This window comes from Falco cherrug, chromosome 14 (assembly GCF_023634085.1).
Source record: "Falco cherrug isolate bFalChe1 chromosome 14, bFalChe1.pri, whole genome shotgun sequence".
NCBI classification, from domain to species: domain Eukaryota; kingdom Metazoa; phylum Chordata; class Aves; order Falconiformes; family Falconidae; genus Falco; species Falco cherrug.
The window spans coordinates 5,507,707-5,796,064 of NC_073710.1; the positions used below are offsets into that span (position 1 = coordinate 5,507,707).

Here is a 288,358-nt window from a genome sequence, read left to right on the forward strand (position 1 = left end):
TTTAAGGCAGAGACGTGCGTGCATCCAGAGGTGCATTTCTTGGGGCTACTCTTTCCTCTTTTTACCTCCCCTCATCTTACACAGTGTCTGTTACAGGACCTGGGTCCTTGACTAATGCTAAAATGTGCTTTCTAAACCTTAGTGTATCTGTTTGTACGTGGTGTAATAAGAGAAATGTAATTTAGAGTGGCTCCTTCCTAAACAAATTTGAGGTTAAAAGTAAGGGCTTAAATTGCCAAGTGGGTGCTTGTGAACAAGGTATTTGCAACTGAGCTATTGCCTTCGGCTCTCTGAAAGCTTTTGCTGCCTCTGTGTGCGTGAGGTGTGGGCCTAGCCAAACTGAAGGCTCTGGCACGCTCTGGTCATGTGAATTAGTACAGCAGACGTAAACATATTTAATGGCTTTAAGTGCACTGTGGTGTTTTACTGCAAACTGCGCTGTGTTAAGCGGTGGTTGAGTGCAGATCTTTCCCAAGGACGTTTTGGCCTAGGTTGAGTCAGTCGGTGAGTGACATGTATGTGACTCGGTATGATTTTGTAGGGCAGTTAACTCCAAGTAGGCTCGGTTTGTGCTGTCTCCGATACAAATCTATCTCCGCTAGCTCAGAGTTCAATCCGACTTTGTTGGGAGGCTGAGAAGATGATGTGTTAAGGCAGTGGTGTTTAAAAATGGATGGGGAGATCTAGAGTAAGTCTGCAGCCTTTAGTGCCGCTGACGGTAGCTGCTGATACCTTTTCAGACAATTGCAAAATTGTTATGAGAATAATTCTGTGTGTTTCCACTTGCATCCGTATAGCCACGGCATCCCCGGGGGAGCTCCTCACACCCTGGTGCTTTGATGCATCAGTAACTAGGGTAAAGCCGACAGACTCGGTGTAGGACATTTTGCTGTCTGAGCCTTGAAACGGTGGCTGCTGTTGGGGGAAGCAGTATAGCAGTGCTACAAACCAGCGCCAGCAAGGTAACATCAAACTAAATGTTGCTTTCTTGCTGATGCTGATGGCTTGTTGGAGCAAAATGTTCCACTGCAAACCTCAAAATAAACCTGTGCAAATAAGGGATTTGACATTTTTAAATGGCGGTTTCTCTTTTCTCCCATTCCTGCCTCTTTGGAAGGAAGGAGTGGGAAAAGGCTTTGGACTTCCAAGAGCTTTGCTCTTACTCCTAAGTATTTTTTAGAAAAAGATACGTAATATAAACTGTTAAGTCCTGCCTTCAGATCAAAAACTTTGAGGAGAGCACAAAATTGTGAATTGGCACTTTGGTTTGTGTATCCTTTCCTACAGTAGGAACATTTTACCTCTGAATTAAAGATTTATTTTTTTTTTTCTCACATGGTTTTTGCATTCTTTGTCTTGCATGCTAAAGTTAGGTATTTTGTGAGAACAGGATTTGGATGGCAGGTAGCTGTAACCCTTCGGTAATTTTGTACATGTATCAGTATAGAAAAGGAAAAACCTGTGGATCACGGGAGAAGGCAAGCGATTCTCTCTGTTACGTTCTCAGTTCGGTGACAACGTGCGCAGACAGACTTTGTCCTTCCCTCTCTTCCTTGCCCACCATGGGAAAGCCAAAGGAAGCACCAGCCTTCTGGAGCAGCTGCTTAGTGCCACAGCTGTTCCTGGAGAGCCAGTAACGGTGCCAGAGAGCGTGAGCGTGCGCAAGTACATGCGTGTGTGTGTGGCCGCTCTCCTGTGTGAGCGAAGGCACCAGTAACTGGGCACGGAGCGCTTCTCCACTCCGGTCCTCCTCATTCAGCGGCCTTGGGGAGCTGCTGCCATTGTAAAACAGGGGTTTGAAGCTCAACTTTTCAGTCTTCCGGAGCACGGCGTGCCATTTTTACGCCATGTTGCCAGCCACGGAAGCTGTCTGGCCCACCTCCGTTGGCGGGAGGGGAATCCTGCGGGGCAGGAGGCTGCGAGTGCCCGCTCCGGGGTGCAGCGGTGAGTGTGTGCTGGCAGCACGTGCGGCGTCTCCTGGGCTGGCGTGGCCACGTGAAGCTCTGCAGACAGCTCCTGGCTTCGTCTCCCAGCACGGGTGCGATGGCTTCCCCCCGGGATCTTTGCTGAAGGGATCGAAGACTGTGTCCAGCCCTTGTGGAAAAGGGTGAGTGGTCTCGCTGCTGATCCCCTCCTTCGAGAGGGCGGGAGGGAGGGAGAGGGGAGGCGGTAGCGGGAGCCGGTTTCTTGCTCGGCCTCCCTCTTGCAGCAGGAGGAAAGGCTGGTAGGTGGGGCAGGGCTGTGGCAGCAGCTGTGGTGTGGGGCTTCAGCCGGCGTCTGCCTCCAGCACTTCTGAGGTGCTTGGTAGAAGCAGAGGCCTTGGGCGCGCACGCAGCGTGGGGCTGAAGGAACTGCCCCAGGACCCCCTCGCTCTGGAGCGCGCTTGGCCGCGTTCCGCTCCTCCCTGCTTGCGGCTGGGCCGAGCTGGCGGTGCCACGCGTGGGGAGCGGCCTCTCGCCGGGCCTCGGGCAGGCCAGCCGTGCCCTCGCGCGGCCGAGATCCCTCCGCTGCTTTTGGGTATCTCGGCAGCTCTTACCGGAGCTGCGCCCTGCCCCTCGTGGCGCTGGGAAGGGTCTGGGCCCCAGGCGGCTCCACCCAGCCTGGCCTTCCCCAGCGCTTGGTGCCGGCGGGCGGGTGTGTGGCACAGCACAGGGCAGCGCTGGCGGCAGCCGCGGCTGCTGCTGTCTTGGGCTTCAATCAAACAGCTTCTGGGAGCTGCTTGGCAGCTAGCTTAATAGTTAGAAAATGTTTCTTTGGTTGCTCTCTTACCTTTTTCTTGATTCTTGTGCAGCTGATTCACTGCTTAAAAAATAACGACGATGATAATCCTTCATAGTGTTCCTGGGTTTTGTTATTTGCATTTCAGGGAACAGATTTCCGCTAATCCTAAATATGCGCTTGTTCAGTTCCAGTCCATCCTCCGTGTCACGTGCGGCTGGTTGTTAACCTTTCTAACAGACATATGGCCTTAGTCGAGCACGGCCCTGCTGTGGAGCAGCTTGCTTTCAGTGGTCCCTTGCTGCCGGGGAAGTCTCTAGAACGGGGTACAGCACCGAGTGGCTTTAACGCAGTGTTCGACGTGTAAACAGCCATGAGAGAAGCAGCCAGCTGCTCTGTAACCCGGTACAAGGGCGAGGGGGTGGCTCCGTGCCGCATACCTCAGCTGGTGGTCCCTTCGGTGTGGCGTTCAAGCCCCCGCCAGCCGGTGCCCTTGGGACACCTGGCAGGTTATGCGGAATTGCGAGTGCCTTGGCATGGCCCGGTGCCTCTTCCGAGTCGGGGATAGAAAACGGCGATGGAGGAGGCGCTGGGAAGGCTGAGCGGGTGTTGCCGGGGCAGTGGTGCTGAGGTGTGGGCGTTGGTTTGTTCCAAGGAACGTGTCTGGGAGACGTTTCTGCGCTAACGCTTCCCGGGAAGGCTGAGGGCGAAAGGTAAACGCTTCGGAGCGGGCATGAGGAAAGCTTCGGTGCAGGGCTCTGGGTGTGAGGCGGGACATGGGGTTCGCGCTGTGCCCGAGCACCGGGTCCCGGCTGGGTGGGGAGGCACAGCTGGGCTGCACTGCAATGAGAGAGCTTTTTTTTTTTTAGTAATTATTCAGAAACCTCTGTATTAAATCACTGACTTGGGAATTTCCTAAGCCACTTAGGTGAGGGGCTTGCACAGAATTTTAATCCCTTCCAGTCTTGGGGTGCTCTCCCACGCGAGCTGCAGCAGGGCAGAGGCAGGGCTCGGTTGGGTGTTCCTGCCCGCCCCCGCGGTGCTGGGGGGCCTCAATACAAGGCAACGCCTGGGGAGCATCGCCCGTGGCGGGCTCAGAGATGTGGCAGCTGCTGTTTCCCTTTGGTTGCTGCTGGGGTTTAGGAAACACGGCAGTCTGCAAAAACAGGGAGAAGGGAGAGCGCTCGGGTGGCGCAATAAAAATGAGGGTTGGTCAAGTAAGTTTTATCTTTGAGCTGCCACGGGCCTCTCGGTCTGGTGAGCGGGTTGGATTGCTCTAAGCTAGAGCCATGCTAATAGCAGTTTGACTTTTTTTTTTTCTGTAGAGAATGTGGAATTTTGTTTAGAAAGAATAATCCAAATAATATATTTTTTTTTAGTAGACTGAGAAAGGGGAGAGAAGGCAATGTCTTCCTGCAGTTGGATTTGTGTGTTAAAAGAAGCTGTTCCAGCAGCAAGGTAGGCAAATGAGTACTGAAGCAATAGCACTGCGATCGGAGCTTTTTCTCCTGGCGTGACCGTACGGGTGTATCATTGAATGAACAGCTGCGATGAGGTCCCTGCCAGGGGTTTAAGGGCGGTTCTGATGGTATCTCTGCAATTCTGAACTCCAGAAAGAATATTTCAGAAACTGTAACTTGTGCTAGCAGGCTTCAGCAGCTGCGTGTGCCCTTGGCCTGGGTGGTTGCTGTAGGTCCCTTCCAACCAAATGACTCTACTAAATCTTGAAAGAAATATTGTGAAGCTACTTCAGATTTTTTTTTTTTAAATAATAATGTTTCCGTACTAGAGTTATTTTCCTTTGGAGTGCTTCTGTTGAAGTAGCTTTTTTGTTTCACAGCGTAACACCCTGTGCTGCTGTTACAGCTGAGGGTTACTGAACTATTTGGTTTCAGAAAGGGACAGAAGCAACAGAAGCTGCTGATGCTCAGTGCCACCAGGTGATGACACAGATGACATCCAGCAGGTACTGAGGGGTAATGGTGCAGCACGTGGCCACCGGCAGCCGCAGCCCTCAACAACTTGATGAAGAATTTTTAGAAATTCCCCTCCCGTAGTTCGAAGGTGAGGGTGTGGGCTGGTGCACAGGACAGTAATTCTCCTTCCGCTGGAGCGCAGCGCAGTGCAGCCAGGCGGCCTCGCTGCTGCGCCCCGAGAGCGGCCGGCCAGCCCCCTGCGGTCCCCCGTGCCGTGGGAGGAAACGCCATGACTGAACTGGGACAAGAGAAAATCCTTACCTTGTGTGACTAATAAGCATAATTATTTTATTATTATTTTATTATTATTATTTTTAAACCATTAATTGCAATGTTTGACTGAAGTTTTTCTGCTTGTATACTCCACCTATATATATGATAGTTCTGTTAATTTGTATTTTTTTGCACGTTTAGCATTTGAGAACTACAGGCTCTCTTCAGCTTTGCACACATGCTGCTTTTTTTCACGTAAGAGTGTGAGTTTATAAGTTCTTTATTGAAAAATACACTCGCAATATTTTCATACAAAGTAACGTAAATGGTACAGAGTAACAAGAATTGTCTGACAATTTCATAAATATTTTTACAGAGACATCTACACAATTTCTTGACTTCAGCCTTTTTGTTACGCAGGTAAGAACAAAAGATGCTTTTATGTTGCATGAATTGAATTGACAGTGGAATTAAATCCTAAGTTTTCCAATAATTCAGAGGAGCAGGAATGATTAAAAACACAGAGCTTTTAACTTTTGTTTCCTTATATAAGCTTCTGGGAATCCACGTGTGCTACGTTCTCCGTTAACGCCACCGGTGTTCCCCATTGTGTCACTGAAGCCGTCAGCTGCCCTGCTGTACCAGGTGTTAGTATGTTTAATGCTTTCCTATTAAGTCTGGTATTTTGGAACTATTTTATAAGACAACTATAGTAATATACTTGCCGCTTCCTTATCCTGGTAGCGGGGAGAGATTTCTCCGAGGCTGCCTCATTTAGTCCACTAAAAAAAACAAACCCAACCCCCTGCAAGCCCTGTCCTTTACAAACAAAGTAAAAAAGCTACATAAATGTTTTAAGAGCTGGACCCCACCGTCCTGCTGCTGAGTGAGGTGGCCAGTTCCTGACTCTCAAGAAAAGCGCGCTGCAGGAACGTTACAAGTATATAAAATTCCTCGGAAAAAGCCGACGTCCCTAGCATCCTGCATTCCTTACTGCAAAGGCACCGCGCTACAATGAAACCTTAATGCCATTTGCTGAAGAGGGGAGCTATGGGCTGTCAATTTGAAAATAAATACAAAAATCAAATTGCTTCAATACAGAAAAGACAGCTGAAGTCAGCCTTTGGAAAAAAAAAAATAATTCACATTTAGAAAGTGCCATTGCAAATATACAGCAAAACTACTCTGCCTTACACGTGGTGCTTCACAGCCCTACCAAAGTGCCACCTTTGAACGTGAGTTCACTTGAAAACATTGCACAGCTAAAACCAAGGCGTCACAAAGCTACCTACTTCTGTACAGGGCGCCCCAGCAGCGGAGCAGAATGACATGATGGGTGGCAGGGGCACACGGCACATCCTGGACAGGGAAAGGATCCACTCGGCCAGCTTCCTTCGGGGCTTGGAAAGGTTATTCCCATCTTCCCTTCCCAAGCAGAACTGGACTTTGCTGGAATATTACCTGTAAGTCATTGTTTTTGTGGAGGTGGTTACTGTTAAAAAAACCAAGACGCCGCTGAAGCTTGGTGCAGCGCTGCCACATGTGGCGCGTGAGTAACTTCCCAGTCCAAAGGTGAGGGCGACGGGGGAGCCCCGACACAAGCAGCGCGAGTTGACGGGTTAGAGCAAGCGGCTGTCGATACCTGTCGCAGGGGGGAAAGCTGGGTTAGGGGTGCGACCGCTCAGCTCCTTGGCCCCTTGCGGCAGCCAGAGCCTGGAGGTGGGCAAGGCAGCCGGGGCCCGGCCGGGCTCCTCGGCACGCTCTGCCCGGGCTGAGCAGCAGCGAGGGAATACCTGTGTGGGGGCACCGCGCTCAGTGGGACCCGCGGTCATTTGCTACGTCTTGTAGTCGTCTTAACAGAGCCGTGTGATTCTCCTGACAGATCCGCTTAGCTGGTGCTTCGGTACCATCTTCTAAGAGAATGCCTCTCTTCTTGGTCGGAGTTTCTCCGGTTCTAACCATGCTGTTAATTTCCTTTAGCCTCTGGAGGGAGAAAGGGGGGGGGGGAGCAGAATTACCTCTCGTTGTTGTGATGAGCAAAACATAAAGTGAACGGCGGTTAGTTGTGTTACAGCGGGATCATGTAGGCTTTGTTCCTGGCGATCTGCTGCCTGTGACAGACCAACCTGTTTAATCCCCGTACTGCTCGTTGCAGAGCTAGAGTACGCCAGCCCGGCTGGAGCTCAAGCGAGCCGCTTGTTCCAGCACACAGAGCTGAAGGGCCCCCTCCTGCCGCGGGAACGACCGCTGCCCGCCCCCGCAGGCGCCGCCACTGCCATCTAGAGTGAAGATGCTTCTGAGGGAAGATTCCTGCTTCATTCCTGGTGACCAGAGGTGACAGGACCCAGCCTGTTACGTATCCACCTGGTAAGTCCTTTTGTGTTAAGAGCCACTTGGAGGACTCTTTCCCCCGCTAGGTAGATAAGGCATGTGACTGTATTTAATGTTCTCTCTGAGCGGTTGCCATGCCACGTAACTCACCTGTTACCTGAAAGCAAAGGGTGCCCTGGCTGCGCCTCCCCAGTCGTTCGTGTGGATCAGCGACAAGAGTAACTTTTAAAAGTACACAAGTACCTTGGACGCCTAATTGCTTTACAACTTCTCAGAGGCCTGAACTGACAGTTTGAAGAGTGTCAGGTGAAAAAGTACAGGTTAAACGGTGTCAACAGAAAGGTGTGTTGCACCACCTTCTCTAATTTCACTACCAAAAAGAAAATAGCGAAGTAAGGATTTATAAAAGCAAACTAAACCCCTGCAGTCTCACCTTAGATGGGCTGCTGCTGAAATAATAGAATATTTTCTCTCGAGGAGAGAGAGTAGACTCGTTTTTGTGTGGCGAGATGTAGACTGGGTGATTCTGGGACAGCTGGATTCTGCGAGGGGAGCCAATCCTCACAAAGGGGTAGGGCGAGAGCGGAGGAGAGTCGGTCTGCACAAGAGAAAATGAAAATCACGTGATGGTTGGTACCTGGTCTCGGGTGTTACTGCAGTAAGGCTTTAGTGAGTTGGTTGCCTTAAACACAGTTTAGTGTTTTTCTGCTGGTGCCATACCATCCGTTTTTAGAACAGATGCAAGTTTTGTCATGTTCTTAGGCCAGATTAGTATTTTCTTAATTTACTTTTCTGACCCTGTCTGAGGCTGGCAGTTGATACCGCTCGGTGCTGCCTATTTCATCCAGGAGGAAACGGCAAATTGGCATTGAAAGTACTTGGTGTTTTAGCAGCACAGTCTGCCCTTGAGGTGAAATTACTGTCGTAAAAATATAACCCTTTGAATTTGCTTACGGTGAGGTTAGCTCAGAGTATTTTACTGCACGTACATTACAAAAAACCCCAAACGAATTACTAATGAAAAGCACGGAATTTAACTTACTGCATTTGAAGTATACTTCAGGGCAAATTCTTTAATCTGCTCGATATAGATGTTGTTGTAGAATTGTATAAGATCCCCGCGCTCTTCCTCCTCTGTGTCACTGTTGGCACCTGTCAGCCGGGTCGGGGTGGGGGGCGCGCTGTTGGGGTGCGGTACGGGCAGGGTGCTGCTGGAGCGCATCACTGGGCTGGAGTCTCTGCTGGCTGCCGAGAGGAGCGCAATCCCTCTGTTACGCAGCCACAGCTGCCCAACGCGCCCCGGCCCCTCCCCCCCAGGCACGCAGCCGCGCTGGGGTCCTGCACCGCAGTAGTGACCGCGAGCCCGGTGTCAGTGTCAGCGACGCTAATTCTGTTCCCTTAGCATCTTCCCTTACAAAAAAGCAGTCTGGTGTTCGAGACCAACCACCTGCTCTGCAGGTGTACAGAAACGTGTTTGATTTCTAACCTCTGCCTGGATAAACTGCAAGTGGCTTTTCTGCATAAGCGTGAGTTTCGTCACGATATAAGCAGAGCTGAAACGCCATTTTCCAGGCATTTGTGCTATACTTCCAGGAGCTGGTCTCGCTCGGTGCCAGCTGGCACAGCCTCGGGTAGGGAACGGTAGTCTTTTTCAGCTAGTAGTAGAAATACTTGGCTTAGTAATACTTCCTGCTGGTTTAATGTGGGAAGTTGCAAAATAGATATCATTATTTCCTCCCCTCCCTGCCGCCTCTCTGTGACAGAAAACATCAATAGCTACAGTTTATACTGCCGTCTATTTAAGTAAAGTGGGGGTAGGAGTATACAGCATCACTTACGTGCTTTCCTGTATAAATGTTATTTCAAGGAAAATGTGTCTGTTCAAATACCAGGGAAAGAGTCTTCAGGGATGTCAGAGATGCCCCAACAGCTGCTGCGGGTGGCTGGGCTGTTGCGGCTCTGCCGTCAGCCAGCTACTCTAAAGGAAACTGCTGCAGCCGCAGGAAATAAAAGCGGCCGAACGCGGGCTAGCACTCATTTTCTTGCATGCTACAAAGACACCTGCTTTGGCGAACAAACTGAACTCGGGGAGTCGAGGCCAGCTGTCACGGTAAACTCTTGATGTAAGCACATGTCGTGGATTCAAAACTGTCAATGTGGGTGTAATGCTAAGCTTGAATTGCAGCAACTTTTAAATGTTAATGATATATTCCTAATTGGGTCCAAGTTTACCAAAGAAGGAACTGTTTGGGGTGGGGTGACATAAAATCCCGCTCTTATGCACACTGCTTTGGAAATGGAATTAAAACCAAACATCTGGGATGTGGAATCACTCACTTCTTTCTTTGTTTCTTTCTTTACTTCTGTCTGTAGGCGAGTTCTGCTGGCTATTGCTGTCACTGCTGCCAGAGCGGCACCGGCGTCTCCTGCCTTTTATCAGGACACTCCGATACACCTGCGGGGAAAGAGAGGAGCGTGGCAAAGGCAGGATGACTAGATACGCAGTTACATACTCTGGAAAGAACAGTCTGCATCACATTATCTCCCTTTTAGAAACTTATTCCTTCTTGCAGAAAATACAGCCTCCTAACGGGCGTATTATCCGATAGGCACTGCCTCCTTAGGTTCTAAGTAAAGACCTTTCCTGTTGTAGCTATGGTTTAGCATACAAAGCTTTCACTGGTGCAGGATTTTGGAGGAGAATGGCTCGCAGGCTGCATTTATTTAATGTCAAACGTTACTTCAAAAAGTGATCCGTTCCTGAAATAGAACCAAGGCATTTAATAAAGCCGCTACCACATGGCGTAACGCCAGCTGTACTTACATGGCTCTTGGCTTGCGGTTGTGTCCGATAGCAGCGCATAATGTTCTGAAATGATCTGTCCTCCTTAGTAACCTAAGGGGAGATGAACAGGACAGGTTCGTAGTGTCTTTGTGGTTTGCTGTCTGGGGCATTTTTGAGGAATTGTAGTCTTTGGAATACTAAGTCTTAAAGTTTTGGGGTTTTTTTGCTTGTTTTCTTTATTCACGCCTTACCTTAGCCATGACATAGATGGCACACATCAGCAGCTGATCCAAATGTCTGTCCATCATGATTTCAGGGCAGTGCACCAAGGAATACTCGAAACACGTCCAGATCTTTTTCCGCAGGTCGTCAGATACATCGAGCTTGACACAGAGATCCCTCAGACGAACGCTAGCTAAATGATACACCTGTTGAAATGGAAGCTGTGCTTAGGGCCACAGCCGTCCTGCTTTTCTTACCCGGCTAGAGAGTGGCTCAGCCTCGCACACCCTGTGGAACTCGTGCAAGTGAGAAGCCAAAAGAAGAGTCACTAAATATAACTTTTTGGCTTACAAGACGCAGACATTCTCGGTACCGGTATCAATGCTAAGAACAACATTTGTTTGAAACTTCGGAATGCTGAGCTGTCCTGCCCACAGGAAGGGCACTGCACAGCCTAGAGAAACCACGGTATCTCAGAGGTGAATTTCTTCCTTTTAAAGAGCCTTAAAGAAAACGGACACCTTCGAGTACCTGCTGGCCAAGAACATAATCTACGTCACAGGTAGTGATGCAGTAGCTGAGGTGACGGGACTCCTTTGCTAGCGAGAAGGTGCCTGCGTAAGAAAACTGCTCCTCAGGTAGGGGTGTGAATAGACAAAGGGCATAGATTAGCTCCGAAATGGAACACGCTCTCAGTACTACTAATATAAGCATACCATTTAAAATCACTGCAGGCTTACTGAAATACAAACTAAGCAAAGCACAAATTAGACCAAAAAGTACCTTTCTAAAGAAGAGTGACAGTGAGCCCATCTTCCGAGGCCTGACGGATGTGGCAGTGGTAAATGGCTGGGTTTGTCTTTGCTCTCCGGGTGAGATCTGCTGCACCGTTAGCTGGCCGGGTAACTGCAGCGTCGCCCCGCTCATCGGGGGGTTCAGGGTCCCAGCAAGCGCCTGGGCGCTGAGAGGCTGGATGGGACCAGAGACAGCTTGAGGCTGCGTACCTACGTTCACTTGCACTGGGAAGAAAGTTATTCCTCCATTTTCATTGGCAATACCTGTAGTTTAAGAAAAAAAGAGTCCAAAGTAAGAGCAGGTTGGGGTGGTTTAATTTTGTTTTTTCGACTAATTCAGTAATTCTTTTATTAGTTGCTTATAACTATATTTAGCGTATTATATATGAAATTGTTTTGTTAAAATACTCTGAATTTTCCACATAAGGAGATAAGATAATGAAATTGGACCAAGTTTTTCATGCTAATACAACTTTTATCCTATGCCAGTTGAGAAAGGAAGGCTTACTGAAATAACTGGTTTTTATAAAATAGACATTGGCAGCCAGAAGTTCCTGGGTTGTCTCTAAATTCTGCTCACCTAGTCAATTTTTCCCCACTATGAATCCTTAAGCATACTTCTTTTTTTTCCCCCCTCTCCCCCTTGCTGTGTCCTAATGCTGTGATGGGAACAAGTCGAATAATTTGGCTGTGCTTTTTCTCTCACCTTGTACTGGTATTGTCACAGTTTGCCCATTATTGGCTGTGACGGTGGCAGTGGCCACTGTAACCAGCGTCTGGCCGGGCACTGGAGTCACGGACATTGCTTCGGGATTCATGTTCTGCACTGGCACGGTGTTTACCACGGGCTGTTGGGAAACTCTTACTGGAGTTCCACTGTCAGAGTTGTTGTCGTTGTCAACAAACAGTCTTCTCCTTGTAGGATTGGCGGCAGGAGAACTGTATCTGTCATACAGGGTAGTCGGAGAGGACGACAGGCCTGTGGATGAAAACACCCCCCCCCCTCGGTGTAGTTGGCTCTTGTTGTATAATCCCTTATTAGACAAATATGTGACAGAAATCTAATGAGAAACAAACTCCGTCCTGCAAAGCTCTTCAGGAAATATTTTTTTTTAAATTCCTTATGTCTACATTTGTGGCTTACAGAGTGCTTTTAGAGGCAACTTAATCTCAAGTAATGCTTTGTTTAATACTTTTCTAACCTAAACATATTATGTTTCATTTTTCCAGAAGAAAATAGTTTGAGACTTCACATAACTAAATATACAGTGGAACTTTGGTATAACAGCAAAGCAACCTGTTCAAGTGCTACCTATTAGAGCACAAGTAGTGTATAAATAAATAGCATATGTATGTATACATATGTATATATTATATAATGTTGATGTAGCTAACTGTTCTGATGTGGTGTTTTCAGGTGGTTAAGACAAATGCACTCAGTATTTTGTTCACACTGAAACCATGTGACTTGCAATGGAAAAACCATTTATGAATGTGTTTGCAATGAACTGTACGTTGACATTAAAGCAGCCTCCTTGCTGTGCACGACTTAGACCACGGCTTTAATTTTTAAATCTATGAAGCTTAGTCTCACCTTTTCCTAGGCCTCCAGTTTCAGCACGAACCTCATTTATTCGTCTTGGTGTCAATGGTGAACCGACAACACTGTTCCCAGCAGATCTCTCAAAGTACTGAGGTGGCATTACCTAAAATATTTATACTCCTATTAGAGTGTCTGTATCACACATGGACTACATAACAAATTTCTAAAAGCTTCTGTACTACAGATTTTGAACAGTGAAACAGTATGGGGGGGGAAAAATAAAAACAGGAATGCTGAAAAACTTACAATAAAGCCTAACTAAAACTTTGTTGTGACTGTACTACTCCAGAAGATACAGTACTGTAATAATCTTTCTGTGCCTACAATTAAAAGTCTGGACTTTTTACCACATTTCTGCCTGTCTAGTAATTTTTTCACATGTGAGTGACTGGTTCAGCCGTCCCAGTTTGGCCACGGTAAATGGATGTAAATGCAGGGTGAAAATCATCTCAGCTGGATCCCTCCGTAGAGATGTCCCCAAACAGACCGGAGCACACTCCGTCTGCTGTTTTCTCTGCACTGGTTAGGTTGCAGGGTGAAACTGAAATCTGGACAGCTGAAGCCTCTCTTTCAGGGGGTAACGTCTGCTCTCTACCCTCCTCTCCAAATAGAAAAACTAGGTAAAACACTGCAAAAAGTCCTCACCTCTTCACAAGTAGGAACTTTGTTTTCATTCTCTCTGATTCTGTCCCACAGTATGGATTCCTGTTTCCATGCCATACTTTCTAAGATCTGCTCTTCGATATGATTAAGGTGTTTTACCACTTCCCGACAAAGGCCGTCCTCTGCTCTAATGAAAACCTCAATTACCTGTAAGGCAGATAATCGTGATCCACATGACGTACTTGTTTCATATATTTCTTACAAAAAGATCTCATTTTAATTCCCGATATTCAAGGAAAAGAGATGATGAGAAATATTAAGGCTGCATTACGGTGACTCAGTCAGATGGTATCTCGAAGATGGGTATTTGTATCTTTCTGAACAAGCAAACATGTCAGGCAGTGTTGCGGAACAGTTGCAACAGTAGCTCATGATGAAATGATAAAGCACTAGTTTCTATATAGATACTTGGACACTGCTCCTGCATTAAACCGCTATTTTGATTTTTAAAATGCCCAAGGCACGCCCTGGAATGACAGACACCTGGGTAGTATTTTTTCAGTACAAAGAGGGGCAAAGCTGAGCATGAAGGGGTAACGTGCCAGTTAACGTCTAGGCAAGGAGATGACCTAACACAAGTCAACAGAGCACCCATGGCTTAATAAGCATTTCTAGCTGTCAAACACTTTTTACCTTATAAAAATGATAAACTGGAATGTCAAATATTTCAGTGATGAATGGGAAGTTTCCAGGTGGTTTATATGTAAAGGTAATTATCTCGAGGCAGCATGCCAGCAGAGATCTGTGAAACACGTCTTGCTCCAGGATTGCCTGCAAGAGAGGTGCAAATTGTAATGCTTAATTTACAGTAACTATAGAACAATGAAATGCTTTCTGTTCTGCAGCAACAGCAAGATTGTCAAGCTTATAAAAAGAGACGTTATCTTGCAAGACACAGAAGAGAATCCAAAAGGAGCCATCTTTAGTCATTAAAAATCTCACATGTCTTTGTGTCTGGAAACACAACTTATTTCTTGTACACTTTCCTGTTCCATTCAGGTGTACTTACAAGCTATTTTTCAGAGGTTTACCCTCCTGTTAAATAGCTGCCTAGTCTGCTTTACAACTGGTTTCCTTTTTTGTAGGTCCACCTTTAAAAATCAGGTACAATTTGATTAGTTGTCCTTACAGATAAGTCAGCATCTCCCAGTCTCCTCCTCTCCTGCTCAATGACTGACTCCAAGACCTTGTAGTACAGCACCTCAGCACGACGAAAATGCTTACTGGCAACATCTGCAGGAATTATAAATAGAAGCAATATTGTGATGTAGGATAAAATAATTATATTCTTATCTTAAGCTATAGAAATACAGCAATTCAGTAGCTTGTGTGGATTTCCATGCTGCTGCGGCTACAATACTGTCAGGACTAAACCAATTAGTCCTAGGTTAAGTTGGGAATCCTTCTCCCATGCTGCACTGACTTGTGAATGCAGAGCAGAATAACTTACTACTGAACCCAGATTTTGAGGAAAACACCACCTGTAAGAACAATCCTTAACATTGCCGTAATATAATGTACGTATTTCAAGTTCAGAAAACACAATGAGAAGTTATGCCTCTGTGGAACCAACTTGCACTGTGCAACAGAAAACACAGAAGCAACCTGCTGACAAGAACAGAGTAAAGCCTTATTAAGAAACAAGAAGCTCAAGAGCATCTTCCTTATTTTCAATCCCTCTTCACACACTTTCAACAACTTTGCAAATAATACTTTGTGTTTACACTGGCAGGATTTTAATATCCATACTAATCCACCCTTGTATGTAAGCCAAAATTGCTGCAGGATTTTTAAAGACTACAGTTAGTCAGGTTTTTCATGCCAGAAATCCACGCCACCACTATTGTATTGGAGAGACAAAGCAGTGCCCTTAACAGTGCTTTTCATTTCAGCTCTGTAGAACTGAAAGTATCATCAGATTCCAGTGATTAAAGCTAAGGCTGATTATAAAATGGTATGCAGTGTTGAAACCTGCTATGTCTTAAGAATACAGGAAAAGACAAAATAGAAGAAACACTTGTGCCAGAGCATAACCTGTAAGTGAAACTGTAAGTTAATTACAAGTTAATGGCAGAAGAGCAATGCGTTTACAGGCATTTTAATTCTTTTCTGTACAAGTAAAATGTTTCCCACCTTTGGAAAAATTACTGAATTCTCCTTCAGACTGCACGCTCTGGCAGTACACTTCATGCATTTCTTTTACTCTATTTGCAATAGATTGAGAAGGATCCCTGGAACATGCCCTGTAAATAAAAACTAAACATTGACAACATACTCTTCCTACCAAGACAAAAACCAAAATCCCACAGCTATTTTCGTAATATGATGAAAGCATGAAACTGTAAAAATATTGCATAGCAACCCCCCCCCCGTATGTGCCCACCTGTACATGCACTGTAAAATGTCCATAGCACATTGTTATTATATCCATTGCAGTAAATATGCATATCTTTTTGTGACAAGGGGTAAATACTTCAACACCATTTTCCACACGATACAAAAAGTGTTTTAAAATATATTGTACCTGAAGCAACGTTTATCTGCATGGAGAATAAATTTTATTTTGCATCTCCTGCAGTATGGAGTGATTTGCTAGGTAGGAAGAAGAAAAGTCTTGAAAGTTTTGTATTAGCAGTTTGCTGTCAGAGCAGCTCAGAACCGCTTGTTCTTACAGTCATCAACGTCTTAAGGACAAATGTATCTGAATAAAGAGAACAAAATCTTTCCAAATTTAAATGTCTCGCTGGGTCCTATTTTATTCCAGAACTTCAAGACTGACTCACATTTTAAATTACACTGGTTAGCATTAATGGTTGTTATTAAAACTATTTAAAAAATAGAATTATTTGATTAGCTGGACATCAAACTTACCTGAGTATTTGCTCCAGGTTTTCACTGGGGGCATTTTTCAGTCCTGCCAGCATCGTATGAAGGCGGCTCAAACTGTACGTTGCTATGGAAACAGGTGTCACATATGGGTTGCTCTCTTTAATATACTTGCGGCCAGTCAGTGGGGTTGTAATCCTAAGTGATTTGGACTAAAAAAAACCCAAAAAATAAGCATACAAGTGTACGCTGTTATAAAACCGAGATACAGGTCACAACCTAGAAGTGTCAAGCTGTAGATTTCTTACCCTGTGTTATGATATAGGCCTGGAAAAACTGGCTAGGAATCAATCAGCGCAAACAAACAAACGGAAAAAGTTAATAGCCAGCAATGAAAGATTTCTCCGCGTCACTTGGCTGTTTCTATAAACTGAGATGATGTGACCTCACACAAACACAGATACTGGGAGTGAGGTGGGAAACAACTAGGCCAACCTGAAAAAACGCCAAAGCCCCTAGCAGCCCCCTCCCGTCCCCTGAGCACCAAAGACAGCTGTAGCTCACAGGAAAAGCATACTGAGCCAGGGTTCCCTTTCAGCAGGTGTAACTCCCGATGTGAGAAGGCCTCCTGATTAGCATTTTAATTCATTTGCATCAGATCAAGCCATCACATCAAAATAGTTTAACATCAAGGATGCTCCCTCAATTAGTGTACAAGGAAAACCACTGCATCTTCTAATTATCTAACCACACAATTACTTAACCAAGAAACACTTCCCTTATTTTAACAACTACATTACATTTCGCAGTCTTTTCACCATGAAGTCTAGCTCCCAATGCTCCTCCCACTCCCCCCCCCCCCCCCCCCTCCTAAGTGTGTTTTACTTCTGTGCCCATACCCTGCCAGGGAAGAGGGCTCCCCAGCCCTGCCGGGACGCCCCGGAGCACAGACAGCACAAGCACTGCAGCTGCGAGCTGCTGTGTTAGGGGCCACACCGTTTCATTGCTACAGAAACCTACAGGAGTTACACACCCAGAACTACACCAGCTAAACTTCGTGGTTGATTATTTCTTTAAATAGATCAGACGCAAAGAATTAACTCTTTGCACTGATGTTGCAAATAAGGTTATTGTGATCTTTTCTCTCCAGAATGTTGAAAGCCATCAACCAATTCTCACACTGGGAAGAGCTCACGTTAACTATCTCAGTGACCTAGACTTTTTACCCCTTTGCTCCCTGTCATCTGATAGTGCTAATAGAGCACTTTTATTTATTATCCCTCTTTTATTTGCCTGCCTTGTGTCCTTCCTCCCTTAAGACATCTTTTACATCTTCAGGAACGTTTTGACATTCTGTACTCATAGGCATACATGTAATTTCTAGTAGCTGCTTCTCCTCGTCGGACACAGACCAGCTCAACTTATTCTCCATATAGAAACAGCAACACAGACCGTGTCATACTCACCCTGTCAAAGTGCTGCTGCAAATTATGCTTCACCTGTACTCTTTCAGCTGTTTCCATTCCTGAAGTTGTGTTTAAGCACCTCGTGAGCGTTCCAATTTCTTCATCTGCATCCTCCCCGAGAAATATTCGCTCATCCAGATTTCCTACCGACAACACATACTCCTCGTAGGCCTTGTTGATGGCTTTGCTACAGCAGAAAGGAAAAGGCAGATACAAACCCCTCTGTATTTAGACAGTGCTTTGTTCACTTGGTTATTACCGAACACAGTTCTGGCCTGCTGGATGTCTACTTCAGAACTTCCTTTAACCCTGAATTAAGCATTGGAGTGCCTTTAAAATCTACAGCATCTCAAACGTGACAGTGGCAAGAAGGTTATTCTCCCATTATGCCTGATGGCTTGCCACTTAGTATAGCTGCACGAGGAACACAATAAAACATCGAGAATTTGTATTTGGCTGGAAACTCCTCCAAACTTACACAGCATCACATCACCATAAACTCTGCTTACCATTTTCATACTATTTCAAAGAAAGTCCTACTCATAAGCATCTCTGGGTTTATACAGAAAAAAATACCACAAAACCCCATTTTTTCCCCTCCCACTTCAAACTCATTCAGTGTGCTCCCACATCTTTTAAATACAAACACTTTGAGTTATATAATAAAAAAATATCTGAGGCAACATAGAAACATAGGAATAAAAGCAGACATCAAGTAACACCCTCCCGAGGAATCACTCCTCATTCAAATACGCCTCAGACCATACCACCTCAAAGAGAAGGAACTGAAACACAACATAACATGTAAACTTCAACAAATACGCAAGTCAGCTAGCTACTATTACTGTTAAGATACAAATAATAATGCAAGTGCAATTGTATTAGAGAGGGATGCTAATGCAAACCAAAGCACAAATACAGTGACTCACAAACTATCTCCAAAGTTCCCAGGGTCTAGAAATCCAGTCAGATTTTCATCTTTTCCTTTTAAAAGCTGCAAGGCAGATAAGAACAAAGGATGGACTTGTCAGTTCTTAAAAAGATAATGAGTAAGAAGAACTTTTTCTACATTACAAATTTAGGAACCAACCTTTTTGTCAAAAAGTTTCCGAATATATGGCTTCCAAAAATGTTCCTTTATGCCTTTTGCTTCTAAAACTAATCCATAATGTAATGAACACAGTTTTTCAATGATGCAGGGAGGATCAGAGGATACTTTATAATCCTTACTATGAAAGTCTTCGGGTAAACCTATAATTAAAAATACTGTATTATTCTATTTTGCATATCCATATCCTGTTTTCTTACTAAACTTAAATTCTATGCTGTGTAGTCTAGTTAGTGTGAAGTTAAAATAGGAAACTAATTAGTTTCCTTGAATTAATTATTAATTATATAATGCCCACTCAATTTGATAATGTTCTCGAAAGTCAATTTTTAGTCAGAGATTAAAAAAAGTTAGATACCGAGTAGTAAAAATTTAAAATATAAATTCTAACTAAAAAAACAGATCAAACTTGTGAACCAAAAGATTTATTCAAATAGATCTGAGCTAATGGTCCCGGTTCACATCCAAACCACTACAAAGTAAACGCGAATACTGTACAGCACTGAGAATGAAGTATAAGCCTGGAAAGAATTACATCAGAAATTCAACGGAAACTTCTTACCATTCATTTGCCTTTGTGGTTATGAAGCCAACCTACACTTCCATTCTTTTCAGAAAAAGAAAAGCAGCGATCCAGAAATGAGAGGAACAACCAGCTTGCCACTCTCGTATCCAAGCACTGGATCTTCCCAAGCTGCTGCCTCACGGGAACTCTCCAGTCTGACTGTCTGCAGTAACGACTGCATCATGAGGCACTCTGTCACTGCGATGTCATCAACTGAAATTCTTACTCTGGAACTTTCTTCCATGGTATTTCCATTGTAAATTAAATTCTTGACTTACTATATTATTGACAAAATTCGGTAGTCTGTTATGACATACTACATTAGTATAAATCTGTGTGGCCAGATATGCAAAATATTAATTCCCACATATTTCAAAGCAATTATTATTCGACTTGCTCTCTGCCACACAGATTCATACTAGCTTCAATAGCCTTAGAAGTTCTTGCAGGCTTTGCATAGAGAGTTTTTTCCAGCATACCTTTAAAATTAGGGTTCAGAAGTTCTTTACGGTTAGGACACTGGAGAGCATTTCCATACACTAGATCCAAAGCACATAACAAGAGGTGGTAGGAATTGACCAAGTCATCACTGATCATAGGAAAATTACCTTCAATATTAAAAAGACATACAACATTTAATTAAAATTCACATAGACTTAATATTCTTTTAACCAAGAAATTGTTGATATTTGTATTACGATCAACCATGGAGTCTTGGAAATACAGACTCTGGTGACTATAAATATCTGGATAGAAACGCAGGTAGTAAACCAGACACACACCTAATAAAATATAGCCAATATAATAGGAAAATATGTTTTCAGAAACGGCGGCAATTGTGCAGGAACTCAAATATATTGTGCTGTTTTGAAAACAAACCTTACCAAAATGTTGATAAACATGATACTGCAGACTCCCTCATGCACAGTAATCTGATTAATCAGCGAATAAATAACTTGAAGCAGTATAAACTGTATAACGCAAACTGCCTCAAGGAAGAAAAATTTGTTACCATAACTCTGGCAACACAAGCCCCACTGCCTGGCAGCGCTACGTCCTTCACAGATTCTTACTCCATCTGCCTGAAGCAGAACGTTATGCTAAAGGCGTGTTAAGGGGGAAGAATGGGTTCTGACTGAGACTTTCCCTTTCCCCAATTTTGCATCACTGTGAAGTGTTGCAAACAACTGTAACGTTAGCTAGGCTAGACCCAAGCGTTCAGATGTCGCAGAACAAGAAAGCACCACCCCCTCCGTCAGTCCCTGCCCTATTCTCCAGAATAAATCTATATTCAATGCCAAGTCAGGAGGTCATTTTTCTTTACCAATCTTTTGTTTACAAAAAATGTTGTTGGGGGCATGCTCATTATAAACAGTAATAAATTTAACTTTATATCTCTTGTGCTTTACAAAAAGAGTTAAAACGGCTGCCTCTGATCTGGTTTACAATGTAGCAAGTATTTTTTTATTTATCATCTTCCTGCAGAAAAGAATCCCTGTAACCTCTTCACTCTTATTATTACCTTTCACAAAGATCATATTCAGCTTCATTCGTCTTTTTACTGAACTCATTTAGGTTTATGATACTCCTTTAGAGGAACAGCCATAACTAAAAAGAGTCTGGTAAAATAAACTGTACCATTAATTAAAACCATAAATCACAATTCCATTAATTTCTATGCACAGCATGATTTTCTATTACTCTTTCAATACTAATAACTCTTCTACTCTCTCTTTTTTTTTTTTTCCTCCTCTCTTTTCAGGTAAGCTCCAAACCACTTAGCTGAACCCACTATGAAGAACAGTTTTAAATCCTTGAAGAAATCTAACACACAGTAATAAAATCACTTAGAACACATCAAAATGTATACACGATTAAAAGATTTTTTCTGAATTACGCTGTTACTTTTCTACTAGTAACATACTATTTCGTTCAAATTTATATTCAATTTTCTGATTCCATGTCTGTTAAAAGAGAAATAATTCCAATACACATATCTGGATCTATTTAAAACAATGAAGCCTACCTGAAATTTGAATTACCTGTACACATTTATCAGTTATCTGCAAATCATTAAACATTCACAGCAAAGCAATGAAAGCTAAATACAATAGCAAAATGTTAATAAATCAGAATCTTCAAGGAGTAACTCTTGTAATACAGCTTCATTTTCATAACCCTGAACTCCAGCATGGCAATTGTTACTGTCAGCCGTCAAAAATAAATCCAATTTTACAATACCAGTAGTTTCATACAAATAATTTGTCAATGACATTTCAAACAATAGCTTACTACTCCCTTTCACAGCCTTTTACTAAACAATTAAAAAAACAGTTATCACAGTGCAGCGTAATTTTTTTTCCATTTCCATTTTAAAGAAAGACAAAAGTCAAGGTAAAGAATTTAAATAGAAATTCTTAAAAACAGTACCTAAGAAATGCAGTATTGCTAAACAAAGTCACTGCCTTACTTTGCAGCGCGTACCAAAGGCACGAACAAGACCTGTACTTTCCGCCTTTGTGAAACTGAACGCAATGATCTTCAGGCTTGCAGAAATATCAGAGACAAGCCTGAACTTGCACTGATGTGCGGTTGCCATGATAAGGATTACTGCCAACCCTCTAAACACAGTGAACAACATGAATACTTAAGTGCCTTAAATGATCACCATTTAGTTTCCATTTCTGTGCTGCCACACTTGAATAAATGTACCACTAGTCATTTACTAGCTTTACAATTACTGTATGTTTTCCTTTTTTCTTGTCACATTTATTTGGGTACGTCATCAACATGGTATTCTGTACAAAGTTAATTTCTATCTGAAACTGCTCGCTAATAAACATGTAGTTAATGATGATGTAGTTCCTCAAAGATATTAACCAATAATTTGGCAATAGGAAGACTCAAAAAGTCCCTCTGCATCTTGTCGACTGTCCAGTGTACCCATAAAAGCAGGGATTTTATAGAATGGAAAAGAAAACCCTGTGATTTTTCAGAATGACCTACTTACTCTCTCAGTTGCCTAACTATGCTAAAGAGGTAAAGTCCTGACTGACTAGAAATAAAGTACAGGACCAACTCTCCCCCGGACTCAGTGGAATACGAATAGATATTTCATACTACTTGCGAGCGCTATACTGGACTGAAGAACAAAAAGAAAGAAAAAAAAAGAAAAAACCCAACAATCATACTGTTTGAGGGTTGCAAGCAACCAACTTGTTTAGGAAAGGTTCCTCTTCCCCAGTGAAGTGGAATTTGCAGCCTACTGGAAAACGGCATCTTCTACATAAGATGCAATGTTCAGTACCGCACTCGTGCAGTACCACACCCCTCTTGATCCTTGCCCAAAGACGTGGTGGTGAGGGTCCAAGTAATGTGGCCAGTACCTTTTCCTAAAGGGAGTTGCTGGCAACCCCCTGCAATGTGGTACAGTGTAGAAAGAAAGGCTAATCTGTGTTGTACAAAACAAGTACCAGATAATTCAATATTGTAACAGTCTACTCTGTCCTATCCTCAAAAGCAGCCAATTAAGGAAATTACAGCACACTGCAGGAATCTTAACACTGATTCACTTCTAAATCGGAAAACAAACACCCCACCACACACCTCAAAACCAAACCAAAACTCCTTTTATCCCTTTCTTTTAGAAACGGAACTGTTAGTTTTCTTCTACTAGAAGTTATGGTACGGACAAATGTAAAATGTCTCTGGAAATTATCGATGGACCTGAACCTACAAAGGCATTCTTTCAGTGAATGTAAATCTTGTCTTTATTTTCCTCAAAACACTCTCCTATACAGAATTCCCAGCGAACACCCATCTAAGCAGTACTTGAATAAAGCCCTAGGTATGCAGAAACTCTTTAAGACACAGGTTTAGTGAGGGAAGACTTCGGACTACATGTGGTATGACCGGACAACTTAGGCCTAAAATAAAGACTTAATCTCGTTCCCTCCTGTGGCTTTTTCTCCATCAGTCATTATCAAGAAAAACTGTGAAATCCTCTACTATTCTTATTAGGTTTAAGGCTGCTATTATGATAAAAGTTGTATATACGTTGCAATATATTGTCTGTTCATTGCATTATTTCTACAGAAGCATACTAACAGAGGACCCCCTCACATCTTCCAAAGGAATCTCAGTCTTCAAGTCAGCCATTTCTGTATATAGTGCTATGTCCCAAAACCAAAAGAAAATCACCCTTGCAAGACAGGCGTGTGCGGACCTATTTAGTAATGCATATAGTTATTTGGTACAGTTGCCGTGTGCTCATTTTTTAAAAAGGTAGGGGAGCAAACAGGCTATCAAAAGAATTAGAACGCTGTCTGTGATACTAGCAGGAAAGTATACAGATCTAGCATTTTAGGATAAATTTTTAGTAGGTTGTAGAAAAAAATTCATTAAATATTTTCAGTGTTGCTGGAAAGGTAGGAGGAATTCAAATATTCTTTGTTCCCAGTAAACATACATATACACCTTATGTTAATTACAACAACATCTAAATATTAATTCACTAAAATGCTAAGCTAATTTTTCTCCGTTGAATTACAGCATAAAACTTCTCAATACTGGTAACTTTGTATAAAATGTTCCATATAAAAGCCACCTATTAATTTATTGCATATAAAAGCAAACTGTTTGGTCATATGGCTCACCCTACAAGTGTGGTAAAACAGAGACCTGGGGAAATTAAGACGAAATTCATTACTTCGGGCTGTTCTGAGAAGGCTCCTTCTCCAAAGGCATTTCTTAATTCAGCAATGCTTGCACCTATTCAGTATTCAAGGACTGATGTAATGACTAACAAAACCAGGTTTTCTGGATTTAATCCCTTTCAAATCTCTTACCTTTTGCATGAACAAACAGCACCCAGCAAAACTGGAAAACTTCAGTCACAGTACACGGTTGTCGCCTTTTGGGGAAAAACACAGCAAGACGACACCCAATAAGCTCCATGAATTAAGACCAATAGAACATCACACAACGTTCAATCGTTCCAAAAGAAAATTAAGTGTTACAATAGCGTGGCCAAAATCTTACACCCTTCCAACAAAAACCTCACTAAAACAAGCTGCACACTGGTTTAGTGCAGGCACAAAGTGGAAGCCCAGTCTCAGCGTGCACGTAATGATTCAAATACCACTACAGCAGATTCCATTAAAAGTAGGCCAAGACTTGAGCAGAAAATCACTTTAAATTTAAATATGGCTCGCCTAAACGTTTCCTTTTAAGACAAAAGTGTGATCTGAGTTCCAAAGAACAGGCAAATATCTGTATTAAAATCTACAGAAAATGTTATTTCTGCTTTTGCTTACAACAAACGGTACATAATATAGTCAACTGAAATAGTTTGAGAACCACAGTTGAAATTCCTTCTTCATAAGCAACCTCAGCAATATAAACATGTGTACAGGTTCCTGGAGGAACACATCACACAGTGTGTGTTTATATTAATATATTCACACAGGCGAAACTTTCAGAACTGTGTGTCATCTATATACTGATGTAAAGCATTTTGTATAGAACTTTATATAGTATAAAGAATTTCAAAATATATTAAATTTTATCAGAACCAAGTTCCTCTGCTTGTCTTAGTTTTAAATACTTTCAAACAAAATAAAACTCATTCATGAGGACTGCTCTTAAATCAAAAGTTTTGCAGCTATTGAGGATTTGTTATTTCTTAATACTATCATGTATAACATACTGGACAGTTTTCCTAAATCTCCTGCCTACTTTCGTATTACTGGCTAGTAAGTTTGGTTTGTGTTCTTCGTAACATATTAATAAACATAAATAATAAATAAATAAATAAAGACAGAACAAAAAAACCCACCAAAAGACTCCCCCAGCACTGATTCTTATAGCTTCACAGCATCATTCCTTGTTTCCATATACCATGTTATACCATATCCCTGGAAGTGCTATTTCATATATCGCAGCTCATCCCCAGGGCGGCAGAACATTAGAGCAGCAAAGAAAGAAGGTGGCACAGAGATGTTTTGCCCAATATTATCTCATCCCTTCTAGTTTTTTTTTTTTTTTAAAGTGCATTTTTTAATTTAGATTGTAAAATAGGCATGTGAGCCTCAAAACCAAGCAGCATTTGCACAATGTAAACAGTTTTTATCAGGTTTCCTGTTTCTAGAAGCATTGCTTGCTCCATAAGACTGTATTCAGTATTATTTATTTCATCCAGTATTATGTATTTAAGTTGGAAATTATTTCATTAAGGCCTAATTAATTCATGGTGAGGCCATAGTCTTTTCCATTTCTCCAGTAGTTTAATCAGCCTTAATCTTTTATTTTCTTATTGCATCAGGTTATGCTAAGTATGGTATTAAACGTCAAAATTAACCTGCATTTCACCCCAAAATAAGTAAGTATCATCTTCCAACTTAAAAATTACTTCACACCTTACTATCCAAGCTAACCAGCTAGAAGGGTTTACTCTAGTTCTAATCATAGAATTACATACACACCATATTTTAATTTCACCATTATATGCAAATATTGATCTCAATACATAACTCTATTCCATCTATAGTCCAATGGGATTTTACTCACCTTTTGCATTCTCCAACAAAATTACTTAGGAACAATCCTGTCTTTTATTATAGATTCAAACACCTTAATGCCACTAAGTGATGCTAAGTGAATCTAAGAAGAAAATCACTAAGAATCACTAAGAAGAAAAAAAAGCCAAAACCCCCACCTAGAAATAGCCTGTAAATGCTAGAAAAAGAAAATAATAAAACCAAAACAAACAAACAAACAAACAAAAAAAAAAACCCAAACCAAAAACCCCTCAATATAAAAGCAACCAAAAAAACACAGTTCACAGCAGCAAAGACTAAAGAAATAATGAAAGGGAATAAATCAGTCTCTACTAACTACCAGGAGAAATGACAAGCCAGGCTAAGTGCTGGCACAAACAGATGAAATCTTGTTAAGATCAAAATAACCAGAAAAAAATGCTAGCACTAATTTCCACAGCACCTCTAATATGAACAGGAACAAAGAAACAAAGCTTCTACAATAAAGTAAAATATCCAGAAGATCTGCATTGATGAAGACGACTATGGGAATGAGTAGGCAGTGAAACAGACCGAGTTGTTCTATGAGCTATTGAGGCTATACAGATCATACAGTGATCAAATTCTTCCAGCCTTTCTCAGCTTAGAAACACTAATGTTACGCTCGTCTACAAACTGATTTTAATTCCCTGCCCCCTCCCCCCCAAATCATAGAAACTTAGCAGCTGTGGGATTTCCTGCACCTTGTCATATCTGAGAAACTGAAAAAAAACGATTCAAAAATTACTGTGAGCCAGGACACAGACCAATTCCGATATTATAAATAATGGCTATGAAAATACAGTCAAAAATACAACTAAAACAACCAGTGGCTTTGTTATATTTTTGTAACAGAAATGCTCTAAAATCAGGCTGGAAGTAACAGGAACGTACCTCTGTTTCCTTCCTCTCTGTTGACGAGGTTGATCTTCTTGAGGATATCTGAAAATGTCCTGAAATATGGGCTCGTACTTCTTAAAAATTACTGCGGAAACTGTAAAGTTTCTCTCTAATCTCTCAGTTCGTTCTCTGAATTGGGACGGTAGATTTGCCATGTCTTCCCACTTTTTCATCTTGTTAAAAAACTCGATCAAACTGAAAATACCAAATGGGTTAGATGTGAAAAGCTTGTTTTCCTGCAGAAATACACATTCTCCACAAAATTTCTACTTCCCAAGGTACTGATAAAAAGGTGGTATTGCAAACATGACAGTGTACCCTCAGCTAGTCCTTCACCCATAACCCATGAACTCAGACAGCTCACAGAATATTTATAAAAATATCTATAAAAATATAAAAATATAAATCCTCGGCTGATGACCACGTTAACTATAATTCACAGTTCCGGCTTTTTCTCAAAGACATAATCAACTCCAACAGATTAAAAACAGATTTCCCTCATTTTTTTGAATAATTCATTAACTTAAATAAAACAAACTCTGAATTCTACAATGCTAAAAGGATTCTACAAAGTATGAATAAACCCTAAGTTTCAGTAAATTTCACTCCATTAATCTGGCTTTCATTTATTTTTCACTCTTCTTTTTTCTACACCTACTTTTTCAGTCTTACTAGTCTTTGATGGCCCAGATCACAGAAACATTTTATCCACATTCAGTTTGCTGAATTTCTGATTCAGGGGGAAAAAAACATTAAGTTTTTAAAGAAACACTTTTGCATTGTTTAAACCGATAGCAGTGCTCCAACACTAAAGGAGATAGGGAGAAAAAGTACATAAGAACATTCCCGCTCCAAATCTACTAAATTGTTACAAAACAATCAGATTGCTAATAAATAAAGTCAACTGTTTTAGGAAACTGCTCTTCTTGTTTTGTAGATATAAATATTTGATACAAACTTGTTTGTCAGATTCTGACACCACTGCAATTTCATAAAGCAAGTAAAACTTCAGTCTTCTTAAAAAAAAAAAAAAAGAGAGAGAAGAGATAAATTGTGTGCCTATTTTCACAATCAATTAAAAAAGGTTTCTCATGCGAGAAGTTCACACTTTGCACACTCTTCAAAAATAGGCTATTACTCAGGGACCAGTTTCTTTCTCCTTTGAGACAGGGAATCAATCTCCGATTTTGAAAACCAGTGTTTCTGCAACACGGTAATGACCAAATGAAAGTGTCTTACTTGTGTGGCAACGAGCTCTAACACAAAGATTCCAGTGATATATATATTCTGCCTGTAAAAGCAGGAAACTAGAAAGACATTTAGCCTGCGTTCTCAGTTTCTAAATTTCATAAGCTGATAAGCAATCTTCAAAATTTTGTAAGTGTGTAAAAATTAGCAAAAAGAAAAGTTACCTTTGTTCTGAACAGCGCAAAATTCTGGTTAAAGATACGTAATTTCCCTCAGCTGTCCCTCTGCTCACAGTTGGAACTGCTTTTCTGCAAGCCACGTACAAGGCACACGCTAGCCAGTGCAGATCATTTCCCTGTGAATTAAAACATCAGGCATCTAAAAGACTTCATGGAAAACACCCCTTCCAGATATGCACCTACCATGGGGGGGGGGGGGGGGGAAGGACCAGAGGGGAAGGACCAGAACTGCGTCCTAAAGAAATCAATTTCAACCAGTAACAAAGTTGATACCTTGTTTCAAAGTTCTCTTTAACTACTTTGTGTTTTCAACTACAGGGAAAAACAAGGGCTTAAACAGATACTTAATACTGAACAGTGTCACTGCTACAATTACATAGTTACTAGTTACCTTCGTCAATTTCACACTTGACCCAAAGTTTAACAATATATTTTCGGTGTTGCTCTTCTCCAGTAATAAGGTTTGAACTGCTGCTCTTCTATAACGTTTTGTACTGCCTTGGCCTTCAAAAAAATATTATTAAAAGCTCCAGTTCCTTGCTGTCAGAACATTTTTCTGCCGTGAACAGGCAGCGGGAACGGAAAAACGTAGTTTCCGTTTTTCTCTGTATTGCACACCACCACCATTCCTCGGTCTGGTACTTAAAGAGAGAAATTAATTCCAACGAAAACCTTTCGAATCATACTCTCCGTCTTCCGTTTAAAAACCCATATGTTTTAATGGGAAAAAGACAGTTAAAAAACCGGGGCACAGAAGGCTGAATTCGACGCCGTGGGTTTCTCGGGCTATGCGGTGTCACAGGGCCAGACGAGCAGAGGCTTTTAGCAAAAGGAAAGTTTTATTTCTGAGCTTCCCAGCCCCTTCCCGACGGTGAGGCAGCGTGACAGAGGTGCCCGCAGGCAGAACAGCTCCCTCGGGCCGAGCACACGGCCCGGGCACGGCAGGGCTAACCGCTCCCGGTGTGCCAACGGCCCGGCTGCGGCAAGGGGAGCCCCGCAACGCCCCGAACAGCCCCCGGGGGCCGAAGGCGGGCCGCCACCCTCAGCGCCACCTTTACGTTTAAAACGCCACCCGGTAAAAGGCATCGCCCAAACAAAACTGCGTCACGTCATGTCACCGCTTTAAAGAACGATGTTACCAACCCCGCCCGCCTTCGCCCGCCTGCGAAGTTCTGCGCCGCGATCGCGCAAAACCCCGTTGGTTCTAATTGAGCCGAGAGCACCTAAGCGGGCAGGGGGCGGCCCCGGTAACCCCCCACCGGGAGCCCCGCACCGCGCCCGGCAGCTGCGCCGCTGGAAGCAGAAGCACCACAGCCATACGATCGCGTTTGGTTTTAACGCCTTTTTACTGCTACGGCCCGGAATGGTGGTTGTTTTGGCTTTTCCCCCGGCCCAGAGCCGGGCAGCACGGCCAGCCGGCAGCGCCCGGGCCCGCGGCAGCCCCGCTCCCCGGCGGGCATGGGGGCCGCTCACGGCGGCGGCGCCGGGGGAACGTCCCTCCTCCCGCGGCTGAGGCGCGGCCCCGACCGGGGGCTGGCGGGCCGGGGCCGGGGGCTGGCGGGCCGGGGCCAGCTCTGCGTGGGCGGAGCGGACGGGAACGTGCCCCCTCTCGGTTGCGAGCGAAGGCCCGAGCGGTGTGAGGGAGCGGCCGTTGCGCCTCAAGAACCGTCCCCTTCCCTCCCCCCCGCTTAACTCTCTCCCTCCCGCTGCGCTGACCGACCAGGGCCGCTCACCTTGGCGCGGCCGATCCCCCCGCCCCGCCGCCGCAGCGCGACCGCCAGCCCCGTCGCCCCTCACCTCCAGGGTGTAGTTGCGCTTCATGCTCTGGTAACTGAGCCAGGCCTCGGAGCGAGCGCGCTCGTCCATGTTGAGGCTGCTGCAGAGCTCCTCGTAGCGCTGCCGGGTGTCCCCCTCCTCGGCCGGCGGGGAGGGGGCGGTGGCGGGGGGCGCGCCCCCGGCCCCCGGCTCGGCCTCGTCCTCCTCCTCGCCCGGCATGCCGCACCCCGGCGCTAGGGGGCAGCGCCGCCCCGCCGCACACCGCGCTTGCGCCGCTGCCCCTCGGCCTCGCGACGCGCATTCGAATCCAAACACCCCGGCGCCGGGCCCCGCCCCCGCCCCCCGCCGCGCCCTCTCATTGGGCGGCGGGAGAACGCCCGCCCCGCCCGCGCCCTCGCTGCGCGCAGGCCCAGCGCGCCCCCCACCGACGCCACGGCCCGCCCCGCCGGGCACGCACTGCGCCCTGCTCCCGGCATGCAGCGCGGCCGCCCCTCAGCGCGCGCGTCACGGCGGCCCGCGCCCCGCCCCGGTGACCCACCGCCCTGAGGGGAGGCGGGCGCGGCCCCGCGGCGCGGCTCGGCCGGGGCCTGACACGGAGCGGGCGGTTACACCCAGCACGGCCCGGAGACCTTCGTGAGCCTAAGAAAAGCGCGGGTGCGTGGTTGTCCTCAGAGAGCAAATGCGGCGGAAAGAGGAGGGGGATTGAGTTCTGGTGGAGGCAGCTGTGCAGAGCGCAACCGCGTAGAAACAAGGGCAGTCAGTTCTTCAAATAAACTTGAGGAGTTTTAGACTGTTACTAAGAGAAAAAAATAAACTGCTGCACAAGACAAAAAAATACACAAAAGTAACTTGGGTCAAAACGATGCTTTGTTGAGCCAAAACTTTTACAAGGCTGTCCCAATAACGGGGTGGGAATCAGGCGATTTCCGTTTCCAAAGGACAAACAGCATCTCATCAGAAAGAGACAGCAAGGGCGGCTGCTGGAAGGCCCCACGGGGCAGCGAGGAGGGGCCCCAGAACAGCTTTAAGGAGAGGTCGGGCTTACAGGAGCTACAGTGAAGGAAGGGAGCAGCAGAACAGCACTTTTTTAATAGAGATTTATTGTCTATGCCTCTTTGCTTTTGTACTGCTAGCATTTCAAAGCTAACAACAGTGACACCTTTGTGGGAAAAAAAAAATGTCAAGAAAAGGTGATCTGGCGAACCTGAAATATTTTGCAGGACACAAGCACGCACTTTCACCCCACAGCGATGGCACCAGACTGCGGCAGAAAGCCCAAGATGAGAATGGCAGCGGGGTCTCCCGCTGCCTGCAGCCCCCCGGCCTGCCAGGGACAACTTGGGCACCTTGCCCATTTCAGTGTACCATTAAAAACTAAGGGTTAGGCTGTTATCTGATGTCTTGGATTTTTATTTTAACATGGAGGAGCTGTGAACTTTGCGGTAAGGTAGCAGCTCCTCTGAGGTACCCAGGACATTTATAGGATGCTGTCTGCTACCCCCAAGTCTGTATATAATACCATAGGGCTTTTCTGTTAAGCCACATTTACAGTATTTGTTAAAGCAGAAAGCAGCAATAACTTACTACAGTATTTTACCTTCTACGGAGAAAACACGGATCTACTCTTTTGAAATCATTTGGACACCTAAAAAAAGAAATAAATGTAACAACCCCCCACTGTATAAAAGATAAAGCCTAAGGTTAAAGGTGAAGTGGTTATGCTGTGGTTGTACCTACATACTTTCCTGTGGGTTTAGGCATCCAGACTTTATAAATAAATAGTTCCACTTGACTGCTTCTGTGTAGAAGACTTTAAAAAAGGTATTTTTTTCATTTAATGGTCTACTGAAAAGTTAAGAAACACTTTAGACATAATAGACGCTTAAATCTTTTTCATCCCTGAGGACTTAACTTCACTTGTTCGTCCACTTAACCTCTCCCCCCCTTTTTTCCCCCCTTACAAAGAAGCAAGAATTTTATTCAAGACAATAGCAATGTTCAACATGAACACTGAAATGAAGAGATATCCTCATTTGGCATGTTAATTTGAATTATTTCCACTACTGGATTCCATATTATATCTACCAATATTCTAAGTCACTGCCACCAATGCAAAACTCCAATGGAGACAGCACATGCACCCTCTCAGCCTGGGTCCTTGGCAGCTGCTCGGCTGTCCTACAGTAAAATACATCTCCTACTGTTTTGCAGTTTCAGAAATTTAGCTTGTGGACATGCTATGAGATGGACTTCTCTGTGAACTACAAATGGCACTTGGAGCATCAAAGGGCTGCAAGCATAAATATTTCTTTGTATTGCCCCCCTGGCAATGTCACACTGGGGAACGCAGCCATGGCAACCTGAGCTCGTCAGGTGGCACTCCAGAGACACAGCTACTGTGTGCGGCTCAGAGAACTGGTGAACCCTTTCAATATAGGGTTGCAGAGAAACAGGGCTCTGAACTACCTGAAATTTTTTCTATGCTGGTGGCTTTCACAATAAAATATAGTCTCCTCACAAAATGTAAGAAACAGGTAGCAAATCTTGAGGCCAAACAAATGCTGCAGTGTCATAGCACAGACTGTACTGGCATCAAGTAGTGAAGACTGACTGTGACAAGAAATTTTTGAAATGGTGGTTAAAGTTGTTTACCTGCAGGGAAATAAAGGGGCCTCCCAGGTAAGGCCAGATACACACCAGGCAAAGTCTGTTCTCCTAACAAGGCGAGTCCAAGATGACCAACTCTTGGAAGTGTGTACACCACTAGAAAGCAAAATACCAGTTTATTTAGGCTAGAATTGCTGCTGCATTAAAAAGAATGAAGCAGTATACGCTTATTTTGGGATTGGGAGTTAGAAACTCTGCCTTACAGGAGCGAAAAGCTGAGCTACCACCGGCATTGAGAAGTTGAGCAGACATCAAACAACATGAAACAGAGAAGCTGACATAGTAGTTCCCAAATCAAAAGCTGTTCTCAGATAAGATTAAGAGCTTAAGGACATGCTTTGGTGAGCACTGGTGAAAAAGAGAGACGATGATGCCATCTCTGACATTAGGATCCCAAGAATTTTCCAAACCAGTTTCCCTCGTATGCACAAGAAACCTTACCTGGAACACTAAGGAGAATTTCGCACTCTTAGGTTTCGTTCATGGCTGGAACAGACAAAAAGCTGGGGAAAAAAAAAAAGTCCTCATTTTGCAGAGTAACTCTATGGCAGGATCTTATGAGTGGCATCTTCCTTCCTTCCTTCCTTCCACGAGAGCCTGAAAAGAGGCAGCGTAAAAATAAAAATAAAATCATAGCCTTAATCTGTTTATTCTGAAAACATCCCTGGCTACTTTCAAGTAGAGAAATGCTAAGAGTCTGATTAATGCCAAGCAGTTTAGCGTTTTTTTAGAAAGAAATCTGAACATCAGCTAGCTAGAGTACAAAATAGTACAAAATTCTAAACTGAAACTAGAATTTAAATTATGTAATGAAACATGTTTTGGCATTGTAACTATTCTGAATGGAGACACTTACCTGTATTTACCTCTCTTCAGCCCACCCTATTTTGTGGAAAGTTTTCCTTAATTCTTTGTGTTTATTCTCAGTGAACTGTGTTCCTAAATGCTGGGTTGAACAATGCTGTATTCGAATTTTTATAATTTCTGGCCAGCTGGAACTTTTGACAGTAATGTATGATGTAATTAGTGACACCACTAGAGTTATAATGCATTTCAACATCCTTACTCTGCGTCTATTGTCGTTATTTTCAAAAACTTATCTCACGTGTACTTCATTACTAAAAGATAGAAAAGCTTTTCTCCAAAAAGAACAGTTTTCCTTGGGAAAATTTTAACTGAAACTTGTCCTTGTCATCAGAGACACTTAACCATGAGAAGTCCTTGCTGTTATCTTTTAACAGAAAAATTTCATTTTACAAATCATTAGTTAAAAAATGAAGTGACCAAGATTTTCTTACTGTTTAGTTATGGAAAACTATTATCTGTATTTCCTTTTCCTCTAAATGTGACAAAGATATATGCAGAATGTTTGCATAACATTAGGGACATTCAGATAAGCCAGGAGAGTTATTTTGTAAACTCCCGTAGCTACACTAGTGTAATTAGCCTGCTCTGCAGATACCAGCATAACCGTGATGTTCCAGCAATGCACAGCTGGAAGTGTTGGTCAACTACAAAATTTGAAGTGTTGGTCAACTACAGCAGCGTAGACCCCACATTATGCTGGCACAGCTCCCTCATATTGAAGATAATTATGGGGTGTAACAGAACTCGATCAGAAACTGTTCATACAACTGAGTGTTAGTAACCTTCCCATTGCGAGTGATTTCATGCAATGCTGCACTGCAGATCCCTTTATACTAGCCACATACACCAGGCACACTTCCTCTCGCTGCAGCTTAAATGCAGGCTTTAACAAGTAAACATTCATTCTGAAGGTGCGAGTACTGTCGTAAAGAGCAACAAATAAAAAATATATTACTAAATAACATGGCAGAAGGAATTTTTTCAGAGACGAGAGGTAACACAGGACAGCAATTTGCGTGGGACATCTTGTTAATAGTCTCACCTAATCACAGCCTGTTGCAAAACACCAGATACTGTTCCAAAACAGTTCAAAGGAGTGCAAGAAATTAAACACCAATACTGCGCCTAGATTCTCTGTTCCTTGGAAACAGTTACATCGAAAAATAGATCTAGTTATATTTCCATTTACAGACTAACAGGACTGGATTGTAAAATTACAAGACATGATTCCTCCTCTCCCCTCTCCTTTTTTTTTTCCTCCTTTTTTAATTCTGTGATGTTTCTAATAGACCTGCTAGAAATATACGTTAAAAATACTCGTAGGGATTCTGCAAGACTTCGAAGGAAAAAAGACGCAGGGGAGAACATGAGAACAGAGCTCCTATGCATACGTGCATTTTTATCACCTGTGTACAGACTTGAGAAAGCAGCTCAGAAAGGACGATCGTGATCTGAAGACAAAATCCAGACTGGAATAACTACGGATACCACTCAAACACTCAGCTGCAATGACAAGTTAAAACAAGTGGGCAGCTGACAAGCAGCAGGCTACTGACGTTCAGCAGACATGTCCGTGACCTGCATAAATACACAAAAAATAGCAATAGTAAGTGCATTGTACGTAATTAAAAGATTTAGCAAATGCATAGAAAGTAATGCAGCGTTTTAAAAAGAAAGATTCCAAAGGTACTTTGCTGCTTACCCTGGAACATGAGATGCATCATTATTTCAAACTTTCAGACCAGAACCTAGACTGTATATTCCTTTCTAACCGTAACTACTGAATGGCTGGAACAACAGCTTGTTTGTAAGACAACAGAGTAACAGGAAATTCATTCCCAGAAAAATTATACATCAGTAAGGCATGGTCTTGGGGGAGGAGGGGCGTGGTGGTGGTGTTTACATGCTTGGCTTGAGTTTGTTTTTTTTTTCTTACTCTTTTTAAGGCCTGAAGAATAATTTCAGCATTAAAGCTTAACACTGGAAATTAACTTTTGCTGCTGAAAGATACATGTTTAATCCTAACACAGACAGCATTATTTTCACATACTGAGGCCAACATCATGGGTAGTCAAAGAATATGTTTAATAAAAAATAATTAAACTTCCATTTGCTCTATAGAACATCATAGAAAGTAATTCAATAAATTACAAATGACTTTTTAAGACGCTTGTTCAACTACAGAAAGCAAATTCAGACTACACAGAACACAACTGGCAAATATTGCAAATGTCCAAAAAAAACCTGGACTAAGACTTGGATCATGAAGCCTGAAACAAGGGATAGAAATACAAGGCAATAACAGCTAAAGTTCTTTTAGTAACTACCAACACACACTTTTATCATCACCTTGGATATCCTTTTAATTTTAACTTCAGTATTAGTGTAATTCTACTGAGGTTTCCTTATAACCCTTAACTTTATACAACCGTATTTGCATATAGTTTAGCTGACAGTGGGACATTTTCTCCCCTTCTGGTTCAAACCGATTAAAAATAAACCCAATATATTATGTTCAAGTCTACACCAGCCTTCATTACTTGAAACTGTAATTGCCTTATTACATAGAAAGAATTACTAGAATGGTAACCAAACTCACTTGACCATAATTAGGAAAATACTTTATTTCATAAATCTGATATAAATTAGGTTTTAGCCACAAGATTTAGGATTTGTTTTGTGGGGTAAGGGTGGGAACGATGGTATTGTTGACATACTCCATCAGCAAACTAATTTAATTACTGTTTGTAAAACTTTGGCTATTTCATAGATGCATCCTAGTTAAATAAAAGTGCTATATTACAAAGGGCAAAATATTAAATAATACCTTTTTTTTTTTTTATGGTGAAGAATTGCTACCCCCTTCTCTTGGCAGTTTTTCATTTTTACTATTGCTAAGACACTGCGTGAAGGGCCAAAAATCAGAATACTATTTGGGAAAATACATAACCAGCACAATCCAAATGGTAGTTGTACAGTTGTGTAATTACATGTAATACTGCTTCTAATCATGGGGCTAGTTATTTTGCACATAGAAACTTATATTTCATTGGTAAAGTTCTTGATAAAAAAACAACACAGTTGTTTTACTGTACAAGCAAGCAACAGAACTATATCAAAATATACAGTTTTTGTTTTTTATTTTTAAATTTATCCCTTTGTAAAGCTTTTTCAATGACTTCTACTAGTACCTGTGTCTATTTTCTCTTAACACTTGCCTATTCTTGGACCGCAAACGATGTAACAGAGGTCAACTGAAGTCAGTCAGTTCAGAACTTCTGTAAATGTGGATCTGGGCCTTTGACTGTGTCAGAGTAATAGCAGCTTAAGAAGAAGGAGGAATCATATCGCACATCAAATCTTCGACAGATTTCATATAGTAAAGGGTTCTAAGGATTTGGACTCGAACAGATGCCTTATGCCCTGTTACTGTGGTTTCTAGGAATAATTTGTCTTCCTTACTATTCAAAGTGCTTTTTCTTCAGTGGGTAACTCAGCATAATATATGAAGTGACATCCCAATAATGATTTTGAGTAATATTTAATATTTAGTCAGATTTAAATCTGCGGAGAAGTTTAAACTCAAAAGGAGTTCGAAACTATCGGTACTTTATTTACCATTATTAACTGGTAACTCCAGGAGGTTTTATGACATAAAACACAAATAGAAATCTACACAAACAAAGCAAACAAACAATTTTTACATGAAGTATGCAGTGTTGAAAGGTCTTTTCAGTGGCACTTTATGACAGTTTGCCTCTTCTGAGTCTTGGGGAAACTACTCCTCATTTTGGGACTTTTAATTCTGCAGAGGGAGCCCAAAACTTTGCAAGGTGTAAACTAAATAGATCTACATGGTGCCAAGTAGCATGAGATAAGACAGTTTTTGCTTTAATTTCCCCCTTACTGCCGTCAAAGAGAACAGCTGTAATAAGGGGGGGAAAAAAAACAACCCAACAGTCATATCTCAAATAACTCAGATTTTAACATGATATACAGGATGTCTTTAGAAAACAAAACAAAACCTGAAAACAAGTAATAGAAACCAATGTAAACGTCCTAAACTAACTCAGCTGAGGTAACAGGTAGCCAGTTCAATTGGCTGATTGGGAAAAAATTTATCTTCTTTTAAACACACTTGTACCTGAATTGGAAACAGCAGTGCATCACAACACTAGAGCATTTTCATGTAATTAAAGCAATGGATGGTGATGTAGATTCTACAGCTTTCATGACATTCATTAGCTGCCCAAATTATTGCTGAGTTTTGATCTGTAAATTATAAGTGTCAAGGAGGCTGTAAAACTATATTCAAATTAAATCAATAATATGCATAAAGTATTCTGTGTTCACTGCAAATATATTAAATATACAGCTCTTACTTGAGCATTATTTTCATAAAATTAACCCCCCAACAAAATTATAATGCCTTTTGTTGTAATTTTACACCATTGTGTATTTGATAGTACATACAAGTTCAGAAACTTATGAACTTCAAGAAATATTACATGCAAAACGTCTCTGAAAGCAGTTTGCACTTCTAAACAAATACTGAAATGTTCGGTCAGTAAATCATTGATGCACTCAACACTGGGTTATTTACAATGAAATAATTAAAGAATAAATTCAAAATCAGTTTATAATTTAAGTGCAGAGTCTGGGGTCAGTCTTCATCACTAGAATCTGAATCCTCAGATGAAGACGATGTACTATCAGATCCAGATGAAGCATCTGCTTTCTCTGAACCCTCATCTGTGCTGTTTTCGTTGTGAGAGCTTGGCTCTGTTCCCCCTTTGTCTTCCTGATCTCTAACCCGAGAATTTTCCTCCTTTTCTTCTGTGGGCTTGGCTGAGCCCGTGTCATTGCTTTCACTGTTCTGTACATCAAAAATATTAGACTGAGACAAAGCTGGGATATGAAGATTAAGGCCTGGAGTGAGAAGCATCCCTGGGTAAAGTATGTTGGACAAAAGTAATGGATTAAGAGAGAGAGGATTGGCAGCTGCAGCAGCCGAGGATGTTGAAGGAGAACTTGAAACAGAGTTTTCACCACCAGTATCCGTATTTTGGTCTTCTGTCCTTTCTTTCTTTGTATCTGCCTCTTTCGAATCGCTTCCCTTTTTCTCCTCTGAAATTGATTCTGCAGACTTTGTTAGAAGTCCTCCCATGCCCAGCAAGTTTGGTAATCCAGCCATCCCTGACAGCAGCATGGGGAACATGGCAGCCATGTTCTTAGCTTCTCCTCCAGTAGTTAAGCCAGCTGGCATTCCCATTAACCCTGCTGTTACTTGCAGCGACTGCAGGTTTTGCAGGTTTTGTTGTAAGGCCTGAAGACCAGGCAGATCCACTCCTGGAAGCAATCCGTTAGCTAGCAGAGGGTTAACTGACACGCTTGCAGCGGTGGCAGCTGCTGCAGCTGCTGTTGCCTTAGCAATCTCGCTTTTGGGGCGCCTTCCTCTCCGGCTTACTTCTTCCCGCACAACAGGTCCAGTGAGAATACGGTCAAACATACCTTCTGGAAGAAATCCCTGCAAGAGACACATCGGGTATTTTTAGTATTTTGAGAGCTCAAAGATGGAGAAGTAAAAGCCAACGTAACACCCAAGTGTACAGTAATGGTGTCAAAGATTATTCTGGTATGTTAGCACAGCAGCTTCATCTCCAGACAGCTCACTGCAATTTGTGGTGACTCCATGCCATCACATCTGACATGTCTAAAGACCCATTTCCACAGCGAGGTCTACTCAGGTGTTCTCTCGCACCCTTTGCTAACTTGTCCTTAGAGGTTTGTTTGCAGATCAAGCCAAACACAGCTAATTATAGGAGCAATCTCAATTTAAAACATAAACCAGCATTGCTTTGCAATACTACCACATTCCAATCATTGGACAGCTTAATTAAAAAAATTAGTTATTTAATTTAAATAGAAATGTGTGATTGCACCTAGACCAACGAGCTCTAAGCCCTTTTTATTGTTGCTAGTGTCTGTTAAACATCCTCGTACCTCACCTCACCCATAAACTTGACAATAAATAGTAAAGACTCAAGCTGTATTAAAACGAAACTGAGAGCACTTCTTTTTAGGGCTTGCACAGTATTACTTCACCTCTGTAAGCCCTCCTACCTAACAATGAAGAAAGAGTTACAATGGACCTAATATTCCCTTTGAAACACATTGTCTTGAAAATTCCTCTTAAAAATGGCAATCTTAAGATTGCAACTATTACTTATCTCCATACTACACCAGCCTTTTTTTCTCCAGCAGCTCTCTCTAATTTAAACTAGTCTAACACAACTAGAGGAATTCAGAACTCTTGCTCTGTTCTTCTGTCCTGCGGGTAACGACTAAATTCTAAAAGTAATTCTGCTATTATTTACACCTTTAATCACTGCAGCCTAATCCTATTCCTAGTCACCTATTTTTCTAACAGAGTGTCCCACAAGGGTATTGGAGAGCCTGGCATTTGGAACTTCACAGAAAGATTACAAATTCTGCTGACAGTGAACTAGGGAAAAAAAAATTAACTTGGTCATTTCTTTGCTAGAGGCTGAAGTGTAGCGTAAATATAATATACTTCTGAGAAGTTAATAGCAGGTGAGGAAACAGACTTCACATGAACCTTGACAAAACCACCCTCATTTCTGTTAGACACAGGGAACGGAAGAGTAACTGGGTTATCCAGAAACCATTCTTCATTATACAACACAACTTTTTAAGGTTCAAAATATTGTCCTTATCTTCGAGGCAAACAGGGAAAGAACTCAGAACCATACACCATGCTTGAACCAGCCACACTTAAAAGGAAAGAGATAACGGCTATACAATAATTCCCATAATGAAAATGCATACCTGCTGTTTTGTTGGAACTGTGGACAAAGCCTATCAAAAAACTTCCTTCTTTTAAATTTAATGAAGTACAAAGCTCAGACAGAACAAACCCTCAAACTCCCTGAGTGCATTTGCAACTAGTAAGAAGCTGACTCGGGACTACCAGGGTCTGTAATACTCTGTTGGTATTCCATACAGAAGGAGCACATGGGCAACGCTGAAGTTGTAGTGGAGACTATTATCCTTGTTCCCTCCACTGGAATCTCAACACTACTTTTTAGTGAGAATCTTTAACAAATAGAAAACAGACGTTTTAAGTAGTAGAAAATAGCTATATTAATTTTTTATTTACGTTTTGATTGAGGATACCTATTTCTTCAAGGTGCACATTGAAAGTGAATTAATTCAGAAGTAAAATGAATATTTAAAATTGTATTTATCTTCCTAACTTAACTTTAAGAATAAGGAAGTATTCTGGGGGCTAATACCTTTCTTAAAAATCTTCAAGGCTACATTTATGAGATGAAAACGTCACAGTATTACAGCACCTTCAAACAAATCTCTAATTTGGGGTTGCCAGCCACTGTTCCTCCCTTGCTCCGACTCACAGCTGTGCCAGCAAACCAGCTTAGGGAACTGAGCTGGCAGAAAGAAAAGCTAACATTGACTCACATTCCACACTTAATGCAGTACCCGAAATGAAAAGTGTGCCTGTTGGCACGCCTTTTTTTTCCCCTGTTTGCCTTCTTTGTTTTTCAAATACATTTCATGTCATGGTTATCTCGTTCTGCAAATACTCACAGACTGTTTTACAACTTCTCCCCATTCAGGAGCCACTCCATACTCTGGATTTTCTTTCAAGAACCTGCACAAATCCTTGAGAGGGGGAGCAAATGCACCCCCCACCTGAGAAGAAAAAGATAGAAGTCAGGAAATACTTCTCATTCAGTAAGAAAAAAAGGCAACATTCATACCTCACACTTTCACTTTTGCCTTTTATGTAAAACAATACAAATAAAAGCCTCACTTTAAACTATCAATGAGTATGACACGGGTTTTGACCGATTCCCGGTGAAGTTATGTGAAATATTCTTTGGTTTGTTTTAAGTCTACTAAACTCACACTCATCTATTAAACTCACGCTTTGCAACTTTCGTATTAGACATTCCTTCTAATGTTTAATATCAGAGTTTATGAAGACATGCAATGAATGGAAGAGCAACCACATGAATAGCTAACGGTGGTCCAGGTATTACCGAGAAGGTTGTAACCACAAACCTGTTAAAACTTTTCCTTTATCTACTACATCAGTCCTATCATCTCAATCAACTTCTAAAAACACTTCTATTAAAAGGCTCTGCTTCTTCTGTGAAATTATTTCTTGTATTTTCTTTCACACAAAAAAGGCCAAGTTAAGATGGCTAAACAGCATGTCCTAATAAAATCATATAAGCAGGAGAGTAAGCTCTCCGGTTAGTCAGAAGTATTACTCAGATCCAGAAGGAAAGAAGAAATGGTAGAAAGAAGGAAGGAGAAAGAATTCCAGTTTCTGTTCAACCTTCTCTATAAACAGCAACTTAAACTCACATTTTCCAGGCTACTTTTGGTCCCCTCACCCCCTGCTACTAAATGTGTAACTGAACTAAAAAAGACAATGAGACAAAATGAGTTTTGTCTGGAAACTGGTTATAAATGGGAAAAATGAGATTAATAAAGTAACAGAGTCTCAACTATGGTGTAGAAATCTGTTAAGAGGAAAAAAGCCATCATGAAAACATAGGCTTTAACAGCAAGCACAGATCAAATCTCTCACTCCTTGATCATCAACTTTGAAAAGATTCCTCAGGGCATGGATTACTGTAGAGCAGCCGAGGGTCTGTGTTTCAAGAGACTGGCAGCCACACAGGTTGCTCTTCAGAGCTGCTGTATCAACGCACCGAGGAGATTAAAGACTCTCAAATTCTGCCTCACTCTCCTCTATGGATGCACAAAGCTTCTGACCTTAATACAGTAGCACACAAAAAAAATAATCCCGCTTTCCTTGCAACTGCTCTGTAACAGAAGGACAAGCTAGCAGTATCACAAGACAAAATGCTCCACAGGTTGACACAATACCTCAGAGACTCCCACCGGACTGCTGTTCTGGTACTACACTGACATTCAAAGAGACCATCCCACACACCTGTCCAAATTTATTCAATAAACAACAGTAACGTTCTGCATGCTTTCCTTGAGCACTGCCTTTTAGCTTTTCCCAAGGCCTATTCAAACGCATTATTCCATTCCCAAACTTTAGGCAATTTGAATTCGGCACCTTATCTCCCATCTTCCACTGTCGGGACATTAGAAAAGAATTCCCCTGTTACACTACTGTTTCGCCTAGCAATGTGATTTACAACAGACACATGCTGCTGAACCACGACAGTCAAATGTCAGAGAACTCAAAAAAGAAAAAAGCAAAACAATGCAGTAGACAGGATTTAAGCAATTCCAATGGACAAGGTTCTACGCAAAATATAATTTTCATCATGTCAGAAGTAGTAGTTGGAAGACGTACACATTATTTAGAACTTCTGAGAATGTTGCTACTTTGATCACAATGACATATATTTCAGTGCCCATGCCTCCATATTAGTGGCATAAATATTGCCAAATATTGAGTGTTCCATTTTATCTGAACATAAACCACAGGGTAAGTTTCTAGCTGTATCTTACATATTTTCTTAGTTGCAAAACACTGACTAGAAGATTATTGTTTACTTTCTTGCTGGGTGCCAAAACCTTACAAACGTTTCATTTGTGCGCAGTGTTTTAGCATGGGCAGTAGACAGACAGCAAGGGTAGTTCTTCATTTTGGGGAACATCAGAATGGCAACAGCATTATGAATACCTTTCGGGCGTTTCTTCTGTTTATGAGCTGAACACGTTCTTCACCAGTCAAACTATTGACATCCAGTTTGTTAGGGTTTCGACAACGGTGTCTTTTTTGTTTGGGCCTCCCATCATGCAGCTGCATCCTCTGTTATGAAGGAATTAAAAAGCCAATTATCCTTCTGACATATCTTGCCATTTTTAAAACAGTTATCTGTGCAATCTCTTGAGTCAGGCATTCATCTGAAGTAATCTTTGATTTCAGAAATATTTCAGTAACAATACTAATCACAACCACAGAAGCAGCCCAGCAAAAAGCACGAAATCCTCCGATTCCTCTAGCCATTGCTTTGTTTTAATAATTTTACAGTTTTCAACAGCGCTATACTTTTTCCAGGTATTATTATTTATATCTTTTTGAATACAAATCCAAATACATTCTATGAGAAATGTTTTGCTATTTAGCTAAAGCAGAGCTGAAAGGAATACTCACAGGAATACAAGCTCCTGAATCTTCCACATAGCCGGGATGTTCTTTAAGCCACCTTTCTAAATCTTTTCTTTTGGGGGCATCATCACCTGCAAGCCTTGTTCCATCTTTTAGGTTAATAACAGGAACTGGACTCTCTGCATCAAGCATGCCTTGGGACTGCGTGTAAGTGAGTGCTGGGTTTATTCCTGCAGCAACTTGACAGGAGTTAATACCTGGGTTAACCTGGAGAAATTCAAAACATTTGACTAAGTTCTCCACAGAAAAATTATTTTGTGTACCATACAACGAGGGACACAGTCCTGCAGATCATTACGCACGCTCAGGGACTCAGTGAGACTACTCATGCCTTGGACAGCTCTCCAAGGCACTGTACAATCAGGTCCCGTAAGAAACGTATGGGGAAGGATGTCCTGAAGTGTTGCTAGGTCAAATATCAAGGTTTTAATAATACATTGTTAATTACAGTTAATAAAAGCCACAATTAAACTTACTTTTTAAAAACAGTTACCAGTATTGTATCTATCTGGTGTTTAGTAGAACTCCACCAGTTCTCATTTGTGTAGTCAAACTCTCAGTTAACAGTCTCGGAAAAAACCCAAACCCAACAGCATTTTTTGTTGTATGTTGACAGCTAGTTATGCTCAGTTAGGGGATTAATAGTAATCTGGACCTTATTTTTGCATACAAAAATGTAACTTTACTTACATGATTAGGCTGTTTATTTCTATTTATGAAGAGGACATCAACTCCCTCCACATTCTTCCTCCTTCCTCTTCTCTTTTTGACTGCAGGCTGACTGTCAACTATGATTCCATTGGCACTGGCTGTTAAGTGACTGGAAGTACCTAATTAATGATGTAATAAAATCAGCGTCAGATGCTTGAGCTGTTTATAACAAGAAACACGTCTGGAAATAAAATTAACTAGAATACTGCAAGTGCATTTAATTTCTACATGTAAATACTAACAGAAATTGCCTATTGTTTTATGACTGGTTTAAACACTATTAATACCAAGACTCTGAAAGCGACTCTACTACGAAAGTTTCCTATTGCTGCCCCCTACCCACTCCAAAGAAATCTGTACAGGGAGGTAGAGCTGCTAAAAACCACTGACACCACACACACACGTGAAGGCAGACATCCCTAAATAAATGTTTATAACAAGACCTTAATGCTGTGCTGCAACAAGAAAGTATAAAATGCAAGTGACAGGTAGTACTTTTTTTTTTTAAAAGGAGATTGTCTCCTCCACTTACATATGCAGTCTCAGTGAACTGCAGCCATTTAATCAGTAGCTGGCCTGAATCAAGCACCCAATTCTAATTATTTCAAATGTTTTAATAGAAATTTTAACAAAAAAATTTGCTTTAGGCTCCTTTTTATTTGACAGTGTACACTTACTCTTACCTTTTGTGAAAATAAGCTACGCATTTTTGGCTGCCAGCCAAAAATTGGTTCTAGATCCTCTACTGTTTCCTTGCATGAAATGCAGGAAAGAATACGAAGAGTGCGAATTGACACAGGCATAATCCAGAACTCTTCATCTTTACTTATTAACTAGCCACACTAAGTTCTGAGTTAAACTGATTACTGTCAGGGTACAGTGATGCACTTTACAATTAGGAACACCTTCTTGTAAAGATATTCATAATGTCTAACAGCATCATTCTAATAACATTACAATAACTGACACTGTCAGAGAGTATTCATGTGGTCCAAGCTCATGCCTCAACCCGTGCCCAGTTTGCTAACACACTGGGAGAGAATTCCCCCAGACTGCAGTTTAGAGCAAACAACACTGCAGACATCTCTTTCCACTGCCTATCCACATATCTACAGAGGTCAACAGAAGAACCCAGAAGATAAGATTTCATACCAACCCTTAGGCCCCCAGATATTTTACGTACCTGATTTGGGAAGTGATTTTGGGAAGTTGACAAGGCTGGTTTCTGAAGCATTCTGGAGTTCACGTAGCCGAGCCAGGTATTGCTGTTGTCCGAGTGCACCTTCGTCACTTTCAAATGGCCTTTTCTGAGACAGTCCCTGCTTCTGAAAAGTCAATTTCAAACCACCTTCCTGTTAAATAAATGCCAGGGTTAGAAGAGTCTCTTCTGAAGCAGAAATATGTACTTCATCATCAGGATTCTCACATACAGTTACTCCAGAAGAGTTGAGGAAGGATGAAAACCTTGTATTAGACCTTAAAAACAAGTCTTGCTTCTCCTCCCTGTAAAAAACAAAATCTGAACAGAAGTTCCATAGAATTGCTTCTATGAATGTAAACTTTGATTATCTACTATCCTAACTGAAAAATCCAGACACTGAACAGGTGCTTACCTCCCTAATCCAGTCCTAAAGAAATGCCAAACCCAAATACAAGTGGAAATTTTGATGTATTTTTACATGCTACAGGTTTCAAACTACAGATAAGAAAAATGTTGGAAGCTTCCAGCCTGCACTTACTACTGTAACTCTTTAAAAGGCCAAGAAATAAGAAAGTGCTTGCTGGATACAACAGGCCGAAACATTTAGAAAAGTGCCAACCACCAGAAATACCCTTTTTTACTAACCAGATTTCTTAGAAACAGCATGAAACAGGCTGTCTGAGGAAGCTCCACAAGGGCAAAATTTCAATTCAGAGAGAGAAATAACAATGATTCCTTCCAGTGGCTTATGTAAATCGGAAAACAAACAAAAAACCACCCCCCCAAAAACAAACCCAAACCCCAAACACTCAATGCCCAGAAGCAGCAGACCCAAATACCCACAAACAAGTGTGTGAAGGAAGTGAGAGTGAGAGCAGGCAGCCACTTGCAGGTAAAGCATGCCGCACACCGCAATCGCAATCAGGTCCTAGGGCAATAAAAATAAACATACGTCATTGATTTTCACTGTAAACTCCTTTTCTCGTACATGCTTCTTCACCTTTGACATCTGCGGTGACTGATCATATTCTTCTTTAACACCTGCAAGAGGGGGTGTCGGTGCAGCGGGCTCGCTGTAATCTGCAGCTGCACCAGGGCTATCCAGAAGTTTGGTTGTGTAGAAAGATGCCACCGTATTGCTGTCATAGCTCCTTCTTGCTGAAGGCCATTTACCTTTCAACACTGTTTGACAAATACTGTCAAGCCGATTAATCATAACTCGATCCTAAAAAACAGAAAGTATCTCTGTAAGAATAATGCTTACCAACACCGTACACATTACATTTAAACATTATGTTCTAATTCTAAAAAGAAAAAACAGCATTTTTCATCACTGGACTTGGACTGAAAAGATTTCTAAGTTCCTAGATTTGTACCAATTCCTTGTAAGAGCTTGTGAAAGGCACCTCTGTAACTAATTTCACCACCTGTAAGCAAATATGCAATCTCTCTCATCTATACAGGGTCTGGGGCCCACAACCACTTGAAACACACTATCTCACTGATTTTTAAAGGAAAGATATATGTTAACTACCAAAGTAGTATCTGAGGGTCTGGCTTTGACTCACTGGTAGCAGGTTCTGAACCTGTGAGAAGCACCATAACATATCTGACAAATTGTAATTGAGAAAACTAAATCTACAGACTGTTACTCATATCTTGTTTTAGCTTTCGAAGCCATATTTTTCCTCATTCGCATTCTTCAGACACCAAACACAGATTTGACTTCACACACCTGCATGACACACAGATCTCAAGCCCCAATAAATTCAACTAAGTGCAAGCAGACCCCAGAAACATTTTCTGGTAATTTCAGAGTGCTAAAATTACCTGTTCTCTAAGCAAATTTTTTTTTTTTTGGTCAAGTTCAAGACTCTTCCCTGTATTTAAAAAAGTCCAATTTTGCACACTCTGAATGTAATCTGTCACAATCTGCCAAGCACCTGTGACATCAAAGTTAGGCTCCCCTTCTCAAAATGAACATTCAAATACTATGAAAAGTGGTATTTAGATTTAAACGCACCTTCCAGGAGCAAAGGTAAAAATAACCAAAAGCTCCTGAGGATCAGATCCTACATCTGTTTTCCCTGCTTCATCACCTGTTTTGTCTCCTGCACTGCCTTCTTTTTCAGACTTTCCTCAACTGCTTGACCTTGAAAATTTTCTTCGTTACAAGCTTGTGATGTGACTCAAATTTGCAAGCTGACTTGCAACTCATGCCTGTTCCCCAGAAGATTATGAAATTATTCTTTTATTAAAATACCAGTGTTCATTGCTTTATATAGCATATGCCTAGCAACACACTAAATACGCTAGAAAGATGCTAAAATTGCTTTAGAACTATTGCAAAAACCCAAGCATTTAAGAAATCTGTCACAAAAATTAACAGCATGTGGGTTTTCCTGCTCTTAAAAAAAGAAAAGTCATACACTACAATAAGCGTAACACTGACTATAAAAGCAAGTACATTTGTCAGACCCAGAAAATGCTGCAGTCAGTCTCATTCTCCTTATATGTCAGGAAAGAAAACTATCCAAAAATATATCACAGTTACAGTTTACGTAGTGAACAGACATCCCAGCAATTTACAATTTTTGCTTCATCTTGTTAGTTAAGCTAGTTAGCTGGAAGTGTGAGAGACTGCTCCACGGTCTTCCATGCCATGTCAGCCACAGACATTCAGATATGACTAAAGATCTTCAAAATGGTATTTCAAGCAAAATGAATTTCCAGTCACTCAGTGTTACTATCTTTTCAAAGTATGCTTTAGAATTTCACTAGTTCACATACGGAGCCATATAGTTAAGTTTTAACGTAAAAGTTGTATTACACCAGTGCTTCGGCCAGCCTACACATTCACATGACTCAGGATTCTGCAACGTACCTGAAGGAGTCCTACTACTACTGCAAAAAGTTTTGTAGTATTTAGCTAACTAATTTCTTGCTCTATTTAATTTTTTACATTCTTTTGTAGTACTGTAAACAATTCTTCTCATGGACTTAAGAACATCCAAATACCTGATAAATTGTCCCATCTTCATCTTAAATACGCTTCCTTTCATCTCCTATGTGACCATCCTCCCTTTTACATACCACTGATGTATAAAATGCTGTCGTCATTCTACTATAATTTACCATAAACGAAACTTCTTTTCCCAAGATTTCCCCACAACTCAGTGGTATAGGTTTAACATTTTTAATCGAGTACTAAAGTCACAGCCCACCTTCCCCTACAACTTTTGTTTTCATAGTAGTGATATAAACTTGCCTTTGGCCAGTAGGATGCAGCCAACATGTATCCACCTTGCAGGAGATAACTGGAATTTGGAGTCCCATTGTTCATCTGGAAACTGTCCTGCGTCTCATCTTGTGTTGTACTCAGAGAGGCTACACTCTCTTCATCATATGCTTTTATATGTGGGGTTCCTTCTGCTAAATAAAACCACCAAAATCATTTGATGTCACAAACAAAAAGTTAAAACACTCAATGTAAGAGGTTCAGGTGAACGAAACACACAGAACAATGTTCAGAGGAAGCCCAAACACAAAGTTACACTGAAGAATTCATCTGATGGGCTTTTCAGGATGACCGCTGATCCTTCTCTAGACATGTAAATTCCACATGTATTCCCTTCACTATTTCGAGAGCTTAACATGTCATTTAGCTATTTCCAAACAGACATGCTTCAGAGTAATCTGATAAGACAGTCCTTACTTAGGCTCACAAAGGAAATAAGTGAAACAACATGCACTAAAATCTAGAAGTAAACTGAAATTAAAGTGCCCATCTCCAGAACATGGCAAATCTATTGGGATACTACTACAAAAAAACCACCCCATTTCATTTACTGGATGGAATGCTGGATATTCCACATCTTGAACACATGTCTGCATGAGATAATTTTTCGAAATTTTAATCACAGAGGACTTTCTCCTACTTTCCAATGTCTCCTTTGACTGTCTTACACTCATTATTATTTTACTTTTGCTTCCATCCAGACAACAATGTAAACTTCATTATGACACGGGGAAATAGTCTGAAACTAAAGAAAAACCAACAGAAAACCACCAAACCCCAGAACAAACAAACAAAACCACCCCACTCCCCACCCCCCAAAAAAAAACCCAAACAAAAAAGCCAACCCGAAAACCATAAAACCAAAAAGGTGCTGCCTGAAAAGGTAAACACTACATCAGCACAGCGCGTATGAGGGACAACCGTCCAGAACTCCAATTTGTCCTTAACAATCGGTGTTTATCAAGTCATCTGATATAATTTAACTCTCCCCTTAAAAGACTATTCAAATGGGAAAAATATGCCAAAGGTTCACATTAACTGTACAACATATGAAATAAAACCTGGGCTTAAAATTAATATACAGAAAAGGCTAAGAGTTTTGCGGCATTTACCCATCTCTTCAACACCAACTCAGCAAAACAGCCACAAAAAGAAAGGCTGAGTGATTTATAAGATTTTTGCAATCTGAGCATGGCACTAATACTTGCCTGATCAGACTCAGCTGGCAGAAATAAAGCCTAATGTTTGGACTTGTAGCACATGTTATAATAGCCACTGTTTAGATCTAAATATTTACGCCATATCAGCATTCCTTTTCTCTCACTGTTTTAATGTTTGCATACAGCTGTTTCCCTCTGAAAGTGTCCTTCCACTGCTACAGGCAGCAGCATCTTAATCGTTTTGTTTAAGTGGTGTTTTTACTTGCCCAGTAACCATTTCCCAGCATATTAAACCCTATGGTTTCTGTTTGCCATTTCCACAGACAAGAGAATTTATCTGATCAACACAGTGCCTTTTCCCCTGAGGTACTGGGAAAAAAAACAGGTTTTTCACTTGTGCTGTAACCCCACTGCCTAACTTCATCCTCCTCCTTTTCTTACTACCATTTGTTTTCACACAGTAAAGGTATCTTTTCGCATTTTGAGTTTCAATGGGGCAAGAGTAGGGGACGCTTCATAGTATCAATAAAGAACGTATTAAATAAAGAGTGACTGGCTTTGTAAAAATTTTACATCACTTCACTAATCAGAGATTTCTGCTTCTACTTCAAAGCTTTCAAAAGTGTCTCTTTTGTTTAGTCCTATGCTCTACAATTGCCTCAGTCTTTTCTAAGGAGGTACATATTATAAAGTGTTTGAAAATTTCCCGTGCAAGTACACTGCTCGGCCACCTCCAATTTATAAGAAAAAGCCGTCTGCATTACCCTATAGCTTGGACAGAAGGAAGCTTGCAGATTTTGTGAAAGCACAGTGAGGAAGCTACAATGACAGGTGAGCAAGAGTGGAAAAAACAGAGAAACCAGGAGAATCTCTGTATTTTGGAAGAAAAAGAAACAGTAGTAGGGAAAGCACACAGAGCACACATATCCAGGGAACATTAGCTATTCAACTCTCCTCCCACGCATGAACCACACGCACAGTAGGCTTGCTCACGGAACTGGTCTACAAATTTTAAGTACCTCATCCAGGGCACTGATATGAAGGAAACAAAATGCTGTATCCCTGAAATTCCTCCAACTCACTTGAAGAATCAAGCAAATGTGTTTAATTACTTATGCTGGACTTAATACCCTTTTTTAAGACATTTTTCCATTAAGAATGAACTTTTTCAGTTTAAAAGTTACACTACAGAAACAAGACTACACACATACCACGTTTTTGTGCCTCCTCTTCATCACTATCACTCTCTTCAGACGATGATGACGACGACGATGACGACGATGATGATGATGATGAGGAGGAGGAAGATGCTGAAGAACAAGATGAAGATGATGAAGAGCTAGAGCCTGACCGAGAGTGTGAACAAGATGAGGAAGATGAAGAGGATGAAGAAGATGACCTGGAAGAACAGGATGATCTATCTGAGTCAGAGTCTGAGTCCGAGCTAGAGTCAGATCCCCTTTTGCTGACTCTCTGTTTTTTGGAAGCTGGGTTTGGAGTCAGAGGCTCTGTCCTTGCTGCCACCATGCGCCTGTCCGTGTCAGTCTTCACGTTGGGTTTGTGGTCTGCATTTTGTATTGGTGTGCCATTTTTTGGACTCAGAGGTTCAGATTTCATTATTGTCTGTGTCTCCTCTGTAGACATAGATTCCTCTTCAGAAGACTGAGGGTCCTCTTTCAGATTTTCATTTTTAGTTTTCGTGTCCTCAAAAACATTCACTTTAGCATCTGACAATCTTGACTGAGGTGTAAGAGGAGAAGCAGATAATGCCATCTGGTACTGATGCAAGAGTGGAGTAGAAGTCCTTGAGAGTGCCACTTTGTTTTGATTATAGTTCCTCTGCGCAGACATAAATGAGAGTTCAGGATCACGAAGAATATGATAATCTGTCCTGCTAACTCCATGCTTAGCAGCTCCAATAAGTAAATCCCTGTCATGCGTCCCACACTCCCACCAAACAGGTAAGTCTGGGTTCGGCTGGCACAGTTTTAGACGTTCAAACAACTGTGGGTGTCTAAGAGCCTGTTCTCTCACTTTCCTTAGGAGCTCAATGCGGTACAAAGTCCGAGAAGCACGCTCCTCTGTAATTGGCTGGATAAAAATGTTTGGGTCTACAAGTTCTGTATTAAAAACAAAACAGAGATAAGAATCTGGCAAAAAAAAAAACAACAAAAAACCCTCACTGCAAATCAATACTAGAAATAGATGGCTTTAATCAGTTAATGCATGTCTCCCCATTACAAACTTTCAATTTTACACTTAGGATGTTTCCTTATTTCCTTGTGTCATGTCTGTCCGCCCCCCGCACCCCCCTTATTGTTTTTTGGAACACATGAAAAAAAACGCTTTCTCAAGACAAGCACTGGCAACAGAAATTACAGATAAAACTAGAAGTAAAACCATTTACACCCACCTTCTTTTGAGGGGAGACGACAGACTCTCCGGCACATTGACATAAACGCATACAAGTACTTCTCTAAGCTCTCATCAGTTTTCTTATGTAGCCGAGCCATTGCCCTGAATTTGGTCCAATCAAACCGTCCCCTTTCAGGATCAAACACCACTCCAAATGTGGACACAACTCTGTAAAAGTCAGCTTCTTCTCTTCTCGTCCATCTTGATCAACAAGTAAGAAAAAATGGAAATGCTGTCACTTTCCTCACTATTTCATGCAGCTAGCCATTATTATTTCTTCAGTATTTTTTATATAAGGACATTGATCAAAAATGTCTATTTGCATGCTGCACGTACCTTTGCTGTCTTTCAATCTTAGCAGCCATCTTTGGATTCAGAGCAGCTTCTTCATACGGAGGCTGCATCATACTAGTTTGTATTGGGAACGCTGGCTGGATCTGCTGGGCCTGCCTATTTTTACTTGTTCGTTGATACGCTGTTATTAGGCGGCGAAGACGTGTTGTTAAGGCAGACTGAGTGGGCCAATAGATTTTGTCACCTTCCATCATTTGTCCATCTGTATTAAAACAAAGTTACAGGGCAAAGAAAGAAATTAACCATTGCTGGTGCCCTACGGTTCTACACTACGCAATCTATATACATTTTAGCTGAGTCAGGAGAATTGGAACAACTCAAAATAGAATGAATTAGCTTGGATTTAAAGTTTTCTGTATTTACCTCCATCTGCTATTACTAGATCACCTGGTGATGAAACATCATCCTGTAGAGAAATGAAAGTGAAGCAAAATTTAAAAAGTAGCCCGCTCCACAAGATTTAGATTAAGCCTGCATCTTGCAGGCAATTTATAAGTATGACAAAGGAACAAAGTAACATATATCTTGCAGGCAATTTATAAGTATGACAAAGGAACAAAGTAACATATATTTTAGACCAGTGGCTAACAAGGCACACAACAGAATTAGACGAAAATTCCTTCCCATTCCCCCTTACTCACACAACTGCAGAAACACATGGAATAAGTTCTATCAGTTTAGAGAAACATAGAAAAATGAAGTAATTTGCGTAACAAAAAGGTGGAAGTATTACATCCTAGGTGTGTTAAAAAGAGCTATTAACAGTTGCCTACTATACCTCTATGTCATCTTTAAACATTGCTGGTGCCGGTTTATATTCTGGATCTTCTACATCCCTGTTAAAATTTCAACACAAAAGAACCCATCTTAGTAATATTTTAAAGTCCTTACATTCATTTCAATCAACCAAAACTCATTTAAATTTAGATAGATATATTGTATTTCATTTTCTATTTGAAATGAGGGAAATATTTCATGGCAGCTTTGGTTTGAATACTGCCCCCCCCCCCCCCCCCCCCCAATTCATTCTCTCATTAAAAGATGCTCTTTATGACACAGCTGCTAACCTCACTGATGAAGCAATGAATAAAAGCTGTTCTCCCTTTCAGCAGTTATCAGTGATATTCAAATCGATCTGCTGGGGTCACCACTGCTTAGGTACGCGAGACTAATACACTAAGCTGACCGACCTGAAATAAAGTTAAATAGGTCTGTAGTACTCCGCCTCTGAAGGCTTTTGCACTTCAGTGCCTAAGTAATATTTCTGATACAGCAATACAAGGTGAAAGTTCTTGTTAACAAGCTGCTGCCTTTTTCCTTTAACTGTGAAATCCAAAACTTCAAGGGTTCTGGTACACTGTTCCTAACTCTCTTCCACTCTGTGGGAGTAAAATCAAAGTAGTATTCTTCACAATGACATCAAACTAGTAGAAAAACTAGTTGAGAAGACAATAAAGGACAACATACAAATTCAGTCTCGTTTACTTTAAGGCTAAGAAACATTCGTGCCCACTTTTAAGTGCTCATACCCATCCATGTAATCATTTGCTCTCTGTTCAGCAGCAACTGCTTTTTCATCTGGCTTGCCAACCCTCTCCAAGAAGCACAGCGCTGGGTCTGCTCTGATAGTGTTGTATTTTTCATAACCTATAAAGGAAAAAAAAAAGAAGTGGCATAAACTCAACTTTCAGAGTAAGCTATAAAAAAAAAAAAAAAAAATTTGAGTGTAGGGTTTTTATATTGAGGGGTGGGGAACATACATATGCAGTCATCCATATTACTCACCATGTTTAAAAACTCCAATTAGAAGGGATTTATCTGCATCTGCATCCCACCACTCAGCAGGAACTTCAGAATGATCTGGCTCAGGGACCCAAACATCAATTTCACTAAGGAAAATCACCAACAGCACACCAACATCAATAATATTCAGAGGAAGAAATAAATTTTTGTTTTCTTTTTGTACAGTTGTACTTTATGTGGGTTTTGTAAACTTCTCTCTTCCGAGTACACATATACAAAAGCAGCAATACAAAACACCCAGACAGCTTGGTATTTTGCATTTGACAGAGACCAGCAACAGGGAAAGAATACGAAAGCAGTACTAGCATAGAACATCCTTCCCCTCTCAGTAAACTGCCAACTGCTAGCGGTTTGTGATTGCAAAACTTAGCAAACCAAAGATTATCTGCTTTTGTGTTTAACAGCACTAGATGCACTGCTCTTCCACAAATGTTTATAACACTTTCTGAATCAAATTAAAACTTTCTATCCATCAGAAGCTCCTGCAGCAGTGAATTTCCAAATGGCAATACCACCATTATAAAAAAAAAGTAATTTAAAAAATGGAATATGCAGCACATTAACCAAAACTGTGCACAAAGAGGCAGGAAAAACCTGCCAACTGGAACGCAAAGTATATAATTCTATCTTTCACTTGCTTTTTCAGACTACTTGATTTAAATAGTTGTTACTTTATATAGCTAGACTCATAAACAGGAATCAGGACTTCCTCGTGTCAAGTCAATACAAAGTGCCTAGCAGAAAGTACACAAAAACATTTTTCTCACAGCATAATTATAAAAATAATTGGTTTTAATATCTCTTTTTTAGGTCTAGGAAGATTTCTGAACTTTCATTTAACAGTTTACATTTAAAACAAACAAGGTAAAAAAACCTCTATAGTTCACCTGGCATCAATTCCATCAAACACCTTTTGGAATTCATTACCAATGACTTCTTGTTTTAAGTAATACAGCATTCTTACTCGAAGCAAGACTCTAAACAAAAAGAAAAAAAAGAAATACAAGTATTAGCACTCAAAGTTTTCAATAGTTGCGTGTGGGTTTGTCTTTTGTAGTATCACAAAGCTTTCACATCATTTTCCCAAAACATATTTCCTTCAGTTATAAGAGGAGAACCTCCAGTTCAGGTCACCTTTTTATTGCAATCACTTTTACAAATTGTTTCATTGCAAAAATTCTTTCAAATCCAAGACACAGACCAAGGCCAGCAGAACACTCCTCCCTAGCTTCATAAAACACTGCTAAGAACAAACTGCTACTCCCCATTTCCTACTTGGAAGATTCCCTTAGAATGAATCGAGCGGGCTGACAATGAACACTTTCCCCTTTCCATTCCTTCTCACTTAGCATTTGGTGCACGACCCCAATGGCTTCTCCACGCTTTATCTCAATTCTTGACTATAGCCGTAGCAAGTTTTCAAAGAGAATATAACAAGTTTTGCTATTGAAAAATATTTCATGGAAACCAAGCTCATTCATGGCTGCGAGTGAGCTTTCAACAAACTAGTAGCTCAGATTCTCAGAAGCCTAGAAAGTGCGCCAGGTAAACAGCATGTTAAGACAGAGGGGCAACTACTTTAGTGCTTTCAGTTCCTTTCCAAAGTTATTAAAGAGCTGGCTGCTACAAGGCTCCCCAAACATGCTAGTAATATCTCTCACTCTTTCTCTGTACAGACACAAACACTGTTGCTTTCAAAATAACAACAGAATTATTTTAAATGTGAAATACTCTGTCCACCTCATCCACCTCCTGATACCCTGCAATCTATTTATTCTAAACAAGCTAACACCATTAAAACTTGTTCCTTCATGGGGCGACAGTATTTGTAAGTCTAAGACAACGAGGAATCAGAAGAAAGAAGTATCTTTACACAAACATTGAAAGACATTCACACTTCAGCTACCGCTTACTTGTTGCAATGGTGTTTTATGTGCTTTTTGTATCCTTCATCTTGTAACAGATGTTCCGGGTTGTACTTTCGAAGCCATTCCGCTTTGTGTATATCAAAAGTGCTAGCCTGGGTCTTCACTTTTTTTCCTTTTCTTCCTCTGGGCACAGGGGCTGATAAGCCTATATAATTTAAAATATATTACAGTAACAGCAATAGGGAGGTACAGATCTCCATGATACTTATAGTTCCTATAGCCTATATCAGTATTGTGACCTGCAGTGCAGAAAAAAAATGCTAGCACCACAGCTGCTGGATCTGAGGTTTTTTTCTCTTTTGTCTCTTAGAGCACCTCTAGAGTACATTTTACCAGCTAAGGACAAAGCAGGAGATGGGGGGCAAATAAAGTAGTGTGTGTTGTCACCTACTACGGAACACAATAGGTTCTTACAAACTGAAATGAAAAGAAAGCTTACACAGAGTATACCAATGCATTTGGGTAAGCCATCCAATACAAAGAAAAGCAGAAAAAAAATGTTTCTTTTCCCATCAACTGAATTGCTATCTGAAATAAGTTCCATTTATTTTAGAGTAAGACTCATTCAGAGAGAATTTTTAGCTGTTTTCACCCCAGTACCACATGTGTATGTTTATTAATCTATTTAACTGCAGAAACATGTAACGCCTTACCAAGGTGATTCTGTAACTCTCGTGTCTGCCCATCCTCTGTTGGGGTAATAAGATCCCATATAAAACTTTTTATTTTCTCATCCCCTCTGTAGTGAACAAGACAATAAGCTAATAGAGCTCGGCAAATTATCTCCACATCCTGTTCGTTCAATTGTCTCTTGAAGCGACCGTGTGATAAAATTTCTCTCCATCGGCCCCACCTAGTCCAAAGCGAAACACAAATCAGCACTTAGAAGTGAAACACTTGGGTAGCCTGTCGGTTTCTGTTATACAAGGGAACTTCTCTGTAAAATATTTAGAATTCCGATTTTTTCCTTCAGCTTATGTTAAGGAGTAGGAACATGAAAGTAACATTTGCAACAGAATTCCACCTATTTAAAATGAGAGTTTTAAACAAAACCTGCCTGTTGTAAGAAAAAAAAACAACAAACCACACACACACACAAAAAACAAACCCCGCATGATTGTTCAAGCTTCTAAGACACAAAACTGACAGGAACTCGTACTGATAAGCACACAGTCATTTATCTTATAAGGTGGGCAGAGAAATCCTAAGATTTTACTTCCAAACCAACATACCTGATTTAAGTATGCTTAAAATAACTGCTTAGATTTTTCAGTTCCTGTTTGCACCTCATCGAAGCGCAAGACGTTTTGCTATTATGAACATCAAGTCACCTACCAAGCCTTTATATCACATGTTTATTTAAAGTTTTGAGACTGCCTGCAGCACTTAGGGTAACAATTTTGAGAGACTACTGTAATGCCCTTGTTAAATGCCAGTCTCCCTTAAAGAAAGGTTTTCACCTCTCCCCTCTCAAGTGTTTCTTCAATTTGCAAGTTGTTAGAAAAATTTATACAGGGTGCACGATAAATTCATGTACATTCATCTTCTAATAAAATTCTATATACACACACCATGTTATTGCCAATATAGCTAAAAGTTATGCCATAAATATAATTTAATACATAAAAAAGTAAGTGTTTTGTAACAAACTTCCTAGAATCAAGAAGGATGTATACAATACCCATAGACCAGTAAGTTTTTTTCCACCCGAAAGCACTCGGTTCTTCCATATCCATTGGAGCGGTCACAAGGTCTGCGGAGTTTTGGTTTATCGTCACCCTCGCTCTCCACTTCAGACAACTCGGCCAGCTCATCTTTTGTAGCACTAAAGGGCCGTGTTTGTTTCCTAATTCTTGGAGTATCAATAACCAGGCTGTTCTGCAAAGTTTCAAACAAATCAGAGAAACAGTTGATAAATTTTTCTTAAAGTAGACTGCTTCAGTACAGAAACCACAATTTCTGTCTAATGTCATAGGTTTTTGTAAAGACATCACCGTAAACATCCATAAAGGAAGTAAAACATGGTATTTAAGGCAACAAAAAATGGGTTTCATACCATGACGCTAGTACAGTAGTTACAAATGGTATCGAATACCTCATCTGAGCTGAGTATTTACACAGACCACACTGCAGTCTCTCTGAGTAAAAAAGGAGCACTAAAACCTTTTTAGAAATGAACGCCATGAATGTCTTCAAGCACAGGGGACAACTTCCAGCATTATAAAATTGATACCATTCGTAGTCAGCTATATTGCAGCTTCCAGCCCAGGATTTACAGACAGAGAAACAGGGCAATCAGAACAATTACACACTTTCAACCATTTCCAGGTCTTCGACAAATATCAAAGACCCCCAAACTCTTTTGGGACAGCAGGGAGCTAAGGAGTACTAAAGCTAACCGCAGGCTGATTACTCATGCACAAACCAACCAGCACAAAAAGCCTGATTTGTTGAAATATTCATCCAAAAAAGCACCAGAAATCCTAGACCTGCCATTTCAGAATTAAACAGCAAGCACATACTTGAAAAAACATGCACTAAAAAAAGAGAAGTACTTACTCTACCACTGAGAGCATCTATATCTATTTCTGCTTTTTTGGCCCATTTCTGCCAGAAGTTGGGATCATCTAGTGAAATATCAGTCCTGTTTCCAGATGCAACAAAACTAGCCTGTAATAAATAAAACAAAATATTACCATCATCATATATCAAAAGTTTCTAGAGTTTGAATGTCTCAGTGCTGTGAAGCCTGCATAACCTTATTTAATCAAAAATCTCCCCAGCAGCTGTTAAGACTTTAGAAGTTACAGTGCAAAGCAACTCAAAAGTTCTCCTCCCACTTCATTTTTTAAGATCAGATCCATAATATATCAAAAAAATCTAATGAACTTTAATGCCCTATCAGGAGAGAAGAACACTAAGCAGCAAGATTCTTTGGCTTCTAAGTCTGAATCTAAATTACTTGAATAGGAGAAAATAGAATCTTTTGAAGCAGCTTATCAGCATTTGGGGATTTCATCTCATGCAAAAGCACTCGCTTGAGGGAAATTTCAAAGGAGTGTGTAAACTACCAACAATCAAAGCTTGAGAGCATGGAATAAGCTTAATTTCAGATGGCATTTAAAAAACCCTGATACACTGCTTTTGGGAATAGTGTAAGTGCGTACAAAAACTTCTTACTCCTCCGATAAAAAAACAGTGATGATGACCTTTAAAAGTCTATTTCTTATTTAAACCACAATCAGCAAGATGAGGGCCTAAATTAATGTATAATTAAGTAATATTTATGAATATTATTTAAAATATAGTAATATACATTTATATTAAGATTTTCCTTTTTCTTTACCTTTTTTTTAATTGTCACAACTGCATTCATAAAGTACCCATGTTCCAAGCTCAGTTATACTGTTTGATGTTTAAAAAAAAATTACGAATCAATTTTTTAATTTACCTGAATTGCTATTTGTTCAGATTCATATTTGCACATACTTTGGAAATTAAGGAGTCCAAATGTTTTTGTTCTGTTCTGTTCACCCAATTTTCCAGCACAGCTTTTTGGCTGTTATGATATTACTGTTTATCTCTTACCCTCCAAAACTTAAGAGCACGTCGGTCTAATATTATTCTACACTATTACTCCTAAGACCTTACACTAATCTCAGCATCTCTCTACATATGTATATATACACACACACATACACTCCACCCCATGCTATTTTAGGAACTTTCTTATTTTGCTTTTCAAACTCTTACCAAAAAGCTCAAAGTTCAAACTATAACCTATGTGTAGGCATTTTCAGAGTAAGCCTGACAATTTTTAATCTTACTGTTTTACATAAATCTTCCCCTACCTCCAATATATCTGAATATAAAGGATCTACAAACAAAGCTGTTTTAATGTTCTTGGTTAATGCAGTCCATTGTATGGCCTTTTCTAAAGCAGCACACACCTATCACTCATCTTTCCTCAAGCATGCTCTTTGCATCTGGCTTTTACACAATCTGTACATGCAAATCTGATTTTGCTATGTGCATGTTAATATAAACAGATGTAAGAACCTCAAAATGTACTTAACATACATACACATTAAACAAAAGTAAACATAACTTTAAAAAAAAAAAACAAAAACCAAAAATGCATAAGCTTTACAACATTCAATTACATTCACAGCTCTATACTGTCAAAGAACAACTTGCTGCTTCTGCACCTTGGCAAATGTGGAGCCCCTTCCTTCGGATTCAATTGTGATAGTTTTAGTACGACGCTGCAAAATTTGGTCAATGTCTTCCTCACAGAATTTAGAGCCTTCATCTTCTTCATCCATAATGGCACCATATGCACCTCTTCGAAGCAAGTCTTCTATTTCTTTTTTGGAGAGTTGCTGGATCTGAGACAATAAAATAGGTTTCAGACATATAAGAAAATAAATCCGCCAAAGTCTTTTCTGTTTCTCTTTCCCTTTCCAATGTTTCTGCAACCTGTGCTTTATAATTAATAAGCTTAAAATCTAGATTATTAAAAGCTAAGAGAAAAGTCTAGTTGACTGTCAAAGTAATTTGTTACATGGTTACAGTAAACATTTTTACAAGTATGGGTCTTTTTTTTTTTTTTTTTTTTTTTTGGCTGTTCTCAACACTACGATGAACATAGCTTAAAAAATTTACCTGTTAATAACAGACATAAATCTCACCTTATATTAAAGTAACACATGATATTAATATGAGAAGATACAAGGAAACAAAGGTAAACTTTACTCATTGTTTTAACTTTGACATTAACTATCTTGGACCTTAAACAGGCAAGAAACAGTGAAAGATTTATCAGAGCAACTGACTACATTTAAAATTATGTCAACTATATTGTTAGTCCACACGTAAAACGTAAGAGATGCAAACAACAGAAAAATGGCAGCTTCTGTAATTTAAAATAGTTCCCACACAATTACAAGAAGAAAAGGAAAGATATTTCAAGAAATAAGTTTACATACGCCACCGACACTGTTTTCTCTTCCACTCATACTCTGTAAGACAGCCTTATCCAGTCCCAGTTTCAGACTTGCTCTGTCAAACATCTCTCTCTCGTAGGAGTTTCGCGTTATCAGCCTGTAAACCTTCACTGCCTTGTTCTGACCAATCCTGTGACAACGGGCTTGAGCCTTTTGGAGAAAGGGAGAATGGCAATAAGAACTTCGACTTATCTAGGAGAGAGATACTATTCTTTCAAGAAAGTATTTCTGCGGTAGCGCAATCTGAAAAACCACCATATGAATTCAAAAGGAAGTCAAGTCATATTTAAGTCAACAGAAGCTACCAGGCATTCCACATTGCGAACAGTTTTCTAAAAACAGTATAGTAAGTCACATACAGATGAATGACCTGTGCTACTAAATGGTATTTCTCTTGCAGCAACACTCAATACAAACACATGCTAGCTTGTTAAGTTATCTGCTCTCCAGACACAAATGGTGAAGTAGTTGTGACTAGGACAAATTCCTACATTTGATTAAATCACCGTTTCTTAATACATATTAATCCTTTTCTATAATCTTACGTTTTAGCTAAACAGCTCTATTTCGATAAACTGTTAGTCACTATATGCAAAATCTAACCCCTACTTTCATAGCGCCTTCAAAATCTTCAGGGTTTTATCAACTCACTGACTTAGTTTTCCTGTGTTGTGCTTTTATAATGTAACAAATGTGAAAGAGAAAGTTAGAACCCAACCAAACCCAGATGACCTCTCCTATCCAAGCAGAAGGTATTAATCAAAAACCATTACATAGCCGCCTTAAGAAAACCTGAACCTTTTAAAACCATGCATGTTCAGAACACAGACAATATTCACAGTGACCAAATTTATATCAACCAGGTTTTCCTTCTTAGGCCCCACTATTAAGCTCAAAGGAACTTACCTGCAGATCATTTTGAGGATTCCAGTCAGAATCAAAAATTATGCATGTATCTGCTGCAGTCAAATTAATGCCCAAACCACCAGCTCTGGTGCACAGAAGGAAGACAAAGCGATCGGAATCTGGTTTGCTGAACCGGTCTATTGCAGCTTGTCTGAGATTCCCTCGTACTCGCCCATCAATTCGTTCATATAAGTATCTGGAAATTGTCACAGATAAACACACATAAATAATTCTTTGTTTCTTTTTTTTTGTAATTTAAAGGGGGATTAGAACAGCTCTGCTTGCATGTTTATTCTTTACAGTGAATAAAAGCGATACAAGCTAGCTTTGATTATCAGTGGATAACATAACGAGGAATCATGACAGAACTTGCACATCTGTAGCATTAATACGCATCAAGAAGTCCCAACACCAGCATTTTAAGACAAGTGCTTCTGAACTTGGTCCACTAAAGCAAGCACCTGATTAAACGTATCAGGAAACATGTATGACCCTGACACTTAGTTGCATTAAGACATGCCATAACCTTAAAGTCACATGCCATCGCGCTTGGATCGCTGCCTAAAGGTCACAGAAGCAGGACAGTGTACTTCTGTGTTATATACCAAATTGTCTGAATGTGTTCAGGGGTAATCAAGTAACCAGCAGAAAGCAGTACTTGGTGAGCTGTCACTGGACAAACTGCATATTGATTCTGTCAAGATTAAGAGAAATGGAACAAAAATTACATGACAGCACCTCTAACAGTCTATCAAGGCATCAATGAATACAGGGCTTCCTTAACTGAAACCAGCAAATTTAAAAGCCTGAAGTAAAACTGTCATTTCAGTTACCTTTGACAACTACAAAGACGCCTATGAAACTTCTGACTTCAGGTGAAATGCTTAAAAAGGGAACAGATACTTTTGTACATTGTAAATGGAGTAAGATGCTGAACGTGTACCTACTAGCCAAAAAGCCTCACAACAGTTTTTCTTCTAATCAGCAATAAAATGTCACAGCAGACAATCCACAGGACCACAGGCATTTTGGCAGGCAGCCATCTCCTACAGCCATGAATTCTCCTAAGTATTAAGTCTAATCACGTGTGCACTCTAACATTTCTAATCAAACAGTAGCATAGACCAAATTTCAGCTTCTATAGATTTCAGAAAATTCCACCTGTAGATATGATGCAGTGGTCTACGTGTCGTACAACATTATAGAATAAGGAGTACATGCCATACTGGATTATCAAGTCCTACTACCAAGTTAAAATTAGTCTATTAAAACAAAACATATAAACTGTTGAGCTCTTGGTTCAAATTGATAGCTTTACGAAACAAAGCACATCGAAACACGGAAGTCATATAAAATTATCACAGAAAGAGGTATTATGCTCTACTAACAATTTTCAATATATATTTCATTATCTATTGCAGGAAGGCTTGACATTTTTACTATTGTTTTTACATGTTAACTCCGTATTGCTATGTAGTTCACTGCTAGATATACAGTACGTACATTCCAATAAATCAACTACTAAAACCACCGGAACCATGCTTTTTTATAGTTTTTCAGGTTGAAAAACTACTGATTGTAACCAAGTTTAAGGTTAGATTTTTATGGGCTACGGCTTTACACACAGTATTTATTCACGTGCTTAAATAAGCTCTCCGTTTCCGTGGAGTCAACAGTATAATCAAAGGGTAATATTACGTGTGACAGCAAGAGCCAATCTAAGGAGCTGCTTTATGGCTGGCAGTTCAGTTCTGCTGCAAAATTCAAAGCAGTAATAATTCAGGAAAGATAGGAAGCACCTTTTTATTTTTACATTACCAAAAAACAAACCTCCAGTCGTTTACCACTTTGTATTTATATTCTGCTCGGATTAAGGAGCTGCATTTCCCCTGTCTGCTCTGAGTTGAACAGATGTAAATAAAGAACATGTTCTATGCTTCCCAGAGTTTTGATCAGCAATGCCAAGATTGAAGTTACTTGGTTTCTGACAGGCAAGTATAAAAAGTACGTACATACAAGAATGCAATAGAAGAAGCATCAAACTCAAGGCATGTGGTTTACTCAACCACCTCTCTTTAGTTGCTCTCTGAAGTTTTTCATTTGTTGGTGAATAAATGATAAGCTATCACACAACACAGCAAGTCACACAGTGATTAGCGGAAAAAAAAAGTAAATCCTCTCTTTGGTATGTTGTAATCATTAATCCTGCAATAACATTCAAAGATATGCCTACTGAGAACCATGTACTATCGGAGGCAGAATATGCAGTATCTTACCTTTTATGTATAAGGTAATCCTCCAAAATATCAAGGCAGCGCACCATTTGAGAGAAGATAAGGACCTTGTGGCCTCCTGCTTTCATTTTTGGAAGAAGTTTATCAATAAGAACCAATTTACCAGCAGACTGGATCATTGCTTGCAGATGGAAGTCAGGCGCACTTGGGCTGTAAGTTTCTTTAAACTCTCCAAGGATCTTCTCTTCAGCACCTGGCAAAGAATGTATTTCTGTACCTATAGGTCTATCTACGAAACACCTCCATACACATACAAGACTAAGTTACTAAAACCAGTGCCTAGACACTAAATATCCCCCATTAACCACTGCTGGAGACAGAACTGAATGCTGGATGGATTTAAAGTCTAGCAAGAACACTTCTTTCTATGATCTCTGAAAACAAGTTTTTTAGCAGAACACCACAGAAAAAAACACCTAGAATGAGCAGAACCCCCGCCCCCACCCCCAGAATTGAAACCCCAAAAATACTATTTCTCAAGTGTTGTTCAACAAAAACAACTAAGAAACTCTTGAGTCCTTTTGTGTCTGTTACTTTAAATGGGTTGTACAGTCTTAAAAACAGTGTTTTGAAAGCCTTTTCTGAAAGTCCCACTACAACTGAAATCATTGCAAAAACTTTACGAGCTTAAAGGGTATTTTCTTGCAAGCAGGAAAAAACATCCAAGTTAGTTATAGCTAAGTGAGAAAAGCAACGAAGAATGACACAGACCATATCACTTGCAAAAAGCATTCATTTAAAAAGTTAGCTCTAGAAGTTTTTCATACTGCTTTTAAAGAGATCTAATGTTTCCATGAGGTAATTGCTTCTGAACATCCTGTGAAATCCTACAGAACAACGATTTCATGCTTCAGGCCGCAATTATGCAACTGCCTCACAACTCTGCCTTACATCTATCCAAAAAATGCTTCCACCTAATCTGATCCCTGGAAAGTCTGATGAAAAGTTACATATTTTAAATAAAAGTACAGAAGTAGTTAAAAAGTAGTACAAGAATCAGTCTTTATAAGTTATTTACCTTTGATGAGATAAGGGTGATTACAACACTTCCTGAGTTCCATCATAGTGTTAACCAGATTGGGTACATTTGCTTGCCCTGCTCCTTTGGATAAGAAAGCAAAATTTTTCTCCAAAATTGCTCGATAATATTTCTTCTGAATATTAGTTAGTTCTACTTCAATTATAGTTTCCTCCTTAGGAGCCAGCTTTTTTTCTACATCTTCCTTTAATCGTCTGAGCATCATGGGTTTCAGGATAGCTTGTAGTTTCTGAACCTAAATGAAACACAACAGTTTGTTGCAACATGAAAAATTAATAGCGTAGTTCATTTAAAAATTTTTGAACGCTGGATCACTCATCATTTTTTTTCCTATAATTACATAAAATGTTTTCCAGGTGGGATACAGCCTTATTTTTAACCCCAAATTACTGAAGAATTTTTTCACGTACTCCAAAACAACAACAAAAAGGGAGCTTTTTTACTAAGACTTGTGTTTACAAAGCCAGTAAATGCCACTTTTTATTATTCTCACTGTTTACCTGCCAAATTTACAAAGCCAACCCCAAAAAAGTTAAAATTATTCTTTAACATAAAGTATCATATTTAAAAGACTTCTACTGCCTGTACAGTTTAGAGAAACTGCATGACTAAAGAACTCACAGGGGCTATGTGGGGTGTGAAGAGGAGGGTGGGGGGATTGATTAACTGTTACTATCCAAAACAAGGTTTTCCTTCAAGGAAGTTACTCTTACACACTGAAGCTCAAAGGGAACTTAGCATGCAATACCTGTTCCTCTGTTTTAAGGTCTCCAAATTCTTGCATGAACGTAGATTCAGCAGGAAAACGCAACGGTTCAAGAAAATGAAGGAGGCTAAATAATTCTTCTACTGTGTTCTGCAGCGGGGTACCTGTTAACAGCACTTTATGCTCCTGTAAAAGGAAACAAAACTCACATGACCTATGTGCACACATCCGCAAAAATCTGTGTTAGGTCTGAGCATCATAACCTGAAAGTACCAGTTCTGTGTGTCACTAAGCACACATGTAATACGGATGAACAGACTTATAAAAGAACAACAGTAAGTATCTTCTGCTAGCTTGTCTTTAAATTCTGGTCTTCCTGTATCTGTAATGAGGAAGTGACTGAACACTTCAACAATGACTGTAATATCCACACGTGTGAATTCACACATCCTCTCTATAGTGTGGAAAATATACAGTAGCCATGCATCAGAAAGCAAGTAAGACAATTTCAGAGAACACATAGCAACAAGTGTATCAAAATAATAAAGAAATCAAAAAAACAATGCAAAACTAGTCATGGTGCATTTTGTATTAATGCACCAAAAGCATCAATATCCACGGTAGTATCCACTTTTTAAAAGCTTGCACTCTATCAAATGAAAGCTTAACTATGGGACTAGACAATAACTCTGTTTTAAATTCTGCTACTTGCTTGCTTTTATTGTAAAATAATTTGTTTAAAAAACTTTCCAGATTTTTAAAGATTAATTAGTGCACAAAAACTATTCTGGTGTAATAAATCAAATTTTAAATGAAATCGTCATCACAATCAAACTAAACTATAGACTAGTATCACCAAAAATAGATTCTGCTTGTAGCTGGAACTTGCCACGTTTTATTTAATCAACAACATACCAGCTATACATAAAATTGAAGAGACTATTAGGAATAGATACCTCCTGAGAAAGAATGCTCGAGAGGTCTTTTTTGGCAGGTAAAACAAATTTGTAATTTATTACCATATGGTACTTAACTAGAATCCAACACAAAGTGAAATATAGTTACTCACAAGGTTCATTAATTTTAGTCCTTCCAAGAGTTTGCAATTTTTGTTCTTCAGTCTGTGAGCTTCATCAATAATAACGCACCGCCATTCAATTGCATTTAACTCTGGACACCCACCAAGAATCATTTCAAAGGTTGTGATAATGGCTTGGAATCTGTAGGTACCTCGAACAATACGTCCCTAGAGATTAATCAACACGAAAAGATCTGTTACATTACCTTGAATCTACTCTATTAAAAGATATTGTTGCTGATATTTTATCCAGAGCCAGACGTCAGATTTTACATTACAAATGTGTTGGGGTGACAAAACAATTTATTGTATCTCTATAACATCGTAACTGATACTAGTGAGTAACTACCCATAGCCACAAATCCAATACTGTCTAGCCAACAGTGAAATTTTAACCTCTTCTAAATTACAGATATAACTATCTAATAAAACTATTTCAAAAGGTACATGTAGATTGCATCACATTTTTAACTCTGGGAAAATCTGAAAGACTGACAGGAAAAACCCTACAGTCGATCAATCCAAACATACGATGGGAACATTTAGCACTTGTACAGTAACGCAGTAAAAATATCACCTGAGAATGAAGTGAACCCTTTTTGTACAGCTTACTCTACTCCGCTGGTCTGACAGAGAGAACGCGTAAGGCCTTCACTAAGGCAGTATACAGTAACTGACTAGAGAAACAAGATATCATTTTAATATTTAGCACTACTTAAAAAAGAAGTTTTTCGCCTTAATGATTTTGTAGAAGTACCATGACAGTCTAGAAATACTTTGTTGTTGCGGAGCATATAGAAAAGGCAAAAAACTCATTTTAAAAAAAGGCAGCGCTCAAGGTTTTTTCAAGTAATTTAATGTGAAGTATTCAGACAGAAAAGCACTGTACACGGACAAAGCTAGTTTACACGAAGAGAAGGAAATCGACAGCTACATAAAGGTAACATAAAGCTTAATCGGCTGTACTTTTGTTCTCACTGCTCTTCAAATTCAGGACCCAACAGCAACCATCTGTGTACACTTTAATCTCCGCATGAGTATCAGCGTCACTGCTATTCAACTACAAAATTACTCAGCATACCGAAACAACACAGAGCTTGCCGCAACCACTTTCATAAAATCTACTCAGTAAGCATATGTTAAAGACTCTTAATATGTACAAAGCCTAAAAACGCACATCACAGGATGTAAAATGATTTTCATTCAGACATACATACAGATAACGGAAAGTATACTTTTCATTACTACTACCTGAAACAGGTTTCGGGTAAGTTATTACAATCAAGTGACATTACACTACCTGGGAGTCCCTGAAGTACATTTCATACTGCTGAATCATCTGCCGGCTGATCATACTTCCATGATACACAACAACATTGAGGTCAGTCCACGTGCGAAATTCTCTTTCCCAGTTTGTTATAGTGGAAAGCGGAGCTATGATCAGAAAAGGCCCTCTTATACCAGCCAGGAGGATTTCATAGAGAAATGTAATTGACTGAATGGTTTTGCCAAGACCCATTTCATCCGCTAAAATGCAATTTCGTCTGAAAGTAAAATACAGTTCTTTATCAGCATCAAAAAAGTACAGACGCTAAAGCTGTTACTCAAACGCACAATTTATAAAAATGAACCTCAAATACACTCACAGAAAACAATAGTCAAAATTAAGGCCCTGTAAAAGATGCTTGCAAAAGCTCCTTGGTTATGGTGAAACAATGTACTCAGTACACAAAACCACAAGCTTTCAATCACGGTTTGCACTGGCTAAACCTGAGAATTACATGTTCCATGAGGAAAATATTCCAGAAATATTCTTTTGGAGCTACATCTGCCCTAATTAAAGGAATTCATCAGATTTCCTACATGTAACGCTCACCTTGACAAAACTGCTAGAAGTTAATGAAGATTCCTTAAAAGTCACAAAGTACCCCAGCTACACTCACGTAAAAGGAGTGCATTACAGCACCGCTGACCAGTTTCCCCTCATTTCCAAAACTGAAACAGACGCATATAACCAAATCACTACATGGAGTACCGCTGGGCGCTCTCCCTTAGCCATACATTCCAGCCCTTGGGCTCTGTTTGCACAGGCGGTCACACAGCTACACAGTGCTTGACTGAGAATGCAAACAGTATTTTTGCAGATCGTGAAACTGTATGTGAAAATCATATGCTCACTGATGTAACCCCTATTAAGGACAGGCAACTGGTATTTTGGAAGTAAAGAAAGCAGGAAGATTCATGAATAGAAATCCAATTCAGATACAGCAAATAGATCATTCTGGAAAAAATATCTTTAGGATCATCACATTCCCGTTAATTCGCCATAGCACTGATGAACATAAGTTAACTTCAGCTTAGAATGTAGAAAACAGAATTATTTACTAGCCTTGTTTTTGAAGAGAGGTAACTTTATTTGAAATACATACTAATGCTAGAAATCATTTTCAAAGACTCAAGGTGTTTCCCAGTTGTTCCAAAAATTCTAAAAGCTTGCACTTTAGCGGAAATTGCTTTTTTGTTTTAATTTCCTCATAGCTATTGAATATTTCTTTTCAGTAAGGTTAGTTTTGTCCTTTTAAGATTTGTTTTTTGTTATTCTTGTGGATAAAAACATACTACTTGTATACCCAGAGAAATTTGGTTTTTCCAGTTACACCCTTTTAGCTATAAGCACAGAAGGTAAGATAAATTTAGTTTAAATAGTATTCATTCCCAGTAACAGTGATTCACTCCATATGGTTTAAAATTTTCATTAGAAAACACTCCATGCATATACCTATTGTACCAGTTGAACAGGAGCCAGTTAAGTCCTTCCAGTTGATATTCCCTGAGCTGATTGCCATTTTTATATTCCCTGGACTGTTCTATCTTCTTCCAGGAGTTTGGAGGTGGTCGGTCCTTTGAGGGAAAAATTAATACATGTGCAAGTTGGTACATGTCTTGTTTTTCTGAAACCTTTTAACCCACTATTTCCCGAGTGTAACAATTTAGATTTAGAATGTAAATATTCAACCTTAAAACTGGGAAGGTATCACTGTTAACATTACTTACTAATTACTAGTCTGTGGAAACTTGATTTTTTAATTTATTTGTATATTTATTTATATTTTTAAAATTAATTTAAGACTGTATTATAATAACAATTAAATGATTTGTAAAACTAAGAATACAAATAGTTTAGCACTGGTGATTTTAAACACTAATTCATTTATACAAGAAAGTTCAAGAATATAAAAAGTTTCACTTTGAAAGCTCTAGGAAAGCTGTCCTACAACCAGACTAAACCACGTACTGGGACTACTAAAATCCCCAGAGTCTTAAGTATATCTGGATGCTGATGCTATCCTCCTGAAGCCATTTGGGTAATCTACACTGAATTACTGTGATCTTGCCCTTTCCCTTCAGCACTTGCAGAACCTGGTCACTGCTGATCACTTGATCTTACAGCCAATTCAAGAAGCATGCGGCAAGACTACAAAGAAGTAAGACTTGTGAGCGGTTTAGTTCCCTGAATCAATTTCACCAAGGGATCAGATGAAAGACAGTATCAGCAAGTGCAGGATCATGATACAAAGGACATGACAAAATACACTGTAACAGTATCAAGGCATATCATCTTAATGTCCCTAGCAAGCTAAAGGAAAGCTGAAAGGCTACCTATCACAAAAAACCAAACCAACCAAACAACACGCACACCACCCCACCACCCCCCACTTGCCAAGCCTGGAGACTAAACAGGCTAGACACGAGCTTAACAGGCAGCTTAACAGAGAAATCATGAAGTTTTTGGCTGATACTAGATAGGATTCCAGCAGAAAACATCTCTTATGGTTAGCTTTTGCATCCCAATGTGGACAAACTCGCACATTGAAGTATTTTTAGTAAGAGCTTTTCTGGTCAGCTATACATAGCGTCCCGTCCCCCCTCTGCATTTCTCAGTATTTATAAAAGCCTGCATTCACTCTAGACTCACATGGCCTTATCTGGTAACTCTGAATTTTAGATTTGAATTATACATCTCTGCATTGCCAACATCAGCATCACCTGACACCAGGTCCTTCAGCAGCAGCAGTAGCTGTCCCTCCCCAGCAGCTGTGGCTTCCCCCCCCTCACCCAAAGCAACCATCTGTCCACTCCCCCACACCAGGAGCAGCCATGCTCCTGCTCGCACGGCTGCAGTCAGCAAATACTTTCTTGTAGTTGCTGAAGCTTGGAACAAAAAATACTTGCTGCTGATGCTAAGATGACTGTCAGTTGTACAGCTGCACTTTAATCATCTTCTTCCTCTCAAAGCCAAACACGGTAACAGAGAGGTATAAAAGCCCTTTTTCCCACATGCCAAAATAGCAGGATTTTAAATAAATACTAGAGAAATGAACTTCATATCATATGAAGGTGTTAATTGTGACTACTGCCGTGATCTGTAGATGGAAAACCCATTAAAATAAAAACCAAAGCTTACAAATTAAAAGTTATGTAAAATAAGTAAGTTAGAAGAAGTGTTGTATTATACCACACAGGACACATGTCTTACTCTGACAATGACATTTAGGACTTTAAAATAGAACTAATTTTTTTTCTCCTGCTCTGCGAGACAGAAGATTGATAATTTAAAGAGAAAACGCATTTCCTTATTACACGTGTTTTTCTTCCTTTCAGTTAGCCCTTTATGACAAGAAGAAAAATAAAAGCAGGAAGTAATTATGGAATCCGTTTGACAGATCTCATTTGCCAATTTCCTTCAGTGCTGAAGTACAAGACCTAACTCTGTTCTCTGTAAAAGGATGTTTATACTTTATTCTGTTTTCTCCTCGCCTTAATGGTGTTTAGATTCTGCGATTAGCTAGTTTCAGTGCGTTGCTCATCTTTCCGTTAGAAACTCAGAAAGTTAAAGCACTTCATATTTTTCTTAAGTATAAATTATTTCTTTTAAAGTAACAAATTAGATGAGAGTATTTATCTATGCCTACCTGAAAAAACATTATTCCTAGATAACAAGGCACACAGATCCTTTACAGTGAATGCCAATGAGCCTTATGTTTAACACAAGTTTAAAGTTGGGAAAATCAAATCCAATTTGCCAAGACAGACAAGTAAATTAGGTATAATTTTACCAATCTCCTTGAGTCAGGCCTGGAAGCTTGCAATTGTTCAAATTCTTCTATTTTTGCTTGATCTACATCTTCTTTCAGCTCCCACGTACTGTCTTCATATGGCAACGAACACCACTTTACTAAATAGTAAATAACAGGCTGCAGAAGAAAATTCTGAATGTTATCAGCTTTTAATTTAGTGTACAGACTGCTAATATGCCTTACTATTTGAGCAGCTAGCTCACATGAGAACTGGAAACAAAAGCACATTTCTCCTATCTTTTAAAACGTTTGGTGCAGATTCTTGCTGTCTACCTAACTTATCCTTGGCTTCTCATACTCTGCCATTTGTGGTAGGCCCCTGGAGTACTTTTTAATCCCACTTGCCCACAAGTACATCTTAGTTTTAGGAAAAATAAATTGCTACATTTGTGATGTTTGCGGAAACAGGGCGGGAAGGGTGGAAGTAACTGCAGCGGTTAACTACAGGGGTGCTACCCAGAACATTTGCTCCACTCTCCAAATCAGGTTACCTGACTCTACAACCAAGACCCTGAGAGAGTTCCTCAACAGGTCTGCTAGGCAACCTATAGAAAAATTTAGGAAAAGTCTCAAAAGATGGAACCAACGCAGATTACTGTAGAATCAGTAAATAAATATTTAAAAACCAAATAAAATGTCATCTTTCAAAAAGCTGGGGGCAAACCTTATGACATCACCACACTTCTTCTAAAGGCGTTATGACAAATCTGCTGCATACAATGAAAAGTAATTTTAACCCTCAACCCTGCTTTAGGAAGATTAAAGCAGAATTCACTGGGTAAGTCTGCTCATTTTGTTATCTAGAAAAACAGAGTAAGTATCATAGCTATTCCAACAGCCTTAATCAACTACTTTGTCAGCTCTCTGCCTGCTTCAGACTCTTTTTTGCATATTGGCAATTTATTTGCTTTTCTGGTTTTTTTTTTTTAAATTTATTTATTATTATTTTTATTTTCTAATGTCATGGGTTTGTTCTATAATAGCATTCCAGAAGAGGTACTTCAAGTTAAAAAAAAGTTTCGATAAATACAGAGGAAAAGGTCCACTTGTGGCTGTCAAAACACCTCTCAATCACTGGTTGCCTAAAGCCTAGGGACAGAGTTAGAGAGGAAGAGGCAGTCACCACTGCCCTGCCTTCAGCTGTGACCCCTTCTCACTGTCAGAGGTAAGGACAGTAGATGCAATCAGTCTCTTGTTGGAACTCACAAGGCAATTATCAGACCTCATATTTATGGTTAGTAACTACCTAAGCTTTCTCTATGATGACCTATTAATACTCATAAGCCACTGAACTCTTGATTTCTATTTCAAAATAGATGTCTAGCATAGGAAATAAGATCGTCATGTCCCATAAAAAAATGTTGCTGAAGCTTAAAATCATTAAGGCAGTACTCTGAAATCTGCTAAAATGATGATTACTAAACAGTGCTTGGAGATGTATCTTCTTGATTTGCTTTAAGATTTATTTACCTCACCAGTGTCCTTATCTTCACAAAGAGATACTTCTAATACCCGATCTACTTCAACATAGTCAGGATTAAAAGGTTCTTCTTCCATCTGCAATGCAAGATTAATAAAGTCAGTAAAGAGGCAAAAAAATGCTGGTATATGCTGACACTTGGTGTCATCGTAAACAAAATTAATTTGGCAGCTGGAAACTACTGAGGCTTTTGCACACATCTTAAAATCCCTCAACCCCCACAGCCTTTTTTAAAGAATTATTTATTTGGGGGTTTTTTTGGCAACAGGCACCAAAGAGGGATCTGACATGAGAATAGAAAATGCAGTCATTTAGGGATGAATTGCTGTTTTGGGAAAGCCATATAGTAGTGAAACTAGTGATACTAACATCATCTTTCCCTCCTTACCCCTTTGAAGTAGTTACCCAAACAATCCCAATTTTAAACCGTGCAGGTCAGGTTAGTTCAGCTACTCCAGAAGACTCGCTCTTAAAATTACATTAAACAACCAATCCCCTGCCATAATCAACCCCTCAACCCCCGACAGCTCATTCTTACTTCTCAACATTCAGTTGTTCTATTTAAAAGCAAACTATTAATCACAACTTTACAAGGAAAATAAAGCTTATTTAATTGTGTATCTCATACTCACATCTGCAAAAAAGTGAGCTCTTTGTGCTTGCCTTAGTTTGAATCGTTTTATTTTCTGCTGGATTCTTTTATCCTTTAAAAGCTGTTGTTCTGTGGCCCACTCACAGTGGAGGTAAGAGCTAAATTTACAAAGATTAACATTAACGTGCTAGTGAAAGCAAAAGCTTACTATTTTTAATATACAGTTAATCCAGTATATTTTATAAACCAGAATTTCACTCAAAAAGAACATTTTATCATTTAAGACAGAATTCACTATAAAGATCAAAGATTTATTCCTCCAAAAAATCGTCTCACAGCATCTAGTTAAGGCAGAATTTTTTGGCTAGGACCTCTATGGATTCACTGATTTCCTTTATGTGTCCTAACGAGAGAAACAAGTGTATTTAAAGTAAGCTTAAATAAATGAAGTTTTAATCAAGTTTAAAATCTGACACCTCTATCAGAAAATACCCAGAGATATGAAGTACCGAATATACACCGGAGCTAACTTTTTCATGTACTTCAGGTGAACATTTCTTGACAAGTACTGCTGAACTATACAGCTGAGCCCATTAAAAGATCAGTGAGGAGCGTCAGAGCCCATGGCAAAAAGGAACATGCCATCAGACTGGACTGGGAGAGAACACAGCAAGTCAAAGGAAGGAGGAAGCATGAGCACCGGTACCTACACCACCTGACTGCACCCCACGTGAGCCTTTCTGAAGTTAGACTGGTTTGACAGAAGTACATATTTCTTCCTCACACTCCCTTTTTAATATGTTTTCATCACTCTTTATGCTTTCTAAAGATATGGTAGAAAAAAAGAGCAGCTGCTGCTGGGTATTACTCATTCTCGGATGAAAAGACAGACTTTACCCTTTCAGAAAACAAGGGCTAAATGGTCTCCAGAAACATGTGAACCCAGAGTCTCAAAAAAACCCAACCCAAACCACCACATTTATTAGCAAGAATCTAATGAAATTACTCACATATGTAAAATTAGAAATGTACTGGCACTTTCAACATCAAGAAGCAGGTAGTGACAGAAAAATAGGTATGACATTTTAAATAGGAAAATATGGAAAAAGCTCTTCTTCGTTCTTTATTTCCTGCTTCAGATGTAAAAATAATTTCCATTGCTAAAAGTTTTGTTCTTTTTAAAATGGTACAGCTGACTCCTACATCAAGCTCTCCTCAATGTATGATCCTGTAAATCTAACTTAGGTTCACAAAATAGCTCTGATCTAAATTCATGAAATTATAACTAGCCTCAGACATGTAGCCGCTGCTGAATTTAATAAAATATATCTTCTCTAAAAATTCTGTTCTTTTGGCAATAACAGCTGTCAGTTTATTGGCCAGTGCTGGTTTCACAATACTGATAATTTTAAAGTTACTACTAACAACATAATGTAGATTCTTAGCAATTTTAAGATTAAATCTGTAAAGAAAAATTTCAAAAAGATGACAAAATCTGATTATAAGTCACCTTCAAACAATATCAAACTTTAGCACGTGCTTATGGTACTTATCATTTCAGTCAACACCTCCAATGAAACTTTTAATACTTACTAGTTCTTATATTTCACAAAGAACTCTTCTGTTTCTACTGTCATCCCAGCAGATATCTAGGAAAGGAAATTCACAGGAAACATCAAATAATAAATACAAATCCCTTTTTTCAAATAAGCAACTTCGATTCATGACAATCACTTACTTCTTTCTTTATTACCCTGGAGGATAAGATCTTGTCTACAATTGCTGCATCTTCTTCACTTGGATTTTCCTATAAATGCAGGAAAAGACTTCAGTCACACTAAATTCCCTCTCTTCAAAGTTATCAGGCTTAAAACGAGATGTCCTGGTTAACCCCAGCTTGGGTTAAACCACACAGAAGAAAACAGTATCATTATAAATTGTAGTAAATACCCTCTCTCCAAACTCATCAGGCTTAAAACCTTCAAACACCAGCAGCTGGTTAAAAGATCAACAATAAAGGCAAATTTGACCTCTACCAGCAGCACTCTTTTTTTAACAGTCTGGGAGTAAAATTTAAAATGCAGGTCTATATTCAGAGCGAAATACATGCAAAAGTACAGCAAGTCTGGCACTTCCAAAGAGCATCAGATGCAATGCTCACCTGCAAAACACACTTACAGAGCAATGGTGACTCTGATGCCTGCCAGACACAGACTCCCTGTGAATGCCCCGCTGAGTTGATGCGATACAGTGAACATACCCAGAATCTCGTTATACAGATAGGGAGAAATAAGAACTTTGGCAGATTGGTTAAAACAAACAAACAAACCCCAAAACCAAAACAAAGCAAAACCAACATATGTAGAACTCAATTCAACAGATTTACTCTGAACACAGCTAACAAACGTGCTGTGGAGTCAGGTAGACAAGGTCATGCTCGGGTATTCCAGCAGGGCTTAGGTGTGACACTGATAGGGGATTACTTGGCTCCACCGAGAGCGAAGCTGTGGTTCCAGAGATCAAGAGTCCATGTTTAAAAGGTTGCTTGCAATAAAAAAAATCACCTTTTCCCTCTTGTCTTGATTTGTTCCCAATCACACTATCTTTCTCCTTCCAACTTTGTCACCCTTCAAACTTCTCACGAACACTTTTTTTCCTGTTTCTTTCCTGCCACTTCGTTTACCTAGAATGGCTCAACAGCAAGTTTGAGTACCAGAGCTGGCACAAGTTAAATAGTGAAGTGCAAACCTGAAGGGGGGTAAAAAGGAATGAGTATCCTTTTTAAAAATCTCAGTAAGCAGAGACCCCCATAGGGTCATTTAATGTTATACTTCTGAAAGTCATCTTTTTATCAGCATACAGGTTTTCCATATGCCTACAGAGCGTAGCGCATTATTTGAGACATACCTAGCCTTAGCCTCATCCTTCAGCTAATGACTGTTTATAACAGAAAAGAAAACACAGTAGTAAGCAATTTCTTCCAGTTTTCAAGATCTTAGCAAGGTGTCACATTAAATGAACCGTGGCTTAGTAATAACAATGTATTCCTTCCAAATTAGGAGCTTTATTCACTGAACTCCATGAGAGAAATGAGAAGGTCCCACTACAGACCAAGCCAGTTTTCACTTACCACAAATAACTGTAAAGGCTGTTCAGCAGGTAAAGGGGCAGAATTCTTTTTGATTTTCACAGACACTTTAGCTTCTTCTTCCGACTGTTTTCCTTCTCCTTCTTCAGCATATTTTTTCCTTTTAACTTGACGATTTGATCTTCTCTTCTGCATGCAGGCGAATAAAACCAGAAGCGTCACCAAAAATTTCCTCTAACATGAACTGCAAGTGCTGGGAAACTATAAGCAACACTTACATGTAAAACCTAAGGCCAACGTTTGATAGAAAACATGAAGCATGTGAATCACAAAGGGACAGAAGTAGCCACATACTATTCTAGATAAATTAATTTCTTTTTTTCTGTTTCATATAAACATTTGCTACTTTTATTTTTAGAGTTTGAAAGCAAGCCTAGAACAATATTTTCAGGGTATAGAAGCAAAGCGGGCATATAACAGATCTCCCATAAGCATCAGTATTTCAACAGCAGTTCCATAATGCAATGTAACAGCAGTGTGTTACCATTCTATTAAAGATACAAAATATGCTGAAGCGTCTCTACTGTGCAACAGTCCTATAAATAAAAAAAATTATGAAGATTTTCATTAGATCCCATTGGTCAGATTGGTGATGAAGCCTGATTTGATGGCTAATAAAGCCTGTTGCTTTGTTAATGTATTTGTTTTCTCCTCCACCTTAATCAAGCTTGTTTAACAGCAGCGTTTGGCTTACTTTGTGGTTTCTCTCTCCCATCTTCCACTCCTGTTTCTGCAAGAATCTGAGGATAACAAGTTCCAGTTGCAGAAATAATGTTCAGTCTAAGAAAGTAATTCCTTCTCACTCACTGTTTAAGTTTCAAATACTTGGATTATTAAGATATTGCATATCCTTTCCACCCCTCAGTACCATTATACAGGACACTGCGTATTTAACCATAAGGTTAATTTGTAAATCCATTAGACAGATAATGACAGAAGAATCAAACTATTCAGCCAATATTTGAAAGCACTGCAATCTGCTTTAGAGAACAAAGATAAAATCACCTAAGTAAAATAGTCTCTATAAAATAAATTAATTATATTGAACAACACAGCAAGATGTATTTTTGTTTAGGAAAAGCCACTTAATACACTTACTGTGGTGCAATACACCACAGTAATGAGTTGGGAGAAGAAGAAGTTGTGAACAGAACAAACCCCAAAATCCTGCGGTCATTATATCTGCTCCGCTGAAACCAGTAAGTAACAGTAAGATTGCAGCACAGGAACTTTCTTCCTGACTGTTAACTTCAGCACTTGGTCTGGCTGGTATCTGGTAAAAGACCTAGCTATGCTATAAGTATTTTAGTTAAGTATAGTAGAAACATTTTAAGTTTTTTAGTAAGGTAGAGTAGAAATACCACATACAGAGTAAAAAACAAAGGATAGGCATCACCATTCATCTGGAGAAGCTACATATATGAAACTACTCAAATGGATTTTCACAGTAACGTAGCCAGATTAGGTATTTTTCAGTAAAAAGTTGACTGTATGCAGGGTGGGGTGTTAGCATAAAAAGAAACTTCAGATTTAAACAGGCACATTAATGTGACATAGAATGTCACATTATAGTCAAGTCAACAGTTTGCTGACAAGGGGTAGATTTTATGTATTTATTTTTAAAGTGTCAGCTAATAGGAGCAATGCAAAATGATGTATGAATTCGGAAAAAAAGGATTAAGAACCACGCTAAAGTTTTACTCATTAAGCATTGGTTGGATTTTTCAAAACCTAACGAGGCATTAATTGGCATTTTCAATCCTTCTCAGTGTGTCTTTTCTTAAAATACGAAGTGATGAACAAGACATCAACAGACACGTTCTCCGACATATAAATACATAACCCGAGTCGTCTGAAAAAAAACCAAAACCAACAAACTTCCCCTGAGCCTAGAAGAATGGTCATAAACAAATGCTCTAAGGCACAGAAGAAAGTAGCACCACACATTTTTCCTAGAAATAAATCAACGTATTTAAGGAAGACACTTACTGTGAAACTAAGCATACAAAATGAATTAGGGAACGAAAAAGACCTAAAATTGCCCTCCGGAGCTTAGAAATAGACACCTATTTGCAGTACGAAAAGAACATCATTAAAATGTTCAAAAACTAAAGAGAGAATGAACTCATGACTAATACAACTTTTGTCTTTCCTGTTACGCTTCTCCCAAACTCCTCTTAAAGTAGACAGGGCAGTGCTGTGTCACGCTGCTGAAAGTTTTTCTAACCCGTGCCACCCCTTACTATCTCTGCTCTCTGTTCCCTTCACACCGGGATCATGCATTTTATGATACTCCCTGTTCTCCTCACACTAGAACTGAAGACGACCCTCGTCATGCTAAAAATCAAATATCAAAAAACCCAAAGACAATGAGAAAAAACAAAATACCTTTAAGTCTTTTGAACTATATCTGTTGGCCTACAAATCTATACCTATCTGATTACTGAACACTATTGATAAGTTACAGTACTTCAGAACCAGCAAAACTGCCATCACCTCCTTCAGCGTACTAAATGGACATTCTATACCAAGACAAATTCCCTGGGAAATAAATAATTTCACATTCCTTTCCAGGTAACCTTCATCTAAGACAAACTATCATTTAAGTTAATAAAAAGTCATTCTGAAAAATTGCTTCTGATCTTCCCCCCCCTCCCAGCATTATCACCAGTGAAATACTAAAGGTCAACTCAGTATCTCGTAACTGTTTTCTGACATTGTCATCAAATAAGGCAATTCATTTTTACTCAACACCACCTTATTTCAAATATTGATTCCATCTCTGTGGATGACACCGCCACAGGATAAAAACCTGTGCACTTCCAGCGTATAACCTTACTTTTAATGGAGTTTGCCCTAAAGTAAAGTTGTAATTCTGCTCCTAAGATACACATAAACAGGATATTATCTCTTATGAACAGTTCATACTTCTTTGCGGATAAGTTTTGTAAACAATTAGCTATGCTACTATTATACCAGGGCAATTATGAAAAAACTGCAGAAAGAGTTACAAGTGAGATACTCCTCGAGGGAATGATTCTACCACTTCATCTCTTGATCTGGCACTTCCTTCAGAAGTATTCCACACGCAACTAGAGCCTATCAGCATATTGATCATCGCTGCCTTCAAATCCAAGATTATAGGAAACCAATTCTTTCAGTTTCTACAGAAGCAGAACCCAGAAAAAACAGGAAAGCTTGAAACAAGCTTTTTAAATGTTCTCAAAGAGCCAGTTTCACTGCTAAGTGCCCATACCATTAGGCAATCTTTGCATTTTCCTCGTAAAGTCAGCCCAAGTAAGGATCAGGTCTAACTCAAGGTCAGCTCAATAGATAAGCACCTGCAGTCTCAAATCTATGGAACTCTGCACTGAAATGGAACAGGTACCAGCGGGGCGTTGACGTCCCTTTACAGAAAGGGGACTCAACCTGTAGGATTTTCTGATTTTCAACTGGGAAAAGCTGCTGATAATGTACGATAATGAAAATGATAATACCTATGAGAGACAGACAGCAGTGAGAGAATAACTGTCACAGCGTCACAAGGAGTGTAACTACTTGGAGAGATGGGAAAAAAAGAGACCTGTAGAAGTAACAACACGTACAAATTTAAAAGGGAAAAATTCTGACTACTTACCTGTGAGTCTTCATCTTTCAATGGCCGCTGTGTAGTCTGCTTAGCATCAGACAATTCATCTGAAGATTCATTTTTTCTTTTCTGCTTCTTACCCAGTGTGATGATTAGCTTTCTGTTAGGGAAAAAACCCAACATCAAAGTAAATGCCGTATACTAGTCTACTTAATTTCAAGATTAAAAGTAATGCTGCATCGATTAGCAACTCCCATGTTTTTCTTAATACAAAACTCAGGAAGCACCGCTGACTGAAGAAGGAAAAATGTACCTCCGAACAAAAAGGTACAACTGTACAGTAGACAGTATTTTCTACTACCGCTACTGAGTTTCTCTACAGTGAAGCAGTTACCTTACTATTGCAAACTCCTCTGCATCATACGTATTTTAAATCTATACATGACTAAGACAGATGCAAAATCCAATATTTAACCGACAACGGTAAACTATACAAAATTAGCATAAATACCATGTGCAGATGATGACAGTAAGTGATTTATCATAAAACCCCCACTATTATGAAATGTATCTTCTCTTATTTTTACATAAAAAAGTTAGCTATAGACAATGATCCAAAATCATTCAAAGCTGTCTGACATGCAAAATGTTTATGTTTAAATAAATCACTCAGTGGTAAAAATGCATGAATCCTTTTTGCCTCTAAAAGAAAGAAGTAAAGAAGCAGCTGTATTCAAACTCCAGTAGTTTTATCTGTAAGAAATCCTAGAACATCTCAGAATATGTTAAGAACCAATATTATCTTGGATAAATTCATTAAATTCTAATGAAAAAGCACCAATTATTTCGTTGTTCAGATTTAAAGGTCACGCTGTAAATCACAGTATCAAATCATTTGACTTGTTTTTAACTAAAGGGTGTCAAAATATTTATTTTTTCCTATTTGAAATGTGCCAAATACTCCTCTTTAAATATGTTTTCAGCGGCATCATTGCAGAATGATGACAAACTATCCAGTAAAATCCACAGATAAAGAGCTGTCCTAAAATATATATTTTGTATAGTATCAATCATCAAAACTGTGTAACAGAAAATAAGGTAACTGTTCCAGCATACAAGCCTCTTCTGCTATTTTACAGAACGCAAGACTTCACACAGACAATAAAACTTATTTTACATCCAATACATTGGCCACCTGAAAAACTGCTGATGAGAAGGTAGTGGTTTTAACACTTGTATCTCATTTGCTTGTCTTTGCAAGTGTCCCAAGTGAGAGAACTGTCACATATGTACCAGGTCCAAAGTAACAAACCGCACAGGAAATGAAAATCTTAAGAATTACCAAAACACTATGGATAGTTTAAGCAACATGGCTTACAAAGTATCACAGGCATATTTTAAGAAGCAATGAACTTTTTCATTGGTTTTTAGTATGTAATCACTAGGCACCTTCAGTGGAAAGGTAAAAAAAAAAAAAACCAAAAAAACAACCCACCAAAGAAACCAAAGAAAACATTTTCCACTGCTGTATTTTTCTAGTATGAACTGAATGACACTGACGAATGCATGTTGAAATTAAGCTGCAGTAAGCATAATCACAGATCTGCTTGTTCACAGAGCTGCTGACTGAGAAGAAAAGACTGGTCCTCAAGTCACTGCTTTTCATTAGGTGTTCTCAGCTTAATTATTACTTAGAAAACATGTTTATAATTGCAGAAAATAATTTCAACATGGAACACACTGGCTTTCCTACTGTCTTCAAGAGTAGTATGGGAGCTTTTTTCTCCTCACATTTCAACCTCTGATTTGGATTCTTTTTTCCTTCTTTAAGACTGTTGGATGCTAGGGTATTTGTCCAAGATAACTCTTCCTGGTGATGGACTTGGATAAAGCACTTTTCCCATTTTCATCTCACTTTGTTTCATAGAAATTAAGTGTTACATTAGCACTTGTCAGCTAATATGTCAAATTAGCTAATATATTCCAAAGTGACGCAGACAAGGCGCACTGTGATTGAACTTCTGAGCTTGTTAAATGGAACTGTAGATATAAAATTTAACATGGATTTAAAGGGAAAGCCAATAAAACTTTTGAGCGAGAATACCTTCGAAGACCAGCAAATTTGTGAAACAGCAGCTATCCCACAAAGATCCTGGTTTGCATCTTTTGAGTTTGGGGAAAATATTAAGAGGTATCATGTATGTTTTCCCTGCTCTTAAATTCTTCCCATTGCATCCACTTCTGGCCTTTGCTAAAGAGAGGATACTAGCCTAGATGAAACTCTGGTCTCAACTGGGTATGTGCTCTTCTAAACTTTATCCATATGTTATTAAGTGCAACAAGCTGTGCTGATTTCTACCCATCCCTTGCTGATCTTTTAATTGAAATAACTGGACATAGAGTATATTCAATCCAGTGAACTCACATACCATAATGTGTAAATAATTATTTTTTGACCACTAAGATTCCAAGTCTTCTCTGATATGGAGCAAAAGCATTAAAGGCCTGATGGATGTATGGTATGTAGAGATGATAGTGAATGTGATACACATATTGATTTTTAAATGAACAACAAGACTACTAACAACAAAGAAAAAAGGATAACTACACGTTCTTTCATTAAATAAGTGTTGAGATACAAGTCAAGCTGGAACAGGTCTCTGGAGGACATCTGGTCCCTACTCAAAGCCAACTTCAGAGTTCTTTTATGTTGCTCAGTCCAATCCAGTTCTTATTTCCAAGGCTGACACCTCCCTCGGAAACCCATTCCAAATTTTGAACCTCTTTGTGTAAAATGGCAGAATAAAATGTTTCACATAAATGCATGTTGCTATATTAAGCATTTATATCCATGCAACCACAGTTCAGCCTCATTTCATGCACTACTGCCTAATATTTTAGGCTCGAGTTCCTTTTGGATTCAAAAAGCCCATGGCCACGACTATTTTACTATGAGTTGTAGTGGCATCCATCAAATAACAGAGGATTTTAAGGACATTCTGGTATAGAATATAGGTTTATTTTATGATTAGACTGCTCTCTAGTTACACCTTCCCCTGCACATGTTTTCCTCTTCTCCTCTGTAGTTGTAGTCCCTCCCTCGTGTTCAACTCCTGCTCTGCCCCTGCAGTCTTACACATCATGTTCGACTTCTCTGTCAGCTTTTGTGTCTTATCTTCATCTTGTGTTGCCTACTCCCTGTACTTCTCTTCACAAGCATCCTCCTGAATATTTTTTTTTTAACATCTTCTCTACATGTTGCAGATCAGAATGTTTCCTCCTTTATACAGATACGGTGCCAATGTGAGGAATAAATGCACAGTTTCACTTCTTTCTGATCCAGTGCCCAGAATCACAATGCTCCTTGCTATCAAAGTTTCTGAACGACAGTATGGTGCTAAAGTCACGCGTTTTTATTAGTAAAAATGCAATCTGCTCATATTTTGGCCCAAAACCTCTAAAAAATCTGCTATGTGAAAACAATGATTTTCAGAAGCTTGTAAACTGGATCAGTTCTGTGAAAATTTTTCATTGAGAGCACAAGTTCTCTTGCCAGTTTATAAATTTCTGCATGAAAGCACGAAGATCCTTGGCTAAAATCCCTTTTCCACCCCGAAACAAACTGTTCTGAACAGAAACTATCTATTCTGTTTCTATGAAAAGGAAACGGCACACTGCAGACACAGAATAAATAGTATCACTAGACTCCATTCCAATTTCACCTTCTCTTGCCTTTTCAAATTTAAAATGCATCTTATTACATAACATCTAGAAATACTTTAATGATTAGACAGCATAAGATTCCTTATATATGTATTTCCTCCTAGAAGGAGAAACTAAAGATCTTGAGAAGCTTATACCAATGGAAAAAATTTAAAAGAAGCTGTCTTATGAGCCATTATTACTTCTGACCCTTAGCATAAGGCTCTTAACGTGGTTTAGATCCATAAAACTGCAAGACATTAAGTACCAGCAAGACCACCAGGAACCACTACTTGAGAAGCATTGCAACTTTTTCTTATAAATTAAGAACCACTAAGAATCTGCTCCCTTCCCACCCTTCCATTTGATAGCAGAGAATGTGATGGAAGAATTGTCAGTACTTTGAAGAGCTTTTAAATTCCAAAGAACGGTTTTCAAAACCTTCCAAATAGTAAACATGGGGAAGTATTAGAAAGTAAAGAAAACCAGCAAATATTTATTAGGCTTGTAAAGAAATAGTAAGTATTGTTGGCCTTCAATGCATGCCTTTAATAAATCATTTCACTTCAATTTTCCCCAAGCAGAGAAACACCAAATAACTAATTATTAGCGTCCAAAGCCCTCTCCTGACTATTTGAATTTGCAGTCAAAGCACTGTGTTATATTACTAGCCATGGTCATCAACAGCATTTGTACGCTTTTAGCACTAAAAACTTAGCTAAGTCTTATCTATTCGCAAAATACAAAGCCAATTATTTTCTTGACAACACAGCGTATCCTCTTGGAATGAGAGTTAAACTAGTGATATAAAAACTGTTGCTCTTATTCTTTCAGCATATATTTAATACATAATACTAACACACTAAAATTAGCCACTATCTCCTCCAGTTATAGTTCAAATTAATAACTTTTGGATTGTGCACAGATTTTTAAAACACTCCTAGAGTCTTACTGGAACCAACAGCCATGAAGCTCAGACAACACTGGAATACGGATGTAAGAGAACAAACAAGCGTTTACTTATTTACTTGATAAGGCCACGCTATTTTGCATTCATATATTTTGCAGTAGAAACTTAAAAGACTCTGTAACTCAGACCCAACTTATGCATTAAAACTAGAACCTGGGAGCAGAGAGACCTTCACCAAGGAGTCACAGCTCAGTGCATGCAAAGATATCCCAGAAGGATGATCAAATTTGTAGTCTGTGTGCATTTTCTGATCATGACAGAAGTTTAAGATCTAACAGAACAAAAAGACTCAGTGAGCATCTCCTCCCTTTGTGCACAGGCCTATTAGCCCACATTTGCTTGACTTACATGAAACAAAAGACAACGCACAATGTCTGCCTTTAGGTAATTCACTTCTGAGTTCTGGCATTTAAATTTAAATGATAGAGGACCAGCATAACAGGTGAATCACTGGCTTTCCACACAGGTCCCCCCACCATGTCTCCTGCTGCTGAGTTCACAAAGGTTTCAAACCATCTTAACACCACCATATCAACAAACGATTGCATCAGGATTTTCTGTCAGGGTCTTAGGTCCTAAAAATGCTCTGTCTTGTAAACAATACATGCCATGAGAGACCTGCTTCAAGGCAACAAGGACATTTACTGATCTGAGTAGTGATTAAGATCACACAGGACTTGCTGCATTCATTACTGCCTAAAGTAAGGGTTAATTAAAAAAAAAATTAAAATAATCTACCATTGGTCTTCTAGCACATGAAATAATACAGCTATTTCTGATAACCAGAAACGGTTCTGAACTTAAGGACTACCACCCTGAATCAAACATCTGTAAAAAATTCTTAGGATTGGGGGATTTATTTATTTAAACTATGCAGTAATAAAAAAAAAAATCCTATCCTAAATGCAGTCTACTGATACTGTCCTTTACATCACCAATGCAGAACTGCTGCTTTTCATCAGGGCCATGATATTTAATTTTATGTTTGAGTAGGTGGGAATACATTGAGAGCTATAAAACCTAAATGCCAATCTACTTTTTTGAACAACAGAATGTTCACAAACTCATAATTCTTCTATCCTTCATATGAAGTGTTAAGAAGTAGATTTTTTTCGTTTAAATATGCATGACCTTACATGGAAGAAACAGAATTATAACCAGTTAGAAAAAGCTTATAAATGGAAACAAATGCTATGCAAAAATATTAAGGGCTTAAATGATTCCTAAACATCAATGCACATAGCCAGGCTCTGAAAAGTGGTTCTGCAGTTCTCAGAAATACTGTCAAGTAAGTTACCTTTGAAGATTTAACTTGATCAGTATATCAACACATAAAGCAAACTGGTTACTTAATTTGGTAACAGTAAATATATTATACATGCATTCTTCTAATAATTTGTCGTAAGTTTACAATGTTCTTGGTAATAACAGAATTCAGTCGTTTACCTTCACCAATGCTTACAGTACAGAAACTTTACTAATTACTGAATCCAGTTCTAAACCATCTGACTGAAACTAACAAGCATTATTTCTTTGACTTCAAGAGGTCAGAGGATTAAAAAGCTTAATGCCCACCTTTAGAAAGGAACTACAGCCTGCCTAAAAAGAAACTGCTAGTAATTTATAACTAGCAATGGTAAACTGTAAAGAATCATGCTGTAATTTTTTTCAGTACACTTACATCTCAATAGAATCACTAAGGAAAATGTAAACACTTAACATGAAGCCGCCGAACACATACCAATTATGTTTAATAAAAAAAAAGCCAGGGGATGATGACACACACACACGACACTGACGGATGACAGGATGGGATGACTTAAAAAAAATCATCCTGTCGCCTGTATCCCCTAAATTCAGAAACAGCAGCGAAAACTCATCTTGATCCTAGATGAGGCCTACTCAATTTCAGTGAAAACTGCATTACTTTTAAAAGCACACTTTTTTTTTTTTTTTCCTTTTCCTACTGCCGGCTACAAGGTAATTTTACTTATCAAGGTCTGTTCAGCAACTACTGTTAAAGCTAGAGATCAAGGATGTAGAACCTATCATTTTCACAGACTGACAACTGTGTAACTCTGCAAATTCTCCTCAAAAGCAATGCAGGAGGTGCTACACAGGACATGCTACAGAGACAGGACCCTTCTAAGATCCCAGTGAGGTCTGCAATCACCAAGAGCTTGCTGAGTGCTGGATTAGAGAAGGTATAATTGTGCCCATATTGGATAGGCTATGTTTGATGCTAGCAGTGATGTCAAAGATCAGATCAAAGCCAGTCTCCAAACACTTCCCAAAACTAAAAAAAAAAAAAATAATAATAAATGCATTTCTCAGCAGTTCCTGCTCTTTCAACTCTATACTAGCCTACAATCAAACAGGAATCACCTGAAACATGCTTCTGCCCAGATCTTCCCAAACACATGTAACTCCGCACCACCTCCCGCACCAGCGTGGCTCTCAGAATCCACACTGAATCGGGACAGCTAACCATTACTGCAAGTTAAAGGTGTCTGCTATGGAGAACACTGAAAAGAAAGATACTCATCTGGGATGGACATATCACAGCGAAATGGAAAGACAAAGGCTTGTTCTTTTTTTATTACAGATCTTTATTGGCTGTAAGGTTTTACTCATGATGTTACTGCTTGTAGAAGAATTACAGTTGAGAACAGTTTATAACTGTTGGAAATTGTTTATTTATCTTTTTTTACTGTCTTGCGAGTTTCTTTTTGTGCTTAAATGCAAACAATATCATAAATACAACCTGACTATTTTTTTAGTTGTTCTCTTTATTCAGTAAAGAAGAAAAAAAAAAGTAATTTTTTATTCCAATTTTGAACCAATCTCAAAAATCCTTAATTCCAGAGAAAACAAGAAATTTTCATAGAATTGATATCCTCCCCTTCCCCTTGCCCAATACAACACTTGGGTTCTAAAGGTATTATTTTATCATGGCAACATTTTCTTCCAAGATTTAGCCCGGGTTTGTTTCAAGGCAGAGAAAACCAATGTAGCAACCCACACATTTAAAATCCCAATCCTATTCTGACATAATAATTTCCAGGATGTGCTTAGACTCGTTAAGAAGTATTTTCTTAAGCATGTAAGATAGGAAGAAATCTTTAGAAGCATTGTTGAACCTTCTAAGACCCTTACTATTTACTGGATTTAATTTTGTTCTTCTCTAAATAAAACAAATGTTATTAATTACACATTTTTTTTAACCAGTTGTGAAATGACAAGCATAGCCACTCCATAGTAAATGCTCTTATATAAGATCAATAGATACATCTGCATAGAGTCTGGTAAGATTACCCTTTAAAAAAAAATAATCAAGGCCTTCCTGCAATTACGGCTCTTCAAAACCACTGTAGCAGATGTTGCTGCTAAACAGTTCATATTTTATGTATTTATATAAATAACAAAAAACAGTGATAACCCAACATAACAACAGACAAGCTGTCTGGATGCCTCAAAGCATTTGATTTACTGCTGCCCACCAAAATACGCAGAAATTCTAAAACATCTGTAGCATGTGGCTCTAGAAGACTCTCTTCACTGCCCTTTTCACTGCCCTTTAATAGGATGACTGCTAAAATCTTTAGAGACATGTCCCACGTAGCTAAAGCAATACTGGGCAGCATGATAAACAGAACGCTGACTAGAGCATTAGTTGATTAAACTGGTAAATAATGGGGAGGCAAATCTGCACAGCTCAATGCAAAATTATGAAACGTTGACCATGCATAATTATATGGGAGTCACTCTACCAGCTTCACTGTGCTTTGGTTCAAGCACAAATACCACGATTAAAAAACACAGTTCGAGAAACATCTCTTTCTCAGCTGGCACCGTCTCATGAAATCTTGAAAACTGATCCTAACTGATGTGCACAGCTAAGTGTTTCATGAACACAGAAAACTGAACGCAGAAATATAAATTGACGGTAACAGTTTATTTCACTTTTCTGATTAAAACCAGTAAATGTATTGTGGGAACTATGTAGTTAAGCATAAGGACGATACTTTGGCAAGTTTTGTTAATTATCCAAAAGAATGAATAAAAAGGACACTAAAGGCAATTCACATAAAGCTTCAGGAAACCAACACAAGCTAAACAAGAGTGTGTAAGCTTTCCGATTAGACAGACCCACCAAATGTCTGTTACAGAACAGAAGTAAATTCAGAAACACAAAAGTGAAATCAGCTTTGGAAGTACACATCCAAAATCCCAATTGAAACACGACGGAGGAAAAAAAGGAAGCACTATACAGTGTGCTAAGCAGTGCTGTAAGCAGCACTCAATGCTAGCCCACAACCAGGAGGGAAAAAAATTAAAACCATGAAAGTTCACGTCAAGAATGAAGTTGAGTTTAAAGCAGTAACCTTTACACTACAGCATAACTTCTCCAGGAAGTTGTTTACTTTGAACATATAAGAAAAACACTGATCTTGAGGAGGAAAAAAAAAAAAAAAAAAAAAAAAAAAGAAAAAGCAGAGAAACAGGCTGATTAAAAGAACATTCATTTCTGCTCCGTATACATTAGGATATACATATGTATATGAGACATTTAAATTTGGAGAGATATGCCAGTTAATATTTCCGTTACCGCAAAAAGAGCATGTTCATAAAAAATAAAAATCAGACTGTAGCGAAGATTTCCATTCCAAGTTCTGACTGACATACTTAACATCATCAATTACACACTTTCCTTTAAAGGTATACAGGAGAACTGGGTTAGCTCTTGAGCCAGAAGTTGGGCCACCTACTGAATCCCTTGGAGCAAGCACCTTAAACCAAGGTATCCACCCAGCTTGACCCAACTGAGTCTGCAAAATTTTTAAGAGGACAGATTAAAATGATATGACTGAAGATTACCAAGTGCTTACAACGCAAATTTCCCAATATGCACTTCACTCTTGATACATGCGGTATCTGTAAGAATACTCACTTGCTAACAAGTTCATTAAGCTTCCAGTTCCTCCCTGTGCAGTTTATCATGCACACTGTATTAATGCCAAAACCGATAAAAGACAGCATTTATAATATCAGATAAACTTAATTTGGAGTCGGAACCGATTACAACACTAGATGAAAGATACTGTGGCCTTGTCTCTGCCTCAAAGCAAGTACAGAATATTTCAGATTATGAGTTTAAAATAATTCCTTTCAAAAGGACAGTCCTACAATCATTTTATCCAAACAGAAAACAGGGCATTCTTGTTCCTGAATGAGAGAGTCCACACATGGACTTAATCAAGAAGATTTTTGTGTAGGCAGGCAGCAGAGAACATTTTATTATCAGTAAGCAGTTTTCACTTTAATCAAGGATTTAGAGTTCAAAGAGAAGTAAGAAAACACTTCATTCTACTTACCCAATTTTTGTTTTCTCTTTAATTTTGGATGAGGAACCAGTTTTCGGCTTTTTGCTCTCTTTGTCCTTTGGTTTGGATTTAACTTTTCTACCCTTCTTCTCCTCTTTTCCTTCAGCTGAAACACTGGGGAAGTTTTCAGGACTCATTACCCGTGGAATGTTTCTCTCTCCTCTCTCTTTTGCTTTTGCAATCGCTTCGGATATTATGCGATTTGCCTTTTCTTGTTTACTTTCTGAGTCTGCTTTTTTCTTCTGCTTCTTTTCAGACATTGCCCTCACCTGGGTATTCTGCAACTTAGTACATGATCCTGAACCATCAGTCTTCTTGGAAGAAGGAGGCTGTAGCGGAAGACAAAAAGTAAATAAAATCACCTTATTTTAAGAATGTAAGCACTTCTTGAAAGAAAAAGTACAAATATTTTTCATGTGGGTATGCATTTCTAAAAAAATTAAAGCGGCAGGGACTCACGCAGACGCAAAAAAGAAGGAATTCTGTTTATACCACAGAATGGCGTGGGTTTCAGAATAACTGCATCAATTCTGGTTTTGAATAACCAATCCACGTACTGGAAAAAAAAAATCTGCAAAAAATATCTAAAAATTCTCTCAGCGTTCCTTCCACCTCTGCAGTTAAGAGAAACCAATGCTTAACCTTTCCGGCATTCCCATACGTTCGGCACAGTCTCCAACATCTCCCATACATGTCCTTCTCTTAAAAGGCGAAAAAGCAAAGAACTCCCGAAGGTAACGGCATCAGTGTTTGACCTTTGTAAGATACCGGGACCACAGTTACCTTAGAGCAGAGGAAGGATCTGCCAGACTAACTCAGTGCTACACTGAACAGATGCTCGAACAAAATCGAGATAAAAAAACCAAAAAAACAGAACCCCAAAAAAACAACAAACAAACCATAAAACCAAAAGGAAAATCACGCAGCTGTACATTCATAAAAAAATCAGAAAGAGGTGTTTCTTTTATTTAGAGCAGTAAGGTCAGTGTCTTACAAAACGTGACTCGCTTTTATTGGGAGGTTTTTAATCACTGTTTCGTCGAGGCGGAGAGTTGTTTACACTAGGAAGGCAATACCCAGATTATCTGCCTCTCCTTCCAGCAGGCTAGGAGACATGTTTTTGCTTCCCTCCCCTCCCCCCTTCCCCTCCGAGGAATGGCAAGAATTTCCTATTCAAACAGACAAAAAGCCCAGCAGATAACAGTTACGTTACGTTCTCACCCGTAAATGCGCCTCTGCCTACAGCACGAAGAAAAGCCACCGGGAATTTCCACACACATTTTCTGGCCAAAGCCCGGGCACTTCCCCGGGCACCTTTTCTCTACGCGCCTCACCGGGGGCTGCCGCGCGGCGGGCGGGACCGCTCGCTGAAATGCCACCTGAAGGCCTGCAGGCTCCAGCGAGTCACCCGGCCCCGGGAACACGGCAACGAGCTCAAGATGGCGATGCAGCACGGCTCCCGCCGCAGCAGCCAGTAATAAGGAAGGTTATTCAATCCCATTAGCCTTTTAGCCCAAAGAACCCCTCCTCCTCCCACTCATTCAGGCTTTCACTTACCCTTCCTCTTGGCCTCTTCACTGAAGACATTTCTGGCGTCAGACAAAGGCTTGCCCTCTGCTTTTTCAGCACCCCAGGCAGTGCTCAAGAGAAAAGCATTGAAAGAAGATTGCTAAATGGCCTATTTAGGGAGCCGCAGCCGAGGTACGCGCAAGCCTCCACAAACACGCGTTGCGATTTACCAACATCGCCCTGCCCGGGCGCGCCGAGCCGCCGATCCCGCCGCCCGCCCGGGCCCGGCCCGCCCGCCTCCCCGCCACGGCGGGGCTCACCGGGGCTGGCAGGGCGCGGACCGCCAGATTCCGACAAAGCACCCGAAGAAACGAATGCACAAAGCATCAAAATGCATCGGCGTGAATATTAGAGATGTCGTTAAAAATACCGACTCCTTCTGCGGAAGTAGGCCAGCAGATGGTGCTACCCGTTATTATTCCATTAGACTCTGCAGTTTAACCCCCGACGGGCTGCTCTTCCCTACATGTGGCCCGGGCATTAACCCTTGCTGCCCCGCTCCCGCGGCCCAGGCTGGCTGGCAGGGGGAGCCGTGGGAACGGGGGGCTTTGTGCCCTGCATTCACCCCGACTGTGCACCCCCACTTCTCGCAACGGGCGGGGGGGGGCCCTGCCTGAGCCCTGAGTCTGCACCCTCAAACATACCTGCCTCCCCAACATACCTTTTTTTTATTATTTTTTTTTTTTTTTTTAACACTGACTTCATTACTATAAGCTAACCGCGAAGGTGTATATATATATATATATGTATATATATTCCATATTCTCCCCCAGCAAAGGGGAGCGCCCCCCGGTGTGACCCCTCTGCCCCGCGCAGGGCTCCTTGCCATCGGTGCCTCCTCACCGACAGCCACCGGCTGCACAGCAAACTCCGCTCCGAGGTCGGCTTAAAGTGCTGTGTTAAAATATCAGACAAGTTTTTAAATATGGGTTGTCAACAGCTCAAATAAAACCAAAAAAGAAGGCATGATCGGTCTTTTTGACGGGTTATTGAAATAAAGCCAAGGTGCTTTTGACAGCGTAGCTCTGTCCTAGCAATACCTTTTATTCTCAGAAGCCCGCTACAAGAGAATAAAGATCAGAATTTTATGTGTTTTGCTTCATATATATTTATACATTTATTCTGTGATCTATATGTTTTTCCATAGAAAATTTACAATGTTGCAAAGACTCTGAGATTGTTGATTAGGCCTTACACTTCATCAGAATTTCACTTCTGTTTAATTTAAAAATGTACCCATTGAAAACACTATTGGTACTAATAGGTGACATAGATTCCTTTCTTAACAATACTGCTTAAATTCAAAGATATTTCCACAAATATTTGGCTTAATTACAGGGACAATTATTAAGTTTTAATTTTACTTTTGAGAACTCTAGCCAAGATGCTTCTCCATTATAGTTACAGTAGCTATAACAAATTGCAGTGGTTTATCTTTAGGGTTATTTTTTCATAACTCAGTAAAAATGCTAAATAATGTACCATTTTGCATTTTGCGATCAGCCAAACAAAACCAATATTCCTAATGTACTCTTGGTCTAATTTCAGCTCTAAGCCAAATGCTACTAAAGCCAGTACGGTTAGAGGATTTTTAAAAGAAATTGGTATGTCCTTCCACATTCCTGGACCAGAAACAAACAAAAATTGCCTAATAATTAAGTGGGCGATATAGAAATGGTGGCTTTTTCGTAATTCTTTTGTAATAATCTTCCTACATATTTTATTCCTTTAAAGCAAAGTTTCTTAGGCTACTTCTCCTCAGAGCTCAAAGCTGCTTCCCAAGTTACTCCTCAACAACTTCTACTACTTCCTTACTGTAGAATTGTGAGTATGCTGGGCTACTCTATGTTTTAATTCGTCAGGCTGACCCTCTGCTTCTTGCTCTATACTACTGCTTCTGTTTATGTCTCCTGCACTGCACAAACAGTAAGCTATTTGTTTAAAAAAAACCCACAAACAAGATTATTTTTTTTTAATTGTGCTATGACATTTTTAACCATGTGGAAATCACATTCATATGAAGATGCAGGAAGGCACCAGCCAGCCATTCTAAGCTAAATAAAGCTGCCACGAAACCTTCATCAAGGAAGCCACTGTTGTCACAAAAATCAAAACTGGAAATTAACACTAGCGTTTTGAGATTAGACTAACCAGAAATATGCTTGCACGACAGAGGACGATATCCAAGTGTCTGCAGCAACCAAAGCAACAAATATCCTCTAATTCAGCAGAGGTCTTTTATTCTGATGATCATTTCATGCTTCCAAAAAAATGTGTGGCTATAAAATAATTAAGCAGTTATAAACCATCATGCACACTGAAAGCAATTTCAAAAGCTACATAGCATCTACGACAAAAAGGACAAAGCCTTTTGCCATGCCAAAAATACCCCTCCCCCTTACTGAGAGGGGATGCAGATCAAGCATCCTAAAGGAGACCATATCCTTTCGCCAACCGCTTACAAAGCCATTCCATCTATCAGCATTAAGAAATAAATTCTTAACTGACCAACATACAGGAGGAGGTGGAAAGGAAAACCCTGAGGCAGCCACATATTTAAAAACTAAAGATCTTATTTGGAAAAATAGCTTTTTATTTTTCATGGTTGCAAAGACAATGAACCAAATATAAATGAACATAAGCCAATGCAATGTTGTCTTGAGTCTGCACGCAGAGGTATCTGCTGCCGCTAATAGCTTTGCCAAGCAGCAGCCGAGTGCGATGAACAAGCCTTCCGTCAGTTCGCCACTGCTCCCCGCAATCCTGTGGGCAGCAGGGAAACTGGCAGGAATCACATCAAATCCATGCTACTGCTGCCGCCTGCAAAAGCCATTAGCAGCAGCAGGTACAGGCCGCACCGCTGTCCACACGGAAGCGCTAGCCCTAAAAAATACTGAGGGTGGAACAGATAAGACAACAGCTGTAGACCTCCCCACATATGCCCTTATTCACAGCAGCCAGGGGAGCATCTTCTCAGCAGCCTTCAAAAGAATTTGACATGCTGTCTTGCAGCAGTAGAAGGAACACCACACGCCTGAATGGTATCTTAATTAAACTGACGTAAAAACAATCCAGTTACCAGACAATATTGAGAGGCAGAATCATGACAGCAGTCTTCCCAACAGCTAGCAGTACTCTGCTGAGCTGGCTTTTCATAGAAAGGCATTTCTTCAACATTTTGTTGTGGTTTGCATAGGACGTGCATTCGAAGGCCTCTACTGGCGTAACAGTATTTCTCACAGCAAGGACACAAAACTGTCCTCAATGCTTGCAGACACTGGGGTTTTTCCCCCCTCAAAGGCCTAAACCCATTTTAATTTGCTCCACAATAACCAATAGTTTCTTCACATCCTCTGCATATCACTACAAAGGAAGCCCCAGCAAGGTGGCAAGTTTAACATAGAGAAAGCTTCTACCTCCCAGAAAACCCTCCCAAATCCTGCCTTACCAGTTCCATAAGGAAAACACTGCTTCACTGTAAGAACACCTTTCTTGCAGTAAGTATGGCCATTCACGATAGACAAATATTACTTCCAATTCTGCCTGTGCGCAGAATCTTTAAGACTAAGTATCTCTCCTGAGTTGCATCCATTCTCTATATGCTCCAAGGACTGGTAATGTCCTTCCCTGCAATTTTCGTTGAGTCACACTGTCATGATTTACTTAGACAAAACACACTTTTAAAATTATTTTCACCCAACTACTCACCCAACCCAAACAGCATCTACCACTAAGTAGTAAATTATGACCCTGACTAGTCTAAAACAATAGAAAGCTAAGGTTTACATTTGCAATGACTTGAATGATTCTTTTATTTTGTACTAGTACACACCTGCAAGAAGATGCACATATAAAGTACCATATGCCTCAAGAGCGTAACAATTTCTTGCTATTCCACCAAGCCCTTAGGAAAATCAAGATGACCTTGGCATCAACCACACTGAAAGCAGCTAAAATTAGCCACCTGGAAACCTGATCTTCAGGCATGACCACATCATCTTTGTCCGTGTTTATTACTACACAAGGAATCCTTTTGTGCGTGTCAAGTCACCAAAAGAGCATCAGTATCACAACTCTAACAACAAATAAATGAATCGTGTAACTAACAATAATCAATAGCTGGGGGGGGGGGGGGTGCGTCCAAATTAGCGTCTCATTTTTTCTCATTACAATCACATCAAAATTTGAAAACTGCTGTTACTTTTCAGCTGCTACAGTGAAAAATTTCGAAGGAATATCCATCCATCATTTGAATTATAAATTGTATTTAGGAATGCAATTTTGAAAAAAATTGCATGAACTCAGCTCAGTCACTTCTGAGTTCTATTCTAGTACTCTAGAACCCTTTTTCCTCTAGGACAGCCTGCATAAATAACTCTTCCAATGACTTTTTTTTAATGGCTGTTTCATAATTTAAAAAAACGTAGCTATAAAACACCCAAACAGGTATGAGCTCACACTCTTGACAGAGCCAATCTGTAGAAGATTCCTTACAGTATGACTGTGTGTCACCCCACATGGATGCAAAAAGGGAGCACCCTTTGTTGAATGGCAATCCCAGCAAAAGAAGTGGTTTTATTTAGATACAATCAAGTAAGATTTCTATGGTTAATCACACTACTTCTGCACAACCGATGGGAAGATCACCTAAACATGCAACAGGGTTTCTTTTCTCCAGAAAAAGTGCCTTCTTTTTTTTTTCCCTGTCAGAGTTCCTTCTGAATTCTGTTTTATTTTCTTGTTCAACAGTTGCCCACACCATCTGTTGGGATTGCTCTACAAAGCCAAGCGCACTGGCAAATGAAGATCCATGGGGTTCTATAACTTTTCCTTTCTCTCTGGTGCATATATGGAACTACTAAGAGAGACAATAAAGCACTCCAAATTGTGGTTCTTTCTATATGATGATAATACACTTCCTTCTTTTTCTTTCTTAGTATCATCGCTAATGAGTACCTCAGTGTTTAAGGGACACAGAATCTCAAAGACATACATATGTGAAACCTAACCTAAAAGAGACATGTTAGAGATTTAAAAAAAAAAAAAAAAAAAAAAAAAAAAAAAAGAAAAAGAAAAAAAAAAGCATGGGCTGCAGGGGGGAAACCCACCTTTCCCATCTTCCCTATTTGTTATCTGTAATGTTGATAAATGAACGGCTAACAACTACAGCAATGTAGCCAGGCAACAGTTTTTATCTCTGTAATAGTCACTTCCAGAATGTAAATGTGGTTACGGTGATTTGTACCTTCCAAGACATTTAACGCCAACCTCATGACCGAATTTTAAATTTATGTGGAAATGAAAACATTAACATCAAGGTCAGCAACATTAAACTAGTCATGTTTCTAAGATGAAACAAGCACCTGCTTTACATGTCACACCCTTTCTACGTAGCTGTTCCTCATCCAAATGCTACAGAACCCAGTAATAATATCACTCATCATGTTTCACCACTTCTATAGCTAAGATGTCAGTTGTGATTAGTAGCTGCTTCTGAACCAGTAAGCCCCCGACTTACTGTATCTTTCACTGGGACAAATCAAGGCACTGTCCAATGTAACCAGATGCTGCTAACCTGGGCATGCTGCAAAGGCAGCGTTAGATGTTACACAATGAGTCTACAGCACACATAAGCTTCCATTCGGAAGACTTTGTTTGAATACTTTTGGGGGGGGGGGGCTCAGTGCCAAATATAGTTAGCTTGTGTTCCTGATTATTTAGCAATGGTACAAAACCTGTGGGCAACTTTCACTAATTCTTAAAGGAGGTACTGTGTAATGGAGCCTATTAAATTGCCAGGAAATGAAAGAAATAGAGAACTTCATTCTGCTTGCTCTGCCAAGCTACCGCATTGGGTGGCATGTCAGTTTTCAGTGGCTTGGTGTTCTGGGCCCATCATGTACCCCCCTTTTCTTTGGTTCTAGTCTGTAATGGTGAACACAGCTATCTGGAAAATGGCACACAATACTCATAAAAGCCACGTCCTCAGTGAAACTTCTGAGGTGCTGTTTTTCACAAGCGAAACTAGTAACACTGAGTACTTATACTGATCTAAGCCTGATGCGGTGCCTATCTCTGTTCCACCCGTGGGGTGGGGTCCCCAACAGAAATGCTGCTGTGCTTAACATGAGAAAACTGTGAGCTCTGATATATGAAAAGTGTCACACCAGTCAACTGGCATTGTGGATGCTCAACAGATTTGAACTACTAGGCTCAGACCAACTTCAGAGTCACGCCATACCTCTACCTTTACAGATTTTCTAAAGCGTTTAACACCCGTCTTAAGGGTCAAACTGTTTTGGTAAAAAAGTTACACTACCCTGTTTCTTTTCTGCACTCTTGACCCATCTTACCTTACTATTTTCACAATTATTTGACTCCTTAAAACACAGAGTTGACTTAATTCTGTCCTCTATAAAAAGAAAGTCAGGTTTCAGTTCACTGTTTGAAACAAGTCCTCTGTGTGCATCTAGACATTAATCTGTAAGATACTTCACTAAATACCTACAGGCAAGAAAAACAGACAGATCTTTCTGATTTAAAAATACTAGTCATCGCAGTTCAAAACTCCCAGGTAAAGCCCTACAAATATATTGATCCACTGAAATCTCACATCAAAGACATTTTTAGAAGGTACAGGTAATAGCTTCTTCTGAAACATGCCCCTGCTTTTACAATGAGAATATTTATTTAACAAGTAAAGCTGGATAGCTTCTGTAACCATGGGGAGTGGAATGCTGCAAAGCAGCAAAAGACAACACATCTTCCCAACTTTTTTTAAATGACCTTTTATACACAGAAAAATTTAACATTAATAGAAATGGCACTAATTTCTAGTCTTTCACAACCAAACAAATGTTGGTTAAAGTAATCTCTTACATCAGTAAGTGGTACTTCAAGAACCTGCTGAATAACAATACTGGAGAAAATCTGAGTAAGCTGTTAACTGTTCTTTTCTGTAGGAAACTTTGCATTCCCTCACAAGATTAAATTCAGTTTATCTTTGCATTATATTTTGTATCTGAAGTAGGGTGACTCCCTGAACAGATATTAGATGTAAATAAAAAGGGCAGCGAGGGATGCTAAAAGTAATTTTTATTACATATAAAGATCTGAACTTTTCTTCAGATAAATGTACTGAAACACGTCTCTTTTTGAATGCCTCTATGATTTCAAAAAGCAAGAAAACTTTTATTAAACTTGCGTCCTCCCTTAAAAAAAAAAACCAAAACCAAAACAAACCCAGTAAGAAGATACTTTCTTTCCTTACTTCAAGACTAATCCAGGGAACACAAAACCACATCACAAAATGGAAGCAAACAACAGGAAATCCCTAGATGACTTTTGGCTGGAGTAAGTTAAGAGTTTTGTTCTCCCCCTCCCCAAGGTAAGTCATCTTTTCAGATATTTTCCTGGGGTTATTTTCTGAGGCTTTGTAAAAGAGAAAAACAATATACAAATACATTATAAAACTGCAAGAACAAGCACCACACAAACAAATCATACGCACATGAAAATTTAATTATCCTGTAACAGAATGATTCAGTATTCCATCTTTCCGTTTGCAAACATCAGGTATCTTGAAAACATAACATAGAGCAACAAAATGTACCAAGCATAAGCTTCCTGTGGGCAAGATTTTCTATTCTTCCTGCTACTCTCTGCTGAATTTTTAAAAAGCGGATATAACAGCAACATGAATAAAGATGGCACACAAATGCCAGTATGAGTGTTGTTAACCACATCATTGCTCTTCAACTGTCTACAGAGCTCCGAATAGTAAGGTAGCAAAAGGAGCTCCCCAGACACCAGTGGACTTCTTCGTAATGCTCCTCAATCTAAATAATCCCTACGCCAATTAAACCCATGCCAGTCTACAAAATGCCACACATTTTGAAATTTAAAATCGCAGCACAGAGTAGTAGCCCATTTCCCACCCCTCCCCAGCTGTATGCTTCATCACTGGAGAGATAAGACATCTTCACGCAGTTATAGTCCAGATTAATTTACCCAAGTACAACATGCCACGGAGCTAAGTTTGTTCACTTCATCAAACCTCACTGGCTGCCCTGAGGAAACACGTTAGTAATACCTTCACCTGACCAGCCTCCTTCCCACGTTGCTTGATCTAAACCAAACCAGTTAAATACACTAAATGTGTCCGTCTGTCCGTTCCCCGCCCCCCCCCCCCCCCCCAAGTGACAGAACAGTTGTCCCTCATACAGCAAGGAACACTTCTGTCCCTTATTACAAAGCCAGTCTTTGATAATCATACATTCTTTGACTAAAGACTTTCTTGTAAAAGATTTCACTTTAAAATATTTAGCTAGGTTGCTTTTTAGCTCTCAGGTTACAGGTATACATGCACATAAAAATGGAACAGCTGTCAGCTGTGGTTTAATGTGGCTTGCTTTTAAAAACAAACCAAAAAAAAAGGCTATACAACCATGCCATACAAGTCAGCGCATCTGCGCTTCCAAGCTCCTAGTAATTCCTAACCCACTGAGCAAATTTGAGTGAAATTAGGAGTACAGAAATCTCAGAGATGTTCTTATCTTACTGAGTGAAATGGAACAAGTTCAATCCTTCTTTGACCTCTGAGAATCCACACAAGACATTACAATTACAGTAACCACAAGCTGCAAAATCCAACCCTTTGCCACTGCATAATTTCTTTTCCCTACTTCCATAAAGATTCTCATCTGACAGAGAAAACCTGAACAGAAGTTCTGCTAAAAGCTATGCTAAACGGGCCTTCCTGTTACCTACCTCTTCTTCCCCCTTCCCTGAAGGCATTCAAGTGCATCAAAACCAGCAAACTGTGGAAATGCTGTAGGGACCCTTCTTGCTTGTATTTCTTCCAAAGATGTTTTGACTAAGTGGCCAAAATGCTGGTCTTTTACACCTCCTGCCTGTTATCCTTGTTTTAAATTCACGTTTAGTAGTATCTGAAATTGCCTTCTAACATCTGTTTTTTTCCTTCATACTTCTGCATCTAAGCCTCTTAAATGTGCACCTACTGACAGGACTACAAGAAAATTATTGCATTATACAGATTGAGAAATGGCTCAATAAATACTTTTGAAAAAGGCAAATGCTGTGGAGTGTACTTGTCTTTTTATGACAATATTTAAACTGTTGTTCCTCTACTGAAGTATTAATTATCTATGCATAATATCATTCTGTAGTGTTAAATTGTGATTGAAAGGGAACTTTTCAATGTATAAATTAAAATGTATTAATTCTGAAGTTTTGAGAAAATTGTATATTCCCTGAAATGCAGGGTTTATCACTCTTCCCTCCTCCAAACAGTTTAATATAGGTTACTTAAAGTTTAGGGTAATATATCCTGAAAAGAATCCACTTGGGTATTTCCACCCTGATTACTCAAGCCTGATTCAATTCTCTATGCACAATAAAAGCAAAACAAAAAGAGAGAAGACTGCTGTAAGAGTTTATAATTCTAACCATCAATTTCAGAACCTACCGCTTACTTTCTGCACTTTTTTCCTTTTGATATTCTAAAGCTCCTGTCCTGAAAGAAAGACAAATTCACAAGTTTGGTTGTCTGAAGTCTGTAAGACAATTCACACACTCAGGTTTAAAAGCAGAAACAAATCTTGCAGTATGATGGTCAAAGTAAAACTTCTGAAACATAATCTTTTTTACTGACACAAAGGAAGTTTGTAATGGCAAAGATGCTTTCAGAAACTGTCTGTCTGGACTATAATAATAGCACAGCTTACTTAAAGGCCTAATGAGTCACAAAATTAAGTTACCTACTAGCACTTTTCCAAAGCTGCAGGCATGATCAAAAAGCAAAACAAGGGGACACATAAAATCCAAGCTTGTGTTTCCTTGGAAGTACAGAATACTGGAATTCTGTAATCAGAGTGCTAAAAAATATAAATTAAAATCCGTAACAAAAAAACCAAGTGAAAGTCACCTGAAATAAAATTATACTCCATCCACAAAATAAGGCAAAAGAAAGAAATGTTTCACAAAGAATAGACTGAACTTTCCACTGCATCTTTTATTGATGTTTTATTAAGGTACATACTTTTTGTAAGTTGAAAAACTCATTTATCCACTAGAACTCTGTTACAAACTTCAGCTTAGTACAGAAGTATTATAAAGTGAAACTGTACCAAGCAGATACAGAGTAGGAGTTCACTAATGTAACTTTAAGGCATACCAGTTACGAAAGCAACATATACATATTCTGTATATGCAACAGTTGCCGATACTGACCTAAAGTGTCCAAGTGCTACTGTCACCCAGATAGCAAAGTAGTATCTATGTCAATGACCAGATACCAAAATAAATACAAACTGCAATGGACACCATGAGAACTAAAGAAACGATTTTACAGCTACAGGCATTTGAAAGCATACCATAGCTATCATCTGCATGTATAAAGTTACCTCACACCAAAAATTGGAAAGGGGAAACGGGGTAGAAAGATGTGCGCAAACTCAATCTAAATAAATTGAAGTTTTAAAAGCTGCTTTTTCCCCCCCTACATTATAGATTCATGAAATCATTTAGGTTGGAAAGGACCTTGGAGATCAAGTCCAACCGTTCACCCAGCACTGCCAAGTCTACCACTGAACCATGTCCCTAAGCACCACATCTATGTGGTTTTTAAACAACTCCAGGAATGGTGATTCCACTAGAAAGTCTTTCATGCTCAGGAAAACCTAGGAACTGGCAGAAGCAAGCGTGCAGCTTTTTCACCTGCCACTGTAAACTCCGGTGTGAGCTCACTGGAAAATACCAAGATACAGGACAATCTTTTCAACACAGTAGATACAGACAGAAGATTCTAAATAATGGTTTTATTTTCGAAGCTGCATAAAGCTTTAAAACATAAATAGCAGCTTGAATTGTGACTTTATTTTTATGGAAAACAGAACATCTGAAAAACCTATACATGCCATACGAACTAGAGGGCATGAAGCTGAATGTGTTGAGACAGCTTTTATCCAGCCTCTTAACTACACACCCAATAATTTAAATAACAGGCACTAATCACACTTACGGTCTTCAGTACATTTCCATATTACTTTAAAAGCATTCAGGTTTTTGCTACTGTCTCCTTTTCCAGTAGTCTTAAATCAAGTAATTTGGTTTACCTTTAGACAGAAATTATCATTTACACAAGATGTCTAAATCCTTAAAAATGCTGATTTTGATGTAAAACAACAAAGAATTGGCTGCAAGTGTGCAGAACAGAAAACAAAATTAAAAAAAACCGCACAAATTAAACTCAAAAAAGAGCTGCCCTCTTCCCACTTCCCTGAGTTGACACCTGCCCACCCATGTTCTAAACGGCCACCACTTGTATGAGCCAAAGAAATTAATTTTGTCATGTGTTTTATTACCAAAAAGAACAACACACAAGGAGCTTTTTATTCACCTTAGTCCCAACATCCAAGATCAGCTTCAGCATGCCTATCCCAAGCACACTCAGCAACCAGCAAGGCAAAGGTCTCTTTCTGAAGAGAAAAAGCAATGGGACCTTAACGGTAGATGGTTTTTGTCAGAACTTCAATTGAAGTGTTCTTTCTGCACCTCTCATGGGAGTGGCCTTGTAAGGAAACATGTTTATAATGAAACCCAAAACCTCTCTAATCTTTAGGAAGTTTTACTATTGTGACTATATTTCCTTACACTCCCCCCCCCCCCCCCCCCCCCCCCCCGCAAAACCTCTCTAGCTGTTTTTTGTCCCTCAGTCAGCAGACATTAGAGTTGTGAAGGGCTGTGAACTGCAGAACCATCCATGGTCTATTTTTTGTACTCTTCTGCTACTTAAGCTACTGGAGCGATGAAAATAAAGAGCAAGTAGGCAAGAACTATGCAGAACTCGCAAGAACCTGCCCACCTTTTGTCTCAACGCTTCGCTTCTGCAATTACCTACAGAAAGGAAAGCAGGGCTAGGTCAGAGAAACAACCATGGACTGAACAAAACAGAGACAGATTCTCTTTCACAACATGTTTTAACAGCATAACTTACCAAATTCTACTCAATTTTTGTAGTACATGAAGTGCAATGGTAAAATAAAAATCACCTAGAAGTGAACCACCTTATTCAGAGTATGAAGACTCCTGGAACAACATGCTGCAACTGATCATTGTCTTGGTCAGTACCAGTAAATGATTCTATGATAATATTGGCAGCCTCATCAGTAATTTTTTCTTTCTTTTAAAAATACCTATGTATTTTCACTGCTTGTTCAAGGCAGAACAATTGAATGTTGTGAAAGATGGCAAAAAAGGTATGACTTCATTTCACATTAATAGGAAAATACTGATAATGAACTATCTTTAAATCAAAAGAGATTGCATATTCAGAAAGGCTAGCATATAAAATCTCCACGTACAAGATTTTTATTCACTAGAAGCAGTTACGTTTAGAAGTTTACTCAATATTTGAACGTGGCCTTTCTTGTAGTATTCCTCAATACCTAACAGAGTAACCAAAATGTTTTCAATGTTTGTGATTTCAGTAAGACAAAAAAAAAAAAAAAAAGATCACTTGACACACATTAAAATATACTGACAGAAATGAAGAAAAGTATTTTTAACATCAACAGCTAAGAACTCACTAATATCATTAAAGCCAGTACCAACTGCACAGCCTATTTCCATTTTAATCAAAGGGGGACATACTTCTTCCACTTCAAACCAACTTAACTTATTTTTCATTTCAGCTTCTACTTCTATGTCAGAATCTCCAATATCAGACAGTACTTTAGCATATATGCAAGCCTAATGAAACCACTCCTGTTGCATCTCGTCTTCTCAATTAAATATTCCTGGCCAAAATCCTCCCACCAGAGTTGAGGAGGAAAACTAGAAGCCTATAGAAAATTGATTTATCAAAAAGAGGAGAAGTTTTGAAAATAGAGTTCAGAAGAAAGAGGATGCTACTGGGGACCAACAGGAGTCAATTTCAGGCAAAATAAAAAACCCAAAAGCAAAAGAACCCCAAAACATTTCTAGAGAAAGATCACAGCATGCAAGAGCTTCACTGGTATAACTATGCAAAAAAACCAAACCAAACCACCACAACCCAACCAAAACCCAAAAACCCCCGAACAAAAAACCAACCCCAAAATCAAACTGCATGGAGCACGAACTTTTGGTAGGGATTAAACAGAAAAAGTTGCAAGACTGTTCTCTCAAAACATAAGCATAGCAATAATTTTAACAGAGTTAATCAGTAACTGCTATCAACATAGCGCATAATGACAGCCTGGTTAGAGCCCGCAGTGTGCTGCTGCCAAGGGCATCCTCAAGCACAGCCAGGAGCATGAGCACCTTCATACCTTTGTCCCAACAAGCAAGGCTGGGTGACCACTTCTGAAAATTCCCTGAAACCAGTCAAAGCCCGTACACATTTGCATTAAACTGTATTAGACCAAAAGCACACCAGGCTGGCACCCTAAAATGTGCCTCTTGTCCAGTATCTGGAGCTGAACACATTGCATAACACTGCATGATGGCAGGTCAAAGAATCCTCCATAGAATGATATGAGTGACAACACACACGCATCAAAATAAATTTGCCTAATTGTTTTTAAAAATCGTTCTCACTAAACTCAAAGATAGTAAAACACATCCAATTTTGTCACTCTTATGTTCCTTAAATTAATTTACCTGACCTCCCTGTGACAACTTGTGTTTTGTAACAGCTGGTTGCTGCTTTTAGGACTTGCACGAACCAAAGCTCCTGCTGCAACAAAATCTGCGTATCAAGCTGAGCCATACCTGGGCCTCACGAGCAGCTGCTACAAAGATTTAACAAAGAAGAAAAACAACCCAAACGTACGGTGTATTGTGGTACTATTTCTCATCCTTCTGAAGTATAAAACCAGGTACTATAAGCCATAGCATGCTGCAAGTCATGAAAAGCACAACAGCTATGTTTTGCCAGTAAGTTTGCTTAAAATACTATTAAAGAACTGTCCTTCTGTGTGTGTGGTACTCAGCAAAAAAGAAGGCACAGTGAAACAATTGTTTTTAAGATTGCTCTTAGGATTCTTCCAAAAACCTATCAGTCAGAACTCTTTCTAAAACAATGTTTCAAACTATAAGGAAAAAAGAAACAAAACGCTCAGAATCAAAATACTTGCAGTATCTTCTTTAACACTAAGGCCAACTTCTCTCTTCTTTCCAACATACAAACTAAAACTGAAAAGCAAAGTCACGAATCTCTCTCAAAAGAGGCCTTCCTATCAATCCATGAAACCATAGTTCTGGTTTGCAATTCAATATGCTATTGAATTGCATTATGTGCACATACGTGATACGCTACTAACATTGAAATTACTTTCAAATACAGACCAACTCCTGAAAAGGCAGCATGTAAAAGATGGAAACAATTTATAAGATACAAATTAAAATGCTACCCTTCACAGCAAGACATCAAGGGAGCAAAAAACCTGAGTAAGTGCAAACACAAGCCAAATAACCCCCACAAAAGAAAACCTGCCACGTATGAAAGAAAAATCAATCTCTACTACAAATTACACAGCTTTCAAAAACGTAAGACTTGTCAACTACTTCTAGCCTAAAGCTACATTTCTACCTCCATTTATCAAACATATTCAAATCAACATAAGAATTCTCAGTCTCATCATCCTAGAAATCCACTCGTATTTATTAGCCTTAAGAGTTCCCAAATTCAACCCCTTCAACACACCTCATGGCAGACACTCTCTTTGAAATCCATGTCACTGGAAATTTATGCCAATTTTTTAACCTGATAATGAACAAAGAAAACAGTATCTCTCCAGATGTATGAGGCTGTTAGGTGGACAAAGTGTTGGGAATTATTTTGATATTTCTCTATATATTTAGAATTAACATAACAGCTAAATGAAATTGTAGAACCTGAGTGCACAAAGCACGCAAAGCATCTGCACAAAAGCCACATCAATTCCAAATGTACTTTCAGGTTCTTTGGCTTCAAAACCATACTGCTGGTTAACATCTTCACAAATTCTGCTTCTCTTTCAGTAATAACACTTCACTAGCACTTTATATAAAGTGTTCATTTTCTACAAAATGTCTCAAGATAAAGCTCTGGTCTAGAAGTTTTAGAGGCAATGGTATGTTTGAAGCCACTCAAAAATTCAAACTTTAGATAGTAGTGTTAGACAAAGGAGATTAGTGGTTACCAGTGCCAAGGCGCAGTCCCACAACGAACGCACTTGGATTCACTCTGCATTTGAGGCTGCAGTTCCGTGTACAATTACGCTGCCTCTACTGCAGAAAACTATGCTTCCCACTCCTTTCTCTCTCCCCACCACTGTTTCTATAGTACACAATTCTGTGCAACTAAGAGGAGAACTAAATCAGGAACTTTTATTCCTGAAAAACACCCTCGACAAAAAAATTAAAAGTTTCTCTGCACCCTAAATGAGCTTCCCAGTGCAGTTCATAGCACAAACGGTTGCATTAACAAAATACAAAGTGGAAGAATATGGAGCTTTTTTCCCCTTAAACTAATTATAGTTTAGGCATGTATTGAACTACAGCTTTAACAGTCTATAGTATAGGTTGCTGTCTTTAGAAGACAATTTCAGATGGGTTTTGTTTTCTGTTTCTCTGTAATTAGGTACCACTTCCAGACGCTAAGCTTGCACAACTAGATCAGCACTCTCACATTACTCAATTGTTTTATAGTTCTTCAGTGTTAACAAGACACCTGCTCGCAAATAATTAATTCATTCCATCACACTTATTTTGCAATATAATTAAAAAAAAAAATTACTTATTTTTGTCAACTAGTCTCGCCTTGATGTCTTCAGGATTACTCCTGTAAGTTGACCTAGCCAGAAGCTTCCTTCCTATGCTTGCCATCTGTTAACTTCTTTTTACAAAAATGCTTCTCTTTTGGCATATTTTGAAGACAATTATTGCAGTCATTTAATGAATGTGCAATCATCTCAGGAAAAATTATATTCTCAAATTATAACAATCATTAAAACAGCCAGTACTTCACTTTGAAGAGGAAACATACACAAGGAATTGGACAGCCTAATTATTTGTGTGATGAAGGTTGAATGAGACCTAGGAAAAGCATTAGTGAAAGCAAAAAACATTCAAAAAAAAAAGAATGATGAAATAATTTAACTCTACCCAATAGAAACGGTAATTACTAACCAACTCATAAAGCCTTTAAAACAGTAAAGCAGATCCCCTGGTGCATTTTCACTGTTCTTAAAAGACCAGCAATTTTTGTCTTTCCCTTACTATACAGCTGTATTATGAAAGGAAAACCAAGGCAAATGAAAAATGGAGAAATTAAAAGTTACAATAAATACTAATCCATAAATACGTTACCCACTAATCTCACAAACATGTACCTTCCTTTCCCCAGCCTATGCAATTTGAAATAAAATGTATTAAGTGCTTATATAAAACTTAGATAAAATATATACGAAAGGATATGCTGCATACACATTCAACTATAAATAAAGCTATCAAAATATTGCTATCTTCAATGATGAATATATCATTGGCAAAAAGCCACAGATTAGTAATATTATATACAGCTATAGATTAAAAGACTCAGTTCCCTCCAGGAACTGCACTACTCAAGCTCAGGGATGTTGCTCTAGTCCTCTCATTAACTCTGTGCATTTGACACAGCTTCGCCACTTTCACTCTCCCTTATTTGTGCAGGCCTTTCTGAAAATAATAGAAAGAATGCAAAAAAAACCCTGCAAACTATGGTACAAAGAAGGTCAGTGGAGGGATAATTTTTCTTCATTGTACATATATGATAAACCTATTAGGTGCTGGGAGATGACAACTGAATTCTGCTGCCTCACTGTGGCAGAGAATTTATTAAGCTCCGACAATGAAGGGAAAAACTGTTCTATAAGCACAGAGAACTAAATCCAGAGCATACAACCCTTAGAAATGTTTAAAAGAAAACTTCAAAGATTTACATTTATTAATGTGATGATGTCACCCATAAAATTAACCATCATTAAAGGAACAAGGAAAATATAAATACAGTGGATATGCTTAATGGGAGCTATTACCAGTACTATTAAGCTTTTTTAGAAAAAGAACAACGTTTTAGTGCTGTTTCAGTTTGAGGGTTAGTTTTTTGGGAGGTATGGTTTTTTGCATTTCAAGATTACAAGATGCAATTTTTAATGCCCAACCCAAACACAAATGCTAACTGGAACATTTCAGTTTCCAGATGATGCAAAGTAGGGTGAATTTTGAGAGATGTATTTTATTATGCTTAGTCCCACTGAAAACTGTCATCCACTGTTCCACAAGCAATATATATGTAACAGCATCAGCACTTCACAATCTTGTATTGTAACAACACTTAGGAACCATAACCTATAAACTCAGCATGTAAAACAGCCAGTCTCTTCTACAAAGGATTTATATATAGTTCATTACTTTAAAATATTTCTCATTACAGGCCCACTTAAAATTAAACTATACAGAATATAAGAAATACACTCTGAAAAATACTACATCCTTGACTTTTATATATCTTCCATAACTGCATATATCAAGTACTTGGCTTGCTATACCTCTCATAACTAGCCGAGAAAGCACATCACTGCTTACTGTGCATTTGTTCTCAGAAGAACATCACAGTGCGACATTTCATAAACGAGTAGAACAGCAACCAGTGGCAGAGTTAAGAGGTTTACAAGTGGAATAATCCAAGGGAAACTTGTCTACAATTAATTTAGATTTGATATCAAAGGGAGGAGAGGTGAAAGGCCTGTGACTGTTCAGGGCATGCATCTCAGCAGCACGCAGGCCTGGACTTCCATCAGGTGAAACTTAGTTCCATCTCTGATGATACATTCGTGTATGAGGTTATGCCATTCTGATACATACAGATGTCCCAGGGTAGAATTCCAAGCACGCCATCATCTACAACGTTCAGACTTTGCTAAACTTCCAACAAGGGCAAGACAAATTCTGCCCAAAAACACAGCGGCATCTGCTCATATAAAACAAGCGGTAGGAAAGGTCATGCTTGCAAGCATAAAAGCACTAGCATGTTTCAGGTAATTTGGGGAAGGAAAAAAAAAAAAAAAAAAAAAAAAAAGGTGAGATGTGAGATACTGGAATTCATGAACAATTATCAAGCTAGGTACCAAACTTTTAGTCACAAAAGGGAAAAAAAAAGATTCACCTGATTCAAGAACTAAGACTACCACCTTGTCCGATAGCACTGAAGGTTATTAATATTATTTTCCAGTTTAATCTCAACTACTCTGCTTTGATGTATGTAGCCAAGAGAGATTAAAATGCTTATTACAAAATAACATACACAGTGAGATAGTTGTAAACTTCTCTTAGGACAGTTTATACTTAGATTATCTTTCCAACTTCCTTTTTCTTCTGGACTAGCAGAACTGAATGTTGAAACCTGTATTTTTGTCATCTTTTTTCAACTTTATGAAAAGGCAATAATTTAGCTTTAGCAAACTCACAACAGTTTTAAGTGGAGTTAAAAAGATCAGATGTGTTATTATTAGTCAAAGCTGAGCCTACATGATCTTCAGTGTGTTTCTCCACTTTACTTTCTGTTCTCAAACTAACTGATAAAAAATGCATGATGTAAAATTAAGAGGCACAATTTATTTACAATTATAATTTAATTGCAAGCAGGCATAGAAAGTATAATAGCAGCATAAGACATTCTAGATTGTTTTTAATTCTGCAGCATTATTACAATAAACAGATAGACATTAATTTAAAAATTAATACAATCAAAAGAATAGCTGTACAAGTAAATATGTGATGAGTGTGCTTGCTTTCAAATAACGAAACAAGTATTTTAATCCTCTTTCTTAATTTTACATAACCTCTGCATAACTTTTAAAGATCTTTCCTTCTCTAATGTTGGGTCCATTCCAACAGCTACAATCCATTAACTATTTCATAAAATAAAAAGTTTTCCTTTCTGAAAAAACCTCAATCATTATCAAACTAAAAATGATGAAAATAATTAAATCCACTAGTAATTGTTTCCTCAGTGTGTACAAAAGCCAGCATGAAACACTGTCTTGTTAAACAATAAAAATTTCACCTTCACTATTACATATCAAAGTTATCAAAACCCCTTTCCCACTTAGCCTAAAGGCAACCAGTTTCAGTAAGACCAATATTCCCTCCTCATCCCTTACCCCACCTTTTGCTCTCAAGTTAAAAAGACACACATTTGTAAGAAGCTCAAACAGAACAAACTCATCTTGAACTTTAACTTCCACACAGTGATCAAAGAATAGAAGTGTGAATTAGGACTAAAACCCTTTTTAGCATTGCTAACAGACGAATGACAAATCTGAAACACTTCTGAACTTCAGTAACTGCCATACTTTTATGTTACATACACCACTGATTTAAAGAGGCTTCTACATTGTTTGCCTCTGTCACTCCCCCATCAACACACTCCTAACCACGGTTTGACAGCTACCATTTCACAAGCAGTTTCTGAAGGAAACATTAAACATCTGTCCTATTAGACAAGCTCAAGGTCAAAATCCAATTTATGCAATTTGTTGCATACCCTGAAATAATAAAAACCAAACCAAGCTGTTCTGCAACAGTTTTCTGTCTGTTTCATTTCAAAGTTCCAGGGAAAAAAACCTTAAAAAAGTTTAAATACTGTAAAGTTGCTTTGCTTTCACACCACAATAAAAAACAAAATCAAATGCCAAAAAGCTTTAACACTCTCCATAGGTCTCAGAACTTTCCTTCTACTCCTAGTTGCAAAACAAACTGCTAAAACTTATGTCAGCAAGATCAAAGTAAGTCTTAAAAGGTTCTGATGTATACAAGAGAAAAGTCACAGCACCAGAAGGTTTTATTAGACCTACTTTTCGCCGCCTAGCTTGATTCCCGCATGCTCCTCACAAACGAGACTAACCCCTGGATTTCTCGCCACCCCCACTTTTCCTGGAATCCACTTCCTCTTCACCCTTCCCCCTAAGTATGCTCATGGGAGACCAACAACCTCAGCGTTACTGTTCGCAACCCTGGGTTCTGCTGCTCCGCTTCCTGGCCCTGCTCCCTCGGCACTACTGTACGCACAGTAATAAAACAGGATCACATTTCACTAGTAGCTACTATACCATATGTCTTTAGGTTACAGAGGTAACTGACGAGAGTAGCTACTTGGGCTGTGCTCTCTTCTTCCCCCTCCCCAGTTAAAAAAAAAAAAAAAAAAAGGAAATTTTTATCAAAACCAACAGATTGCATCTACCGCATCATTCTGTTAATCAAGCTGATCTCAAATCCGCAGCTGTGTACGTGTTCTGTCCTTATCACATCACGATTTCACAGAAAGCTTCCCTAGTAGGAACTGACAATTACACGTTCCATAAACATAAGCAAAATTTGTAATGGAGAAGCAAGATACTGAACCAAGACCAAAGATTAAATGTGTTAAACCCTTATCTCTACCCTAATGGCAAAATTAAAGGGGGAGGGGAATGTTACATTGCCTCCTTCACAGGCCAGTTTTCTGCAAACTAAGTAGAAGCAAGAATTGGCAATTAGGATCCTTTCCTTCCCAATAATTTTTTCCTCCAATAAGATACCATTCTATATTCTCAGGTAGAGAAAATATTGGTAGCAAGAATACAGAGAAGTAATACAGTTATTACAACCTTTTTAGAGCTGCCTGCATGTATATAATAGATGTCAAGTTGCCTCTATCTTGAAAGACGCAGATTGAAAACTGGAAAACATTTCTATTCCCACTCCTTTCCCAAACAGAAGCTTAATTCCGACCAGAATTTAAAACGGACGTTTTAAATGGAAGTTTCTACTTCCACTGTTCACATGTACATGGATTTCAACAGACAGTCTCGCGGTATTGGAAACCCTAGATAACCAGCAATAGCGAATGAATATGTGCCTTTATTATATAGAAGCTACAGCTCCTTCTGCCAAACCATCTAATTGAAGAAGTTTCAGTCATTCCTGTCAAATCAAATTTGGGCTAGAAGCTACCAAGCAGAGCCAAACTGTGATAATATTAAGGTATTAACTTACAGGTAATGCGGTTACTGATACCACTCTTCAGGCATTAACAAAAAAAGCTACTAAACCAGTCCCCAAAATCATAGCGATAGCTTTTAAGACTGATACATTTTAAAAGCTGAAAGAATAATTATTTGTGCTTTTGGTTATTAAGTCTCTTCTATATTCAAGATCATTTTCTTTTGATTCAGGAATTTCTCAAGCTGAAAAATCAGCAAGAAACTCACATATGCTGAGGTTTCTAGCAGCTGTAATAAAACCATGATTTTTCTGGTTACAGCATTGTGAAAAAAGAATTTTACTTGCCCTATTTTCTTTGGTTTTGAAAAGTTCAGCTACTCTTATATGAGACAATCCACCAGCACCAGTCTACATTCCAATGTATTGACACTTACATACTTCCTATAAGAGAAGATGATGATACAAATTAAGATAAAGGTCAGCATTAATAAAAAAGGTGGCCTTAATAATCTCATTTTAAATGATCTGAAATTCCACTACATTACATATGTTATGAGAGAGCACATGTAAGAAAACAGGCAGAAGGACCGAAGGATTGTGTTTCTGAACTCTTCAGTGCTCACACAATTTTAATTTCTCTCAGATAATCTGAAAAGCAAAGTTCATTTCTCTTGTATACCATTAAAAAAGCACAATATACATTTGGTGCTATCTTGTCCTCCATGCCGAGGGCTTTAATACTTGCAGTAGATGTGCACATTATACTACAAAAACTACAGTTGTTTGATTTAGCCAAAAATAACAAAATCAAACATACGCATAGCCTTTTATATGTTTTCTGTTATCACCAAACACATCAAAACCAACAACAAAAAAGCCTGTATTTTTAGCCAACAAGCATGAGCACAAAGATACCAAGCGAAGGACCACATAACAACAAAACCAGTGCAATTTTTGCAGGAAGCCAACTACACAAGCCTTATTAAAGCTCTTAAAAATACGTTGCTGTGAGTACTTTAAAAGACAGTAACCCATAATATTTGCACCAAAATCATAAAACAACCAATTTTCTCTGCTGTACTTAGCAAACATAAGCAGCAGATGGACCGACACAATTTTCTCCCAATAAGTATTTCAGGTTATATAAATCTTGTCTTCTGCAATGGTAAGAAAACAATAGGAAAAAGGAAGGTCTGCATCAACAGGTCGGGGATTTTTCCCCCTAAACTAGCCGTTACTTAGATTTCTTCAGGGCCAAATAAACAACAGCTCAGAGACTTCGATTATCATGCTTTGGCAAAAGCACCAGTCACTATTACTCATTTCACCAGATCAACCAAACAGCTCAAACCCTCGGCCCCCCAAAACCCTACATACCTGTCCTTGTAAGGTTGCACGACTTCTGTCTTGCAGGTGCTGATTAGAAACGGAAGAATGCCAAGGATGGATCTGACTTTGAGACTGTGCCCGAACAAGATCAGATGACTGTGTCACTTCCTGTGGGGTTATGTGGTGTTCTAGGTCATGCTCTAAAACATGGCTTGTGCTATCCTGAACAAATGCAGAATCATCGAACTGTGGCAGAAGGTCTTCCTGAAGGAGGTCATCTGGGTCAAGTCCTGTAAATGGTTCATTATGAGTCTCGACTTGATGAAGTAAGTTCTCATCTAAAGATGTAAAACCGTTGCTTTCAATAGGGTCAGTGAAATGGCTTATCTGAGAAGCAGAACCAGTAGAAGCTGGAAAATTAATATTCACAGGAGAGAGTTTCGAACTACTGAAGTTGCCCTGAGGATGCGCAGAATGCAACATTTGAAAAGTATTTGAATTCAAAGGTGTATTAGGATTCAACATGTGCTCAGTTGTTTCTTGCTTGGTCCCTGTTTGAGATGTAAAGGCATCGCTTCCAGTGAAGTCAGAGATAGAGTGTGTCTGCTGGCTAGTAGAAAGAGCTGCTGTGGACTGGAGAAGGCTGGTAGGAGAAATGTGGTTATTAGAGTAAGAATAAGGAGATGAAAATTGTTGGCTGTTACTGACAGAACATGGAGTAATAGTTGGGGACTGTCCATCAAAATTTCCTTCTTGATTCCCACAAAAATGTATTGAAGCACTAGCAGTTTGAGAAAACTGTTGAACAGACAGAGGTTGCTGTGAAGCTGATGGATTAGAAACTGGAGATGGGTGGTTAACACTGACTCTGAGAGAAGTAGATACATTAACTTCCATGAAGTCTTTTGGCTGACTCAGAGCATCCTGCCCCGTGCTGTTTCTGCTTTGTTGCGACCGTAGCGAGGCACACTGATGCTGTGGTTCATTAGCCTGAAATAAGGCAAAGTCATGGTGTGCTACAAAGCTTTTGTTTTGCTGCATAGACTGAGAATGTCCTTGGTGAAAGGGGGACCCATTTTGATTTGAAACAGTTGTGGCAGTTTGATGACCCCACATAGGGCTACCATCAGCCACATCTGGAAACATCCCGTTAGACTGGTTTTGTGGATGAACTGGTGAACAACTGAATTGAGAGTGTGGTGATAAGACGTTGTCAGCTGAGCTGTTAAAAGACTGATTTACTGAATGAAGTTTCAGTGAATCATACTGATTCAGCTGATCAAACTCACTCATCTTTTGCTGATTTTGAGCATCTTGCACATGGTTCAATGAGTCTATGTGCAAAGGTTCAAATTCTGCACCCAAATTCAATTCATCAACAAGTGAAACAGGTCCAGGTTGAACAAAGGCATCATCTGACAAACCTTCTAAGGTCTCACTAAAAAGATTGGCATCATCAAAAAAATCCATCATAGGATCAGTCATCTTGATAGGTCTGTACTGCTTTTTCTCTCAACTCCAAATGGAGTCAATTTTGGCTCTCTGCAGTGAACAGAAACAAATGACATCCAGCGGTCACCACCTTATCCAAGGCATGCCAACATCCATTAGTGCTTCTGAAGAAACATTTGTCTTGAAGTGGTAAAGCATCCTGTGGAAGAGAAGGGGGAAGAAGGAAGAAAAAAAAAAAAAAAGAAAAAAAAAAAAGAGAAATTACTTTCACAACTCTCCTCATTGTTCCTTCCCCTCTCCAACACTTTTACAGATTTTTGATATATTGAATATAATGTTACAGTTTCATTAAACCACAAATCAGTTATTTTTGCTTATACTTGATGCCATGCGCAGCGTTTATCATTTTTGTACCTTCTGTCATGAAAGTAACATTTGATGCTTTAAATTAAATGGCTTCATTTTTTTCAGTGTGCTCTACTACCTAAGCACAATTTTAGATTGTTCTTTGCCATATTCATTAAAACTACCAAACTATAACATAATTGTGGTTTTAGTAGTCCAGAATTAAATTTTGTTTGTAGAGAGAAATCATGTAATACATAAACATACACAATAACTCTGTATGTTTAAACAGAAACTTAAGAGGTTATGAACTACATTTAAAAACAAAACTACCTTGACTACAGTAGGTAAAGCCGAGATACTCTGTTTCTTTGACTTAAGTTGCATTAAGTAATATTCTGGAAAACTGTATTTTATCTCATTTAAAAGACATAATAGAACTCTTATTTAGAGGAAGGACAAGAGGATGAACACAGTGGTACAGTCAAAGATAAACACAGGAAAAGAGCTACCTTTGGTTCAACAGCAGAGTTTACACGCTTACATAGTTTTGAAACACAAGTTGGTTTTCTTTTTTTATTCATAGTACCACTGAATGATCACCAAGGAATTAGTTTGCAATCAGAGATTTCAGGCAAGAGGAGCTGAAAAGGGTGTTTAGTTTAAGTTCAGCCTAAAAACTTGCACATTCAAAGTATAATCAAAAAGAATGGTAAATGAATAGTAATTTGTGTGTGTGATCATTTACCTGCCCAGATAACTAGTAAAACTCTAGAACAGAGGAGCAATCGCTTTAAATGAGCACATTCATGGAATAATCATTCCTCTATCCTGTCAATACATATAGCTAAATACTATTAAAAGAAAAAAAGGAAAGAAAACAGCCATAGCTTTTCTGACCCTACTACTAAAGCTCACCTTCATGCGCTCCTCCTCCATTTCAACTGCAGTTCTTCATTAATGAATTCTCCTAAGTATAGGGTCTTTCCAGAAATGGATACCCTGGCAATGTAAAATATTTTCTGATGGACAAGGTTCATGTTGAACCTATTAAGTACAAAGTAGCCTCTGACAAGCTGAAGAAAACCTGTTCTACTTGTACTCATAGTTCACTGAAAGTGCTGTGACCATAGTCAGAATAAAGCCTAACCTCAACTAATAAACCTAATAAACCTAATAAACCTTGTTGAGGGTTTGGGTATATAAAACTTGTGGTCTACACAGAAGGAGGACAGGTGGATCCTGTATCACACTGAAAGACAATAACTGGCGACTTTATCAAGTATGAATTGGTATCAGTCTTAATTACGATGAGTACAGAGGACAGGCATGCTATAAAAAAGGCACAGAAGCTTAGGAAGGTGACAGCTTAGCACAGCAAAGTAGCTGTCGATTCCAGATGATACATATACAACTTACCAGTTAAAGTTAGACCCTCCTGAAGTACCAAGTTAAAGGAAACACTGACATAAATTAGACTCCATTACCTTCTAACACTGATTAAGTTCTCTGCTTATCAGAGATAACTTTGATTTATCTCTGATAATAATCTGATTATCAGAGATAATAAGTCAACAGAACGATGACTTTCCCTGTATCAAACACCTTCCAACAAATGATAAAACAGCATCAGAATCCAGGCAGATGATGTTTTAGGTTTTCGTAGCATTTCTAATAATCTCTCATCTTAGCACATTTCAACTCAAAAGATTTTTATTTTTTTTGCATTTGGGGGAGAGCTGTTTTAGCTAACAGAAGACAACCAAGTCAGATTAAGTACAAGGCAAGAATATCATAGATGCAGAACAAATGATCTAATTAAAGAAACCCCTAACTGGGGCAAGATAGATGGAAATCATGGTAGCCACGTGAAAAATGTCATGTTCAATGCTACTGAAGACTCTGCTGTTAAAAACTCAAATTTTAAGCCTGTATCAATAAAAGTTTACATGTTGAGACCAAGTACAAATAGCTCAGCAGACTGCATGAAGCTCCTTGGTTATGCGGAGAGATATAACTATATTTCACTGTGATTTATAAGGATGGCTATTTAACTTGTGCTAACTTGATAAAACAGGGGAGGGGGAGAGAAAGATTTCTTCCATCTTTAGAGATACAGATACAATAGTATGTACCATTTTTTTTTCTATTTTTTTGTTAAGTTGGGCGGGTGTTGGTGTTTTGTTTTTACATACAGTGACATATGGGCCAGCTACTCTATGGTAATTAACTACCATACACAGTCTTGACTTTAACTACATAGTACCCTAGAACTGTTGAACAGGACTAAAACAGCCCCGCATAAAAAAAAAAACCACCAAACATACCAGACAATCTCATAATGCTTAATTGAATGTGTATGGTAAAAAAAATGGGAAAAAAGCACGCATAACAGCTGGCACGACTGCAGTTGCAAAACTGTAGAACCGAGCTTGCCTCACAGAGATTTGCTTCTTTGCTCAAAGCCCAAGAAATACAAGGATACGGCTGCAGATAGCCTGGACACAACTCTCTTTCAAAGACACATTTTTTGACCAGAGAAGTACTTTTATCCCTAGCCTTTTTCTTCAGTGACTACAAAAATCCATCATGTTTTTTCAGCCCAAAGAAAAGCATAACGTGGAAATTCAAAGATATACGATTTGGAGAAACTAGCCTTTCACATGCAGTTATCTTCCAAATTTATTGAGCAATTCTCCTTTTTGTTTCTCTCTGCTATACTTGGATATGAAACCATTAGATGCTCAGCTTGCAAGTTGTAAAGACATATAAAATCAAGTTGTCATGCATTTCTGAACTTAACTGGAATACAAGTACTATGTTTCTGTTCCTTCCTTAAAAAAAACAAACCCAACCTCCTCACATGCAACTTAGTGAAACAAAAAAGTTCTGACATGAGAACTTTTCACGTGATCTCTGTAAGCAACTCTTCCTCATGTCCTTACTCCCTCTTATACAGAAAATGATAGCAGCTACAATTATGTTTTAGCACACTTTCATCCAGGCTTCTCCTTCCCCAAACAGCTCTGTGATACCAATTCAAACTTTGGACATGCTTCCTGCCAGCTGGCAGAAAAGCATTCAAGGGAAGAAACGTTTTGAAGACGTTCTTCTATTGGACTTCACAACTACAAGTCCAACAATGCAATCCCAGCCAGTGTTTTATAGTCCAGTTCCAAAATCCTTCTCATGGAAGATAAGCTCCTATTGGAGCTGCATTTTCATCAGAATGGGGAGACTAGTTTTGAATTCCTACTCAGTAAACCAAGCTACAATAAAAGAAGCAGAATGTGTCTTTAAAAAAAAAAAAAAAAGAAAAAAAGAGGGGGAGAGAGGAAAAAGAGCTCTTCCTTAAAGAGGAAAGATCTCTGTTTTGTGAAAACTAAGTATTTCACTGCAAGCAATCACTGTTACGGTAAGCAATTCCATTTTACAGCAATCTAAAGCTTGATTTCTCTTGGTAAATAGATTTTGACATCTTCATGCACTCTGACATTGAGAATTTGTGATGAAGTTACACTTCTTGTGAAAAATTAATACTTTGCATTTTTAAATTCTCTACTATTATTGTATACTGATTTAATATTAAACTTTACCCAGCCTAAAGTTAGCAAGATCATTCTACAAAATCAATGTCTAAGTACTGCTTGGACCAATTTTAATCAATGAAATGAACACCATAGCAAAGGTACAACCTGACAAGCAATTAGAAGGCTACAATAATTGTACTTGAATTTAAGACGTTACTGCCCCCTATCAGCTAGAACAGCTTCACCAACATTTACCAACTATAGGACACTTGGCAAATTTAGAATGTTCTGCAGTGGGTTTTGTTTTGTTTTCTAAATATAATGGAACCCAGAGGCATTCAGCAGTGTTTCCTACTAGTATTCAGTTTCTCCCTTTGTATTTTAAACTCTCAACTTTGTACCAATCAAGCTGATTTTATATAAAAAACTACCCAACAGTAACTACTACTGCCTAATGGCTACATAACAGAATCATGTATCAGACTCACTATTCTGAAAAAAAAGCCATTTCTTTAAAAAAATAATATGAAGTTTTCTAAAATTAATTACCAGGAAACATCAACAGTATCAGCCAAGTTAAGCTCAAACACATTTCAAGGTTTGTCATATTCAGATATGCTAAAACATCTAGAATTGAAACAGTAAATCTTTTCAGATTGCCAACTGTTTGTCTTGAACAAAGCACAGCATTTTCTTCAAGAAGTACTGAAGTTATTCTGCAAACATGCTTGAATCATAACAGAACATCTCCCAGCTCTTGGTTTGCCTGTTTGGTCACTATTCAATAAACTAAACACCTACACTTTCTTTAATCTACTAGTTCTTAACATTAAGAGACCTATTTTAAATTAAAGATTTAAACCAAATAATGTCGTATTCGATATGGTCTAAAAGTATCTTTTAAATTACAAACAGAATTTAAAGCAATGAACTACAGTTGTTCATCTTAATCTGCAAAATCAGCTGTCTCTTAGTACTACATTTTAATTTTTTTAAACTTTAAGATCTTTTTCAAATTAAACTTACCAAGTTCAAAACCACTTAGAAATGAAATTGGCTACACTCAGCACAGTTTGCTTCCTTTCCTCAAGTGTGTGTGCAACACACATGAATCAATACCAGAACCAGGTTAGGAAACTGAGGTTTCAAGTTAACATGGTTAATGCAACTCCTTGCAAGAGGGTAGAGTGGGGTGGGGAGCGAAGCTTTCTCCATGTCGGTTGTCCATCACAGTTTAGTAACAACCATATATTCTTGTGAGAAAGAAAGAAGAAAAAGAAACAGGCAGTGTGAAAGTCTGAAAGAGATGATCCCCTTTTATACTATGTTAGAGTGCAGTAGATCTGAGTTGTAAGAAGAAAAGATGTAGTTACAGACACAACCAAGAACAGAAATAAAGAGCATAGTACAAGAATTAAAGACCAGGACAAAAGGAATAGAAGATTTATTTTACAGAATACATCAAACAAGAATGAACAGATAAGAAACCAGAATGGAACAAAGACATGAAATTTTGCTTTTTTTTTTTTTTTTAAAAAAAAAGTGGGAATACCAGTAAAAGACAAGATAATAAAACCCACTGATATGTTTTATTTCATTAATTGCATTGTTGATTACTTTTGATGAAGTGACAACAGAAAACAAGCTACTCTAGTTATAAGCAAGTAAATCAGGTAAAGATTCAGCACATTACCATCATATCCACGCTTCTGTATTTTGACAGACTAAGTATCGGTGCTTCACAAGACTGATGCGTGACAGTTGCATAGATGAGAAGTCAGTGACTTTGATGGCCATTTTTCGCAAAAGAAGTCGAAACAATGGCTACTCAGACAAACAAATAGAAGCTATCTCAGAAAGTAGCGAGGGACAAGTCAGTAGACAGAAGGGATTAAAACTGAATGCATAAAAGCATGACATAGCAAAAATCCAGACTACAGGTGAAGGACATACAAGGGGTAAACACAGTTGTAACTAGGGAAGAGTTTGACATTATATGCATGCAAAGTGTTTAGGGTTTGTGGTTTGGTTGGGGTTTTTTGGGGTTGTGTGGGGTGTGTGGTGTTTCTGGTTTTTGTTTTGGTTTGGGTTTTTTTCAGGAAAGCAATGCCACCAGGAATAACAGACTTGCTTTCAAACAAGAAAATCATTCTATTTGCCAAGTTCTATGCAAGCATGACAGGTTTGTGGCTTTGTATGATCTGCCCATCTATTAGCAGATGGAACATTGTGTCAAAGAAGGTAGACAACACAGCATGCTAAAAAACATACTCAAAAACCTGTTCACTTCCGCACAATATTTGGAAATGACAGAGACATTCCCTCCTCTATATTAAAAGACAATTCCACTATCGTTATTTATCAGATTTAATTATACTAAAGCTTTGGCTGAGTTCAAAAAGCTGCAGTAAATTAAATAATACAGAAGTTACTTCCCACCGATGTGCCAATATAAATGATATTCTATTAGAGATTTAAAGATCAATGTACATGTTAAATTTGAAATGCACAGAGGGACAGCACAATTTCCTCAAAATCCCAGAAACACAGATTAAAAAAAGAACATTTAGACATTTAGTAGAGATGAACTCTTCTATTTCCTGACAGAAATGAATAAGTAAGTCTTTGCACAAGAATGCCATGGTGTCTATAGCTAAATATGGATTGAAAAAGATGCATTTTCTCTGTATCACTGAAATTAGGAAAAAACGTGTTTGGGTAGCCTGTTTCATTAAATAATAAAAATACTCATATCCAATTATATATATATAAAATATACATTATTTTATTTTAAAATTACTTTTCACTGGTAGGCATTTATAATTATTTTTGAGTTATGAGCCATCACTTCACTAAAATCGTACACGCAACATACTGGTTTCATTTAGAATTCTATTCTGCTACAGAGTTTACAGACATCATAGTAAATACTCAAAAGATAACTCAAGTACTTTGCATTTTCATTTGAAGATTAGAAAAAGAAAGATTTGAAACTGATAGTCTTAAATTCTCAGGACTAGGTTCCAGTCCACAGCTACAGTTCCAGATCTGAGTAAGAGCACAGAACTGGAGCAAATGGGACTGTGTGTGTTTGTCGCCATAATTCATCGTAGTCTGTTCTCATACCTAGACTGGTTTTGCTTGCACCAAACACCTCATGTAACTGTTTCCGCTCTACTCCCCAGACATGCACAAGCTCCCTTCTACCACCTCTCCTGCTTTCTTGCAGGTAGCCTCTGGAAAATAAATGCTAAAGTTTTACAGAATCAAAAAATATTCAGTAACTATCAACTGTTACGGTCATTCATTAAAGTTCAAGTCGATCAACATGACAAATGACACGTCACTTGTAAAGAAAATCTATCTTCCAGTACAACTAAAGACAAATTTCAACCGTTCTCAATGATGTTTGCCTTCACTGTGAACGGGACAGCTTCCTTCACTGACAACAGCTTTGCTCAAGCTGAACAGAGCAAAAACACACCAAAGAGAAAGTATATCACAGAACTCCCTGGGTAAAGCAGCATGGTATCGGAAAGCCCCACAGTAGATGTTTGGGCTGCTTAATAGACTTAGGAAATCCATTTTAACATTCATTTTTAACTCCAGGTCAATTTATAAAGTCTCAGAATGGTATTTCAGCAATTAGTGCTTAGTATTTGGAGAAAACAAATTCTGCAATGCATGAAGCAATTTGAGCCATTTTATTTAGAGATCTAAAAAATTAAAAAAACCTAAGCATTTAGAAAAAACCCTGCATACCTAGTGAGATTTTTGCAATTGTTTTGTTTCTACTGTCTTAAAGTGGGGGTGTGTAATACCACAAATTTTCTTCAGATTAAACATAGTTAATCATAGACAAACATGAAAAAACCCACATTTTTTTAATTGTTCAAAATTCAGATCCATTCCTTTCATTGCTTACCAGGACAGAGTTTTTTTTCCCAAAACTTCAATTCGAAAAGATGTACAGCAAGATTCACAATTAAAGCCTGTAGAACTGTTGCATACATCAGAAAAGGAATCTCAAATCACATATGAATTTTTATATTATTTACTTATATATCACCAAGCTGTTTCTCTATCTGTAATACCAAGTTAGAATTATTTAGTTAGAGCACTGACACTTCAGACACATGAATTCCTAACTTTAATAATTAGCCTAGCTCAAAAGTAATGAGCTAGCACAGGCACCTAAAGAACCCCACACTTTTACAAAGTATCTGTTTAATCTGTAAGACAAAAAAATAAGTTGCTGAAATCTTCTAAATTAAAAACGTATCAGAAAATATTTGAAGAAAAGGCTCTAAGCAGAGATAAAAAATATTCTTACCCATGAATATAGAACACATCTCTTTAATGAAGAATTAAGCAGCTCAGAGATGGCCTTTAAATCCAGATGGATACCTCATCATCAGAGATCTGAAAATGAAACATGGTAAACAAGTCACACAAAAACCAACCTCAGAAGTATACGTTCAAACACAATACTCTATGAACTCAAAAATTTAACAGATAGTATAAAAACAAGGACACCAGGATACACAATCAGTAGTAGCCATGATTTCAGAAATGTCTGATAAATAGCTAAGCTCACTTTGTAGGACAACTGAAATACAACCCAGCCCTACAAACCTCTAAGGTTGAAGGGTAGAGTCTGTGCCAGAACACTAAAAGTTTTAGGGCAACTTTAAGACACTGTATGATGACAAGGAAAAAAAATAAAATTAAAAAAAAGGGTTCTGAGGTTAGGTTTTAAACCTGTCAATACAAAAAGCCCCGTACACATTATCTTTTAACAGCACTATGCCATTACATAGTGACACAGATGTACTTGCCAACAGGCACTGACACTGCCTTTCTAGAATGACAGTTTTATCCTACTCCTTGCCTTGACACTAGGTAGAGGAGCTCAACTGCAAGAGGGTCTCAATCTTTCTGAAAGAGGCTTCAAAACATTACACAGTTTAAGGGAAAATGTGCAAGGGATGAAAGTAAAGATTTCCAGGGCCTGTGTGTAAAAGTCTCAAAGCAAACAAAAACACCCTCTAACATTAAAAGACAGAGAAAGTTTGCATATGAACCTACATTCTATACCAATGTGTTCCTCCATAAACAATAATACCCTTTCAAAAAAATAATAATTCCTTTCATGGCACAGAGCATCCTCCAATTCTCATAAATACACATTCCCCTCTCCCTAAGTACAGTTTATTGGTGACAAACTCTTGAACACCTTTGCAGGACTATTAATAAAGTTGAACCTTTAATCTTGATTAAAAGATAAGACAATATGTATTACTCCATTAAGAAGCAGATTTTACTTCTCCACACATATTTGAGACAATGTTTTAACATATGTGAAAGATATCAATTGCTTATAACAGCTATCAAAAGCCTGCAATGTTCCAGTAAAAAAATTTTATTTGGTACTAATTTAGCACAGAAAATACTCCACTTATCCTCCTTTTGTAATTCAGTAACTTCAAGATTTATTCCGAGGTTGCTAAACTGTCTCTGCATTAACAGAACACTTAAATAATGTGCAGAATTTTTTTCCTGAAATTTATAAACAATAAGCATGTACCCAAACCCATACTTAGGCAAAGGTTGCTAATACTTCCATCTGTGCCACCTATGTGAAGCGATACAAATTTGGTATCAGAAACACCAGAAAACATCCTCTAGTTGTTCTCTTTTTCTATACTAGAACTCTGACGAAGCAAATAGAGCTCTCATCATGCAAAAGTCCTCTTAGCATTTAAAAATTTGAATCAAGTTTGAAATTATTTAACTGTCAGGTTTTATGCAGCATTTTAACATGTTTCAATAGCTAAACATCTGTTAATTTAAAAGTTCTTTGTTGACTAAACAAAGTTATAGCATAAAGGTTTTACAATATATATGTTAACTGAATTGAGGCATTCAAAAATTATTTTTATTTGAAAAAAAGAAAAATTAGAAACTTGCAATTGGGTAACTTATCCTAGCTGTAAGAGTTCAGCAGTAAAATAAAAAACATAATTCACCTGTAACTACCTTACAGTACAAGTACTATTTTAAGATCTTTAAGATCCTCCCTCAATTGGAATTTTCGTGAATCCTCGAAGTAAAGAGAAAAAATACGTTTCTTACTCTTTAGGACAGTGTCCACTTGCTTGAACAGCTTCCAATATGGAGACAATTGCGGAGTACTTAATAGTTTGAAAAATCCCATGTTGAAAAGAAGAAAAACACAAATGTAACTAAATATACATTCATCAGATCTACAATACATTATTCTAAATGTAAAATACAAGAAATACTTCAGACAGCAGAAGAATCACTGATTATACTAAGTGCCAAAGAGAAATCTACACAAAGGGAACTTAAAGCTTTCTTAAGCAGCAAAGTGGGACCTATCTCCACAGATTCTCAAATAAGCTGTACTGCATGTAAACTTTTAATTACATATACACACACACACATATAATATAGATGCATGTATACGTATCTGGTAATCGTGATATGGTAAAAAAGAAGTTCTGTAAAGTCATCTTCTTTGGAAGAGTCTTAACGCTTGCTTTTAAATCTCAAATTGGTAAAATTTACTGAAATACACTAAAGCTTACACTTTGTTAAATAGAACCAGTACCAAATTTGTTATAAGCGTGCATAAACACATACTAAGCTACCTTAGGAAGTTTTTCAAAACCTTATCTTCCACAGCCCCAACAATATAGTATCTTCATAAGATATTGAAAGAAAAATACACATTTCCCTAAGTGCACATCGATTTCCTTATGTTCTTGATGGAATCCTAAAGAATTACTATTACTAACAAAAAATTCTGAACAATAGTAATAGTTTTCATTTTGGACACTGAAACTCAGACTTTTATTCAATGCTAGCAGAACAAGAAATAAACTATTAATTCCAATAAGTTTAGAATAACCACTTTACCCCAATTTCTTTTTTTTAAAACATCATGTAAATTTAAAACTATGTTTTGTACAAAATCCTTGTGTACTTTCATGTCTCCAGTCCTTGCAGATACCTTGCATAAAATTTAACAGCACCAGTTTAAGAAGTTTTTAATTTCAACTACCTGCTTCATCTCTCTGCCAAAGGTTACTGCCCTTAAAGCACAGCCTGCAGAACACAACATGTAGGTGTGCATCAGCTGCTTCAGCATATAGTCTCCCAATTTAGTTTTAAGCCTTTCTCTTGTTTCTTTTAACAAGCCCATATAACTTGGCATCAAAACAGCTGAGGTGGATACATACATGCTATTTTGTCACTTCTATTTTGTAGGCCTTAATTGCAATAAAGGGACAATAACAACCGAGAGAACGAGAACATCCTAAATTGCTACAATTGGTTGTGTGCTAGAAAGGTACCAAAGTTTGGTTAATCTTCTTGAAAAGAATTAAGTTTATCCCCAAGTCAGTTTATTTTAATAAAAATAACTGTTAAGCAGTTCAGGGCTTTGGCCACAACACTACTGAAGGTTTATGAGCAGCTCCTTCTGCTCTTCAAACACCACTGCCTTTTGCTTCTCCAAAGCGTACCTGTGAAGACTTTCATAAATTTCAGGACTTCAGCAAGTTACTGCTTGTTTTTCTAAGACTGATAATTCCCCCATGTTCTTTTCTTCAGGTTTGAATATCACTAAAAACTTTTTTGTTTAAGAGATCTGCCCATAGATCTTAGCTTATCTGTACAAAATATGAATGCCTCTTTTTACCCTCTTTAATTGTCAAAAGGGTTAGAATAACATATTCATTGTAACTTATTTGTTATTTACAGCTTACTTCTGGTCACTAGGAAGACTGTTACACAAGCTTACTTATACATTATTTCTTTTCAAAAATCCTCTTGGTGCTGCTCAGATTTCTGATTTGAGTATTACAGGGTTTCTATAGTTTTGTCATAAGTTTCAGCATTGCACCTTAAATTACATCTACAACATACGTTTCTGAAATCCGGTATCTTTCCTGAGTAACTACGTTGGCATTTTAAGACCTAGAGAATCATTTGCATTGAAAACTAGAAAAGAAAAAAAAAAAAAAAAAAAAAGTGCCTTCTCATTTTCACGTGGCCTAAACCAAGATTTCATTACAAAACATCAGAGACAAAAGACTTCACAGCATAGCCCTCTTTCAATTCACAATCACACAGTACACTAACTTCCAATAATTCTCATGTTCTAGCCTGATAAGGATCTTTGTGAACTGCTGCAAGTTAATAATCCAGAAATACAAACTAGAACAATGCACAGAATCACGTTTATTTTACAGATGCCTATGGATCACGATCTACAAGTACAGGCCAACAGTTGTGAAGACACTGACAGACAGAAGTCCCCTCTGTGAAAAAAGGAGCACAATTTCAAATCTTGACACAAGCGGATTAGGGTACCATGATAGTACTCTACTGAACAGCACAGATTCAGACTCCCCACTCCATTAGCCAGCATAAGGAGTTTCATCTGTAACTGAAGTCTATACCTCTCAGAGAGAGGCTGCATACATTTGTTCTGTTTAAAAAAACCCAACTATTTCCAAGGAGATTCGATATGAAAGTTTCTCAGAAAAGTTCCTCCCAAGCACATGTTAAGGAAGGGATGAGTTTGTGATTTGTTCACTATCCTCCTCTTAAATTAGGCAATCAACTGAACCTGGTAATAACTCAAGCAAAACAGTATTTTTCATCTTGTTTCATGGTTTCCAGCACACACAAGACATGCTCCTCAATTCACCCGCAACAGATAGAGACTCCAGGCAACTTCTACTGTAACATCAAGACTCTGCCACAGGAGTCTGACAAAGTGGACTTTTTTAAGAGACCTTCCCAGGGGAAGGGACAATACTCATCTGTCCCTCAAGGGAATCTATTAATTATTTCTTAAAACTTACCTAAAAATCTAGCTCCGAAGCTAAATTTTAGTTTAGCTTCTGAAAACCAGAAAAAACAAATACTTTCAAAAACTACATGCTGAAACCAGCAACATCATAGTATATGGAATCAGGCCTACTGTCACACCTAACACAATTTTTAATGTTGGCGGAAGCCACTAACTACAATGGCTTTATTACGTGGTAACGGAAAACAAAAATATATCCTACTTAATTCTCAGATTTCTTCTGACATATGGAATATCAGATGGGTAGATTTTCATGCCATTATACAGATGTAATCTTTCTGAAGCTTAAAACTTTCTTCATTAGGGAGTCAGGGATCAAATGTAATAATATAATTTCCTCTTCAAAAGCCATTTGCAGAATAGATTTTGGAGGAATTACTGAATTTTAGTGACCAGTTTAAGAGTGAACCAACCTTTTAATACTGTTCATGCAATACAAGAAAAAGCACCCAAGAATGCATTGCAGAAGGAAATAATTTGCTAACCAGAGTTACTACATTTTCTAATATGACTCAGTTAAAGAACACAGTCAAAATTACTATTTGTCTTCAAAAAAAGGATGGGAAGATTTTTCCATCTTCCTGCAAATGTTAGCTGTTGATTTAAAACTAGAACAAAAGCATGTATCTTGAAAAAAGAAAGATGCATGTACACTGGCAGCCTAAAGACAGCAATATTTGGTATCTCTTTGGTAACCTGTATGAATAAAGTTGAAGATCAACACTTCTGCTCACAGACAGATGTCATAACACACCAATATCTTTCTGCTGAGTTCTGAATATAAAAAAAAAAAATTGTTCCCTTATAACTTGTTTCTTGCACCTTGGTAAGTGAATATAATGTAAAGCAGCACTGAAAAGTGGAGCTGTGTTCCAAGGTGCTGCCAAAAGCAGCCACTTAGTTGATCACTAAAGCTCGTTCCATCTGAATATTACTATAGATACGTTTTGATAGTACTACCGAGATGCCAAAGTTTCTGAAGTCAAGCTACAGCTTCAAGAACCACACTGCTAAAAAACGTTTGACTTTGAGTTGGTCTTCTGCAAGTTTTCAACACTGTTACTCAAAACCACGGTGATTGTAAAGCACATTATACTTTCCTCATGTCACAGTTTAGAAAAAAAATACTGCTTAAAAAAAGATTTCTCCTCCCTGCACTACTGAAAATAACAAAGTCACATGTTCAGCCTGTGTGACTTTTGGCCAGCTCGCTCTCACATTTATGAATTGGCCAGATGGACAAAATATGAGAATCCTGCTATTCCTTCAGCCAAAGCATGAGCTGCAAACTCTTTCCAGTGGCTGTTGTATCAGCAAAAGGATGACTCCTTAGCATCATAGTTTCTTTTGCGGAAGGCGTAAGAGGATACTTTATTAACAGCCTAAAATATTTCCAATAATCCTAACTATCAATTCTTGAACGTTTGACTAAATAAACAGATGGTTTCTCCATTACCCATTTATTTGCGCACAGTTACCCGGAATTCCTGAAGCACCGTTTCTAACTACAGGAAGAGCACTAGAAAACAGAATGAAAGCGCACAACATGAGCCCAAGAAAGTGTGAGATTTCTAAGTGTTCATTAAGCTCACAGCTCTATAGTTTGATAGAGCAGAGACCGTTAATAGGACAAATACAGCTAAGTCAGTGGAAGAATATAAAGCATCCACAAAGCCAGTTTGGTTAGAAAAGAGGCTGAGTGCTAAGGGCTACCCGATTTCAGTTAAACACAGAAAAATATTTCAACTGGATGATTTATGAACATAAGAACCAAACATTACCGAGAATTTATTTCATATATAGTGGTGGAAAGAAGTAGAATACTGCAATCCAGTGATGAATAGGATCATGCTATTTGACTCCACCAGATTCAACTTATCCTAAATTGTATGAAAAGTATCAAAGACAGCCAAAGATGCAGTGTTTGGACACTTATTTCTACAAGACTGATATCAAAGAATAAAATGCACTGTAAGGAACTGGATCCATAAAACATATAACTGTCCAGCTTACCTGTACTTTTGAAGTGTTTGAAGGATACAAATACTCTAATTATAAGAAAAATTTGTACTGTAAAATTGTAACACACTAAAAAAATAATATCTTTCAACTATTTCTGTAAAACAAGTAAGAACAAAAGTGCATCTATTTACTTCATAGGCTGTACAAACAAGGTAATTTTAAAGCAGCATGTCAATGTTTTTGTTTTAAGCTGCCTGCATCACTAACTTGTCTCTCACTGAAAGAAACCAATGAACAATGCTTGTTTTAGGGCCTCTATAGTCTCTTGGTAGTGGTTCATCTTTTAGATAACATCACTAAAAATACTTTTTAAAAACCACACAGTGCTTTCATCAACATTTCTCCATGACTGAGTTCCTGGACTAATTTTCAAGAGCATTTAGCACCAGCAGCTCATGTGAAATGAGTAGGTGCTGAGAATCCTCAAAATTCTTGAAAAATTGTAAGACTTAAAATTCCAGTTCTTTTTACAGTAAAAACGACAGCTTTACTCAGAGTGAAGTTAATACATCTTCATCATGAAGAGCAGCATAAATTCTTATAAACAGAACTGCTTGGTTAAACACAAACAAGTAAGTTCGCACAAAGCAAACCAGCGCAGAAGTACTGTATCTACTTACGTGCCCGCCCTTATCATCTTATATACGCCAAGTAAATTGATGTAGCTTACATAGCAATGAGGAAGAAAAAGAGAAAGCTACTTTGTATTTACTTTAAGGTTAGAGAGTTCACAATGGGCAGCAATCACAGAGTTCTTGGTATCTGAAGTTCACATCCTACCTTACTTCCCACTAACTTCTCTGTGCACCCTTGATTTATATGTAGAGCCTGGCACATGGATCCCAAGACTGGTTAACTTCAAGAACACGTATGTTAACTTTTGCTCTTTGGTTTACAAAAACTGGGCACTGAAGCCATTGGCTCTTTGGAAGCCTCACCTGCCAGATACAGAAACAATGAAAGTCATCATGCTATAGTTGGGAGTGTGCAAAAACTTTGTGAGCTGGCAAAACTAAAAGATACTACATTGCTACTCTTTCTTTAACAACAAATAAAGTATAAGATAGGAAGAGTTATTCATTTTAAAGTATTTACCTTGCGAAAGGAACTAGTGAAATGTTGATCTAGCCAATAAATTAAAACTCAAGAGCCAGGCTAAAAATCCAGATCTTGCCCAAAGATGACCAAATGTTAATATTTTGCCTTGAAGACTAAACCTATTTCTATATTTGCATACAAATGATTACATGTAAAACAAGGTGAAATAACTGTTCTACCTCACACCTGCCAAATGGGAACTTGATGGTGTCAAATGACACAGGTTTAAAGAACAGATGCAGAGAGCTCTTAGGACTGAGGGCCTAGTTTTCCTGAGAGGAGGTTTACTTGTTATGGCTGCTTCTTACAAAGTCTCAAAAAAGACACAAGAGGAGAACTAGAAACCTTAGCCTTTCACAGATTGTTATTTTGTCCTCCATGAGCACCCATTATAACACTGACGGGTTCAGATCTCTTCTACGTGAGGGAGGGAGGCTGAGTTGTATTTTCTCACCCTGCTGAAGTTAAACAACATTCATCAACCGGAGGAAGTTTTTAGTTGCTAAAGATTCAAGGTGCTTACAACACAAAGACAGTGAGGAGCACAAACTGTTTCTTACGGATGGAAAGCGTACGCATCGACCTCGATGTCAAAGCTATACAGCCAAAGAGAGGATTCGGACTCTCTCCACCTGGTTTTTATTCCTGTTCACAAAAATGTGCGTGTGAGGAGGGAATGAAGAGGTGTTAACATTTCACCGCTTCACACCTCAGTAGGAAATAGCTTAATTTCTCCACCTCACCAGAATAAAGACGCATGCCACCCCTCCACCCAGCACTACACGCAAACAGCACAGAGCTAGCCTCAAAACCCTCCCCTGGCCATCCCTGAAGGAAGCCAGCTTGCGGCCCCTACCTGGAAAATGCCAGCCCATAAACTCCAGCCTCACACTTTCGTGGCCAAGTCCAACCTCCACCAATGGAACCCGCAGCCACATGCCACCGGTTCTCCTCACCCCAGCCATGCTCCGGCACAGAGGGCCGGCAGGCGGCATGCCCATCTCCATCTCTCCCATCTCCACCCCTCCCTTCCAGCTCCTCTCCCCAGCTCCCACGTTTTCTGCTGTCGTGGATCCAAGCCAGCGGGCTGCCAAACTCAGCTCCCACCGCTTTGCTCGCCCTGGCAAATTACTGTGTTTCCTCCCTCTGCCCACCTCTGTTACCCTGCGTAGTGAGAAACCAGGTCTGACATTAATGCTTTTCTGCCTGGGAGGGAGCCACACTCCCCCCACCCCCACACAGCCCCCTTCCCAGAGCAGAATATCCGGGGGGGCTGGGGGTATTCCCACCCTACCCCCCTCCAGCCACCCCTCTCTCTCGCTGAGGGCTGAGGAACCTCCGACCTCCGCCTCCCCACAGCCCCTTCCCTCGGCCCTGCCATCTTCTTACCTGAGCGAGACCGGGGGTAGGTCACGCCGCCCCTCCGGGTGGGCCCGATCCCTCCCCTCCAAACTTTGCCCCCACCCGCCGCCCGCGGGGCAGGGGGGCCGGGGTCCGCATCCCCGGGAACCGCCGCCCGCCCCGCCGCCTCCACCCTGCCCCGCTCCACCCCCGCCGCCCCCGGGAGCGGCTCGTCGGGCCGCCACCCCCCCCTTCTCCTCCCACCACCGTCGGCGAGCTGCGAGGGACCGGCGAGCAGCCCCGCGCCCGCCGGCCCCGCCGCCGCCGCTGTCGGCGAGGGGCGGAAGCGGGTCGCGGCGGCGCGGCGGGCAGAGCCCGGGCGGCCGGCGGAGCCCAGGCGGCGGGGCAGAGCCCGGGCGGCGAGCAGGCCGCGCCGCGCCGGCCCCCGGCGGCGGGGCGGGAGGGGGGGGAGCGGCTGACGGGGCGCCGGGGCCAGCCGGTGTCTCCGACACCTGGAGCGCGGCCTGCACCGGAGGTGGCGAGGAGCAGCCCGTCCCTTCGCACGTACTCACCGCCGGGTTCGCCATTACGCGGCGGCGGCCGCCCGGCAGGAGGCACACGCGCGGGGAAGCAGAGAGGAGATGCCCCGCGCCTGACAGCTCCCCGCCGGGGCGGCCTTGGGCAGACGCGGCGGCTCAGAGGCGGCGGCGACGGCTTCCCCTCCCCCCCCCCGGGGATTCCCCCCGCCCCCCCCCGGCGTGCAGGGAGCCGCTGGCCGAGAGCGGCACTTACCGGGTGGCAGGGTGGCTGGCGCAGGCCGGGAGAGGCGGGCGGGCGGCGGCGGAGCGGGCGAGGGCGGCGCGGCGTGACTCGCTCTCCTCCCCCCGCCGCCCACTGCGCAGGCAGGGCGGGAGGGGCGCCCGGGCTGTGGGCGAAGTTTCACTCGCTCCGCGCCGCGACCCCACCGGCCCCAGCGAACCCGCGGGGACGGGCCGGGGGGCGCATTTGCATATTTGTCACCCCCGCGCTGATTGGCCGCCCGCGCGGGGGCCGCCGCGCGCTGACACGGCGCCTCGGGAAGGGGGGGGGGGAGCGGGGTGTGAGCGGCGGCGGCGGCGCGGCGCGGGGCGGGGCGGGGGGGCGGCGGCGGCGCGGGGCCGGCGGGGCCCGGGAGCGGGGGGAGCGGAGGAGGAGGAGTGAGGCCGCGGGCAGGGGAAGGGGTGTGCGCGGGGAGGAGTGTGCGCGGGGGGCGGAGAGGGAAAACGGGAGCGTGCGAATTTCCTTCCCGAGACACCTTCGGCTCACGCCGCAGCCCCCGCGGGAGGGGGCACCCCGAGCGGGGCGGGGGCAGCCGCCGCGGAGCCGATAAAATGGTGCGTGCGCGGCGGCGGGCCGAGCCCATCCAATATGGCCCCCTTCGCCGGCAGAAGCCAATCCCGGCCGCCTTTACTCCGCAGGCCCCGGCAGAGGCCGGGCCCGGGAGGGTGGGCAGGCCCCGCAGATGAGCGACGGCCGGCCGGCGGGGCAGACCGGGGCGAGGTGCCCGCGGAACTCCGGCGCGGCCCCGCGGGGCGCTCAGGCAGCCGCTGCCGGCGGTTTCCTCACGGCGGGCGGCCCAGCGCCCGAGGGAGCGCCGAGCCCGCCTGGCCGCCGGCGCTGCAGCCGCGGCGTTACCTCACGGGAGCGGGGCTCCCGCGGCGGCCAGCGCGCAGACCGGCCCTCGCTGCGTTAAAATACTCGTGCTCGTGGGGCACCACCGCCGGCTGGCCGAGCCCCCTCCCTGGGGAGAGCGTGCGCCACCGGGGTTCCGCTGTGTGTGACCTACGGGTGGCACCACCGGCTTCTGCGGCGGATGCCGGGTGCTCCCGGCGGGGAGAGCGGGAGGATCCTCGCCTCGGGGAGGGACGCGGGGGTGGGCGCCCCGCAGGGCCAGCGCCGCCTCGGGCGCGCCCTGCCAGCCTCCTGCGGCTGGGTCGCTCCAACGTGCTGACCGGGCACACGCGTTCCTACAAAGGCTTTACTGTCCCATTATATATATATTATTTTTTTTTTTTCAACCATACAAAGCAAGAGTGCGTTAAAAGGTAAGTTTTGTTTTCAAGATCAAAATGTAGCAGTTCACAAAGCACTTCTACATTGGTATTAAAGAATCTTGAAGGGCAGAGTTGTTAGCGCACACGTTTCCCCGTGGCAGGAGACGATAAGAAAAAGCTGGAGGAGTGAGTTTCAAGTTTCTAGCGTGGTTGGAAGGAGCATCACTCAAGCATTTTTTTAACCTACAGTGGCATGTAAACAGGAGAAAAAAAAGCTGTTTAGGTGAGCCCTTACATAACTGGCTGCATTGACCGAAGGAGCAAGTAAAGAATTTGAGGAATACAAGAGAATTCCTTCTTACCTACACTTGGATGTTGTGCCTGGGAGGACTGTATGCACAGTAGTTGGGAAGAATCTCACCCTAAGGCTTGCTTCTGTAGCCTGCTAGCAGGGAACTGGGGATATACTTATTGTTCTCTCCAACCTGTTGCTTCTGTATTTAGAATATCTTTCAAGAGAAGAGTTTGTCATTATACCCAGTATCAGGCTTCTTGTGTGTCTTACATGCTTAATTATATATTTTAATACATTAATTGATTCCAGGGCTTCCAAACAGCTCAGCTGGGCTTCCATAGATGCAAGTGGAAGGTAGGTTCTTAGCGTTCGTTCAGAAGACAAGCCTTTAAGCAAGCTACTCAAAGGTTCTAGCTTTACAGCACCTTTGCCGTTCTCCCTAAATCTCAATTTCTTCATGGCTAAAACTTTAATCTTGTTGTCAGGCTGTTCAGAAAAGTTACTGTTAACAGTTACACTGAAGTTTCTGTTACTTTCTTCTTTTAGCCAGCCCCATAGATTTTCCTTCTTTTTAATTTCCCTTTCTCTCACTAACAATTGAGAACAACTTCAAAAAATGAACATGCCTGATTCATGTCTCCGTTCTTCTAACTTTCACAGAAAAAGAAGCAAGTACTTTGTGAAAAAAAGGCAGCCTTCACCCTTTCATTCCTTTCATTAGAATTAGCCAGGCAATTGTAGTACTTCCTTAATAAAGCTATCAACACTATTGTAACATTGTGAAGGGCTCTCAGCTGTAGATAGTGTGAATGGTAATGTCATAAGTTGAGAGCACAGGCTTAGAATCATAAATCACATGAATGACTGAAAATAGGATCATGCGACTGGTTATTCGGTTGCTCAAAAGGACATTGAATCTCATGAACACTTAATGTCTGGATGGGTCCTCTCAGAATTTAGAAAACAAAACAAACCAGGTTTCTTAAATGTACAGAATGAAATATTGATTTTTGTTTTGGGCTTCATTTTCTTAAATGTGCCGGTACCTCAGCAGTTTTGGAGATAGCTTTTGCACAGTGTTAAACTTCTATCAAAACTTCTGCCACTTTATATCATCACCCTGAAAGCCTACTATTGTTTCAAACAATCGTAATTTTACTGGGTTTAAACTTCTGCCACTTTATATCACCACCCTGAAATTCTACTATTATTTCAAACAATAGTGCTTTTAGCAGGCTTTATACGTGTTATGAGAGCTTCGTTTTCTCAGCGCCACTGCTTAACAATATAATTACATTGCCTTGATCCATCATAGCTTACAGATGACTCTTCTAAAATGTTGGGTTTGGTAAGAGTGGAAGAATACTTTGTCCCTCCTTTATTTTCCAGAAGTGTTTTTCTTCAGATATCCCACGTATGACGGAGTTAGGATATGTGCATTTTTTGTGTTCTGGACTCTCACAGAACTACAGCAACTTATTCAGACTTAGGATTTACCATGTGCGTGCCTTGTAGCGCATTGTAATCTATAGAGGGAGAAGTCCTGTGGTGTACTCAGAACAAGGGCACTCATCCTTTTTTCTGTGAGTGTGGGATAAAGTTTTCTAAGAAAGAATAACAGAGGAAGTCAGTTGCTGCACTTACCTGGTTTCCTGTACTCTGGTTGTCTGTGGAAGTTGCTGCAGGGGTGTTGAGGTCAGGGCTGCAAATATAGGTTGGAAAAGACCTTTAAGGTCATCGAGTCCAACCATTGACCTAGCACAGCCAGGTCCACCACTAAACCACGTCCCTAAGTGCCACATCTACACATCTTTTAAATGCCTCTGGGGATGGTGACTCAGCCACTTCCCTGGCCAGCCTGTTCCAGTGCTTGACAACCCTTTCAGTGAAGAAGTTTTTCCAAATACCCAATATAAACCTCCCCTGGCACAACTTGAAGCCATTCCCTCTTGTCCTATGGCTTAGTTACGTGGGAGAAGAGACTGACACCCACCTCCCTACGACCTCCTTTCAGGTACTTGTAGAGAGCGGTAAAGTTCACATGCGACTGATTCAGCTGCTGAGATTCCACTGTTGCCAAGTGACTGCTTTGATCCTTCTCAGTAGCTGCTCTGTGTGACGGGAAAGGAAAGAGCAGCTGTCTGCACAGATTGCTGCTATTAGAGCAACTCTTTATATGTCTTTGTAGACAGGCTCTAAAAGCCTAGTAGGAATGTGTGATGCAGGTGAGGACTTGTAGTGCCATGCAAACCGAGCCCTTGCTGAGGTGTTTTGGCTGTTTGGTGCATTGCCTCTGCAACCTGCAGCATGAATAGGGAACAAAATGCTTTCTCTAGATGGCTTTTGGAGCCATTAACGAGTCTGCAAGGGGAGGGTAAGATCACGTCCTTTTTTTTCCCCTCTGATTATATTCAAGTCATGGGTTCCCATACAGGTCAGACTGGGGAGCTCTGCTCGTTTCGCCGTGCTGTTGGCTAGCAGTTCGTAGGTCTCTTTGATCTGGATATATACTGGAACTCCCTCAAGGAGCAGCTATGCTGTGCACCTGCAGATGTGAAACGCTGCAGATGCAAAGTAAGTACAAGGAAGCAGATGGTTTCTCTCATGGCCTTGCAGAGACAGATGCAAACCAGGGTATGGTTATAAATCTGTTTAGATTAGGACAAAATTTACTTCTTTTGAGCCTATGTGTGGGAGCAATGGCATCCCGGTGTATGGATCAGAAAGAGAAGCTGGGATTCTGTATATAAACCTTTCATATTGTGATAAACCACGACAAATAAAAATCTGATTGCTAATTTAATGTGCGAGTAATCTCCTTTGTAAGTTGGAAGTCTCTTGGCAGCTAGAATATTTTACTCACAGGATGGTATGTCCTAAAAATTTACCTGGCAGCTGGATACCGCTGATTTAAATTGAGTAAACCTGCAGTCAGGGTATCAAAATGCTGATTTCTAAACCGGCTTCCACTGTTGGTTCCTCAAACACCTGCATCTGTAGTTTGATTGTCTGCCACAAGGAGAGCCACAAGAACCCCTGCTAATTGATCAAATCATGATAGCACTAAAATGAAGTCTGCCGTGAAACAGGCAGTGAGAAAGGAGAACATACTCAATCTGAGCTTCCTGGAAAAGTATTCTTGTACTAAATCATGTTTTCTTTAAGAAATTTAGAAAGCGTATTTTCTAGGGGATTGCTGGTAATAAGCAATTTTAGGTTTTGGCAAAGGTTTGCTGCGTTGTCTTTTGAGACATCAAGTTCATGTCTTGATAGACTGAGGCCAGTTTGTGAATCTGGGTGCTAAGACTGCAGATTTGTGAACTGAGGTTTAAAGTCTGGCGTGTAAAAATCACATTCAAAGAAAAAAGGTGATACAGGACCTCTTCTAGGCACATGTGTTAGGAAGAAAGTAGCCCTTTAAGACCAGAATTAGGGCCTTCGGTGACCAGGTGGAGCACACAGCTGAAGGTCATCAGACTCTCTTTTGGGCTACATAAGAAAACCCTGAAGCGTTGTTGCAGATTTTTTGTACGGTGGTTGAATGTGGAGGAGTTCTTAAGAAAGAAGGGGAAGTAACAGAAGTAGAAATAGTAGGTAAGAGGTTTTATTAAAGTAGAAACATGTTGGAGATTTTAGGCTGTTTCTAGGGGAAGCCTGGAAGTGGCTTGAGTGATCTGGTAATAGGTTGAGTAATTTTGAATTGTGTTAGTAAGAAAGATGCTGAATGTGAATACGGTAGTTTGGATTTTTCAAAAATGTCTCTTTCCTGGTTTTATCTTTAATTTTCTGTTGTTTGTTCTGTAGAAACTGAAAGGATATGCTATTGCTTCATTTTTGAACATAGAGCTTAGAGTGAGTGTAGTATTCTCTTTGAACTTTTGTGTTGCTAAATACTTTTTACTAGGTTTCATTTACAGTTCATAGGACTAACTATCTGTGTTTATTGTCCCTGGGCTGGCTTCAAAGGTAGCTGGAGATGGGAACTGCTTGAATTTAGGAAATTTCTAGAATATCCTTGAGTAAGGACTAAGTAGTTCTTATGAGGAGGAGAAAGGAGAGGGGTAGTATTTAAGGGAGTTGAAGTAAACTGTATTTTTTTTATGATTATTTTTTTTTTTAATGAGAAGACCTTTTCTGTAGGTGTCTGGCTCCTGACTGTAAGATGGTGACAGGTCTCTTCCTAGAACTGAATTCTCTTCTTTGCTGTGGTTTTCCTTTGCTTTTCTCTTTGATAGTGGAACGTTCAAAGAGCTATTTTTAGGTGTTGTGAGACAAGACTGTCTACTGGAAGGGATATTTGAGTAGTTACAGCCACAGGGTTTTCTTTCAAAAAAACGGATGAGGGTTAGTGGCAACTTCTACTCCCTGGTGAAGGCTTTTGATGCTTTTAGTCATGTGAAAGTGGTAAGGGTATACTATCAGAAAATCAGATAAGTGTTAAAGATTCAAAGTCTCTGGTGAAAGTATGGTAAGGAGTGGGAAGAAGGGGCAGTACCATTGTGGAGCTTTATCTGATTCTGAATACGAGATAGGGAAACACTTCAGGCAAATCAGAAAGGAGGTTTAGAAACTCTTCAGGTCATTTGTAAAAAATGTGACAGTAAGTTACTAGTTTGTCAGCTGCTGTATTCTGGGACTGTAGTAGGGAAGGAACTCTGCTGAAGGAAAACCAAAGTTGCAGTCAAGAACAGTTGCACTATAGCTAGGGTTACTAATCATAATCAATAGGCTCATTAGGTTACTAATCATAATCCATGTGGGACTTGCCTGCGTAGCTCTACTAAACTTCTTAGGGTTTTAGCTTCAGGATGGTTTTCAGTCCAAAACTAAAGCCGGACAGTATTCCGGCCCCTTGAACTTGTCAGAAAGCACAGTAACTCATGTGTGCTGGTATGATCGATGCACTGGGTTCTCCTAGGCACCTCTGGAAATACTGCTTTAGGTAATATGGACATTCATATTAGTATGCACAGCATCATCAATTGTGAGCAGCGTGTGAAGTAAATCCCTTAAATGTTAAATTTTAATGCATTACTTTGGTGTGGAATGCTGTTTGTTTCCTGACTTTATACGAAGTGTACTGCCACAAAAGAGGCAACAAACTGTTAATTATCTTATGCTTTACTCTTATTGCCCATTTACTCTTTATGTAATAATAAGCTGTTGAAATAAACCCTGGAAATTGACTTGTTACTTGCAGCGCAGCGTGCATGTATTGCCTTGTGAGAGCCCTGCCATCACAGATAGGTGTCTGGAGGGTTTGGGTTTGATACCCTAGTTTTACGTGAGGCATTCATTTATCTGATGTGGCCTGGTAAAGCAGACCGTGACTGGGCAATATGAACGGGTGCTCGAAACCAGCAATACAAGACTACACTGCTGATTACAAAGTGTAGAAAGCTTCTGCTGCCCTCGTGTGGTCTTTCTATAGATACGTTTTTGCTCTGAAGGTGCTAGAACATTAATTTTCATTTAAAACTGATTTTTTTTTTTTTTTTTTTAGCTTCCAGTAAAGATGCCCTTGCTCTGGTCAGTAAGAGCTAATGTCACAGGATATGGAGTGTTTTTCTATGTGAAATCTCTAGCTTTGTGGATGACAGGAGAGCAGAGGATGTCACTCACCTCAACTTTTGCAAAGCTTTTCGCAGCACCTCCTGCAGTATTCATGTGTCCAAGTTAGGACTTCATATTCTGAATGGGTGGATAATAAGATGACTGGAAAACTGGATGACAGGGCCTGGAGGGTCTTGAATACTCTGTACAAATGCCAGTAACAGATAGAATACCACACTGGTCTGTATTGAGGCTAGCGCTGTTTAGCATCTTTATCATTTGCTCAGAGGAGTTTGCAGGTGAGATGAAAATGGGGGAGGACCAGTTGAAAAGACTACCATTGCAGGCAGGCTGGAAGACTGGCAGGAACCTGCTTTCCCGAAGCTTGTTTTCTAATACCAGATCTCTAGACTGTCTTCAGAAATCTCCTGTGCTATCTTGAACATGTTCAGGGATTTGTTTTGTAAATCTAAACAATGTAATGTGCCAAACCAACTAGCCAGCTTTTTGTCTGACAAGAAACGTGGATTAGTATTGGTTGCTTTACAAAGCTTGTAATGAAGCTGTAAAGCAGTGATTCAATCTCTTGTCAGTCTTGGCATAAGTAAGTAAACCTCAAATTTGCACTGAGGTAATAGCCAAGCAATCATGAACCTGAAAATGAGGATGTGTTCATTATGATTCTGTATTGTCAACTTGCAGTATAACTCAACTGCTTTTAGACCAATTTAAAAAAATCATGTTAATTTTTTTGGTGTCAGTCATGCATAGCATTTCTGAAGGGAACCCTCCTCCCCTTGCTTTTATCTTGGTAAGTGTAGAAGCAAGATCTGCAGTTCAAGACCTATGTAAAATAGATTTGGTACTGCGTGAACTTCATCAGTACCATATAGCTTGTGCAGATTGTTGCCTTGTGAGTTCCTATGGTATGAGTAACTGCTGATGTTACTGCCTTCTGTAAACTTTGTACTTAAGCACTTAAAATATATGCGCTGCAGTAATCAACCCCGATCATCTGCTCTAGGCCAGAAATCTTGCTGGTCTGTGTGGTACGCCTTCAGAGTGACTGTGTGTGACTGCGGTGCCTGCCATACAATTTTCAGTAGGGTTCTGATTGTAAAATCTCTAAGCCAAAGAAGTTCTACATCTATGTGCCCTGAAGTATCTTTGAGGTAAACCGCGTGGGATTCAGCAGTCATTTGGCTAAAGTGGTTTATGCAACCCCTAGTAAAGCTGGAGTATTGTGAAAGCCACGCAAGCTGCTGCCGTTCTGCACATCTACAGCACTGGAACTGCCCGGGAGGGAGCTGCTGGCGGAACAGATGTGGCTGCCTGCCAGTGGGCTTGGGAAGTCATAGGAGAGAGGTTTTGTTTCATCGGGGGTTTGCAGCAATTTGGACCCGTGTGCCTAAATTCAGTTGAAATAATTCTTTGGATCTGGGCCTAAACAAATGAAGTTCCTTTGGACCTTGACTCTCTGGGCTGAAGTCAAATATTTAACATCTGCTTACAAGTGATTAGTTAATGTGCTAAGATGAACTTTCAGAGACATTAGTTCTGGTTTGGCATTTCTTGTGTTGAGCTTCATTTCTGTGAAACTTCTTTACAGTTGTGAAGTGCAGCTTAGCCTACAGGTGATTGTTTCTGTTCAATGGTTGACTATAGCTGCATATGGTAAACCAGATCTGTGTGAGGGAAATGAGAGAAATTTCAGACTTTTAGCTAAATATTTGTTGGCAGATATCACACCGTTACTTTTAAGAAAGTTAGGTCTAACATGTACCTCCTAGGCAGCAGAATCAATTGTACAGCACTGTTTCTGGTGCCATAAAACTTAATAAACTTTCAGATATTGGTAACTGATCTTGTATTTTTTAATGTTGTGGAATACAAAAATTGACCTTGGGTTCTCAGAGATTTAAACTGCTGACTTCTAGGTAAACTTCTAACTGTAGTTCACTACACATGACATCTTAAATATTTGTTCTATCCAACTAGCCATGCATTACCTGTACAGACTTTTATCACAGTCTTCCAACTGTTCCCCATAGACATGTAGGAATTAGGACTGCATTTTGGCTGTACTGCGTTTGATTCTTCAACTGCCTTACTGCTTTTACCCTCTCTAATACAGATCCTTTTCCTCCTTTTTTTTTTTAATTTCTACCAATAGTTACCTTTACCTCCTTGTCAGTCTAGTTATTTAATGCTTAAATTGTAGGTAGGCATGTTTTGAGTGTGTGTGTGCCCGCATGCATATGGATTTGTGGTTTTTTTCAGTAGCACTTCATAAAAAAGGATTGTGACTCATGCTAATGACTCCAAGAAACTGGTTTTTGGTTTCTCCTATTTAGAAGTTAGTAATAAAAAAATTAGTCCATTTTCCTTTTTACGAAGTTCAGTGGAATTTAAATATTCTTTTTTCTTTTAATATGAACATCTTTATCAGTTTCAGGACAGTTAGCTGGAGGAGGTGTGTGTGTATGTATGTAAAATAATTTTCTAACAAGTGCCACACTCCTGCTTAAGAAAAGGCAGTTTGTTGTGCAAATGCTGGCCAACCCTCACAATATCAACGCTAAAACTACTTCGGCAAAAATGAGATTTGACTGCTCACAAGAGGGCACTGCGACTTTACTTGTGCACACCTTACTGTGAGCCAGGAGATCTAGCAACAGAAAGGCAAATAATCTTGTCAGTCTCCAACATAATTAGTTTTGAAACCAAGCTCTTACCAGTCAAGACTGCCAGCTCTTTTTTTTTTTTTTAAACAAACAAATTAAATTATTGACAGTAACGCAGAAATTTGAGTCAAGAGCTTTGAAATGGGTCCTTTTGTCGGCTTCAGGGTTACAGTACTGTAGCTGGTGATGACTGAGTAAGGCAAGCTACATCAAGAAATCTGTGATCTCATGTAAAAAAAAATAAAAGGAAAGACTGTCTGACCATAATGAACTAATTTATTTACTTATCAAAGCCTTAAGTGTCATGAGACAGCTCAGTAGGCAAGTCATCGTAAGAGGAGTATTCACTTAGTAAAGATTAATTATAGCCTCCAGCATATCAAGTTTATTATGTCCAATAAGTATGGCAAACAGCTGGAGGAACATGTTTGTCTTTACACTTGATAGCATTCTCTTGCTTCAAAGTCTGACTCCTGAAAGAATAATTAGTTGTTGTGGGTGAATTGTTCCTAATTCTGCAAACTGTTTTTTTGGTATGTATTTAATTTTGTGCTTTCAGTAAAAAAAAATTGGGAACGATACTGAAGTTGTCAGTATATAACTTCTAAAATAGTGCCTGAACTCTAAAGCACAGTGCTATTTTTGTATTGATAACTTCTAATTCACACATTTTTTTTAAACTTTTGATGTAGAATGCTTTTTCTCAGTGGAAATATGAAAGACTAGCAACCCACAAATGGTTGGACTTTTAGGGTCTACCTGCTGAAGAAATTATTTACAACAAGGTGGTTTTACTTTTTGTCATAACAGCTCTTTCAGTTCTGAAATTACTTCCCATTGAATGACATAGAAACTCCTGAACTCTTAAGTTACGAAACAGCATATATCACTGAATAGACTAGGCAGGTTTGGAACCAAACTGTATGAATAGCTAAAGGGGTCGTAAAACTCTACTGAGGAAAATCTGTATTCTATAGTTTCATTGTATGCTTTTGAAAAGCATATATACTGTAGGGTTATGACCTGTGTTGGAGGGAGATGACTCGTAAAAGCTATAGAGACATCCAAACACACACCGAGAAAAAAAGGTTACTGACGAAGTGAATAAGAAATAGCGTAAGGTGCTTCAGTAGCAGAGTAAGGAAAGCTTCTGATAGCAAAATGAATTTAGGATTTCATAAGCAGGATTTAGCTCAAGAGTTTAAATGTGCTGTTTATGCAGTGCTCTGAAGGTAATGTCAAAATAGAAGATAATATTTGGTTTAAACAATAAGAATTTCATATTGGTAAGAGGTAGGGACAACTGTTTTGTGTTTTGGAAGTTAAGCAAACTGAGCTGTCAAGACGGACTTTTTGATGCAGTTTTGAAATAGGGGGAGAGCAATTTTTCTTAAATCAGAATGTCTAGATAAATAATGCATCAAGAACAAACCTCACCCAGGCACCCAGTGACTGTTATTTGTTTGTTTTAATGTTGTCTAACTGCTGTCCATGGCACATGAGTGTGACTTAATAAATTTGATATGCTCCTATGTGGCAGGGATAAATTGCAGCTGTGCATTGCAGTACACTTGCAAATCTGAGTGGTGGCACTGCTGTGATCCAACTTGAACATACTAACCAGTCTGAAGACCTTACTCCGTAACTTACTCCTTATGAAGAGCTACTAAGTCATGATTAACAGTCGGTTGTCTGAGGACTGGAATCTTAATTCCAGCTAATGAGCCTAATTTCACATGCTCTAGATCCGGCAGTTCTGCTTCAGCAACATGTCCAGTGGTGCTGTTCGGCTTGGACTCTTGCTGTGCTGACCCGTGTTGAAATGGACCGTTTCAAAGTGGTGCTGGAAAGAACTTTAAACAACAAATTCTTTCAGAAGCCCTTTACTTTGTCATTTTGGCTGTTAAACCCTTCCACTTGCAGCAAGAATCTCTAAGCCTTGTTAGCTGAAGCATTTCGTTCTTAACTAGACCTGATAGACAACCTTTTTTATCCCCTTTATGAGAAATGGTCTTTAAAGCTGAAATAGCAAAACTTTGAGTATTTTCTGTATCCAGCTTTCTTGTTAGTGATAATATTAGGATGTACTTATTGGAACACAAGAAAGAAAACACTTCCCCTATGAGACTATCTACCCCAAAAGAGAACCCGACAACAGAAAGTATTTAATAAAAGGCTAAAATGCCTTACTTTGACTGCATTAATAGAAGAGCCTTAAGAAAAAAAACCACCAACCCACTAAACCCATTGTCAGTACATTTTTCCTGATGCAGTTTGTCTTTAGGACTAAAACATTTATTTGAAGCTCTGTGTTGACAATGTATTGCTGAGGTTAGTGGTTTTCTGTTTCAAGCCATAAATGGCCCTAGAGGGCTTAGGAGCTGCTGTATTTGACAAGCTTGGGGATAAAAATAGTGCAGTTGCCTGAACTTGTTCACAGATGTTTAAATATTGCTGTATTCATTTGATTGATTTAACTCTGGGTTGAAGGGCTAATATACATTTTATGTCCCTATATGTTCCACGTGCCTTTCCCTGGCAGTCACTAGGCCAGCTCTCTCATCTTGCGTACTGCTTCCAATTCTGTCTCGACAGATTATCTGGTGTGGGTGTTTTCTGCTGAGAAATGATCACTCAAGATGATCTCTGTTACTGTATGGGACAGCTCAGTGTCTGAGGCAGGCCTGAAAGGGTGGTGGTGGCTCTACTTATTTGGGATACAGACAGTCTCATTTTTGTAGTCCTAAACCATGCGTTGTGTTGTGTTTCCGTGCAAATGAATTCTCAGGAATGCTTGGTCTCCTAGTGTCTGGTGACTTTCTCCAATACCAATTCCCCAAAACTGCCCCTTTACCTGTCTTGGCAGCTATTCTTACCAGCTTGTTTTCTCTGTTTTCAGTAGCTTTGCCTGTTTTCCCTTTTGAGTTGTTTATTCACCTCTGTTTTGGAAGCACCTTCCTGCCTCTTGAAATTGATTCGGAGGGAATTGCGAGGTGCGTTTTGCTTGGCTCAAAGAGCAAATAGCCGTGAACAGACTGTCTGCCAAAATCAGGTTCCACTGCCTTTTGGGAAGAGCATTTTGGCCATGGCACATTTTCTTAGCGTGTGTGACACGGCTTTTGCAGAACTACCAGGGTACCTTTCCTCATCTGTAAGGTGGCTTATTTGGTGTATAGGAGCTGCTAGCTAAACTCTAGACAAAAAGATCAAGGAGTTTCCCAGAAGGTGTTTCATTAAGTGAGAGCTGTGTGCTGGGACTTAAGTCTTCCGGTTTCTGTTGACAGAATTGAGTAATTGGACTCCATCTCATGAAGAAATGCATGAATTTGAGTGCAACTGATGGAGTTGATTTTGATTCTAGGTTTTTCTAGAAAGATAGGGTTTGGTTCTGCACAGCTGAAAGGATTGATTCACTGCATCAACAGTCTACTATAATGCTATTGGTTATGTTATGTAAAAACTTGCTAGGAGACACAAAATAAAAAAAGCTAATTCTCAATTGCCTGTGCACTCTCTGATTAAAGGAAAACTCCTTGTACCTTTCTGGTAGTACTGTGAAATCACTATTCAGAAGTTTATAGGTCAGCTGAGCTTTCTTCCCCCAGATGGTTTCTGGTTAAATTACTTCTCCGAGGTAATTGTCACTGTGGTGATAGAGTTTACATGTATTGTTGAAAAAATGAACAGTTGCTGTGGCCCTATTGCTTTTGAACTAGTGTTTGAAATGCCTTGCTCGATTTATTAGCTAGGGCTAGTCATGCTTCATAGTAACTGGAGACCCTTCCATCCTGGAATACACCGTTTATCACAGTCATGACCTGTCACACTGGAGGGCTTGGCAGGGGCAGCACTATTTGTCTGTGTATTTATCTGACACCTGGAGCATGTCACTAAAGCCCTGATGTCTCCCCGAACTTGTCATGGTTTCAGACTGAAAAGGCTTCTTATGTGGCCTTTGGCATCCAAATTGCAGATCTCTTTCAATATCTTCATTAGCAAAATTGTTACACGTTGTGTATGACTAGAATGGATCTATGTTGTAAATCTTCCAGTAGAAAGATAGAATGACAGGACAGTTTATTGTTTGGGTGGCTTTTTTTTTTAACTTGGTGATAAGATATGATTAGATACTGTTATAAAAAAACCCCCAACCTTCAGAATACAGTAAACCTGCACTGGCTTGTGGGTTGGCTTTCTACCTTTTCTGCTGTGCTGTTTCTGACTCCAGAGGTACTGGGTCAGGCTGTCGGTGCCGTCTATTGTATTTGGCTGGCAGATGCTTGTTGGCATGTGGAGGACTTCTAATCTCTGATGTCAGAATGGGATTCTTGCAAGATTTAGAACATGTATTCAGCAGAGTTTTATTGCTTAATATTCAAGAGAATGATTTAATAAGTACAAACTGATCAACAGCATCCAATAACACCAATTAGTTAATATCCAGTGCTTTATTTTAGTTGCACAAAGTTGAACACGAACTGTCAAACATTAAAAAAGGCACAGAAGTACTTTGCTACTTTGTATTCTTGTTCGTTTAAGTTGCCTTCTATTATGTTCAATTTTGCAGTACTTAAAGTACATTCACTTATTCTGTAGCTCCTGTAAATCTTCACACTTGAACTGTTGTAGCATCTTATTTGTATAATAGCACTATATATCTAATTTTCTTGTAAGGATTTGGGATCAATAGGTATAACTTGTGGGCAGCTGAAGCTTTTGAGCATGAAAGAACAAGAGCTATAACACCGTTGTGAAAACAGCTACACTGGGCAAAGTACAGTGGAATGTTATATGAGGGGAAAAATAGCAGTGGGTAGAAGATGTGATTGGATAAATGGATGTTCAGTCTCTCCTTCCTGTCTTTTATGAAGGAGTAAAAGAAAAAACCCTTCTGTTCAGAAAGGTATTGTGGACTATATTGATTTCAGTCTTTTTTTTCTTTTTTAACCTCCAGCTCGTTCATGAGTATGCTGGACTAACAGTGCTTTTCTAAATATCTAATGTATATCTAACATCTTTTTTTTTTACCAGTCTCATTGTCAGGTTTGAACCTGCATGTTTATTTCCAGCTACGTGAGCTGACCCCTTTGATTCAAAAGTTGCTCCTCATAGTGGTATTTAAGCCAATTTATTCTCTGTTCTAGCTTACCTATGGAAACAAAAACTTGAAAAAAATGAATGTTAAGGTATTGGTCTTGGAATTCATTTTTGAATATTTATTATCTGGATACTCATTTTTAATGTGTCTAATCTTGAAATAGGGGCAAAGGTACTACATTATTTTCTTCTGTGTGCTTCCAGCTCCTTAAATGTGCCCAAATTTGACTTTGCTGTTTGGAAGTGTAGTTAAATTGTGGTCCCAGTGAGTTTATGGCAAGTTACCTGATCTCGGCAGAATTAGCATTTCAGCCACTGTGTAGAAACCCTAGTTAAGTGAATGAATACATGATTCTGGATCTCAACGAAGACTCATAATACAGGTGATGTCCTTGATATGAAGAGTTCATGGATGGCATTAGCATTTGGATAATGGATAGCAGTGACTTAAACTCCAAAAAAGCTGATGAAAAGTTGAGCCCAGATAGCTCATGAGATCTGTCAGGAGTGGCTGATGTAGAACAGCTTAAGTTCTGATTCCAAGTTGATCAGCAAGAGCTGTTCGGCTTAAATAGCCGTGGTAACGTGAAGATACGGAACAGCAAAACTTTCAAAACATTATTTAAAACTTTGGTTCACAGTTTTGCGGTGTCATGACATCTTGGCTGGTATCGAATTTTGTGGCCTCGAGTTGTGACAGAATAGTGTTGCTAATTCTTTTATTACTGTTTCAGGTTTTTCATCTGGTGATGGCCATCTGACTGTTTAGGAATGCTGCTTCCAGACTACAAATTGTATGTTTGATATAGCTGCTCACATGAATGACTAAAGCTCAATAATCCCTGTAATAAGTTGAAATAACGGAGCACATGGAGACACAAATAAGCTTAGTTAGATAAGGTACCATGAAAAATACATTGAGACCAAATGTTAAAAGTTATGAATAGATCAAAATTGCGGAGTTGATCAGTTGTCTGTCCTAATGCTTAGTAAGTTATTACGTTAGTTCTGCAGATCGTTAACCCTACAGAGCATTTTAACACTGTTTTATAGGCAGTAACACAATAATTTTTGACTTAGCTAAGGTAACCAACCCAAAACTTACATAAGAAGAAAAACTGAAAAGCTGCTTGAGAATTGCATGCCTGCCTTGGAATGCAGGATTGGAATCCCTGGGTTGTGAATCTGTGATCTAAGGTCCTGCTACGAGATTTTGGGGACTTAGAATAGTTGGGTTTATGTGTTGGTGATTCCCACCCTGACATGGTAAACTTCCCAACTGTTTCATGAGCCATAGAAAAAGATGCACTTTCCCTTCGTTATCAGCCCATGCTTTAGTCTGACTTTTTCCACTCCAGGCTGCCTTCTTTCTCTTTCCCTTTTCATTGTTTATTCTGCCCCAAACATGATAGAACCTGTCTCTGTGCAGGCGCTATAGCAGGTAAAACTAATGTTTAGGTTGAAATCACGGTCTTTGTTCCATACTACCGGTTCATAAGTCTAAGACGTTTCCTTTCTGCATCATGTTAGAGGAAGGTATACTATTTGATTAGCTATTAAAACAGTCTGAAGTGGAAGTTATCTTACCTTAACAGCGTGTGTCTTGTTAAAATCTCTAATAGATACAACTATTCACTTCAAAATGTTTGTTCTTATGTCCCTTCCTATGCACTGATGTTATGTTTATCCTTTACCTGATGCATTATTGTAGGCATTGAGTGTTAAAGCAGTACTTGAAGACTGAGTTTTTTAGACTGTTCTGCCATGCTGAACTGTGTAATAAACTGTTGATGCTCTGCTCTAATGTGGATTTTGGATTTGGAATATGTATGTTCTGGGATTCAGGACTTGGGAAAAATTCTAGTTGAAAAGCAAGGCATCTAGGATACAGAAGGGGAAGCTGGAAAAATAGAAAGACTCCTTTTAAATGAATTTTGTGTTCTTTTTTTAGTGTGTGTGTATGATGGACTTCTGTAAGTGAATAGTTCTGTACTTTGGCAGGAGGGGTGGGTAAGAAGAGCAGGTAAAGTAGCTTGATGTATCCTGTTATAATGAAAAGAACAGTCTTGTTTTGTTTGTCATGTTATTTTGTGAGGGTTCCCCACCAGTATACAGGACCTTGTTAGGTGCTACATTTTCTAATGGTTGTAGTAGTTAAGAGGATACTGTGATTTCTTTTCCTGCGATAAATTGTTTAACTTAAGGTCTAATTCTGTTTCTGATACTCAAGGACGCAGAAGACTCTTTGTACTAGTAGAGCTGTAACAAAGTTGTATGTGATCTGGTGGATAGAGAATACTTGTCAGATCATTAATGGAAATTATATTTGGTTTGCAATTCAGGCTAGGTAACAAGACTTCCAAGAAAACAGAAAACAAGTTATGGTAGATAATAATTTTATGTGGGAAATTTCTAGTGCGTGGGGTTTTGTGCAGAGGTAACCTTGTCTTCTGGAAGACTAGACAAAAGTTCAGAATTTCTGGGTCCTCTGTCATGTTATATTGTAGGCTTGCTCTTTCTGTGGTTTTTGGGGTTTTTTTTCTGCCTCACCTGGCAGATGGAAGAAATTTCTCATTGAACAATTTAGTGAGACACATTTCTTACTGATGTTAAAAAAAAGTGTGCATGCAAAGCTTAGAGTGATGTAGCTCACTTCAGAATTCTAAAAGCTCAGTTCTTAAACTTAGTTCAAGTGAAGTTGTCAAGTACTATAATGTACTTAGTAGTTTGACAGACTTTTTTTTTTTTCTTTTCAGCCAGCCAAACACAGCTTGTGTTTCTAAAGAGAGAACAGATTGTCGTGGTTCCTTCTCCTTAGTGTACAGAAACACAGGCATATTTGACAGCAACAGAACAGCATGTTAAGATTGAGACAACCAAGATAGACATATATGGATGAGTTTTCTGTTGAGCTATTTACTGTCTTCCTCTTCTTAGGTTAATAAACAGCAAGTAGGCAATCCTTTGAGAGTATGCTGCTAAATTAATCCTAGATATCTGCTAATTAAAAATAATTAGGAAATACTCTCTTTTCATATTGCTGTTTGGAGTTTAAACAAGACCGACTTGACATGAATTTAATAGTAAAATGCATTGAAGCTACTTATCTGAGGTGGGCAGACCACTTCCTGAAGAACCGTAATTAATACAAGTACAGAATGTTACCAGTCTAGTGTAGCCTTTCAAATAAAAAAAAAATATAAAATCTGGTTAAGAAATAGAGGGATGAGAGTATGTACTTCATGTGCCACTGAAAGTTTTAGCACTTTATTTGTATTTTCACTGGAAATGCAGAACACAGTAATGGGGAAAGAAGTAATATAGTACCCACAAATTGATTGTGTACCTGCAAAATAATTGCAGTTTATTCTTCTTAATTGGAAGTGCTTGATCGGGTGGATCTTGCTGTTGGTGATAGAAAACCCTTACTCAGTAGGAGGAAAACCATAAAAGTACTAGCGAAGTGCATGATAGGAGGCAAGTGTTCTGAACGTGTCAATGGGCCTTGTCGTTAGCGTGCAGTGCCGAGTGAACGCTGTCACTGGAGCGGCGTCCAGCTATGTTTTGGTTCATGGAAATGTTTTTCAGGCATGGTAAGGAAACAGTGTGCTGAGCCTGCTTGCTGTGGGAAGACGCAGATGTTTCTGATAAAGAATTTGTCCAGGCAGGGATTCAAATTGTTTGAAGATTGCTGGCTTTCCTTTAAGAAGTTTGAGTCTTCCTGCCCAAAACAAGTTGTAGGCCTAATAGCTTACTGTGTACTGTAGTTGTAGTATGAAATAAAGCCCTAATGTATTCCTGCACAAGCCACTGAAGTAGGTCGAAATATTTAAATGCCAGATTTCGCTTTCCAGTAGACCTCTATTTTTAGGGGTCACATCTACGGAGCCTTCTAATTCATTACCTGTAGTAATGAGCAAGAAAGTTTTCTGTTTAGCTGTTTGATGAGATGGTATAGAGGCTTGCCTTGTGTGTTAGGTAATTCCGTTTTGAGCAAGTATTGTTTATCTTTTCAGTTGCTGTAACTGCCAAAGACACTCAGTGTTTGAGCTAGGTACAATGTTAAATATTAGACTGAAGACCCTATATCATATGTAAACAAATTCCCCCCTTTTTATTTATAAAGACATTGGGGGATGTTCCTATGCTACTCAAATAAATGTGCACATATTAAATGAAAAAACATGAAGAAATGTTTAGAAGTCTTCAAGTTTGTGTTTCTTTTTTCATTACAGACTTGTAAAAACTAATATGGTCAATTAAAACATTCCACTGAAAAAAGTTGGGATGAAGACAAAAGCAATCCTGGTTCTCCAGACAAAGCGTGACCAGGGCCGTATATGTCACTGTAGGGTCTTTAAGAAATGGAGTCTACCTAGAGCTTTAAGAGTTGTAGAAGAGATGTGCTAGGTGAATGGGGAAGCTGACATTAATGTGTGGTATGTGACTTTTTAGGCTGGTCTCTTGCTCCTTGTAACTTTTCTCAGTCTATCCTAGGTAAATTGGGCCCAAAAATCTGTTTTAGTTCTCTTTTGTCTTCATAATAAAATTATTCAGCAAGATTCAAGGCTTTGGTTGTACAATTATCACTTTATCATTTATTTGAACGTTGGCTGCTCTTCAGAGTCTGTGCTAGAAGGTATTCTCAATCTGCCCTTCAAGAGCATGGAATGTTTCTTCCATGACTGTGTTGTGTATCTGTAATTCATGTAGCTGACGCTCTCCTAGTTAACTGGCTTACTGGTCACTGTTCCTAGGCTTAAAATATTAGAATTTTAACACAGGAGTGCATAAGATAAGCCAGGAACTAACTAAAGAACACATCTCAATGTAGTTGAAGTGGTTTGAGGCATTCAGTTCCTGGAAGTCTGTTAGCTGCTTCCTAGTTCCTCAGCCAGATGAACCTGCCATGCCTGTGGCCCACATGGCTTATAAGCAGCATGTGTTGACTGTCATATTTAGACTTGGCATGTGACTGACTTGAGAGGAGGTTTTCTTCTGCCTTTAGGGCAGATAGGTGGAAGCTACTCCACTCAAACCTTAGGAGAGGCACAGTGAGCTGAGACTGCTTTGTAAATGAGATCTACTAGGTAGCCCTTAAACCTTGGAGATGATGGGCTAGTTATGACACTTATCAGGTGATTTCCCTTACTCTCATGGGAAATAAGGGTAAAAATATACTCAGTGAAGAGTATAAGATTAAGCACAATGTGCTTAGGAATATATTTCCATGTGGCGTTTTCTCTGCTGCTTTCAGGGTGCTTCTAGAAAAGTAGTTGGCAAGTAATAGTTGGTCCAACAAGCAGACCAAGGAAAGGAGTTGTGGTTTAGTTAGACGCATAGAAAGTGTCTCCATTTATTCAAAAACAGTGGTCTGCTGCATGGTTTAGAGTACTTTCTCATTTGTCTGGCTGTTGTGCACTCCCAATTTTGAAAAGGAAACACAGGATGGAAAAACTAGTACTGCTGTGGGAGCAATCATTTGCTGCAATTGAATGGAAGCCAGTCGTCGCTGTTAGTTTGTAGCACGTCAGTACATTGACTGCTGCCCAGACTCTAAAACCGTGTGCAACGAGACTAACAGGGAGAGGTCAGAAACTCTTGAGGGTGGGATGTAAGTACTATCAATAACACCTTAAGCCTTTTTCAGATACTCTTACATAAAAGTGATTCTGTATTTATTGTCCAGTTCTAATACGTATGATACTCGCTGTCTGAATTGCACTGAATCTTACTTAGGCTACTAATACGAGCAGGGCATTAGTACTTCAGCTGGATGATTTCTCATTTTGAACAAAGCTGTTTTGGAATGTTTCAGTATTCAGGGATGTAATGAAGAACCTCACAAAAAAATGCCTTCTCTTTCAGCAGAGGCAGTAAATATGTTTACATCGAGAGATGTTCCAAAGAAATACCTGACTGTTAAACCTGTGTTTGCCCACTATTGCAGACTGGGCTGAGCTAAAAGTGGAATGCAATGAGACCAAAATAGTCTGAAGTAGCAGGATAGTGTAATTATGTACCTCTTAAACATAGCCAGGGTTATCTTTGAGTGTGTTGTCTTTTTATTAAAAGATATTGTGATTAATCCTGGAGAATGGTAATCATCAGGTGCAGCTGTTGTGGCTACAATGGACTGTATAATATTGCACAATCAACACAGTATTCAGCTACCATCTAGTGGGGAATCTGAGGCAGTGTTCTGAAAATGCAGGCCGCTAGGCACTCCAGAATCATGAGTACTTCTGCAGGTATTATACTTCGGGGAACCACTGAGATTTTTGCCTGATCATAGCCCTTACAAGTAAGACCTTTCTGCCTCTTAAGGCCTGCCTGAATTAAAAGGAGGAAGCATACTAAAGCGAATGAAGCACGCAGATGGTGAAATGTTGAAGCATGGAATTGTATTTCTCGTTTTTCCTTATAAAACCAGAACTTACCTGTGTCCCTTTAAAGCCTAAATGCCTCCATCAACCTCCTTCTTATTTTTAAACAGGCATGCTGGGTTAAGTCTGTCTGGCAGGTAAAAATTCTGAAGTTCAGTAACTAGATTATGGTTGCTTTGGCACCTAGACTGTACATAAATTGAATGTAAGAGTAAAGCAGTAAGTATTAAATTTCCAAAATGGATATGTTAAACCTCTATGTTTCTCAGGTATTTTCATAATGAAGTATGTTTTTTTTTTTTCCTGCTCTGTTTACTTACCAATGCTTATAGAGGTAAGTGGTTGAATGGGTGTTCTTAATGTTACTTGAATAAAATGGAGGGTGAACAAAAATTAACCCTTGCTTAACACAGTTATTGAAACCAAGAGAAAAACAGTGTGAGCCTTAAAGCAGAAGGTGATGTTGCCTCTAGTGATAACTGGGCAGAGGCAGTAATCCAAGAAGTGTTTGGAGTCGTGGAGTTATACTCAGTGTGGTGCTGTTCTGGCTCACTTCAGATGCAAAGATCTATGATCCTCCTTACTTTGGGGTAAAAAGAGTGCTTCCTTGACAGAATCTTAAACATTGTGCAGCAAATTCAATAGTCTCTGCCTCAAAAGACCCGAAGATGGGTTGGGTTTCCCCTCTTCATTTCCATTTAGTATCTTTGAGGCACCTGTTAACCTTGTTCTTCCATGTTGACATCAGTCTTCCTTTCATGCCAAGACAGTTCACCTTGTTGTACCTCTATTAAAAATGTTTGTAGGGAAAATGTCCAGTTCAGCGTCAAGTGATGCAGCTTTTACTGTGCCTGGAAGATAAGGGCCTACTTCGTCCTGTGCAGCCAACCTGTGCTTGTCACTTAGATTAACAAGTAGCTAATCATTAAAGTAGCGGTGCATGCGTATGGCTCCATTTGTGATTGTGTAGACCTCAGTCTGACAAGCTGCTTGTAGTTTGCTTACGTGTAAGCCAAGTTAACTCCCAAAAGCCACTTAAACTGGATGTTCCAGAATTGCCAGTAATAGCTAAGATCACTAAACTGAGGTGGAACTCATAACTGGTTTAGAGGATTTGGCTGAAATGTGCTGATTTTGTATTGGAAAGAGAAAATGTGGTTGTAGACTGTTTAAAAACAGCAAGGGAGTAATTGCTTAATGTTCCAGCACAGCTATAATTCTCCTCTGCTTCCTCCCCGTGCTTCCATTCAGCTCTTCCCCTGCTCCCCCGCTCCCTGGAGCTGCTGGATGCTGCATGCCCTTTGATCAGCTGAGGTTAAACTAGCTCTAGCCTCGGAATGGAAATGGTTCTGGAACTTCCCTCCTAAATTCTTTCTTTTATGACTTGGTGGATGGGTCTGCTACAATTCTCACAAGTGTTTCAGAGGTTGGCTTCTGTTGATCCCTGAGGATATTATGGAGAATTGTTGCTAAATGTGTGCTGTGCAGGAGGAAGGATCGTCCTGTAGTCAAATATGTGTTTGTGGAAGCCCATAGGATGGCGGTGTATGGCTGTAAGATCTGGTACTGCTGGGCTTTTCTCTAATACGTAGCTCTGTGCAATACTGGCAGCTTTTGTTTAGTGAAATAGACCTCTGCAGTTGATTTTCATGGGGAAACAAATAACTGGGGTCTATTTGTATGTGAGGGTACTAGTAGCTTGTAGTTACTTCGTAGTGGATAGATGGTAGTATGAGCCAGTTGCTCATACAGTGAACTCGCTGTATACCACTTATTAGAAAATTATCTGCTAGATTAGAAAGTAAATTGGTTTGGTGTAGAATCTGGTAGAGATGTGCTATTTGATGTGCTTGAATTTTGAGTTAAGGCATTCAGTCTTGCTTTTCAACTGAGAACTTAAAGCTACTCCACTGTTGAGAGATTTTTAGGGGGAAATCTTTTGTATTTCTTAAAGTCTAAGATTCAAGCTGGTATTTTAAGAGGGTTTGAGCATATGGACTTCTCTCACTTATAACAGACTAGTGTCTTGAGCGAGGTGTCTCCCTACTCTTAGGGCTTTTTCTTGTGGCTGGTAGTAACAGAAATGTTTTATGAGTAAGCTTGAAAAAATCAAAAGTTCTTGTATGGTGCTACAAAAAGCTCTATAAAATCACCTACTTAATGATGGGTTTAGTAATCACTCTGCTACTGTTATTTCACAGCTGTGTTGAAATGGAAGCCTAATTTGTCAACAGGAAAGACATGCCAATAGCCTAGTTTTTGTTACAAAAGTTGTCATGTTTAACGTGACGTTATAATTTCATTACTTACATGAGGAAAGTGGATTATATAAATGAATTGAGTAAACTGCTTATCCCTCAAGGATAGATCAAGGAGTTCAACTAAAACTAGCATTAGAACTGGAAAGTTGTGGACTCAAAGCCATTAAAACAACAGGAACAAAGCTAGAGGTGTTACTGTTTATTTAAAATGTCTAGTCGATGATAGTAGGTATAGATTATGATCCTGAAGGTATTTACAAGATTGTACAGACTTGCTACTTTGGCAACATAGGCTTTCCCTTCACCACGTACTGTTTTCTAGTAGTGAACTTCAGGATGTTTAAAAGTTAAGATAAAGCACACTTCCTTGGGCAAGGCAATTGTGAGTTACTCTGTTAGGAAAAAAAAACCTAATGAGCAACAGTTTCCTAGTCTGAAAACTTGCCTTCTGCTGACTGCAATAAATCATAGCTCTTCATTAGCCAGTGCTCGACTGGCAGGATCAGTGGGTTGTCACAGAAACCAAACATACTTGTTCTTAATGATACAATTGGGAAGACTGTTCAACTTCTGGAGTTCCTTGCCTTGTTCTTCATTCCTGCAATGCAGGGAGCCTTTTACAGACATCTGCCAAAAAAAAGAAACAACCCCACCAAAAGATAAGTCCTCTCGTTGACTGTTTAAAACCAAAATGGACTGCAATACCAGTAAGAGCACAACAGCTGTGGATCTGTCCAGAAGCCTGGAGGACAGCCTGAGGAGGAAGAAAAAACCCAAAGACCCTGGCACAGAAAAAACCTGCTGATGCTATCCAGAATTTAGTTATAAAGGACAGTGCGTGTGACAGAACAAATTGGGTATTGATATGCTCCCAATACAGACTGTAACTATGAAGTAAGCAACTTGTTTATTGGCATTTTGTGCATGAAGGGATTGATCTTTGTGTTGCTGATGCTGTGGAGCTAAAGGCAGGTTTCAGATTGGATCTTAAGGAAATCTGCGTTTACAGACACCAGTGTGAGATTGCTATCTAAGCTGATGAATTCCCTGCTTGAATACTCAAGGAAAACTATGTATGTTGCATGAGAAGCCTTGCCATCCACATAGCCTCCTGGAAACTTGTGCTGAATCCAAAGTAATCTCACAGAAATCAATGAAGCTGTAAATCTCAGGCATTAACTGATTTTCAAAACAAAACCCAAACCATATGTGTATGTATCTGTTTCACTCTCTGACTCTGAAACAGTTTCTGTTGCAATGACTTCTAAGTATAAATAGCAATTACATTTGTTGAATAACTTGAAAGTGTAGTCTAAGAAACATCTCACAGAGATCTAGTTTAGTATTTCAGAACTGAAGTACAAATTAACTTCTGTCTCTTCTCAACAGTAGAAGTGGATCCGTTGACCTCTCTTGGTGTTTACTATATAACTGCAATGGATAAGATGGCGATGAACTCGATTGCAGCAGTTAGCAAATCCTAATTATAACCCATCTTGATTCCTCTTGATGCAAAGACTTGCAACAATTTCTCAGAACTCTGTGCTTAGACATAACTGAAGTAATGTAAACAGTAAACTATACTAAAAAGGCCGATATCACTTGTATTTTAGCTTGATGGGAATCTGGCTAAAATTTAACTGATAGATATTTTGTCCCTTCTGCTGTCAACATTTGTACTGGAAGATGCATATATGCCAAGACATGCTGCTAGGTGTAGATTTCTTTGTGAACTAGCCTATGCTTCTGTTTCTTCTATTAAAAAGTCATCTGATAATTCTTAAAGCTTGTTTATTAAGTGCTTGTGAATAACGCTTATGTATATTTGTTGTGAGAAGGTGAGGTCTGTATTCTATGTCTGTTAAAAATGTTGACTGGTGTTTGTTTCTTAAATGGAGGATATAAAAGTCAACGTATCTAGAGTTAGAATTTCTGTTTTAACTGATGTATTTACAGAGCTGAGCGATTGCTTTGTAATGGCACTGAAATTCCGGGGGTTTTTTTGATAGCTGTATATAACAACTCAGGAACAGGAAAATATATTTGGGAAACCGGTTTTTATAAACATGGCAACTGTTAAAGTTACTTAGGTAGCCTATTACTAATCCGAGTCTGGTTTCTGGTAGTAATGCCAGAACGAGATAGTTTTATCTTAATTGCTTTGAAGTGATGTAGGGAGCCTGCAAAGGAATTGATTCATAAAAAGTGTAGTGAGCTGGAAAGGAACTTCTAGTTTCTGAATTTAGAACAAGCTCTAGTTTAGTCACGGGGCTGTACGTGGCTTTGATTCCCAAAGAGGCATATATGCAATATGCTTGGCAAGCCACTTAAATATCTGAGAAAGAGCTGTTGCTGAGTGATGGTGGTATGTTGCCTCAAACTGAGTAGAGGACAAAGTCTGTTTGTTAAAAGAGAGGTTAATTGGGCTGCAGCAAGGAGGTTGCTGGAGACTACAGGGGTGTTGTTTATCAGCTGTTTGTTTTTTTGGTTTTGGCTTCGTTGGGAGTGGTGTCCCGCTCTCTGGATCTCTGTCTCTGAATGATGTATCAATCTGGAGGCAAAAAATTATTCTCATTGGGTTGAGTCAACTAACAAGTAAAATCTTGTACATGGAAACACTGTGGTTTTTTTTTTTTAAATCAAAGACTTTGAGATACTTGAGTCAGTTGTGTTCAGAGTAGTATTTCTGTCTTGCGTTTGTGTATCCAAACCTCATGTAAACAATAACTTTCATGTTATGTTATACATGTAAAGGACAAAATTAACCTTTAGGTAGATGAAGGAAAAACAGAAGTTGTCTTGCTCCAAATGGTTTGTTTCTTGCTATGTTGGCTATCTCATTAACATGGAGTTTGAAGTCCAGTAAGCTGTCTGAGTTCGATAAATAGCACTGTCTTGAGTATACCTATTGGGCCTACCTCAATTTCCGTTGAAGGAGGGATGAGTAGAAAAGGGAGACCAGTCTGCTACTGCTTGCTGTGATTTGTTTTTCTTTTCATTATATCCTCCAGACCAAGTAAAGAAAGCAGAAGGTAAAGGTGGCTGGCACATAGAAATAAAAGCTCAGCGCTTGTGAGAATTAAGCTGTAGCTAGCATATTTAGAGTCTCCCTAGCCAAATACACGTTGGTTGGTGATTTTGTATATCTGCATTACCATATCTTGTTTTAAATGCTGGCAGCAGTCACTTGGGAGCATGAAATACAGCTGCTATCTCTGTGTAAACTGAGAGTTTAACTGGAGCAACCTAGGCATAATTTTACTGCCAATGAATAGGCTAACAGATAGGGCAGCCATGTGTGTACTTGAACCTGAAGCTCAAGTCAAAGCCAGAAATTTTTAATAGGAATTATTCTGGCACTGAATAGCTGCCTACCTATTAGCCTTGGTGGGGTGGCTGCTATCTAATTTTGGATTAATATTGGACAATTAGTTTGAGGTGTTAAACAAGTGGTGGGGGTGTTCTTGATCCAAGTGACTGGTGTCAGGCCAGTTGTTCCAAAGTTGTGTGCAGCCTGACCGACACCTGGCAGTGGCCACTGTTAACAGAGCTGCCTGTTGCTACTGATGGTACAGTGTATATGTGTGTGTATATATATAATGCTAACATTCTTTCTTTCTCTTGTGAGCTGGATCATAAGTTCTTAGTGGTAGCTTGGGACCTGAGGTATCATACTTGGTCATATAAAAAAATCTTGCTGTGCTTCTCTTTCGCTGGAGACACAGTGCAGGATTCCCTAGTGTATTCACAGCCTCTTTATGGCAGGAGAAAGTGGCACTTCCAGGGAAAACTGTACTTACAGTTTCAACTGCCAGTTTAGTTGCTGCACTTTACAGCCGGCAGTTCTAATGTGAATTTTACAAATGGCACTTGATCCTCAAGCACTTAGTTTAAGGCCTTGACTGGATGGTTATTCAGCAGTTAATGGTACGACTCGAAGTCACAGAACTTACTAGTAGTTTATAGTGCATTTATAGTAAGAAAATAATGTATATTGTTCCAAGGGTGAGCTCTTCACCCTCGAGCAGGGCTGCCCACAAGTCGTGCTCAGGGCTGGTAATGAAAGCCATGCCTCCACTTGGCAAGGGATGGACCTGTTGGCCAACCAAGATGAGGAGGGTGACCAGGAGACCTGCCAACTGGAGATCAACAAGGACACCAAGAAATGTGCCTTCAGGACCTACACTGGGAGGTACTGGACCCTCACCCCCAATGGAGGCATCCACTCCACCACTTCCAAAAAGAACGTGAGCTGCTATTTCAACATGGAGTGGTGTGACAAGCTCATCACCCTGAAAGCTGCCAACAGCAAGTGTGTGAGAGCAATTCATTTTATCTGAATTTTTTTTTTTTTTCTTCTTGTGTCCTTGAAGTTAAGTAGATGATAGTTTAATGTTTTAAGCTAGTGGTACTGAATGTTCTGTAATTCCTTAGTCATTGCCCTCAAGTCCCTTGTTCCTTCTGTTTTCACCAAGATAATCCTGTGAGATGCTTTTTGGCTTCCTTAAACTCAGACTTTGGCCATCTTCAACAATCTCTTCCTTTTCCCAAAATAAAAGGGTTATCTACTATTCTGTCCTACCACATTTGTCATGATTCTTCCTCTGTGGCACAGCTAACCTGTGGATATACTGGGGCTACAGCTCTTCAGAGCTAGAGGTTTTGGCTTGAGGCTGTTGAAACAGATTAAGTATAGTAAGATTCTGTTACAGAGTGAGATGCAGATCAGTTTGTTCGTATCTAAACCAAATTCTTAAATATGGCTCTACTGGATCCACATGCAGCAGTAGTGTTGTGGAGTCCTGGACAGGGTTAGCAAGCTGTATCTTGGTAGCTAGTCATGTACAGTGCTAGCTGAGAAGGTTGTGCGTTGTGTACCATGGTGCATCACAAATGTTGCAGGAATGGAAAACTATGTGATAGGCACACACTGTCTTGGGTCTTAGTCTGGTATGAGAATATTTGACCTCCAAACTTCAGGGCTATTATTGCTTGTTTTTTGTTTTTTTTTCTTCTTTGCTTGTGCTCTTCCTTTCCCCATACACCTGTTCTGTAATACTATCTTTGTATCCTGGGAGCTGTTACATGCCCTTACCTTCAGCTCTCTTCTTTTCTTGTTACCTCTGTGTGTGTCTCGAAAAACAGTTGGTATATTACATTTTACTCAAAGGTAAAACTGTTGCCTGTGCTACATAACTATTAAGTGACTTAAATATTGCTGAGTCCTGGCAGTACCTACTCTGTTAATTAAGAAACACAACCAAACAAAACAAAAAACCCCACATACCCCTGTCCCCCCCAAACCCAACAAACAACACCTCTTGAAACATGGGGTTTTTTTTCCCGATCTGCCATCTAGCCATCCTTTATGGAATGCTTTAGGGGGCTGCAAATGAATATGCTGATGACTGAAGTACTGGAGGGCGCTGGTTTTGTGACTTTGTCAAAGGTAGTGACTCATGTTTGTGGGGTCTGTTGTCCTGCCGTGAGGCCCCCATGCGTGCCCCCCCCCCCCCCCCCCCCCCGCAACTGTTTTTAATAACAACTAACATTTCTCAAGAAATAATCAATATCTTGATTACTTGAGAGAGGGTATGCGTCTATCTGTATGCGTAAAATTACACACTGAAAAAAAATTAAAAATATTTTTTTAATACTAGAGTGCTCTCTATTCCATAGCAAAATTAAATGCAACTTTTCAGAGAAGTTGCCAGCAAAACTTGGTGCATTTGCTCTGTGTCTTATTCTCTACTTAGCAAAGCCACAGAGTGGCAGAGAGGTAGATCCGTAGTCTGAACTTGAATTTGCGGCAAGATCTGTGCACTAGGCTTTTTTGGAATTAACAATCCTTCCCTCCTGCATTTAAGAATTTTTTTTATAGTTAACTGAAATGCGAAGAAGGTTGGGTTAGATGAAGTCAGACTTTATCTACATATCCTTCTCGCCCAGCTATGAAACACTGCGTACAAAAATACTTGGTGAGACTTACCACTTTTTCTCCCCAAGTACTAAATTAGTGAAGCAAAGGAATCGGGCTGTTGAGGGGCACGTCTGCAGGCAGAACGCACTAGAGGGCAATGTTGTAAAAGGAATGGCAGGACTAAAAGCTGTAGGAGGAATGTGGTACACAGTCTGGGACAAGTAAGGAAGAATGCAAGACCCTACTCTTGCCTACTCTCCTGAATCTACGAATAGGAAAGGCTATCTTTTTTTTTTTTTTTATTATAAAAGCTTTGATCTAGATGTTTGCCATTTTTATGAATCGAATGCTTAAAATCTTTTACCTAGTGCTTACATGGGGAAGTATTTTCTGTTGCCAGTCCTGCTGCTGTGTAACCAGTGCCTACTGGCCGCATCTGGGCATCTGTAACTGCGTTACGGAGGCTCTTTTTAGAGGCAGATGTGTGTGTGCGCGTGCCTCTGCTCTGTCAAGCTCTCTGGTAAAACTTCAAAATTGTTTTTGCTATTGTATCAAATATGACTCCCAAAGGGTACAAATCACAGCTAAAATGAAAGTTAAGCAGTAGTGAAAGGTAAGGTTAAGTGGCTCAACGGAGGATCCCGATGGGAGACCTTTGACGAAATACATGCTGCCTCTAAACTATGCTTTGGAACTTGAAATTTCCTTTGTTTTTCAGTGGCTGAAAAAAATACTTTTGCTGTGCCTTACAGAAATGTGGTGGTAGCACTCTGGCGAGAGTTCAGAATAATGCTGGAGGTGTAAGATGTTTGTTATAGAGAATACCTTGAACTGCTGTGTACTCTTTAAAACTGAGAAGAAAATATTCTGGAAGTACAGTTCAAAGTCATCATGTATGTAGGCTTGCTGTCTTTAGATAAGGATTCTTATCAAATTGGAGACAAACAACTTAAGGTCTGCCATTGTAAACAGATTTTGAATCTCTTTTAATTTAAATGTATTTCATTCTCTTACAATGCAGTAAGAAAATCATTTACTTGTCAATGTACAGAGGTATAGTATGGCTGGAGGATACCATTAAGAAGCTAAATTCTTCAAATGAAACCTATATTAGAGGAAAACTAATAGTTTTCTTCATGGTTTTATGCATGTAGCTCTAGAAAACTCCAGAATTAATGAATCCTTGGAAGCAGACTTTGTAACTGAAAGCTGTCCGGTATTTGTTATGCAATTCTGCAGTAAATAGAAGTGATCTCAAATTAAAAAGAATATTTGTTTGTCATCTACAATGTGTACGAAAGACACTACTTAAATGCTGTCATAATAAGTGTTGCTTTTGTACATCCTCGATTCTTTAATCCGTTTAACTTTGTAGCTTCTGTCAAGCCAAAATTGCTGGCTTCTGATGAATTTATTCTAGGTTATGTAACAAAAATGTCTTAAATACTATAAATGCTAGCTGTATATCTGGTTAAACTCCTGGGCCCTGCCATGATGGGAAATTAGTATTATAAACAGATCTTTCAAGTGAAGCCTATGTAATATTTGGAGTAGCGTGTCTCAGCTGCGTGTTGGCTCTTCACTAAGGTTGTGCTTTAGGATCTCAACTCCTGACTCCTGGCATTGTTTTTGTCTCTCTAGCTCTGTACTCCTGGGTCCTGATCTGTCCTGGGGTCAGCTTCCTAGCCCTGGCCCATTTTAATTTAAACTTTCTCGAGCTTGTGTTGACTCTTCCTCTGTACCTGTCAGACTCCATCCTGGTGTATGCACATCAGAACTATGCAGTCTCTTGGCTTCTATGTTTTTCCTTTTGGCATGTTCTGGGATTGTTACTGTCTGCAGTGCTGGCATCAGATCCCATCTGGATAGGCTCAAATTCTCTGGTGAAATAAATGTTATAACTGAGCGTTGTTTGCTTGTTTAATTGTAGTGTTTTTACTCCAGCTGGTCATGTGTTACCAAGTACGTGTATTGGTAAAAGATATTCTGTTTGGGACGACAGTCACTGGCAGATCCGTAGTTTCTATCTAGGACTCTTTCAGTGTCTAAAATGTAAGGATACAGGATGATTCTTAAGTGCACTCTTTACTGCTCTGAAAAGTTTTGTAAGATTGTAGTGGCGTTTATGGCTACTCCCAGTTTCAATAGTACTTAGTTACGCAGTGATTAGTCGCTGAGAATGCTGAAGAAGACTGTCCTCTGTTTTGGTGACTCATTCAGCCAAGAGAACGTAGCTGCTCTTGTATTTCAGACCACTCTTTATACACAACGCTATGTTCTACAGATACTAAAACATTAAACATGGATATTATTTTTTCAATCAAGTATTAATGTTTTTAGTGTATATCATGGGTGCCAGCACCTGTGCTTAGTGAGGTGTCAGACCTCTGGAGCTGTAGGAGTTGGGGCCAAGCTTCTGGCCTTGGTTTCTCCAAGCAATATATATACACCCATATTTATATGTATTTTACTCCATAGCCCTCATTTTCATTCTTCTTGTGGTCCCTTTGTACTGAAGCAAACAATCCCTGCCCAATTTTCCTGGTCTCTATGCTGAGTCTGGTACTTGAACACCTTTGGAATGCAACATTTTTTTCATTGTTCCTTTATTATTATCACTTGAAAGACAATAATTTTGAAGTGAAATCTAATTGCTCTGTTAGTTCAGACATCTGCTAGAAGGTTTCTGTAGAAAATGGTACTTCGAATTGCTGCAACTTGTTTTTTGTTACTGATGGCTGGCAAAAGTCTCTAATATATTAGCCTTGGGGCTACCTTGACTAATAGTAACAGTAAACAGTCTATACAAATGGAGAAGTCAAAGAGAAATACTTGTGTAAAAATTACTCTGATAGTTTTATGTCTTTTTCAAAAGGTTCATTCTGTTGACTAGAGATTCTAAACTCTAGTAGGAGTTAAAAGTTCTTTTGGAGGGTTTTTTAATTTTGCCAAGCCATATTAAAGCTAATCATAAATTGGAGACAAAATAATATTGGAAAATTATTCTTATACAAACAAACTATTATAACTTAAAAAGGTGTAAATGAAACCGTACTTTCTCAGAAAGAGATCAATGAAAAGCACCTTATTAGAAAAAATAAATCACTTGTAAATTCTAGATGCAGTAAGAAATAATACTCCTTCAGTTTCATTGAAATTGATTGGTACACCTGCAGAGAAAAGCAGCTTTATCATCTCATTATCAGTCAATTAATATTCAGGTCTAAATGTGAATACTGTTTCAGTTAACTGTAAATGAATGATTTTATTGAAGTCTTAATAGACAAGGAAAAGTAGGCTTCTGCTGTGCTAAATGAGGTTGGTGTGGGAAAAAAATAAAATTGAATAATTCTGTTAGGGATTTAAAAATCTTTTCAGTGTTTCCAGAGGTTTAAACAGAGCCTTCTTGAAGCAAACTTCCCTTTTGATCATACTGAGTTTCCTTGTGAGGGGTGCTACTGCTTGTATTGGTAAGCCTCCCCATTCAGGCATTCTAATATTTTCAAGTGTAGAAAGACTGACTTCCTTAAAGTCAGAAGAACAGATTTGTATACAGAAATGAGAGCAATATCTAAATATTTATTACTTAAACATTTGAAATTCCTCTTGTACAGTTCTGCTTTCTCCTTCAACATGTGCCTTGTTACTTTTTTTTTTTTTGAATAGTTGGGAGGAACTTCTGAAAGGGGAGGAAGAACGGGAATGGCAAGCTTTCCTTACAGAAGGAGTAAATGTTCTGCTGAAGTATAAACAGAGAAGTCCATAGTTTCAGTTACGCCTTGAAAGATGTTAGGGTATAAAAAGACAGAAAAGTCAGCTGATCGCAGTTAAGGTGTGTGTGTTTACCTGAAATGCAATTGTCTTCTTGGGCTTAGACATGAATTGGGCTTTAAGTTAGTGCTTTGAATGAGGTTGAAGTGTGACAAGATCACAGACACACACAGAGGGGGTAAAGAGCAGATATTACGAGTCCTTTAAAACAGAACTACACGGGGAAAAAAACTATTAGAAATTGGTTGAGGTTGAACTTCTTCATGGTTGAATCCAATTCTTGGATTGGATTTTCTTTTATAAACCAGTATAGTACTTCTAGGGTACTAAATAGAGTGTATTTGTCGAACAAAAAGTATTACTGTATAGGAATATTGGACTTGCTTTGAATTTCAGTAACTTTTGCTGTATTTGGAAGTTAGCTGTAGTAAAATATGTAGCTAATGAAGGAAAAATCCTGCTTAGGACAGAATATTGCAGTAATACTCAGCTTTCAGCTTTCTTAACTGGAAGTGTTGAACTTTTTTTTTTTTTTTTAAAAGGGAATTTGAGAAATTGTCAATAAACATTTGATTCAAAACAGCTGCTCTGGAGGTTCAGAAAGCACACTTGTACTCATCATTCACTATTGCACAGATGATAATATTGTTAGGCTAACTTGGATCAATAAAAGCTTGTGTAACCAAGAAGTAACTTACCAAGGTGTAAGTAGTAAGCTCCTTCAGGCACTGGCAAGTTCTTCATTAAGTGTCAAGGGGGAGAAAATTGCTATCTACTTGGTACCATATTTTATGCCAGAAAGAAATCCTCAGACAGAAATGACTGGAATGGGTATAAAATATTTTTAGGCATCTGCCTCATCTGGATAACTTTAAGGGATGAGTAGATACCTGCTTCTGAGTTCTGAGTTGTGCTTTGTGGGCTTTTTGTTTGTTTAAATAATAAAAATGAACAAATAAAATGGTTTCCAAACCAAACTCAGGATGAACAGTAAAATTTCCAAGATTTGATAATAATCAAAGGAAAGCACTGGAGTGAACAGATGGCTCACATGATAATTGTAAGTTAACTTGCAATGTTTTTAAACAATAAGCTGTTCTGAAGCACCAGATATGTTCTCTTCATTTACAGAATGTAGAACCATTTCAAAACTTCTTAAATTTCAAAAGTAATATTTTATAATTTTTTTCTGAAACAAAAAGGTTCCATTGGAGAACTGCCAGTTATCTCCATGTCTTAAAGGTGTTTTCTTGCTCTCTTCCCCTCTGATTTAAAGCTTTTATGATCAACCTATACTGTTCCTCCTCTCCCCTGCCAAAAACCCAACCAAAGCTGCTAGCAGGATTATTTCAGCTCTAAGCATTTCTGTGGTCACTGTTGTAATGTATAGTCAGGAAGAACCTAATTTGAAGAAATGTGAATATTAACTTCCTACACTTTTCCTAGTTCATTAATTTCAAATGGCTAATGAGCTGGAAAACCTGCACAGATACAGCTATTATGAAGTTGTTGCCCAACTGCCACAAATTCTGCCCAGAGAACAAACCATCCTGACCATGTGCTCAAAACCCATGGTCTTATGTTTTAAGCATAGAAGAAACTCATCCACTGCTTCAGTTAGCAAAGAATTTACAAGCAAAGACTTTTCTGACCCTAGAAGCAACCTAATGTCTTAAGGGGATTATGTTTTAGTGTATGATGCTCTTGAGCCATTGCAATTTATAAGCGTGTGTGTCAGGATGAATACCTGTTTGTTTCTCTAGAGTGCTTTTACATTTGAGAAATATATATTTTTCTGTTCAAGCATCAGTTTTACTGTCCGTTATTTGAGCAGGTACCTGATATCTGCCAAACAGTGTGTGCTGGTGTTAGTTACACATCTCATGTGAAAAATGTTAAAAATGAAGTGAAGGCAAATTGCTCGTTGATATATGATGGTTCACAAACATGCAATTGCAGATGTAAATCAGGTAGAACTGAAATGTATGGAAGGGGAATAAATAGAGAGCTGTTTCAATGTCTGCTTTAATCATTAGCAAGCTTCCCCCGTGATCCTTAATTATCTCATTTATCTAATCTACTGAGGCATAAGACACTAACTGCTGCAAAAGGACCAAACAATCATTAGTGGCCTACTCCTACGGATAGGATAGGTGGAGTAAGAGTATAAACTCATTATGGTCCTTTCTAGAGACAACCTCTGCAGGCATCTGCTTAAGGAGACTATTACTGCTGATACTTTCCCCAGCTTCTTTATTTTTAAATTGCTGTAGCAAATCCAGCTATTGACCTGAAGTTCCCCACACTCTGTAGCTCTATTGAATGCTCATCAGAGGGAACTAAATCTTCTGCAAAGGATTTGTCATTGTTTCTTCATTCAAAGCTGCGGCCTCATTATCTTTGTACTGCATTTGATCTGACTTTCGGTGCCTGATTTTTTTTTTTTTTTTTTTTTTTTTCACAAGACCAAGTCATCAGATGAAAGGTATAAATGTCCTGTGCATGGGTCAGAAGCTGCTACAGGATGCTTTTTTTTCCAATGTCGTCAAATGATGTAACATTACATGGCTAGAACAAGTGACTACGTCGTAGTCTTGTAATAGCTGAATACTGAAAATTGCAGTTAAATATTCCAACTTACTCCACAATTGTGAAAGTAGGTACAACTGGATATTCTGTACAGGGGTATTTCTCCTTTACATAATCTGAAGTGTTTGTTGAAATATTAAATGTTAGCATGTGATCATATTTAGTCTTGAAAATTTGAGTCTATAGATCTGTTTCTCTGTTCTATGCTATCCTTCCTTTCTGTCAAAAATTGATTCTAAATTCCTTCACTTTATCAGTGTAATTCTGTGGAATCTCCCACAAAGAAGAGGGGAGCTAAGACAAAATTATTTGTGTACTAATTCAAAGCTGTCTTTAATGAGGCAGCAGTGAATGACATTTTTGTACTTGTTTGATTCTAGGCTTCTTGAGTTTGTTTATATTCTCACTTAATTGCAAAGGGGATGTCCTTGTCATTATATTACTGAGCATGTATCTGTAATTTGTATGTAGTGATGTTCCAATGATTACACAACTGTTGCCTGCAGAGCTAAGGAAATAGGAGTTTCTCTGGACAGCAGGAACCTGAGGATCTAACAGCACATTTGCCCTCGCCCCTGGCCAAGTAACTGGGGCAAAGCCAATGCTTTTTGAGCATTTCCAATATCTTTCAATTGTAGGGCAGGGTGGAACCCCAAAACACACTTTTTTGTAAACCTAACACTGCAGAAACAGCTAGAGTTTCTCCCCTTTCTGCTCTAGAATCATTCTATATTGCTTTTTGGTGGTCAGGGAGGCAGAGTTACTTCCATTGTTGCCCATTTTCAGATGTTGATCAACTTTCCTGTGTGCACACCCTTAAAATGTCACACAGGCAGCCAAGCTAAGAGGTCATTGGATCATGGACTAGATCAGTGCCACATCCATCTAGTTCAGGGTTTACCTCTGCCTTCCATAATAAGCTAAAAGCTGTCCAGTACTGTTGTTTAACCGGTACTGTCAGAAACCCCTTTGATGTAATGAGTCACTTGTGGATTAAAGCTGTGAGCATGAAACTTCATTAGCCCTTCTTCAGGTGTTCTGAACCACCTTACTGCCTTCTGTCCTGGTCCATCCTGCCCCTTTCAGTTCTTGCTGTGGTCTTGAGTCAGAGTCTTTCAGGCCACTTCCACAGAAATACTGGTTTAGATGTACTGCTTGACAGTTTGTACCGTGACACATCATTAATCAGAGAAGAGGTTTCTATGATACACAACACAATCTTCCCTGTTTCCATCCAGGTTGCAAGCAAATCCTAGAGAAAGCCAATGTGCACGTTCTCCTTCTCAGCTTCGTACTGGATGGTGCACGTGGACGGTGCTTCAGAACTGGGTTCAGAGTCAAGCTGCTGGGAGTATTGGAGCTGGCCGCTGACCCACTGCAACTCAGTAAAGATCTCCCTAGCTTTGACAAATTAGCAAATATGTCCGTGGATTTTTAACTGATACCAAAAATCTCTTGCCGTTGACAACAGAGTTAAATCGGCACGTGCAGTTTGTTACTATTCCTGGTTGTGGTTTTGTAAGTATAAAACTGTGGCAGGGATGAATTGAAGTCTGAATTCTGTGAACCAGCACCTGACACTTGAGCTCATTTTAAAAAAAGTGTAAAGGTTCAGTTTTCAAATCCTGCTTCCAGTTCTAAAATGTTTAATGTGTAATATATGGAATATATACTGGACATGCTTATAAATGTGTGTATATGTAAATAGATATATAAAATATACCTTCTTTACCGACTTTTTAAAATAATAAAAGGGGGAAGGATGAAAAATAATACTAGAAGCAGCATCTCTTTCTCTTGCTCAAGTTTCCACCAACCCAATCTTTCCTCCAGGTGCCTTGGGCAGGAATTTCTTTATTCAATTCACCTCAGTTAAAATAAATGGTTGATACAGGCTAGATACTAGGTATGGAATAGTGATGACAAATGTGCCTGGGTTAGGTAAGTCTTGATTTGTTTTTAATTATGCTAGTACATGTTAACAGACCTTTTGGGACCTGTGGATGAGCTTTATAAGGGAAAAGAAGATATTAATGCAGTTCCCCTCCCGGTACTTGAGTTTGTGTATTGGGTTGGTGCTGCAGGGTGGCTGTAACAATTACTGAATTAAAAGGACTGCAGGAGTGGAACAAGCAACTACTCCTGAATATACTAAAGCTGAAAAATGATGTTGGAAAAAAGCTTGAAAAGATTGTCAGTTTAAGTTGTAGGAATCTAGTTTGACTTATAATCTCAGGTTCTAAGTTGTAATTTGCCCGCTTGATCTAAATATTTCCTTTGCACGGCTAACGTACTTCCTCATTCTCTGTCTTCTTTTCTCCAGTCTCCTCGGCTTCTGTTACTTGTTTCTGTTCTGGGCTTACACAAAACTCTGTTCTGATCATGCACATAATTATATTGGTCTCTCAAGCTACTGTAGGTGCAATAAAGGAATTGCTCCTTGGGTTACAGAAGAACTAAAGCAACAGGGAGCTACTTTGGAGGGTGGAAGGAAGTGTCACAACTCTCATCTCAGTTTTCCAATATTTATTATCCATAAATCTGTTCTGGTTTTCCCCTTCTGCCTACAAAATAATTGATTCTTTTTCTTTTCTTGTGTTTGTGTGGGTCTTTTTGAGTTGGTTTGGTTTTGTGTTGTGGGTTGTTTTTTTTTTCTTTTTTCGTTTCCTTTAATGGGGTAACCTAAACTCTAGGGTTTGAGTTGATCCCTGTTTTTTCTTTCCTCCCCTCTCCTTCCTAGTGAAATAAACAAACTGTGTTCCTCTGAGCTGTCACAGGAGGCAGAAAATTGATTTCTTAATAACAGCTGGGATTCTCAATTACCTTGCTTTTTTCCTTTTTGTTTTGGTTATTTTGATATTCCAGATAGTGCATGCCTATTGTAGTCTAGCTTATGTATACTAAGAAAATAGGTATTGTGATAAATTTGCGGTTTTGGTAGTTGTTTGCTTAGGGTCTGCTTTTAAACAGCTGAAATCTTTCTATTTATTCTTCCAGCAGCTCCACAGAGGTGTCTGACAAGATCAGGCCCCAGAATTCAGGTTTCTAATGTGAATAGATCTGAAACTAGTTCAGCTAAAAAACTATGAAAGTGATGTTCTCGTAGTTGATGACAATTTGTTGGAGGCTTTTTCCTCTAAAACGTTTTTTTATGTCTTGTTTTTAACAATGCATCTGTGTGTGGGAATTAAATAAGCAGTGCTGTAGCGCAATGAATGTAAAGAATGAGTATGAAGTATAGTATAGCAAATTGCATTGTTACTTTCTCATGTGAACTGTAGTGCAAAATTGTGAAGGTTACCTGGTTTATCCTTTGTTTATACTTTAACTGAATGTTTTGGTTCGACAATCGTGCTGTTTGTTATATTAGCACAGAATATAAACAAACGCAACTAACCCGGTGTTCTTCTGGTATGTGTGCATAGTTTGTGTGTGTGTGTATTTGTGCTGAAATAGAAACCAAATAAAAAAAAAAATATTTCCTGCTTGAAAAGAACAGCTGGTAAGTGTTGGCAATGGCCAAAGAATAAACTGACAAAATAAGTAGTGACTTCTATCCTCTGATTACATGGCAATATCAGTATCTACAGCAACCAAGTGACTGATCAGCTGTCTGTAGTTACATCTGACGCTAGGATATGACAGGGATCCTAAACAAGGTTTGTCGTATTGATTTTGCTGTTCTTTGTTAGATTACCCACATATTTGAACATAAGGAATGTGATACTACTCCTTTTTATTCAGTAGAATCTAGTAGGACTCCTGTTTTTCAGGGAATAGGCATGTGTTATCAAACTATATAGAATCTCAGATGATAATATAGGAGCAGCAGTTATATCTAAGCAGTTACTGAGACAACTGTGTCACTGCTATTTCTGTAGACCTCTTTCTGTTTAAAAAGTGTAAAACAGTTATGTCTTTCCCTGTGTTTTTTCTGCTTTTAAGCAGAAATTTAGGGTGAAACAAAAAGATGGATACAGTGGATGCAAAATCAGTCACTTGGTCATAAGAAAGGATGGTTTGTCAAACATCTAAGGAGGATGCAAAATATTTTAGTGCAGAATGTTCGTTCCCAAGCATTAGCACAATAGCTCTTAGAAGAGCATGCAGAATAGATTTTTGGACGACTTCAGGAGTACCCTGATACGTAGGAGGAGTAGTTTGGCCGTCACATCAACGTTAAGAGACTGCCAATGATCTAAATGTGGTTGTGTGTGTAGGGGAGGGTGTTTTGGATTTTTTTTGGTGGGGTTTCTAGTTGGGATTTTCCCCCACAATTTAGGATGATTTAACATCTATATTTTGTTGGCTTAATAGTTTATATGAGGATAGCCACTGCAGGTTTTCCTGGTGCTTTATGGATAAGGTGGTATTGCTGAGGAACTTTATTTAGGAAGAGGATGAGTAAAATAAATCTCGAGTGCAAGGTGCTGCAACAGAGCAGATAACTCCAAGGAATAATATACTTGAAGATTCCAGTCAGACATATTCTATACTTTTGATAGTGAATTGTTGGTCTTTTGGAGTTTTATTGTTCTGAGAAAGAACCCCCCCCCTTTTTTTTTTTTTGTCACCGGATAAATTTGTGCAAAAATTCTTGTCTAATGTAGGTGCTGTAAATCAATTCTACTTGACCTGTACCTATACTGAACTCTGACCAAGGAAAATACATGTTAAGTACCTACTTGGAATTGAATCTAGTGACAGTAAAGCAAAATAAAAGATAAAATGGAGATTATGGACTCATATTTAGGTTTCTCCCCAAGATGCACAGTCTTTAGGGAAATCTCTCCAATGGCAATGTTTATCTGGCAACATGAACATGACTCCAGCATTTCAAGAGCCTTGGTCATGTTGCCTGAATGTAGATTATAGTGCCATTAAACTGTGTTGTCCTAGGTCGTGTATGTTCAGTTAAGCAGCAGGAACAAATTTAAAAAACAAGAAAATCAAACCAGCAAAGATCAAACAAAAACCCCCAAACCAAAACTTATCTTCCCCCCAACAACAAACAAAAGACACCCTCAAACACAGAACAACACTGAAAGTGTAAACAAATGGACAAAAACACCCACCCAAACCAACCTCAACTTACGTTAATAACCTCAGGTTTCTGCTTTTCAGGTAAACTAGAATAGTAGACACTAGTTTCCCAGAATCTTCAGGTTTCAGGTATTAAATAAAATCTATGCAGCTTTTTTTTTTTTTTTTTTTCTCTAATAGGTACCTGTCATGCAACTCTAAACTGATGGTCTTTGGTAGGAGAATTACATCCATATGAAATAGGTGGATGCTAAGGTTAGATCTGTAGACTGGGGTAATTTTTGATATATTCAACTATAATTTCCCTTTTATTTCCATCACCTTCAGTGTTCTGTAATACTAGCTGTATGTACCTGGTGGTTTATAAATCCTAGTTGGAAAATAGATCCTGAAGACCCAAGTGCATGTTGGTCTAAAATAGCAGGAACTTATTTTTCCCTGATTGTGGCAGATGTTAATGTAATGTTTTAACTGTGCATTGTTTACCTATAAGGGTTATTTCCAATGAAGACCAGTAGTATTTGAAACTCAACTAAAACTTTCAGGTTTGCTCTGTAATGTACAGATATGTGTCTCATCGCAAAGCAGTGAATGTCAGATCAGACAGCATCTTCAGGGGTTTCAAAATTTCATTTAATGTTTTTGGGAGCAAGTGAGATGTAGGGTAAAATAACTTTGAATAGAGTTTTATCTATCTTCCCTGTGGATAAGACATCCATTGTTAAACAATCTTTTTTTTTTTTTTTTTTTTTTATAATCCCACATGTAATGCTTCAACTTTAACCCTTTGGCACTGATATTTCTTGATATGAATGAAAGTTGAAGGTACTCAGAACCTTACAGCATCAAGCTGTTGTAGAGCAAAATCATTACTGACAGGTTTCAGCTTGAGTTTTGTAATTGTGTACATGGCTTGTTTTGGTCCAAATTGAGGTTTTGGAAGAGAAAAATCTTCTGGTGATGGTATACTACTGTTCACAGGTGACTTAGAAGAAGTCAGGGATAATTTGTTTCAGTAGACAGGAGATGAAGAGTTACAGGCAGGCTGTCTGCAGCAGTGACATTGATCTGAAATATACATATGGGAAATGTCTTTTGGATTTTATTTCTGCTGAAGTTGATAATTTACTTTAGAGAACTTGACCTGTTAATAGATCTAATATGTGTTTCACAGCAGACTTCAAATTACATACCTTCAAGTTTATAAGTAGAGTATGGGTGACAAAATGATTCCGCTTCTGTCTTACTTAATGTTGATGGCTTCAGAAAATCTTTTTATTCCCCTTCTCTCTCCAACAGATAATGTGGTGGTAGAAGTGGCATTTTTCTGTGTTAGGTATAGATTTACATAATGCTTCCAGAAGCTCATAATTGTAACAGGTACTTTTTTCCCCAGGAGCAAGACATCTCCCTTTTTTTCCTAAAATGCTGCCTTAGTTTGTGTCTCCTTGGTAAGTCGTATAGTATCAAGCAAAATGATAGGATAGGGGTGAGGACTGGGAGAATGTGGTATTTTTAAGAGTTATATGATGGATTAATAGCACTGCAAAATACAGCATGAATATTTACAGATTTATCAACTATGTAAGGCCATCCATCTGTTACTTTCATGCCTGAAAGCAAGATAGGAAAATGATGTCGCTGAAGTACACTTAAACTATAAGACAACTCCGGTTAAATGGTATAATATTAGATTCCATTTAAACCTGATGAAATCAATGCTATTTTATAGGATGTGTGGTGGCTGTTGTGTGGACATAGTGAGTTTGTATTCATGCTGAGGAAGAAATCATCGATTTTAATGCTGTGTAGTTCTGTGTGAATCTTGACTGTGATCTTTACTTTAGCTGGTAATATGAAATTAATCTTAACGGCGCAGTTAATTGGAAAGAAAAATGACATCAAACCCAGAAATAAGCCTAATGAAATCCATTAAGTAACTTAATGATTACATAATTATATTCATTTAAATTCAGGATTTGATCACTGCAAAATTAACTTTTGCTATCTTTGCACACTTTAAGTACACTTACATATTGTTGAAGTGAGGGATCATTTCTGTTTGATTGGCGTTTTGCCTTATATTGTTGTAAAAAGAACGTTGTGTTTTGGAGTAAACTTACATGACCAATATTAACCTTTTAAGGGAAAGTCTGTTCAGTGTGGAGACAATGGCAGCTTAATGGACTCAAGAGCAGTGACCTAACCGAAAACTGGAAGAGCCAAAATGTATGGGCAATTCAAGTGCTTATGTTTGAATAATTGAGGCCAGACTTGGCTGACCTTCAGCTGTTCTCTCAAAACCTGCAGATTTCTTTCTACATGTGTAATATCAGGCACAATACTGTGATTTGTACTTTGATTATCATCGTTTCCAGTCTGTAGTTTTGTCATTAGAATTACTGAATTCAGATGGGAAGACTGTCTTTAACATTTCTTTGATTGTAGAGTTGTTTCGTAATGCTCTAGAACCAGATGTAAGGTCGCATTAGTTACCAGTGTGACAAGGAAATGACAAAAGAAATCTTAGGATGGCTACAGCCTGTGTTCTGCTATATCCAGCGGGTGTGAGCCCAGGCACACACAGCCCCCACGGCACAGGTTTAGCTGCGGGAGCCTGGGGTGGGCCTGCTGGGTTAGCAGCCGCGGGGAGCCTGGCTGGGGTCTCCTTCCTTCAGCTCGGAAGCAGCGCTTCAGTTCGGGCCTTTGTCCTCCTGCTGTGTCCCAGCTCCATTGCAGCTGCACCTGACTGTCAGACCTGACCCTGGCCTCAACCTCTGGCTGCCCCGTCGCTGCGGTGGCTCTGGCACCCGCCGGCCCTGCTGGCTGCCATCAGCTCTGCTCGGCTTTGGCCGCTGTGGACGGCCACCTTTGCTGGTGAGGATCTGCCCTGCTCTGCCTTGCTGGCACGCTTACCTCCGGGCTTCCCTTTGGGAGCAGCCCGCTCCGGCTGCTCGCTCGCTCATGGCTCCTCAGGTCTGCAGCACGGAGGCTGCAGGAGGAAGAATGGCAGCTCAAAAAGTGAGCCTTAGGTAGGTAATAGAAGGAAAAAGGAACCCAGAAATCCGAGAGACTTCATTGGCCTCAAAAGTGCCTAGGCTGAGTGGAAACTCAGAATCTGGGGAGGCAGCAGAAGCTATGTAGTTTTCCCTGTTGCACAGGGCTCTTAAATATTACGTGAAACCTCACCTTACCAGGTGAATAAACTCTGCAGTTCTAGAGAGGCATGGAGGGAATATGTCTGAGTCAACTAGCAACTTCACTCAGGGGAGGTGTTGGTAGATAGTGGACTAGTTTAAATGACAGGTGTTAGTCAGCAGAGGTTTCTGACACTGTCCAAGGGGCACCGATGCGTTAATGTTGTGTAAAATGGATTTAAATCGGGTATTATTTCAGTCTCTTGATGCAGCGGCTGTACCTTTTGCCAGAGCACTCCTGACCACGGTTTTAGACGTGCAGTCTGTCCATTCCTGTCATTGATGATGCAGCTTTATGGAGGAAGAGAATTTCCTAGCAGAGGTACAATTTAGTGCTAGCATGTTTAATCTCCTTGGAGATCCACACTGGTATTGTTGCGAAGTGTTGCAAACTTTGCCTTTTTTTTTTTTTTTTCTTAAAACATACTGACATACTATACTTCCTTGGGATCTTGTTTAGTACAGTGCATGTATTCCTAACTTGTGGTATGGAAAACCCTATTCCATCCCATTTTAAGGAAGACTACGTTGCAACTGTGTCATAATGCTACTGTGATGCACAATTATCGTGGCAGAAGGATTTAAAGAATGAACAGGCTCTAGCGGGATTCCATTACCACGCCATTAGTAGTTCATATTACGGTGCCAAAAAGATGTCCACTCACCTGCGTGGAGTGTGGCACTTGTTGTGTTGCCATTTTGATTACAATTTGCATTAGTAGTTCTAAAATGACTTCAATAAAATCTTATGAACAACTAATTGTAATGTTTTATCAATTATTAGATGTGGTCACCGTGACAAGTAAAGTTAATTCAAGAGTTAATGCCATTCTAACACAAGTATGTGGAAAGCATGTTGCGGTTATACCATAATTTCTGAGTCAGATGATGACATAATGGTTACGATAGAAAAGTGAAAGTAACTTCTAATTTATTAGTGGCCCTATGGAGTTGGTTAATATAGGAAATCAGAGTGCCAAGTAAGGGTAACTGTTGGTGACTTTATTTAATTTTAAAGTTCGTTTAGGAATCTGTGCAACTGAATGGATTTCAATTTGGCTGCAGGAACTGTCAGCATCTTGATTGCTCCCTTTTTGCTTTATTGTGGGTCATAACTTTTATTTTTTCGTAGTAGATAACCTGCATTATGAAACAACAGAAAAGCACTTTACTGTAGTGGGAGAAACAACAAACAAGTCATCAGAGGTTTGGTTTTTTTTTTTCCCCTCCCCCCTGGGTAGACAGCTAATGTGGACACCTATCAAGGAACTTTTAGTCATGTTGGTCACTCAGCAAAAAGGCAAATAAATTCTACAGAACGAGCTCTCTACACTAAAAAACAGCAGAGCAGACCAAGACCAGAAATGGATGTTTTCAAGGAGGATTTGTTAGTGATCCAAGAAGTGACGTGGCAAAATGTGGAGCTACAAATCTAAACTAAGCAGCGAAGGCTCTGGGCTTCTTGTGCATTGCACTTTGAATCATTTTGCATGAAATATTACTATGAATAGATAAAAAATTCAAATAATCCTGTGCACAGGTTTAAGATTCTACTAACTCCTTGACCAGAGAAGTCCTTGTATTTGTTGATTATGTCTTCATGAAGTCTTTAACAGAAGAATCTCAAAATTGTAAGACATACAGTCTTTGGAGAAAAAAAAACCAAACCAACACCAAACCAAAAACCACAAACCACCCCAACACCAGAACATAAAGTGAAGGTATTTCTCTGCATATATGCATAAATATTTTTTGAGGTAGTATGTCTATAAAACTGCAGTCCTGAAAACGTGGTCTTGAAGCGATTTCTTTACACGTTTCAGTTCCCTGCATTCAAGACCGGAACTAGTTGTTTCTTCAGCACCACCTTCTCTCTCTTACTCTATCCATATAAACTTCTGTTCCTGTGTTGTTAGGGTATTCCTCTGATAACAAAATGTCTCTCAGGACTGATGTTTTCTTTACCTCCCTGTGATTTCTGTCTATTACCAGCCCTCTAAAGCTATTTTTTCGGCTCTTCCAAACCCACCTTATGTTCTAACTGTCATCTTGATGCCACATCATCACCTTTTGCTCTTTCTGGTCTTTTCCGGCACTGCTTGCACAGCAGGCTTGGGGTGGTAGAGATGAAATGTAAATATGGTTTAGGTTGTAGAAGCTGTTCCCTGTCCTGATAACGGCAGGAACATGAACATTATTTTTAATGGCCCTAGTTTCTTCTGGAGCATCCAGCACTGAAGTATGTGATGTGCTTTGATTCTTGGGCAAGTGACAAGGTTTAGAGAAATGCTTGAAAGTGGTTGAAAGATCTTGTGTTGAATATCTGAAAGGAACAATGTGAAGCTGCGTTTTACCTGTGAAGGACCTTGGCTGCCTTTTTGTTTGGGATCTGTATGATTTTCGAAGAAAATCGTGATGTCTTTCAGAATAATTTCTTTTACTAACTCTGTTCAGGAAAGTTGTATATTAGTGCATATGCAGTACAAGCTGCATAAACTTGTAATTCTTAAGTTAGCTGATGAGAATACTGTATATCAAGCTTTCAATGATTGACACTACAGAAAACCCAAGCTACTACAAAGAAGTTTACTCGTCATCTCTTGCTTGTTCGGTGCCTCCCTGTACTATACAAAGTGAAGCTACCCTCAGGTAAATGAGAGCTTTGAGATGCCTGATATTCTCATAAGCTCAGGGAAGAAGAATACTTTTTTCTCTTTACGTTTCATAGAGCTGTTGAGTGAAGCAGCAGTGTCCTCTATTTGGGCATGAAAATGCTTTCTGCTTAGTCCAAGTCTGTAACAAGATTGTACAGGAAATAAATAAAACTGTAAATCTCACAAATCTCACTGTCTCACTTCCAAGTGCACACAACAAGTCATTTCATCTTTTCACAAACACAAGTCTATATGTCTGCAATACAGTAAGCAGATGGAAAATACAAAGAAACTGCACTGAAGATACAGCTTGCTCTTTTTAGGTAGCAGATGAAACAAACTGAACAGTATCATCCCCTCACAGAAATGAGTTTGAGCCATGTTCTGCTCTGCATAACCGTTACTTGCTCATGACAAATTGAGTGTTTGATGGTGCAGCATGAATTCATTGTGCACTACAGTATTAGCTGATTGCTAGCTAAACATTTGTAGTAGCGGATGTTTTGTTCTGGAATTGGTTCCCTGTGGATCTTCTGTATCCCAAATGTGAAAATATTTGTTTCTCATCTAAGCTGTCACTTGTCTTTTTTTTTTTTTTTTTTTTTTTCCCACAAATTCTGCTTCAAGTGTTTTGCTTGGAATATTGGCAGAATATTGACCTGAAATACTCAGTTTTGATCTATCTAGGAGGAATTGGTTGGGGAGGTGAATTCAAGGCAAGATGCTACTTGAGGTTTTGGTTTTGGCTTTTTTTTGTTTATTGTTTTTTTTCTTTCTAAATCTCTTCCCTTCATTCCTTTTCTCCCCAAATAATAATAGTAAATATTGAATATAAAAAATAAAAATGCTCTATAAATAGCTGTATAAATATTTATATTCAAGTGATGTAAAGTAGCAGTGAAAGCAGTTTCTCCACTATTTAAATAGTATAAGATATAACGAAGCTGAAATTGACAAAAGCAACTAGTCACTACTTAAAATCTGCTGTAGTTCAAAAAATTTGGGCTCTGTGTCCGTGCCTAAACCAGCACGAGTAATGAGGTTGTTCAGTATTGTGAAGAATTCAAAATAAAATGCTCCATGGCACTCAGCATTTCTCCAGCAGCAGTGGGTTAAGCATATGCATAGGTAAAACTGTTGTTTCGCACCTGTATGAAAAGGACAACGTCATTATAAAGAAGTGCTCAGAGACTCCATGACTATCTAAAATGTTGTGGTACAGTGGTTCGCTTCTTATTGAATTAAGAATGTAACGAACTGTATGTAACTTAGAAAAGAACGGTAGCTCCGTGTTGAGGGAAGTAAAACTTGTGCAGGAGTTTGCCATTTCAGAGGACCGGTCAGCTGCAGGACAACAGACCTAAGTAAACAGCTTTGCCTTTATGAAGAAAACCAAATGTAGAATGTCAGCAAATGTCCTTTTGTGTCGTTAGTAATATTGCTAAAATTGGCCTAATGCCAGGATAAAAAATTGCTAGAAGTTTGAGAGTGCCTGAGCTATTAAATTGGATGTGCTCTGGATATTAATAGAACCTAGAGGATGTAAGTAATGAATTAAATATTGATTGAAATATATCTGTCTCATAATCATGCCTTGGGTAACCAGTGCTTTTGAAACTGCTCTGTTTTTTATCAAATTATACATTTGAATGTTTCCTTTAAATGTTCTTTCAAATCGGTATAAATTATTGTATGTAGCTTGTATGCCTTGATCTTCAGCTTCCATGACAACAGGATATAGATAAATATATTTCCATAACAATTGTAGACAAGGTTTAGTATCACTGCTACTTTCTGTTAGTGCTGCCTGCTGCAAGAAGAAAATAGCATCACTTTATGAGACTTGAAAGGAGCTTTTGTTGTAATAATTGAAGAAAAATGTGCACAAAGTTGATCATTTGAGGAAAATTGAATGACAGTGCAGATAGAGAATAGAGGAGAATGCTATTTTCTAGTCATTGGAAGTTGTTTCTGGCCAACTTTATTGGTGATGCTGTTTGATACATTTGAAGGAAGTATTTAACTGACATAATACTGAGTTCAGATTAGTGGATGTTAAAACAGATGCAAGATAACCTCCTAATAAACGTCAGCCATGAGTTTTTTACTTTGCAGAGCTTTAGTCACTTTCCAATTCAAGAGCAACAGCTTTCAGTTTCTTGAACGCTACCTAAGTTATCTATACAGTAATGAGCTGTTCCATCTCCTATTCCAACTGAAGAAAAAGTGACACAAAAATCAGTGTTTCAGAGTACTTACATTTTATGCATCTTAAATCGGACCTTTTGTAAATATAATATTCTGAAATGGAGCTTGTTTCAACATGATGTAATATGTTGAGACCAGATTGTACCTTGCAGATGTCCGCGTGTTAATTCAATGTGTATGAAGAATTCAAGGCCAGTCGCTGAGCATTCATGGTTGACATAGGAGATTGTAAATGGGTGCTTCTATGTCTATGTTGTTACACAAACATATTCATAAACAAAGGATCAGATCTAGTAAACGGTTGGTTTTCTGTTGTCTTTGAGACACCCCTCGTTGTGGAGGTGCTAGAAGCCAAGTGGAGAGGGTTGGTTGGCAGACAGGGAAAGCTCAGGTTTTGAAATGAAAGGACTCGCCAAAGCATTTTGCTTTATGGATAAAATCCATTATTGTTGCTATTGTGAGCAACCTATACTATTTATTTTCTTCAAGAAATCTCAGTAAAATTGCCTAGAAAAGCAGAAATTCCAGTTGGCAGCTTTCCTCAGAATAAGTGCTTATTCATTTGTTTTATTAGTAAGTTTTAACGAGGCTCTAAAATTCAAAGGATATGTTATTCAACTGATAAGTCTTTTATTGTTCTGCTTTTGGTTTCTGTTTTGAAGAGTAGATATTTGTCAGCTTTATGCCCAAATATCCAGAAATTTAATGATTATTGCTCTTGGGTTTCTGAAATTTGACAGGTTATTACTGCTTTGTATAGGAACTCTTCTCCAGTATTTATTTTCAAAATCTGGAATTGTATTTGATTTTGTAAATAATTTGGCCTCTCGAGTGGAAAAAATCTGGCCATTACATTTTTTTGCAATTTTTTTTTTTTTTTTTTAGGGGAGGGATATTTTTTTTCTTAACAAAAATTAATTAAATATTATTAAGAAGACTTCTGGATGTCTGAAAAAAGTCAGAATGCTTATGTTAAATGGTTTTCTTTCTTGGTCAACATATCTAGGTCTCGGTAGTCTGAAAATGAGCTTTCTTATGTGTCATGGACTTCACTAGCTTTGTTCTCTCGAGGTTTCTTCTTGTTGAAAGAAAAACAACATGAACAAGCTTTTTATCTTTAGAAAACTGGTTTAACTGTCACTGTCTTGGGATTTCAGTTGTGTGCTTGTGCTAATGGGAAAAAATATTTTTTCCTTTGTTTATATTTTTATATTGAGAGCAAATGAATCATTATGATGTATGAGATAGTGTTTATAAAAAAAGTAATAGCTGAGCTTTAAGTGGTTAATATGCCAGTAGTTGTCATTACTTCCTAAAATGCAATATATTTTTGCTTTAGATTTGTTGACAATGTTATTCTTTAGAGTACTAACATACGTATTGGAGAATCTTGTGCAACACTGGAGCTTTATGCACATTAATGTTATTTGTAAGAGTGATATTAAATAGTGCATCTCTCCTTGCTCTTCTGCAGGTTTTCCTTTCCTACGCTCTTCAAAATAACCTTACACTTTCTGATGAGTCAGATGTAGATCTGAAAGTAACTTGAAGGTCTGTACAATTTGCTGTATAGTCATATGTAGTGCTTAGACCTTCAGAGCTGTAGAGGCTTTTTCACGTACCTTCTACATGCATTTTTCTCAACACTGAAATTGAATAAAAAAAGTATTACAGACTTGAAATAACTTCCACTCTTGCCTATTAAGTTGTTTTGAGACAATGCTTCAGATTTTATAAAAATAAATATTTTTTCCTGGCAATAGTTAGAACTATTCAGTAGTGCCTGTCAGGTTATACTACTAAGCCAAAGAGATCCATTAGACCGATGATGGAAGCAAATGGATGTGAAGAGTTGGCTGGAGAACACTGTGTTTATCTTTTGAGGATGGAATGTATTTAATAGCTGAGTTAAAAAGCCCATAAATGTAACTTTGGGAGTTTGTGATGTAAATGCGTCTGTATTTTAAATTTTCTTTGTGGTGCAGTAGCACTTTGTGCTCTGCCCATAGATGTTTTTGATGCTTCAGCAGCTTTAATGGAGAAACAGTATCTACAGACATGCTCATAAATATATGATACAGCTTGCAGTATACAAACCCCACATCTATTTTAAGTGTAGCCTAAGTATTCCTTGTAAATATTTGAGCAGTTGCTTAAAATGGGTTTTACAAGTTCTTGTAACAGAATTACTGGCTTCAGTATTGGGGCATATTTGTTCACTTTTACATATGTTTCTGTACTTGGTGTAGTAATCTATATTGCTTCCAATGTGGTCTGTGCTTTACACTTTTTACACTTTTCTTCCAGATAAGTGAGCAGCTGTTTACAGAAGGGAATTAACTGCTCTCTTTTAGACAAGTGAGTACCTTGTACAAATAACAGATGTGTAAAACAGGGTTAAATTACTTGCTCGCTGTTGTATTGGGATTCTATGGCAGTAATGAAGGGGAAAGGAAGGAGTCTTGTTCAGTTCCATCCATATGTGAGCATAAATGCTGAATATGTGCAATAACAAAAAAATCTGAAATATCAACAAAAATAACTTAGATATTTAAAAGATTTCAATCCTCTATCAGCCAAGAATGAAGCGAGTGTGTAATACTACTGTTCTGTAAATAGAGTAACATTACGGCATTGAGGGAAATCGTAGTTTTACGGAAAATAAATGAGGGTGCAACACAAAGAAGCAAAAAAGGTCTAGAAATGGAATAGTTTGACAAGGATGTAAAACAATGTGAAAATGTAAAGTATTAGTACAGCTTGAGGAGCAGTGCATTTACTTAATTCAGCGGTGGAAGTATTTGTGCCAGCACTTCATTGCCAGGATTGGGGCCAGAGGTTATCTTATTTTCTGTGCAGTGTCAGATTTCCATATGGATGATTTTTGTGTGTCATCCCTGTGTATCACTTATTAACAGACTATGGTGGAAAAACCTGCTCTGTAAAGAATCTAAACTTTCCTTGATGGAGCAGGATGGTGGACTAGACTTTATATAAGGGACCTGAAGTTATTTGGCAAACCCCGTTTCTCCCCATCTTTATTGTAGTTTTTTAGACATGACAATGGAAATATTTTGTGTTCTTTCAGTGTTTATATAGATACATATATTGCTAAATGTTTATATATATATATGGAATATGTATATGTATATACTCATATGTGTAATATTAAAAAATATATGGAATAGAAGTTAAGTGCTTGTATGCGTTATTTTATATCTTGAGAAATGTTCCTTGTTGTAGTAAAGTGGATAAAATGACATTTTAAGGTCATGCATGCGTGATCAAACATGATGCTTCTATTGAAAATATACTTCTATTTTTTGACTCCTTTTAGTAAGTTAGGATTAGGTTTCTCAATTTTTTAATTATTTTTTTTTTGTTGGTTGCTACAATTGTATAATTTGGGCTTTGAATGCTAATTCTGTATACCCTTTCTGTAAACACATGTAACCAATTTTTAAAAAGGTGGTACTTACAACCTCAGTTCAAATTTTTTTCTTCTTCTCATATGAGCATTGATAGAATATTTTCTGTAAAATATCCCTAGTACTTTGTACAGAATAACATTGCCTTGAACTTAGATCATTATCTGTGTTACTTCAGTGAAACCAGCTCTCTTATTTTTCGTAGCTTAGCTGGCAAGAGCCTTATGATTTAGTATGTAGATACTCAGAATTGTTTTTCAAAGCTGCAAGTATTTTTTTAAAACTTAGGTTCTTAATTTTGAGAATTTGGGTTTTTAGTAGAAATCTAACCGTAACTTGAAGGTACGATTACTACCTTCCAGCATAATCTCTGTCCTTAGCTCACTAATTGAGACAGGTTGTTAAATTCTGCTTGTCTGTTTCTCCAAATACTTATTCAATGCATATAATTTCCCTTAAACACTTACATGCCAATCATAATGTAAGGGAAGTGTACCAATTATATATTTTTAAGACCATTTAGTACTTGAATATTGTATGCATGAGACCTGAAAAATTGGCTTTTGTTCTATTTATTTTAAAATACATTTTACAGAAATTTCATAATAGCCTTGCATATTGACAGATTAATATATTTTGTCTCAGTTGTACTGGGAATATATTTAAAAAATAGTATCTGTCCCAAAACTTGTATCTTCTAGTAGGCAGCAAAAACCATGTGTTGGTGCTAATCGTGATTCAGTTGTTTGGTCTTTTTGTAATTACAGTACAATAAGTGGAAGAGAAATACTATTAAATTGCAGGGAACAAAGACGAATGAGGTAATTATACTTTTATTTAGATCATATATAAATGTACTCAGGGGCATACTTTTATCATAGACTGATTACTTATCCAAGAAGAAAAAAATCATGGAGAAAGCATTCCTGTTCACTGACGGGTGTTAAAGCAACTGTAGTAGCCTGTCTTGTAATATAGACTATACTGTTTTATCAATGTAACTTTATTTTTGATGTTTTCTACAACAGTACATGTAATTTAATTTTTTTTAAAAAAAGTGGCCAGGTGTAGATTCTGCTAAACAGGAAGGAGAAAATAAAATCCTTTTCTTCTTGAACACAATGGGTCCTGTTTCTTTATAGAGTGTGGTAGCAAGTCAGCTTAAATCAGGAGTAAATCATGGGCAGAGATAGTCCTTCAGGGATCAAGGTCCCAAACCTCTCTTCCTGCTAAAAATAAATAAATATCCCTTTGTACAGTTGTTTGGGGTTTTTTTCCACCTCACATGCTGTTATCTCATAGACTATGTAGTTAGGATTTTGATGTGTTTCCTGTAAAATATGTTGCTCTGCAAGAGAGTAAATTTGTGCGTAACTACTGTAGACCAAACTGCTCCCATGAAATAATTTACAGGCAACTCTTGATATTTCTCTTTTTACTCAGGTATTCATGACTTTCATACCAAGTTGACCACTTCAACTGTTACTTACTTCGTGGGGGGAGGAGAGTGACATTCTGAAACAAGTAATATCTGTATTTGTAGAATCATAGAATTATTTAGGTTGGAAAAGACCTTTGAGATAATCAGGTCCAACCGTTAACTCAGCACTGCCAAGTCCATCACTACACCATGTCCCTAAGCGTAGTGTCTACATGGTTTTAAAACTGCTCCAGGGATGATGCTTCTACCACATCTCTGGGCTGCTTGTGCCAAGGCCTGACCACCCCTTCAGTGAAGAAATTTCTCCTAATACCTAGGGCACAGCCTACACAATAAGCATCTTTGAAAAAATACCACATTAGCTATATTCAAGATGTTTCTTAATATATTGTCCAGTCTGGAGAAAACTATTTGTTATCACACTTTCTGAACTTGAAGATACCGATGCAGTACTATCCATTTTGATCAATAGCATGCCCCAGAGGTCAGTTAGCCAGTGAGTGCTTTGCCTCCACTGCTACACAAATTATTTTAGGCTTTTTTTGATTGACATCCATTCACAGTTAAAAATGTCAGGAGTATTTTTGTTGTTAGAGAGGATTTTTATGGTTTGTAAGCTTTTTACGGTGAACCTTTGAAAATTAACGTGAACTTGAGTTTTGGCAAATGCTTTTCAGGAGTTCCAAAATGACAGGAACAAGCAACAATTAAAAACACTGCGTTCCTCATAAGATGGCATTCATGTAATTAGCATCAGTCACTACTTTTCCCACCACTTTTAGCTCTTAATGTTCTTCAAGGCAGTTTAACAATATCCTGGAATTGAAAGGGCACAGCGATGCTAAAATGAGACAGGAGTGATATACAGGCATGCTGTGGGATTAGTTATAGAGTCTTACAGTTACAAAGCTCTAATACTTGCAATGCTTTTCTGCCCCAAACTTACACATGTTTGGAGCTGACCCAAAGTATCCTAGTAGGAGTGGGTCCAGTACTCTTACTGGACATGTACTGGTTGGATTTAGTGTTAAGAACTGTGTGCGGTGTCTGGTGTGTGGCATTTGAGTGCTTGGCAACAGAGTGGCTCTTCTGTGAGTGAAGATCAGCACAGTCCAGGTTTCTTGACGTTTTGAAGGTTTCCTTATGGCATCACGCTAAGATTGTCTTTTGGCTTTTAAACTCTCTTCATTGTTTTACGTTACGACAAAAGAAGTAAAAGGTCATGTAGAAAGGGGTTAACCCATTTTGCCCTTCAGCCATATGCTGAAATAATTGGGACTTTTGTACTTGCATTAATATATATTTGTACTCTAAAACATCTCGTTCATACTAATGGAGCTTAGGGGAAAGATTCCAATTTCTTTTTTATTTTTAATTTGGTCATTGTCAGTCTATTATTAGTTTCTGTAGCTGGGCACGATGAAAAGATGGTGAAATAGGAATTTCTAAGAAAAGCAGTTTAATGGAAATTGCACCAAATTACAGCACCACATTGACCTCTTTCACAATTTACACCATACAAAATGTAGCTGTTAATATTTGATACAAAATTATTAAACTCTTCCGAAGCCATGTGTTTCATGTGATTCCCTACCCCCCACCCCCCGAAGCAGACCATCATTCTCAGGAGTGCTTAAGTTTCCTATTTTTCCAATATGTTCTGCAGAGCTGTTTCTGAATTTGTATTAAGTGCTGTATTACAAGGATTTTTAAAGAATCTTGCACTGCAGCGTGTTTTCCTTGTTTCTTGTCAATAAATACTTTCATATCATTGCGATAAGACAATTAGAAATTGCAGGTTATAGTATGGTCCCTTTGTTTAACAACGTACATTAATTGCTAAGCTAAGCTTTCTGTATATTTGGAAGGAAACCATTTTGCAAAACAGAATTAGGGGAGTTTAGAGACATATTTCTGTTGTACTGCCTCATTGCTATTCAGCTTCAAGTAATAAATGTGTTTCAGTTAGTATTATGAGTTCAGATGCAGCTTGGATGCAAAGAAACTGGCACCTTTGAATTTCTATTAGACTTTCATTCTGGAGCCCATACTGTTTCTGTGGGGCTGATTTTGACTGATGGATTTGTGCTCTTTCATTGATTTGCACCAGGCAGAAAGAGTCAGAGCGTTATTTCCAGGTTTAAGTCCACTTTGTGTTCTCTGTATTAATCCTACATGTGTTTGGTGTGTTGGATTTCACCTACATGTCTTCTAATAATCAGCCTCCTACCTAATTTTTACATAGAAACACTTAAAGCTAAGCAGTTTAAGTTGCAGTTAGGTGGTAGACTAACAGGTTAAGAGAGATTTCTTAGGTGTGTGATTTCTATATGGGCTTCATTTTAAAGAAAAGTTTGAAATAATCCTTATGCTCTGTATTTGATAGGAGTTATTTCCCCTTGCATTTTGAAAGGATCCATGCCTGAGTAAGTCAGAGGGGAGTATGAGCAAAAAATACAAAAGTAGTATGAATGTGAGTTCAGGAAGAAGTGTATTTAGCATCTGTCCTCTCTAGCTTTTCCAACTAATTTGTGTGTGTTCACTAATGAGAAACTTGTGGTCTCCATGGCAACTCTTCCATTTTGCCCCTTCATTTCCTAATATGGAAAATTAATTTCCATGTGGATGTTTGAAACAGGAAAAACAAAATATCCCCCTACCTCTTTCACGTCCTATGCCCTTACATCCAAAATCCACGTAAAACAGTTTGGCTAGAAAGAGATGGCTCAAAATACATTCTCCTGATGCTCCTATGCTCAAGTTAATCATGCCTGAGGTGGTGTAGATTATTTTTTTTTTTTTTTTTGCATGTCCCTGGTTTCAGGTGTCTTTTACCGGAGAGAGGGTCATCTGCTCTATAAAAGGCATCCTCTGAGCCTTGAAGGATGGAGCCCTGAGAACATTTTACTTTATCCTCAGTAGGAGGTACCAGGATGCCTGCTTCCCGCTCCCCAGTTAGCTGAAACTTCTGGATTTGAACAAAAGCAGTTTTAGCTAGGGTTAATGCATTTGTAGATGAGAAAGGATATAGTCTCATTAAATAACTTAACATATATTTAGTAGATACTGCTGTTTAAAAGATGATTATTATTTTTTCAGGGCAAGTCCATCTTTGCTCACTGAAGGGAGGAGATGTTAGCAAAAGTTATGAGCAGTTAGCGTAAAATGTAAAGTAAAAGTTAATTGAGGTACGACAAATGCCATGTTGTTTTAGTTCATCTATTACTACAGCAATATGATGAAACTAATATGTATGTTGCAGTATATCTAGACACAGTGCATGGTATAATTTTTCTAGTACCTTTCATCAGTGGTGACCAAGTGCCTTGCCCACGTGCGTAGTTTTTAGAAAAAAACCTCAACCCCAACAATTATAATACTAATAGAAAAAGTATCTTAACCTGCAAAATGTTATCTTAGCACTTACTCTTCTGTGAAGAGCGATGGCGCTTTCTGTATTACTTTAAATATTTAAGGATTCTTGGGTCCAAATGAGACCCAGAAAGATAGAATTATCACTTTCAATTCAAGTTATGCCAGTGTTCTGGAATGCAAATACACAATGAAGGAAGCTATCAAGGTCCTGCAGTCTCTATAATTTGCTTTAGTCTTAGTGTAGCATTGGCTGATTGTTTGGGAACGGGAACACAATGAAAATGTTGACAAAATTTCCCATGGCAGTATCATTACAAAATATCCATATGATTTTTTAGTCATGCATTTTCACTGTGTTCTTAGACAAAAGCTTATTGCTCACTGCACAGTATAAACAGTTTACACTTAACAGTGTATGGAATATACAAAATGTAATTGTTTTAACACACAAAACATCTTCAAAATGTTCTAATATCCTAAATTAGGTATTCTCGGCCAGACCATGAAAATCTTATTTGGGTTTTGCTTAGGTTTGAAGACTCGTATTATACAAAGTGATTATACAGTCTTTATATAAAAAATATTTATATTTGTATAAAAGTCTTTATCTGAGTCTATCTGACTCTCTAATGTATAAGTGTACTTATACATTGTTTGTGTTATGCGTTTATATATGTATTATGTATTATACGTGTTTAGGTACTTGTAGATTACTTCATATAGGGTATGTATGTAGTAATCTCATCCTAAAATTTCATAGGGTCATTCATGGGCAGGGGCATTTGGGGGCGGGGGGGGGGAAAGCCCCAAACACCCTTATTAAACCAAGTCCCTCTGCTCCAAACCTAAAGGTTACATGTTGTATAACAGTCAAGGTTCCAGATGAGAAGCAAATGACCAAAATGTATATAAACAAGTAATATCAATGCAGACTTTTCTTATCATCTCCTCCTGCCAAGGAATCTAAATGTTTTAAAAGAATCAAAGTAATTGAAAAAAAAATGTGTTCTGTGGCTATTTCTGTATTGGGGCTGACCTAAAATTCCAGATTAAAATATTCTCAATCTTTGAAAAGCTTTATTTCTGGTTGGGTAGTGTGCTTTCAGTGGAGGTTTTGGTAGGAGTTGGTATTTACTGCTTGTATGCCTGCAGGAAGCCTGTTGAAGTCCTGGTCAGTGCTTTCTTTGCCTGGGTGTTCAAAATCAAATGGGATATCTATTATGCATCTCATCCAGGTGAATTTAAGTCTTGAAAGTGAGAAATTGCGATGAATGAGTAAATCCTAATCCTCCATATCATAATGTATGTATGACACCATCCTATTTTTCCAGCAGACTGGGGGGAGGTGTTTTACGCTGGTTCCAGCTTCACCTTCCCTGACAGCACAGACAATCCTCCCTAGAATAACAAATTTCATCCCAGGTACTTTGTAAGCATCGTTTTTACAAAGCCAAAACACGGCTTTACCTGTTCCTTGAAATATGGTGCATGTGTGCATGGCTGACTCCTTGAGCACTGATGTTCTTGAGTTAGCATTTTTAGTTGCAATTTGTGCATTTTCTCCTGCTGCAGTTCCCAAAGAACTTAATGAGCCTTTACTGACTGAAATGGCTGCAGGTTTTGCAAGCATCTGTTAAGATGTTAAGATGATAATCTTGTAATTCCTAAGAAATGCCAGCATCTGCAGTTTCAGACTGTGTATAAAATGTCGTCTAGGACTACACCTTGTAAACTGTACCTACTGATAGCAGGGGTGAGGGGCGATATAAAAGTGGGGAGAATCTCACTGAATGTAGCTCACTCATTTATGTGCATTTTGCACATCTGGATTCAAAATACAAATACTATAGAATTAAATGTGAAATGACAATAATGTGTCTCTATAGTACTTTCCACCCATCAGGATCCCCAAGCATTTCATGGTGATTTACACAGCTTTTACAGGCTGTTTCTTTCTCATTGAAAAACAGCAATTATGCATAGCTGGCTTGGTTCTGAGCAGGATTAGAATATAGTGTAACCTAATCTGATGTTCTGAATTTTGCTAAATTGCTTTCGTTCAATTTACACTTGATTTCGATATTGTTGTAATAGGAACATCATTCTTAACTCAGACTATGGAGATAACTTTTTTTTTTTAAAATGTCGTATACTTCTATCGGTCCAAGTACTTGTGAAGAAAGTTTCATCAGCATGAAATGTGATGAGCTAGTGTATATTTCCTCACGTTTTTTTTTTTCTCTCTTCCTTCCTTCCTATACAGGAAAGCTAAGCACACAACTTGTTTGTTTTGGTTTAAATAGCAGTGAACTCTAGTTTCTTTTAGGCTTATACCTTAATACGGTCCAAATGCAGCTAAAGTAGCATAACTTTAAAGCTTAGATGAGGAAGGACAGCATCCTTCTGCCTTGAAAGCGTGGGCTATCTGCTTTTCAGGTTTTTGCAGCCTTCCTCTAGCATACCTAAATCCTGCCTGTGCTTCAAAAGGAAACGATGACACTCAACTGAGTTTGTGTTCATTTCTCTTCCCCCTTCCAGCTTCTTTTTTCACATAGAAGATTGGCCTTATGGAAAATCTCTAAAGCTTGAGGTCCCACCCCACCATCCCAGGTTGTGTGATTGCAAGTAATATTGGCTGACTTTCGGTAAGTGTGTTTATGAGGTATTTTTGTGTTTCTCTTCTTAGTAATCCACGTAAACCCCAAAAGGGAACCGTACAGTAGACCAAAACAAAGCTTTTCCAAGAATGTGCTTTAAATAAACTTGCAGATGCCTTTTTCAGTACTGTCTGGCCACAAGTACTTTATGTTGGCAGGTGCCTTTCCTGTTAAAGATTAGAGCCCTGCCTTTGAAAGATCCCATCAAATAGCACAGCCAACTGTGTTGCTTTTCCATGAAACTTTTTTTAGTACTTAGGTGCATATGAACCTTTTTAACCTTAGATTTATCATCTAGGTGAAGCTGCAGCTGACCTGATTGAGTAGTCCTGCTTTGCGTGGGAGGCTGAACTGTACGAGCTGCAGTGGTGTCTTCCAGCCAGAGCTTCTGCCCTGAACCTCCAAGCAGCTCTTCTGTTTAAATAGCAATGTACTTATATCTTCCCATGCCCTAGAGGCAATTTTTTCTTTTAGTAAAAGCTGTGGTACCTGGAGTTCTGCCTCTGAATGTCCTAGGAGTAAGTGTTCAGAAAGACGACTTAGTACATTTAAAATGTAATCAGGGACTCAAGGAAAGAAACAGCTGGTGACATACTGGGTTTGTGAAACAGATGAGCCTGAGTGCCTAGAACAAAGATGCTTTGGAGAAGTTGAAAGACACTTCTCAATTAATGCCTCTAACAGTCTTTCACATCAGCCCAGTTCCCAACTGGTGGCTCCGTGCTTGCATTTCATGATTTTACTTTGCTCTCTCCGTGGAGGAGGGTGTCGGAAGATGAATAGAGTAGATGGGTTCTGTACAGCGTGCTTAGTTTGTTACCGGTTTTTGGAAGCTTTCAGCAGTTTAGTTTTGCTTCTGCCTTCAGGGCCTAACTAACTTGAAATCTTTTTAGTTTAGCATTTAATTCTTATCTGCTATTAACCAATGTTAGTTCTTATTGTGATAGTTTCCTGGGAGCGTTCTGTTTGCACTTGCTCATACCATGGTTATTGAACTTGTCTAGTGCACTGTTAGAGTAGCCTTGCTGCTTGGTGGCTATAACCTTGGATGGTGCCAAGGAGAAATATTTCTTTCATGTCCTGAAAAATGAGTTCTCGGAAATTTGCCACTCCATTATATATGGCTTCTTGTTATGGAGGTAGTTCAAGTAATTTTTTTACTATTCCTTTATTAGTCTTTTTATTGATCTTGTCAATTCCCCTCCACCCCTGAACAGTCAGCACCTCTACTAAGTTCTGTGGTTATAGGACGTGGTTGCTTCAGGCAATGTGGGTTCTGTTGTGTGCTGCCTTCTCTTCAAGCGCTGTGCCCGGCAAGCTGGATGCGAGCGTGTGTGCGAGCAGGAGGAATTAGGTTACGCAGGGTCGCAGGACATCTGTAGCATGACCCAGTCCTAAGGGTGCTACTGCTGACAGCATGTCTGCTGGAAGGCAGGCAGCTGGTTACTGCCAGCCAAACATCAAGAATCACGGGATGAAAATAGAGAAGTTTCTCCTAGGTCTTGTTAACGTGTTTTCAGATGCAGAAGTAACTGTGTGTGTTTAACCAAACCGCTTAAATCCCAGGAATACCCAGCAGATGGCAGTTTGATCAAACACGTGTTTATAGGATTTACATGGGACTCCGAAAAGCTTTAAATATTTACCCAAAATCAATAAAACTCTGCTCATCAAAATATATGCTTGCAGTTCTTCCAGTACTTTGAAATGGTATTAAACTAGTAGCCTAGCTTGCTGTAGTGTTTGGTTGTATGAAAGCTGGTATTTCAAGTCTTGACTTAAACCTGTAAAACTAGGCTGAAAAAATGTATTTCTTCATCTTTTCAAAACTCTATTTTCATAAAAACCTATTACCAGTCCTTGCAGTAAACTTAGGGAGTCTAAAATCACTTAAACCTCTAAAGACTAAATAGTGCTGTCTTGTCATGTTGTCTCATACTGGGTATTTGTGAATGATGTCTCTTTGTACAAAAGCCCATCTGTATCTGAGAGCTGGGAAACAGTGTGAAAGGTTCATTCTTGCATACATACAGATAGCTGCGTGTTTGTGCATGTGGGGAACTACAAATGATAGTATTAAAGCAGTAAATTTGCCCCATGCCTATACTTCTCTAGTACAAACTGCGCAGAGAATCTTTTTATATCATTCTGCATAGCTGAACAGAGGAGAGTGTGGTATGTGCACTTAAACTTTAAAATTGGAAAAAAAAAAAGTCAGATGTAGTTAAATATTGTACAGGAACTCTGCCTGTATGTATGGTTATGGTTCTGTTGTTCATTCTTGTTCTTAATTGCTGTTTTTTCTGTCCATCATTTTACACTTATTAAAGAAACAGAAATACTGCTTGCTCTTGTGCCTCAACAGTGTATGTGTACGTGAGTGTGTGCGTGTAAGCATCACCTAATGGTTTTTGCTCTGGTCACCTAGCAGAGTACTATTTGTGATGCAAAGAGTAGTTACTGAGGTCATGCAGAGAGAAATTACTTAAAAAACTAACGAGCCAAGAAGGCTGCAGAACTTCACTGAAAGGTAATGGATAGTAATTATTGCAAAATGAACACAGGATAATCAGTTTAGTAGGCAGACCATGAAAAGAGTCTGGTTTTTGTCTCCATGTTTCCTTACTCTAGATATAGTTTTAGGATGAATCAAAGTAGTTAATGCACTCACTTAAGTAATTGTTTTTTTATTTTGGTCAAACTGTTACTTTTCTTAGCAATACCTGGTGTCACATGGGAATGTTTCAAATACTGAAAGTTTCTCCTTCCTCTGTAAGTTTCAATCAAGCTTAATTTACTAAGGCCTTGAAGATTGGTCTTTGTTTGGTCTGTTTCCTTGGGTTCTGTAAGTGTTTGTTTCCAATAAACATTTCATTTAAATATTTCACTTACTATTAACTAAATATTTCTGTAAGATACTTCAGTTAGTTAAATGAAAAGTATGGGGTCCTCCGGTATGCACCTCTTCTTCTCTGGAGAGGCAGTGGCACACCTGTGATGGCTGTGGTCTTCACGTCTCTGTCTTATCTGTGCCTGGGTGGGAAACACTCAAACACTGCTCTGACAAGTAAGTTTTAATGGCTATCACCAAAGGGAGCCGTAATATAGACTGGGTGGATGGGGGTTTTATTCTCTGTTTACATGCTCTTACCCAAGTATGATCACTGTCCAGGCCAGAAACTGCTCTTTGCATTTCTTCTGGGTGTTGTGGGACCTGCCCAGGGAGCCCATGGCACACCTCCTTAGCCCTCAGCCATGTGGCTGACTTTCTGCTTGATGCCAGGCCGCTAGCATAAAGTGTGCTTGGAGAAAACCATGCAGACTTTTTTATTATGTAATTTAACAGTTCCAGCTTAAATGCAAAGAAGACTCAAAGGTGATAGCTGATGATTTGATTTTATAGTTGGATTTCCTTGATAGTAGGAACACTCCCACACGCTGTTGTTTTGATGGTAGTTCTTCAGTTTCTATCCATAGACTCAAAATCCCCTTAAAGTGAAAAGGAATACCTTGTATTAACAAACTCCTAAACTGAATCGATATTGTCTGCTCTGTTAGTTAGGTTCTTTCATTTGGCACAGGAGATGTTAATGGCTAGTGTGTAAGTTTTAGACTCTTGTGCAGTCTGTGCCTCGTGTTTTCTGTTAGTCCTGCGCAGTTTTGGGGGTGGAAAGGAAAGCTTTCCTCACTGGAATACACACAGGAAAGTAATGTGATCAGACTCAAGGTTGACACACTGAGTAATCTGTGATATGCTAACGTTTCAGTATCATGTTAGTATTGCATTACACTAATATGACACTAATACAAAATGACAGGAAAAATGACTAATACAATAAGACTTTCATATATTACTTTAGGGCTGCCATATCTGTCCTTTTTAATTCACCTGAAACTCTGCTTACGTGCAGAATGAGAGCTGCGTCTAGAGCACAGCTGAGGAAAAAGCCCATTTTAGGGGGATGGCCATCTCAAATACTGTGCTCCAACTAAGAAACGATCTTACAATGCTTGTGCTTTACGTGCTAAGAATGGTGGCAATTTTCCCAAAAGGATACAACGCAGTGGTGAACTGCAGTAATTTATTTGAACTGTTGGTGTCTGCAATGGTGGTTGAAAAGAATTCTCTCTGTTTTAAATTGATGACAGAATAAAATTTCAAAAGAAGGGACCAGGATGCTTTCACGTGTCTGGAAACTCAGTCATGAAGGATTGGTTCTAATAATGAAGGTGGTTTTGTGGATTTATTTTTTTACTAATCCTTAAAACTTTCTGAATTCCAAAATGAAACGGTGAAGAAGCAGCACTGTACTTCAAAGAGTACACAACTTGTGATTTTTTTGATAGTACATAGGCTTATTATGGTGAACACAATAATACTTTTCCCAAGTCTGTTAACTGTCCTGCAGAACTGCAGTTCTGTGTGGTTTTACATTTATGATGGATTACCTTAAGAAGCATTTGCCGAATCATTTTACTTTTTGAGACTTTACTACTTCTCCCTGTGTTGTTCTTATTAGAATGTAACAGATTATTTTGGAAGCTTAACTTCTAGGCTATTAAGTTATAGTCATGTTCAGCTAGTTGTGCATGTGTGTCTGAGTAATTAAGTAATGAGCTGAAATGGAATTAGAAAGACTTTTTTAAAGGGATATGTCAAGTCTAAAGACTTGTAGGGATTTCAGATATGGTCTCAGGGTAACACGAGAACCTCAGCAGAGGTCGTAAAAAGGAAAAAAAAAAAGGCATACAAGTTTGAAATTGTAGGTTGTTTTTTTGTTGTTTTTTTTTCTTTGGCTGTTGCTTTTGTGGTCAATAGAAAGGTGAAGGAAAAATTTCCTGTAAGACTATCAGCTTTCATAATGAACTCCAGTCTCTTGTTGCTTGCTCGGGACCAAGCATGTAATGCTAAAAGATGTCCCTGGGTGTCTTTTGAAATTAAACTAACTCCGAGAAAAACGGAGTGGCCAAATGGAACCGCCGGAGATCCCTGTGTTAGTAAGTCATCATGAACTCTATTTGAACAGTCTTGGATATCCATCTGCCTCTCTTTCTGTGACTGACTTGCTATATTGATTACTAGCTAAGGCAGCTTTTTCATTTATCAGGTTGCCGTGACCCTTTGCTCAGAAAGTTTAGGTAAAAGCATCATGGTGGTAGAATTTGATTGCCATGGCAATGCAAAACCATGTAAAATGAATTTTTTTCCCTCTCAGAGACCAAATAATAAGATAAAAATACATACACTAAATCTTTTTAAGTACGTGTGTTAAAATAAGCAAGTTCAAGTAATATTTCTGTTTTATATTTAAATGCTGTAACAGGCTGGCAGTGGAAAAAGCTGGTAACCTGTTGTGAAAGGTGCGCTGTCAGGAGTAACATAATCCACGCAAAGGCTGTGCTTGTGCTTAAAACATTCTGTCATTCTTTGGCTGTGTGTTTACTGGCATCCCAGGAAAAAAGATTCACTCAGATTACTGATGTAGGAAATGCTGGTGCTGCTGTGAGTAGGAAGGGAGGGAACGTGGGGAGGCAGCAGCTCAGTCCTAGATGGTCTTAAACCATGAGTAGGGCAGTGTGTTAAAGAAGTGAATGAGTTTCTTGAATGTGTAAGTAAAGGTACTGGAGACAAGTACCTACCTGATATTACTGTTTTATTTAACCCTGTTCCAGCTGTCAACAGCACAGATGGCCTTACTGAAACCAAAACAGGGATGCTGGTGTCCAGTTCTGATGTTAAAACTTCAAAAAGGTTGCTGATGAACTGGATAAGATTCGGAAAGCACTAAGAATAGCTGGAAATCATGTCTTTTAAGTGAACATCTGTGTCTTTTTTTTTTTTAATTTATATTGTATTTTTAATCCAAAAGAAATTTCTGAGTTATAAAATAAATTATATTCTGGTTATAAAAACCAAGAAATTACTTTCTGCCCTCTGAAATTCTTCTTGTGCTTAATGTGTGTTTCTAAACAAGTGCTGTGGTCTGCTACAGAGCATAAAGTAAAAAACAGGTGGTCAGAAGCATATGTAAATGAGAAATCTGTATATTTTTAGTTTCCCTCCCATTAACTTAAAGTAAAGGTTAGTGAGTTCATCTTGTTTCTTTTACGCAATGCATTTATTTGTTGAATATTCAATATGATGGTCAGATCACAGCAATTTCGATGTTGTTGTAGGTCGAACTGAGGTTTTGTTAACAGAGACCAAAATATTCCTCAGTTTATGGAGTTCACAGGCACAGTTTATAGGTACAACTTTGGAAATTAGTAATGGATTGCTTTCTTCTGCCTGGTTTTGATCAAACCCACAACATTATTGTAATGTATTTTTCACTACTTAAGCGTGAGAGTGAAATAAAATGTGGATTTTGATATTGTACCTGCTGCTAAGTAGCTCTTAATGTAGCTTGAACAGCATTGCATGTGCAAATTGTTGGACAGCTCATCAGAGAGGTTGTTTGGAACTTTGCCATGCTTAATGTACTGGGTGGTTCAAAGCTCAAGATTTAAGGACAGAGATCTGTCTAAGCTACTGTGCAAGATTTGAAATGGTCGAGACTCTGCGGTCTCACCAGGCTCTCTCTTCCAGTCTCTACTAATAGAGGGGGTTTTGTCTGTGTTTAAGCTGAAGCTTTCTCATTGTAATTTAAACCCATTACTAGTCCTGTTCACGACGGGCATGGAGAACAGACTACTTTTTTTTTCTTCTTTGTATAGCTGTAGGGGGTTATAAATGCCACTTTTTGTACAGAAACTTCAGGTGAGAGTTTGAGAACCCTGCAGTCCTATTCTTGTGTATGTGAAACTACAGGGGAGTGTCTTTATGCTGTTCTCATCAATATGTAAACTATGATTCCCTTCTCAGCATGAAGATACTCATGAGACAGTGGTGAAAATTCACGTGCATTATCACTGCTAGCATTTCGACGGGGGCTCCCCATAGTTATTTCTTAGCCTGACAACCCTTCTTAAGGATAGGAAGGCTGGGAAATGGAGATGAAGTGTTCTTCTAATCTTCCCAGTTCAATAATTTGTCAGCAATGGGTAACATCGCAAAAAGTCTTTTGAGCCAGATAGTCTAATACCTTTGCTAAGACGTTGTTTAAAACCAGCAGAGGTAAAAGTCTTTTTGTTTTTTTCCCACAAAGAATGCATGGGATGGCATGAAAGCATAGGCCCACAGCTACTTTGTATAGCATGCAATAGGATAAAGTTGTAAACCTTGTAGAAGAAGCTGTTTATTTCCAAAGCAGGAACTCTAAGTTTTTAACAAGGTGTCAGGGTGTTCAAATTTTCTAGCAGTCCCTCGGTCATTCTGCAATTACTGCCAAGCTAGAGTCTCTTCAGAGATACTGCTTTTTTACGTGTATAGAAGAGACACAAAAGCATTTCTTGTGTATGTGTTCGCCAATGTTTCCCCATCGTAACATGTTCTGTACCCTGTGTTACTCATAACAGCGGACTGGCGCAATTTCCAGCAAAGGCAGCAGCAGAGCAGGGGTCAGAAATGAATCTGATCAAACAGGGAGTAAAAATCCGGAGGCGGTAGTTGTTAAGTAAGAAGTTGGTATGTGAGCTGTGACTGAGGAAAGGGGAAAAGGTCTGGTGTGTTGCTACAGAACATTTGGGTTTTGGTATTTTAATGCTGATTGCGGAGGATGTGACCGAAATGGCATTAACTCATTATTAGACCTACGTTGTGTGGTGCATCAGCTCTGCACAGGTGTCCTGTTGTTATCTGCCTTTGGTGAAGTCAGAGAAACAAGGTTCTTCCGAGTAGCACACAGAAGAAACAGGGATCCAGCGTTTCTTTCCAGAGGGGTCCACCTCTGATGTGCAGAGACAGACCTTTCCCAGAGAAAGACTTCCTTGCAGAGGATACAGCCACATCTACATTTTAACCAAGTTCTCCATATTATAAAACTCCAGTCGCTTTTTAAAATACCTTTTATACATAATTTTCCAGGTGATACTACTTCTTGCATACTTTGTGTCCTTCTCAGCTTTCATTTCCACAAACGGCAAAGAATAGAATGTGAAATAAGCTCCAGAGATCACAAGTTCTGAAAATTAAGCTGTATTTGAAGGCACAAAGCTCCCTATCTATATATTCATTTAAAGTGTGTATACTACTGCTATTATGTAGCAGGTAGCTGTTGACTAGACAGTATGGTTTATAAGTGTAATTATTAGCTTATCTGTAGTTAAAATTCAAAGTGGATACTATTATGAAATGTAAGAACCAAAAGCTAATAAAGGTGAACAGGTCAGGGTTTGGACTGGATTTTTCATCTTCATGTGTATTCTCAAGTAACTAGACTTGAACTGCTTTTTGGAAAAAGAGGCACAGTATCTGGTGCTAGTGTAGTAAGTTCACTGTTTAAAAAAAAAATATCCCAGAAACAGACAACCAAAATGAAGTTGGCACTAATGAAATTAAACTAATAAAGTATTCAAGTAAACATGAAGTCATGTTGTATTGATTTAAATAAACAGATCAAATCACCAGGATATCAAAGAAACGGTCGTGAAGCTTATCAAGTATGAGAGTGAATCTATAGAGGTGTGTGTTCTTTTACTAAGTTACAAAATAATTGTGCAGAAAATAGCAAAATTATTTAGTTGGTTAACCTGCCTAGTGTTTTAATGAAAAAATCAAAATATTTCATGTTGGAACATTGAACCCTTTTCGAAGGAATACTTACAACCTCCTCCTCAGATCTAGTCTTCTGAATAGTAATTAATCGTCTCCTGTCAGTAATCTACCTCCAACTTTAATTGTAGTGAACAAAAATATAACAAAGCTTGCATACTTGAACAGTATATGACAACTTCAAATATTTGAGTTTTGATGTGGAGGTCAAAACGTGTGGTGACATGGGACCTTTTCTTTCACGTGCCTTTGTTGTACACACTTTTGACACACGCACAATTGCACCTTGTTCATCTGTTAAACTGCCTGCGTATGTAGAGTCCTGTCCCAGCCAAGTGCTTTTTAGGAGTAAACAAGACACCTGGAGAATAAAACACTGTCGTCTACAGTCTTTTCATCCTTCTCGACTGGGAGCAGCAAATGCTGGATGGTGTCAGAGACAAACTGAAGATGGATGATTGTTTCCCAGCGATCCCAGTTTCTTGTCTTCTGTCCATCAACGTGAAAAACTCAGAGACAATTAATGTTGTGCTATCTTTCTGCTTTGATTCAGAGCTCTAAAGTGAGAATTTTTCTGGGACATTAATCTTGATGGCATTATTAAGATGAAACTGCTTTAAAATAAATTAAAAATAATATGTATTCTGCACACTTAAGCTCTTGCCCTCTCAGGTTTTGTATTTACTCTCTGGTTTAGCGCTGGACTGGAGGTTTATTTGGCTTTGAAATAGAGAGCTTGTGAAGGCTGTCATAGAGGAGAAGAAAAGAAGAATCTTGGAACTGGCTACTATTACATGGTGTTAAAAATAATTGCTTTGTCAAAGAACATTTTTTTTCTACCTGTAATTTCTTTTTGCTTCCATATTTGTATTTTTAAATTGTCCTGCCATGTTTCATCCAAATCTTCTAGCTTTGTCTCTGAAAACTCAATTTACATTTGATGAAGAGGTATTGCAATTTAAGATGTTTCGAAGTTGTTTTGGTCATCTTGTATCCTGTGCCCTGAAGAAAGGGGTTAGGAACTACCGAGTGGGTGCTGGTATGAAACTAATGATGTGCTTAACTGACAGTGGTTTCAGTAACTGTTTCACCCTCCTACACACTCTACCTATTTAAATTTATGAAAGCAAAGTCAGTGTTGGCTGGCAACTGTTATTAATGCTCATTGATCTGCAGATTTTGATCTGCTATTTATGTAAATAGTAGTATTTTATCTGCAAGAAAAAAGCTTTTAAAATTATGATTTATTTATAACCTTGTGAAGTTGCATTTTGTGATATGTATGTTTACATTGAGTGTAACATTTATGTGGACAGTTAATGATTGATGGTGTCCCTCACCTGTCGTTTCCTTGTTTTTAAGCAGACAATTGTTAAAGGATGTGCTGGTTTAGTGTTGTAACTGAGCAACCTCAAATAATTTTTGAAATCTGTTTGCTTCTAGAACTTCATGCCCGCATGATGCATATAAAAAACAATTAGGAGAGAGAAAGGTTTGTGATCAGTTTTTTTTCATAAGTAAATGGTTTCTTTTTCCATAAGCTGAACTGATTTTCTTGCCAGTATGGTCGGAAATGTCTTCCAACGTGTCATTGATTTTTGTCTGAAATAATGGCAGACTATCACACTCAATTATGTGAGTTAACTTTTGTAATTCCAGGAGAAGCCTCCTACCGTTTCCAAATCCAGAGTGCAGGTCCCCATCAGGAAGCTTTCTCTTTCTTCTTGCCCATCTGTCTCTCCAGATCTTGTGTTTCACACAGCAGGTCATAAGCTATATTTTCAGAGGGTTCTGTATAATATTGCGTGATTGATCAGAAGAAAAATTTATAATACGTACAGGGAGTCTTGCTGTGGTGAGTTGATGTCTTTTTTTCAGATGTCAGTGGACTTGTAAATACTTGAAAAAACCCTACATTTTTCACTGGGCAGGGCTTTCAATATTGACTTTAGAGCTTTGTTTGTGTAATAATTATTTTCAAATAACTGTTAACTTGTGTTGTAGAAAGGTTATGCTGGCAGTGTGAAGTCTTCTGGTGACATCGCTAGTTAGCTTCATTACAGCCTATGGAATTCATCTGGTTGATTATGGTGTAGAATGTATGTATGTAGAAAAGGAATGTTTGTCTTGTTTCAGCTGTAATGTTCTATGCATAAAAAATGAGGAAAGGCTTGAAAAGAGAAATAAAATTATTAATTAGGCTATCTGGTATAGGTAGGAAAAGCAAAATTGCTTTCTGGAATATAGAGGTTTTGCAGGGGCCTAGGGAAGCTGTTTCCAAAATCTTGTCTGCTTTTTCTAGCTGTACTAGTTTGTTTAGCAATAACTATCGCTTCTCGTTATGAGGGGGGGGGACGACACAGAAATAACATAATTAGTTTACAGTTCTATAAGTCGTTAGAGAAAATTTGGGCCGTTTTCATGTTTAAAGTTAAGGAGGTGCCTGTCTTTTTTTTTTTCCCGATACTAAGGCCTAAGGCTTCATTGTGCTGATGAATAACAAGGAATTTTGACATCTAAATCGTTAGTAGATTTATTTGGTTTTATGATTAATAAACAGGCCAGGAAAAAATACGGTATTTTGTCTGAAAAATTATGAAAAACCCATAAATTAAAAAATGTTTGCTTTGCTGAGGTACTCAGTGCTTTGTAGCCCAGAAGAATAATGTAGCTGGTAGAATGAATAGCAAGTGATAAGTGCTTAAGTGGTACCATAAATCACATTTTAGAAGAGTGCCAATATGTTTTACAAAATGGATTTCTATGGACAAATGGAGAAAAATGTAAAATAAAGGAACACAAGGTGAAAATGGCAGTAATAGAACAGCGTCTTTACAGCAGTACATGCTGTAACTTAATTTTGAGAAAGCTATAAAATGAAGTTCTGGTAACAGCAGCTCTGTGAGATAATACTGCATGTCTGGGTGTTTGGTTTTGGGCTTGTTTTTTTTTAATTCAGTAAAAATAGTGACTGACTTTGCAAATGGGTATCTGCCTCAGCAAAACAAAGCTCTTAGTCATGGTTGGAATTGTTATTTGTATGTACATAGTTGCCCTCATAAAATAGAGGCTGTTGCTGGAGCAGAGGCCTTGTCTTGAAGCACCGTTAGAGTACACGTGCTATTGTCTTTAATTTGACTCTTATGAGCCCAACAGATGGAAAGTAGTGTTTAATCAGGAGGTGGTTAGGACTCGCAAGCTCTGCTGCTAGTGTACTCATCGGTGTTGTATGATATTTGACATATCATTGAGTTTTTGTCACCTGGTTTCCTCAGAAGCCACGGGAAAAGGCAATGCCTACCGTACAGACCTGTAGAGCATTATTTATGTAATGAGTTTCTCAGGAGAGGTATTTAAATGTTCTGAAGTATGGAATAATCAAATAGTCCTTCAGACTCATTTGGAAGCCGCACTCTTGTAGATACAAGAACCAATAATTATTATTGGATGTCCAGAACTTTACCCATGGTGTAATGTTCTTGCGACTACTTAACTGATGAGAGATGTGTAACTCTCTCTTCAGTTTAGTTTTTTGGCATTTCATTTATCTGACTTAAACACAGTTGGTGTGCAAACATCATCAATCCTGATGTTATCAGGGAATGTTTTTGGCGATAGCACTTCAGATTCAAATAAATATCCCCTGTTTAACTCTTAGAAACCTTTTTCTGTTTTCATAAACTGAAGCTTAGGTGCAAAACTACTGAGAGAGTGGTAGCAAGTGTCTTGGTATTTACATCTGATTGCTGATGTAATTTCTTTAAAAAAAGCCCCAAACAACAAATATGTGTTATCCAATTGAGTGGATATTAATTGTGACATGCTTAAAGAATTTGATTTAACCCTCTGTTTTCTGAAGAGATCAGTTTTCAAGCATTTTTGTATTCCTTGCCAAGGACGGGGCTGGATATTTGCTCGTGGGTTGGTTTTATGTTTGCTGGTTTTAAATCTGCAGACACTTCTCTCCTGTGAGTCTTCAGCTGAAAGCCAGTTTGTGTTGTACTTTGCTATGGATCAGTTGCGCAGAACAGCCTAAGCAACAAAATTGGGATAAAATAAGAGTTTTGCCAGAGTTGAGCAGCATCTGGATTTGAGTATTGGGTCTTTCTAGTTGTTGAGTTGACTGTCAGCTCAGAATCAAACCTAAGTTCACTGTTTCATCCTGGGATTCTGATTTTTCAATGATGTTAGTATAGTGTTGACTTCATATGTCAGATATTTTTTTTCATATCAGGTTAAATGTTTCTCTAAATCCTGTAATATTTAGTGATGGGAATGGAAAGAAAAAGCAATGTTGCCATCAGGACAGCCAGTTCTAGAAGCATGAATTAACAAAAACTCTGTTTGACGGAGATGTGGGAAACCCAATCTTATTTTTATAGTTTCTCTTTAGTCTGCACAACAGTTTTAAAGCTCATACGGTGAGAATGACTTATCCATGTGCTGAACTACTTGAAAAACGTTTTTAATTACATCTGATATTTCAACTTTAATTGCCTGTTCATCCCACTTTAACGTCAGAAGAGCCTTGCAAGTAAACATATTGTTTACTTTTTTTATTTGGTGAAACCTAATGTATGTACATTTATACCAGACCAAAGAACATGTTTATGCAGTGATACATAATCCATGTTCTATGTAGTCATTTACCTTATAACCGTAAAGAATGCCATGGGGAGGAATACTGAAGACTCACTGTTTTTCTTATTTTGCTGCACGAGAAGTTCCCCTCTGATAGATTAGATGCTCTTAAAGATGCTTGGAAGCAAACATTTAATTTTCTCCAGTATACTGGTTTTCCAGACTGTACAGATTGCTGGAATCTTGTACAGAAGGGCTGTAAAAATTGTATGTTTGTTAGGAAAGGACGTGGCTTCCAGTACAAGATGAGGCTCATAAGAGGGCAGCCCTGCGGTGCTGAGTTTGTTACGGCTGGCAGTGCAGCCCTCCTTATTGTGTCACCCAGGTGTCGTGGCTTTGCCAGATGTGCGGCACCCTTATCTGTGCCCTCTGCAGACCTGTCACAGTAGGCAGATGGGGTCTGTAGGAAATGCGTGTGTGCTAACAGCAGCAGCTAAAGTCTACAGAAGTTTGCAGAATTGGATGGGTGTCTGCAGCTTTGGGAAGACTTCTGAAATCTTTGTGGAGTATAAATATATATTTGGGTATATACAGCTCCACGGTTACATGTGATGGTACCAACTCTTCGTGCTGACTGTGTATTCCTCTGTCCTACTACCCTGAAAAACAGCCCTTAAGGTTTGACCTCACAATCCGTGTGGTTGCTAGCAGCAGAGGACTGGGAGTTGCACGTTGCGTATTGCAGGTTGTTACTATCATAAGGCAAGTCCGGTCAAAATTAGATATTTAAGAGAAGTAAAAATAGATGATTAGACTTAACGCTAATGGGGATTTCCAAAACTGCAATGCAAAAGACTAGCAAAACTGATTTTTCTCTATAAATAAAAATGTAACTTTCAAAAATTGTCATGTGAGTGATACAAATGTTAATATAATAAATAATTACAAATTCTGTATTTAAAAAAAATCTCTAGGACTTCAAATATTGGAAATCATGAATATTAAAGTTACCTGGTTAATTGAAACTTAGGCTTATATTTCATTCTGGAAGTTTATATCACATATTTTATTATTGTGTAAGATGCATACATTTAAACAGGTAAATTGTTAATAAATTACATTTATATTTTACTCTTACAAGTAATGCATTGTCATGTAATGTTTGTTTATATGATAATGCATTTCATGATGGTTTGTGCTCTAATATATCTAAGATATTCTTGTTTAAACAAAAGTATGCAAAATGAATCCTCAACTTCAGATGGGTATGATTATTTTGGACTAACAATGATATTGGGAGCCCAGGAGCCTGTGATTTCTTACTCGCTTTGGATATTTTTTTCTTGTTACTTTGAACCAGTAGCTCCGCTCGCCCTCTCAGTTTTGCCACCTGTGATATGAAAATAATATATAAATAGATATTGTGGTGGATCTTAACTGTGCAGTTTTTCCATGGCACTTCAGAGTATGTCATGAACACTAGCTATGCGGATTATTTTCAATGAATTTAGATTTGCAGCTAACATGCTTTACAAATTCTATGTACCAAGGGGAACAGGGCAGTTTCAAGCTGAAGAATCTTAAACTTGGTGGGCTTTGGTTTTTTACAGAAAATCTATTACAGTGAAAGCCTGTGGACTTTGAATATCACAGCTGGCTGTGTGAATTTTATGATATGTTTGAGTGAGATCCTGCAGCAAAGTAGTAACTTGTAGTTCTATATTGTTATATATAAGGCTCTTAAATCTATTTAATCACTTTCATTTTTCAGTTTAATGGTGCTGCACTAAAAAACATACGCTACTTTTTCTCTGAAGTCTTTCATGCCACAAGAATCCTATAATAAATCATCCAGAAATTCTGCTTGTTTTAATTTTTTTAGACTTTTTTAGTAACTTGTATTATTCTAAGTGCGTGAACATAGGTTTGTGGGGTTTTTGTGTGTCTGGCTTTTTGGCTTTTTTAAAATGTACTAAGATAACATCAGCAGAACAGGAGTGAATGCAAGTAAGTCCATCTCTATTGCTGTAAAGTGTAAAATTCCTATAGGAGCATAAACACATGAGTAGCATGGTGTTCCAGTGAACAAATAATACAAGGCAGAAACTGCAGAAATTATCAAAATCTTCTTGTATCCGCAAAGTACCAGTTATGATAGGTAGATGCTGTCCTGTATGGAAATACAGAATGGTTTTGCCAGAAACGTGTCCTGAGACTATTCAGTACTTAATTGTCAAGATTTTCTCTCTTGCCCATTATAGTATTTTCAAGTTGCCTAGAAATAGAGTACTAATAGTTTGTTCTGTTTTGATGTTTTTTTTTTTTTTTTTTCTCCCCCCCATCCCCCCAGTTCTTTGACATGAACTCAGGCTAAGAACCCTCATAGTTTTATATTCTGTTTGTTTTTTTCCCCATTGAAGAGTGATATGCCAGTGTGGTGTGTGGTTTTTCCACCCCCACCCCCCCCCCCCCCATGCTGACCCTATATGCCTTAGTACAAACTTAGAGGCTGCATTGAATATAAAGAAAATGTGTAAATTCAGATATTATCCCTCAGTTTCACTACTTCAGAGCTGGCTTTTTTGGTGCAGATTCTAATGTGAAAAAAAAAAAAAAAAGAGCAAGGACTTTGGGGCCCTGCCTATGATGCCCATCCATGAACTCAGGAATATGTGAGATGCTTATATTGTCTGGTAACTAAAATCTGTGACTCATAAATGTGCAGCTGTGATTGGCACAGAACATAGGCATATTGCAGTTATGAGTTAGGAAATGTCTTGTTCATCCTTTTCCTGCACGAGTCTTAAAGTCAACAAGTGCACTTAAAGCAGTGACAGAGCCAGTCAATTACTCTATAGTGACAAACAGACCAAAGGTTATTGTGAGAAATGAACAAAGTTCCACAGGTTTTACAGTGGGTGAGAATTGTGGTATCCAAATACTTCTCATGTATGTTTGCTACTCTTTATATCTTGTGGGATTTAACTTGCCCCAAGGTTTAGGAAGTGTTTTGCTGATGTTGATTATAGCTAGAGAAAATTTAGTGAATAATTTTACTACTTTATAAACATTATCAAACCAGAACAGTTCCTGACTTTGATCATACCCATTAAGAATAATTCTCTTAGTGATAAGAAAGTAATAATTTGTTTCTTGCTATCATGATAAAACTGGCAAAGACAAGTTCATACTAGTAGGGTTTTTTTGTTTGTGCAATATGTAGAAGAATGCTTTCACTTAAAGTATTTTGGTTTTGGCCACCCTACAAAAAAGAAAAGCCCCCATCTTCCTGCTTATTACTTGGCATTTGAATGTGCTAGCTACAGAATGCTCCACAAAGTTTGCCTGTGGCTTATTTAAATGTGAAAGAACACATGTGGGTAGCTGGGAAACACATTTTTGCAAGCTATTATCTTTCTCTCCCCAATTCAGTAATTCCAAATAGTATGCTTGCCTGCCCCTAGGTAGCATTGATATGTAATTGCCTTTGACGGTTAGTTGTATTTGGCATTGTCATGAAAAACAAATCTATGAATTCTGTATGTTAATTATAATATTCTTAGAATCATTTTTCAAGATCAATATAAAGAAGTTTAGCTACAGTGTCTTTGCATGCATGTAATCATCTACATCAGAATCCTTGAGGAATCACAATAACAGTGATTCATTCATAATTCACAATTTCCATTATCTTCTTTCTACATTTAGTATGTGGTAAAATTTATAGCTTCATTTGCATTGTGTTCTATGAATAATAGAAGAAATACAGTGAAGACCATGGGAAATGATCTTGTTGCTGCAGATGCACTCTTAAGCAAATCTGCATTACAATACGGCATATTGCCTCCTGCACGACAGTTTCTACAGAGCCTGCAGCTGCAATGGGGACACTTCAGATGGTCTTCATTAAATGTAAACTCTTTCATTTTCATCTTCAAAGCAGCGTGATGGTGAAATCTTGAATAAATTGCTGTAGGTAAATGATATAGTTGCAGCCCTTAGTTATCCAACTACAGTATAATATCTTAATTTGAGCGCACTTGTAGACAAAAGGTAGAAACAGGAGTACCTAAGCAACTACAGTTTGTAAGGATGTTCTTAAATTCTTAACCAGTTAGTGCTCTGAGTGTGTAAAAGCACTTTTACATACCAAGGTAGAAACTTTTTCTATGGTAATTTTAGCTACTGTAGCAACACTGGTTTGGACCATAATCTCTCATTTAAAAAAAAAAAAAGTCCTAATTGAAGTAATAGAAATATTTAGAGAAGTTTGGTAATGTGGTGTAAGTATTTTCTCTTTTTTAATGTCACATACAAATATTTTTTTAAAATTTTACTAAATTGTTGTCAGTATTCAGTAACCTTGCACTGCATTACTTTCTCCAAGTGAATGCATGCAATCATCAATAGAAATTACCTTGACCTTGAAGTTACCTTGACTGTAACTTGCTGAATCTGACAGTACATTTGTGATGGATTGTCTAAATATGTTGTTATGATGTGTTAAGGTTTGCTTGTTAGCTCCGTTAGAAATTAGAATTTAATTTTGTATTTAGCTGTTAAATGTTTAGCCTGTATCCACTGAGATCAGACAAATAACTGTACAATCAACTGAGGTAATTAAATAATCTTTTGGCTCTTACACAAAACCCTACAATAATGTCTAATACATAAAAAGTTTTTTCAAATAGGAAGAGATCACAATACTGTTTTCAGGATAGTAAATGTGACTAACCTATTAAATAACCCAACCAAAACAAAAAAACCAGAACAAACCAAACCAAGTTACAAAAATGAAAGCAATTAATTTCTTTTTTTCCATGGGAGAAGGCTAAGGAAGCTGTATAGTAAGTTGTTTTGAATAAACTGCAAACTTGAATTTGATTGATTTAATTCTTATCCCCTTTTTGTGCCAATACTCACTGGACATCCTTTAAAGAGAAACACTCTGAGTATAGGCTTTGCTATAAATAACTGACACGTTGTCATTCAAACAGAATAATGACAGTTAAGAGAAGTGTAGTATGTTTTGGTTTCTGAGAACTCAGTGTTTTCTTGCTAAACAGCATAGCATGGGTTACTTCTCTCAAGTATTATCCAGAGCAGTATTCAAGGTGTCTAAGGGGATGCCCGTAATTTTTTTTTTTTTGTAATAGCTGGTTTCCTGCCTAAACTGATCTTACCTGTTCAGAGCAAAAGCCACTTGTGTCTTTTTTAGAAGACTGACATAAAGATACACAAAGTTGTTTAAGCGCTTCAGTATTTTTTTTTCTCTGAAAGTGTTGATACTTAAATTATGCTCTCAGCTCTGTGATCTTACTGCTCAGTTCTGCTGGTTTTGGTTCCTACAGTACTACACTTTGTCTAGTTTTGCAGACATGTCAGATACATCCACGCTTCATCTTTAACATGCTTGTAGCCAGGCTACTTTAATTGGTTTTGATAATCCTTTCAGTGAAGTTCTTTGAGACAGATCGGACCTAATACAGTATTGGACTCATTGGGTAAAATCCATGCTTTGCACAGGTCAGTAGCAGCTTCTCCACTGATGCCAGTGAAGTGAGATATTGACCATTTATTTCAACACAAGGGAGTAGCAGAGTCAATCCCAGACTTGTTTTTCTCTCGTTTGGCCTCTTGGAGATGACTGTTACTGTTCAATGAGTTCTAACTGGTAGATAGAAATGCATGTGAGACTTTATTGTACACTTTATTTCTTGTATTTTTGTAAATTATGGTTCTACCTCTTCAATATGGTTCCATTTCTGTTGGCCAGACAAGGGACACAACTTTTTTCAGAACAGTCTTTTTGGAAGCTTTGCAGGGAGGCTGTGGCTGGCTGTACAGGTGTGAGTGGTGCGTGTGATCCCATAGACCAGCTGGTGTCATCCTGGGGGGACTTGACTAAGCAACGTAGAGAAACGGCAGTTGCACCTCATGGTTCTTGTTTACTTTCCTCCATCTGCGTCTAGCCTTAAGGAGATATGTTCACGCAAAGCAGGCTCCAGTATCAATAATATATACATGAAGTATACTTTGCTTGTCTTTATTGTGTGTGGGTCACAGGATGTTGGCTACATAGTTTCTGGAAGAAGTTCCGCTTCAAGCTCATGGTCTTTCACACTGCAGCAAAGCATGTTAGTTTAGTGATGACAGAAAGCCCAACTGGAAAAGTTTTTCCCTCCCATGCATAGTCCCCTAATAACAACATGAATCTAAAAAAATACATTTCTTCATTTGGTCAGAAAACTGGAATGTAGTATGTGACCAAAGCAGGACACTTAGGAGATAAAACGATATTTCCTATTCTAAACCTGGTTTAAAGAAGTCTGGATGGCTCAGTGATCACAGCCTACTCTCCAGTTCAGTCTTTGATTAATCCCCACTCTTATTGTAAATGCCTTTACATTCAAATCCATGTATTTTGCAGATGCATGGAATACATCTTTTACATGTTGTTTTCTTTAGCTAGAGTACTTAATAATCTTAGCTTTGCAAAGAACTGTTTTATGAACAGTCCTTTTCATTATTGTGTAAAGGTTGGCAATAATGATTCTAGATAAATCATTAAAAAGAAATGTACAATAGAACTGTATATTATCCTTCTTTCCTTCTTTATAATAAATAAAAAAAAATACTCCATATTTACTGTAATGTTTCCATAAACCTACATCTGTCTGCCTATTTACCAAGGGATAACAGTCACTGTGGTGTGAGCATGTAAATGTTGAATAGAAAGTTTCCTAAGGTATACAAGAAAATATATATATAAATATTTGTATATAGCTGTAAATTCAGCTACTCTGTAGAAATCCGTATGTAACGCTTGTGTGTGTAATGCTAAGTGTGTTGCACATCAAGCGGAGAGGCATGCATAGTACATGGGGTGAAACATTGTGTCACTTGACATAGAATACCTTATGAGACCACTATTTGAGATTTCACAGAGTGTGAAAACAGGCTTTTTTTGGAATAGAAACATTCTAACAGCATTATAAATAATTGGATCAGAAATATAGTTTGTCATCCTGTTTTTATAGCTAGATGTTTCGAGAGTTACTCTTCTAGCTAGATTTTTCTACTGTCGGAAGTGTTTCCATGTTTTAAAACTGAAAACAAAACTAGGATCCATACATTAGTTTTTTATCTCTAGCTGCTGTCTTGCATAAGTCAGTTTTTTTCAATTGTACAGTAACTGTGAGAAAGAAAAAAAAAAAAAAATATGATTTGTTCCAGTCACTTCCTATTAAATACCTATAAAGTTAATAAAGGTATGTCATTATTGTGAATTTGCCATCTGTCTATGAATTCTAAAAGAAGATTGGCTGAAGTCACTGGTCAGAGAAGTGTTAAATTGTCTGTTTCAACACTAATTTAGTAGGGTGTGTTCTATTACTAATACCGCTAAAGCGTGCCTCTCACAGAGTGCTTGTGTTGTACCCAAGCCTGGCATCTATTTGCATGCTGGTTTATTTGTACCAATGTTGAGAACTATGAAGAGCTTAGATCTTGCACTTAGATCCGCGTATGTAACTCCCGTTGATTTCAATAGAATAATTACACGTATCTAAATGCAAAGTTCTAGTAATATGTTTGTTTTCCTTAAAAGTTGCTGAGAGAACTTTGGCATTACTGCAGTATGCGGAAATTTTGATCGGTAGCTAGAAGGCAAAACTCCTATTTATTTTTTCTTATATTTACTTAAAGACTTTTGGTGGTGTGGGTTTTTTTTAACTGTTTTTTTTTTTTTTTTCTTATTCCAACCCACAACCAGTGCTCTTTAATGTTTGACCCTGCCTCTGTACTTCAGTTCTTCGTGGGATTCCAGCAGGAGGGTATAGTTGGAGGGAGCCTTTGCTCCATTACCGCGGCTCCTCATCTCTTGAAAAGGGCTGTGAACCTGTTAAAACACATGGTAATACTGTACTGATTTTTCTACAGTGATTTTGAACATTAATTCACTAGTACATGAGCCGTAATTCTATCTTAAATACAAAGTTTTTAATCCCTGGAGGGATGGGAGAGACTATGGAAAGTACAGCCACCGTGACTTGTGGCTGTTCTACTATGTAATAAAAAAAAATCATAGCTGGTGCCATCAGTCCTGCCTGGTAAGACTGATTACTGAGGTAGAAAAGAAGATGAAAGAGAGAAAGCCGGAATCGGAACCACAAGGAGAAAGATGTAGTACAAGAACAGTAGAAGTTGTGAATCTGAAGCAGAAAGAAAAGAGGAGAAAACTGTGAAAAGGGGAACTGAAAGAGGCTTGGGAAGCTGAGGGCTTTTCCTAACAAATGTAGTGGTGATCAGAACTGGGTGGTAGATATGGAGAAGCAATAGAATGGGGACCAGTAACAATTGGATGAGATGAAATCCTTTGAGGCGTGTTCAGACTCTCTTGCTGCAGTTTGCCGTTGCTGTTGTGTGGTTTCTTTGTCAGGCTACAGCCAGAATTCCAGCCTTGCTAGTGTCCCTGGTGAGCATGGGTGCAATGCTGCAGCGCGGACCACTCCTATCACAGCCCTGGACTTTGGTCATTGGGACTTGTCCCTCGCTGACAGTACATCTCCTGTGGTGATGAGTCAGGGCTGGGTAGATGGAAAGGCTTTTGTCTTTGTAATCTTACCTGAAAAGTTAGAATTAATGGGATGTGAGGTGAAAGAATAGCCTCGTGTTAAATACCAAACCCTCACCTCGTGGGAGAGGCGCAAGAATCCAATATTAATCCATGCTTACGAAAGTGTAGGAATGAATACTGATGAATGCTAAAGAAAAATGAAGTGGAAAAACTAACTATTGCCGGACTACTGTTGTAAACAGCATGCAGTAAATGAAGTAGGAGTCATTTTGGTTTGCAGTATCAACTAACCAAAATACTGACAAGCTGCTCGTTAAGCAAACTGCTGTTCTGTGGACCGAATGAGGCAGCCTATTCATTAACTTGGTTGTTTCCTAATTTAAAGGCTTGAGTTTGCAATCTCACTTTTTGCATCTGTATATTGTCTGCGTTTAAGCTCTTCTAAATGTTAGGATGTTCTGCCTTGGACTTCTGTTTGCTTTGAAAGTACAAAAAGTCTATATTAAGTTGCGTATTTCCAGCGCAGGCTGAGTAGCTTTGCTGGGATCATACAGCTAGGACTGAAAGAGCAAATTTGAGGTATAATCTTATTCTTAATGTTTTACAATATTTATAGTAATATGTTCTTTTGATACTGTTTGGTACTGTATTTTAAAGTCTTCTGAATATGCTGGATGATTTGAAAATCTGTGGGATTAATTCAGTTTAAAAAAGAAAACCCCACAAAACAGAAAAAAGAAAAGCTGCTTATAACTCCGTGATGTTGGTGGCATTTTGCTTGTTTAATTTAAGGCTATGTTTGCTTATGCATCTTGGATAAAAGACATTGTAACCCAGCGGGTACTCCAGGCTGTAATACTGTGTGTTATCGGCACAAGTGTTTAGGTGTTCTACCTACTTAGGTGTAATACCTAAAAGTAAACTATTTCACAGCTGGTAATGATATCGTGGTAAGGTACCTTGTTCTCATCTTCAAATTGGTCGTACATTTGTGCCTTATCCTGTGCTAGAAGGTACTGTATGAAAAGCCTTGTGGATAATACTTAAAATGATTAGAGAGCATGTCAGGTTTTTTGTAAGATGAAAGGTATTAGCACCTTTCATATCTGGAGTATTTCCAGCTCTGCAATTAAGTTCTGTAATTATCTACAGCAATTTGAAATGAATAACAGCAATTTTTAATGTCCTGTCATAAAAACTGATGTGTGCTGCTGAATTGCTGCTGTATTCCAATCTAGAAGTGGCTCCATTTTACTGTTGTGTAGAACTGCATGGTAGCTACCTTTTTTTTGAGGTTCTGAGAATGTATTTTGAATCTGTGATGTATAAAATCTTGAGATGTCTTAATATATGAAACATTGATTCCATGCTGGGTTTATTTTTTTGGGTTTTTTTGATGATACCTTTGGTTATTTCTATTAAATCATACATGAATGTGATAAAACCACATACATTTTATTTACCGGTTTATCATCCTTCCCCTCCTTTAATCAAGATATTAAATTACTTAAGCAAGGAATATTTACTGTCACTTACCATTTGGATCAACTTAACCCTTTTGACCTGCTGTTTAAGGCATACCCCTATGTCACTGGGAGATAACCAGATGAAAAGATTCATGTTTAAAAAACAGTTGAGTATAAGAGTACTAAAATCATTTGATGGATAAAGACTGGAACATAACCTTACCTAATTTAGGTTACCGGTATGTTCTAGCACCTGAGCAGACGTTTAGAGATAGTAATCTCTTTTCTTTCTGTGTTATACAGCCTTTTTGCTTTTGGAATGAGGCTGTTGCTCCGCGCTGAACTCTTATGCTTCAGCATTTCAGATCTATTTTTGCCCGATGCAGTTAGTTGCTTTATGGTTTGAAGGAATGTATTGGTTTATTCACCTGTTAGAACTATAACAATATTGCCTTTGGAATCCACCTTGCTAATAAATCTGACCGCTCTGTTCCCCAGAATAAAATAATTAAAATAAAAATTGTATGTGTCAGAAAGTCTGTACTACAAACAGAAAGGAATTGTGGGCTATAATTCTGAACATTTCAGTTGGCACAAGGCTCTATATCTTGAGAACAAGAAGGATTTCATAATAAGACTGTATTTCACAAGGGACTTTAAGTACAATTTTCAAAAGCTTTTTTCCTCCTCAGAAAAAGTTGCACCTAGTCCTGCTGATAAGACTTACAGTATAATTAAATTATTTTATTGTTATAATTTTAAGGTATTAGCTACCTATGTGAACAATGTCTGTGGACTTAAGAACATACATTTGAATGAGATATGGGAAAACTACATCTCCTGCCACCATCCAGCCAGGATATTTGCATTTTTTGTTATCACAATAGCAGTTTTGAGTTTGTGTGTTTGTTTTTTTTTTTAATAAAGATGCTATATTTAAACTTCATGTCTTTCATATTGCATTACCGGATCTTAAAAAGCAAACTTATGTACATTCTCAACTAAATACAACAAACTACTAGCATGTCCTTATGTTCTAGTTTTTATTTTATACTCCTTTTTAAATGGTATCTTGATGCATGTGTTGTATCTTTCTGAAGATGGATGGGTATAAAAATATCTATAAAAGCTGTTAATAGAAAAACTATATTTCGACTTTTGTGCACTTTAATTCTATTTTTTTAACCTGTTTTCCATTAGTTGGCATTGTTGCTAAATGCTGTTACATGATAAAGTGTTAGTGAAAAGCTTCCTCTTTAAATAATTCTATAGAAAACATGAGTCTTATCAAATTCGGTAGGATAGTCTCTCTGGTTCCCTCGGGATGTTATATTTAGATTGTGGGGAGCTGAAATTGTAGAGGTTGTTTTTACTAAACCTAATTTACTAGTTTATTCTCTGTTAAAAAACAAGGAGCACCTTTGGCAGATGCTTCCTTTATTTGTAGACTTATTCTCTTTTCTGTCACCTTTTTGAGCTATAGTTTACTTTCAGGTAATAAAATATGAATCCCTATATTCATAAATAAAGATATAGCTTATAAAAAGCAATTCAGTTAATCATATTTCTTGTAATATCTTATAGAATTGTTCTGTTGAAATCTGTTCTTCATGAGGTGATGGGCAATGGGTATGTGTATCTCCAGGCTTGTGGATTACACAGGAATTGTTTAAGTCTGTCCTTCACCATCTTTGCATTCTTGAAAGAGTAAAAAAGATGCACAAAATAGCTAATGCAATTTATTAACCTGTTCAGCTTTTAACAGTTACGGAGAGGGGAAAGTCTGTCTACTAGGCTTTGCATAAATGGAAGTTTGTGTCATGGATTGCCGCTGGCCTTCAGAGACCCTCACAAATCTTTGCTGAGGTTGTAGCACAATTACTGTTTAAGCTGTAGGAGGAGCTGAGTCTATTCCAGTATTCATGATGCTTGGTATATTCTGTTTCTTCTTCTGTGTAGAGAATTAATGTCTGGTGGTGTTAGATCTGCACCTATTTCCAATAACCTGGCAGCACTGCAAACAAAGTCTGGTTTTCGTAAGTAATCCGCAGTCTAGACAGGTGTCTTCAGTGGGCTATGGGGTCTGTCGGCTGGAAGAAAATGATTTATAACATAATCATACAGGCATATAATGAATGCTATATTAAAATGGCAGAGCTTGGAGAATAGAGACAAAAACAAATTCTGGAGTGATACAATTGCAGGCTTTTCTAATAACTTTGCCTCTACCTTTCCCTTAGCACACTCCTGTTCCCAATGGAAAGAAGGGGAAAAAAACCCCTATCAAACACTGCAATTTAGGTCTTGACAAAGACCTACACTTGTAAATACAATAATAAAAAAAAAGCTTCTGTGAAGGAATAGTATTTAAATTTACAAACAGTTCCTGAGTTCAAGTAATTCCTTTATTAAATAGAAAACAATAAGCTGCCTTAATGTGAACTGTGACTAGAATTTCAATAGAGCCAGTCCTTGTGGGGTGTTATTTTTATATGATGTGTATCTAGTAGTGCTAAATATGCATTTAAAATCTCAGTCTTTTGGGAATGGTTGTTTTCCCTCACTTTATTCCAACAGTCAGAATGTGCACAAAATAACATTGCTTGAAACTCTGCGACAGTATAGCAACATACCGAACGTGTTTGCGTGTATTGTGCACAAATTTGGGCCAAGTTAAAAACTTTTATTGGTACTCTGGAAGATAATCCACAGGGAGTAAAGCTGCTTCTCCAATCAGGGGTTAAATGACTTTATGAAGGCCACACGGCGATGCTGGCAGAGCTGGGATTACAGCTGTGGTGGTCTGTATTTTTGTTCCAGGCTCTGTCTGCCTTCTCGTTAAATCTCTTATCGTTTAATTCCTTTTTAATATGCTTTTTCCAATCAGCTGCTGAGAACCTCTTTCCACCTTAGGTCACACCTTGTAAAACTTTGTTTCCATAGATCCTGCAATCTTTATTTATTTCCCAAAACTGAGGCAAAATTTATTTAAGGTCTTTGACTGAGGAAACTGTATATTTTTGAAGTCTTCCATACGTTGGGTTTCAGCACCATTCCAACCTCTCTTCAGGCTGTGCTAGCAGGATTTCCTAGCACAGAGTAATACATACCATGGAGCAGGCAGCCTGAGAGCCGTGTGGCGTTTGTGTAGTCACTGAGGCTCCGTTCCCTGTGTTTACTGTCATTTTGAAAGCATAACACCTGGAAGATGGGACAGCGTGATGGTTAAGCATCCGAAAAGTTAATTATCAGGCGCTGTAAAATCATTCCAGGAAAAACTGGTTTTCAGAGGGGATGTGTCAGAATAGCTCTGAGTGCGTGGTGCGTGTTCAGCTGGGAGAGACTGTGGGTGAGCAGACCCAAGTAGCTGTGGGTAAAGTGAAGTGCTTCTTTCTGCTCTCCTACATTTAATGCTGTTGTCGTTCTGCTAGGGAGAGAGGCTTGGGTCCTTCAAGGCCTTTTAACTGATCAAACAAGATTCGTTGAACTAAGCAGTTCGTTCAGTCAGTGAAGAGTGGCAACGGCTAGCTTAGGGAAGCATGTACAATAAAATCACAGGGCACTAAATGCAGGATGAGCATCGCAGCCGCAAACCATATTTCTTACAGGCTTAGAATGCATTTTGCAAAGTTACATAGAGTTACATTTCATTCTGATCTACTGGGGATGGGAATAATGTCTAATTTAAATACGACACAAATGTAGGATGTTGGAATAGCCCATGCAGTAAATCAGTTTTCAGTCAGATGAAGCCCAAAGATACTTGCTATTGATCTGTTACCTTTTATGCTTTGAAACCACACTGGATTGGCTTCTGCTGAAAAACAGAGAGAACTTTCTCTTTAACAAACTACATAGGTCTGGGCATTCATTGCTAAACCTTGGAGAGCAGCAAATGTTCCCAAGGGATTGATTTTGCAAACAGGAGAGCATCAAATGTTCCAAAGGGATTGATTTGGCAAACAGACTGTGTTAGATCCCTGCGGCCAGCTGAGGTGGCTTTGTGGTGGCAGAGGCAGAAGAACCTGTTTTGCAGCAGTTGCCAGTGTCACCCCTGTGTCAGGTGTCCTGGCTGTTGGGGTAGCTACGAGGAGGAGCAGGGGATGTTACCTTCATCAGTGAGTCTGCACAGTGTGAAATCGACAGATCCCTATAGAGATGACAGATGAAGGATAAATCCATCAATTCATCACAGGGTTAATTCCTGAAATACTACTGAATTTCACTTTTTAGTTGAGAGGTTTTGGTGCTGTAGGGAATTTACATGATGAGCTGTTTATGCAAAAGAGGAATCTTAGTTATGGACTTAAATTGGACCTTTTTAAACCAAGTTGAAATATTACTTGGTTTGCTTGCTATCGCTCATACTTGATTCTTCTTCTTATTTTTTTTAACAGGAGAGTGGTACCATGAACAGTGCTGGATATCAACACTGGAAATTGCTGCTTGCTTTACTGGTAAAGTTGACAACTCTGGTATTGAGTATCTCCAAGATCCTGAGGATCTGTGGAGAAGTTTCCTTAAAGATGTCAAAATTTACAGCAGGGAGACAGTTGCTAAGAGCTCAGATCTTTAAAATTTACTGATAAATAATGCCACAAGAGCTCGTTTTGAAAGCTTGGCATTTGAGAATCTAGTTTTTTACTGGTATCTTTATTGTTATAGCTGTAAAATTATGTCCCATCCATTCTTAAATCTTGCTTGTGGAGCACTGAGATAAGTAGGTTAAAATGAAATCTCTTCGCTGTTGTGAATTGAACTGACACATTTTCTTCCAGCTCAATTTGCTGTTGAAATATCTCTCTGAGGTGCCCTTTGCCTTATAAGAATTGTAGATTATGCACTTCATGCTTCTGCTGTATTCTAACGAAGGTGAGGCACATTTCAAACAAAATACCTGTCGAAAAATATGGGCACGTACAATACCTAAACTGCAGCTTTCAGGAAGGAAATAAGTGGGACAATATTTGAAGCTGGAATTGATAAATAGGTACATATTATTTCACTGTAATCTGTAATTGCAACATCTCTTGTGTAATTGCTATGAGTAATTGTGGCCTATATTAAATGAGTTTAAAGCAAATATTGTGCATGCATTTCTAGTGAGACACATGTAGTTTAGCCATTAGATCAATAGCATTTTCTTTGTTCAGGTTTTGTATGAAAGATACAGCTGAAATTACAGCTAATTCAACAGTGATGTATATGTGAAAGCCATTTTTAACCTTTGTAGCCAAGAGTTCTGTTAAATGCTTTTCCTTAAACCCCCTGAAATGTTCCTGATTTTCAAGTACTCCCCTGATTGTTCATTCAGAATTATTTCTGCCCTCGTTTCATCTGTGGTGTCTCATTAAAAAGTGGGACTTGAGCAGGATATAAAAGTTTCAAACATGTTTAGAAGTACTTCAATATACCACTTCCTGAGCCTTTATTCTTTCATTTCAAAAGGTATCCCTAATTGTGGCCTTTTTTCTATGATTTTTTTTCCTCACCTTTTTTATTACAGTTATTCCCTCTACACACTAAACCCCTGAGCAGTGCCCTCATATTGCTATTACAGGTTCTCTCATGCTGGTTTTATATTTGATCCCATGCTGCAATGTGATATGTATAATGATCAATCATAAAATGATTTTTTGTTATTAAAATAACCTTTAGCAAATTACCTTTGTCCTTCTTCCACACATGAGATGAGTACTAAAGGCAGGCTGGACCTACAATAATATCTGCCGATTCTTCTATGGTGACAGAAAAGGTGCACTCTTAAATATTGTCTTTAATGTGAGTTCAAATCAGTGTAAAATCATAATAAATATGCTTTAGAGATGCATTATTCAAGTTCCAACATGAAATCAGGCACTTGAGAGAAAGCATTGGGAACCCCTTAAAGCAAGTGAAGCTGTAAAGGGTGATGGTCATAAACATGGGGATGACAGGGTGGGTTGCAGGTTTGGGTAGTGAAGATGTTTTAATCCTTTATCTAGTGGTCTTTATGAGGTTAAGTGTATTCAAATGTCATCTAAATCAAGTTTTTTCTGTTTCAAGAGCGTTTCTGTCAAGCAATCAGTTGGTCTACATACTTGCAAAATCTTGGATGAGCTTACAGGAAGGTAACATTTCGTTCTGTGAAAAAAGCCAAGCTTTGCAGAGAAGGTAGGACAAGGAATAATCTTGATTTCTCCTAGCTGTATGAGCTTTCTAAGAGTTGGTGCCTCTTGAAGTTCTGTTTGGATAACGACATCCTGCGTTACCACCACCATGGGGCAATGCCGCCTGAAAGGCAGAATTCAACTTCAGTAATTGTTACTGTGTTTGTTGTTCATCCCCTTGGGAAATGAGCCTCAAAAACATTTTAGCTGTGTATTTTTGCAATTAATTTTGCTTTCTGAATAACACTAACTTTCTCTATATTGAAGTTCAGTGACATACCACATATTTGGCTTATAATATCTAATGTTAGCCTCTAAACCTATTAAGCAGTAGCACTACATAATACCAAGTGTATATAAAATCAATTATATTTATTTGCTCAACTCTTCTCCTGTGCTTTTCTTCGGTCAGGAGAACTATTTCTTTGTCCTTACTGAGCTTATTGCAATGTGTCGCTGTATTGTGGATTCAAAAATGTTGCCTGTGGGCCAAGTGAACAGGGCTACTATTCTGTGTTTAGACATAGGCAATAGGAAACAAGTAATACCAACTGGTTACCATCAATTGTATTCCAGTTTGGTTGATTTACCTAGCAGGCAGAGGTTTTATCCTCATTTTGCTAATATTTGGTGTAACTTACATCACTACAGATAGTATAGTAAAAAAACCACTTCAAAAACACAAACATTGCAAAATACTCACGTGGATTTCAACCGGCATGGCCTGATGCATGGTGATAGATCAAAAAAAACCCAAAAACCAACGATGGAATGGAACTGTAGGAACAGTGCATCTCTTGCCATGTAGGGTGATAGAACAATATCCTCCTACATCCCCAGTTATGCAAGAATTCACTTAAGACGGCTACTTGTGCTATTTCACGTAACTGTTAAAGAATATAAGAAAGGTACACATTCAGAAATTTAACCACTACAAACAAATATCTGTGTTTTGCTTAGGAAGTGATGGTGAACAAGAAATTATTCTGTTACAGACCAGCTGCCTTAAAACAGAAGAACCTGGTGAAGGGGTGGGGAGAAAAACAAACCATTTTTCGTGAATGAAAAAAAATCGATATGCCTGTGGTGTTTTTATAGGGCTCCAGGGGGTGCTTTTTGGAAGATCTAATTATGTTTTTGACATGCCACTATTTAATTTTGGTATTGTTGTGTTATAGAAGAAAAACTTCTGGTTTTGTTTGTCTCTATTGGTGTATGTCTATGTGTGCGTAAGGCAATACTTGAATAAAACCCTTCATGTCCCCAAAGGCATTTTTATTTAAAGTTTGGCTTTGACCGATGCAGCCTTGATAACATTTTCAGTGGAGCTACTTCATGTTCGCCTGCTTTTAATGAGGTGTTAATGACACCTAAACATGACCACAGATCTCTGCCCTCCTCATGTTCCCTTTGGTTTCCAGTCTATCACCAGCCACAGTTGTCATACAGAACGTAAACTTCAGCTTTGTGGCTCTGTATAGAGAAAAGTTCAGCTGCCGGCTGTGCTGAGGGTGGCCTCCTTGTTAATGCGGTGAGGCTGGGTGGTAGTACCCAAGTTGTGGGCAAACGACTGGGGGCTTCTGGCGGCAGGTGAGCTGCCCAGCTGCCAGCGAGAGTGTGGGGTTAGGAGACGGGCACTTGAAAGGGATAGTTTCCATTGAAGAGGAGGGACAGAGGAAAAAGCTGCCCTCATAAGGTGAGCAGGTTGTTGAGGATGGGGAGGAAGGTAGTCATGACGAAGTGTAGTGTGTGTGGGCATGTGTGGTGTTCATATATATTTATATATAGACATATACACATAATAATTGTGTGTATGTATATATGTGGTGTCTCTATATCTATTTAAGAAAGGGAAGTGGCAAAAGAACGGAGGCAGACCTGGTGGTGGGATGCTCGTGTGTGACTAGGCAGAAGCTGACAGCTCCTGGTACGCTGCGTGTGGGGTGGGTGAGCTGCCAGTGTGTGGTACCTGGCTGGGAGAGCTGCTATTTCGAGTGTCTGACACTTGCTGCTGTCACATGGACCTCTTTCATGTACGTGTCTTCCAGCTATGCTGGGTCTTCGTTCCAAGTTGCATATGTGCAAACGTGGTGGGTTATGTGTTGGCTGAGTAAAAATATTTGTAGAGCTGAAAGGTGGTGGGCGGTTTACTTTGTTTCTTCACAGTCCTTGCAGTCCCCATAGTCCCACGTTTTTATGCCTTAATTTCTAACTTGCTGGATCCTGAATTAGGAAAATGCTCTCGAGTGATGTTTGTGTGTGTGCACCGTCTGCAAGACCCCTGTTCAGAAGGGTGAGATTACTTTTCTACGTCTGCACACTAGAAGAAACTTTACTCTCTGCTGTTTCTGAATGCAACTGGATTTACACCTGCCTAGCTTGTCTGTACTTGTTCCCAGGACAGATCTGAGCTTGTCATGTGTATGTGAAATAAAATACTGGGGGCAGCTGCACGCCCTGTGTTTATGCTTCAGGTACCGTTCTGAGTCAGGACTAAGTCAGCTTTTCAGTGACCACATGATTTATCCGGGGGGGGAGGACCTGTAGTGTTTTCTGCATTGGTAAGCCCTTAAACACTGGATACAGTGAGGTCTCTGCAGGACCCTTGTTTTCACAATTAATTGAGTGGGACTAAGGGCCTTTAATCTGTAAACTCTCTACTCCTGTATTAGTAGCTAGAATGTAGAAATTGCCTGAAACCACTTAATTCAAACTTTTAAATTCTTGAATCTTTTGCTCTGTTACCTACAATTTGCAGTGACTTTTCTGGCAATTTCTCATCTTGCCTTTATCTCAGGGTTGTGGTGAAGGGGAAGGCTTAGTTGTTGTTATTTTCCTTGAGGGGGAGGGATAAGTATAATATTTGGATGCTGCTAAACATCAGAGAGACAGAGAAAAATAACAGCCCTAGACTGTCTCCAAGTTGAAAGTCATAGAAATAGTCATAAAACAAAAACAATCGAGCAGGAGGAAAAATACGTGCCAGGAGTACTTTACATAAATGCTTGGTGTGTTGTTACAGGAAAACAGAGACAGATACATCTCCTGGGGAAATCCGTAATAAGCAGTTAAACTGAATCAATAGATAATTAATGTAAAAGCAAGAGAAAAATCTCAATAACTACTTTGGGTAAGTGAGGGCTTGGTAAGCCTCCAAAGGCAAAAGAAAATAATCAACAGGTGACAATGATAACTCACTCTCCAAGAATGTTATTGTAACATCATCAATAAAGAACTAATTTCAGAGTAAAGAAATGCAGTTCTCACCTCGTGGGACTGAAGGAAAGGGATCTATGCCCCAGCAATGAAAGATGGACTTAAGTAGGGTAACACCCTACTGCTTGCCTTCCCATTTGCGGCAGTTGTTTTCCAGTATCCCTTTGGAGAAGCTCCGTCCTCACAAAGATCAGCATTTGCTATTGAGCCTAACAAAGAGAAATTTGCGGTAACAGACTCGTTCTAACTTCTGAATAGCAGAAGGTTCAAATTCTTAGGAATGTTCCCCCCTGCCCACTTCCTTATACTGAAAAATTAAGTGTACACCTGTTGAGATTTTCCCATTTGAGCCTTGGATGCATGTAGGATTTTTAATGTTCAAGTTTGCCAGTCTTTGGCTCTGAAGAGTTTGCCAGTCTTTGGCTCTGAAGAATGAATGCTGCAGAGAAATGTGTGCAAGGACTGGCTCCCAGTCAGGACTTCAGAAAAAATGTATGGAAGCCACTTGTCTCTTTGTAATGAGAACATGTTTCTTGAGATTATTGTGTTTGTTTTTTGTTTTTTTTTTTTTTTACACTGGTTACTCGCCTTTGCTTACAGTACCTACAAGGCCTAATGCTTGCAGCAGTTTTACAAATTGTATGAAGTGGAACTCTGACAGCAAAAGTCTCTAGTGTAAGTATTGTAACCACTATGTGTAGGTACTGATTTCCTGATCCATTGGACGTCTCGGATTTTTGGAGGCATAAGCTTTCTGCATGCTGAATCGCATTTTTTCATTGTTGATCTTGCAAGTTGCATTTAAATTGTGGATAGTACCAGATTTCCTTATTTATAGGAAAGGGAACAATTTCTGATCATCTAATAATTAGAAAGTGAGGGGTTTAATGGTCAATTTTAAGGCAAACAATGTCTGTTTCTAGAGAATGAGTAATGTGGCTGAGTGTCTTGCTGCTTTTTTCTGTAGTGTGTTGTGAAGTTTATATTTTGGTGTTCTCTTTTCCTTGTGATGTATGCACAGGTGATGTCTGCTTGGCATTGCCATTTCTGTGGCTGGTGAGTGATTTATGTGTGTGTTAGAGGATTTCTCTTTCACTGGAAATGTGGCCTTCATAATGAAGGCCAGCTCCTGTTACACCATTGTTGTTAGCCCAAATTAATGAAAGAGATTGATTTGGAGTTTTTATGAGTGGGGAAGGAGCACTGAGTAATCTAAAAATTTTGATCAATTTAGCGACATCTGGAAGCTGCCTCGGTCTTACATGCACTAACCACGAGAGTATGGACACCTCACTCCTGAGATGGATGAAGTGTTGTATGTGTTGTACTTGGTGCTGCGACATTAATGCACAACTGGAATCTTCTCATTGTGCCTGGCAGTTTTGTTCTTCAGTAAGCAATACTTAACAAAGTCTGCAGACAAGAGGTGTTAAACTCAGGCTAGAAATATATATATTTTTTTGGTAATAAAGGCTATGACTCCCTTGTCAAAGGATTCTTCAAAATGTTGGCTTAAGATGGGTTGCTCACTAATGTCTTCTCTGAAGGTTTATAGCCCACTTTAATCCCTTCACCTTCCGGAGTGTCCAGTGTTTGTGCATGGTCCTTTTTGTACAGAACCAGTTGGAAAAAAATCTGCTGTCACTTGCTTACAAGGGCATGAGGTGATGGGTGTACAGGGGTAACTGTGCGTGCTGTGCGGGCACTTCAGGGCATGCAGTCCCGTTGGCAGCAAACTGTGTGTAGGTACTCACTCCGCAGCTTCTCGAGCTCGTGGCACCAGAATTCCTGTGCACGGAGTGCTTCTTCCACGAGTTGCAACTAAGCAATGGAGGATGTGAATAGGTATGTAGTGCTGTCCTTGGATTCTCCTGGAGCTTCTGCTCGAATAGTGTACACAGGGTTTTGTGGAGGTAGAGGAATATACATATATATGTATACATATATTTTTCTATATATAAATTTTATATATATTTATACATGCTGTATAAATATGTATTATGAAAACCTGTTGATGCAGGTATAACCCTTGTGTAAGCTGGCTATGCTGTAAAAACTAAGCAGAAATGCAGTGAATCTCTATATGGCCTTAAAGTTTTGTAAAAGCATCAAATCAATGAAAGTTTGCATAATAATACATAGAGAAAAGTAACTCTGTCAGCTTTCGTGTACTCTTATTCAACTATTATCACCTGTGCTAGGTGAACATTTTTTAAATGTAAGCTTTTCTTTTTGTTATTTCACTAAAGAGTTAACCATCGTAATCTTCTCCCCTCAGCCCCTCACCCCCCACCCCCCCCTCTTTTCCTGGGCTCTGGTCACTCTGCACAAGGAATAAATTGAAGTTGTGATGAATGAAAGTCATGAAGTGATCAGGGACTGACAGGAGGCAGTAAACTGAGCAGCAGCAGTTGTGCCTATCAGAAAGTCTTAGCTCTGTAATTTGGAGATAAAGCTGAAGACGTGGTGATAAGTACCAGATGAAAGCTAACAATAGTACAACAAAAAAATTAACTTTTTTTTTCTTTTTCTTTTGCATAAGAGCCACTCTAGTGCCCAGACTAAACAACGCAAGTTTGTTCTGGATGTTTATTAATCTGAAAATACTTCTAGATGACCTGGATGTAGTATGAGAAAATCCTTATAAGCGAAAAGCTGTGTGTCTTGCCAGTGATATGATCAACTTTGGACAGTGAGCAGCAGTACATAAAGTTACAGTCTCCAGAGGCTCATGGAGAAATTCTGTATAAGGAAAAATAGGCAAATAATCTGCTGAAAGTAATTTCTCCAGCTTCTTTAGCTTTCGGCTGTGGCATATAGGTTCCTGAGCACCTGGATGTTTCTGAAGAGTGTGCAAAGGGTAAAGGGGACCAAGCTAATTCAATGTACAGGGATATGGACGTTGCACCTGGAATACTATTTTAATCTTTTTCAGCAAAGGCGCTTTATTTTTGTAGGCTGGATAAATGCTACAGCTGTCCTCCTCACATTCTAAAGCACCAGGATCTAGGCTCATTATCTTGTTCCATATTACACTGTTGAGTCTGTTTCAAATGAATGGGTTTCCAAAGGCAAAGTTAAAGCTGAATTCTACACCGGCACTCCACTGATAAGGCGCAGCAACCTTTCCAGGAAGGAAGCGCTGTTTTCAGTGCTCCTTATTACCCCATATAGCAAGTATCAAGCACGTAATACCTTGTAGCAATTACTTAAAATCAGTTGTTGTGCTAATGATTGTGCAAATGAATTGAGTCCTTTCCTGTGGCATTGCTCTATCTTTCTGTAAAATGTTATACTTGATCAAAACCTCTCTTTCTGATGACGTGGTACTACTGAGACCTGTGTTGGTCAGATAGGTGTATAGTTGTTGGTAGAATTCACACTATTTGGATTTTGTTGCCTTTGAAGGTGATGCAGACTTCTGGTAAGACTGAGAAGAGCATCCTATTGGGAATACACTGTCTCAGGTGAGCTAGCTACTGGATGCAATGAAGGAAGCCTACGCCTACTTTGTCTTTGTTCAAGCTGTGAACTGGACTGATGGATGCAAATCCAGGACCCATATAACTTGCCCCTTATGTGAGTAGGATGTATATGATACAAAACTTCATGGTTTTAAAACTAAATTCATTAGAGCTCTGGCTTGTATCTATACTGCGTAAGCAGAATTATATTCCCTGGTGAAATTTAGGTACATAAAGAATTTTTTACACTTCTCAGTCAGCTTTCTGAGGCTGAGGGGAAATATCTACGCCAGGTAGTACAATTGTAGAGGAGCTGCACAGGACTGAGAACCAGCTTGATAATAAATTTGAGTAATTTCTTTGCTTAGTTGCATTCCAGAAATGAAAAGCAAATCTGAATTTTTTAGTCTAAGCTCCAAGACCATAAAGCATGTTTGTTTACCATCTGCACCATCCTTTCAGTCCCTAGAGGCACATGAAAAGACTGCTATAACAATGGAGTGCTGGCTTGCTGAAAGCAGCATCAGCAGAGCTCTAAAGACAAAGCAGCGACGTTCTGAACAACAGATGAAGTGGAAGAAGCAGCTTGTCTTTCTCCCATAGGTTTGAACAATTGACACATGTTTACATGATTGAAAGTGGATGGAAACATTTCTCCCGAGGACATATTCATGGCTATATTACAGCAACAAATATGGTGATTTTCCTGTGTCCTGAGGAGTTTCTTAATCCTTTCAAATCTTTTATAGTCCACATCAGAAATAAAGTGAGCTTAAATTCTAGCTTCTTGACAGAATTCAAGATGTGACATTCATGGCTTTTTTGGTGTATGCTAAAAATGAATTCTAATCCATACCATCAATCCTTGAGTCAGCAGAAAACACTTTTCAATAGATTTAGTAGAAGTCTGAAGCGCAAGTGTCCTGTTTTCCAGCGTTTTCTTTTGTATTCAGTGAGCCTGTGTTCATTATAGTTGCCCATTGAAATGGAATACTCAAGAATGCAAATTTATTTTCTATGTGACATTTGAATTCCTAATTCTGAGCCAGCATGCAAGCACAACCTGCTATCGAGGCTACTTTAGATTGCTATTCTGTATGCATAGTTCCTCGTTTCATCAAGTTTTAACTGTGTTATATTAAGTTCCCAAATACTTTCTGAGCAAAAGTTGAAATTCTCGAGCACAATTAATACAATGGATATCATGACTGTCTGAAAAGTGTGATTGTAGTACCTGGGTGTACTGTACCTGCGCATGTGTGGGCATTGCTAATCTGGGATTCTTGACCTATTGAATAGATATTATAGTGTAAATCTCATGCTATGGATTTGCTTTGTGACCAGCAGGAGGGCTAGGCTGATACAAGGGCTGATGATGAAAGCAAGCTGTCATGAGCAGCTGGTGGGGTCCTAGCTTGCATGCCTAACCCAGCTTCATTCTGGCAGCAAGAAGCCCACAGGGCAAATGCCCGCTTATGCCAGTGCGGTCGGCATGAGGTCCTCTGTAGCTCTCCAGCACAGGCACTGTGTATCCTGGTGGCACATGAAGGCTTCGCTAGATACAGGCAGCTGCTTAGGGCAAATTCAGTTTGTTTTCATATGATTTATTGTCACACACACACAAAAAAAATTGCTTTGTGGTTAAAATAACATACTAGGTGAATTTAATGGCCTAGATGAAGTTCCTGGTATTAGCTTACTGGGAGACAGTGGTCCTGAGCAATGTCACTTACTAATGCTGACACCATTATCTGTCCAAGAATTATATACTCTTCCTAGCTTAGAGATCCCAGAACTGATGATTTAAGAAAAAGATCATGGGATGCTCATGTATGCCGAAAGTTCGGATTCTACTTAAATAGATTTCCTTAGTATTTGAAGAAATTCTTGAATATGCAGTTCTTATTGTCTAATTCCCATTATAACTGTATAATTATAAAACGATAGCATTTTCCATGAATATTCTAATAGTGAATTCAGTTTATGATAATTGTAATGTCAGTCATCTAGAGAGTCATTAGGCTGCTTATTAAGGGTATAAGCCGAGTCAGGAAAATCAGATTTATTTTTAAATACCTACTTGGTCCTGTATTTTTGGCTCTACAGAGTTTATTACAGTAACTTTTCTTGTAAAGATTTTTATCCTTCCAAAGAGGAGACAAGACAGGACTGTGCAGCTGAAGCAGTATCTGTATGCACTGTATGGTTTTCGTGGTCAAACAAAAGTAGAACCTTAGCAGTGCTGGGCTTGATTTTTAGAGTAGAATGAAGAGTAACTGGGCATCTTGTGTATTAATTTTAGTGATCATATAAAGTAGAAAAAAAATCTTAAATGTAACTTGTACTCTGAAACATCATGCTCAGTTTCCAAGTGAGCACCTTATTCCTTGAATCCTTTTCAATGTGCATCTGCCTGTCAGCCAGATAAAGTAGGTTAGAAATGCCTTTTCTTTCCCTCCTGCTTGTTGCTTATAGTTGGGAAAGGGTCACGATTTAAAATACTTCAACAATGTTTTCTGTTCTGTTAGAGTAACTTACATGACAGGTGTTGTGCCACTTAAATCATTGACTATTGGCATCGAGAGTATGTGGCCAGAAACTCTAGAGTTCAGGAAAAATGCCTGAGGTTGGGATTTGCCTGTATGAAAGTGAAGGTATTCAGAAGCATCCCCTTCTAGTCTGGGACAATCATACTGGAATGTTTCAGGATGCAGAAACTAGATTTCAAAATCAGGACAGTATGATAATTTAATTTGCTTGTAGCAAGATGTTGTTCAAGTTAATGGTGCTGAATCATATCTGGGAATGTGGGGAAGACGACGTCTCTTGCTTTTTCTAAACTTTTTACCTAATGGAAAAGTAATTTCCGATAGTTGTTGGCTAGGCAAAGTCATCCAGAAAAATTAAAACAAGGTTTCCTAAAAGGTTTAGCAAGTACAGCAGCACTTGCAAACTTAAAAAAAAAAAAAAAAAAAAACCCAAAACAACGGGGTGTGGGGATGGAAGGATGATTCTTTAATAATACTATGCAATGTTCACTTTTAGCGATGGGGGAAAAAAATGCTTTAAGGCAGGAAACGCTAATTTCACTGGTTAATAAAAAAGAAATAAAACAACCAAAAAAACCCCCCAAAAGCCAAACAAACCAGACAACCAACATCAACCCACCAAATTAACAGATTTTTTTACATTGTTTTTTGGTGATAGATGGAATCATAAGCTAGTAAGTGACCTCTGTATTTAAAGTTTGGAATGCTGCAGGGTAAGGCATAACTAAAAACACCTTGAGAGAGTGCTGTGTGTTGTTATACTGTACCGCAGCTGCATGGCTGATCTAGGGCTGACCCCAGAAACGCCCCACACACCCACTCGTGGGAGCAGAGTCCCTGGTGCCTGTCAGGCTCTTCCCTTCTGGGTTTGTGAAATATTGGAAGGGGCAGCAGATGATTTGTTTTGGTTTTGGTGAAGGTTTGTGTGTCCATACACACAAGATTCATCTCCCTCCCCTTTTTTGAAAGTGCTGCTGCTTAGGCTTCTAGAAAAAAGCTTGGTAAGTCTATTGGGAGGTAGATGTAGAGAATCAAAACACATTTAAATGGTCAGCTATGTATCCTACCTTTGAGCGTGGTTGGATATGGAGGGGCAGGAAGAAGAAATCTATGCAGCCATGAATACACATGCATCCAGAATGGTTGTGCTTAATTCTTTTATATGTGTTATATCCCGTCTTCCAACCACAAAACTTTCCCAGCTACCACGTTTGTGATTCAAAATTCAAATACATCTTTGTAGGAGGGTTGACATTGGAGGCAGTCAGGTACACGATCCAGCAGAATCACCTCTCGCATAAAAATACACATAATACTTCCAATTTTAGCTAGTACTTTAACTTAAAAATACAGTTAAACTTATTATCTTGTTTAGTTTAAAGCATATGAAATACTACCATCACCTTGAGCGTGATGTTCCTGAGTGTAGTGTGTGTACATCTGTACACAATATGTGTGTATTGCTGGGTTGGAGTCTTGATTACTAGAAAATTATTGAAAATGCTTTTTTCAGTATTTATCCAGTTGTGACTGCTATGTTCTTTTCAGGAAATGTCTAAGATAATCGGAGTCTCCTGCAGTTTCCAATGAATAATCAAGGTATCAAATTAAAGTGAACAGCATCTACCCATAACAGCAGGTGCAAAATTGTCACTAATTATGAATTTGCTGGGTTCAGTAGTGACTATGCATGAATTATGTCGCATTCATTAAAAGAAACATCCAGAGCCCAATCGATGACAAGAGGAAAAAATATCATTAGCCTGTTTCTCCAAAATGAATTAATATTGCTGAGACTTGCAAGTGAAGACAACTGCAGAAAGATGACGTATTACTTTGCCTATATGCCTGCCAAATCCTTCTGCAAGAAAAACAGTTGTTTTCCTACTAGGTTAGAAAACATTAACAAATTCCAGCACAAATATTCTGTCATTCTTTCTAGGGAAACAGGATTGATTTACATGTAGGTGTTGTCTTAAATTTGTGAGAAATGTCCATGCGTATCCTCCCAGTGAAAGTGGAAAAACCCCTTGTTTTCAATAGTCTTCTACTTTTTACCTGGTTACCCCAATAACAAAAGGGAAGGAGTGAACACTTTTACTACGTATGTTTTAATTTATTTTTTTTTAATTGGCTTGTATTCATCAAATGGGAATATAAGATGTAAAGCCAGGATGCAAAGTAACTGTGATGTATTTAGTGCATTTTGGATTACCAGCACTTAGCACTGGGAGCTCTGTGTTACCGAAACGATCATTTGCAGAACTTCTTTCTGCAGATGCAGAACTGCAATCAATTGCAGAATTGAAGAATTCTCTCGGATGATCTGGGAGGAAGCCCAGTGAAGGGCAGCAGTCATTCTGGAATCTAACTATAGTGGAATAACTGTTGAAACTCATGGGCTTTCTTCCCTCTGCCCTTAAATACAGCTTTTTCCTTACAACGGAATTGTTGATGTCCCAAACATTGAGTTTAGGTAGAGGAGTAGTGTGTCCCTGAAGAACCTGTTTGTGTCCTAATCATCCTCCCTGCTGCTGCGCAATCTTCTGCCCTCTTCAGCTCCTTCCCTTTGGATGTCAGCAGTGTGCACCTGGAATCCGGTCTGGTCATTGAAAGTAAAATGGGATTTCAAGACGGCGGTGGGCTTAAGTTTCTGCTGGTGAGAACTGAACTGGTGACCGCTTGCACCAGTAATGTTTTCTGCATTTTTTTACAACAGTAACCCTGTATTGTTTGTCAGGGCAGGTGTCCTCTGTCTAAGACTACCAGGGTGATGTTTTCGATGTGTTTATCCATTTGCTAAGCAGTCTCAAAGCCTCTGCAATATTAGTTCCTTTTTCAAACATAAAAGCTGTTATGTAGGTGGTGTTAAACCTACTAGAATAAGTTTACTGTCTTTCTGCGGGGAAGAGGAAACAGTAAAACAGGCCCATTTTCTCCCACTGGTGTATTCCCTCATGTTCAGTAAGTGTCTTGAATGAATTTGTTCTCAACTAATTGCTTGCTTTTGCTTTAGATAAGAGCTAGTAAAATAGCTGCGTGTAATTATGATATCTTCTTAGTAAGCCTTCCATTTGTTTAAACTTTTAAAAAGGCAGCTGAAAATATACTGTACGTAATCATATGAAAGAACTGCAGAAAGCGCTTCTCCCTTCCGAATGCGAAGTGGGCTTGGGTCAAAGTGATTTCAAGTGAAGTGGAGGGTTAAAAAAAAAAGCTTTTTTTGACCATGGGAACATTCAAAGATGATTTTGATCAATACAAACACACTTCATCATTTGTACTTGATTGAAAACATTTAAAATTATCTTGCAACCAGAACGAAGGTACTTTATTAGTTTTGTATTTGCTTTTATCAGCTCAGTGCTTACAACAGCATGGATTTATTTTGTTTAAATTGTTCAGCTTTTTGGTTTTTAGCTGGTGGCACGGAACTCTTCACAGGAAGCTTCCAGGCACTACAGCCCTAATTCAGAGTTTCTACTTTCCAAGCCCTCCTCCTGCCTGTAATTATACATCATGGGTATAAATCAGCCTTCCCTGTACTTCAAAACTAAATAATGAAAGGTGACAATGCTAACTAGGGGGAATGATAAGGAATACTGTCAGAACTGAAATTGTGTGCCTCAGTTTCATCTGTGAAAAATGGCCTGCTGCCCAAAACAAAAGGCTTGGACAAAAGAACATACATTCTGTTCATTTCACATGAAAAATAATGGCCAGAAATTTTTCTAAGATATGGAAAATGCAGGCAGACTTGAAAAATATGTGGAGAAAACATCCCATGAATTTTAATTGAAACGCAAGTAAGAACAAAGTGCTTGTGAATGTAACAGCATTGAAAACAAGATATTTGCTACAGAGCACTATAACTGGAATACTTTAACAGTTTTCAGCCTGCAATCTCATTAGTTCTCATCCTTGCATATTTTCCATGCTTATGCAAAATGCTTCAAACTTTTCATTTAGAGGCATTAATTTAGAAAACCTTTCTACCATGAACTGGTGAGACTTTTAGGAGAATGGAGCTCTGGTGCCACTTGATATTGGTTCTTAGTGGAAGTCAAAAGTTTCCTATTCCAGAATTTACTGAGCTGATTGGTAAATGGATGTGTATTTTAATTTTAAATGCAGCACAGATACCTAGTTTGCCCTCTATTTATTCACAGTTTAGCCATTAAGATGGTTCAAGTATAAATAGTTAAGAATGTTTCTGTTTAGAACTCGCATAAAAATGCTGACGGGAGAACAAATGCTCATCTCTACCAAACAACAAAATAAATGTCTGCAAAGCTACACGGGCCAGGAAAGGTACACACCGTTGGGTTTAAATCAAGGGCACTCACGTGTAGGCATGCCTGATGTTACTTCATATGTGAAGTCATCAAAAGCTTAATCCAAACTTCAGTAAATCAGTGGAGATTGTTCTGCAGATCTCAACAGATTGGTGGCTCCAAAATGGTTCAAAACTGGATTGGAGGGACACTTTTTAGAAATGTCTGAGTGCCAAGAGACTCGAATATACGTATTTTTAAAATAAGTTTAGCATAGTTAAATATTTTTAGAACTGATAATTCAAGTTGCAATGAAATAGGTTGGGGGAAACAGTCAGGGAAAAAATCACTTCTAGTATTTTTCTTTATTTTTTTCTTTTTTTTTCCCTGTGTTGTGTCTGGTTTGCTCCTTTCTGAAGCACCGTGGGTTTAATCTGAGTTGTGAATCTGACTGGGGTTTCCTGAAGCACCTGAGGGCATCTTTCCCCGTGTTTTAGACACCAAGGAAGCCATCTATGTCCTCAAAGACCTGAAGAACTGTGACAGTCTGAATTCAGGTAGAGGAACGCACTGACTTTTGACTGAAGAAGTGTTTGGAAGTTTGATTATAAAATGTTGTTACAGAGGTGCAACGAGCTGTTGGCTTTGGGTTTAGTCTGAAGTCTGTTTTCATGAGTGAGTTTGACAGTCTCCTAGGCCTTGCTTGCAATATTAATTGAAAGACAAACACATTGCTCTTCCAGCGAGTTTTTCTTTCCCTGTCACTTTTGCATTTATACAAACACATTGATTTGTTGCTTTGATGTGTGCATGGAACCAAGTCCCACATTACTGGGAATTAGTTTAAATTGTATGAAAATGATGCCTCTGTAAGCAATACTCACAAAGAGAAGCTAATACACATATTTACATTAAAACATGTATTTTGTGCCAGAGAAACACACAGCTATTAAACACTGAATCCTACAATATCGGGTGGGAGCGAGGGGGATTAAGTAGGCAGCGGAATGCTACTCTAAAGTGCAGTGTTGCAAGTTTACATTATAATGGCAGTATCCAATCAGGTTTTTTTTTTAGTTCTTTTAATTACTGAAATCTCTAGAGTACATAATGGTGTGGAATATACACATGTATCTGTAATAAACAACATGTATCTTGAAGAAATGGATTTACTTTTGGCAAGAATGTGATAGGGAGATCAAAGAGCTAGCTGGCATTAAAATGATTTAGATACATTTGTCATAGGCAGCTGTTATGCTAATCTCATTTATGCAGTTGTCAGCTGATAGGTTCTGATGAGCCAGCTTAGTGGGAAAATCATTAGTAGATCCCTATTGTGATAAATGTTATTTATTACTGTCAAATGGTATTAATGTTTGATTCAAAGATGGGAAATGGGCATCATCTACATGAAGTTCATCCATTCATGGTCAACGATGACAAAGGGAGCCGTTGAATTCCAGCCAAAGGAACTTCATTTCTGTAAGAAAAAAGAATAATAGATTTAATTTGCATATGTTTTAAAAGGGTAATGAAGTAATATGATGTTTATCTTGGTTGAAGAGTGGTAATTTTTGCTGGCATGGCTCCAGCAACATTTGAGTCATTGTGCGGCATTTGCTGTTCAGTTGTTGGTTGTGGAAGGGGCTTTTCAAAGCAGCAGGTGCATAAGGGGGGAGGAAACTAAAATGATTTATTCATTAGGCCAAAAAATGAGCAATCTCAGTGTCTTTCCCCTTATCCTCCAGAAATATATTTGCAACCATCTTCCTTCATTTTTCTTCTGCTACATCAATATCTCGTTTTCTCTTCTCGTCTGCAGCACTGCCTCTTGAATTACGCATAGATCCACACAGATTTCCACTCCATCTTTGTTGTGATTTTTGAATTTTTTCCTCTTCATCTAAATGCACAGAGATGGTAGCATCCCATTCCAAACTATCAGGCAGATAGAAGTTGGGAGATGGTCACATATGGCTATAAAATGGAGTATTTTTAATCTTTTTTCTTTTAAAAAAGGAAAAAAACACCACCCAATATTTTGGCAAATTAGCTGTGCAGCTGGTTTTTAAGTTGTTGAAAAGTGTTCCCTTTGCTTGTGAATTTGCATGGAGACATCCCTCGCTTTCCTCTCTATTCCAATACAGCTGCAGTGCTGTAATCTATTTCTAATTTTTTTTTTAAATTGGGGAAAAAACCCAACCCATAGCCAAAAAGCCTCAAACATCACCCCCCCCCCAAAAAAAAAAAAAAAAAAATCCCAACCAAAACCCAATTATGGTGCAACCAGTTGTACTGTGGCTAATTTTAACTACTCATTACCAAACAGGCATCGGAACATTTCACCAGTATCGCAGTCTATATTCTGTCACTCATGTATTTATCATTTATACACATAGAAATTAATTAGTTCAGAGTACTCTGGAAGTTTAAAATAATTTGGTAGGATAAATAGATAATGAAGTGACAATGGTAACCTAAGGAAAAAGTGACCAAAAAAGTGCTGTAGTTAACACTTAGAAAAACAATATTTCCTAACTTTTTGCCACTTCTGTCCTGAGCGACTCATTAATAGCCTTCATACTTGAGTAACAAGAAATCCCAGGTAATCAAGACAATCCTGGCCTTTTTAAAGGCAAGGTAGATGTTAAATTCTCATTGATATTTAGCAAGAAATGAGTGTGTGATTCTTTCAGCTAGACATACTCAAATTCCTATGGGGAAAAAAATCAGACTATTTTCAGTTGCTTGTAGTGGTATTGGAGCATGAACGAGGACAGGTACTATGTGCAATTCTGTAAATTAAACCTAATAACTTACATCTTGCAAATGAACTCATAGCAGTTAATGCTCTGTAAAACGTGTAGACAAAATACTGCAGGGTTTATGCGTATCTTGACTTTATGGAGTTTGGATCATGTTTTAGTGCTGGATGTGGTCTGGCAGCAACAAAGTTTCTGGGAAGCTTCCAAGGTTAGCTTTAAAAAGCCATCACAAGCCTCAAAAATTTAGGTTGTTAAAAAATGTGTTGCCACTGGGAGATCTGTAAAGAAAGCTTGCATTGCAGCGCTGCAAATGAACAAAACGTCATCCTGCAACTGTTACTGCTTAAAGGGTTTCTGGCTGCTCTCAGCCCCACGTTGGAAGGTCTCATGAGGCTGCTCTCAGTGTCGCACCCATCCATCCGAGGCAGAAGTCTGCGGTGGTGACAGCTGGAGCCTGCCAGGTGTGAGAGGGCACGTACCCAGTGGGTTACCATGCTCCCGGGCAGGATGGAGCCAGCTGGCTTCCTGGCTTCTCTAGGTGGGCATGGACACAGCTCTTTGCGCTGTTTAGTCTCTTTGAAAGCTGGTCTCTCGGAGTGCTGTAGACATAGCTGCTGGCTATTTGTCTGAGTATTGCTAAGTCTTTCAAACCTCGTAAACGAGACTTACCAAAGATCCACAATTTACCAATACGTGAATCTTAACTTGCAATGGATTACCACAGCACCACTGCCTTCTGGTCCATATTGACTGCTGTCCTATTCTTAGTGCTGTGTGAGAATGTGCTACGTCTTCACTGTGATTTTTAGACCAAAAAATATTTCAATAAATATGTATAGGCTGTTTCTCCAAACAGCTGCATCTTTTGGAGGCTTGTTGCAGCTAGCTCTCCAAGTTTCCTGAGTTTGGATTCGAATCCATTTCCTTTGCTACCTCCCCCCATGTATGCACTTAAATAAGTGGTTTCCTTGGTTACTTCTGGCAGAAATTACACTTGACCATAACCCACTATTAGGATGCTATTTAGTACAATACTTGGAATGTAAGACCTCGGATCTTATCTGTTTCCTAATTAGTTCCTGGCATTTCTCATTTCTCAGGCTTTTTTTTCTTTTTTTTCTTTTTTTTTTCTTTCTTTTTTTTCTCCCTTCCCTTAGCTGTGAACAGACTAGTTTGAGTCAAGATAGATTTGAAAATCTTGCTGTGGGAGAGCACATATATCTTTAGCTTACTTTGATAGTCCTCTGAGGCTGTTCCTTAAAGTAGATAGATTTGTCTCAATCTGTCTTTATGTTGAGATGTGCTGGGCTTGCTCCATTTGTTGTGATAAGAGTTGCTTTGTAGGTCATAGGAGATAAACGTAGATCTTGTTGAGAGATTTGCTTGTCAAACTGTGTGATATATTCCATGACTACTAACTTCTGGAGAGTGTGGGATTGTTATGACATGTATAATATACTGTAGGATTCATTCTGAAACCGCTGAAATTCATCACTCACACACTTGGCATATTGAATCACTAGTTTATCAAGGATACTGAAACTAGCTAAAATTACTTCTAGTTTACTAATAGCTAGTTGACTAGTTAACTCTGACATCAGGATTATCACTAGAAATGGTGCAAAATAGTCAATGGACATGTTTCACTGAGTATTTTTCTTTGCTCTTTCTCATCTCTCAGATGCTGCTTGCTTTTCTGTGGTGTCACTTACCGTTGGGGTCAATACTGTCTTTTTGGGGGGGTAAGTTTATTAGTCCTGCAGCACTGTGGACCATATGTGTAAGGCAAGTCACTTTGCAGGTGGCAGATTGTTCTTGCAATATTTAGTGAATTCTAGGTAAAACTTGAATTTCTGTTAAGAGGTGACAGTCTTGTAACTGTAATATGGAACAGATTTGTGCTAGTTCTCTCTACTGTAGAGGATTAAATGATATCTTGTAAAGTCATCCTTAAGCTGACAAAATATATTTTTGCTCCCTAAGAAGAAAAAAAAAACCTAACACACTTGCTTTAGTTAAGAATTTTTATATGTGAGGTGGTGAAACTTTTCTTGGTTGTGTGCAGTTTGTTGCAAGGACGCGTGACATAAGTTATCTGTAGAACTTGTGGATGATTTAAGGAGGGAAAGGAAAAAGCTGCACTGTCAAGGGTTTGCTGGTCTGACATTCAGAGAGAAGTCTCTTAAAGAAATTGGAGGAAAACAATCTGTAGGATCAGCCAGCAAAAATGTGAGGACAGGGGAAAAAGGAGGTGCGGCCGTGATTTCTGGAGAGAGCAACGAGGCAGTGGAGCAATGAACTTCTCTCTTCTTCAGTCCAGATCCAACCTTGTGGTCCAAGGCTGGTGAAGTGGGGTAAAGGAAAATGGGAAAATGTATCTCAGCTGCACCTAAAGAGGGCAGCTCCTTAAGCAATTTTTCTCTGCCCCCCCCCATTTGGTATGGTACACAAAAAGGTGAGCGAGTTCCTGGGAAGCTATTGTTGCTTAGAGAGAGAGGAAAAACAAGAGGACAGGAGCAGCATTTAAAGGGAGGAGCTTAAAGGCAGGTATTAGGGTGGGTTTTTTTAAAGACTTAAGGCAAATGCAAATGTAAATATGTCCATTTAGAAATTCATCAGATAACAAATACTTTGAATTTGACATCAATGATGACAGACCGTTTAAAAAGTGATAACATAGACAGGGAGCCGAGGAGATGACTGGCTTAAGGATCTGTTGCAATAGAATGAAAAGTTTTTTGCTGTCTTGCAGGAACCATAAGTAAACTGTAAGGAAGACTGAAAATACTAAAATAACATCTGTGCTAAAACTGCAAAGGTTTTCAGGGCATGTACTGTGTTTTTTGGAAGCATTCCTTTTGTACTTTATTTGGCATCTCATGATGCATCTCAGAACAGCTTGTGTACAGTCATCAGCTGTCATCTAGTTTCTGATCAAAAACTGGTGAATTAGTTTTTGACAAGTCTGGTCTGTATCACTATCCTCTGCTGTCATCTCTTAGGCTTGTTTGCCTGTAAGCAAACATCTGTATACAATTATTTGCAATCAATAGTGATGCTTTCTCCTTGCAGGCACAGGCAGAATTTTTTTAAGTTTATGTGTGGACAAATCCCTGTATATATAAATGCTGAACCTCCAGACCTTTGCACTTGATGAAGTAGTTTATGTCAATACAAAGTGAGTGGAAATCGCTGTAGACTGTAAGGAAGTCTTCTTTTAATTCCTGTTTTAGGTGCAGGTGTAATATGCTAAGGGCCATGCTAAAGAGCATAAATGCCCAGGAAATACTGTCTTTAGGACTCTCACCCATTCTGCTAACTGGAGTCCTGATACTATTCTCTACCGATTAAAACTATTGTCTCACAGAGTCAGAGGTCATGACACCAAGTATTATCACACGATTCTGTTCATCAGATACATAATGTTCATAAGTTTTACTTGGAAATCCTAATATGATATAGAAAAGAAGGCATTGCAGTAAGTAACTTGTTAGGTAACACTGCAATATAAATAAGAATCAATGGCAGCAAAATTTTTCTTATTCCTTTTGAGTACAATTAAATAACTATTTAGGGAACGTAATTGTCTTCTAAAGTGGGCAATCCCATTTAGCAAGTTCAGTTTACCACTGCTGTACAGTTTTTGCACAAGTATCTCTAAGCCTTATGTAAGACCATTGGCTTGGTTTTCTTCTATTTTATTTGGGATTTGGAAATAATTAAAGTTGTTATTACACTGTTCCAGTAAGAATTGTTTTCTCTCTAAGCAGGACCCGTATGTAGGTAGTCTGTGTATCTTTTCAGTTTTCCAGTAACTGTGACTGGGCAATTGATTCTGGTTTTATAAAGCTTCTACATCTGTTCCAGCACACGGATAATTACACATGTGTGCATGTATGTACGCATCCCCAAAAGGGCCAAAGGCATGTGCTTTTCTCTCAGCTGACATTGATTTAAGAGGATGTAAAATACAGGTTTACATCCTAAACTTTTCACGATCTGGCTAAGAAATACAACAAATGATGAAAGATAATGAAAATAAATGGTTTGAATAGTTTCCTTATTTGCCAGGTGATAGACTACTGCCAGCTCTGGTTCAGTTTGCTGTCTGCTCCTCTCCTGGGTTTGAGCTACTTTTAGTTCCTGGCAGAGGAGACAGATCAAATGCAAGAGAGCCTTCCTAACAACCGTTCCTCCCGAAAGCACATGTTTCTGTGTTTACTCTGCTTGGCCAGAAAGATCAGGAAGGCCTTTATGGGAAGGGCAGCATCCTTTGAGCTCCCAACACTACTTCTTGTAGCACTTAATCCCAGTAAGGAGTTAAGAAAGATAAAATTTGTCAGTACATATGCGCACTTACTCTTGCACTTGTATTTTTCTTTTTTCTCTTCCTTCAACCTAAGGCATTACTGCTGAATTCCTTTGAGACTGTATTAGAGCTAATGGGAGCCAGTCATGTTTGGATAATTAATGCAGATGACACCTGTATATTTGCAGGTGGTTATCAAATCAAGTGAACTCATCTCTCCCAATTCACTTTGGCTGGCTGCTTGGTAGCTAGTGTGGTATTTAAATTATTGCGCTGCTTGCTTTTGTGTTGGGAATCCAATCTGTAGTAGTTAATAAGAAAGTCACTTTAAGGAGGCTGAAATTGCATTACATTACAACTGACACTTCCAGGATTAATTTTACAATTTGTGATTTTAATTTTGGTGAAAATGTATTTAAAATTATCGCTTGTCAGATTCTCAAATTGAACGTAATGAAAGTTGATAATATTTTAATAATATTAAGCTGGTTTTGGTGGTTACTAAGGCTGGTATGAAAAGACTTTTCAGGCCAAGAAAATAGTATATTTAAAAAAATAATTTAGCAGCATTGCAACAAAAATCATGTCATGTTCTATAAATCTGGTCACTTAACACAGTCACGCCATCTAGTAATTCTGAAGATATTGCATATGGTGAGAATGTGCATAAACAACTAAGGCTCAATCTATTTTCCTCTGAAGACGGTAAGAATCTTTGATTTCCAAGAAGAGTTTGATCAGGCCTGGATAGAAGAACTAAGGCTATTTTGGAAAGAAAGCCAGCAAGCTGAGGGACCGAGCGGTGGCCCGGCATGCTGCGCAGTCCTTGTGGAATAACGTATGAGTTCAAAGGATGTGCTGTGACAAGGTATGTTATCTGAGTCATAAACAATCCCTTGCAATTTCAAAAACTCATTAATAGGGCCTTGTCCATGGAGTATCTGTGCCATTAATATAGGCTTAGACAAGCATGCAGTAGGAGTAGATGAGTTATTAATTGTAATCTCTCAATTTTTTTTTTCCCCTCTGGGTAACTGTGGTGCTGCCAGGTCACCCATATAGCATGATGTGAAATTATTTTTGATACAGCAGTGCTGCTGCACGACATCCAGCACTCTGACCATCACTTGATATCGCCGTTCTGATCATGCTGGTTGTTGTGATGCTTACGCTTTCTCTCGCCACTGTATGTAATCAGTACATAGATTCACTGAGGCAAAGAGCTTTCCCAAAGTTCCCTCAACTCGCTAGGCTTCCTTCGCTCTGGGTGGATGTATTCTTTTCCTTATGTTCTCCTCAATATTCTGTATATTTCAAAAAAGTTTTTACCTCCTTGGATCTTTTTTCAAAGGGTACTAGCAGCTCACTCCATTGTGCACTAAATTTTTAGAATTTCTGTAACATTCTGATTGCCCTTTTAGTGTCTGCAGTCTTATAATATTCTTCCTAGACTAAAGGGACAGGAACTATAGCTGCATTCCAAATGTGGCTTCAAGTCCCTTACGCAGTATTAAGTGTTTTATTCCAAGTCTTACTCTTGTTTACTATATCTATCTAAGAATCTCCCTTGCCTTATTATTTTAAATACTTGTTAATCCTCATGCAGATGGTTTTAAAGTTCTTTCCAGTACCAGGCCCATATTCAACTTCTTTTAAACATTTTATGGTATATGGCCAATGAGAGAGCACTACTTTTTTTCTTTTCTTTCTGTCATCTCATAACCTTATCTTGCTTTACAATGAATTGCAGATGCCAGTGAAGCCACTAACAGTATCAGCCTGTGATCCTCGCCTATTTGTCATTCAGAATTTTATTGCCATTCTCTTTTTGTCTTTACAAGCTCTATTCTCTGGTTTTGTTTCATCAGCAAATTTCTTCACCTTCATACATATTTCATGTCCTAGGTCAGCGGTATATAAAATGAATAAAAATGGGCCTAATACTGATTCTTGTGGCAATCCGCTAATCCCTCTCTCCCAAACTGCTCTGTCTCATAAACAGCTTCTCTCTGTGACATTTAAGCCGGTTCCCTATCCACACGTGTGGCTCACCCCAATACCATACTTAATGACTCTAGACCAAATGCTCTTTTCCGTTGTGTGGTGCAGAGGGAAATAAAAGACTGGAAGAAGGGCAGAAAGGGAATGGAGGAGAGGAAGCAGAGACTTAGTGACCTTTCTAAAATCCACGCAACTTAAATTCCTTCTGTTGTGTCTCCTTGCTTAAAACTTAGTTTTTTCAGGTGGTTCTTCCACCTCCATTTTTACTCTTGAAGGTAAATGCTCAGCTTGTTGGCTCAGAATTACAGCTTAGCTATTTGTTTAGACATACTACTTTGATTTGATGATTTTTGGCTATTATTTCCCTTCTACTTTTTAAACCACCTACCCTGAAAGCATGCAGGTTAGCCCTGGTAAGTAAGGCAAGAAAAGAAGGAACTCGGATTTTTTGGAATTGAAGTTGAAGAGGGGACAGTGTACAGTAAAAGTGGTTCTCATGTTACAACCAGCTCTAATGTAATCGATGAAAAGTTTTATACCACATGGTTATAAAAGTTCTTTCTGTCCTTCTGGGTTAATTTGTTGTGTGTTTTAGGTCACTTCTCTCTTTTCAAAGTTCCTCCATCTTTTTCTGGTTTTGTCAAGACCTCTGGGCACCTTCTGGTTGTCTGGAAGTCATACGTGCCTGCTGGTTCCCTTCTAGTACTCTCTTATGGGCAATGAGTAAAGAATTTGTGAGGTTTTTAGTAATGTGTAATTATTCTTTTAATAAAATACTCTTTTATTGCCTGTGATGGGTCTGTGGTAGTTCCATCTCCTATGTTGATCTCTTGGTTTTCATGTGCAGTAGCTGGATGGTATTTTGTTCTTAGTCTTAACTATTTATACTATTGGCTTTTTCTTTCTTCGGTTCTGTTTTCTTTAGATGTAGTTACCTTTAATTTTATTCTATGCACCCTCTCTTTAAGATACTTGCTGCTTTTGTGTCTCATAAGTGCTGCCTTTTCCTTCTATAGTTTGTTTTGGTGTTTACTCTCTGGATATTTTGATGCCTAGCACATTTATTAGTAGACAGTGCGTGGTTCTTGCTCTAAGAACTTTCTTTCTCCGTATTGTCCACTTTGTTTGGTACTGTATTTGATTATATTTTACCCAGCCCTGTTTGTATTCTTTCAGACTTTGTTCTCCTGAAATTTTCTTCATTAGGTTTTATTTATATTTCATTGAAGCATGCTTCAAGTTCATCTGATAGATCCTCATTATATACAGCTCCTTTCCAAATTCCACTTACTCAATTCATTGAATTCAAATAATTCATGTCCAAAATCTGATCATAGTGGCTGTCTCATGCCCTTCAGTAGAATCCAAATATTGCCATTACCTCTGAGATCCTCATGCTTAGCTTTCTTTCCAGTATTTACAAATGTAGGTTCACTCTCTCCTGACCAGCACAAAAGTTAGCTGAGGTCCTTTGGATCTGGTCTCCCTTTGTTTAAAGGTAGATGAAGGAAAATAGGAACTTTGTTTAGCCTGTATTCTGATTTTTGAATGGGCTGTGGCTATATGATTCACTGTCAGTATAGGTGATGCTGTCCTCATCATTATTCACGCTGCTGGTTGGTCTTGTGGAAGTTTAGAGTTCCAGGTTCATTTTGATGGAGGTTAAATTTGCACACAAAGGATAGTGCAGATCCTGCAAATTCAGGCAGGTATCATTAGAGGAAAGCTATAACTTGACCTGTGGAGTGGTACTTTAAAGGTAAGTATGAAGTGTGTAGAAGCTGTCGATTCCTTGTCCTTTAGTACAGAGATGATACAGCCTACATCAGTGAGTATTGATTTAGGAGTAAGGTGTTCTCAAGGTGTAATCTTGAGTGCACCGCTGATTTTTTGTGAGTCTTAAGGCAAGTTGCTTTCTTTTGCCTTGCTTTTCTCATATGTAAAATGAAAGAGTTTGAAAAACAATTGCTTTGGAGCTGTTGAGGTATTCTGGTTCTTGGTTTATGAATCATGTAGTAAAGAAGACTACAAAATTAACACTTCTGTCAGCGGTGCAGGGTTTATATGGTGTCACATGAGCAGTGCATGGGCTTCTGCAGTGAATGGGGAGGAGAAGAAAATATTGAAATGGGTTCCTTCTCTTCTAATTGCTGAACCCACTGTGCATTAAATGGGTGATTGGGATCCTGTAGGAAAATAATGTGGTGGCGACTGTTTCATTTTTGCCTTGTTTAATCACATACTATGTATTACTGCATATGTTCTATAGTTCTCGTGAGCATGATGAGTCAGTCTTTAGAGGAACTTGAGATGAACCTGGTCTGAGTGTCAAGTTTGAACTGAGCAGATGAGTTCTGCCTATTTCAAATTGTCACTATGAGCGTTTTCACATCTGGTAAATAACAACATACCTCATCACTTAACTGCAGCGTTACAATGAATTACACAGCTGCCTTAGGTGTGTAATTAAGTTCATTATTCTTGGGCATTGAAGTATTACAATGAACAATTTAATGAAAACTGAACTTTTAACAGTAATGTTGCTGGGGACCATCCACTTCTGTGTCGGTACCAAGGCTGGTGTGTAGGGATTAGGAAAGGAGTTAATGATCCTAGGGCAGAAAGATGCTTTTTTTAGCATCTCTGAAGCAAGTTTGGTCTTAAGGTGAATGGGTGACCTGGGTGCTGTGTGAAACAGAAGGTGAAGTATGGCTGCATGCCAGTTAGGAACTTAGAAGGTGACATCCTGCCTGGGAACACAGCACAGGGATTAATCTGTCTTTCCTACCCTGTGTTAGTTGAAAAACAAGTGTAATGAATATAAACTGATTGAAGAAGAGGAAGGGGTCCCAGCTATTGAGTCACACGTGGAGTCTGCAGAGATTCTGACCCTTTGGGCTCCCTGGTACATCGCAGATCTTCGGAACAAATTGTTTCTTTTTATGACTATATAATCTACAGTGTGTAGGCTGTAGGCATATTGTCTTTTGTAGACACTTACATTCATTTTTGTGTCTATTGTGAGTATATGATATTCTAGTTTGGTTTAGTTCTAACAAAAATTAGGAAAAGACTTCTAACCGACCTCAATGTCCAGGTGGAAGAACTCCCCTCCACTTTCGCTTCTGTCATCAGTTCAGTTTGTTTCATGGGCTATCATCCTGTGCTGTGAGCATCTCAGGCATCTCAAAATTGTACCATTAAATAATTTGTGCCTTTACAAACCACCCTCAACTTGCGAAAAGAGGAGGAGTGATGTCAACACAATTTGTTTAAAATCCTCTTTAATTTCCTAGATTATGTAGCACAGTTTAACACTAGGGGAGAGGAAAAGCTTCTGCCCTTGACAGAATATTTCCATTTTTCTTGTGCCTACATCAAAGTGTTCTAATTTTCTCCCCCTTCCTCCTCCTCCATGACCCCCACCCTCCCATTCTAAAGCACATCTGCTTTGTCCTCAGAAAAATGCCTTTACTTGCTTATTTTTCCTCTATTTCTGAGAGTATTAAATGAAACATAACATTTATCTGGAATTAAAAATTCCTTCTGTAGCTGGATGAAGGTTGATTTATTTTCTCAAGATAACAGATAATTGTGTTTCACCTTCTCTTTTGGAGAATTTCTTTCATCACCTATTGGCAAGTTTGTAAATTTAGGTTTTGATTTTTGTCTCTATCTTCAACCTGAACCCTAGTACAATCAATTCTTCTTCTTGTCATAGAGATGATAATAAAATTTCAGCTGCTCACAGTTTTGTAGCCCTATTCAGGTTTTATTGAGAATGTGATAGATATTTGATACGCTTATTGGCCTACAGTGATCTTGAAGTGTGCAGATTTAAACTGGACACTGCTGATGGAATCCCGTTCAGTTTATTAGAATGATGGAAGTTGTAGCATATATATTAGGCATTTTTTAATGGGGTCATTAAAAACCCCCCACAAAACCAACCAGAAACACAACCAAATGAGCAACCCTTTCCTCCCACAGTCCTTAAGAAAAGGGCCTTGCAGTGGGTGCGGGTGGGTTTGACCCAGGAGCTGCGTGTGGGATGTGGGGCAGGCAGCGGTTCAGATGTCAGCATAGAGTGAAATGCAGCAACCTTCCCAGATCACTTTCTGCTCCCTCGGGACGCAGCTGGTACTGGCTGAAACCTGTCTCTCCTGTTGCTTGCATGTGCAGAGAGTTTCCATCAGCGTTCCTATTTTCAGGCTAAGTGTGCTTGAATTGTGTAGGACTGGTGACACTCATGTGAGGCTCCTGTGCTCGCGCCCATCGCCTGAAGCTCCACAAGTCCCTCCCTTTCCCCTGGGAAAAGCTTGCTGGCAGCTCGCTGCGTTTGGCTCTCACAGTGTGTTAGACCTGACGGGAGCTGCTGTCAGGAGGGTGTTGGCTATTCAAAAGGGTCTTCAGAAGCTCAGCTCTGTATGCCCGAAGTGTCGTGTCTCCAACTTAATGAGTTTTAAGGACCTAAAGTATTTGTGTTGGTTTTTTCTTCACCAAGCGGCAGCATAGCTGATGTAGAGGCTTCTTACTGGCTGAATAATTCAGCAGAGCTGCAACCTGCTTTTGTTTTACAAAAAACTTCCAATAAAGCTGGGATTTTGGATTATAAACAACCATTCAGATGATTAGCCAATAATATGGAATAATTCATGTAGATGTAGTCACCAGACTGACTTTTGCTGAAATGCCCTTAAATGCAACCTGTCCACCAAGCAAAAAGTCTTCAATAAATTCACAACTGCTGTGGTTCTGCACGATGGTTAAATCCTTATGTGAGGGCTGGGGAGCTGAGCGCCCTGCATCTGCCGCGGGCGGAGGGCTGTTCTGACAGCAAGCAGGGAACGGGGTACTAAGTATTTATTTTAAGAATGGAAGTGTGCAGTCTGTGGTTTTTCAGGTGTTGATCTTCTCCAGCTGGGGACATTCAGAGCGGGGAAAATAGATACTGCTTCACAGAATAAAGAGATTTCCACAGATTGATGGTATCTTCTCACTTCATCCTGCCGTCACCATTTCCCTCCTGTGCTCGCAGTCCCCGAGCAGTACTACGCTTGCAGGCATAATGAGAACAGAGCACTGGTGTCAACTTCTCAGTTGTGCAAAACTTGTAATTTCATCCCCAAAAGGTGTTTTCTTATGAGAAAGGTAGCACACTATTTTTTTTTTTTTTTCTTTTCTGCAAAAAGGGTCCTTTCTGCCAAGGGCAGACAGAAGCTGAAGACTTTAGCTAAAAAGACTTTCCTTGCTGGAATGATCAACTTTGTTTTAATTAAAACTGACTTACTGCTTGTGAAAGCTGCTGGGATTATGGTACTAGAGGAAAATGAATGGTTTTCCTGAGCCATAAACATGTGAGAAGGTAGTCGTGGTTATTGTTTAACTCTGTTCCAAACAAAGAACCAAATTAAATGTTTAGTACACGTTACTGGTGATTGAGAGAAGAGAGTTTATCAACTTATAAAAATAACCAGTTTGCCTTCCATCAGATATATTCTGAGGGGAGTTAATAGCCACCTTTCAAAAAACTGGTTGGAAAAATGGCAGCTGTGCTTCAGGAGTTATTATTTCAGCTTCCTCTGGTGGCAGTTTAACTGTAAATCAGTGTGCAAAAGTGCACGCGAGCACCTGAAGACATGGCTTATTTTGTTATATGTGGGAACGGTATTGACTTTGTGTTCTACAGCTTGAACGTATCTATCTGTATACATACAGCATAAATATTACAGCTAGAGTGGTTGAAAATTTTTGAATATAAAATGTAGGCAAGGAATTTTTTTATTGGCTTTTCCCCAATTTTCTGTATGATAGAAATATTCTGTGTCTGCCAGTTCATTTTAATGAGGTTTTGCTGCAAATGCAAGTGAAATCTCCCTGTATTGCAAAAATCTGATTTATGCATGACAGTGGAGTGTGTGAGCTGCAGGTCAAACAGTAAATATTCTACCTACAGCTGGGATGGTGTTGTGTTTATGGCATTATCTTTTTATTTATCTGTGTTCTGATATGATCCCCATACTGTGTTTTCTGAATGGAGTTTAATTTCTGAATGTTAACATAGATTTTTTCAGGGTGGCTTCTGTTAAAAACATCTCTTTCAGCTGCAGTTTTCTAGTTTATAAATTTAGGTAATATTTCCATATTTTACAGGTTGTCAGAACCGAAGTTCATATTTGTCAGTGTTGCAGGAGAAATATGTGATGGAGAGCAAATACCAAACTCACTGAAAGCAAGCTTTGGAAACACTAACAGGATAAAAAGCAATGACAGTAGTTGTTACTTAAATTTTATCTTAACAATGAAATTTGAAATTAAAAAGAAACTGGAGCGCACAAAGAAAAAAGCATAACTTGTATACATCATATGGTGGCTGGCTCTGGTTTCTATGAATGCTTGTAGAATTTGAATAGTCTCCTACCACTGGGAAGTTCTAAATAGGAAACAGTTCATGATGCCAGTAGCCGTAAATAAATTTTACTTCTGTTTGTATTGCAACCGGGAAATAACAACATCTTACAATGCCAAGGCGGAGTACCAGAGTGGCAAAATTTCCTCTTAACTGGAAGGGAAAGGTTCTAATACCAGGAGATGTTTTTAAGTTTGTGCTTTGAAAAAGGTACCGTGTTTCATTATCTAGTTTGCTGTTGGATGTCAGGCTTTAGACAGCAGCTGTACCTAAGCACATTGTTGTGCCTCCAGGTTTAAAGGCAAGTTGAGGGTTTCCAGGGGGAAAAACCCAACCACAAACTGAACGTCATCGCGGTTACCGTTGGGACCTTCCCCCCCGAAGTTAGAATGCTGTGTGTGGTTTCTTTTAAGTGACTTGTGAGTCAGTATTTCAGCTGATGCAGTCATTCTGCTGATGAAGATCTTCAGAGCTCCAGTGAAGGCAGGTCTGAGATTTTTCAGGTTTGCCCAGTGACTGGAAACCAGTACTCGATGCTAACAGTCCCTTTGACCACAACCAGACCTATTACCTTTTCTTAAATGATCCTATCCTCTCTCTCCTGATCTCAGAACGCTGACCTAGTTCAAGCCGTGATCCTCAAGGCATCAGTTCTGTGTCTTGTCTAGTTTTCCTTGCACTGATGACAGCTGACAAGTATGTTTGTCAGGAGTGACCCATGTTCCCGATGCCAGTGACAGGACACCGGTACCGATCAGCCAGACTTTCACAGCACAGGGATGTACCTCTGCAGAGCTCCCCTCCCGACACTGGGTGGGCTCCACGGCCCAGCGAAGGCTGCACTCTGCCTTTTGGCAAAAGCTTATCCTCCGTAACAATTCAAAAAACATGATATGTTTTGTCCACCTCAGGTGTCTTCTGTCAATGCCAGCAGGTAGATGATGCAGAGCAGGAAGGCGTGGAAGAGAGATTACAGGGAGTAGGGAAGGAATCAGGCTGTAAATGCTGCGATTAATCCCAGTCTCTGCTAAGTGGAGAATACAGCGACTTTGTATTCTCATTAAGTTTTGCCGAGTATTTCTCCTGTAAAGTGGCATTGGTCTTACATATTCTGAATCTGTCTTCAAAAGGCAAAATGGTCCCGTCTTTCTTTATGTGTCCTTTTGTCTCAAGGCTGCTTGTTTGAGAAACCTCATATACAAGAGTGGCAGTGCTAGTATCCCTGCCTTCCAGGCTACCAGGTCTTCTCGGTCATGCACAAGCCATCTCTGGTTCCCTTTAATTTGCAGTACTTAAAAAAAAATCCAAGTCTCCAACTCAGTCTTATCCTCGAATATCCTGAAATTCCCAATAGCTGAAATGAGTATTGTGGGGAAACTCTCAGAAGAGTTATATCTGTGGTAGAGACAGTTTCACAATTTGTAAGACTCTGCCATCTTACGCCTCTTCTATTAGTGCTGAAATTAAACACATGAAAACTTCCAGGAACTATTCATACTGCGTAAAGTCACTACATTAAGCTTTGCTTTGCCCACTAGTCTTCATTTTCAAACAGTTTCTGAAAGCTAGACTGGCAAATAAGCAGATGTTTTAAAAGTAGAGTTACAATATTATATTTTTCAACAGTATTTTCTGTGTTTTTCAACATGTAGAGTCACTGTCTATCTTCTATCCTGTAAAAGCACACACCAAAGCACTATATTTTTCCACAAACAAAAATAGTAATTTCTTTCATTTGAATCAAGAAATAGTAAAAATAATTTTTTTGCTGCTTGAACCACAAAATAAGCTTGTCTGCTGTCATACTGAGCATTTTAAGGGAGTTTTTAGAAATGAAGAGGCAAACACAATGGATAGTCATAGGTTTAAAATTAGGGTGTTACACAATGTTTTTAGAGTAGATTAAGCCCACTTTGAGCATTCCAGCAAAAGCAATCATAATGAGAAAATAATCCTCAAGTAAGATACTTAAGCGCCATTAGCAAGGCTGGACTTAGGCTGTAGCAGTCCTTACTCTTGGGTTACTCTTTTTCGCTCTTGTGGCCCAGACTGACTATCCTTCTAGTTGCTATTTAGAAGAACCAAAAAAAAAAAAGTAATTTTTTTAATGCTATATTGTACTGTGGGACAAAAAGGTAATTTTTTCTGAGACTTCATAAATAAGCAGGTAAAAAAGGTAATGCTACTTCAAGATTTTATCTAGTAATTTTGTAGTAACAGCAGTGCTGAGCAATGGTGTTGAACTCTGGGAACAGGGCACAAGGATCTCACATCTACAAATCCATTTGTAGAGGTTGATCACATAGATTGATCTTAATTCTTGATAGGATGATATATGGACAGTCTCTCTGATGTAATAACCATGAATATTTTCTCATCAAGGGCTTAAAAAAATTAATGTGCAAATACATAGTATGACTGTATAGCTCAGAGTAAGAGAAACCGATGCCGACTTGTAGTATGAAATATTATTAAGCTTCTGTTTCTCCAAACAGACTATCAAAACCCAAGTCATATCTTTTCCTTGACTTGTATCGGTTTTTTTCTTTGTCACAGAAGAGGCAGGAGCAGGTTCTGGTTTAAAACCCTTTGAAGTTTTTCCTTCTCACTGTGATGATAAAACAGTGGCAATACGGACTGCCTGTCACATATCGAGCAATTAAGATACCAAATTACCTATGAGATGTTTATAACGGGAGATTTTAAAACCTTGGCTGTTGTAATACATAGAGACTATAATCTGTGCCTTCTTACCTGCTATAAAATGAAAGATAGGGCCCAGCATTTGAACATGTTCCAGGCCAGGTATAAACTGAGTTTTAAAGTTCACATTTGCATATTGTTTTGCATGCACTTTTGAGAGAGATGATCGTGAGGGGCAGACACCAGCATTTAGAGAACATTCTGAGCTTTTTTTCGTGTAATTTTGTACTTGTTACCATGATAATGGTCAATTGTCAATAAGTCAGTCGGGTTGTCACTGAATATGTCATAGTTTTTGTTATTGTGTGCTTCAATGAAGAAAAAGAGAAAAAAGACTGAGCTATTTTGTTAGAAAACTAAAGGATTTTTAATGAAAAATGGAAGCAGGCAGGTATAGTAGAGCCACTAAGAAAGGTCAGGTAAGCAGGTGTGGGAAGAATGGCACACCTCGGTTCAAAGAACAGGAACCCATAGTTAACCAGAGACGAGCAAGGAGAATGACCAAGGGGTTGTTCCTTGTCTGCTTCTGGTTGTCAGCAGCCAAGGGATAAAGCTATCTTGGATGGTGTTATAGAATGTACATGCCAGATAGAGATTTGTCGTGTCTTTAAGTCCCCAGTTTTTACTGTTTTTCCCCTGTTCCCAGAAGAGATTCCATTATGAATACAAAGAATTTTTCCTCTTCCTAAAACACACCAGCATGCTCTCTTAATAAACTGGGGAGTGATATCTGATTGCAGTTTTGGATAACCACCTCAGCGTGCTTGAGAAGAGTTTGCAGTGATATGGGATGCTGCATCCTATGTATTGTCATCCTATCCTATTGTATCATGAAAAAAACCCATAGCTTGTGAGTATAGAGATCTGGAGCAGCTGGAAAGAAAAGTGCATCTGAGTGATCTTTCCACAGCTGATGAGCTAGACTGGCAGCAGAATATTCTGGGAGTTAACTGATAGTTATCTCAGTGGTTGAGTTTCAGACTGAGGAACTGTTTGTTTTGCAAGAAGGACCTCCTTAACTGAAATGTCATCGTGGTGACAACCTGGCTGGGTTGGTCAGAACAGTCTATAGTGACAGAGAGGGAAGGAAAGTAAAATGACCAGTATTTTAGCATGTGTATTGGGGGAAAAAAAAACCCCAAACCAACACCCCAATACACCGTCTATCCCAAAAAAACCCCAAGCCAACACCCCAATACACCGTCTATCCCAAAAAAACCCCAAGCCAACACCCCAATACACCGTCTATCCCAAAAAAACCCCAAGCCAACACCCCAGTACACCGTCTATCCCAAAAAAACCCCAAGCCAACACCCCAGTACACCGTCTATCCCAAAAAAACCCCAAGCCAACACCCCAGTACACAGTCTATCCCAAAAAAACCCCAAGCCAACACCCCAGTACACAGTCTATCCCCAAAAAACCCCAAGCCAACACCCCAGTACACAGTCTATCCCCAAAAAACCCCAAGCCAACACCCCAGTACACCGTCTATCCCCCCAAAAAAACCCCGAGCCAACACCCCAATACACCGTCTATCCCCCCAAAAAAACCCCGAGCCAACACCCCAATACACCGTCTATCCCCCCAAAAAAACCCCGAGCCAACACCCCAATACACCGTCTATCCCCCCAAAAAAACCCCGAGCCAACACCCCAATACACCGTCTATCCCCCCAAAAAAACCCGAGCCAACACCCCAATACACCGTCTATCCCCCCAAAAAAACCCAAGCCAACACCCCAATACACCGTCTATCCCCCCCAAAAAAACCCAAGCCAACACCCCAATACACCGTCTATCCCCCCAAAAAACCCAAGCCAACACTGCAATACACTGTCTATCCCCCCAAAAAAACCCAAGCCAACACCCCAGTACACAGTCTATCCCCCCCAAAAAACCCCAACCCAACACCCCAGTACACCATCTATCCCCCCAAAAAAACCCCAAGCCAACACTGCAATACACCGTCTATCCCCCCAAAAAAACCCTAACAAACTACAGAAAACCCTGACAGTGCTAGGTGCCGGCATCATATTCAAGACATGCAGTTGTTCATATGTGAGCATACTTTCAGTCTAGCTGGGAAGATCCAGGTGACTGGAGTGTTAAATCAATTGCTATAAATTATTAAGGTAAAAAAAAAAAAAAGTGGCCAAAATGGATGTAGTGTCTGATGTTCTGTTAAAAACAGTGCTACCTTTTTCTCCAGATGACTGCCATTTCGAAGTCAAATGATTTATTTAAAAAAATAAAAGTGGATCAATATTTTAAGAAGTAAAGCACAAGTCAGGACTTTGGTCAGTGTCTACTGGAGAGACGTGCCATGGTGGGGGGGGAGCAGGGCGTTCCTCAAGCATCCAGCCACTAAGTATAGGAAGATTGTGTTTCTTTCATTCCCCCCTCCCACCCTCTTGTTCCTAAAACTGATGACAGTCAGATGCAGTAAGTACGGGCTCACAACGGACGAGGGTTTGCATATGGCAGCTGAGCTGTGGGATCCTTTGCGAAAGAGTTCTGTGGATGCTGGAAGTTTGTGAGTTGTAGGGGACGTTTACAGGGTCGTGGAAGAAACAAGTGTGCTTCATAAGTGCATAACAAGAATAAATAAAAAAAGTAGAAATGTGCTGCCTGGAAAACAGGAAATCCTGTAGGTCGTAGCATGTCTGAAGTAACTCAGGGTTCATTCAAAAAAAAACAACCAACAAACCCAAACCCAAATCTATTTAACTTCATGTTGATTAAAACAAATAAAAATGAGGCTGGTTGCACACCTAAATATATAGTCACTTAGGTAAGAGTTGTCATAAGCTACTGTAAATAACATGTAAACAACATAAATTTGAGCAGGTAGCACATGTCTGGTGGTTCAAAATGATTGATTTCCCCAAACAATTGTATGGTAAACTACTGGGAATGATGTACTTTAAATAAAACAAAGAATTGTAATCAGGAGTCCCTTAAAATATTTTTCTAGAATGTCTGAAAGCTGCATTCAAGAACAAGGGCAATACTACCTACAATATTACTTTAAGATGTGAAGGCCAGTATAAAGAAATAACAAATAATATGAGAGATGTGAAGAAGAGTGCTGCAAAACTATAAGGAAAGCAAGTTGATAGATGATTTGAAGACAGTAGAGCTATAGACCATAAGAAAGGGTGAAGTGGGAATAATGAAGATTCCAGCGAAAGGCATTGAGCCACTGCAAGATGGAAGTGGTAGAACTACTGCTGATCAAATTTTTTCTACCTAGGGAAGGAAAAATATAATGTATTCATATGGTGATAATGAAATACTGTTTGATTTGGTTTGAGGAAGAACTGCAAAGGATAATGAACAGCTACTAAAGCTGGATATCTTAAAATCAGCTCAGAGTTTTAAAACCAGCTGGGAAGCTTTCTGGATCATCAATTTTGATTTTCAGTAAGTCTTATAACACGGAGGAAATTTCATAGGAGTGCAAGAAAGAAAATGTTCTTCCAATATTTTAGAAAAGGGTAAATGGGATGATCTGGACACTTCTCATCAGGAAATATCTTATTATTAGGAAATAAATCCTTTTTGTCAGATAGTGGTTGGGTTTTGTTTGTTTTTCTTTCAAGAACTGCTGTAAAACAAGGTGATTGAACTCTGGTTATGTTTCATTTGAAATATCACCGAACCACAGAATGGTCAGGGTTGGAAGGGACCCCTGAACATCATCTAGTCCAACCCGCTGCTAAAGCAGGTTCTCCCAGAGCAGGTTGCACAGAAATGTGTCCGGAACTTCTTTTCCTCAAAGTGCTTTGAGGTGAGCTCCCAGATGAACAGTTCCATCCCATTCCCAGGGATGGAGGTGGGGCCTGCAGTTTCCTAAGTCCTCTTCCTCGCCCTTTTTGAAGACTGGAGTGACATTGGCTTTCCTCCAGTCCTCAGACACCTCTCCTGTCCTCCATGACCTTTCAAATATGACAGAGAGTGGCTCAGCAATAACATCTGCCAGCCCCCTCAGCACTTGGGGGTGCATTCCCTTGGGGTCCATGGGTTTATGGGTGTCAGGTTGGTTTAAGTGGTCTCTAATGTGATTGTCCTTGACCAAGGGAAAGTTCCTTTCTCCAGACTTCCTCTCCTGCCTCCAGGGTCTGGGAAACTGGAGGGCTGGCCTTGGCAGTGAAGACTGAAGCAGAGGTGGCATTCAGTAACTCTGTCTTCTCTCTGTCCTTTGTCACTAGGGCACTCAACTCATCCCTCTGTGAGCCTGCATTTTCCTTAGTCATCCTTTTCCTGCTGATGTACTTGAAGAAGCCCTTCTTGTTGTCAATGACTTCTCTCTCTCACCAGATTTAATTCCAAACAGATCTTGGCCTTCTTCATTGCTTCCTTGCGTGTTCTGACCACATCCCTTTCTCCCAAGCGGCCTGTCCCTTTTTCCACATCCTATAATCTTCCTTCTTCTGTTTGAGGTTTGCCAGAAGCTCATTATTTGTCCATGCAGGTCTCCTGCCCCCTTTGTTTGATTTCCTACTTGTGGGTATGCACCTGTCTTGAACTTGGAGGAAGTGATGCTTGAGTATCTTCTAGGGCCCTAACCCAAGCAGGTCCTTGAAGAGGCTAAAATTAGCTCTCCTGAAGTCCAAGGTTGCAATCCTACTTGTTGCCTTGTCTCTTCCTTGCAGGATCCTGAACTTCACCATCCCATGGTCACTGCAGCCAAGGCTGCCCTCAACCTTCACAAGTCCAACCAAACCTCCTTTGTTTGAGAAGACAAGGTCTAGTAACATCTTGCCTTGTTGGCTCCTCCACGTCCTTTTCCACTTGGATACAAAATCACACTATAGTATTTTGTGGAAATTTCAACAGTGTATGGAAATTAGATTCTTTCCTGAACTGGGACAAAACTGTAGAAATAGGTTGGGACTATGTGATTCCAATCTTGTAGGAAAAGGGAGACTTGTCCTTCCCGCTGAGTCTCATCTTTATCTCAAACAGATAAGTACATTTAAAGTGCTGCATGTGACCTGAGCTTTTGGTGCTGCTATTCACCCGAGTTCCTCGAGTTCCTCTGTAGTGACGGTAATCCCTGTATGTTCGTCTGACTGTATGGAAAGGAATGAAGCCAGAAGCAATCTCTGTGCAAATATGTGTGTATTCTCTGTAAAGACAAACAAAACAACAAAAACCCCCAAACCCACAACAAACGCCAAAGAAACCAAACCCCAGTCCTTAGGGAATTTATTACTGATCTGTGTGACTCCAGTAGATATAACATTGTTTAATCTGCAAACAGTATTAATACACATCATTTATTTAGGCTGTCTTTTTCTAGTTTTCATCTTCTTCTTCCATTAGTTAAAAAACAGTTTACCTTCATTAGTTACGTGGTGAATTACGTAGATACTCCCTTTGAGAATCTGGGAAAATCACAGTACGGTTCATACCTGCATCCTTTAGATACCTCGTAGTTTAAAGATGTGGCCTCACTTATGTTAAGCTGTAAGCCCTGAAGCTTGCACACTTTGTAACAGTTTGCTCAAGAATCCGATTTATTGAGAGCTTGCAAAGGTACAGGCATACACATTGCCTGGAAATTCATCCCTGCGAAGCCCCTGTTGCAGAAATGTCACTGGGTTTTTAGACCTTGGTAACCAGACAGGAATGATGCTTAGTTTAGCAGCTTAGACACGTACTTTGCAGCCTCAGTCTGTAACGGAGAGAAAGGACAAATGGAAATTTCTTTGGGAACTGTGGAGAAGGACAGGAACTACTGCAGAGAAGAGTAATGGCATTTCATTGGTGAGTAATAGCGATGCCCATGCTATAGTAATTTGAATATCTCTTATTGCGTTTTGAGTATTTGTACCACTTGCAGTACAGCTGATCAAGTACCACTTTCATACCTCTAAAATTGTGTTTAAAGTTTGAATACTGAAATAGCTGTACTTTTTTCTCCATGTGATCCAAGCATAGTAGAAATCCAATACTAGTACAAGGAGCTAGTGAAAAGCGCATCCTATCACCTTTGACGAATATTAACTACACAGTTTTGAAAACTATTTGGAGATCAAAACTATTCCTTTAAACTGAAACTACTGTCATAATTTGCCTTATCAGTCTCTAATTTCGATGGAAATGTTTGCTACCATTTTTTTGACCTTTGATTAGCATCTCTTATTATGTAAACAAAGAGGAGTCCATGTAAAAAGCTGGCTCTGCTGTGCATTTACATAATTATTTGTTTTCCTAAGGTGGGCAGTTAAAAATAAATAGTGTTAAATTTTTTTGTGTCTAGTGGCTGTCCCTTTGTTTAACGTTTAAAGGTAAGGAGTTGGGTGTTGTATCCTTAAAAAAAATATTTTTAAATACCACCTCTGTAATTTTAAGGGAATTAAAACCTGCAGAATTTAAACATATCTGAAAATAACACTAGCAGGATTCTTACATACAGCAGAAGAGAATGCATAGCAGGCACACAGTATCCACATTAACAGTTACTGTGGTATGGGGCAGATTAATTCTTTTTTAAGTTAGTAGAAACATTCTTGAAGAATGAATGCCTGCAGCAGACACGTCAGTAAAGGAAAAAAAGCTGTATGAGCTTTCTTTTCCGAGGAAAAAATGTGAAATGCAATCTCTCTGAAATTTCTGGGGGAATTCTTTACAAAAGATGTTTTGTACGCAGAGGCGCTGCATGCCAGAAATGCAAAATGAAGTACAAAATAAGCCAAATAATGGTGAACATCCTAAATGTAGAAAATAATATATAATGCATGATACTTTAAATCTCATTAAAAACAGAAGCATATGTAACTTCCTAGCAACCAAACCTCCAGAGTCTCCCTGGAAAGATGTTCCTTCTCTAAGGGCTCCCTTGTATAAGTGCTTTAATAAATGAAGCACATACGGAAAGTATATCAGTGTTCCCTGTGTGTGGAATATTTCAGTATTCTCAAAAGCCTCATATATGATTGTATAATTTCCTAATCTGATATAATCAACACAAAAACTCTACATTAATTTAATGTTCAAGATCTAATTTTAGCCAACAAGAGCCATGACAGCTACGTATAAAGCTGGTACTCCATCCTTAATTTCCCTTTTGCTCTATGCTGAAAGCAGGGTCCCAATATGGTCTTAGAGAGCTCAGTGCTGATTGAGATGCCATCTCCTGGCTGAGCCATAAACCCAAGTTGCAGACTTATTGTGGTGATTCAAGATGCGATAGTGACTGTTTCCTGGCCCAAATCCAACCCTGGTAATTATAGTTAGGTTTTGTAATTTCTCTTTCCACTTTCATCTCAATAGGGTTTTCTTCCTCGCCGCCTGTCCTAGACTGCTGCGTGGTGTTAATGTGGGCTGTTAAACAGCTGCTGCGTTTCTCACTGCAAGTGGCTGCATTTCAGTGGTAGGTAAATGACAAGATCGTACAGTGCCTGGAGAATTTGCAGGATAAAGGACGCTTACTGTTTTTATTTTACCACTTGATGCCTGAGTTTTATTCGGGTCTTGCCTGGTAGGTATTCCTGTATGACACACGTATGTGTTTCAAGGCCTAAGAACAAGCTGAGCCAAAGAAGAAAGAACTGCCTTAATTCTTCATGTCCTAAATGTTGAGAATTTTATTTAAGGCTATATATATTGGTCTGTCAATTTTTTTAGAATTGTGTTTGCAATGCTAATCAATGGAACGTAAAATATAACTCTGCCTATAGATCCTTTTTTTACTGTAAAAGTAATGAATTTCTGTGCATGGCCTGCACACGTTTTATGTGCTAGATCCAAAAGTGATATATTGAGAGCAGGGAACAGTCATTATTTTTTTAATATTTTTTTGAAGGTGAACACTGTTTTTAAATGTTTAAAAAAGATAAATCCTTGAAGAAGCAACATCTGAAACTGAACAGATGATAAATTTTGTGATACCTATTATAAGTTTTGTATAATAACCTGAGTCTAATATCAGCAAAATAATCAAAAATACATTGCTAGCATGAGGCATTTCTGTGGCACTGCTAATGGTCATTCGAGTCATGATACAGTATCAATGGAATGGAGAAAATTCTCACATCCATAAGCACGTGAGATTTTCCTGGCATTCTGTTTGCTTCCTTCACCATCACAGTCAGCGATGTGGCGTTGGGCACCTCTGTTGACATCTTACCAGGCTCGTGGGTCCTTTAAATATGATCTGAGGGCAACGGGACCATTAAGATTTTGTCAGAACATGTTATTGTCTTTGCAGATGTGGTAACAGTTCCTTAAAAACTGCATTTTCTGTGTGTGAAGATCTTTTTCTGAAGACAAATGACTCAGGTTTTTGTTATAATAGCAAAGCAAACCTATATAACTAGAAGCTGGCGTTTAAATTGGCGAATCCAGGTTTTTGTAATTATAAACCTGAAATCTTGTTTTATCTGTTGCTGCCAGTTGAAAGAAGCAGTTTAGCTGACAAATGCTTTTTTTTCTTTAAGGCAATTAATTCATACTAACAGCAAATATGTGCATCATTCTTTACTCTGATAGGAGTTAAAATGGCCAAACTAGAAGCTCCTGGACATCCAGCTTATATTGGGACGATGCCTAATCTTTAGCATTGCAATCTACTCAGACCAGAGCACGATGTTTATTTTGTCTTTAAACCTTCCAACTTGCTACAAGTAGCTATTCTTTAACAACATAGCCTTCAGCTGTTTTTGTATCAGAATCTACAATTGTCTCATTAGTACAGACAATGAATTTTTGTTTCATCAGTTCCTACCCTTAGCCTTCATTTTGGCAGGGCTTTGTTGTAAGTGTACGTCTTGCATATTTATCACATTCTTTCACTAAACGCATGTAAAATTTTGACTTGGCTTATGGATGTTTGCTCTCGGTGTTAGTGTAATGTCCATACATCTAATTGATAAGTTATAATGCATTTTTTGGTAGCTTTAACCAGTCATTTAAAATAAATAAGATCATAATTATCAGTTTCCATTTACCCATTTATTAAATAACAATGTTCACACTGAGCAGTTTGATTTTGTGTTACAATAAGGCAGTCTCTACATGATGACAGATGGTGTTTCATTTTGCCGACGCTGTGCTAAAGTGCTGTGAGTTGTGATGTGTTTGATTTTATTAGAGATCAGATTTAACACATGCATGCTACATAACTGCAATAGCATTCCCATTTCTCATCTGTAGGAGAAAATGAAACTGTGATGAAATGTAATATACTCACCCTCAGGCAGAACTAGTGGGATTGGGAATTGCAACATAATAAATCTAATGGATATTGCACTACAGGACACTAGAAATTTACTGTTATTATGTTCAGGGAAGGAACTTGGTTTTGTAAAACTCACTTTTATTTCACTGGCATCAGTGCAATTTCACATTATTTAACCATTATATCCCAACAGTTCGCTGCATTGAAAAAGTAACCTAAGCTCAGAGGATTAAAAGAATCCAAAAGGGAAAACACATATTCTGAATAACAAAATGACCAAAATTACTAAATGCAAATCACTGCCTGACAAAGCAGTTAGAGTTAATAATGTCTTATTGTGTTATGCATGTTTAAAGTCCATTTATCATTTATAAAAATAGACCATTAAATATAAGCATTACATATTCATACAAATTAAAATACCCAATTTATTTAATGAAAACCCTTTTGTACTTGAGCTCTATTCAAGTTTAACAGGTATAGAGATAATATTTGTTTTTATGTGACCCTGGAATATGGGCTGCTCTAAATGTTTACGTTTCTAGCAGCAGTCAGAAGGCACTCCGCTTGAGCTCGTCCCGCACATCTGTCAAAAAGGCTTTCCTAGAGCGCACGATTTTATGTATACCTAATCTACTGTAAGAACCCAGGGCTCCTAATTAGAAGAGCATCATGGTAATTCCATCAAGGAAAAGGTAAAGGTATTATAGCTTAATCATAAGCGAATAGATTTGGCATGCTGCAATGGTGTGTTGAATAAGGCAGTTTCTCACAGTCTCCAACACATGTTCTGGGCATTCCTGGGTGTACGTGATTGCTCACACAGGGTTCAACAGGCCTTATGGAAGTGTGAGTGCACAGGGTATTCAACTTGCCTTTTATATGCCAGTCGGAAAGTATGTTTTCAGAGGCCTTTAAACAATTTAAATGTTTTTTAAAGGCTGTGTTTACCCAGAGTGGAACTGCAGCACTTTGTTGTTGTTGGTTTTCACCCATTAACTAGAAATGGTCTCAGTGAACAGAATGAAGGGCATCCATTTTGTCCTAACTTTTAACCCTTAATTGCTTATGAAATGCTAGTACTTGCATTCTATCTCAGTAAGAAAAAGTGCTTTTAAGTCTCAGGATCTTAGAGCCTGTGTCCTGACTGAAACACCAACGCTTGCGGTTGGAGCTCTCTCGGACGACTGCATTTAGCTCCCCATCCCCTGGGGAGACGCAGCAGAACTGGAGACCCTGGAAAGCAAAGCCAAAGCTTCCAAAAGTAGCTGTTAATTTGGAATCTCTCCATCCTTACGTTAAGTAGACTTTAGACCTTTTACTGAGTCCACCTTTTGCTAGTGCTTACCGTTCTTGCTTAGAGCCATACGAGATGCTGTGAAGTGCAGCTGTCAGTGCCAATGGAATTTTTGGGGCGTGATCACTTAAACTGTGGAGCAGTGGGGAATGCTGAGCTGCCCTTTCATGGGAAAAGGAACAAATTGCATCAGGTTTAAAATAAATACCGGGCAGTGGGGTAGAAAGACGTAGCAGAGGAGGAGCTAGAGACGCCATAGGAATGCCTGGGCTCAGCTGACAGGCTGAATAATCAGCTGACACAGAATAATCAGCTTCTACATTTTAGTAGAACAGCTTCTTTTGAGAAGTAGTGTTAATTTCCTCAAGTGAAGAGGCAAGTGAGACGTGGTACTTGCAAGCCCAGCTGAAGGCCGTGATGTAGCTACCGGTTATTGTTCTCAAGTGGCGTGGGAGGCCAGGGAAAAGTTAGCGTGATCAGCAACTCAAACTTGGCACCACAGGCTTAAAAATACATATGTTCCTGTGTGTTCTTAGGTTTTCTCATAAGAATCACAGGTACGAGTAAATATACTTTTAGAAAAGCCTGCCAATGAGGTACAGAAAGGGTACTTCCTTTTTTTTTTTTTTTTTTTATACATCGGTGCCATCAGCTTGGTGACATCACTGTGTTCCCCATATTTTTTTTTGTGGCTCCTGGGTGCTGTAGCATTGAGGAGGTTTTAATTTCCATAGGTTAATTATTATGTCCTTTATGACAGGTTAGGCTTTCTATTATTGTGTCACTTTCCATTATTCCTTTTAAGGAAAAATAGCATAAGGCAATTTTACAGTTTGACAGTTAAAGATAGAAGCTATTGTCAGTTCATTTAGTGCAACTTAGCATGGATATAAAATTGTCTGCCAATGTATTCTTGTGTGTATATATAAAAAATATTTTCCCAAACCTAAACCACACAGAATCATTTGGGATATTTTTCAACTATTTGGAAACAGTAAGTGCAGGTAGCATGCTCCTGAAGGGACAGTCTACAGGAATTTGTTAATTTTATCTTCTGCTCTAAAGAAAAGTAATGAAAGCAGTTGTAAGAGAGCCAGGTGTGTAACGGGATTAGTAGGCTACATGGAATATCCTCTTAACCACTGCTTTACCTTTTTAACTGCAGTATGGTAGTTTCTCTGTCAGTAGCTCAGCTTTGGTCGGATGAGTGGGAACAGTGACAGTAAATCACATATGTATCTATGACTTAATCAGTAGTCCTACAAAATACTCATTTTGTGTCAGGTGCCCTGTAAAAATAGTTTGTGATGCTCTCTGAGAGGAGCTCAATTATAATGTTATTTTTTTTGTTTGACCAGCAGCTCGATACATCATGTGCTGGCAGTTAAAATACTGTGTCATTAACTGCTACTGAAATGAAGATGATACCGATTTAGGCAACGTTAAGAAAGAAAATGAAGTGGGACCACACTCAGATCCTAAAATCAGTTTGATTTTCCATCCCCATTTATAACTGATAATCTCAGTGTACAAATTGATTTAAAGATGAAAGTTAAATATCTGGGAAAATACTGTCTTCAGTCAGTTCTAAAATCAAATTGCAGCTCAAGTAGCTTGTCTTTCTGAGCTTTTAGCTATTGCCAGGCAACTGGCAGCTCCGCTTTCCCCCTGTAAATCCCTAGGGTGGACAGGGAAGGCTGGTAGAAGTTAGTTTGCATCTGTGCCTCGTAGTCTTGGGCATCAGGTCTGACTTGTACCGATTCCTTTTCCAGATGATGTTAAGTGGGGATTTCAATCTCAGGAGTGCTGGGGTCTGAGTACTGATGTCTGTTTTGTTTTGGGTTGGGTTTTTTCTTTTTCTTCTTTTTTGTGGCAAGTCCACCATGTGGAGGTCATCCTACCGGCTCCTATTCTATCGCTTCTGTGTGATTCGCCTTGCAGTTAATTTATGTATTGGCATTATCACAGCTAATGTGAGTCACGCTGTCATCGCAAGATCACAAGTAGTTAAAGAACTTTTGTTTCACACCGTGTGGGCAGCATCCTACAACTAAAAAGGTGAAAGTGTATGAAGCTTGATGAGTTTGATAGGGATCTATAGTGCCAGCCTTCCTCTGAACCCCAGTGCATGATGAGAGAGTTGAAGGACAAAATCCTGTTGTATCACTATTATGGCAACGTGGATGTTGGTGTTAAGGTTTAAGAAGGAAATGTGCAAAAGAGAAGCTGCTGGAGCATTTTTGGGTAGATGCTGTAGGGGCCTTGGCTGTAAGGTCCAAACCCATGATATTTTTTTTTTATTATTATTTATTTCTTTACTTGCTTTCCTAATAGGATAAAGCAATTAGACAGTGATTTCTTTCAGTTATGCTTGGAGGAACTAAAGTGTTATCAGATTAATAAGATCTCTGGCTGTAAACACAGGATATGGCTCAAAGTGGCTTCTCTTGGCAGAAGGGTCTGTCATTTCAAATAACAGTTTCAGTGCCATGTGTTACTCGTAAAGGTACCTCCTCCTCCTTTTTGGCATCAATTGGTTGCTGAGACCTGAAATAAGTAATATCTCTGAGGATGTTATTTTAGATCCTCCGTGTATCACACTCCTTTTGGTTTCCTCAACAGTGTTACAGAAAGTGAATTGCTAAAAAAAAAAAGAGTGTGGGGGAGAAGTATTCAGTGGAACATCAGCTTGAGTCAAAGATCAATATATTATTTCCAGTGGTTATATTTTTATTTTCAATAATCTACATCAAACTTTTCCTGTTGGTTCTTAGGAAAAAAAAAAAAAAATGCAGCATATACTTCGCTGCTGGAGCTTGTTCTTTAATTTAATTCAACTACTGTTGCATTTCCTGCCCTCCATCTTCTTTCTCATTCAATATACTTCCCATTATCCCTTTCATTGAAATTACTTCCTTCTTTTGTCAGAAGCTCTCCCAACACTCCTTCAAAGGCTGAAAAATAAAGGATTTTTATCAGCAATTTTAAAATGTTTTCTGTGTTGTATTCATTGTATTGAGAGTCACAGCGGTGGCTGAAAACTCAGAAGCTCAGGAATAGTTATTATTGCCTGTACAGGACTGAGACTTGACAGGGAACCGGGGTAATGCCCTCACAATGCCAGGCACTGATACTTTATACCTTTTGTGTTTTGTACGGATCTCATCCCTATCGCTGCATACAAAAGGGAGCCTCTGAAAAGGTGTCCTATTTATGAAGAAATGGAGAGCCTCTGCTTGAGAGGCTTTTTTCTTCCTATTTTCAGCTTTTAATTGCAGATGAAGTAAAAGCACTGTAAATTGAATTTGATTTCCATGAAATTGCCCGGGCATGCTGGTCATGGTAGCCACTAGGGACTCTATTAACATGGACATTTACAGTGTTGATTCTTCACCAAGATATTAGTGGAAAAAATACAAGAGCCCTCCAGTGGCCAAAATAATACCATAAAACTTGGTGGTGCTTAACCAAAGCCTGTCTAAGCTCTTGATAAGCTTGTGATGCTTAAACAGGCTGTGTGCTGTGACCTAAGTTTATCATGCTGCTCCTCTTATCTTTCATTGTTATCCTTGGCTTCCTCATTTTGTTCACCTGCTTTTCTCATCTTTCAGCTAGATTGATGTCTTTTCAAGAAAAAAATACTTTTTTCCTTAGATGAATATAGTCCTTGCCCCAGTAGGGCTTCAGTTCCAGGGCAGGGACTGTTGCTGCTCCTGTACTAAAAATGCTGTCGTTCTGTTGTACCTTATTTTAGAGGTACTGGAACTGTGTGTTATATGGATTGTATTGTAATGTCCGCCTTGCTGTTCCTGAATTAGGATAATACTTCTCTACTTTTTAAAAAGGTGATGTTGATTGTGGAACAAATGCACCTCCTCTGTGTAGCGTTGTGAGCTTAAAATATCTGAGTTTTGCCCTATGGTTCTTTAAGACCGGGAAGATGCCTCTCAGTTTTTTTCTAGAAGAAAATACTGCTAGAAATATTGCCTAGTATGCATTAAATATATACTCATCTTCTCAATGAAGAGAAAGACCTGATAGAAAAAATGCCTTAAAATTTCTGGAAAGGTTTTGACTGCAGAAATCAAGTATTTACAATGGGGATTCACACAATGACAAAACACACCTCTCTGCACTTGTGGATCACTGCCTGTATAGCAGAGTGTAATGACACCTTTTTTAGCTTCATAAAAGCTAATTAAGTTCATGTGTTGAATTTGTGGTAAAGTGCAAACCCCACTACTGATCTTTAACTTTACAGTATGGCTCAGCTAGTAGCCCATACTGAAATTATCATTCTCTCACCTCTTTCTGCAGTGAAAAAGCACAGCAGGCAAATGATATTGACTCCTTACATGTCCAAAAGGCACCTGAGTTACAAATAAGTTTCCAGTGTGTGGCCAATGTGGAGCTGTACCTTCCCTACCTGGCTGCTGAAAGACTTTTCAAACCAGAACAGAAGACACATGCATCTTTCCTTTAGGGAAACCAGTTGACTTCCAAAAAGAATACCCAGCCACTTGATAACAATATTGCTCAATATTATAAGCTTTCCCTACATTCCTCTATTGCAGAGAACTGTTAATGTAGCTGTTCTCTGCCTTTTAGCCCATTCTCCGTATGTAATATCCCCAGGAAAGCAATTACACTCTTTGTTTAGCATATTTCACTCATTGCAAGACACTCATGATGGTCTCTACAAATAAATGATACCATTCAACCAGAAAAGCTTTTGGTTTAGTGGGAAGTTTGTAAAAACCTATAGTGCATGCGTTAAATAGAGTAGGAAACTACTAGTAGGAAATGGGTGAGCTGTTTGGGAATACTCTTAGAAAGTTAAAAGTCAGTAAATCTTTCTATTTAAAATGCAAGAAACATATTGGTCCAGGAAACACTGAATTTGTGAAGAGTGTGGCAATGCATACAATCAAGCAAATCTCTTTGTAGGTTTTTGTAGCAACCACTCACTGTACAACCACCAAAGAAACATGACAAATAGCAGAGTGAAGTAACTGACCTCTGAGATCTGTCCATAAGCTCGTTTACAGGGGAGTATGTGCACCTCCCTGTATTCTGTGCATGTGGTCACCACTCAGCAAGAGATACTTGGATTTTAGTAGGCCATGCTATGAAGATTTTGGTTCATTAATGGCAAAATCAGCAACAGAATGCAAAAACTTAAATGAGAAATTTTTAGGGAAAACAATGTGACTTAGAGTCCCGTAAGTACCTTTGAATACTACAGGCAGTCCTGGTTCTCACAATTGAAAAGACTGTAGCAGAAATAGAAAATACGCAAAGAAGTACGAGAATCGTAATCAAAGGATCAAACCAGCTGTACAAATAACAAGCTTCTGAACAAAGGAGTGAGTTGAGGACTTTGAGCCTGAGAGAGGTGAGTAAAATAGATTTAACAGTTGTATTAAATTATGGGTGGTTTGGAGAAAGTGGATAATTACTGTCAACTAGGTGGTTGGAAAATTATTTGGAGCAGGGGTCACATCTTCATGCCTTGTTCCACACATTATACTAAAAGTTGGACTAATTAATAATAAATACTAGGTACATTCATGTGTTTACTATAGACAAAGAAGCGGAGGAGTTGCAAAATGCAGGAAGTTTTGTGAACATACAGGCAAATTATCACCATCTAATTGTCCTGCCCTTTGCTTCAGGGCAATCACCAGGACTGATCAGGAGACTTTAGAAGACTTTTGGTCTGATTTGTTAGGTCTGTTTTCTCTAGTCGTATGATACAGGTCTTTTTTTCCATCTCGTTTCTAATACTGTTTGTAAAGAAGAAGTTTGTTTGTTGAGAACCACTTTTTACAAATGTCGCTATTTGCTGCAGTAACTACTTAAGTTGCTGGTGTCTTGGTTTAAGTGTTAATAAAAAAAATAAAATAATAGAAAAAAAAGCTTCTGCTTTTGCTCTGTTTTTCTTCTGGTTTTACATTGCCACTGTAGGCTCTTGTATCAGTCAGTCCCTGTCTGGTTTTTTTAATACCAGCTGTTCACCTAAAAATTTGAACCTTACTCCTGCCAGATATGACCTTGCTTCCCTAATCCTGTGCCTGATGTAAATTAAGGGATATATGATGGTGACTATGTTAACAGTAGTCGCAGTATGTTAGTCCATGTAAGTGTCAGTGGTATTGCTACAAAACCTTTCTGATAGCATTTATCTGTCAAGAAAATTAAAAATAACAGTTTATGGCAATTATGCTAACTTTTACCTTCCAATCTGGGCAAAAATGACCTTGTAATAACTTATAGTAAAAAAGTTTCTAAAATATTTAAATCATTGCCTATAGCATTTAAATGTACAGAAAGGTAGAAATCCAGTGCTGTTTGTTAGCAACATTGATACACTTCTAGAACATGCAAGAAAAATCACTGATGATCCTGCCCACTTTTCGCTCAGGTGTCACTGTATATTATTTTCTACTAAATCTGAAGAATCTGGATGTGTTATAGAAATGTGGACTTACAACTCTGCAACATATTGCAGATCCGCCTTGTTTAGAACTGTGGCAGAGACTAACACCAGGTGTTCCAGAGTAAGACATAAATCCTGTAATATATTTGATTTCTCTAAAATCCTGATAGTTGCTTCAGTAATGCTAAGGTAGAATTACTCTGCAAAACTTAGATGTGATAATCTGTTGACATAATAACATGTGACAACACCATTCACATTTTACATTAGAATGCAAATTTGAGCTGGGAATATAATTACTTTGGAGCATCTCTTGGAGTTGGAAATGAAAATCTTGGAGAATGTTAACGACAGCATTTGAGTTGGCATGGATGTGGAAAGGAATGCAAAAGTGTTGCCCTTTATCTTAATTTCTACATGGAAGCTTCCTAAACTTTTTCTGCCATGTCTGTAATTATCTCTTTGGCTGATTTTTATTTCCTATTCTACAGTAATCAGCTAAAGTCATTATTTAAATTGTGACAATTACTGTAGAATATTGTAGCATTCTTTTTCAGCTATATAATTTGAAATTCTGTAAGCACCAAATGTTCCCTGCAATCAATGTGCCAGTCTTGGGTTCAGTGTTTTCCACAACCTATTGATATCCAAGAGGAATTCCACTAGCAGAAAACTTTGCCAATTAATATTTTGGGTTTTTTTTCTACAAAAAATCCTTTATTTGAATGTTAAAAGTAATTTTAACCTCATTAAATTCAGTATGTTCTTCGTTATTTTCTATGAGGCCTATGTGCTGAATAGCCATGTCTTATTCAGGTTTCTTTGTGCTATTAATCTATAGCCTTGTTTGTAAGTGTTTCATTATTTTTTCATCCCAAACATATTTAAAAATATTATTATGGTATTGCATTTAACTTTTGTGCCTGTGCATAAAGTTAAAATCAGGAGAAAAGCAGGGAATTCCCTGGTACTCTAACTGCATTTGAATTTAATTTTGCCCTTTTATCTCTTCTTTGTCTTCTTTCTTTAAATTGCGAGCCTTTTGGAATGGATTCTCCTACATACTTTGTTTGCAATATGCCTAACACCATTTTCAAACGACCCTCAGTCTTTTCAGTAATAAACAAGATTTATAATAACATGAGTTTAAAGACAATCTGGAGACACAAAAGCCCTGATTATGCAAGGAGGTGTGGGCAGTTGGAAATATCTTTTTTTTAAAAAAAAAAAAAATCTAATTTCTGTGAAAAACAGAAGTAACGTTAATTTCAGATCTTAATCTTCAATTGTATGTGAGTTTCTGGATTTGTTACTGCACAGTAAGAAAGATAAAGATGCACAAATTTTAATTGTAAAGTTGTATTTGTTTTTCTAACATTTCTTGGCAATGTCATATCAGTTCAGCTGAAAAGACATCTAAGACCCTGAATAAAAGTAAATGCTTTTTGTGGGTAGCTAAAGAAATAGAACTTTTTATTCTTGGGATGCAGATGTTAAGGAAATCACTGAGTAACCACTGGACTTTTGGTAACCTGTGAAAACGTAACCACCATTTGTGTCCTATGAAAAGCCTGCTAACAAAACCCACTGTGTTTGTGTGGATGACATGCTCTGTGGAATTTTGGTCAAATCCACACTTCTTGTTGGCTTTCTACTGCATTATACATTGTATGCAATGCAGACCAAGACAGCTTTAAGAAACACGCCTGCCCTGTCCCTCTTAGACGGATGCCTTTAGTAACGTTTAAATTCTTTACCCATGCATTTTGGTGAGGCTTTGTTTTGGTTTTTAAGGTCACAGTGGAGGTTTACTGGTGTTAATTCTAGACGCATGAAACTAGTAATTTTCTACTACTATTTCATAGCACCCTACATTGCCTCTCTTTGCTTGAAATTTCACATCTGATGTTCTTAATGTTAAGGTCAATTTTCTTGATTCTTTGGATCTATTCTTCTATTACATTTTTGCGGGGCACATACAGAGAGGGTAACTAATCTTAATATCTTGTGTTCACAAATCTGTTTAGCATGAAATCAGTAACTGATATATTAATTATAATAATCTGTTAAATATACTTTACCTACATGTTAATTATAGCAAACCATTCTCATTTATTTTTCTGCGTAGGCTATTAATTCAACCCAGATGGTACAGCTTTTTCAGACTGTAACACTCAGTGTTAACGGAATAAATCATGTTGCCAAGATACAGGAGCGAAAATGTTATCACATCTGAATAGGTTTTAAAATGATATAACCATGAAAGAAACTTACCTTCTAATCAGGGAAGAAGCTTAGTTAGAGCAGGGTCAGTCACCCAGGCCTGCTTTGTAAGACGGGAAGCATTACTTGGAAGTACGGGATTTCTATTGTGTTCTAGAATATCAAACATTTTGAGAAAATACCTTTTTTTCCTTGCTTAAATTAAGCAACCCAAAAGCCATGATGTAAAATAATTGTCTCGTTTTACTTGAGGAAAATATTAAGTGAGTACTGTTAAAAAACTTTTTGCTCTTCAGCAGAAGTAATTAGAATGGCATGTTTACTGTTCACAATCCCTGTTTAAAGGAAAGGAATCTGCACAAACTGTAAATAATATGTAAAAATTCTTCCCCCCTCACCTTTAATTAAAACACATACTGGTATCCATTCCTTTCCTCTCCCACCTTTCCCCTGTTGATGTGCTCACTGTGCAGTTCTCTGCTGGCTATAGAGCAGGATTTTTACTTTGATATGAAACAGGTTTTAGGTGACTTGAATACCTAAATATGCTTCTCGAATACCTCATTTTTTAAATGAGTTTCCCCTCCCACACGCATTCACACATGCCTCCACCATGTTTACTTGCACAGTATCTTATGAGTTTGTTTTTACTCTCATTGGACATATTCTGGAGACAAGCTAGATCATAGCTGGGTATTTCAAAGCCCACTACTCCACGTAGGTGAATGAATTAAGATAATCCTTTATAAAATAGGATTAATGTCAGTTTTAACTTTGTTTTTACTGTGTAGAGTAAACAGTTTTTCGAGATGCTGATGGAGTTTTCCGTTACAAAACCTAGATAACCTAGTTAGACTGAACATGCACTTTTTCTAAGTATAGAGAAACGGCTTGTTCTCATTTTCTTACTCTGTTGTAAGAAATAAATGGAATAATACTGTAAAGTGTATTATCTGCTTATATCCAGAATGAAAATTACGAACTTGAGAAAAACTGAAACTGATGTTTCAGAATCTTCTTGGTATCTAGATGTATTTTCCAAAATACTCTGTTAGCATGGTAGAATAAACTAGAATGCTTTTTCAGCCTTTTCCAGAAGTACTCACTGCAAAAGGTTATACTTTGTGGGTGCATTTATGTAGGCAATTAAGTGCCAGCCATTATTGTTCCAACCTTTCTAGGCAGTACCGGTTTCATGGTTCAGTAGCATCTTTGGACACATGCTGGAGATACTAATTCAGCAGTGAAGAATAACTAAGGTAAGAAAGATGCCTAAGGTACCGCTAATTCTTTGAGAATTTCAAATCTTCTAATTTGTGTGTTATGGAAGCAAAAGGGTATACCTTGTCTATGACTTGAGATGCAGCTGTGTATGAATTATACCTCTTTACTACCGTGAAAGAGGGATCTATAGTTGGTGTTTTGTGTTCTCTGGCATAAGCCCTTAGTCCAAACTCCATAATCAGCTACCCATATTGCTTTACTTCTGTTTTTACATTTTTTCCCCCTTGTATTAGAAAGTGTACATTTTAAACTCTGTATCATAGTTACCAACCACATAAAATGTGACTGTTTGCTAATTGCTGTTAGACATGCTGTTAATTGCTTTGCTTGTTGTGAGTATAGGCTCTGACGGTTCATCTCTTGGAATTAATCTGTTTCATTAAGGGCAGGTAAAAGGAGATACCTGAGTCCCAGTCTTGGGGATTTAACAGAACTGAAAAAATAGTCCCAGATTCTTTGGTAGACTTGAGAGAACTATAAAAGTAATTTTAATAATATTTTTGCTTTTTAATTTCTTGCTGTCTGGACTAAATGGGGTGGCATTACCAAAACACAATATTCACCTAGTACAATTTAGTCCCCCAGCCCCTATATTCAAGCCATTGAGAGAAACAATTGGAAAGTTTCCCAAGTGCTGGATTTGTAGAGCTACCAAAGGCACACTATTAACCCACAGCAGGAATTAGCATAATATACAGTCCTCTTGATACCTCCATTAAGCTTATTGGGCCAAACTCTACTTCTTTTCTTCCTATAACGCAGCTGTGGGAAAGACTTAGGGGCTGAAATTGGCCCACTGAGTACAGTGCTAGCCCTCGATTTGAAAAGAGAATAAAAACCCAACAACAAAGCCAAAGGATAACCTAAACCATATGAATTACAACTAGGAAATGTGTCTCGACTAACTGTCAATAAGAACTACAAAACCACTACATGGTTACGAGTAGCTTTTAGCTAGGGAATGTAAAATCTTAAATGGCACAGATAACGTCAATCTGAATTACCGTTTTCACAATGACACAGATGTTAGGATAAGGAAGCATAAATGGAAATTAAAGAGAAACAAATTCAGAACAGATGTCAGGAAGCATTTTTTTCATGCCGAGAATCACAAACGTGTGGAATGGCCTACCAGGCAAGATTGTTAAGGCAAAAGCACAGGGGACATTCAAGAAGTGATCAGATGGCATCATAGGGGAATTGAGTAGTAAAAAAGGAAATGAGCATGCATAAGGCAAATGGTTTTAATTTAATCCCAAACAATGTCCATGTTCTTACCTTATTAACGCTTGCATATTTACCTTAGATAAACACACAGAATTCCTACATTAAAGAAATGCCCCAAACAGTCTCTTTCCAATAATGGAATAGAGACAAATTTGTCATCCTTCCTGTAAAGTCTTTAAAAATTGCATATATAACAAACAAATGTTTTTTGGTATCATTTCTGTCTGTATTCAACATTGGTCATCTGTAGATGTTAGCCATGAAGTCATAGGGGAACGTATGAACAATTTCAGAGTATATTTCTCAGGAATGGTGTCTTCTTGGTATTATCGCTTATCTTTTTAGGATACTTACTCCCTTGGGTTCCATTTTCACACAACATACAGGTGGAAAAGAAGATGTACTCTCTCTTGTCTTTTGGGAAGAAGCAGATGTAGAATGCTCAAAGCCCCAGTCCCACTTACTCATGTAACTTTGTGTTTTGCTCACTCTGTTAATTTCAGCGGGGCTCTTCATGTGTGTAGTTATATGCACAGTTGTTTGCAGGGTGGGGTGCAAATGCTTTGTGGTGACTCATGTAGGGCAAGCAGGTATCCCTTCAAAATAAGGACTTGTGGTTTCTGTTATAGACTTTATATCTCAGTGTAGAGAAATCTGAGCCTCAAATGTGGAAAGGCACAGAAACTAGAGATCCCCAAAGCCAGATCCAGCTTCTGAATGTGGGGATCAGTATTTCGCATCGTCACTCTTGGCTGGGTTGAGTCCAATGGCAAACAAAGGAAAGATGAAAATAGAAAGTGGCTCTGCGCCGTCTTGATGGACCCCTTTTGTTACCTTACCTGTTGGAAGAAGGGTTCACAGGAGTCAAGAAGACGCCTAATATGAGTTATGCATCTTGCTCAACTTTATTAGTTTCTAACACTACGTATATAGAACTGATACACATGCATATTCGTAAAGCAGAAATATAATTGGTTAGTAGTCTCTAAACACACGTGGTTCTCACACCCCTAATTATCATGACCAAAATAAGCATTCTATCCACGTAGCTAATTGTGTTGCTGTGCTTCAGCCCTGTAGTTTGTTACTCCCTATTTTCCCATACTGGTCCCTGTCTTTCTTGGCCCTGCACCTGCTTTCCCAGCAGCTGTAGCTTGTTACAGCCACGGCCTGTTGGCACAACATAATTACTTGGTCTCAGGATTCAAGAATAGCTCAAGGCTACTTTTTTTGTTAACTTCAGCACAGCAGCTTCAGTACAATTCTGATTACAGGCCTATTCTAATGCCAGGCCTGGATTGTGCAGATCTTCAGAGATTCTAAGGCCATGCTTCTGCAGCCATTCTTCTACACTTAACGAGCACTGAAAGTAGCTCTGAAAGTTCCTGTAATCAAGTTTTTTGTGGTTTATAGCATAAGCAGAATAAACAAATGCTGATTTCTGTTATTGCTCTGTTCATTTCTCTTCTGCTTTCCTGGTATTCTCACTGTCTTCCTTGTTCCACTAATCATATAGCTGTTGCACCAGGAGAATTCTTGAGAAGAGGGCTGTGTAGGACACCAAGTGGAGTATTGGGCATCTCTAGGAGTTTGGAACTAAAAACCTATCAGGATTTGTTCTTTTCATGCTAAAGGCAAACTTGGCTTGGGAGTTTATTTCTTGGACACAGAAGTTTGGCTCATATGCGTAATAATATCATTAAAATTCAGTGTAAATGTGTTGTGGTTTTTTCCTTCTCAGCAGTGTTACTACAATAGGCTAAAAAGACCAAACCTGAACCTAGTAAATGATGATGAAAAAATAAAGGGAACTGTTTTGTAGACTTCAGAGAACCACATCCTCACTGTGTAAATCGTCACAGCACTATTGAAAACAGTGGTAATTGCAGTAAATAACATTCTGCTGCTTTCCTACTGGCTAGGTGCTGTTTTACTGTCTCTTGGAATGTTCCTGTTTGTGTTATCAGGACTTTAATTTTGCAGACATAGAAAAGTAACGGAATACACCTGATGGATAATTTAGTTTATGCCTTCCATGTTATCTTAGCTTCTAGTCATCTAAGTCCTCGACTTCTGAAGTAAATTAATCAATTAAACATCGATTTTCTGTACTGCTTCCCTTAAAGCTCTTCTTTGATAATATTTGATCAGTATGTATTTAAACCCACTAATGTTTAAACAAATCGTCACCTCGTCATTTAGGTGTAGACACAGAAAACTAAACAATACAGAGTTAACTTTTCTGTTGTAGGCTGAAAATGCTGTCTAGGCTTATCTTTATTAATGTGCTTTTTGGCATAAAACCAGTTCACTAAGTCACATACTGAGAAATTCAATAGCAGAATGGGCTTAGTGATTTACTAAAATCATATGTAAATCTCATAGTCATATACTGTGTATAGATTAGGAGCTCCATAGAAAACAGAAGAGAGCTGTATGAAAATGAAGCGATAGAGCCATGATTTACTTTTGAGGGTTCTGGAGTTTTAATCATAATCTCATGTTGATATTCCTAGTTCCATTGTGTGTTTGGCAGCAAGTTGCTCTTTAAAAATTGTATTTCTATTTCACTGTCGGTGTCTGAAATTGAAATACAATAACCCAGAGCAACAGTTTCTTAATTATGTTACTATCAGTTAATTAACGCTTGTACAATGCATATGAGGCATAGATTAGAGCGAGAATGAAGACATGCCCCGTGTCAAGGAGAACAGGCTGGGATTTTACAAATGAGGAGGTCAGCATCAGTCCCCTCTGACTTTCAATGAGGACTCGCTACCTGCTTTCTTCAGAGTGCTTTGAAAATCCCAGCTGGAGAGTGAAGGGGCCAGTCCTGCAGCATTTCTTGGAATCCTGAGTATGGCACGTGCTCTCACTGGACTGAAAGACTGCACTGCCCAAATCTGGGAGAGATTTGACAAACCTAAACCGTGGGACCAGATAGATCAGAAACGAGACAAACCTACTGACAATATTGCAGGCAAGTATTAACACACACCAAATTCTTTGATATGTTTTTGTAGTCTCATTAGGTGCAACAAACTTTCATGCAAAATCTTCATAAAGTCTTACCCAAAAATTTCTGTTAATTAATTATTGCACACACACAAAAAAAACCACCACAACCCAAAACCAACAAGAAAACAACCAACCAAAAAAAAAAAATTCCCAACCCCAAAACTCTTACCCCTTATTGATTCTTTATTGATCTTCTACAGGTAAGACTCAAAGTGGCAACGTTCAAACCTGTAAGATAACACTTTGTTCAAGATGGAAAAAATCTATTATTGTTGAGACAATAGGAACAATGGGTTAAACTTGTGAGCTACATCTGGCCAAAGACATCCCAGGATGATTTTGAAGTCCATTTGAGAGGTGGGTTGTGTTATACACACCTATTCAATAACGTCTAGTTGGCACCTTAGAGGCAACATCGGTTTTATTTGTTTGCAAGTACCCTCAGTTCTAAACCAGTTCTGCCTATTTCCATGATTTTGAACACAAAAGAATACATTCTTATATGAATAGAAAGATATTTTAAATAATGAAATATAATTCCATCGGCGCTGTGCTCTCCTGTTATTTATTAGTGTACTAAATTATCTACAACTGAAGGCATCCAGTTTATAATGAGATATCTCATGATTTATTTTTGCAAAAAATATTAGCTTTATTATTTATTAATTCTAGCAGTATTCCTCTGTGTATACTCCATAAATATTAACATATCTGATGTCCTGTAAAGATACAATGAAAATAACATTATATCTGATGTATGGGTAAGATTTGACATCTCATTTTTCTGTAGTTGATCTGCTATAGCTTATAGTATCATGAAGCTCAATTAGTTAAGAACTTGTGTCAAAAAAAAAATAGCACTAGTACTAGATAGTACTAGATATTTTCAGACTTGCATTTGGATTAAAACCACTGTTTAGCCATGAGCATTATCACAGAGGTAGTGAAGTGGAAGAGTGTATTTTGTTCATTTGTGGAAGACTAAACAAATTACAAAATTCCTTTTAAATTACTGTATTGCTCAACAAATACCCATATGAAAATGTTGAGAGCTGTGTGAGGATGTTGTGATCTGTCCTCCCAAGAGATCTCAAGTTGTTCTCCTAAAAATAACGTTTATGCTGGATATTATTTTAAGTAATATCAAAACATTGCCACTAGCACATTTACTGTTAAAAATAAGCCAGATACCTCATCATGATGCTGCATGAATACAGATGTTGTCTGAAACCCACAAAGACATCTGGGATCTGAGGTTTATCAGAGGTTTATTGTTCGAGGCTGGTTTATCTCAAAACCCCAAATCCTTTACAATTGTGCTGACATAGTCTTTTGTAAAGTCTGATGTAGAGAGATTTCCTTTAAGCTTGTTCTATATTTGGTCTGATTAAGAACGTGACAATCACTTTTGTTTTGATATATACGATTAAATACCTACTGTATTTGTAAGTATTTTAAGGATAACTGTACAGGCTGTTTCATTGTCATTTCTCCCAGGTTTTCTCTTCCGATGGAAGAATTAATCTATCGCAATCTAAAAATACACCGTATTAACTCTGAGATCATGAAGACTTAGAAGGACTTGATGTTTGTCTGTGTTTCCCCAATTACAGGTAAGCTTCAGACACTCAAAGGGGCAACGTAGTGATGTGACAAATGCACATTTAACATAGAATTAGACCTCACATAAATAATTTATACTGTAAGTTGCTCTATGCTTTGTATCTTTGAACAAACATTTGTTTTTCCAAATAGCTTGATAGAGGTGAACCAGCTAAATGTTTGTGTTCTGTGGGGAGGAGAAGGCAGAGGTCCTGGTTACGACTGATTGACTGCTTGCAGGGAAAAAGTCCCAGCTGATAACTCGATAACAAGAGAATAATAGGAAAAAGGAGTAGCCTCGTGGCTGTAACTAAAGCACATTATGTCATATATTCTGTAAGGCATTTCATTTCTGTAGTTTCCTAGGAAATGTGAAGGGACCAGTAGTACTTTGAGCTCTGCTTTGTTTTAAAATATGCGATATAGTGGTTCCAGATGTATCCAAAGCCAGTGTGAAATTGGTGGATTCAAGAAGGCTTACTTGAAAACCTTAGAAGTAAACATAATGAACAAGTCTAAGGCACTTGCATTGCATTTGTGAAAATTTATGCCAGTGTGTTTGGTGTTGATTGTGGCTTCCTCTTATCATATCTCTTCTGTTTTCATTAGAGAACAGGCTGTGATTTTGGCTTCTAGCCAGTATCTTTTGGCAGGACTGATATTGTAGGGATGGTACAGCCATCGCACACGTCTTCATGTATACAGCATAGGAGGGGACTTGTGATAAATTTGTATGCCATATTGGAAAAATTGTGCTGAGTTTGCTTGCTACAACTGATAATAGCTCAATAAAGCTGAACATATTCTTTACATTTATTTCAGCATGTTGTGGTATCAGGATCCCACTGTTTCTATACCAGTATTATTACCTATAGATAATGACATTAAAAAAATATTATTGTTTACAATCAAAAATTATTTTTTTTTTACATAATATGAGGGAGGCACTTAGCAGTTCCTTAAAACTATAGAATTATAAGTAGTTTGAATTTGCTATGTATTTATTAGTACAAAAGCGAAAAGAATCTAAGTAGCATACACAATGTGTACACAAACATATATAATCCGTACAAGATACTAGATTAGGTAACTACTGCATACTTTAGGTGACGTTTTAAAGCATGAAGCTCAAGCTGTGACACTGTAATCATGGAAGGAGTGCCGTGCAACCTTGAGATGCGCTGGCTGGAATGGAACAGCTCATTACGAGTATGAGGCAGAATCCATACATAAAAATCAAGCAAAGAAACCTGTGTGTTTCCTCGGCATTGTTGAGGTGCCAATCAGAGTGCTGCATGTGTGTCTGGAATTCTAAATCATTTTCTGGATGCATTTATTCCATATCCTTGGTATAAAATACCTGCAAATAAATTCTAGGGCTCTCCAAAGGCTTGTATGTTTTTGCTCCTGCTCACATATTTCTGAAATCTATTGTCAGTCATTTGACAATGACGCAATGTAAAATAACTGCTAGTTCACTAGCATTCCAGACTGTCACCTTCATTTTACTTCTTTCCTGGGAGGAAAAGCGATCCTGCAGGGCTTTTTTTTTTTTTTTTTCCTTTTTTTTGCTTTTTTTTTTTTTTCCTCTGGATGTGGCACACTACAAAATCTTTGTCCAGCCAGACATTAATTTCTCGAAGGCCTGTGGATAAAGTTAAAGCCACTGCTGCAGAGACTCAAAGCTAACCCTAAGCAGGGAGTGTGGCACTTCCTTTTGTGAAGTGAAATTAAAAATTTAAAGCTACTTTGACCATGATGCAGCTCCACATTGGTATTTTTATTTGCTAGCAGAACTTCGTTTTGGTGCAGCTTACACCAGCCTGAAGAGGTTGATGCAAAGCTCCTTAGTTCTATAATTTTTATTTATATCAGCTTTGTGCTTTTGAGTCAAGTGAGAATTTTCTGTAGATGCTATGTCCAGTAGACATATGTTACCTCAGGTAAAATAAGCAAAGAGACAAAACTGTTTTGCATGACTGTTTGGCACAAAAGATAGAGGAAAGGAGGGCAAAGATTTATTGCTTTGAAGAGATGTGGTTTTTTTCCCCAGATCAAAATAAAAAACGGATTGGTTTAATCCATTTTAAAACTTAGAAAGCTGTAAGAAAGCATAATATGAAACTAGAAATATATTATAGTAATGAGAACACAATAATTCTGGTATGTGACATAGCTAATACTATCTGTATGTACCTGTTTTGTATATTTTTTGAGAGATTTCTCTTTTTAATTGTAATTTTGTAAAGGCTTTGTCAAGTATTGTGGCCTTGATTTTATTATTCCTTGATTCTTGCATTACATACTGTTAGAACAAAATAGAAGATGAATGATACAGTGGTGGATCAGACTGTTAAGGTTTTGCACAGGTGCCCTTTATCAGTGCATTCTTCAAGTGGAAAGTTAAACTTGATGTCTTGCTTTAAGAGTAACAAACAAGAAATGTAACAACAGAATGGTATTAATATAAGAAATGCACGAGTTACTTTAGAATGCACTTTGCTTGTTCTCTCCCCCCTTCTTGCACCCCCCCTCCCCCAATATAGCATTTTTTGAGGTGAGAAAATAAACCAGTGTAATTATGTGAGCCTCAGAGAGAATTGTCGCAGGAAATGTAGGTGTAATTTAAATATCCAGTAGATATTGTTTAACCGTAATACTGTTGAGCTCAAAATAAGCTTAATGTGCATCTATCTAGTCTTTTTAAGAATTGTGTACCAAAGGATAAAGCATTTGCATTTTATACGAAGTATGAGGCTGTAGCCATATCAATATCACTATAATTGCGCTTCTAATCTTCCCTCTGAGTATCTCAACTTTCCTCGGTGGCTGGCATCAAACTTTTAAAAAAGACTTTATTAATATCTGCATTTGAGTTTGTAAGAACTTTCCCCTGAACTTCTATGTGCATTATCTGATAAAGAAATAAGTCTGGAAAAAGAATGTTAGCTCTTTTCGTATTTCAAGTATAAGGGTAGAACAGGATACAAAAAAAAAATAGTCTCAATATACTGGGTGTATTTTGTGATCACTTACGATCCAAATTAGAACAGACTTACTGGGTTCTATTTGGCAGAAAACGGCAACGTTACGCAAGAAGGCAGATATCGTGTCTAAATATGGGCAGGGGTAAATCTAGCCAAAAAACCAGTCATGGATGCAGATGTCCCTGCTGAAGTTTTTGCACCTGGGCCGCTTGGTTTCCAAACTGACCTCATGACTGGCCACAATGGCTGCCTTCTCGTCAAGAGCCAAAAGAGGAAGAGGCTTAAGTGGGTCCATATGGCACACAACAATCGACAGCAAAGATACATTGCCAACTTGGTATTGCAACTACAGTTTGTATTTCAATATGCTGTGGAATTGGTTCACTATTCACAGAAAAGCAAGTACTGCCAGCAGCAGCTTAATCTATGAATTTATCTAATTATGTCCTAAAAGCACTGGAGAACTGCAGTATGATTTCAGATGTTGTGACATGAAGCCAAAATCAATTTAACCTGAACTGTGCAAATTCCAATTTGCATCCAGAATCAAGAAGTTGAGCTTCCTTATCTATAGTGGCAAAAAGAGAAATTTGTACCGTACTGCATCCTTTGGGTTAGAAGCAGAATATACCATCAGTTGACTACCGGGCACCCAAGAAAGATGACAAAAAATTACAGATAAGCTATTGAACATTGGTTATCTGTGACCTTGAACAACTTTTAGTTGTTTTTCCTTTCCACCTTGGACTTCATAATAGAATGTATGTAAAAGCAGTTGTACACACCTGAAAAAAGACGTCTGATATAATTGTCATGAAGCTAGAAAATCAAATGATATTACTGTGAAATCGTTGTAATAGCCTAGGCAATAACTTGGCTGTGTTTGAGTGCTATAGCTCTGTTTGTTCAGTAGTTGTTCATTATGTAGTTTTATTGGTTATTTTCCCCTTTTATCGTCTGTTGATAGAGGGTACTTAACTATTTATGAGTCTCTCCAAGGGCGAAGTTTGCTATTTCCTGGCTGGAACTGTAAGTGAGAAGAACGTAGTGGTACCGGGTAGTGTGACACCTGTGTGTGCTTGTTCCATTGTGATATCTAGCAAAAGGTTTATGTACATGAGTCATTCTTTCCACCTGAAGGCAGCCACATAGTTTCGGTAGGACACTGCCTCGTGACTGTGGTATTCTTGTTGACTAATGGTAGATATGAACCAAACACATGTTCCCATTGGATAACCCAAGTAGATACCTGTCCCTAAGTTTATACTTAAACCAAGCTTTTTTAGGGTTAAAAATAAATAAATAAATAAAATGAAACGTTGAGGAATTTCTTTAGTTGGTGTATCTCTGGACGTACCGGTTCTACTTAGGAATACTGCGGCAGCATCTGAAGTATTAGTGGAAAATACAATACTGTAAAATACTGAAAAAGTCTCTAAAGATACATAGCAGGTGATCTAAAGATAGTCTTCCATCAGGTTTTATTAGGCTCACAGTTGAGCTTAAAATTGGCAGTAATAGAAAAATTTCTAATTGTTTTAGCTAAGTAGTAGTCATTCAGTGATTTTTTTTTTTTTCCCCTAATGAAAACTATTCCCACCCCATTTTTCCAGAGGATGTGGACATGGTTTGTGTAGCTTCTCTCTTTTTTTTTTTTTTTCCCTTTTACCTGCCTGCGACTGATGTAAGCTCACATTCAAATTTGTCATCTTGTCCCAAAGATATTTTAACATTCATACTTTTCATATTTACACAGAAAAATGTTACTTCCAGAGATCTACACTTCCAAACTATAAGCACACATAGCCTTGCATAGTCAACCTTTTGCAGAGCTGCTGCAAAGAACAGATTTTTAAATAATCTTATCACAAAGCCCATGCAGTTATGCAGATGACATACTTATCAGGAATGGAAAACCTAGACTCACAAGGTTTTTACAAGTTCAATAATGTTCATCCTGCCATCAAATTTGCTCTGAAATGCTTCTATACCTACAGTGCTCTCCTAAGCACTCTGTAAAATCTTTAAAAATAAAATAAAAATAAATCTAATAGACTACAAGCTGCAGTACATAGAACCAATCTCTGTAAAAACAGCAGTCAGTCCAAACACATCAAACATTTTTTAATACACAACCAAGTCATCAGACATCACTGCATGTGCCGCAAGCAGAGTGCTTATATCTAGCTTATTAAGACTTTTATTCAACAAAGCTATTCTCCTAGGAAAACAAAATATATTTTTGAAAGGCCAACTAAATTCCTATAAGAAATTGCTTCAATCTGGGAAGAAGTCCTGCTGATTATACGCATCTCATTGCAACATACAGTTTAGGAACCCACATGGAAAAATCATTAAACAATTAGTGATTTCTATCTTTATAAAATTTATAGTAACAAGACTTCACCTTGAAAGAAACTTCCCATAGTACCCTCATCTAGCCTTTAACCAGTCATACTCTTGTTCAGGTCATAATGAGAAATAAAACCCTGCAGTCTAAAACTTAACAACTGCATCGTTCTAAAACCAGAGCTGAGCAAAATCGTAAAGATGGCGGACACATTCCACTATGCCCACAGCAAGTAGGCTTGCCAGCATGAAACCATGAAAAACCCTGGAACGTTACATATTTTTTCCATTGTATAACCCCTCCGAATGATATTAAACAGTCACTACACACCAGAATGATCTAACACAGCTAATCAGATGTAGATAAAAGTGCAGAATATCCACTGGAAAATTCCTTACAGCCTTTCTTCCTTACAAATCCTTTCTTCTCTATGGCCTCTAACGCTCTGGGAACTTGAAAGACTGTCCTTTTCTGTCCTCAGTGGCAGCGCTGGACAGAGGTGATGTTGCCATACATCATCCCGAGCCCTCTCACCTGACAGGAGGGTGCCATGCTGAAAAGTACGTTTAGACTGTAGAAAGACAGTGCCCAAAACTGAAGGCTTTGCACTCAGGGGTAACTGAAGGTGGATCCCTTGGGCCAACCCATTCGGCACTGCACAACCAGCGCGGAAAACCAAGACAGCTTCTGTAGTGTTGATTCAGCAGCTAAAAGGCGCTAACGGAGCAAAGTGTGGGCTACAGGAATGGGGCTTTGTGTTAGGTTCCACTGAGGAGTATGTCATATTTCGGTTTCCTCTGGAGAACAAGTGTAAGAAAGTCATTCGACCTCGATGGCAAACT

General features: G+C 38.9%; 2 protein-coding genes across 10 annotated transcripts; both read right to left on the reverse strand.

The window, feature by feature from the left end:
- Positions 1-5,171: 5,171 nt before the first annotated feature.
- On the reverse strand, positions 5,172-30,270 carry RBL2 (RB transcriptional corepressor like 2). Of its 4 annotated transcripts, none has more exons than XR_008735067.1 (23): positions 29,970-30,270; positions 28,158-28,288; positions 26,740-26,940; positions 24,118-24,182; positions 19,750-19,878; positions 18,688-18,848; positions 18,527-18,591; positions 17,598-17,784; positions 16,177-16,343; positions 15,439-15,548; positions 14,435-14,538; positions 13,939-14,076; positions 13,288-13,452; positions 12,634-12,745; positions 11,746-12,018; positions 11,029-11,303; positions 10,275-10,451; positions 10,063-10,134; positions 9,576-9,693; positions 8,281-8,483; positions 7,672-7,836; positions 6,667-6,890; positions 5,172-6,603 (listed from the first exon to the last, which is right to left on the reverse strand). XR_008735067.1 is itself a non-coding variant. In XM_055726359.1 (23 exons), exons 1-22 carry the CDS (start codon positions 30,165-30,167, stop codon positions 6,720-6,722), a joined length of 3,387 nt encoding a protein of 1,128 aa, XP_055582334.1. In that variant the 5' UTR covers positions 30,168-30,270; the 3' UTR covers positions 5,172-6,549; positions 6,701-6,719. The 4 variants fall into 4 exon arrangements, 3 of the variants coding, with proteins under 3 accessions (XP_055582334.1, XP_055582335.1, XP_055582336.1); XM_055726359.1 differs by having other exon boundaries at positions 5,172-6,549; positions 6,701-6,890; XM_055726360.1 differs by lacking the exon at positions 29,970-30,270 and adding an exon at positions 28,564-29,257 and having other exon boundaries at positions 5,172-6,549; positions 6,701-6,890.
- A 5,278-nt stretch (positions 30,271-35,548) lies between these two features.
- On the reverse strand, positions 35,549-127,066 carry CHD9 (chromodomain helicase DNA binding protein 9). Of its 6 annotated transcripts, XM_055726332.1 has the most exons (41): positions 126,961-127,066; positions 125,159-125,247; positions 124,751-124,825; positions 115,547-117,149; positions 91,583-91,920; positions 81,584-81,695; positions 77,929-78,075; positions 76,537-76,605; positions 76,392-76,447; positions 74,839-74,956; positions 74,197-74,283; positions 72,706-72,843; positions 70,368-70,489; positions 68,889-69,132; positions 67,580-67,756; positions 66,553-66,696; positions 65,784-66,039; positions 64,748-64,958; positions 62,472-62,667; positions 61,548-61,715; positions 60,768-60,947; positions 59,119-59,229; positions 58,241-58,437; positions 57,213-57,412; positions 56,545-56,704; positions 55,519-55,608; positions 54,614-54,717; positions 54,358-54,475; positions 53,607-53,664; positions 53,192-53,234; positions 52,811-53,030; positions 52,473-52,675; positions 51,271-52,179; positions 48,870-49,033; positions 46,554-46,826; positions 45,584-45,752; positions 44,380-44,519; positions 43,675-43,896; positions 43,201-43,329; positions 41,112-41,216; positions 35,549-39,009 (listed from the first exon to the last, which is right to left on the reverse strand). In XM_055726332.1, the coding sequence occupies exons 4-41, from the start codon at positions 116,981-116,983 to the stop codon at positions 38,146-38,148; spliced, it is 8,679 nt and encodes a 2,892-aa protein (XP_055582307.1). In that variant the 5' UTR covers positions 116,984-117,149; positions 124,751-124,825; positions 125,159-125,247; positions 126,961-127,066; the 3' UTR covers positions 35,549-38,145. The 6 variants fall into 6 exon arrangements, with proteins under 6 accessions (XP_055582307.1, XP_027668967.2, XP_055582306.1 ...); XM_027813166.2 differs by lacking the exon at positions 124,751-124,825 and having other exon boundaries at positions 48,870-49,030; XM_055726331.1 differs by lacking the exon at positions 124,751-124,825.
- Between the last annotated feature and the right edge of the window lie 161,292 nt (positions 127,067-288,358).

Bases quoted from the DNA above. Each gene is read 5' to 3' on its own strand.
- RBL2 (XM_055726359.1), bottom strand. From the start codon at position 30,167: ATGCCGGGCGAGGAGGAGGACGAGGCCGAGCCGGGGGCCGGGGGCGCG. The intron at 18,592-18,687 runs GTTGGTTCCTAA...TCTGCCTTGCAG, and splicing joins GGAAACTTTTTGACAAAAAG to CTTTTAAAAGGAAAAGATGA. The intron at 8,484-9,575 runs GTGAGTGATTCC...TCCTCTCGGCAG, and splicing joins AGAAAGAAACAAAGAAAGAA to CCAGCAGAGACTCCAGCCCA.
- CHD9 (XM_055726331.1), bottom strand. From the start codon at position 116,983: ATGACTGATCCTATGATGGATTTTTTTGATGATGCCAATCTTTTTAGT. The intron at 72,844-74,196 runs GTAAATAAATCT...TTTCTTCTGCAG, and splicing joins AAGATAAGGACACTGGTGAG to CCTGTTATTTACTATTTAGT. The intron at 45,753-46,553 runs GTATGTTTATTT...TTTATTTAACAG, and splicing joins TTACAGTGAAAATCAATGAC to GAAGGTGGTTTGAAATTGAC.